We start from the raw sequence: 288,358 nt of genomic DNA on the forward strand, positions 1-288,358 counted from the left end.
CACTTGTGTGGGAGGCCCAAGTACCCGCAACAGTCAAAGAAAGGAACAAGGTACACCCTGCTTCAGAAAGACAAATATTACTGCACAGCCATCTAATCCTCAAGCACACACACATACTGGTTGGATTTGGCACGAGGGTGAGTGATGGTTCAGTATATACAATTGTATTAGCAAGTGATTTCACAAAAATGAAAAGCACTGTTAAGAATTGAAAGGGCGAGAAACTGAACCATTGACTTAAAGCTCGTGAGCTGTAAAGCCACGACAAGGCACCAACCTCTTTACAGGACATTCATACACCTTTCATACGTATGACACATACAAAACCATTCACACCGCAAGCCGCGGGCCCATCAAATTACAACACTCACACCAGCAGACAGCACCATTCAAAGGCCCATCACTTTCACACGCCCACATTCCTGACACAGCAACCACACAAGCTGATGGATTGCGTGGAGTGGCACTCAGCTAGCAGTGTGTGCAATGACCAGCAGCAAGTCACTACTCACACACTGCCAGCCAAACACCAATCCACACACACCGCTAGCCAAACACCAGTCCACGCACACCACCAGCCAAGCGCCAATCCATGCACACCACCAGCCAAGCGCCAGTCCATGCACACCGCCAGCCAAGCGCCAGTCCAGGCACACCACTAGCCAATCGCCAGTCCACACACACCACCAGCCAATCGCCAATCCATGCACACCCTCAGCCAAGCGCCAGTCTACGCACAACGCTGTGCCAAGCGCCAGTCCACGCACACCGCCAGCCAAGCACCAGTCCACGCATACCGCCAGCCAAGCACCAGTCCACGCACACCACCAGCCAAGCTCCAGTCCACAGACACCACCATCACATTTAGGATTTTGTTTAGACAAAAAAAAAAACACAAACAAATTGCAAATAGATACAAATCTACTAACACAAAATCTGAAACTATATACATTGCACTAATGCCAACTTTGAAACAGAATCACATTTTTTAAAGAATACAGACCAGGCAGTTCACTTTACCACTCATGGATGCTCCCAAAAATTATTTTGCGTGTGGTATGCTCTAAAACAAGCTGGCACACACAGCCCAGGGTTAGAAGGACACTCGGGGCAGAAAAGACGAGTCTCCTTCCTCAAACCTCTTCGCCAACAGAGTCTACATCTCTTAGTGGGAAAGTCTTTTGAGGATGTGGGAGGAATGAAATCAGGAAAGTGGTGATATTTCAATCGAGCCACATCCTCCACCACTCCAACTCTAGGAACACTTGCCTGTTCCACAACAACAAGGCTGCCTATCACAGATTGCTGAAACTGAACAAAAGTCAACTTTGATGCAGGAGATCACTCACTGAACACAACAAAGCATTGAAAGTTGCTAAATTAAAGAGACGGATGGCCAACTTCGTATACCAAACGTAAGCCTTACGAATAGCAGTGTAAGGTTCCAACCTCTGATCTACTCTATCAACACCATCCATGTGCTTATTGTAGCCTAAAATGCACACAGGTTTGTGCACTTCAGAAATCGGACCCCAAACCGCCACTGGTTAAGTACTCTCATCATGGATGGTAGTCAGCATGTACACATCCCTCCTGTCCACAGATTTCACAGCTAGTAGTTCATCACTATGCAGGAACTGCACTGTCCCCTCTAAAGTTTTCTGCAAACAAGCTCTTTTGGATGACCTTTTACGGTTAGAGCGGATTGTGCCACAAGCAAAAGTGTCCACTTTGAACAATTCCTTAAACAATTGCACAGCAGTGTAGAAGTTATCAAGGTACAAATGGTGGCCTCTGTTAAACAGTCCTCTTGCAAGATCCAGTGTACACACGGAAATTGAAAACATATCCTGTCCTACTCACAGAAAACATATACAGCTTAATTCCATAGCGTGCCCTCTTGCTAGGGATGTACTGCCTAAAAACCAAACGACCCTTGAACAAGACCAAAGACTCATCAATAGATATATCTTTCCCTGGAGTGTAGATCTCTGAAAATCGATCTACAAAGTGATCAAGAACAGGCCGCATCTTAAAAATACGGTCACAGTCAGGGTGATCTCGTGGCAACGCCAAAGTATTATCAACAAAATGCAGCATCCATAGCAAAACTAAATACCGATCACGAGTCATAACTGCAGGAAATATAGCCGTTGCCATTAAGGGACCGGTAGACCAATATGAAGCCATGGACGGCTTCCTTATCAAACCCATCAATAAAGTCAAACCCAAAAACTTTTTCATCTCTTCCAAATTTGTGGGAGTCCACAGGGTAGCTCTAGAGTGGGGCCTAACTTTGTCACTGTTGTCCCTCAAAAACTGTTCAGCATACAAATTATTCTGCTCAACCATCTCACCCAAAAATATATCATCCATAAACAACTTAAAAAACTGTATAGGCAAAAAAAAATCACAATCCACTCTACACCCTGCATCACCACTAAAGGCAGGCAACACCGGCTGCACCATGTTTGGATCAACCCAGAGGCCAGCACTTCCAGTAGGAAGCCTAGCAGCCTCAGGCTGCAATCCAGTTGCCTCTTGCATCATCGGCACAGCAGTATCCTCCTCTAAAACAGGCACTTCATCCGCACTGAGAGTAGCTTCATCTGCACTGAGAGTACCTTCATCATCCGATGATTCCATGTGGAGAGAAAATTCACTTCCTGAATCTTCCCCTACTTCCTCTCCCTCAGACGCACTGTCAGTCTCATAATCCTGCTCAGAGGGAGATTCAAGAGGCATACCAACCACTTGCTGAGCAGTCATTCTACGGCTAGCCATACTGCTTACTAATAAAAGTAACTTGTCAAACAAGTCAACAACAACAAACACTTTGAAAAATAAGTAATAAACAAAATGCACCTTTATCAGAAATACCTATATACTCAAAAACGATAACACTCACTTGCAAAAAGCAGATAAATTCACCACCACCTACTCTGCACAGACACAGTATGGATCAACAATATCCCACTAAAAAAGAAAGAGAAAAGAAAATTACATATAAGACAATGCAAAACACATCGCAAAGAATTCCATGCACAAAACACTACCTAAATAAGCTGCCATTATGACACCAGTTACAAAAAAATTCATCCATACATGACAAAAATACTCATTTGGAGAAAATACAACAAAAATGTTTTTCTTACCAAAAAAAATGCAACTGCGCAAAACTGCAGAATACCACTGTCGAAATCGCAAACAGGAGTCAAAAGCTTTACACTAGAATGAAAAGGAGAATAAAACATTACAATCACATATGCAAATAATGCACCAGTCCACACAATCCACCAGCCAAGCTAAGGGGTAGGTGGGCCTAAGAGTATAAAAAAAATATTCACCCCCGTAAAAAAGGGAGCAACCCTTGCCCTTGAGGCCATTCCCAAACACACATTTTTAAAAAAAAACAGGTGTCTAGTGGCTTCTGCCCCCCTAGATGGCAGATGGGCCTAAAAACATACTGCTATTCTGCCACCCAAAGAGGGCAGAAATGACCACAATCATCTTCCCATAAAGGGGAGCGACCCTTGTCAAAACCTGTGTGGCCTAGTGGCCCTACAAAAAAACAAATTAGCCGATCTGCCCCTCAGGGTGGCAGCAACGGACAAATTAATGCTTATCAAATGGGAGCAACCCTCGCCCAAGGGTCCACGCCCCACAAAAAAATCCCTGGTGGTCTAGTGGGACCAATTTTTTTTTAAAAGATGCCGATCTGGCCCCCTGCGGGGCAGACACACCCACAAATATTGACCCCCAAAGGAGAGTGACCCTTGCCCAAGGGGTCACTCTCCACAAATAACTCCCTGATGGCCTAGTGGGCCCTACTTTAAACAAGCATTTGCAATGCAATCAGTCTCGCCTTTGGGACCTTATATGTACTTAGCTATGCAGCACATTAGCTTGTGCCCTGAAACATCTGCTGTTCTTTGACATGGAGGAAAAGCAAGCACCAAACTGCGTGACACGCCAAGTATTGGAACACACAGGGAGAAATATTGCCTTTCAGCGGGAAATGGTTTAGTCCAAAGCTCTGTTTTTAATATAAAATCTGGGCCTTCGGTGGTCATATCACTGAAAATACAATCGAAAAAAATATTATTGTCTATGGGTGCTCGTGGAAGACAATTTCTATGGACTGAAAACTAGAGTCCAAGGGCTCCTCCAAAGCCCACAAACCATATAAACATATAAGTATATACTAAAGTATATACAAGAGGTCTCGAATGCTCGACCTCAAAATGCCAAAATCATAAGCCCCCAAAGGGGAGTGACCCTTGCCCAAGGGGCCACTCCCCACTAAACACTCCCTGGTGGTCCAGTGGGCATTTTTTTACATAAAGGAAATCTGCCCCCACCAGGGGGGCAGACAAAGCCTAAATGACATTGCCCCCAAAAAGGGGAGTGACCCTTGCCTAAGGGGCCGCTCCCCCAAAAAACAAAATAACTTTTTTATCCCTGGTTTTGCTTCCTTACTGCCTGCCTACAATGTAATGCAATTTCCGTCTGTTTTTCTTTACAGTATGTCTGTAAAGTGCTCTGATACCTACGGGTCAAGCTAGCGCTATATAAAACTTTAAAAATAAATAAAATAAATAAAATTTTTAAAAATGGCCCCCAAAGGGGAGTGACCCTTGCCCAAGGGGCCACTCCCCACTACATTACAGTTAAGGGCCGATTTTATTATATGCCCTGGGGGGCAGACAAAGCAAGTAAAGATTGCCCCCCAAAAGGGGGAGCGACCCTTGCCTAAGGGGCCGCTCCACCCAAAAAACTAACTCATGGACATTTAAAAAAAAGAAATCCCTGGCGTCTAGTGGGGATTCCTGCTGCACGATCGCACGATCGTGCAGCAGGAATGCACAAAAGAGGCACCGAGGGAAAGGAAAACCCTTTCCTTTCCCTCGAAGTCTCTTTTAACAAAATTCCCCTCCCCTCCCCAGCCCCAAAACTCACCTCTGAGTTCACTGACGCGCAGGAAGCAAATGGCTTCCTGCGCGTCGGTGATCCTAGGGAACCCTCAATGACGTCAGCGCGCCTCGTGCGCTGATGTCATTGATGACGTGAGGGTGTGCGGGCGAGGCAGTGGTAGGTCTTCCCCTGCCTTCCCCGAACACAAATACGCGGATCGATCACCCACGGGGGAGCGCCAGCTCTTCCCCTGTGGGTGGGTGCCATGACGAGCTGGGCTCGTCATGAGCACACGGGCGACTGTATGCTCATGACGAGCTGGGCTCGTCATGAGCATACAAGGGGTTAATGGAGGTATAAAATAATTTACAGTATTGTCTCCACTTTTGTTTTTCCAGAAACATCAGTGGCAGCTGATGTCTGCATTGGATTCAAATGATAGCCATACATGTTTTTTTTTTAAATAACTGAGTCTATACTCCTTCTAAGGGGCCTATTATGATGTCAGTAGAAGATTCCTCTAACAGACACCGTGGCGTAAGCGGGATGATCAACCTCAGGTTGGCAGTATGCGACCACACATATTGGAGTTGCATTCTCCCTTTTCTCTATAGAGAATGGGAAAATGTGTTAATCCCTGCACCGCAAGGTTCCTACCACAAGATGCAGGGATTATTGGGGGGCACTATAGGTGTCCCCTCAGCCTCCAACTAGAGGCCGCAAGAGATAGGGAGCCCTGCTAGAGGCCCCCAAACATGCTTTTGGACAGGGTGTCCATGTCGGAAAGGCCGGCATGGAAACCCTTCTGGAAACTGTGCATCGCAATCTGGACGGTGGACACCGCCGTCCATGTGGATTACATGCCGGTTCCGACTGGCCGATGGCGGAACCCATCAGAAGCCAGCCAGAATAACCTGTCGGTTTCAATTCCATCTGGCTGTATCATAATCAGTTGGTCGGAATTGAAACCGACAATGTAGGTCGTAAAGCCTCCGACCTAAGGTCAGAGGCTTTTCGACCAACATCTTAATAGGCCCCAAAGTGATTACCTTGTCCCCATTGTGGAGTTTCTCTTCCAATTCTCCCATAGTCTGTGCAAGATGTCAATGACCACACGCCTATGAAGAAAGCACCACATTTTTGTCTAAACTACTTTTCAGACATATTAGCTTAATTGGAATGTATTGGTGTGTCATTTTTGTTTTTTTCTTTATGTAAGAGAAGTACTACTGTTACACTGGACCCACCATGGAATCTCTTTCTATTTCTTCTGCGGTTCATGGAAGATAACAATAGCTACAACTTAATTAATTAGGCAGTAGATGCCCATGCAATAACACTGTCACTCGAAGCACATTGCACTTAATTGTATTCTGTGCCCTATAGGCTCATGATGGGAAGAGATTTCTGTGCCCTTATTCTCGATCCTTTAATACAACCTCCAATAAAAAGGCTTTTGAGCAATTACAAAGGGTGGAGAATAAGAAAAGTTGCATGGCAGTGGGAAACTTTACCCATTTTCCACTATAGGTTAGAAACAAATATGGCTCAATATAACATATATCAGTATTTTAGAATTTGACTAAATTTTTAACTTTGTTAAATTTTTAATCATTAATCTGATACCCACCGGGCCTTTTTATATCTGTTTTTAATGTGTCTTAATATTGCCATTTATTCTATGAAATGTGTTTCATTAATCTAACTGTATTTTATAGCCTGTTCTTTGATGTGTTTTGTACTCTGTAATGCTGCTACATTTATGAAATGTTTTTAATAGTTTGTGACTGACTGAATTAGGCACCAAATTTTGTCACTAAAACTTTTCTGTCATACTATATTAATCAGAATGCATTAGCCGGTCTTTTTCATTTTATATCCTATTTTTTGAGACAATTTCTATGATGGTATGCATGCAGAGTGAACTTACAGTTAAATGTAGGTAAGTGCATGAGCACTTTACAACAGATGCCATTTTAGGAATTGTTACAGGCACTGGTAAGATCCTGCTCTCATCCAATGGATGGCATTCAGCCATCCTATTCAGCATGATATGTTCTAAATGATTCTTTTTGTCCATTTATTACAGGGCAAAATTTACTGATGAAATCCAAAAGAATGATTGGGTGGGTTTGAAGTAATTCTGCTTAAACATGCTTCATTAATAATGTAATAGTTCACCACTAAATGCACCACCAGGATCTTTAGGTTCACATGATCTTAACATTCTGAACTCTTAATCAGATACGCACACATTTTGTATTCATTGTTTAGCAAATCAATAAGGAAGCCACAATATAAATATTGCAACAGCCATTAGTGAGTATTTTGTGATACAAGCCAAAAGCAGTGGTGTTATAATATGAATTTTGTTTAACCAGGAACATAGTTTGATGTGCAGCCTCCATCCATATGTACAAGTTGGCTATATATATTTTTTACAGGGAGCCCAGGCAGCAGTTCCTCTTAGAACATGTGTCCCATGTATTGAAACACAACCACTTGATTGTATATTTATATTGAAGTAGTCCTACAATAGTTGATTAATCAAGAGTCTGAGTTTTTCTACCTTTCTCATGTTTTAGTTTTACATTGACATGCTTAGATCAAGTTGATTTGATATTTTACAAACACCTATTGAATTGGGCCATATCCTGTCTGATTCGTCTATTTATTACCTAGAGGTAAAGCCACATAATGTTTAGGTTCATTACTAGTGGCAGCCGCCACTAACAAAGGGTGGTGAGGGGGCTGGTGTGAGCATGGAGGGAGCACGGGGGTGTTACATTTTACTAATAATAAAAAAATAACAAAAAAAGAACTTACTTGAAGCCGCCGGCTGCCTCCCGTGCCGCGTCGCTTCTGCTGGCCTCTTCGTGGTCCCAGCAGCCCCTTGGAACCAGCCAATCCCCATGCTGCAGAGCAGCACAGAAATTGGCCTGAGTGGGCTGGAAAGATGCTCTGCTCAGGTCAGGGAGTCTCTGGGGTTTCTCCAGCCCCACTGCTGAATGCACTCAGGCTGGAAAAACCTAAGTACGCATTTGTGTTTTGGTTGGCCCGAGACCGCTGGCCAAGCACATATGCGCAGGTAGGGATAGCACAAGCACTCCTCCTTTCCCCTCCCATGGCCCGCCCCTTCCTGCACAAACTGGCTCAGAGCCAACAAACGAAAAATGAATCAATGCTAGAACATCGCTCTATTTTTCATTTTCTAACTCTGCACCAGGCAGTGGGTCGATGTTCCTCTGCCATTGCGGAGGAGCCGCCGCTGTTCATGAAGCACATTTAGTTAAACAATAGATAATGCTTGTCCAATTACATTATAGTGTGCTCGCTTTTTTGACATTCTGATGAAGACCCTTAACACAAACAAGCACTTAGGAGGTTCAAACATTGTCTTTTTTTCTGTGTTGGCAGTGTATATGGGTGTACAAATTACAAACGTGAATGCAGAGCAGAGTCAGCATTTCACAGTCAGTGGTATTACAGTCAACACTGCTTCTTTGTTCTTTGGTTCTCTCTATTGACCTGCACACCTTTCTCACTTCTGTCAAAAGGCACTCAGCACTGCGTTGTCTTATGGAACACGTACTTGTCTACTATTTCTATTTATTGCTCCAAAAGAAATGAAATTCTGATTCTTCATTTGAATTCATTAGAAAGCAAGTCCCAGCATACCAATTTGCATCAGGTATATGTTAAAAAATAAGCACAAACCTGGCACTAAGCTGAGTAACTCTGGAACTCGCATATTAAAATCACAAATGTTCCATATAGTATGTTATACAATATGATGTCTTTCTTCATAATTTTTGCGTTCTGTACTTCCCTGTTCACCACAGTTTTATTGCTTTTGCACAATATCCTTGCAGATATTCTTCACTTTAATTGCCTTAAAATTTAAACTTTAAAATAAGAGTATGGATTTCTGGTGCATGCAACATAGAGAAGAAAAAGGCCACCAGAACTCAGAAAAATACATCAAAGACTCTGGCAATCTCATACAGGTGTGTTACATTTCAACAGTTCCAAAACGGAGGTTTTACATTGTTCAATAGACCGTACCCCCAGGCCTCTTCCGTCGGACTTTTGGTCCCCTTCCTTCCAGGGCACTAGTGCACCGGCAGACTGTGTGCGGAATTTGGGAGTATTTTTCGGCTCCAATCTTCAATTGGATGTATCCGTTAACAAAACAGTGGCAACGTGCATGGCTTTGCTTCGCATGCTGAGGAAGATCCTACCACTGCTCCCAGCACAGGCTAGACCAGAGGTAGTGCGGAGTACCATCTTAAGTAGACTTGACTACTGTAACGCACTACTTCTGGGAGCCCCGGTGACTCTGGTGGGAAAATTGCAGCGCGTGCAGAATTTTGCTGCTAAATTGGCCCTGTCTTGCCGGCGTGCTGATTCCTCTACCATTGCGCTCAGGGACCTCCACTGGCTGCCAGTCCCTCAGCGGATCGAATTTAAAGCCCTCTGCATAGTTTTTAGGGCCCTTCATGAACAAGGTCCCATCCCTTTGCAGAACATGTTCTCGTGGTACACTCCGTCTAGATCTCTCCGCTGTGCCACAGCCTGCTTGGTGGTAGTCCCTAAAATCCTGAGGACTCGGTTGGGAGGCCGGTCTTTCAGGTTCTCAGCAGCAACTTTGTGGAACTCTTTACCGCTGGCTTTGAGGAGTGTGGGAGATCTTCCTTCTTTTAAGAAAGCTTTGAAACCACACCTCTTACCAAGAGTGGCGTAAATCATACAGTGGTTGATAACATCGTGCAGGTTCCAACAAAAGTCTAAGCGCCAGGATGCCCATTGGGTGTCAGTTAATGCGCTATACAAGTATACCTATACATACATACATACATACATGCAAAATAAGTAGTTTCTCTTGGTATGTTTGAGAGAGCTGCTTAGGGCACAACTTGTTAGTTGCTTCTGCTCAAGCTAGTAAATTGATACACATCTTTCTTTCCTAAGGACCAATAAGGTTAGATACCTTTTGCCATCTTGGGATAGCCTCAACCATTCATGTTCTAAAGCTCCGAGCAAGTCAAACATTGAAAAGTAGCAGCCACGTTTGAGAATTTTTAGAGTAAGCTGGTATTACAGTGTCCATCCTGCAGATGTAAAAAATATCCAAGCCCCTACGTTTTAGAAAAGTTGTATAACTATTAGCTGTTGCTCTAAAAGTTTAAAAGTCTGGGGACCAGACCACTTGTCAAAGTGAGAAAAAGGCTTTTTACTACTTCTGTCATAAACACAGTCCAAAGTCCAGTTGCCTGTGGTAATATAGTTTCTCTTCTACACAGTTGCACTTTTCTCTGTTGCTCAGATCCTCTACATTTTTCCCAGAAAAGAAGCTACGTAGCAGGTTGTTTCCCCCTGGGAGTTCATGTGGCCTCTTTGTTCTTTCAGTCAGCAAGAGGTAAGATAACATGACCGTTATGAAGCATTTAAGGTCCAGAGTTTCAAGATGATGTAGGAGCCACAGTCGTCAGTCACAGGATGTCTTTGTCCTTCTAAGTCTGAAGCAGGTAGCTGTATACTAACAGTTGTTTTTATAAGGTTAACCCAACAGTGATTGACAAAGTTCCCTAGGTAAATCACATCAGAAATTGCTCACATATTTTTTCTTTATTTTTTAGCATTATGATACATTTCTGGGTAGGAGTAAGCACAGAATGTTTTGTTCTCCTGCTTTTCTGAATGGCCGAACTGAGCTAAGTCTAGGTTTCCCTTTTGCCCTCTCATAACTCTTCCTAAAGTCAACCTTCTTGAGCCACCAAGCATCAAATGAAAATACCAATATCTAAGAACATCTGCTTTACCCACACTTGTAGGGAGACTCCTACAAGTCCTTGAAATCTCTGTGCTTCAAACGATCAACATGTTACAGCTTGTCTTTAGCCAATAGCAGTCAAAAGCACAAGGACTGTGATAGTGATGCAGTGTGAAGCTTGGTCAAAACTATTTCCATATACTTACAACATTTCTTATATTTCTCAGCCTGTTTCATCTCTGGTCCCATATCAAACAATTAGCAACATTAGATCCTCCAATTAATCTTTCATGTGTGCTGCTAGCAGGGTCTTGGATATCAATGGAACATGGGGAAAATTGTTACGAGGACCTGGAATTAGAAGATGCCAAATTCATGCTAACAATTATCAATATAAAGAGTTTTCCACATCAAGAATGAATCAAATATGAGAAAGTTTATCATGTATTTCATTTATCTAAGCCTCAATTTGAATGGTCAAGAAAAACAAATCCCATGTAAGCTTTGTTCATTGAAATCATTTAGTACAATTAGTCACACAATGTCGTACAGATTCAGTAAATAATAATTTTGCTGATCACCTAGAGGATTAGAGAGAGGGAAAAAACATTGGGGTAAAATCAAGTTTAGCATTTAGGTCATACAAACCAAATATGCAGAGTTGAAGCATAAGGAGTCAAAGGAATATGTCCATAACTCATCAGCCGAAGAGTTATACCTGCTCACCTTACCAGCCAGCAAAGTATAGGTTGAGTCACTTAAAGTACAGTTCAAATTGGTTTCACATGGGTACAAGAATCAGAGTCCAGTCTGACAGCAGGCTAGGCAAGGAAATTGAAAATGATAGTCAGCCAAACTCCTCCTCCAAGGGACAATTATACTTCCAAACGTTCTCAGTTCACGCCCACAGAGTATCAGTTCCATCGTACTTTATGATTTCCATTGGTCGTCCACAGTGGACTTCTCATGGTGTGATCAATACCTCACTAAGAAATACGGAGGCATGAAGTAATCCTTTTGCGAAATCATCAATTTAAACAACTGTATGAGTTCCATCCTTTCCTCAGAATAAGAAAATTCATTTGTTCACTATCTCTCCGTTCCCAGACGCTCTCTCTGGGTTTGCAATTGTATTGATACATTTGTGTCAAAAGTGTTGCTGAATCAGAAAAGGACCTATTGCTCATAAGCCTAAAAGGAAAGTTCTCTCAGGGACTGAAATGTCTACTTCAGCTAGCTTCTGCTTCTCCAACAGGCATTTTGAAGCCTACACAAAAAATTGTTAAATCATTACCACGTTCTGATTTTTGCAAATCACACATTAATATGAATAATTCAGTTTTCTTAATAAAATGTACTCATTACACTTTTCTCCAGAAGTTACATGTCAATATTTGATACTACTAAAAGAACATTTCACACGTTTATATCTTTTGTTCCAAACAGATTACTATGTATCACTTTTGTTATTCACAATTATTTTCACATATTGCTAAAATAAGACAGCAAATCCTGTACTGTCAAACACCTTTAAACTAAGAATTCAATCCTTTTTCAAGTGTTTCATTATGTGAGCATTATTTTCATTTGTCACATTATGTAATCAGCAGCACGTTTTCTACGTTAACCATTTAGTTATTTATTTCTTAAACGCGTGTTTACATTGTACAAGCAATTAACTGGATATTTTTCTCTCTTTATTTGCGTCTTTCACATATTTCACGTTTTCAGAACACTTCTGCATTGGTGAGATCTCATGGTGTTTGTCATCATCCATTTTGCACCTTTTTGTAAAAATGTATATCGTAAATCTCATTTAATCGTAAGCATTGATAGAGGCAGTCGTCTTTAACCTCTTATGGTCCGTCAATAGGCTGGAAAATTATGATAAGGCAGAGCTTCCACTAGGGCATACCCCTTTTTAGAGATAGTTATCAAACAGTAGTTGCTTAAAGAGAGTGTCAGAAATAGGGGTATTTAGTTGGCAGAGGCATGCATCTAGTCCAAGTAGGAACACTTCTTTATAGTCAGGGTAAGGGGATTAGACTTCTAAAATAATCCCTGCTCACCCCCTTAGTAGCTTGGCACAAGCAGTCAGGCTTATCTAAAAGGTCATGTGTAAAGCATTTGCAGATAACGCACAGCATTATAGTGAAGATACTACAAAAGGACACCACACTAGTTTTTGAGAAATACCCAATATTCATCTGTGTAAAACAAGACCAAAACAATAAACAATCAAACATACAGTAACCAAAATATGAATAATGCAAGAATAACATTAAAATACAGTTCCTTGAAGTTGATTGCTCCATCCTGAGCTATCACGGCATTGTGAACAAACAAATCTAACAGTTCAGGCTGACCGCAGCATCGCTGGCCAGCTTCGATGTCAGAAAAACCTGCAAACTGTACCTTTTTAAATGCAGGGCGTCGTGGAACTTACGATGAGCTCCAAAGAGGTGGTGTCGGTCTCAGAGTTCGGTGCAGAAGCTGTTGGGCCCTTAAAGTCACATGCGTTGCAGATCAAACTCCTTGAGATTAAAGTCAGGAGCACTAGCAGGCATCGGAGCTGCGGTGTGAAGTGGAGGGGTGCAGTGTGCAGTGCCCTCAGGTCGCAGTGCAGGCAGCGGCTCAGTGATTACATCCAGTGACTTGGGTGAGACCATGGCTGCAGTGTGAAATGGGGCGATGCTCATCGTGGTGCTGGCACGTCATGGTGCAAGCAGTGGTGTTGGCGTTGCTGAGGCACTGTCGTCAGCAGACGATCTGGAGTTGATGACGCCAGCTTTGGTAGGCCAAGGCTGCAGCGTGGGATGGGGCAGTGCATTGAGTAACTTACGAGCAGTTCCCTCAGGCTACAGTACTGGCAGCGGCGTTGATGTCGGCATGGATAACCATCGTTGGGGATACCAGGGTGCTGATGTCAAGAGAGGCGGTGTAAAGTGCAGTGCCCTCAGGTCATGGTGCAAGCAGCGGCTCGGTGGTGGCCTCGGTCTGTCTGCAGTATCAGTGAGACCAGTTTTGCTGTGTGAAGCAGGTTGGGCTTTCTGTGGTGCCAAAGGGTCACGTAGTTGGCAGCGGCATCATTGACGGCGTTGGGTTACTTTATCTTCTTTTGCAGCACAAAACACACAGTTCCCAGTACTGGTAGCAGGTGAACTTGAAGTCTGTTTCAGAGACTTCTTGAACATGGGGCAAGCTCTACCTCAAGCCCTTGGAGAAACTCAGGAAAAATAAGTTGCAGAAAGTCCAGTCCTTCCCCTGCCCAAGACAGGAGGAGCTAGCAGCAGGCCAACACAGAAAAGCACTTAGCAAAGTGGCAGTTCCACCTGACAGCTTTTTCAGCTCTTCTTCGTTGCAGGTTCCTTTGTTCAACAGAAATCTAAAGTTCTGGGATCAGGGCCCTCATATTTATGCTACTTTTCTCTTTGAAATTTTAGGCAGAAAGCCTCTGAGTTCACTAGTTTTGTACCCTCCTTTGTCCAGCTTCACTACAGGAGATGTGGAAAGCATTGTCCAGAGCAGACACAGTATATTCACGTGCTAGTGAAAACTCCTTCCACCACTCTAATTGCAGAAAGGTCTGTTAGTCCTGGCTATGAGTCACCCAGGAAAGGCAGGACCCACCTTAACCCCCCCCCCCCTTGTGACTGCCTATTGTAAATGCACATCCCCAGCTCCTGTCACTCTGAAATCAGACAGTGACTACACATACAGGCAGATGCTCACAGGATGGTTAAGTACGAAAATTCCCACTTTCAAGCACACAATTTAAAAAACACCTTTACTAAAATATGTGTTATCAAATTCTGGGTTCAGAGAGCCTAAATTTGATTTCTCTATCTTGTTCCAATGGAAAGTTACATTCGTAAGATGTTACAAGGCAGTTTCCATGTTAAAGTATGGGACAGACAGCCTTTCAATAGTGAAAAACGACATGCACAGTATTTCACTGTCAGGACAAGTAAAACACACTTCTACTTGCCCTACCTTTCAAATACTCTGCACCTTGCCAAGTAGTCTGCCTTGGACCTACCCTAGGGGTGACTTACATGTGAAAGAAGGGAAGATTAGGGCCTGGCAAGCTGGTGAGCTTGCTAGGTCAATATGGCAGTAAAAACTGCAGGTAGACACTGCGGGACAGGTCTGAGACACCATTTAAAGGCTACTTGTGTGGGTGGTACAACCAGTGCTGAAGGTCCACTGGTAGCATTTGATTTACAGGCCCTGGGCACACATGTGCACATTACTAGGGACTTAGTAGTAAATCAAATAAGCCAATCATGGAAGCACCAATCCATAACACAATTTACATGGAGAGCATAATCACTTTAGCACTAGGGGTGGGCGGAATTTGCGAAATTAACTTTCGCAAATTATCGCGAAAATGCAAAAAATCTCCGCAAACACGCCATAAATATCGCGAAGACGCAGAAGTTTTTTTCCCGCCTGTTCGCGGTATTTTTTGGGTGATCGCGGGTCGCCAACTTACCCATGCGGATGCTCAAGGGCGCAGCCATCTTGTTTTCACTTGTCCCGCCCTCTCGCGATGCTTAGTTCCTGTTCCGGGTCGCGCAATGCATGTTCGCGCTTGTTCGCGGTCGAAATTTCCTGTTCGTGACCGCTTTTACTTGATCGCGTTGCTTTTTGCTTGCTCGGGGAGAAAATATTGCGCGAACTTGCGCACGTGGTCGCAATGGGCGCGGCCATCTTGTTTTTCACTCTATTGCATGGTCCTGGGGCTGATTTTCAATCCTCCCAAAATCCTTTCAATCCTTTGTTTATAGCCACTGTTTTTGGATCTCTAATACTTATTATTTGTCTAACTATTTTCCTGCTTCTATATTTTTGGTTTTTGTCTACTTTATTTTTGTTTTTTAGCTACTTTTTCTCTTTCTATTGCCTGCTATTTATTTCCTTTACTCCTTTATTTATTTTACCTTTTCTTCCCGCCCCGTCCCCAGAACCATGTCCAAGGGTAGGGCTGTTCGCCGGTGCAGCCAGAGCCGCGACCGCCTTCCTTGCGGAAGGCGGCGCCCACAAGGGGTGCAGGCACGGGCCTTATTTGGGGAGGAGGAGTTGGCTGCACTAATTTTCTTTGTGCAGCGCCACCTTCCCTCAACCCTGGCAGCAGATGGCAGGCCTGGGTCCGGGTACGGCCTCCGGGAGCGTCGGCAGCGGTGGGGGAAGGTGCGCCAGGCAGTGTCGCGCATCTCTGGGGTCCGGCGCACCCAGGCACAGCTGACACACCGGTGGTCCGACATCCTGGACCGTGAGCAGGACCTGCTGGACCTGCTAGGAGTGGAGGTCCCGGGGCTTGGTGAGTACATATTTAATTACTACAACTTTGTGTCTGTTCTTCTGCTCTGTGTTATATATTGCGAATATTTTTTTTCCTTCCAACCAGCTAGAATGTTGCTGCTTACAAATCAATACATTCCAGGTTAATAACGTTTAAAAGTCTTTTGTGACTATGGTGCTCTTCTGCGCTACTACTAATCTTACTTGCTTGCAGCTTTGCGTTTGCGCTTGCTTAGCGTGATTCTTTACGAGTTTATTTTAGAGAAATTAAGTTACGTAATGCTACAGTGACTCTAGTCCACTCCTTACTTTGTCCCGTCACTAATAGATAGGGGCGGATTGATGTTTAGGTACACTACTTTGTATGAGCTTCTAATTTGTTAGTGGTATGCGTGATGCCCCCTCACTCAGTTACGTGACGTGCTGCTAGTACGGCAGTCTTTAGAACCTTTTCTAGTTTGTTCAATGAGTGGTGGTGGGCTTAGCAGTTACTTAGCAGTAGCAGATCAGCATCAATCAAACCAAAATTTGGTGTATACAAAAAATGTAGTCATGTTCATGTGTCCTCCATGATTTGACCATACGCATTGTTGAGGAATACAGTGGAAATGCATACTTAATGTACAATTGGCATGCCTGGAATAGGTGGGCTAGGTCGGGTGGTACGTTGTACTTAGGCTTAGTTGTAACTTAGTTTTCTGGAATCAGAATGGAAGACTGGATTACTGTTGATAAATAGTAACTTAAGTAGTCGAACTGCGAATCCCCCGATATTACATGTTGACCAGATGAGATCGGTCAATGTAGTTATTGCAATTGTTGTTTACATAAGTGTTTTTTGACCGTTGTTGAAAAATATTGTATTTGTTTGACACCATCCATCAATGTTTGTCTCTTTCTTATACCTTTCCTGTTCATCAGCACCCAGGGGCAGACCGACAGGGACTGGGCAGTCGGCGGGACAGGAACAACACCACCAGGAGGACACCGCTGAGGGCTCCTCTGCTGGCCCCAGTAAGTCTTCTTGTTTTTAATATTATTTCTTATTCCATAACTTTTACTGCCCCATATTTTTCCTGAACTATTGTTGGTTTCCAAATGCTATTTTTTTACCACCAATTATCCTTCGATCTGTACGGTTTCAAAAATCTTATCCCTGCCTCCGCTATGATGACTCTGAGTACTTCTACTACTACATACTATCAGTCTGTCTGTACTGTAGTAGCTAGTCTTGCCCAGTTGGCCAGTGCCACTCTTTGTTAAAGGTTGTAATATAAAACTCATATTCACCAGTAGCTCGAGCCATTGAGTCCAATCCGTTGGGTCGTCGTCTTGTACTACTTTTACTCTTATTGATCTTGAGGCTTTGAAAATTCACAGCAACAACAGCCCTACCAAATTTATTACTATTTTGATATGATACCCTATAGGACATACTACTGTTGTAGGGATCTTGCACATACATTTGCACCAGAAAATAGGATGTTGGTGATGGTAGGTTGGACCTTCCTTGCACACCTCAATCAGAAACTCCGCACCCACCACAATTCCACTGCTTGACTATAGTACTGTCTTGTCATAACTATTAGGTCTCGAAACCCTCCCCCCAAGATACCCAACAAGTAGACAACCCAGAACATAACACACCCAACCTCTCATTCGTGGAAGCAATTCACATGCACACCCTTACTTTAATTTGCTCACTCGTGTAAGTTAGTCCACACCAAAATACCACCAAGTCTATGTAAGTTCAAAATGTTTATTTCAATTTGAGAAGGTCTGTACACTGTTTTCTTAGCAGCACCAACCGGAAAATCAATAACATTAAAACAATATACATTGTTCTTACACTTATACAGTTGGGAATTAAATCATGATAACTGAACAGTGGTGGAAGGCAGCACCACCATCCCATAGCAATTTAGTTTATATAAAAGAAGATGTGAGTGAAGGGACCCCTCACCTTAGAAGAACCTAGTACTGGTAGTTGTTGCATCATTCAGAAGCTCTGGTTCGTAGAAGGGAATCTTGCGTCTGTAATGCGAAAAAAGAAATGGTGTGCGTTAGTATATTGCAACTTGCAAGCATTTCTCAGCCGTGCCAAACAGTGTAGCATCTATGGATAAGCAATATGGACTAACAGTAACAGTAGTACACCAGTACTTCCTAAAAAAGTAGCTTGTTAATGTTTGGGGACCGCTTGTACGCAGCGCGTAGACTAGACAGTAGCAGTGTGAGGCAGGTCATGTGGGCTCAAAGGTGTCTTAAGAAGCTGCAAGGTAAAGGTAACGTCACATGTGCAAAAATAAAAGCCACAAAGGTAAAATGGTAGCATGGCTAGGGCTAATTAAGCAAAGGCTACAATGATCATATATAACTATTAGTGTCTACTCTACTACTACCTACTAGTGAGTGATGTATGTTAGTATTAACTAATTTTTCAACCTTGCAACTGATCAATAGGGGGGAGGTGTATATGACGCCTAATAAATGTGTAATGTTTTCTAGGCGCACTACCGACCACCAGTGCCGGGGCCAGTGAACAAGGCGACGCGGAGGGAGAGGATGCGGCAGTTGCTGCCGATACCGACGATGGAGCGGTAGGGGGAGTGGTAGCACCAGTGGCAGGCGGTGGTAAGTTAGATTCATAATCCTTAACTATTGTTGAACTTGACAGCACACTCACTGCAAGGGTGTACTGTATGTATATGTATACTGTACAGTTGTGACTTAGGGCCCCATTAGGATGGTGGGCGTATTGCCCCCGCCGGGCCAGCTGGAATTCACTGCCGACACCGCAGGGGCAAATCTCCCGCCATCCCTGTAGAAAATATTCAGACCCCCCACATGTCGACCAGGCGGAAAAGGGTTCAATATGGTGGTGGTGTCTCTCTGACCACACCGCCAGCCATATAATCTGCATTTTGGAATGCCTTTGCGTGGCGGCATTGCCGTCCGCCACGGAAAGGCATGCAGACATTGCAGAGTATGCTTGGGGGCCCCCATGGAGGGTATCTACCTATGCTATGGTACCCCCCTGCCTTTCAAAGCAAAACGTGACAGGCTCCGTGCGGGGCCCGTCATGTTGTGCTTGGAAAATCAGCACAACATTTTAGCATTGCTTTCAGCAAAGCCAACCAGAATGTTAAAAAAAAAAACAGGATGTGCCCGCCACTGTGCCGGGCGCATTATCCTAATTAATTGTCCCCACGGGACCCCCACCCTTTTTAGCAGTCGGATGGCGGGTGGACAAAGTCCGCCCGCTATCCGATGTCGTAAGTAAGTATGAGTTGTTGGGGACGTTTGAAGAGTGAACTAGAAGACTAGAATTCCCTTTAATTGGTATAGGACTAGGAGCCGGAGTATTGAGTAACCAATGGCCTCATCTATCTGATTTCAACTCCGCTTTGAAAGTTTTATGGAGAAGAGCACCTGGTGCACTGTTCAACTAAAAAGTGTAAGACAGGTGGAAGGAAGAAGGACGGGCGACATTTAAAATGTTATGTACTACTGTGCTTTATTTTATAGTGCTACTCTACCATGCCACTATGTGTATAAATAATTACCTTGTCCTACTGTTTTATTTAGACTATATTTTACAATTGTCTTGTTTTTTTCTTTTTGATACACAGCTACTCTGAAACTCAACCGGAAGGAGTTGGCCGCCAAGGCACGGTGGTGGAAGCTGGAGGCAATCCAGCGGGAATACCGGCGGCTGGTGGTCCTAGCCGAGGAGGAGGAGGAGACTGCGGCAGCAATTGTTCAAGCCTCCTCCAGTGCCCCGGGCCCCAGCCACCGCCCTCCAGCAGTACGGCACCACCGTCTGGCGGCTGCCCGCCGCCACCGTGCCATCTCCGGTGCCCCCCCCACTGTGGCTGCAACTGCCGCGGCCTTAGACGCCGCGTCGCCCGTTTAGAGGACGAGATGCGCCAGTTGCGTGTCCTCCTCCAGTCTCGCCCCACCAGTTAGTCCCTGTCACTGCCCCTTTTTTAATTCTTGTTCTTAACTCGTTTGGGCGTTACAGACTTTTTTCTACTATGGACAGTGGTTGGGGTTAGGAAGGGGGGTGGGTCAGCTTTTGTGGGTTTAGTTTATTTTTGTTAGGGTAAATTAAATATATTTTTCTATGTTACATGCAATGTTGTTAATGTTTTGTAGGTGGGGTAACTGTTTTACATCACACTGTTTCCTTGCTGGTGCATGGCCGCCCATAGCCTGTGTTTGATTTCAATAATTTGCTGACTGTATAAGACACAAACAGATAGATGCGACACACCTCACTCATTGACTGGTCCTTCTAGTACTTTCAGTCTGTCCTCTAGTCTATGCATTCTTTGGAGTGGTGTGTGAAAATGAAATCATTGACAACATGTCCGTTATTAATTCTGCCTCCCCCAAACTTCTCTCTTACCGGTGCTTGATGTTTATGTCCAACTGTGGCACAGCACGGGCTGCATGGTGAAGATGGTTTCCTTTTTCATACATGCCATGATTGGGGTGGTGGTGGTGGTGGTGGTAGTATAGTAGTAGTAGTAGACACTGGCAGGGCGGCAGCAGTTCCAAAAAAAGAAAAGGAGACAGTCAATCGCCTTTGAGAGACTGTTAGAGGAGTAGTTGAATGAAGTACAGTACAGAACTTACCGAGCAACAATAATATGCTCAAATATTTGACAAAAAAACTGAATGGTGGTTAGGAGGATAGCCTACTAGACAGAGTTACAAACTATAGTTGTGTCGAGTCACTTGACTATGCCTACAGTCTAACAGTTATTGCTGTATATGAGGAATGACAACAAACAAATCCAATCAATGCCGGCAATTCATGCTGAGGTATATGTTCCTTTGTTAAATAAAATAACCTCTGAAATATCCTACTCTTGGGTGGCCAAGCAGAAGAAGATCATCGCTCTGCCTTGAAATTGAAGTAGTGTTGCTTTCACCACATCCGCCCCAGCAAGTGTGTGATTAAGTATTGGTGTACATTTAATTTAGTTACACCTCGACAATAAGTCACACAGCCCGGGGGAAGAGGGTTAGGGTTTGTTGAATGGATGGGAAGGGGGTTTTTGGGAAAGGTTTGACATAGAAAATCAGTATGCATACATAGACAAACAAACGACAATCATTGAAGACTACCATATCCATATGTTAAGGGAGAAAAAGGCAATGCATGCATGATGATGAGAGACCCGGATTACATACACTTCTAGTTCTTGTTCTGTTGTTCCGGCCTTAATACTTTAACAGATAGCAAATAGAAATTTTAAATATTGGTAGGGAAGAATCGTAAACACAGAGCAAACATAATGATGATTGATAATAACAACTCCAAGAACACACTGTTGTAAAGATTGTATACAAGATATTAATCAAATTATTTAAAAGAAGTTAAAAGTGGATACTGTTACTGTCTTATCCTGGTCAAAAATGTGGACTGGATTTTTGCATCTCTGCAGTCCTCTTGCTCCTCTCGTCTCGTCCATCAATCTTGGGTGTGTCGCCTCGCCACTCGCCACTGCCCGGCTGGAAAAAAAAAGGTGATTGATTGGTTAGGTAATTAATATGCATTGTAATGTTTTACAAAGTTTTGGGCAAGGCCCGGCCTGTAATTTTAGATGGAAAAGCAAAGGGTATATTGAGAAAGAAAGTGAAAACAAATGCACAAGTGATGGTGTAGTGCAACAAGAACACTTTCCAAGGTGGCATGTATGCATATGCATCATCTCTACTCTAGTTTTTTTCCAGCATTGACCTTCAACAGTAACAGGAGAGAGCAGGGCCACAGTGCTTAGCATTAGCACATCCTACGTTAGCACATTAGAGCCCTTTTTTTTTCTCTCAAAGAGTTGGACAAACGCAAAGCACATTATCCATTCCCAACATAGCATTTTACAGTTTAAGTTAGTAAAATCAATGCACTGCAGTCATCCCACCGCTACACTCTATTCAACTTCTACACAGACATTTGGGTCTGCTGTGGTTGTTGTTGACGTGTTTACATTTACGCTTTTCCGTTTTATGCCACTCCTGAAACATCCTCCTGACTTCATCATCATCTCTGATACTTGTACTGACTGACTGAAGATCGGCCTGCAGTATAAGTATAATTTTTATGACACAACAAGAGTAGAAATATAAATATTACTGACTTGAGTCATTCTTTATTGTGTACAGAAAGATAGATTACTACTAGTACACTTTGACATCACTTTGTGCACAACAAACAACGCAAACACAAAGACCAATAGCTCAGAGTCAGGTGTCCAATGCATGCCATTAATTGTCATCATTTATTACCTGTTCCTTCTCATCTTAAGTTAACGGGCCATCTCTTTCGCCATCATCATGATGGACGGTGCTGTTGTGTCGCAGTCATTTGCATTGCGCAGATTGAGTGAGTCCCCTTCCTGTATTGAATTAAAAGCAATGTATCACCAAGATGCAGGAGAAGTACACATTTCTTATTTGCAAGAAGGGGAAAATTAGTGTGTTCTGTAGAAAGTTGATTAGTGGCAGTGCACAATTACATAAATTGATGCGCAACAAACACAACAAAATCTACATCATTCAGTCTACGATTCTGCGGCCAATGCATGGCATCAATCATTACCTGTTCCATCTCATCTTGTTAACGGGCCGTCTATTTCGCCATCATCATCATGGACGGTGCTGTTGTGTCACAGTCATTTGCATTGCGCAGATTGAGTGAGTCCCCTTCCTGTATTGAATTAAAAGCAATGTATCACCAAGATGCAGGAGAAGTACACATTTCTTATTTGCAAGAAGGGGAAAATGAGTGTGTTCTGTAGAAAGTTGATTAGTGGCAGTGTACAATTACATAAATTCATGCGCAACAAACACAACAAAATCTACATCATTCAGTCTACGATTCTGCGGCCAATGCATGGCATCAATCATTACCTGTTCCATCTCATCTTGTTAACAGGCCGTCTATTTCGCCATCATCATCATGGACGGTGCTGTTGTGTCACAGTCATTTGCATTGCGCAGATTGAGTGAGTCTCCTTCCTGTATTGAATTAAAAGCAATGTATCACCAAGATGCAGGAGAAGTACACATTTCTTATTTGCAAGAAGGGGAAAATTAGTGTGTTCTGTAGAAAGTTGATTAGTGGCAGTGCACAATTACATAAATTCATGCGCAACACACACAACAAAATCTACATCATTCAGTCTACGATTCTGCGGCCAATGCATGGCATCAATCATTACCTGTTCCATCTCATCTTGTTAACGGGCCGTCTATTTCGCCATCATCATCATGGACGGTGCTGTTGTGTCACAGTCATTTGCATTGCGCAGATTGAGTGAGTCTCCTTCCTGTATTTAATTAAAAGCAATGTATCACCAAGATGCAGGAGAAGTACACATTTCTTATTTGCAAGAAGGGGAAAATTAGTGTGTTCTGTACAAAGTTGATTAGTGGCAGTGCACAATTACATAAATTCATGCGCAACAAACACAACAAAATCTAAATCATTCAGTCTGCGACTCTGCGTCCAATGCATGGCATCAATCATTACCTGTTCCATCTTAATTTCAGTTCATGGCCAGTCTCTCTCGGCTCTGAAAGGAGGATTGCTATAGTAGTCATCTGATTCATGGTCCACTTGTTTTGGAAGGACGAGGAAAGTTTGAATTTGTTGTTACCATCATCCAATCATCATTCATGAGGGAAATGGAATTGAGCAGGAGATTCAGTATGATCGAGCGGAGGAGCTGGATTCGGAGGACTGTACTGTCAAATGGCAGACACCTGAAACTTGTATATTAAATTACAAGAGTAGAAGACGGTGATAATGGATTTGTGGCGATTCACAAGTTTATAACCGGAACGACAGACACATAAACAAAGGGGGAAAAAAGGGAGGAAGACAGTAAGTGCGAGCCTAATTGTCAGGGAAGTATAGCTCGCCCTCAAACTCTGGGGGTTCTTCCAGTAGTAAGTAATCATCTGACACAATACTTCTGTCACCTGAGCCGCTGTCCTCATCTTCCTCTGTTGATTCATGCATTGTGTAATTCGGTGGTATGAAGTGCGGATTCATTTTGATCATTGTTAACCTCTCCACGTTTTTGGGAGATAGACTGGTCCTTCTCAATGTTACAATGGAACCAGCGGCACTGAAAACACGTTCAGAAGAGACACTTGCGACAGGGCAAGCCAGATAGCTTATAGCCAGCCTGCTGAGCTGTGGCCATTCAGACCTTTTCCTATACCAATACTGCAATGGGTTTTGATCAACGTACACCTCTGTTGGGTCGTCCAGATAGGCCTGGACCATCCGCTCAATGTTCAGGGTTGCTGATGGTAAGCTTTTGTGCTGTTTTTTCTGTGCATCAGCACTGTGCTTACAATAGCCCATCTTTACATACCAATCCTGTAATGATGATGATTGTACTCGGCCTAATGATCCAGTTTTTGTTTCTGTAGTCAATAGTGATGGTGAGTGTTGTGATTGTGAGCCAACAGCACTGCCCTCAGCCGACGAAGTTGCACTTGATTCTGCATGGCCTGCTTCAGTATCAGTACTTGTTGTGGGTTGATGTGGCGGGCTTTTAATTAGCAGCCCTTCGTTTTCAAACTTAATGGCTGCTTCAGCTATACAACTTTTGTAGCGGGCAACATCATTGTCGGAAAAAGCAAGGAATAGTCCTAATTTTGCACGTGGATCCAGAATTGTGGCACAAATGTAATGTTCTTGTGACAAAATTTTATTTTGTATCCTTACATATTCAGATAAGCGCCTGGATAAGCTCTCCACCAAGTCATGGGCTTGCCTTCTGTCCTCTACACCTTTGTAGGATTCAGACACATTATTCAGCTCATGCTCTAGCATTTGCAACAATGGGATAGCTTGGCCCATTGTACAGTCCTCCTTGCTGACTTCACGTGTGAAGACCTCAAAAGGAGACAGCATCTCAGTCAGGCATTTAATTCGGGTCCATTGCTCCCTGTGAAGGGTCATGCCTTTAACACTAGCATCACTGCTTCTGTGCCAGACATATTCATGGAGGGACCTGTGCTGTTCGTACAGACGATCAAGCATGTAATACGTTGAGTTCCAACGTGTTGCCACCTCCTGGATGAGTGCCTTGACTGGCATCCTAAATTCACGTTGGATGATCCTCAGCTGCTTCCGAGCTTTAAAAGAATGGCTGAAATTAGTGCATATTCTTCGGCAGATGGCCAGTAAATTGCTGACTATGGGTTCTTTTTTCAGAAAGTCTTGCACTATAATGTTTATGCAGTGTGCCAAACATGGAACCCTGAAATAGGAACCAAGTTCCATGGCCTTAAGTACATTACTGCCATTGTCTGTGGCAACAAAACCAATACCAAGCCCTCTGGGCCGCAGCCATTCCAAAACCTTGGTGCGAAACTCTTCTAAAATGTTTTCAGCCGTATGAGATTTCTCCATGGCGAACATGGCGAACATGGCTACAGTTGCATGTTTCCGAGTACCTTCAAAAATCGCAGCTGTGTCAACAACACCTTGTGCAGATAGTCTATCTCTAACCCCCACAAAAGAGATCCAGTGTGCAGTGATGCACATGTAATCTGTGGCTTGGCAACTGCTCCACATGTCTGTTGTCAGGTGGATATTGTGCACAGCACTCTGCTGCAAAGCTTGTCCAACCAATTCCAGCACATCATGATGTAGTGCCGGAACAGCAATTCTTGCGAAATAGGACTGGCTGGGAACTTTCCATTTCGGGCAGATGGCATACACAAATTCAAGGAAACCCACCCCTTCCACAAATGAAAAAGGAAGAAGGTCCAGCGCTAACATTTTAGCCAGCTTCGCATTGTACAATCGTGCCGTTGGGTGGTTGCGTTGGAACTGCCCCTCCAACCTAAACATGCTCTCAATGGTAGGCTGGCTTACTTTCCTTAGTGGTGCTGTATGGCTCTTACTGCGGTGCCACTCTGATGTTACTGAGGAGGATGTGGGCGTTACCACTGCAGTGACTGCACTACTGGAGACAGGGCTAGAAATGCCTCCCTGTTCTTCACCTGCCACCACAATAATATCGCTCCCTGATTCTGAATCCTGAGCAACTTCAATGGGTTTAGTTTTTCTACTTTCTTTTAACTTAAGTAGGTGATCCTCCCACACGATAGTGTGGTGTATTCTGAGATGACTTGCTTGTCCTCCGGTACCATAGTTTGTACCAAGCTTACCACGCCGAACACCTTGCCGACAAATTGAGCATATAGCAACGTTCTCCTCCTTGGCGCTAACAGAAAAGAAGTCCCAAACTGGGGAGGAGAACTTTCTGGCACTGCTGAATGTGCCACTTTCAACACCAGATGAACTTGAGGGGGTGCTTGAAAATATGTGACCCTGTCCACCTACAATGTGACTTTTACTACCACTTCCTACTGAGATGGTTGAGCTGGATGTAGGTCCCTGCCGGGCCTTGGAAAATATGGCAGCTGGAGGTAGTGGTGGTGTAACCTGTGTTGGTGAGATCCGTGCTACATCCCGCTCAGTATCAGCCTTTCTGGATAGGGTGAGAATGTCGGTCTCCAATCCCTTTGGGGCGGGAGTAATGTGCGTGATGACTGGCTCGTCTTCATCAACATCATCACCCCCCTCTTCTACATCTACCTCCATAACTCTAAGTTTTTCTGGGACCTTCCTTTTCAGAAGCATTGTCTTGTGGCGTATATCACTCTCAGACCGAGCTGGTGGAACCCAAGTGTCATCACGATCATCAGAAGCGGGGCTTGAAGAAGAAGATGATGGACTAAGCCTCCTTTTCCTTGCTGGTGGTCTGGAAGACAATAGATCTTCTGAAACAGTGGTTTGACTTTGCTCCACTTTGTCTGCAGGAAGCTCGATTTCCTGAAATGCCCCTACGTCAGGAGCAACAACTACTATGGTGGGCTGTTGCGGCGGCTGCTGCTGTTCTTGTTGCGGCGGCTGCTGCTGCTGTTCTTGTTGCGGCGGCTGCTGCTGTTCTTGTTGCGGCGGCGGCACACTGATCTGCTGAGTTTGCGCCTGCGTTGAACTTGATTGTGTACTACTTTGCGGTAATTACATTTCTTCAACATCGCTGCTCGTTAGTAGACTGGCTACCTCTGCGACACTAAAGCCCTTGGGCCTAGGTTGGTGGGGTTGGACCGCTGTGCTGCTCCCAGCTTGGTTCCCGGACAACGCTTTGGTGCCAAAAAAAACATTGGCCGGCACACCACAAGTCGTGGTTAATGGCACTTGCTTTTTCTGTTCCTTCTTCTCACCGGTAACTTTCTTGGTACTGGACCTGGTACCTTTCTTTGGGGCCATCTTCTTCAGATGTCAGGCAGGATGCAGATGCACAACAAGTTCTGGTCTCACGTGGACGTGATGCGCAGCAGGACTTCTGTCTGGCTGGCAGTACAACGGGTAGCCGGGTGATGCTGATGACACCTCCTACTCTGTCTTTTGTGAACCTAAAAGCAAATAAGACAGGAGAAGAACATCAGTGAAATGTTGCTTTTGTTGTTGTGGTTCAGTTACTTAGTACTGTACTAGTGCAAACAAAAGATAGTCTAGCCATTTATGACTTTTTTTTTTAACTAGAGCTATGTTATACTACTAGTACTGTGTACAGTCACACACTACACTCTCAGGAAGGATAGGAAAGTTAATAATAAACAACAAAATAAAAATTTAATGGAAGTGGGGTGGACCATTGCATTATTTGAGCATCTCAGCATCCATGGAGCTGCTGCTGGCAAAGGGGGTGGATGGATGGAAGCAGTAAGCCAAAGAGCCAATAGGAAAACCATGCAGGCCTATGGCAAAAGCAGGAAACTAATAACTCACAGTCCAAACACCAAAAAAGGCCACCACCCACATGGACACACACAAATCACAAACAAGCCGGGGGCCTGGGAAACACCAGGAGCTGACAAAAGGCCTATAAAAGCCAAGTAAAGGATGCCTGCTAAAGCACACTGCTCTGCCTTTTTAATGCAACAAAATGTAAATACGAACATTCACAGGCCCCAAAAAGCTCTGCAGGGTGCATGCATTGCACACCAACACACCAGACACATACAACAAAAGCATGTCTTTAATACAACCAACATCAGAAAGGCCACCCCAAAAAACACACTTCCCCAACTCAATCCAATGCCATCCATGCCCTAAATGATGTCTAAATTCAACAGATCACACAGAAAACACTTGATCAATAAATCTGTGGCTACCTGCTCTGATCCTAGTGGATGAAAAAGCAGGCCTGTTGGCAGACAAGGCCAGGCAAGCTTGCAGGCCTAGGCCTCAAAATGGCTACCAGCCACATGGCCAGGCCCAACAACATCACAAAGGCCACCCCCAAAAAACACACTTCACCAACTCAATCCAATGCCATCCATGCCCTAAATGATGTCTAAATTCAACAGATCACATAGAAAACACTTGATCAATAAAGCTGTGGCTACCTGCTCTGATCCTAGTGGATGAAAAAGCAGGCCTGTTGGCAGACAAGGCCAGGCAAGCTTGCAGGTCTAGGCCTCAAAATGGCCACCAGCCACATGGCCAGACCCAACAACATCACAAAGGCCACCCCCAAAAAACACACTTCCCCAACTCAATCCAATGCCATCCATGCCCTAAATGATGTCTAAATTCAACAGATCACACAGAAAACACTTGATTAATAAAGCTGTGGCTACCTGCTCTGATCCTAGTGGATGAAAAAGCAGGCCTGTTGGCAGACAAGGCCAGGCAAGCTTGCAGGCCTAGGCCTCAAAATGGCCACCAGCCACATGGCCAGGCCCAACAACATCACAAAGGCCACCCCAAAAAACCCACTTCCCCAACTCAATCCAATGCCATCCATTCCCTAAATGATGTCTAAATTCAGCAGATAACACAGAAAACACTTGATTAATAAAGCTGTGGCTACCTGCCCTGATCCTAGTGGATGAAAAAGCAGGCCTGTTGGCAGACAAGGCCAGGCAAGCTTGCAGGCCTAGGCCTCAAAATGGCCACCAGCCACATGGCCAGGCCCAACAACATCACAAAGGCCACCCCAAAAAACACACTTCCCCAACTCAATCCAATGCCATCCATGCCCCAAATGATGTCTAAATTCAGCAGATCACACAGAAAACACTTGATTAATAAAGCTGTGGCTACCTGCTCTGATCCTAGTGGATGAAAAAGCAGGCCTGTTGGCAGACAAGGCCAGGGAAGCTTGCAGGCCTAGGCCTCAACATGGCCACCAGCCACATGGCCAGGCCCAAAAACATCACAAAGGCCACCCCCAAAAAACACACTTCCCCAACTCAATCCAATGCCATCCATGCCCTAAATGATGTCTAAATTCAACAGATCACACAGAAAACACTTGATTTATAAAGCTGTGGCTACCTGCTCTGATCCTAGTGGATGAAAAAGCAGGCCTGTTGGCAGACAAGGCCAGGCAAGCTTGCAGGCCTAGGCCTCAAAATGGCCACCAGCCACATGGCCAGGCCCAACAACATCACAAAGGCCACCCCAAAAAACACACTTCCCCAACTCAATCCAATGCCATCCATGCCCTAAATGATGTCTAAATTCAGCAGATCACACAGAAAACACTTGATTAATAAAGCTGTGGCTACCTGCTCTGATCCTAATGGATGAAAAAGCAGGCCTGTTGGCAGACAAGGCCAGGCAAGCTTGCAGGTCTAGGCCTCAAAATGGCCACCAGCCACATGGCCAGACCCAACAACATCACAAAGGCCACCCCCAAAAAACACACTTCCCCAACTCAATCCAATGCCATCCATGCCCTAAATGATGTCTAAATTCAACAGATCACACAGAAAACACTTGATTAATAAAGCTGTGGCTACCTGCTCTAATCCTAGTGGATGAAAAAGCAGGCCTGTTGGCAGACAAGGCCAGGCAAGCTTGCAGGCCTAGGCTTCAAAATGGCCACCAGCCACATGGCCAGGCCCAACAACATCACAAAGGCCACCCCCAAAAAACACACTTCCCCAACTCAATCCAATGCCATCCATGCCCTAAATGTGCTTGAAAATGAAATACATACAAAAAACAACAAAAGGAACAGTTGCTTCATCATGCACACACACACCCATGAGGCCATGCCCATGGCTAGCTCGGGCCTACTACTACTACCCACAAAATAAAAAATTAAAAAAAAGGAATGATGATAATTAATTATCAAAAATAAATTGTAGTTACAACAACTGCAATGCCCACAATCAAACAAACACAACAACCACTTACTTGTAAAATATCCTATTCCAAAAATCCTGAAATCCAATTGCAATGATGCAGCAGACAAAAAGAGTGATCTTTCCAGCTCCAAATCCAAAGGCAGAATGAGCAGGAGATGGACAAAGCACTGGGAGGAGCCTGCTGGACAGGAACAGGAAGTTGGAGATTCTGTGTCACTTCCTCCCTCTCTCCACCTTTTAAAAAAATGACTCCTTGCACAAAAAAGGAAAGCCAAATGTCAATGTAAGGAGTTCTTTTCATCCAAAATCAGCATTTGCAGATGGTTTCATGCTGCTAGAGCCGATATTCCTCTCCAAATTGAAAATTTTACGTTGTTGAGTTCTCGAGCTTCACATTACTTCCGCCGGCGTGTCGAAAACGACATGATCGCGTTCTCTTCTTTGTCCCTGTCGCGTTGGATATGACGTGTTCGGGGTCTCTTTTTCCTGTTCGCGTTTGATTAGATGTGCCCGCGTCCTCATCCTCTGGCTCGCGATGTAGAATGACATGTTCGAGATCTCAATCGTCTCATACTCGCGCGGTGCATGATCGCGAGAAGAAAGACGTGATCGTGCGACAAATGACGTGATCGCGTGACAAATGACGTTAATGCGGCCGCGAACTGTCGCGAGACAGCTCAAAATGGCTACCAAAATCCAACATCTCGTGGAGAACGCGACCGGGTCGGGAAAACTTGTCGGCGAACGCGGGGTTTCAGGTAAGGCGATCGCGCGAACGCGAGAATGTATTTTTTTACAGCGCGAGCAAGAAACAAATTATCGCTAAGCTGCGGAATGCGGAAATTTTGACATTTTCGCGCTTTCCGCGGAACGCGAAAATGCCAAAATATCGCAATTTCCGCGAACGGAACGGAATTTTGGCCCAGGCCTATTTAGCACTGATTAGTAGTGGTGAAGTTCCTAGAGTCCTTTAGCCAACGGAAAATAGGTCAAAAACAGGAGGCCAAAAAGTCTGGAGATAAACCTGCCAAAAAGCCAGGTCTAACAGAGAGAGAATGAATTGCAATGCATTCTTAAACTGCTTTCCATCAGCCACAACACATACCACTATTAAAATATTAAAATGGAACACACCTGTCCTTCAATTGATGTCACTACTGATACTCAGAACAGAATAATGTCAGCTCTAAGAGATTGCCTTCCACTGAATCCCTTTGGATGTGCAAACGTCCTCCCTTGATCACGTGTTGCACCCTGGTTACCCAATTTAATTTGGCTCATTAAGGTTAAATAGAGGTAGTGCAATCAGGTGGAAAAAGCACTGCAATCGATCACCCAAACCTGGGATTTACAATGAATAGTGTAGGCAGCTATGATAGTGAGCTGAATGTGACAACTGCCAATGGGAAAGCGGCAATCAGATAATTAGGAAGATAGTGAATGAAATCTGTTCTATAAATGCCATGCTTTTTGTGACTTGTGCTAAGATTTGTATTAATTATAGCAGTATTTCTCAGGCATGATTGAAAACATCTGGTTGATTTGCAACACATTATGTTCTTAAAAGAGACAGAGCACCTTTGTGCAACAGCAGTAAAAAACTATTCTTTACAGAGAAGTGAAACGTGTACAGCTTCTGTTTTTATTTCCTGGTCGCTCAGTTATGTGTAAAATATTGTCACCAAACTAGGAATATGATAAAACATCATTTATTCAGTGGTGCTTTAAAATCTTTGCTTGTATTTTCTCTCTTGAGGAGTATTTTGACTTTTGGGTGTTTTTCATCTCATTCTTTGATGTTACAAGAAACATATGGTGCTCTGCAACAACAGATAATTAGATTTTTTTGTCGCCTATTCTCAGTGTTCCAGTTTGTTAATGCACTGTAATGGAGTTTGCAAACTGAGTGCACAAAGCAATTCTGCAGGAGAAGACAAGAAAAACAGATAACACAGTTTGGAAAATGTTATTTTTGGCTTTCAGTTTTGAACATTAAATTCGGTTTTACATTTAATTCAACGGAGCATGACGGAGTACATTTTTAAATTTGAATTCTAAGTTATAAAACACGATACTGCTGCGTATATTGCAATTATGCATTTTTTTTAAAGACGACTCGTTCGAAAAATAACCTCTTCTTGAAGCAAACCTCTAGAAAATCAATCTAGATTTAGCTATACTAGAATGGGAGAAAGAAAGGATTTGCTTTAATAAATTAGTAGGTGTATCATGTAAAGAGCAAATATATTCCATCTTTTTTGCGTATCAAGGGGCATATTATCAAGACAGGCGATAAAATTATCGCCGCTTTAGCGGCAGAACACTGCCGCTAAAACGGCGCTAATGGGCTTGATAATATGCTCTATAGAATTCCAAGTGAAGCCCATGTTAGATGTGAAGGACATCTAACCTGAGCTTCAATTGGAATTCCATAGAGCATATTATCAAGCCCATTATCGCCGTTTTAGCGGCAGTTTTCTCCCGCTAAAGCGGCGATAATTTTATCGTCTATCTTGATAATATGCCCCTTAGAAATTCGATTAAATTAGTGTAGCAAACATTATATTAATGTGATCTTGGATAGGTCACTCTCTCAGAAAAGCAGTAATCTGACTTAATCAACATATAATGGATTTAGAAAAATCATAAGAACATTGTAGACGTCCTGTACTCATGGACAGAAGAAATACATTATCATATCCAAAAATGCAATTTATTGTGCTATATTGTATGCTGACTTCTCATAGTGGACGGTTACCATCGGTTTTGATGGCTGTTCATAAAATGTTTAACATGTTTTGTTTTTCAAAACAACCATCCCAAAATGGGGGCTTGATTTTGAGAAACAAGAAACTAGTGACCCCCCCCACGCCCTGTTTTTTTTTTTCGAGGGTGTTGGGGCAGTGGCAGCTGGCATGACTTGCGGGTGGTGAGGCGAGGTGGGTGCAGGTAGTGTGGGTGTGAGGTTGCGCAATATAAAACAAACAATACAAATATACACTTACCTTGTTGCTGGGTCCTGTTTCTCTGTTCCTTGAACCTGCTCTCCTTGTGGGACAGGAAGCCAGGATTCAGGAAGATCAGCCAGGCTGCACTGACCAAACACAACGATACAATGCAGCGTTGTGATTGGGAAGCACCCAGGCTTCCCTGACCAATCACAGCTTTGTGATTGGTTTTGAGAGTCGTGGTTCAATGCCCATCCATGGAATTGGGGCCTGGGCTATTTCTCCATGCAGGCTGTAATGCACCCTGCATAGAGAATGGGGAAAGTGCGCATAACTGGTTTGGGCCGCCCGAGAGGGCCAACCAAACAGTCATTGAGCACTTAGGAGTGGGCAAACAAATCCTTCCCTGCTCAGTGAGCACAGCAGCACCTCCCACACTCCCGCCGGCCCGCAAAGGAAAAATAAAATGATAATAACTCAAAGTTATAATCATTTTATATTTCCTTTCCTTTACACTGCTTAGTAGCAGTAGGGCGATGCTCCTCTGCCATAGCGGAGGAGCTGCCACTGTGTGTGTGTGGGGGGGGGTTATTATTTTCTGTACCTTGCCACCAGGTTTTACCTCGCAATGACAGGAATAAAAGGACATCACACCATCCACTCTAACCAGGGTGGGTGGTGTATTACCCTTCTTGTCTGACTGCCTACTCGGTTGGGATGTTGGAGGAAACTTTATGTCAACTGAGCCAATGGCGACTTCGTCAAGGGATAGATTATCTCTAAGTGAGGTGAGCAGATGAAGAGTTTGGGGGCCATGGTACTCTGGAGCATTTGCAATTGAGTCCACTGTCCTCCAAAGTAAATCAATTCATTACTCTGCCCCGAATGAGACTTTCACAATTGCTGTGAGACAGAATAGCATTGCTGTGTCTACATATGTGGTGATTGCTATCCCAGTATTTTTAATTGCCCTGGTGATGGTAATATGAGAGTAGTATGTTATTTAAGAGTGAGTCATTTATGTGCATATTTTTGTATTTTTCAAATATAATTGAAAGATCAATTTGCTGTACCTTTTTTCTACTAATTAAAAATATCTTTTACTTGAAGCATTCATTTTGAGCAGACCTGAAATGGTGGTAACACCATATATTTTCTTTATGAGTTGCAAAACTCACACTCCCAAATGTAACCTAATTACGATCAACAAAAATAGGACAATATCTAGTTTATAACCGGGCTGTTAGGTCTGGTATTAGAAAAGGCGTTTTGTTTTTTGATAAAGTAGTTTTTAAAAACTAAACTTAACAAGAGGGGCTTTCAGCCAGCCCTCTTCATTCATTGAAATGTTTGTTTAGAAGTCATTTACATTTTGCTTCCACCCACCACAGCTGACAACATGGCCAGTGAGTGAATTAACTGATAAATTAGTTCTCTGTGGGTGAAGTATGGCCGCCCACAAAGAAACTAGAGTCAGTGGCAATTACTCGTGAGTAAGTGAGGGCTTTTTTTTTTTTAAGTAAAATCTCTTTTTTTACTTACTTTAAACTTTCTGACAGCCCGGCAGCTCCCCTCCTCTTGCAACCAGGCCCTCACCACCTCTTGCAGTGCAACACATCATGCAATGGTCATTTAAAAAAAATTCTCTTTTTAACCTTTCCAGGACGGCCACCACTGTGCTTGCATGCAAGGGTGGGTTCTTTAATTGTTTGTGAAAAACTTCTGTAAAACTGTATTACAAAACAAATCAATTGACAGCAGCATGGACTCTCGATTTTTTATGTTTGTGTAAAACCTTTTGATAAAAAGATTAAACACACTGTCATGGGCAAATCCAATAGATTGAAAGGTAATGCCAGATCTATTCGCTTTGCCAAAACATGTTGTGATTAGATCAGGGCCAGCTTTAGGGCGGTGCGACCGGTGCCACCGCACCGGGTGCTGGCTTCCTGGGGGCGCCGTGTTTGAAAGTTTATTAAGCTTTTGAAGCACCTGCTGCGCCGTTTCTTTACGCCGGCAATTGCCAGGCCTCAAATAAATGTCAAGAAAACTCGTGTGATTAATTATCTTCCTGGAGAGAGATCAGTGTTTTGTATAGTTGAGGTTTTGACTTAGGTGAAGTTAGTGCAGAGGGTTAATATGCCTGCTGCAAAGAACGTGTACCAAGTAGATTACAGAGTGCATATGATGTAAACAGATCAGCAGGTTACTGCTTTCAAAAGAAACATCCTTTTGTTACTTGCAATTTATAACTTAAAGTCCTAATATAGAATAGTGAGCTATAAACTTTCATCCCAGAACTGCATACACACTGCAAAGTATACATTAGAACATTGATTAATGTTGCAAAAGGGTTAATTTGGCTAGAAATCGATTCTTATTATTAAAGAAAACTCCCAACTAGGCTGTTTCTTTTTCGACTCTTTGTTTGTGCTTCTCTAAACCAAGCACTCTTAAAACTATACTGCCTACCAGTATGGATGACTCCTACACTTTCAGTCCTTTGGCTTATGTAACATTTCAAATACACTGATTTACACACGTATGATTGATTGTCTCTGTGTAATGTGTGTGTGATGCAAAGTGCTCGGACACCCTACACTGGTATGAGTGGCGCTATATAACTAATTCAATGCATCTGAGAGAGTGTGGTTATGGTGACTTGGTCACTGTTAAAGGGTGCTAGTGAGAGAATCCGTGGTGAAGGAGGTCATTGGGGGGCGCCAACAAACATTGTCGCACAGGGCGCCACCAGCACTAAAGCAGGCCCTGTATGGGAGAGATAGCCTTTCAACAGTGAAAAACAATTACACAGTGTTTCACTATTAGGACGTGCAAGAATTAACCACTTCATGTCCTACCTTTTAAAATACACTGCACGCTGCCCATGAGGCTATTTTGAGCCTACATTAGGGGTGACTTCAATGTAGGGAAAGGAAGGGCCTGGCAAGTGGGTGAACTTGCCAGGTCGACATGGCAGTTAAAAACTGTGTGCAGACACTGTAGCAGCAGGCCTAAGACACCTTTGAAAAGCTACTTGTGTGGGTGACACAACCAGTGCTCCAGGCCCACTAGTAGCATTTGATTGACAGATCCTGGGCACACACAGTGCACTGAAATAGGGTATTAGTAGTAAATCAAATAGGCTAATCAGGGAAACACCATTCCATATACACAATTTACATGGAGAGCATATGCACTTTAGCACTGAATATCAATGGTATAGTGCCCAGAGTCCTAAAACCAACAAAAACAAAGAAAAAAAACTGGAGGCCAAAAAGCAAAAAGTCTGGTGGTAAATCCTCTCAAAAAGCCAAGACTAACAATGACACAAACATTTTTTATTTATTTTTATTTACCAATCTGAGATGGGTCACTAAATTAAAATATTAGCATGAAATGGTTTTAAAAAATGTAATTCATGAGTGGGTTGCGGGAGGGGGTTGGGCAACAGAGCGGGAAATGGAGAAGCATCATGAGGGAGAGACCACGGTGGCAAAATGGAAAAACACATGGGAGAAAGAAAGCAACATGGAGCTTGGGAGGGATAAGCACAAGATACGAGAGAGTACCATGGAGGGAGAAAACAATACATATGAGGGAGATGGCTGGAAAACACATGCACTCTCATGGAGAGCTTAAACAAAAAAAAGTAGCTTCCTATGAGTGAGCAGTGGAAACATAGAAGACAGCAAATCAGTGAGATAAAGAGGCTATGCTCCTTGGGAGGAACAAACACAAGATGGAGAGGCTGAACCAAGGAGCACCATCAAATGGAATTCAAGCAAATATAAGCAACAATATAGCAAGCCAATGGTAAGTAATGAGTAGGCTTTAAGCCCATTGGTGCTCTTGAGAAGCTCACAATGTGTCTGTAGTTCAACCTAAAAATGTATGACTTCCTAAAATATAAAATCAGCATCCTCGGAATGGATGGACAGGTGGGGAGTCACACTCACCCTACCCATCCCTATATTTTTGGCCTCCTAAGAGCGGTATCTTTTCCGTCATGCACACTCAACATGCTAATTCACATACATCTCACTATCAAGGTGAGTTTGAGAGTGTTCAGTCACGGCATGCTATCCAGTTTTGTCCGAGGGCCAGTAAACAGACTCTTGATCAATCAGGAAACCATGCCAGATCAGTCAAAGGTTTTGCACAGGGACGTTGGCCATCACAAACACATATTTTTAAACATAGTCAATTACACGTCTCAAACTATTTTAAAGTCAATTTTTAAATAAGATCCACTTAAGCCAGACGGAGGCACCTACTATTGTGGGGTTGTTAAAATAGAGCTAATTCTTCTAGCCTTGTAGAAAACCTGAGAATTTTTTTTTGTGAAGGCCATAGACCTCAAATAAATGCACAAGTCCCAATGAACTGAAGATAAAAGTTCATTGTATAGACACTTCAACCACAGCTACTTCAATGGCCTAAGTATTTAAACGGAAGCAGGCTTATCATAAATGAGGAATACTCCATCTGAGCTTTCACAAATGGACTGCTGGCTACAGTAGCACAGCAATTCATACCTTATGCCAACACACTTTTTCCCTTTTGAAATTATTTTTGAATAAATTCGGCGAACCCCTGATTAAAAACTATACTTAGTTACATCATTTGGTGTGTAAGGCTTTTGTCCTTTGCGAACATAATTATTTTTTTTCAAACAAAATATTTATTGGTCTGTTACAAACATCCAGATGGTTAGACACATTGAATATTTCTATACACTCGGTGTCAGCAGTACAAAACATATCATTCTTGTTTAAGGTCTTCTATTGCTGGAGGCTCCAGGTACTGAGCTCCTCCAATACACAATAAGAAAAAGATTGAGTCATAATGACATTATTTCTAACAAAGAATCTTGGCGTGGGACTACAGCCTTCAGATGTCAGTTACAGTTCTGCCTACAGTGTTAGACAACAAACCCCCCCACCCTCCCTTCCCACCACTGGGTGTGCCATTGAGAACATCATTCTTGTTGCAGTTATTTCCTACAGATATGCCTTACCTTCAATGTTTGTGAAGAGTCATTTAAGTTTAAGCGGTAAAATAAATCCAGAGAAGGATCCACTTGCCCTCTGCATCCTAGTGTCTTGGGAGCCATACTATGAATGAATTCCATATTTGTCCAGAATTAACATTTAACCAAATAGCTGAAAAATAAACTCTCTCAACACAGGATAATTAGCAGTCCAGAGATTCATCGGAGTCAGCAAGTGGACTAGAGCCTCATGAAAAACCTAGAGGATCTGGTTCTTCCCTTGATCAATTTTATTTTTGGCACCTTGCCCTCCCCGAATGAAATTGAAATAGATTGCTGTTGGCATTCCTATCCAATATTGATGTTGAGCGGTATAACTTTAAGGAACAGATAATCATTGAAGAGTCTTCTACGGGTTAGGAAAATCCACAAATCTTTAATTTCAATATGTTCAATGTGAAGGCATGGTTAATGTCTAAGGGCCCGATTCACAGAACTAACTTAAGACAAAATCCTAAACTTACTACTTTTGGTATTCACAGAAGGCATTTAGTAGTAGTAAAGTTAGGATTTTTTCTTAAGTCTGTCTTAAGTCTGTCCTAAGACTGTCCTAAGTGTGTCTTAAGTTTGTCTTAAGACTGTCTTAAGTCTGTCTTAAGTCTGTCTTAAGTCTGTCCTAAGTTTGTCTTAAGTTTGTCTTAAGACTGTCTTAAGTCTGTCTTAAGTCTGTCTTAAGTCTGTCTTAAGTTCAACTTAAGACAAAATCCTAACTTTACTACTACTAAATGCCTTCTTTGAATACCAATAGTAGTAGGAAAGACTTAAGACAGATTTAAGACAGACTTAAGACAGACTTAAGACAAACTATAGACAAATTTAGGACAGACTTAAGACAGACTTAAGACAAAATCCTAACTTTACTACTACTAAATGCCTTCTGTGAATACCAAAAGTAGTAAGTTTAGGATTTTGTCTTAAGTTAGAAGTTAGTTCCGTGAATCGGGCCCTATGCATTCAGCACAAAGGACCACTTGGTATTTGCTGACAAATGAAATTCTGTTTAGCAGATTCATGCTGTCAGGCCCCTGTCCTAGATGTTATCATACTTAACTCAATATATTATGTAACTATTATATATTATATATATATATGTTCATATGTATGTGTGTGTTTATATATATATATATATATATATATATATATATATATATATATATATATATATATATATTCACAGAAAAAAACATAGGTTTCAGGGGTGTTGTAGTTAGCAGGCCATTTCACTCGTACAAAACCATAGAAATTCCTCCGTTATAGTTAGTTCTGCTAACTGTAACTCGTGTGCCCGCAATGCACTGCTGATGATGTCCCATATTGCATCATTCATGAAATGGTCAGTGACATCACTGATGACATCACTGATGACATCTCTAATGGAGCGGCTTGACCCTGACCTTTCTAGTTATTCTGAGAGGATAACATTAGGAGCAGCCCAAGGCTACAAATTCAAGCCAGAGTTAAAATCACTTGTCGGCGACGAAACTACTTTCCCTTACTCAAAAAGCAGGTGTTCCGTCGGCCTCAAAGGATGCGCAAGAAACACAGCATCATCCTCCGGACCCAGCTCTCCGTGAGAGTGCACGCCTGCATTGCTCCTGACACTCCCGCCGTGAGGGGAACGGCTTTCTTACTTCAGCCTACCTGTGCAGCGCCGTGGGCAACGGCCGGAACAACACCGCAGCTTTCCCCCACTGCCAAAGACTCCATATCCCAGGTGCCTCGGGGACCATCGGCGCACCCGGGACGTCACCGCCTGTGCCCGGAGGCGCTATTAAACACCGGAGCGCCAAGCGCTCTGTGGGATGCAAACTAAGCTTGCCTGCAGCTCCTGACACTCCCGCCATGAGGGGAACGGCTTTCTTACTCCAGCCTACCTGTGCAGCGCCGTGAGGGCAACGGCCGGAACAACACCGCAGCTTTCCCCCACTGCCAAAGACTCCATATCCCAGGTGCCCCAGGGACCATCGGCGCACCCGGGACGTCACTGCCTGCACCCGGAGGGGCTATTAAACTCCGGACGCGTGCGGGCGGAGCCGGGCAAAGCCCGGGCAAAGGGCAGGCCATCTGTGGCCATCAGAGGCTGAAGGAGGCTGGGCCGAGCCATCCCTCTAGGCCCGTTAGGAGGAGAGCATATGAGCCTTGAGACTCCGACATATGTGGTAACCTCCAGGATTGACATTGATCAGTCAAAGTTTGCCCGGAAAATCTATCTCTTATTATAAGAAATCTTGTTTGGGGGCGTGTATTTTATCTTATTATTATTACTTTGCTTTTCTTTTAACTGTTCTTTTTAACTTTTGTAAGACAATCTATTATTGTCTTTTTCTAGGTGGATACTTTTTGTCTAAACTTTTATGATGAGTAGTAAGAGCATAAACAGTAAGGCCTCTGTTGTCCGCCAAATGACTAGACAATTAGCAGCAACAACTCAACCACTCCCGAGCCTCACAGCCATTGATAAAATGCTCCAAAAAACAATAGGGGTTGTGGCAACGGCCATAGAAAACACTGAAAGGCGCTCCTCGATTACCCCTGTTATTCCCCCCATCACATCTTTGGGGGACTGTTCTGTAGCCACAGCCAACCCTATTGAATTTACGTAATTTCTCATGCCCTCATTCTCTGATCTACCTTACGTAAATGTTTCACTAGAGGTTCCCCTGTCTCCAACTCCCTTGACACGCATTAAGGCTCTCAAATCCAACGTTAGAACAAAAAAGTCGAAATTTGTTAAAAATTCGGCCAAGAAAAGAGCATTAACACCTGTTCTTGTACAACCTGAACCTAGCTCTTTTTCCCCTATCATAGGACCCCCTGACTGGGCTACTCATTTAATAACTGATCTCCAGAAACACATGGAACAGCTTATCAATAACCAATTTAAATCCTTGTCTACGAGGATTGATAAGTTAGTTTCATTGATAAATAATAAAGCCTTGGGAGAGATCAGTCAAACTCTGTGCTGGGGGATCTCGCCACTACAGGGGCCTCAGGAGCAACTAAGCCTGCTGTTAAAGGCCCAACTCAAGGTGTCATGCCAAAACCTATTTCAGCGCCGAGCGCTTCTGGTTTAACCATTTGTTCTAATTTGCCTTCAGCTGTAGTAGGCCCGAAACAGTCCGGCTTACTTTCTATATCAAAAACTCCCAGTACCCAGAGCATCGACCCGGGTAGGTCCCCACTTAATCCTCCCCGGAAATCTGGTGTAAATGGATCATTAAATCATCCCCCTCGCCCCCAGTTACCCCCAGAGGCATCACCGTATGTGGTGGTGCTTACGGGAGTACCTGAACTGGTTGGCGAACAAGGGGAAATTTTCCCCGAATTAAAGAATAAGATCATCTCCTGGCTAAGCAGACATAGACCCTTAATGGGAGCTGGTCAGGGGGAGATCTTATTTGCGCGTAGAGTTAATTGGTTGGGGACTAGGCCCAAAGACATCTATGGTGATTGCGTAATTGTTAACTTCAGGGATCCTAGAGTAGCTGAACACATACTAGCTAATGGAGGGCCTCCTAACACTGGCATGATTAACACTTGCCACCTGGGGTATTTTTATTCGCGAATTGTAACATCGGGAAGGTCGGAACCATCCTTTTTCCACCATGGTGGTAATGAATTTGATTACAATATCTCAGTGGGCAATATATATAGTGCATTGAGTAATGTAGATTGACTGCCAGTGCCATCGCGTGCAGACGGAATGGTTCTGAATCGGCCTGGGAGTCATGTTGTGGAGGGCTTGAGCATAGAGGTGGGGTCCCTCGAGGAGGTCTCTAGAGCCAAAGTGGGTAGTACAATTACATTTCCCCATTTTAAAAACTCTGGCTCAAGAGGAGGTGGAATGGTGTTGGAACAAATAGTTCCTCCACCTCTCAGTGCCCCGATAAGGAACAATCATGTAGGGACCAGGATACTTAGTTGGAATATCGCGGGACTAAATAATAAGGCTGATGATGCTAGGTGGAGGGATTGCTTAATGGAGTGTGATATTATTGGGTTGCAGGAAACTTGGGACTCTAATAACACGTTTCATCTGGATGGTTATACAGCTTATAGGTTCTCGGCAATTGCTTCCCCTATGGGGAGGGCTAAGGGTGGGCTATTGATACTGATTTCTTTAAAAATTGAGGGCACTCACAATAAGGTGGAGACCGGCTCACCTTATTGTTTGGCTGTACAAATCTTAACCAGGGATGCGGGCACTTGGCTTATTGTCAACTTTTATAATTCTTTTGAAAAATCTTCTTCAAATGAACATTTATTTAGATTACATGATTTTTTGGAGTCATACAATAGAGAAAATCAAAACTGTTATTCGATTTTTGTGCTGGGTGATTTTAATGTTCATTGTTGTAAAGAGAATTGTCATGTATGGGATAGCTTGGGACCGATCGGCTAAGTGAATATACATTTTGAGCACTCCCCACAAGGACTTTATCTGGAGGAATTGGTGGCAGATTATGATCTGATTTACCCAAAGTTACCTGATGAGGAATTGTTAGTTCCAACTTTCAAAGGCAAGGGTATAGGGTCAATCATTGATTATATTTTTATAAGTACTCTATTAGTAAACAGGGTAAGTGGGTACTGTGTATCCTGGTCTACTTTCAGTGACCATAACCCTGTCACATTGACCCTGGTGGACGACCTAAAGAAAAAGGAAAAACCAAATAGAACAGTGGATAATTTAGAAATACGCCCCACAGATAAAGCGCTCCGTTTAAAATGGTGCCGGGTAGTGCCCCAGGAGTTTTATGCTAATTTACTGCTTAAGGTTGGAGATGAAATGTCCATTTGTTTGACAGAGGGTAATGTGGACAAGATAGTTTTGGAGGCATACTCCAAAATTTGTGCACAAATTGATAGGGACCTTAAATTGCCACGTAAAGGTCAAGATAGGGTTGGGGATAGATGGTTTGATCATAATTGTTCTGTAGCCCATCGGAAGTTGCTGGCTTCATTGAAATCCACTCCATTGGATAAACCAGCTATAGCCGGTCTAAGGAAAACATATAAACTGGCCATGAAGAACCGGAAAAGGGAAATTAGGGAGGAGGCCTGGAATGAACTCTTATCTATTGACGTTGTCAATAATAGTGCAAAATTTTGGGCAGTGGTAAATAGGCCCTTTTTCCAGGACTCCTGTAAAAGCGAGCTTGAATGTGGCATCCAGGAACAGGTGTGGTACAACCACTTTAAACTAGTCTATGAAGGGGAAGATTCTCGTGTTAACTCTGACCTTAACATAGAGGAGTATACTTTGTCGATCAGTGAGTCAGAGGTGTCCGAGGCAATATGGCAGATGACGAGTAATAAGGCCCCTGGACCGGACGGCGTGCCGACAGACCTGTTTAAATCTGACATCAAGACATGGTCAAAAATATTGTATAATGTTTTCATTAATGCCTGTCAATTGGGTCTGCCCAAAACATGGTCAGAGTCTGTTATAATTCCTATCTTTAAGAAAGGCAAGAGAGGGGACCCAAGCTGCCACCGCCCAATATCTCTTATTGATTCTTCAGTGAAGGTACTTGGAAGTGTGGTGTTAAGTCAACTCACAGGATTGCTTGAGGAAACGGAAACACTCTCAGTACTGCAGTATGGTTTTAGAAAGGGCATGGGCACGTTAGATCAATGTTTAAATGTACATTTATTGATCGGAAAATATACAGTTGCTAAGAAGGTTGCTCTTTACCTAGCGTTCATGGACCTGTCATCGGCCTTTGACTGAGTGAACAGGTCCAAACTCTGGACTTTGCTCCTAAATTTGGGAGCTGATAAAAACATCGTCCATTTTCTCGCAGACCTACACAGGGATTTATCAGCCACTGTGAGGTACGATCAGACGGGCAATTGTACCGAAGGAATAAAAATTGTCAATGGCGTTAGGCAGGGGTAAATCCTGGTGCCCCTACTCTTCACGCTTTACAATAATAACCTGGATTTCATTTTAAGCGCTGGCTGTAAAGATATCACTCATGTAGGGAAACGCTTGATCCCGGCACTTCTTTATGCGGACGACGCTGGCCTTCTAGCTAGAACCGCAGTTGGATTACAATTACTTTTAAATTCCATCGCGATCTTTATGAGATCCCTTGACCTTTTTGTCAATTTTTCTAAATCCCATGTAATGGCAATTGGCTGCAGGACCACACGGGTCAAAACATTTTACTGCGAAGGGAACATATTAACCAGGGTATCTACATTCCCGTACTTAGGGGTCTTATTTGATGATCAGGGCTCTTGGGGAACCCAAATTATAGCTAAAAGAAACGTCCTGACTAGAGCTACATCAGCTGTTTTAGGTTTTGCCTGCAAATTGGGAGCTAGACCAATGAAGGCCCTCTTAAAAATCTATAGAGCCAAATGTGTCTCCCTTGTAATGTATGGGGCTGACCTGTGGGGTTGCAGGAATGTGAAGGCCATCCAGGTGATCGAAGATAAGTTCTTTAGGAATATTTTATCTGTCCCACAATCAACAGCTAGCTACATTGTTCATCAGGAATGTGGAGCGGGTTTTGTTGAAGATTTAATTGCCATGGCACTGCTGTTAAAATGGATTGTTACCTGGTTAAACCCTGAATTAGGGCTAAATCGTGAAATCCTGAAAGATTGTTTGGCCCTTGATCATGGGTGTCGCATTCCATGGGTGTCGCATTCCCTGGCTTAAATATGTCCATAACTTGTCAGTAAAACTTGGCAGATCTGAAATATATAATTTTCCTGAAAAACTGCTGAGGGGAGATATAAAGTGGGTTAAAGATTCATATTTGCGAATAGCTACAATGGCTAGAGAAGAAAGGGAGCTGGTAAAACCGACAGTAAGGGCTCATCAATTGCGGAAGACTACCCAGACCATGGAACCATATCTAGACATGGTTACAAACCCCAATCACCGATTTCTACTGGTTAGATTCAGATTAGATCAATTTCATTTTCTTTTAGGTGAATCGCCAGGCTGGAAGAGGGTGGAAGATCTTGGGGTCTGCTCATGCGATGATTTCTCTGTTCAGGATACCATTATTTTTTTCTGCGAATATCTTACTGGTATCAGGAAGCGCTTAATTCTCCCAATTTTAGTTAATAAGGGCTTCGTGCAAGTTAAGCCAGCTCTCCTTTACCTGCAGTTATTGTCGAATGTGTGGGAAGTCTTTAATGTTGCTAGTTTCCTTTCTGCGGCAGTAAAAATTATAAGGAAAACAAGTCAAGCCTAATCTGTCTAAAACTTTTAATCTGAATGAATTGAATTTATTTGGTGGATTTCTTTGTAATTCATTCAAAATATGTTTGTAAACCTTTGTATATAGTCTTATATGTAAATCATGGTTTTTATTTTTTTTCTAGTGACAGAATATGTCTTTAAGTATACTTTTATGGTTTTGCATAAACAGAATAAAGTAAATTTGATTGATTTACATCTCTAATGACATCACTGATGACATCATCCACGTGACAATCTGATACACCTCATCATACACTAGTATAACCTTTCATCACTCACTGTAAAATACAGAATACCACCATATTTGAAACCATTGACACACCAATACCAGTTACTACATACCCACTCACTGATTCCTAAGTCTACACACACAGCTACCCATTCAACAACAGAATCATTTATACATGCAGTCACTAATTAATAGAACACTTTCAAATGCACTTATACACATATATAGACATTGACACATCAGCAATCATCTTAGTCGGTTATGCAGTCATCCTACTTACTCATGAAAAAAATTAATCACACTTACATTTACTCACTTACATAATTATCCAACAACACCTCATTTATTCAAACACATAGTAACTCATAGTTAATATGTTAAAAAATCACCATTACAATTATACACTCATTCATATAGTTACTCTCACAATCACTGATTCTCACACATACTTATTTATATACATCAACTCTCATATACAATGCCTTTTATTTTTTTACTTTGTTGAAGATGTACAACTAAAACATATATTCGCTCACCAACACACAAATACATACACTCAGTCATCCAAACAACTGTTTCACATGCACTCTTAAACCTTTACACCTAGTCAATCAACCATTCACACATCTATGCATAGAGTTACACACACCCCATCCAACCACACTCAAACTCAGTGTCCCATACAAATACTCACCCAACTAATCAATAACTAATACACACACTCATGTAGTTAGTAACCAACTGATACAGCATGTTACACAACAACAGAGACAGTGATGCACACATTCACATAGTTTAGTTACTAATCCATGTATTAAGTGAGACACTTTTAATTACTCACTTAAACAGACAGTCAGACAGCTACTAAATCCTCCCTCCAGACAGTTATATATCCACTCAATCTTCAATACAGATTGGTATATATATATATATATATATATATATATATATATATATATATATTCACTGAAAAAACATAGGTTTCGGGGGCGTTATAATTAGCTGGACTTTTCCCTCGTACAAAACCCTAGAAATTCCCCTGTTATAGTTAGTTCAGCTAACTATAACTCGCGCCCCCGCAATGCACTGCTGATGACGTCACATATTACATCACTCATGACATGGTCAGTGACATCACTGATGACATCACTGATGACATCTCAAATGACATCACTGATGACATCACTGATGACGTCATCCGTGTGATAAATTAGTGCATCTTCTCACACCCTAATATAACCTTTGATACACCGACTCAAAATTTCAGACTGCCATTTTGAAAACCATAGATACTCCAATACCAATAACTACATACCCACTCATTGACTCTTAGGTCTACATACATCTCCACTCACTCACCTGTACAGTCACTCATACTTAGAGTCACTCCGTACAAGACTATCATATGCATTTATACACCTATATAGACACTCACATACCGCCAATCATCCATTGAGGTACTGACTCACCTAGTCAGTCATGCAAATAATTAAACACAGTCCAATTTACTCACCTATACAGTTAAACACACTCAAGTTCACTTACTCATAAAAATACTAACAAATTCTGACGCTCTTATACAATTACTAATACAAGCACACACTCATCCATACAGCCACTCCCGCAATCACACACTCTCACATATAGATAGTTATATACTCTTACACACATATACACTGCGTTTCACATATGTAGTTACTGACACATGTACAACTGAGATATACATTCAATCACTAACACACCCATACATACACTCAACCTACACTGACCTAGTCTAGGACACCCCCCGCGCCGCACGGCCACCAGCTGCTGTGTGTGCCTCCCCGCCTGCCTGCCTCTGAGCTCCGGCTGCCGCCGCGTGACCACGCCCCCTGCCATCGAGCGGCGTGGTCTGTGCTCGCTTCCTGAATTGTACCGCTGTTTTGTGTAATTGTATCTTGCTGTATATTGTTATTTTGTCCCCCCTGTTGCCTTTTTGCCGGATTTGTTCCTTGTCTGCCCCTGTCTCATCCCTCCCCGCTTCCCGCCACCGCCGCTAACCCCGCCCCTTTCTTCATTCTGTACCCTCCCCGCTCCCGCCTCCCAGCTGCTCCGCCCCCCCTTGCACTTGGCCATATATGGCGACCGTGCGAAGCAGGTGAGTGTGACCTAGTCTTGGACACCCCCCGCGCCGCACGGCCACCAGCTGCTGCGTGTGCCTCTCCGCCTGCCTGCCTCTGAGCTCCGGCTGCCGCCGCGTGACCACGCCCCCTGCCATCGAGCGGCGTGGTCTGTGCTCGCTTCCTGAATTGTACCGCTGTTTTGTGTAATTGTATCTTGCTGTATATTGTTATTTTGTCCCCCCTGTTGCCTTTTTGCCGGATTTGTTCCTTGTCTGCCCCTGTCTCATCCCTCCCCGCTTCCCGCCACCGCCGCTAACCCCGCCCCTTTCTTCATTCTGTACCCTCCCCGCTCCCGCCTCCCAGCTGCTCCGCCCCCCCTTGCACTTGGCCATATATGGCGACCGTGCGAAGCAGGTGAGTGTGACCTAGTCTTGGACACCCCCCGCGCCGCACGGCCACCAGCTGCTGCGTGTGCCTCTCCGCCTGCCTGCCTCTGAGCTCCGGCTGCCGCCGCGTGACCACGCCCCCTGCCATCGAGCGGCGTGGTCTGTGCTCGCTTCCTGAATTGTACCGCTGTTTTGTGTAATTGTATCTTGCTGTATATTGTTATTTTGTCCCCCCCTGTTGCCTTTTTGCCGGATTTGTTCCTTGTCTGCCCCTGTCTCATCCCTCCCCGCTTCCCGCCACCGCCGCTAACCCCGCCCCTTTCTTCATTCTGTACCCTGCCCGCTCCCGCCTCCCAGCTGCTCCGCCCCCCCTCGCACTTCGCCATATATGGCGACCGTGCGAACGCGCAGCGGTCACGTGCAACGGGCGCGCCGATTGTGCGCCGAAGGCGCGCCAAAGGTAAGCCCGTCTGCGCCCGTCCGCGCCTGGACCGCGCCCAGGGCTAGGACCCCTGGCCCTCGAGGACCCCGGCCCACCCGCCTGACGTACACCGCCGCCACCCTCAATGCACTCAAACCGGCCGATTCCCAGGATGCCACCAAGCCACCCCGAGACGCACCCACGGACCCTTCAGCTGCCTCACCTACAAGTTCACCTGCATCCGGACCTGCCCCACACCAGCGCCCGCCAAGCCAAACACCAGCAGCAACCACCTCAAGTGCATCCTGCTCAACACCCGCTCCATCCACAGACACGCCATCGAACTCTGGAACCTCCTCGACACCACAGCCCCTGACGTTGCCTTCCTCACGGAGACCTGGATGAACACCTCTTCAGCGCCCGACATCGCCATCGCCATCCCAGAGGGATACAAGATCACCCGGAGGGACCGCACCGCCAACCAGATGGGAGGAGGCATCGCCGTCATCCACAGGAACACCATCCGCATCACGACCAGCACCGACGACACCTTAACGTCCGCCGAACACCTGCACTTCCAGATACACACCGACCCGAAGACCACCCTCAGAGGCACCCTGATCTACCGACCCCCGGGACCACACACACAATTCAGCGAGGACATCGCCGACTTCATCAACCCTCACGCTCTCCCCTCCGCTGACTACATCCTCCTGGGGGACCTCAACTTCCACCTGGAGAACAACAACGACCGCAACACCACCACCCTGCTCGACAACCTCGCCAACCTCGGACTCAAGCAACTGGTGTCCACCCCCACCCACCTCGCCGGACACACACTCGACGCCATCTTCTCATCCAGCAAAGACATCGCCTTCAGCCACGCCACAGGACTCCACTGGACGGACCACAGCTGCGTCCACTTCACCTTCAAAAGAACGACGATCCACCACCACCAACGACAGGTTGCTCGTAGAAGCTGGAACAAGATCACAGCCGACCAGCTCGCCGCTTCCCTGAGCCAGCACCCGCCTACCAGCTCAGCGAACCCCAGCCAGGCCGCCGACAACCTCACGAAGTGGATCAGCAACTGCGCGGACGAACTCGCCCCTCTGAGGACCCCGCCCAGCAGACCCGCCAGCAAGAAAGCCCCATGGTTCACCGACGAACTCAAGAGCTCCAAGAAGATCTGCCGAGCCCTCGAGAAAGTCTGGAGAAGGGAACCAACACCAGACAACATGACCACCCTCAAGATTGCCACTCGGAAGCACCACCAACTGATCCACGCCGCCAAGAAAACTGCATTCAAGGACCGGCTGGACAACAACGCACACAACTGCAAGGAACTCTTCAACATCGTGAAAGAGCTCTCCAACCCCAACGCCGGAAACAACGACATCACCCCATCGCAAGACCTCTGCAACTCCCTCGCCTCCTACTTCCACAACAAGATCGCGGACATACACAACAGCTTCAGCTGTCAACCGACGCATGCCACGACCACAGCAACGCCACCCACCACCACCCTCCGCGCCTGGACTCCGATCAGCACCGAAGACACCGTCCGCATGATGAACTCCGTCCACTCCGGATCTCCGACCGACCCCTGCCCTCACCACGTTTTCAACAAGGCCGACGCTGTCATCGCACCCCACCTGCAGGACATCATCAACACCTCCTTCGACACCGCCACCTTCTCTGAGAGCTGGAAGCACGCCGAACTCAGCGCTCTACTCAAGAAACCTACAGCGGACCCCACCGATCTCAAGATCTACCGCCCCATCTCGCTCCTCCCGTTTCCAGCCAAAGTCATCGAGAAGACCGTCAACAAACAGCTGGCCGCCTTCCTCGAGACGAATGGGTCCCTCGACCCCTCACAGTCTGGCTTCCGAGCCAACCACAGCACAGAGACCGCCCTCATCGCCGCCACCGACGACATCCGAGCCCTGATGGACAACGGAGAAACAGCGGCCCTCATCCTCCTAGACCTCTCCGCGGCTTTCGACACGGTCTGCCACCGCACCCTAGTGCAGCGCCTCAGCAACATCGGAATCCAGGAGAAGGCACTGGATTGGATCGTCTCCTTCCTCGACGGAAGAACACAGAGAGTCCGCCTACCACCGTACAAGTCAGAGGCCACCGAAGTCATCTGCGGCGTCCCTCAAGGATCCTCTCTGAGCCCCACCCTCTTCAACGTCTACATGAGCCCCCTCGCGGCCATCGCACGCCAACACAACCTCAACATAATCTCCTACGCCGATGACACCCAGCTGATCCTCTCCCTGACCAACGACCCCGCCGCTGCCAGAGCCAACCTGCACGATGGGATGAAAGATGTAGCCGAGTGGATGACGACCAGCCGCCTGAAACTGAACTCAGACAAGACGGAGGTCCTCATCCTGGGCTCCTCGCCCTCCGCATGGGACGACTCCTGGTGGCCCCCCGCCCTGGGCACCGCACCCAAACCGACGGACCATGCACGCAACCTGGGCTTCATCCTGGACTCCTCCCTCTCCATGACCAGACAAGTCAACGCCGTCTCCTCGTCGTGCTTCAACATCCTGCGCATGCTACGGAAGATCTTCTGGTGGATCCCCACGGAGACCAGGAAGACGGTCACCCAGGCCCTCGTCACCAGCCGACTGGACTACGGCAACGCCCTCTACGCCGGAACCACCGCCAAGCTCCAGCAGAGACTCCAGCGGATCCAGAACGCCTCAGCCAGACTCATCCTCGACATCCCACGTAACAGCCACATCTCCGGACATCTGAGAGACCTGCATTGGCTCCCCGTCAACAAAAGAATCACCTTCCGTCTCCTCACCCACGCACACAAAGCCCTTCACGATCAAGGCCCGAGCTACCTCAACAACCGAGTCAACTTCTACGCTCCCAAACGCCACCTCCGATCAGCCAGCCACGCCCTCGCCGCCGTCCCCCGCATCCGAAGAGCGACAACAGGAGGAAGGTCCTTCTCCTACCTGGCCGCCAAGACCTGGAACTCGCTTCCGACCGACCTGCGCTTGACCCAAGACCACCTCTCCTTCAGGAAGAAGCTCAAGACCTGGCTGTTCGAGCAGTAACGGCACCCCACCCCCCAAAGCGCCTTGAGACCCTACGGGTAAGTAGTGCGCTCTATAAATGTCTTTGATTGATTGATTGATTGACTCAACCAACCATACAGTCCATCACAGTTGCACTCTTAAAACCATGTACCCATAGAATCACTCACTCACACATCTATGCACAGAGTCACACACACCCTACCCACACAAACACTCAGGCACCCATACAGATACTCAGACAACCAATCAATAACCCATATAGACACTCATATAGCTATTCACAAAACCATGCAGCACCTTATACACCAACACACAGACACATACAGACATTCACACAGTTTAGTCACTAGTCTGCAGTAAGATACATTTAATGACTCACTTATAGAGTCAGTTATGCACCTAGAAAATCATCCATTCACTCACTTGTACACCCACTCATTCTTCAACAGGCCTTTCCCTTTATATATTAAACATATTAAAACTGTACATAAACACATACTCACTGGATGATGTCATCAGTGATGTCATCAATGATGTCATTTGAGATGTCATCAGTGATGTCATCAGTGATGTCACTGACCATGTCATGAGTGATGTAATATGTGACAGTGCATTGCGGAATTAACTATAACAAGGGAATTTCTAGGGTTTTGTACGAGGGAAATGTCAAGCTAACTATAACGCCCCTGAAATCTAGGGTTTTTTCAGTGAATTTCTAAGGTTTTTTAGATGCCAATTCCTAACTATAACGCCCCTGAAACCTCTGTTTTTTTCAGTGAATTTCAAAGGTTTTTTAAATGCTAATTCCTAACTATATCAGGCCTGAAACCTATGTTTTTTCAGTGAATTTCAAAGGTTTTTTAAATGCTAATTCCTAACTATATCAGTCCTGAAACCTGTTTTTTTTCAGAAAATTTCAAAGGTTTTGTAAATGACAATTTTTAATGTATTAATTGTTATACTGATTTTTTTATACTGATTTACTACATTTTTTTAACTATTTATTTTTAGATTTTTTTTTAATTACATTATAATTACATTATACATTACAATACAAAATGTACTTTCTCAGAATGAATTACTTTAATTTAAATACTTGGCAAATAGGCAACAGACTTTTATGTACAGTAGTTACAGTTGTTGCAATGGCCAACCCAATTTCAAACACAAAGCAACATTGAGCTCAATGTGAATTCCTAGTTAAATGCAATTAGTTACTTTATGGATTACTTTTCTAACCACAGGACTGGATCCTAGATTCAGTCCTTGGACAACTCCTGTAAACAGTTGAGTAAAAGCGTTTTGGTTACAGTAGTTATTTTTAAGGAATATTATTGTATTTTAAAAGTTGACACTTAGACATTTTTTCACATAGAATCACCAATGTTATCCTATGGCAGAAAATTCACTTAGCAGGTAAGTAGTGTTATCGTTACTTTTTCTTACTCAGTGGTGGATCCTGGATCCAGCATTGGCCAACCTCCTGTAAACAGTTGAAAGAATGTGTTTAAGTCATACAGACGATTTTTTAGGAATATTTTTTGTTTGTGAAAATAGACACTTAGAAACTTTTCTGCTGAAAACCACACAATGGATTCCTATGGAAGGAAATACAAGTTACTGGTAAGTACGCTTAGAATTACTTTTCAGGGTCAGTGCTGGGCTAAAAGATGCAGCACTGGGTTCTCTCCTGATTACAGGTGAGTAAATCGGAATTCGTAGTTCGGCTGATTTTAGAGGAATATATTTAGTTTGTGACAATAGACACTTAGAAACTTTTCTGCTGAAAACCACACAATGGATTCCTATGGACGGAAATACAAGTTACTGGTAAATACGCTTGGATTTACTTTTCAGGGACAGTGCTGGGCTAAAAGATGCAGCACTGGGTTCTCTCCTGATAACAGGTGAGTAAATCGGAATTCGTAGTTCGGCTGATTTTAGAGGAATATTTGTACGTTTCAAAAATGGACACTTAGAAAATTTTCTGGTGAAAACCACGCAATGGATTCCTTTGAAAGGAAATACAAGTTACTGGTAAGTACGCTTAGAATTACTTTTCAGGGTCAGTGCTGCGCTAAAAGATGCAGCCCAGGGTTCTCTCCTGATTACAGGTGAGTAAATCGGAATTCATAGTTCGGCTGATTTTAGAGGAATATTTGTACAATGGTGAAGGAAGGGGGCGGGGCTTGAGGTGATATGTGTGCAAACACGACCTGTGGCGCATTTTAAGTTGGAGAATTAATTCCTCTTCAATCCTGAGGTCCCCTGGGGGCCAACTAGCCCACCAGGTACCTCCAGTATGCGCCAGGGGGCTTCATTGCAGAGCGGTGTTCAGAGGCCACGCCCCTTTTTACAACACTCTGCAACGCAGCTCCATGGCGCTTACTGGAGGTATCTGGTGGGCTAGTTGGTCTTTAACTTAAACGAGGGCGAGACCTATTGCATTCTCAATGCTTGTTTACTTTGGTTCCATCAAGAAGGCATTCAGATGTGTCACACATTTGCCATAAATTCTGAATGTTAGCACTCTAGTTGCTCATTAGATCACTGTAGTAAAGCTACTGCTCACCAGGGAAGTCTGCTGCTGGTATTGAAAGTGCATGTTTCAGTCTGCATGTCAGAATTTTTTCATGAAATAGAAGAGGATTTGAGAAGTCACTCAAAATGTGCCCTATTTTTTCTTTCTGCAGCACTAATCATACTTTCTATGGCAAAATGAACCCCCTAATTTTGTTCCTTTTTAAATTAATTGTTTTAAGAGTTCCCACTTTATTCCAATCAAGATGGCTTCAGGTGTGCCATACGTTTGTCATAAGTAGGACTGTTAGCGCTCTAGTTGTTCTTTAGAACACTCTGGGAAGCTGCAGTAGAACACAAAGGAATCAACTGAAAGTCTTTGCCCTGTTGGATGTACATGTTTTACTGAGAATGTCAGACTTCATTCTCACATGACTGAGAAAGATAATGTGAATTTACAGAAAATATGCTCTCAGTTTAGCTTATAGATCACCTTCCAAACCTCTGTGGGAAAAGCATGAGAAAATAGTTTTCTCTCAAACATGATTCATGATATCCCAGCAGAAGTCTTTTTCACATGGTAAAATCACCTTAGAACACACCACAATTCCTAAAATGAGTATGGTGCCATCAACAAATGATTTATAATGTAACTAAAGTCTTAAAACCTTTTATTAACTGCAATGCTTTTTAATGAGGTGCTCTCATGTATATTGGTCCCAAGATGGCTGCCAACACTTCTTGGCTGAAGTGCTGACAGCCAATCAGATCTCACGATGAGATGTGTGGTTAAGCTCCGCCCAGATATATATGTGATTTTGATTTTCTCAGGAACTACTGAACGGATTAACACCATTTAAGCAAAAGGCATGACTCTGAACCATGGTCTACCTTTCTGTCAAATTTGGTGCAATTCGGTTCAGCAGTTCGGGCTGTAGCTGCGACTAAAGGTCTCTGAGGAAAATTGAATTGGGAAAACATGTTTTGGGACCCCCCTTTTTTCTCAGCCCCGCTTGACGAATCACACCACGACTTTCAGAATAGCAGCGGACCGGAGCGGGCCACGAGTTTTGAAAATCTTGCGAAGATTCCTCAACTGGCGCCAAAGTTATTCCAAATAGAATGTTGCGGATTTCCTATGGATAATAGGTCCTAACTATAACTATCTACTGGCGACCGCCATTAGATAATATTACCTACTGGCGGTCGCCAGTAGGTAGTTATAGTTAGGACCCTGTTTCCATAGGAAAACCGCAACATTCTATTTGGAATAACTTTGGCGCCGGTCGACGAATCCTCGCGAAATTTTCAAAACTAATGGGGCGCTACGCTCCGCTCCTACCCTGAAAGTCTCGGGGGGATTTGTCAAGCGGGGGCTGAGATAAAAGGGGGGTCCCAAAACGCGTTTTTCCCATGCATTTTCCATAGGACCTTTAGACACAGCTACAGCCCGAACGGCTGAACAGAGTTCCTTGAAATTTGGCAGAGAGGTAGTCTACAGGTCAAGGAAGGGCCTTTTGTAGGTTTGGTGTAAATCTGTTCAGTAGATTCTGAGAAAATAGCCTTTAAATCAATATATATATCTGAGCCAGCTTACGGTGCGCTTACGGTGCGCTTACCGTACGCGTACGGTGCCGTGCGCGAGCGCGAATCTGATTGGCTGTTAGATCTTAGTAAACATTCGAATCGTTTGAAACCAGGAAGTGGCGGCCGCCATTTTCTCTCTCGCACTCTGAGAGGGGGATAAAAAACAAAGGCCAAAAACATGTAAAGGGGCTGTTTAGACAGCTCCTAAGCACCTAGCCATGTTGAGGGTGTCCTCAAAGATCCCCCAAAGCCAAAAACGGAATTTTAATTTTTTCGATAATTTCGCCGATTACGCTTACCGTACACGTACCGTAAAAATTAATAAAAAAAAAAAAATATCCATACTCTCCCCACCCCATGTGCAAATGGGGCCCAAAGGGCAGCATTTGTGCATGGCATATTACACCTGTGAAAAATTAAAATATTACCTTTCACAACGAAGCGCATCATATGTCCTCCATGTGTGCACGGTGCGCGAAGCGCATCGTGCGTACATGGCCCATGTAGCGTAACGTGGGCACCGCGTGCCCACCATGCGTGCACGGCACTAACTGCGTAAAGTGGGCGCGCGGTGCGCGAAGCGCACCGCGTGCTCACTGTGCGCGCACGGAACGAACTGCGTTAAGTGGGCGCGCACGCCACGAATGGCGTAAAGTAACTTAGCATTTAAAAAAACCTACAAATTCACTGAAAAAACCATAGGTTTCACACACGTTATAGTTAGGAATTAGCATTTAAAAAACCTTGCAAATTCAGTGAAAAAACCATAGGTTTCACACATGTTATAGTTAGCTGGACATTTTACTGATAAAAAAACAATGAAATTCCCCCGTTATAGTTAGTGCAGGCAACTATAACTCACGCGACCGCAATCCTCTGCTGATGACATATGTGTCTTTATGAAAAAAAAATATTTGTAATATATGTATAGCTAAAAATTTATGGAAGAAGACATGGGCAAATAAGTGTCTAAATACAGTATTAGCATCAGCAGAGGATTGCGGTCGCGTGAGTTATAGTTGCCTGCACTAACTATAACGGGGGAATTTCATTGGTTTTTTATCAGTAAAATGTCCAGCTAACTATAACATGTGTGAAACCTATGGTTTTTTCACTGAATATATATATATTCATTGAAAAAACCATAGGTTTCAGGCTTGATATAGTTAGGAATTAGCATTTAAAAAACCTTTGAAATCCACTGAAAAAAACATAGATTTCAGGCAATATAGTTAGGAATTAGCATTTAAAAAACCTTAAAAAAATTAACTGGAAAAACCATAGGTTTTAGGGGTGTTATAGTTAGCTGGACATTTCACTCGTACAAAACCTTTGAAATTCCTCTGATATAGTTAGTTGTACTAACTACATCTCGCGCGCCCGCAATCCACTGCTGATGATGTCACATATTACATCATTCATGACATGGTCAGTGACATCACTGATGGCATCTCAAATGACATCACTGATGACATCACAGATGACATCATCCACGTGACAATCAGATACACCTCATCATACACTAGTATAACCTTTCATCACTCACTGTAAAATACAGATATATTGGTTTTCAAAAAATCCTATGAAATAACATATGCTCAAATTTTAACATGATTTTAAATGCATTTTAAGCTTTAATCATGACAAATGTAGCAGTATGTTTTCCATGTCTATTTTGTTGCATTATGCACTTTAAAAGGAGGCACTGCCGCCCTAGCGCTGTCATGTGATCAAGGCCTTTTGTTTCCGGCCGAAACGCGTCATGGCGACATAAACATCAGTGATGTATATTGTGCACTTGCCTTCTTCAAGCAGAAAGGGGATTACAGGCAAGTGTGTGAATATATATATATATATATATATATATATATATATATATTAACTTGACTAATGTTTCAACTTTAAGAACCACTAAAATACTCGTAACTATAACTTATACCCTAAAATAACTAGAGCTTGTGCGCCAGCCATGCACAGAGTTGTTATCAAAATGTCATTACAGATCTCATAAGGGATGTAATCAATGAATAATTAAACTTGTCATGAGTGGTGTAATATATGAGAACATGGCGAGGGTGAGAGTTATATTTTCTTTAGGGCACAAGTTATAGATATTTGAGATAACTATAACTGGGGAATTTCAGTGTTTTTTAAAGTTAAAAATGTTCTGTTTCACCTAACTATAATGTAACATTTTATTTTGTTGTATGTCTTACTATAAGTGTCACTTTAACTTTTGTTTTAAGTAAGGGAGACCTACTGGCTTTGTCAAATGTTCAGACACCAAAATATAAAGGACAGGCTTTAGCAGGAGATGAGCACATCAACATTTATCAAGCAGATCTATTGACCTTGCCAAAAAGTCAACAATAAATATAACCAAATGAAATTTTATAAATACACACATTGCACTGCAGCCTGTTTCCCCAAGCCTATAGAAGGCCCCGGGGTTCTATCCCACTGGGGACAATATCTTTGTAGCTGGCAGCGGGTGTGCTCTCCTCAAGCATTTTCAAAGTGCTGGGGGCCCTATCAAATCAGGCGATTGTTCTTTCAATGTAGAGGGGGTATGCGGCCTACCTCCCTGAGCCTTTTAAAGACCTTGGGAACCCCAGCCCCTGGGCCCAATCTATTATTAATTTGGAGAGGGAAGTGTGTGGTCTCCCTCCACAAGCCATAAAATGCCCCTGGGAACCCCATGCCCTAGTGCCCAATAGCAGCAGTTTCTAGTGCACCCCACACTCTGGGACACTGTGCTGTTCCCTACCTGCATGAGCATGGGAAGGGAGAACTTGAATTCCTTACCCATTTTCTCGTGGGCAGGAAACAAAGGTTTGCTCGCATACTGCAGAAGAAGAAAGAAACGCTGTACCTGGCATGTGGTAGCAAATAAATGCAGCCAGCTCCTGCCGTACCGTGGATGGGTGCAGGCACAGGAGTTGGTGGTGGCCCTGCCCCCTTGGACCCATGCCTTCTCATTGCTGTGGGTGCTCCTAGTGGGACTGGGGCATCCACAGCAACTTTATTTTGTGGAGGTCCCAGGGTATGGGGTCCTTGATGATATACAATTTCTTAGAGAAGGGGATCCCATGCCCCCTCTCATTTATTAACATTATACTGTCCAGAAGGAAAGGGTCCCTGGGGAATTGTAATGGCTCAGGGAGGGTATCCACAAACCCCCTTCCTTTATTAATGATATGTGGCCTCAAGAAATGGGGTATCTGGGGCCTGGCAATGACATGAGGAGGAGGGCTGCATGCCTCCCTCTGCTAAAATAATTAAAGGTTGACACCCCTGGCTTTAGCATACTGGAGGGAGGAGGTACTACAATTGAAATGGCTCTTCTTTTTTGACTGGACCAGCAATCCTCCATGGATCCACAGTCCCCTCACAACAAAATCTGTTTTTAGCGCCAAAGAAACTCGCAACAGGTGTCCCTGCCCTCCTTTATGTTTTATTTTAGATTTTAAGGAAAGGGGACTGAGGGGGACATGTACAAGTGAAGTGGTGGAGTGAGGTGTTAGCCGTCATGGCTTAACGCATCACTCCACCACTTCTGAAACCCAATGATGCACCATATTTACAAGAATATGGTGCAGCCTTACATTTCCCCCTGCGCTGGCGCTTCACTTAGCAGAGTAGCGCCAACACAGGCACCCTTGCACCATAGTGCAAGAGTGTCTGCGTGCAGGGAAGGATTGGTTATGTGCCGGAATGTGTCCCTTCCTGCACATAAACAATCCTAAAATGCTGTTCTGTCACTTTTATGTGTGCTGCTTCATGCAGCTTACATAAAAGTCACAAAATGGCATTTTTTACAAATTGTTTATGTACAGGAAGGAGACCTTCCTGTACATAAACAATCCATGGCAATTTGCTTTTTCCATGTGTGCTGCACGAGGAGGAATAATGCATTTCCCCTCGTTTCGCTAAGTTAAGACCAGGTTTTCGCTGGTCTTAATTTTGGTGCTGCCTCCTATGTACACTGCCCTAGTACATAGGGGGCAGCGTCAAAATCAATGAGTGTTGAAGTGGAATGCCCACCACAACACCCACTGCCCACCCCTTTGTCAGGACCCACAAGAGGTTTCCTCCCGGTAACGCATTTCTGGCGTCTGTCTCTCCTTCACGAGATTTTCAAAAGTCATCTTATCCACTAAGCTGGGGTGCTTGTTGGCGTCGATGGAACTCCAAGATGGCTGCCAACATGCCCATGCTGCCACAGCACTCGGCTGTCAGCAGTCTAGTCTTTTAGGCTTCTGACACCTGTTGAAGTGTACACCAACTTTCTACTGTGCACTTCACCGACTGAGCTGAGAGAAGAGCATCGGAATCTCCTGAGTCGTGTTAGAGAGTTAGGGTAGCTTGCAGAAATTGCGGGGTTAGTTTCGCCGGTACCCTCAAAGTTCCCCTGCAGATTCAGGTTGGTGAAATTAAAGTATAAAAATTCATAGCGAGTGGAAAGTTCAGTCAGGGTTTAAATGTTAGTCCTTCCTCTTCAAAAATTAGAACTGTTAAGAATAACTTGTGACAGGAAACATTTAATAAAATTCAACGAGAGTTGAAGGAAGTGTGAATTTAACCCAAAAGTGATTAGCTGTGTTTTCTGATGCGGGCGCATTCACTCAAGCGCCGCGTCAGCAAAATACGAGCGGCACATTTCTCCAAGCTACGCTAATTCCGACTATCAACGCGGGCGCATCATTTCTAGCGCCGCGTTGTTAAAATAATTATCGTGGCATTCACTTGAGCCTCGTAAGCTCCGGAGTATGGGCTGATGCGGGCGCATTAGCTCAAGCGCCGCGTCTCCCTTCAGAGGCAAAAAGCATTTCTTCCTGAGGGAAGGGTTGAAGAGTGCAGAGGATAACTCTTCAACTCCTCCGTTGCTGCAAAAGGTCAATTGAGTTTACTCAGGAGCTAAGCCAGAGCAAGTCTTAGGGCGCTGCAAGTCCCTTCGTGTCTCGTCAGGAAAGTGCTATCCTATTAACAGTGACAAAGGGTAGTACGTGAAAGAGTAATTCCTAATCTCCTCAAGTATCAGGGCACAACGGAACCATTAATAGTTTAAAATAAAAAGAAAGACTCATAGTTCTATCGAACACCCCAATAACAGTTAATTGGTTCTAGTAAGTAATAAGGGTGACTGGTGAAGTCCATAAGCGTCTACAGCTGTACCAACGAAAAGATCAGTCTCCTCATCACCACAGAAGAAGGTTTCCAGGCCCACATATGTACTGCCAGAACCCCAGTTAATTCCTCACTCACGCTTCAAACCAGTACGTAACAGGAATAAAGGGAACACACACACACACGCATATATTGAATAACTTTTGACATGCAATGCTTATTGTGTTCTCTTTCTCATGTAAAGGGGTAAGAACGGTCCAGAACAGTACCACCCAGAAAACGAAGGAAAGAGCGTAGAGTGAAGACTTCTCATTCAGGTTAAATAGAATAAGAGAAGTAGAAGAGTAGCGAGCTCCCAAGCATTCTGGTAAGATAAGTAATTAAAGTAAATTTAGAAGAAAAGAACAGTGGGCCTGTTTAAAGTAAGTTCTAACAGTAATGTAACTAATTGTCAGACCTGTAAGAAGAAAAATAAGAAGAAGTGACGAAGTTGACAGGCAGATCTTGGAGCAGTCTCTTCTCTGTCCCTTCCCCTTTCCCCCCTTGGAACTTACCTCCGACGGACCTGAGAACCTAACAGGTGGAGTTTTGAGAAGGGCATTGGGACCTATCACCTTCTGCTCCTGTGCAGTAAATGTAACTAATTTGGAGGACCTGACAGAGTGAAGTGCCCACATTGGTACAAGCACCTGAGCAGAATGGCTGAAGGTTTCCATTTAAAAAATGTAAGTGAGGTACTGAGTAGTATTCAGAGAGATTTGGAGGCAGTCAGGGAGGAAAATAAAATTCTGTGGCAAGATTTAATTTCCTTTAAAACTGGGACATCCATTTTGGGGTCCAACCTACCAACCCAGTCTTTCGGGACTCAGAGCCAACCCTCTAGTTCTTCAACTTTTACCCCAACACAAGTAATTCATTCACTTTCCCCAGTAATTCCTTTAGCCCCTCCTGAGCGATTCAATGGAGACCCACAAAAAGCAAAATTATTTTTTAACACAATGCTCTCTACATTTTATATGCCGCCCAACGATTTTCCCTGATGCACAATCTCGGGTGGCATTCATCCTGTCATATCTTAGTGGTGATGCCGCCTCCTGGTCCATGCCATTGGTAACCAAGGATGATCCAATCTTATATAGCCTCGATGACTTCAAGAAGGAATTCCTCCGAATTTTTGACAGGAGAACAGCGTCTCAAGCTTCCGATAACGAATTGTTGGAATTAAAACAAGGAAACAGAGAACTTGTGGCATATCTAGCCCAATTTAATAAGTTGGTGGTTGAGACTAATTGGCCAGAAGATAAACGAGCAGCGGTATTCTACAGAGGGTTGCGAGAGGACTTGAAGGACGCACTTTCTCAGATTCCAAATCGTCCCTCTGACATCTCGGCCTTAGTGGATTTAACCTTAGAGATAGATTACCGGCAAAGTGAACGAAAAGGAGAACGGAAGAGAGAGTTTCGACCTAGTGTTCCTCGCTTTGACCGCGTCAAGACTGAATCCACTCGAGCAGTTGAAACTTATTCTGGAATTGAACCTATGCAGATTGGGGTGGTTAGAGGTCCACTTTCTAAAGAGGAAAAAGAGAAGAGAAGGCTGAACAAATTGTGTCTCTATTGTGGAGGAAGTGGGCATTTTGTTAAAAACTGTTTAAAGAGACCTAAGTTACCAGCTAAAGAGAAGGGAAACTAGAGGCACCACAGGTTAGTGGAGTTGGACCTGTGGATGCGAATGGGAAAATGACTCCAACAAATCATCAGTTGGCAAATACGCTACAAGTTTCTTCCCCCCATTTGGTTATGACAGTGACTCTAAAGTTTAGAAGTAACATTTTGACAGGCATAACTGTGATGGCGGATTCGGGGGCAACTGGTAATTTTTGTGACCTCAAGTTTGCTAACCTGATTGGTCTACAAGCCATCAAGAAGGTGAAAACTGAGAGAGTCAGAGCAGTGGACGGGACAGATCTAACTTCTGGGCCAATAACTAGCCATACAGAATTAATACACATGACCACTGTTGAAGGACATCAAGAGACTTTGCATTTTAACTTAATAGATGCTCCTCAATTCCAATTGATTTTAGGGCTTCCATGGCTCACGGAACATAATCCTTTAATTGATTGGGGAGCCCGAACAATTCAATTAAATTCAGACTATTGCACAATCTATTGCTTCGACGGTTCCACGCATTCTTCCATACCCTGTGCAGCCGCTCAACTGTGTGATAGAGGAGTTTCGGTGAGTGTGATTCAAACTACAGTGATACCGGAAGAATACCAGGATTTTGCGGATGTTTTTGATGAAGTCAAGGCAGAAACCTTACCCCCCCACCGGTCCTATGACTGCAAAATTGATTTAGAACCTGGGGCAAGCCTACCCTGCAGCAGAGTTTATGCCTTAACCGAGAAGGAGAATGTCCATTTGAAAGAATATTTAGCAAAAAATTTGGAAAATGGATTAATCCGACCGTCACAGTCCCCCGTCTCTTCTCCACTTTTTTTCGTGCCGAAAAAAGATGGTGATCTTAGGACTTGTATCGACTTCAGAGCAATTAATAAGATAACTGTCAAGAATCGTTATCGATTGCCTCTTATTTTGGTATTAAATTGATCAAGTGAAGGAAGAGATGATCTACACTCGTCTTGATCTACGTGGAGCATACCATCTGATTCGACTACGGGAAGGTGACGAGTGGAAGACCGCGTTCAGGACTAAATTTGGCCTTTATGAGTACCTGGTGATGCCGTATGGTCTCTGCAATGTGCCGGCGGCCTGCCAGTATTTTATCAACGATGTCTTAAGCGACTTTATCGACTGCTGTGTTATAGTCTATATAGATGACATCTTAATCTATTCCAACACGGTTGCAGAACATCAACACCAGGTCAGGGCTGTTTTGCACCGATTACGAGAGAACTCTTTATATGTCAAGCTGGAAAAATGTCTTTTCAACACAGATACAGTGGAATTTCTGGGCTTCGTATTATCACCGGAGGGAGTTCGAATGGACGAGCACAAAGTAGAGGCAATAATGGCTTGGAAATCCCCTACCTGTATTAAGGATGTCCAAAGCTTTATTGGTTTCTCTAATTTTTACAGACGCTTCATTCATGGATTCTCTCATAAGATTCTTCCACTGACTCGTCTTCTAAAGAAAGGAGTCCCGTTCCACCGGTCTACAGAAGCAGAAACGGCTTTTCAGTTATTGAAGACTACTTTTACAACAGCACCTGTGTTGCTCCATGCCGATCCCTCTGAACCTTTCTATCTTGAAACAGACGCATCTGACCTTGCCATTGGAGGAATACTCTCTCAACGCCACAAGGACACAGGACAACTACATCCGGTGGCTTATCGGTCCCGTAAACTTAATCCTGCCGAATGTAACTATACCATTACGGAGAATGAACTCCTTGCAATCAAAGATGCGTTCAAGGACTGGAGGCATTACTTGATGGGGGCAAAACACACTGTGACGGTGTTTACGGACCATCGCAACTTAAAATTCCTAAGGTCTGCTCGCACACTCACACCACGTCACCTCCGCTGGTCTCTCTACTTTGCGGATTTTGATTTTGTCATCACTTTTCGTCCTGGATCAAAGAATGGGAAGGCTGACGTCCTTTCTCGTCTTGACACAGACAATCAAACTGTGGTCGTGGAAAACCGTCAAATTATTCCGGATGGAAAATTCATTGGCACCATTTCCTTAGCACCCTTTGAACACCATGTTCGACAATCTTTCACTGACCTTGAATTGGAAACCTGGGCTGCAGAAGATCCACAACGCCTTATCCGCAATGGCCTTCCTTATGTTGGCACCACCTTGTATTTACCCTCCAAAGAGTTTCAAATTAAGGCCATGCAGGAATGTCACGACAACCCGTTGGCTGGACACAAAGGTATCCTCAAAACTGAAGAATTACTCAAACAACGTTTCTGGTGGCCTCACATGTGTCGTGACATTCGCCAATATGTGCTAAGTTGTGACAATTGTGCTCGGGGAAAATCTGACAGGCAGGCTCCTAAAGGTCTTTTGCAGCCTCTGCCGACTCCTCCACATCCATGGCACACGGTTTCTTTAGACTACTTTCTTCCCATGGGTACGATACCATTCTTGTAGTTGTTGACACTTTCAGTAAAATGGCCCATTACATACCCTCCAAAGGCACTCCTAATGCTAAACAATTGTCTCAACTCTTCAACCAACACGTTATCCACCTTCATGGAATTCCTAAGGCTCTCATTTCGGACAGGGGTTCCCAGTTTCTATCTTGATTCTGGCAGGCTTACATCAAGGGTCTTAATATTGACCATCGGTTTTCTACCAGTTTCCATCCACAAACCGATGGTCAAACTGAACGCATTAACCAAGACTTAGAACAACACCTCAGACTTTATTTGTTAGACGAGGAGGGTGACTGGCCTGACCATTTGTGGACTGCTGAGTATGCTCACAACAATGCTATAAGTGTATCCACCGGTCACTCTCCTTTCTTTATAAACTCTGGTAGGCATCCTAATTCGCATGCTAATTTTGGGGAAGTTAATGTCCCTGCTGCCCAAGATATCGCACGTCAATTAACTAAGATCCATCACTTAGTAACCCAGAATCTGTCGATTGCAAAGGATCGTTATAAACACTTTGCTGACCGAAAAAGCAAAAAAGAACCTGAGCTTCTTGTAGGAGACTTAGTTTGGTTGAGTACTAGAAATCTTCGACTCAAGGGTCCCCGTAAATTTCAGCCTCGATTTATGGGTCCTTATCCAATTGCGAAAATCATAAATCCAGTCACTTACCAACTATCTCTTCCTAACACTACAAAAATTCATCCAGTCATTCATGTTTCTCTCCTCAAACCAATTCATCCAGGGTTGCGCAGAACCTCCCCTCCTGATCCTCTGATTGTTAATGGGGAGGCAGAGTATGTAGTTAAACGAATTTTAGATTCTACACTCATGCGTAACGAACTGTTCCATCTCATTGATTGGCAGGGTTATGGACCAGATGAACATTCTTGGGAAAAGAGTACTGATGTCCATGCCCCTCGTTTAATCAAAGCTTTTAATGCAAAATTTCCTACTAAACCGCGTCTGGAGGAAACCCCGTTGGGAGGGGGTACTGTCAGGACCCACAAGAGGTTTCCTCCCGGTAACGCATTTCTGGCGTCTGTCTCTCCTTCACGAGATTTTCAAAAGTCATCTTATCCACTAAGCTGGGGTGCTTGTTGGCGTCGATGGAACTCCAAATGGCTGCCAACATGCCCATGCTGCCACAGCACTCGGCTGTCAGCAGTCTAGTCTTTTAGGCTTCTGACACCTGTTGAAGTGTACACCAACATTCTACTGTGCACTTCATCGACTGAGCTGGGAGAAGAGCATCGGAATCTCCTGCGTCGTGTTAGAGAGTTAGGGTAGCTTGCGGAAATTGCGGGGTTAGTTTCGCCGGTACCCTCAAAGTTCTCCTGCAGATTCAGGTTGGTGAAATTAAAGACTTTAAAGTATAAAAATTCATAGCGAGTGGAAAGTTCAGTCAGGGTTTAAATGTTAGTCCTTCCTCTTCAAAAATTAGAACTGTTAAGAATAACTTGTGACAGGAAACATTTAATAACATTCAACGAGAGTTGAAGGAAGTGTGCATTTAGCCCAAAAGTGATTATCTGTGTTTTCTGACGCGGGCGCATTCACTCAAGCGCCGCGTCAGCAAAATACGAGCGGCACATTTCTCCAAGCTACGCTAATTCCGAAAACGACTATCAACGCGGGCGCATCATTTCTAGCACCGCGTTGTTAAAATAATTATCGTGGCATTCACTTGAGCCTCGTAAGCTCCGGAGTATGGGCTGACGCGGGCGCATTGGCTCAAGCGCCGCGTCTCCCTTCAGAGGCAAAAAGCATTTCTTCCTGAGGGAAGAGTTGAAGAGTGCAGAGGATAACTCTTCAACTCCTCCGTTGCTGCAAAATGTCAATTGAGTTTACTCAGGAGCTAAGCCAGAGCAAGTCTTAGGGCGCTGCAAGTCCCTTCGTGTCTCGTCAGGAAAGTGCTATCCTATTAACAGTGACAAAGGGTAGTACGTGAAAGAGTAATTCCTAATCTCCTCAAGTATCAGGGCACAACGGAACCATTAATAGTTTAAAATAAAAAGAAAGACTCATAGTTCTATCGAACACCCCAATAACAGTTAATTGGTTCTAGTTCTAGTAAGTAATAAGGGTGACTGGTGAAGTCCATAAGCGTCTACAGCTGTACCAACGAAAAGATCAGTCTCCTCATCACCACAGAAGAAGGTTTCTAGGCCCACATAAGTACTGCCAGAACCCCAGTTAATTCCTCACTCACGCTTCAAACCAGTACGTAACAGTAATAAAGGGAACACACACACACGCATATATTGAATAACTTTTGACATGCAATGCTTATTGTGTTCTCTTTCTCATGTTAAGGGGTAAGAACGGTCCAGAACAGTACCACCCAGAAAACGAAGGAAAGAGCGTAGAGTGAAGACTTCTCATTCAGGTTAAATAGAATAAGAGAAGTAGATGAGTAGCGAGCTCCCAAGGCATTCTGGTAAGATAAGTAATTAAAGTAAATTTAGAAGAAAAGAACTGTGGGCCTGTTTAAAGTAAGTTCTAACAGTAATGTAACTAATTGTCAGGCCTGTAAGACGAAAAAGAAGAAGTAACGAAGTTGACAGGCAGATCTTGGAGCAGTCTCTTCTCTGTCCCTTCCCCTTTCCCCCCTTGGAACTTACCTGCGACGGACCTGAGAACCTAACAGGTGGAGTTCTGAGAAGGGCATTGGGACCTATCGCCTTCTGCTCCTGTGCAGTAAATGTAACTAATTTGGAGGACCTGACACCCTTCCACGCTAGGCATAGCGTGAAAGGGGGCCTTATTTATTGGACAACGTTAAGCGACGTTAATTGGCTTATCATTGATTTGTAAATAAGGCTAAACCCCTATCACCACCACAAGTCGTTAAACGTGAACTTTGTGGTGGTGATAGGAGCTTATTCATATGCCCCTGATGTAAGAAACTGGCTCTATATATACTGCACCAAAGTGAGGTACAGTGTGTATAGAGTTGAAGGGTCTCCAGAGGTTTGGCAGAGGTTAAAGTTAGATAGAAAATTACTCTCTAAAGTGGTAGCTTGGTCGAGCAGTAGGGCAGTATCAGAGGAAAGTGTTAAGCATTTGATGTACACATTCAGTAAGCAAATGAATTCACACACTCAAGAACTGAACTCTAGGCCAATGGTTTTGTATAAAGAAAATATACTATTGTTTGATTTCTAGAACCAAGCAAGCTTGGCACAGGTAAGCATAAAAAATACTTTTCTGTAGTAAATTACTTGTATCAACACAGTTCAAAATTGCAGTGTAACTTGAACTGGTTTGGGTTACAGTTTTAAGTAAGCAGTTTGCAACACATTGCAGGTAGAGTACATTCAAATGAATGGGCTTTTTAAGCAAAATGCAGTTAATTACTTTTCAGATTACTTTTACTAACACAGGGTTGGATCCTAGTTTCAGCCTTGGGACATTTCCTGAAAACAGGTGAGTAAATGCGTTTTAGTTGGAGGTACGATTTTTAATGAATATTATTGCATTTCAAAAGTTGACACTTAGAAACTTTTTCCCATAGAATCACCAATGTTATCCTATGGAAGGAAATTCGCTTAGCAGGTAAGTTATGTTAACAATATTTTTTCTTACTCAGTGCTGGATCCCTAGATTCAGTACTGGGACATTTCCTGAAAACAGTTGAGAAAATGCGTTTTAGTTATTCGGCTGATTTTTAAGGAATATTTGTCATTTTCAAAAGTCGACACTTAGAAACTTTTTGGGAGAAAATGTGTCAATGTTATTCTATGAGGAAAAATAGGTTATCGGTTTCCAGGTAGGTAATCGGTCTTTGGAGTTAGGGTCCTGGGGATAGACTTGGGGGTCTCCCAGGGTCAGTGATGCACTGTTGTTGCACCCTCAGCGGCACTCGGGGGCCAGGTGCAGAGTGTTGAGGCCCAATGTTATCCTACGGAGGATAGGGGGACTCTGGTTGGTGGCTGGGGTGTCAAGCAGGCCACGGGGTTATGGGAGCAAAGCTCCTAGGGTTAAGCTCAGGGCACGTTGGGGACCAGGTTAGCACAAAAGGGGCACCCGCAGCGGCACTAGGGCAGCCGGGTGCAGGGTGCTGTTTTGAGGTTGGGTGCCCTGTTGATTTCAATGGAGATTCTCCGGGACAAAGAAACACTGCAGGCTCGGGGACGAGGATCTTCCAGGAGTGACCACCACTTCGAGGGGTAAGTTGGGATGTTGAGGGTTGGTTAGGCACCGCTGGGTTGGGCACACAAGGCCGTGGGGCGTCGGGTGCAGGGGTGCCTTGGGACGTCGGATTTTCTTACCCGCTCTGGTCGGGGTAGGTGGGGTCCTCTGGAATGAGGCTGCAGGTGTCATCAGGAAGCTTGAGGCAGGTCAGGGGTCACCGGATCTCGGGTCAGGATCACCAGGGGGACCTCCTTACGATGTTTTTCTCACTCAAGCCTGGGCCGGGTTCGGCGGGTGCAGAGTGGGCTGGATTCGCAGTTTCTGGCTGGCACCAGAAGCTGCAGTTCAAACACGTCCAGTGTTCACGGCAGAAACAGCTTGGAAAGTGAATGCAGGCAGGTCCTCTGGGGTTTTTGAGGTTGCTGGCTGCTGGACACGCCGGGGTTTTGCAGGGGCAGGTTCGAGGGGAGACAGGCCGGTTGGGCTGGGGCAAGTGAGAGGGCGTCGTCCTCTTGTTAGCTCTGCATGGCTTTTCGCCCTTCTTCTTATCTTCTTTTTCTTGTTGTTGCTGGATCTGAGGAAGGAAGGTTCACGGTGCCCCTAAATACTAAATTATGGGTGTTACCTGTAGGTAAAGGGCAGGGACCAATGGGGCCCTTTCCTGGGGTGGGTACACCCCCTATTCTGCCACTCTCCAGTGGGAGGGGGGCAGGAGCCTGTCCCTGGTTGGCTAGGTCCCCCATCCTCAAGATGGCGGGGACTCGAGGTTGTGCTTCACCTCGTCTCCCCCACCTTAGGGGTGGAGTTGGCAGAGGTGGGAAAACCTTCCTTCCTCACTTTTTTTTCCTGCCGGTTCTCCTGCCCAAAATAGGGGGTAGAACCAGTGGGGACCAGTTGTTGAAAGCAACATATGTTCTCGAGAGGCATCAGAAAGGGGGCATGCCTTTGAAGCTTCTCCTTCGTGAACCCTGCCCATCCTGGGGGAGGAGGCTTGGCACTTCGTCCCAGGATGTTCATTGTTTCTGGCCCCAGAGAGCAGCAAGCTCTCGACCCAGGGGTCAAGAAACATGTCTGGTAGTGGCAGCCTAGGCAGACACTTAGTCAGGTCACTGGAGGTTGGTCGAGTTTCAGGGGGCATCTGTAAGATGCCCTCTGTGGTGCATTTTACATTAAATCCCACACTAGCATCAGTGTGGGTTTAATGTGCTGAGAAGTTTGAAACCAAACTTCCCAGTCTTCAGTGTAGCCATTATGGTGCTGTGGAGTTCGTAATGATAAACTCCCAGCACCATATACTCTTAATGGCAGCACTGCAATTACAGTGCCTAGGAATGGACCTGGGTGCTGTAGGAGCACAGGGCTCATGCACCTGTACCCTCATATCTGGCATAGGGCACCCAGCTAGAGGGGTGACTGATGTATGCCAGGGCAGTGGTTTGTGGGCATTGCACACAGGGATGGGTGCCATGTCGACACTTTGCTTTGTTCTGCACCAAGACACGCAGCCTGCAAATGCAGTGTGTGAGTGTCAGGGAACAGGGCCTCTAAGGGTGGCACAACAAGTGCTGCAGCCCTTAGAGGCATTCTCTGGTCACAGTGCCCTGGATACCTGTGGTACCATATACCAGGGGCTGACATGTGGCCAGAGATGCCAAATGGGTTTATTTTGGGGAAAGAACACAGGCCCTGGGAACCTGATTGGCAGGGACCCAGGGCACATCAACAAAAAGTTCATCAGTAGCCAGGCAAAAAGTGGGGGGGGTTACTGCAAGAGAAACCCACTTTCCTACACCTGAGTCTCCAAATCCTTAAATGGCTGGTGCTACATCTTTGGCTAACAAAAAAGAAGGTAGAACTGCCCCAAAAATGTATGTGAGTTCACATTGATTGGATCTCGACTCTAAGCCCACCTTCATTGAACAGGAAAAGGCATATTGTCTCCAAACAAGTGGAAAAGAGGATGGTCAAAAAGACACATGTAATATTGGGAAAGGAATACTGAACATTGCATATCCCAAGCAATTACAAAAGCTCAAAGACGAAAGATTCAGCAGATCTTACCCAGTCATAGCCCTGAAGAGAACCCCAAGAATTATATCGGGGCTTGAAACGCCTCAGCAATACACACCATCTGGGAAACATAGGCATGAAATTAGGACCTGCTCTAATGGAATGGGTGATAATTCCTACATGTAAGGAGCCTGACTATTTGTTCCCAGTGGGCAGCAACTGTTTGAGGGATTTATTAAATGACAAACAAATTATGATTTTTTTATGCTGCATTTGAAAAATTCAGGACTGGTTCATTGTTCTAATCTATTTTTCACAAATCCATTTGTTGTATTTGTACTGTGAAGGTTTTTTGTTTAATCATGGTTTAATTGTGATTGTATGTCTATTGTTTAAACACACAGTGTTTTCCCTGTTTCTGGCATAAAAGACAAAAAATTAAATGGTCTTAAAAAAAACAGAAGTAAGGATGAATAAATACTAAAGACCAATGTCATAAGTGAGTGGTCTGAGTCTGTTCAAGTAAAAAACAGCACGAAAATTAACAGCTAGATAAAACAATTTCTCACATCTTTGTTAACAGCTGACAAACAGATATTATCCTTTATGTCAGGCCTCGGGATCGTCCGCGGTGTCACATATATATAAATTTGGAACCTTACTTTCTCCTGCCGAACCCTTAAAGTTGGTAGTTAGAAAACTGTCAGAGGAACTGATAGACGATCAGAACTTGCCTGCCCCTGATCTGTGCAAAGTGCATTTCCAGTCATCCAGACTTCATAGTAGCTCCTGCCAAGTTCTTCTCCACAGCAGCAAATCCGGTTCAGCTGGTCCTCTGAGTGACGGTATCTGGCCTTGTTGTACCCAATTATGCTGTGATTTGAAGCTTTATCTGTTGTCCGGCTGGAGGTTTCTGACTTGCAAAAGGTTTTCTAAGCCCGAAGGTAAAAATCTTTGCAGGGGTGAATGGCAACAGACTTCCCATTGACAACGATGACCTCCTTAACCTGGAAATCTGACTTCTCTAACTCGGAACTGATAACATTGATGGCTTCTCCAAGACCTCTTCCAGCACTCCCCTGAGAGAAAGAATCCTCCTCTAACACAGCCTGCTGCCTTGCCCCACTGAGCTCTACCTTCTCTTCATTTTTACAGATTTTCTTCTAAATCTGATGGCAAGCCAAGTCCAGACCCAATCTACCTTATGTACCTGAACTGGGCTCCATCACGGTCAACTTTAACTTGTGACTTTGGCCCTGTCTTGCTCTACCAGATACCCATGATTGGCACTTTGATCTTTTGGACACTAGATTTTACTATAAACTTTAACCTCTTCTATGCTGAGGATGTAATGGTTACTTCCTCTGCTGCAGGGCTGCTGTGCCAAGGACATAATCATTATGTCCTCGGCACAGCAGTAAGAAATCCCTCTGCTGTGAACAGCAGAGGGATTTATTTGTGATTCTTTGAGCCTCGGGAGTTGGAGAAGAGCTTCCCCAGCAGCATGAGGCATTTTTTAGGGTTTCATTAAGCTGAAACTAAAACTGAAATTGATGGGCTCATTTCAGTTTCATTGTCTACATGCTATATATCAGTCCCAAGCACATAGGCAAACAGGAGAGGTATCATTGGAAAGGGGATATTCTCAAAGGTACCCTTCCCTAGTGGGTCCCTGTTTGGGGATCGCTGCAGGAGAGCGATCCTTGAGCAGGGATCTACCCATTAGACACCAGGGAGGGGAGAGCCCCTTGGGCAATGGCATTTGCTCCCCCCATTAGATTTTGGCAAATATATGTCTTTCTGCCCCCCCCCCCCCAGATGGGACAGTAGCCCCCAATCTCCTGCCGGGAGGCAGAAAGCACACTAGATACCAGGAAATTTCCCCCACATATTTAGTGGTGGGGGCTGTCCTAGACGGACATTATAATGCCCCAACCCTCTAAAACATTAGCACAGTATTCTGCTCCCCTGGGGGCAGATGGAACACTAGCCCCCAATCTGCCACCCCGGGACCCAAAAGCACACTACACACAGGAATTTGTCTTTCCACAAATTTAGGGGTGGTAGCTGCCCTAAAGGGGCATTATAATGCCCTACCCCTTCAAAATATCAGCAGTCTTTCTGGCCACATGGGGGCAGAAATTACACTAGACACCAGGGATTTTGTTTGGCACAAATTTAGGGGTGGGAGCTGCCCTAAAGGGGCATTATAATGCCCCCACCCCTCTGAAATATTAGCACAGTAATTCTACCCCCCATGGCACAGATGGGGCAATAGCCCCAAATCTGCCTCCTGTGGCAGAAAGCCCACTAGGCACATGAGATATGTTTATGGGAATGTCAGGGAGCAGTCCCTTAGGCAAGACTTTTTTGTGAACACATTTAGGCTGCTTCTGCCTTCTCTTGGGGAAATAACAGCATTATATTTAGGCTCATCTGCCCCCAAGGGGGCAGAAAACCACTAGACACTAGCAAAAGTTTCTCTGTGCGTGGGAACTGGAGTTCAACTGATTGTGTGTACTGGTGTTTGACTGGCTGTGCGTGAAACTGCATTTTGCTGGTGGTGTGGGTGGACTTGCGCTTTGCTGGCAGTGTGTGAGGGCTAGCGCTTGGCTAGGAGTGTGCGTGAATTTTCCCTTGGCTAGTTGTCTGCATGGATGGCACATGTCTGGCTGTGTGTGTGGACTGTACTTGGCTGGCAGTGTGTGTGGACTGTCACTTGGCTGGTGGTCTGATTGGTCTGTCAATTGGCTGCCGGTGTACATGGTTGGCACTTGGCTAGCGGTGTGGCTTACGTGGATCCTCCAGCATTCTTTCCTCACATTTCTTTGTGAAAAAGTTGTGGGATCACCGCGCCTGCACAAATTCCAGACACCTCCCTGGACTCCTGTGGGTATCTAGTTCTCGGCAATGTCTGGGGTTTGTAGGTTACCCTAGATGGATGCTGAGCCCAAGAACAAAAATGCAGGTGCCAGACTTGCAAATCCAGGTTGTTTTATGATAGATCATTTTTCTCCACAATAGGTTTTGGGCCCCTCCCTGTGGCGGGCACTTGACCTACCCATACAAGTGAGGTACTATTTTTATCGGGAGACCTGGGGAATCACTGAGTGGTAGCAAATTTGTGTTAGCCCAGTGATCCCACAACTTTCTCACACAGAAATGTGAGGAAAATGTAATTTTTTAATCAAAATATGAGGTTTGCAGGGGATTCTGGCTAAGAAAATGTTGGGGGATCCACATATGCCACACCTCCCTGGACTCCCCCTTCTGTCTTGTTTTCAGACATGTCTGGGTTTAGTAGGTTTCCCGAGGTGGCCGCCAAGCCCGGGACCAAAAGCGCAGGTGACTCCCTCCAAAACCATATTTTTTTGTGATTGATGATTTTGAAGTCGCCACAGTATGTTTTAGGCCATTTCCTGTTTGGACACTTGGTCCACCCATACAAGTTATGTACCATTTTTATCAGGAGACTTGGTGAAATGCTGGGTTGTTGGAATTGTATGGCTTCCCACAGATTCCAGAACTTTTCATCACAGAAATATGAGGAAAATGTGTTTTTTGATAAACTGTTATGGTTTGCAAGGGATTCTGGATAACAGAACCTGGTGAGAGCCACACAAATCACCCCATCCTAGATTCCCCTGGGTGTCTAGTTTTCAAAAATGTACAGGTTTGCTAGGTTGCCCTATGTGCAGGCTCAGCTAAGGTCCACAATCTACAACTAGGCACATTGCGAAAAAAGGGTCAGTTTTCACTGGAAAAATGTATGTGTCCACATTGCGTTTTGGGCCGTCTCATGCCACAGGCACTAAGCCTACCACACAAGAGCATTACCATTTTCATCAGGAGACTTTGGGGAATGCTGGGTGAATGGAAGTTTGTGGCTCCCCACAGATTCCAGAGCTTTCCACCACAGAAATGTGAGGAAAATGTGTTTTATTTTACAATGCTTGAGGTTTGGAAGGGATTCTGGGTAACAGAACCTGGTGAGAGCCACACAAGTCACCCCATCATGGATCCCCCTCTGCGTGTCTAATTTTTTTTAAATGTACAGGTTTTCTAGGTTTCCCTATTTGCTAGCTGAGCTAAGGCCTAAATCCACAGCTAAGCACATTGCAGAAAAATGGTTCGTTTTTTAGTGGAAAATTCCAGATTCTAGAAATGTCCATCACAGAAATGTGAGAAAATGTGTTTTTGTTTGCAACGCTTGCGTTTTGAGGTTTGCAAGGGATTCTGGGTAACAGAACCTGGTAAGGGCCACACAAGTCACCCCATCCTGGATTCCCCTGGATGTCTTTTTAGTTCAGAACATTTTTTATTGAAAGAATATGCTCAAATGTTACAAAATAAGAGAAAAATAAGAAAATTAACAAGCAAAAGTACATATTAGGGTAAGTAATGGCAAAAAAAAAACCATAAGTTGTAATATGAAACACCAATAGTTGAATATACTTATAAGCAAAAACTGGCAAGTGATATGAAACGAGGCAATAAAAAAGGAATATGAAATATAAATTACAAGCATAAGAAAAAGGAAGTCATGGAGGTTTAGGGACTTCTTGCTGTAACGGGGATAAAGACAGAGAAGTACGAGCACTCAAATAAAAAAAAACTGTAACTGGACTCCACAAGTCTCTTCGCTTAGCAGCTAAGGTTAGGGGATAAACAAAAGTCGTATCTAATCTGTGATTATAGCAAACAGCATACCACCAAGCCTTATAAGATAATTTGGAATAATCCTTCCAATTTTTAGTTATTTGCTGGAATGCTACCGCTAATAACAAGTCTATTATTCTGGTGCTACGGGTGCAATGATCCCAGATGGGAGAGAAACTCCCCGAAAAGATGTGAGAAAAAGAAAAGGAGTGAGTGGATGAAAAAATCTTATTAATTTGAGACCAAACCTGTTTCAGGAAGCAAAAAGTAAAGTGACAGCTAAAAAGCATGTGAAAAAGGTTTGCTTGTGGTGAGGAGCAGGACCAACACTTGTCGGAGGCTTCCGGGAAATGTTTGCTGAGAGTGAGTGGTGAAAACAATAAACGATTATAAATAAAAAATAGTGTTTGAGTAGTATTCGCAGCTCTGAAAGATTTACGTATCTTCAACCACAACTTATCCCACAACTCAATAGACCAAGAAAGTGCAAAATCTTTTTCCCAATCTTCCTCTAATGTGGTTTTAATTCGGGGAAAGGACAAAGTGTGAAGAAAAGCATATATCTTGGAAGCCTTAGAGTGCTTAATAAGTAAAGAATTCAGGGAAATAGTATCAGAGGGAATATGAGTTGATGGAGGATGCAGACCAAAATGAGCATCATGGACCTGTTGTAATGCGTGTGTCAATAACAAATACTTAGTTCGACAAGCGAGAGGTAGATTGAAAGAAGTGGCAGCTGAATCAAAGGAATAATCTGAGTATGATGGAACAATTGGCGCACCCAAATAAGGCCACGTGTTCTCCAGGATTTCCAAAAAATTGGCTTATTTTTATTTAAGATGGACGTGTTATGCCAGATAGGTTGATCAAAAAATGATGGAACAGGTACATCAGGAAGAATTTTGGAGGTATATTTAAGAATAGGAGTTGAAACAGACTGAGGTTTGCGAGAGAACATAAGATATTCTTTGAAGGAAAAGGGAAAAATGAAAGACTTCTCTAAGGTCAACCAGAGAGGGGAGGATAATGAGGAATCTTCAAACCAATGAGAGACTTGATGCAAGAGAAAGGATTTATGATACAAAGAAAAGTTTGGGAAGTTCACCCCACCTTCTTTTTTAGAACGCATTAACTTAAACAAAGACATACGAGATTTTTTGTGCCCCCATAGAAAGGAAGATAAAATAGAGTTTATTTTCTTGAAATATTTTAAGGGGATAGCAAGTGGTATATTGGAAATTGTAAACAAAACAATGGGAGAGAGCATCATCTTGATCGTGTCCAGTCTTCCCCACCATGACAAATAGAGAGGATGCCATTTGTTAGTGAGAGTGGTTAATTTTTGTATACAATCTTCCATACACTTAGTGATTGTACCAGAAAGAGAGGAATGGAAATTGAGGCCCAAATATTTAATATAGTTAGGACTCCAAGAAAAACCTGAAGCAGAGAAATCATCTTTGAAAGTCACTTTAGTAAGTGGTAGGATTTCACACTTGTCCTTATTAACCCTGGGCGCGACACTACGCTTCGCCCACGTAGTGTACGTAGCGCTGCCTGCTTCGCAGTTTTCGAAGTAGGCGAAGCAGGCAGCGCCTACGCACACTACGTGGGCGAAGCGTAGCTGCCTGCCGCCCACCACCCGCCTCCCGCCCGCCGTACTTTTTAAAGGAAAAATAAATGTGTAATAAAGCAAATTAGGCACTTACCTGACGCGCGGCATCTCCCGGGGCTCCCTCTTCCTGTTTTTCAATTTTCCTGACAAATGCGCATGCGCGGACGCCCGCGCATGCGCATTTCTCGCAAGAAATGCGCATGCGCGGGCGTCCGCGCATGCGCATTTGTCAGGGAAATTGAAAAACAGGAAGAGGGAGCCCTGGGAGACGCCGCGCGTCAGGTAAGTGCCTTTAATTTGCTTTATTACAAATTAATTTAATCTTTTAAAAGTAGGGTGGGTGGGTGGCGGGTGGCGCGTAGTGGGGCTACGCGAAGCGCGTAGTGTGCGTAGATTTGGGCACACTACGTGCTGCTTCACGTAGCCCCACTACGCCCACTACGCCCACCCTTAGTCCTTATTCAATTTGTAGCCCGATACTTGAGCAAAAGAATGAACTTTTGTCTAAAAATGCAGGAAGAGAGGTATCTGGTTGGGAAATAAATAGTAGGACATCATCAGCATAAGCAGCCATTTTAATGTCAGCATTATGAAAATTAAAACCATGGATATTGTCAGTCTGACGAAGGCTCAAAAGGAAAGGTTCGAAAGCTAGATTAAACAAAAAAGGTGAAAGCGGGCAACCCTGTCTGACTCCTCTTCCTAAGGAAAAGTAAGGAGATAAGCCCCCATTAGCAGAAATTGCTGCTCTAGGACGAGAATAAAGGAAGGACATTAGGGAGGAAATTTTTGGACCAAAACCAAACCACTTCAGGGTTTTAAATAAATAAGACCATTCAACCCGATCTAAAGCTTTTTCCGCATCCAAAGCTATGGCTGCGAGGGAATAGGGATAATGAGAGGACTTGGAAAGAATATCAAAAAATAATCTCGTGTTATCGGACAACAGTCTTCCCTTAACAAAACCAGATTGCTCTTTCCCCAGAAGCTTGGGAAGAAAGGATTCTAAGCGCATCGCTAATGCTTTGGAATTTTTTTTATAATCGATATTTACTAGGGAAATAGGTCGATAATTTTTACAATACTGTGGATCCTTACCTGGTTTCGGGATAATACAAATAAGGGCATCAGAGAATGATACAGAAGCGGAACCAGTTTGAAGGAAGGTAGAGAGGAGTAAATGTAACTTGGGAATGAGCAAATTTGAAAAATAAGAAAAGAACTCAACAGTGAAACCGTCCGGGCACGGAGCTTTCCCGTGTTTGATAGTATGAAGAGCTTGGAGGAGATCTCTGTGAGTAAGATCAGCTTCCAAGGATGAAAGGTCCGGAAGAGTAACAAAGGGAGAGGATATGGTCGACAAAAATTGAGAGATAGATTGGTCAGACGAAGATGTTTCGGAAGAGTACAATGCTTCATAAAAATGTAAAAATTCTTGTAGGATGTCCTCACTTTTATGTTTTAATAACCCATTATGGCCGTAAATAGAGTCAATAGTGAGTTTATTTTGTCTCACCTTTAAATAATTGGCCAACAACTTTCCAGCCTTATTCTGCCCACCATAGAACTTGGCGCTAGATTTTAAGAGAAAATTAGAGGCATTAAACGTAGAATCTTTATTAAATTGAAATTTGGCAGAAATGAGATCATTTAAGCAATCTTTTGATTTAGAAGTATAATATAAATGTTCTAATCGTTTAATCTTAGAAAGTAGAACATTAGTATCTTGTTGGGCTTTCTTCCTCTTACGAGAGACATAATTCATGATGAAATCTCTAGCCGATGCTTTGAAGGCATCCCAAACTACGGGAAATGGAACTTCACCCATATTATTAAGTAGGAAATATTCGTGGAAAAAGGAGGTAAAAGAAGAAAAAAATTGTGTATCAAGAAGGAGAGCGTTATTAAAACACCATTTTTTAATAGAGGTAGGCCTTTGTATCACATCCAGAACAATGGAAACTGGGGCATGATCTGAAATTAAGATGGAGCAGATGGCAGAAGAAATAAAGGACTGGGTAAGGTGATGTGAAATAAAAAAATAGTCTAGTCGAGATTGAGTTTGGTGAGGGGGTGAAAAGAAAGAGTATTCTCGCAAAGTGGCATTACATAATCTCCAAGCATCAGTCAGTTTGTATTGTGCAATAAGGTGAGTAAAAGATTTTTGTGACTTATGTGGTATGTATGCGCTAGCAGAATGCCTATCCAAAAAAGGGTCAAAAACTTCATTGCAATCACCTACTAAAATAAAGTTAGCAACATAATGTTGAGTGATTAGCGGAGCTAAAGAAGTCCAAAAAGAGGCATCCCCACTTGTTGGAGCGTACACATTTAAAATAGACATAGGGACATTATCTAAAATAAAATTGACTAATACCCATCTACCTGAAATATCAGCAAAATGCGCTACAGACTTAACTGGGAGAGATTTGCGAAACAAAATCAAAAAGCCGTTACGTTTTCCATCACCTGGAGAAAAATAAACTTCACCCACCCAACCTCTTTACAGTTTAGCAGATTCAACTGCTGATAAATGTGATTCCTGTATACAGGCTATATCTGCATTAAGTTTGGTCAAATGGGATAATACTCTCTGTCTTTTAATTGGTGAATGCAAACCTCTGACATTCCAAGAGAATATATTTAAAGGCATAAAACAACATTAAATATGTATATCAAAAAGCCAGTTGAGAAATAATCTTGAAAGAAAAAGGCAAGTAAAGCATAGAAGCATATTAATACGATACATCTGAAATAAAAGAAGAAAATTTCATAAAAAACAACAAAGAAAAAGCCAGTTACATGATGAAAAGAAGAAGGGAGAGTAGAAAAGAAGAAATATAGTAAAAATATAAGCAAAGAAGATAATAAAAGAAAAAACTGGATCAAGAAAAGTGGACAGGAAATATGCTGAGAAGAAACAAAGATACGAAAGAAGGAATTAGCTAAGGAGCATAAAGAAGAAAGAAAAAGAAAGGTAAGAACATAATACCAGAGGAAGAGGGATGGAAGACTTACATATTGTCGAGAACAAACAAAAGGGGAGGAGGATGGAGGCCACATAGAACAATGACGGGCCAAAAGCTCCAAAGGGAGGGCATGGAGGGAAGACAACTGCAACGAAACCCAAGGAGAAGAAGGTGGGTGGCGACGTGAAGGAAGAATCTGTGGAAGGGGGAAGAAAAAAGAAGGATATATATTAAACAACGAGAATATAGAAGAATGATAAAAAACAAGCAACTACAAAAACAGTCTCGGCATAACAATCATAAAAACCAGTAAGGAACATAGCAAAAAAGCAGTTACATGAGATAAATAAGAGGAAACCGCTTATGAAGAACTGGAAGAAGCAGCAAAATCCATACTGTTGGCATTATGAGAGTACAGAAAGCTCTTTAATTTCAGTGGGTCGTCGTAGGTAGTAGTCTTATTGTTGAAAGTCACCTTAAAAAGGCAGGGATGAAAAAGCCCATATCTCGCTCCCATAGAACGCAGCTGTGGTCTCAGTGAAAGAAATTCCTTGCGCCGGTCAGCAGTGGACTTAGCATAATCCTGTGAAAAGAAAAGTTGATTACCTGACCAGGTAAGTCGAGGAATAGCTTTGGCTGCGGAGAGAACTTTAATTAAATCTGTATATTCTAGAAAGTAGAGGATAACACCTCTCGGCCTTTGAACATGGGTAGTGGAGATCCCAGCAGGAGGAGGACGTAAACGATGAGCTCTTTGTATGTTGAAATTGGTGGTGTCTGGCAACTGAAGAATTTTTGGCGAGAAGGATTTGAAAAAAGCAAGAGCATCAGACCCCTCTGAATTTTCCGCCAGGCCGTGAACGCGAAGATTGTTCCTCCTATTTCTGTTTTCTAAGTTTTCGAGTTGTTTGCGAAGTGTAGAGACTTGGGCATACAGTGGATCAACTTTGGCAAAAGAAGATGTAAGAGTATCAACAGTCTGTTCTAGAATGGTTACACGACCATCAATGTTTGACCACTTGTCGGACAACAACTGAAGAGTAGTTTTGGTTTCATAAAGCGTAGTTTTAGTTTCTTCAATAAAAGGGCACAAGGCCCTAATCTCTTCCAAAAGGATATCCAATGTCACTGCTGACGTTTGTTTGGGAGGAGAGGGTGGGTCTTTTTTAAGTCGCTTCGTTGAACCTTTAGTGGCACCACTCATTTGCGAAACTGAAGCAGAAGAAGGAATTTTAACAGATGTGTCAACAGAGTCATCCATCTCTAAACACTGATACCTAGACCCCGCATGAAGAAGAAGTTTGCGAGAAGTTGGGGAAGGCTTACGCAGGTCCTTGCATAATCTACCCATAATGAAAATGAGATATGCGACTGTAAAATATCGAAGGCATGTAAACAAACAACAAAAGATTCCTAATATGGATGCAGCGTTGTATATAAATGAAATAAGACCATACACAGAAAATAAAACATACTACCTAGAAAAGTCAATAAAAAAGCCATCAATTTATAGCAAAAAGGCAGAACCTCACAGCAGATGAACAAGCAATAAAATTTAACACTGGGACACAAAGCGATATGTAATGCAATAAGAAATCCTCTTAATGTCTCATAGCCGCTAGGAGTAAGACTCCGTCTGAAACTTCAAAAGATGGCGGTTGCAGTTTCAGAAGTCATCACCACAAGTAAGTATGAAGTAATTGTAGCGTGGTACAGATGAATAGAAATGTTATGTGACCCACACTTGTTGATGTAAAGGTGAAAGTCGCATCAATTAATGTCCAATTAAGCTGCAGCAACACTATGGAGGTTTGATAACACTTGTGAGGTGAAGTAAACCAGAGCGCTCGAAAAACGCGCTATTGAAAGGTCAGACACTCTGCAGAGGACATTTGAGCACAACGTGTTAGCTAGTAAGCTGAGAAGTGAAGAAACAGTATTTGAGTCAGCTGTTATCAAAGATGGTCATGAAGCGATAAAAGCGAAACACCGTTAGCGCAGATACAAAATGGCGGCCGCATTATGAAACATCGACGTACCACAGCTCTTCAGAGAAAGGATTACCCACATGATGAATTGGGCGTCCAAAGTCGCTTTCAGCAGTTCAGCGCCAGTTCCGAACTAGGAACCCATTCTTTATGAGGGCTGAAACGCCGCTGGGAGTCTCGCTGAGCGTCTTGTTCTCCGCGCCGCTCGGGAGAGCTAAGGAGGAGCCTCCATTGCTCACGGGCGCTAGCCACGCCCCATTCCCCTGGATGTCTAGCTTTCAAAAATGTACACGTTTGCTAGGTTTTTCCAGGTGCTGGCTGAGCTAGGGCTTAAAATCCACAGCTAGGCACAGTGCAAGAAAAGAGTTTTCAGTGGAAAAATGTGATGTGTCCAGGTAGAGTTTTGAGCAATTTCCTGTTGGGGGCACAAGGCCTACCCACAGAAGTGAGGTACCATTTTTATCAGGAGACGTAGGGTACTAGAGAATAGTAGAACAAGTGTTATCACCAGTTGTCTTTCTATGCATATCTTCCTTCCAAATGTAAGACAGTGTGTAAAAAAGAAGACCTTTCAAAAAATGCCCCCTAATCAGATGCTAGCATGGCTACCCACAAATTTAGAGATATGCAAATAACCACTGCTTCTAAACTCCATATCTTGTTCCCATTTTGGAAAACAATAGGTTTCCTTGATGCCTATTTTTCATTCTTTATATTTTACAAGATGAATTGCTGCATAACTGGTACACAATGAAAAACCATTGCAAGGCGTAGCACAGTTATTGGCTCTAGGTACCTCGGGTTCTTGGTGAACCTACAAGCCCAATATATCCCCAAACTAGAAGGGTTCTGCAGATGTAACAGTATATTGCTTTAGAAAAAATTGCAAAGTTAGAAGAAGTAACAGGTAAAATGTAGGTACAAATAGCTGTTTATTTCAACTCAATTCCAATATTATTTATTTAGACTGTTACTTTCTATAGGAAAACCTTGAAGGATCTACAAAAATAACCCCTTGCTAAATTCAGAATGTTGTGTTCTTTTCAGAAATGCATAGCTTTATAGGATCCAATATTGGTTTTATAACAATTTCTACCACTTACTGGAAGGAGGTTGAAAGCACAAAAAATAGGAAATTTTGGTTTTCTGAAAAAACTCGGCCTGTTCCTGAAACCTGGAAAGGTGGTGATTTCAACATCACAAGTCCTTTGTTGATACCATTTGCAGGGTAAAAACAGACTCTGTCTTCTGCAGCACTTTTTTTCCATTTTTCCCCAAAAACCCAAAATGTAGCTGTATTTTGCCTAATTTCTCGCTCTGCTCCAGGGGCATCCATAAACCCTGGCTACCTTTAGAATCCTCAGGATGTTGGAAGAAAAGGATGCAAATTTATCGTGGATACCTTATGTGGACACGACGTTTTGGGGGCCTCAGCGCTAACTACCCCAAATAGTTTTAAAAAAGGGCGTGGCACCGGGGAGGGGGAAGGCCTGGCAGCGATAGGGTTAAAAAGTCATAACTCCGGTGCCACTGACTTAACTTGTTTTGATGTAATTTTATTCATTAAAATGTTCTCTGTTTTTCTAAGTTTTATTGCGATTTTTCACTTTATCACTGTTTGAGTGCTGCATGAATACTTACACGGTGCTTTTATGTTAAGCCTGAGTGCTTTTTTTCCAAGCTACCAGATTGTGAAGCACAGGTTAATTTACTGACTTTTGTGGTTCACCTTGACAAGGATTGTGTTGGTTGCTTCAGTAGGATTGTCATCCCTGAATCAATAACTTAATTTCTGACATTGGAGCTCAGTGGTGGGTTCTAGTACATGTGATGGTGCAGTGTCGCTCAGTGATTCTGTGTAACACTAAAATCCCCAAAATAATCTGACTTTAAATTTGATTTGATTTAGCTATTTTTAACTCTTTCCAAATATACGCCTGTTTCATATCCTTTTTGCTACAATGGATGGAGCTGATCAGCGTTGATAACTTCTGTAAGGCTGAACTGCAGAGGTTTTGTCAGGGAAGGTGGCTGCATGTGGGAAAGAGACCCACAAATGTGGACCTCCAGATAGCCCTTCGTGCCTTGGAGGAAATTAGAAGAATGCAAACCACCCCAAGGAAGCAGGAAAGGGATGGTCATGAGGAGGAGAAGGGGGGCTTAGAGGCGGAGGAGGAGAAAAGGGGTTGGGCCACATGCCCTGAGCTGCACTACCATGAGGGAGAGCAGGACAGCTTGCCTGCAGGAGGAGGAGAAAAGGGGTTGGGCCACATGCCCTGAGCTGCACTACCATTAGGGAGAGCAGGACAGCTTGCCTGCAGGAGTAACATTCTCTGACCAGGGAGCAGGTTGTCCTCCCACAACTCAGAATGGAGGAAGCAAATGCTCAGAGGGATGTGGAGAAGAAGACAATTCTGCTGGCTTATATAATGAGTAAACAGGAGCTGGACCTAAAGGCTAAGCTGATCTCAGAGTCCCACAGCAATGGTGGCAGCAAAACAAAATCTAGTAGAGAACTGAGGATCCGTATTCCCTAAGATACCTTAACCAGTGTTGCTGTTAGTGGCCAACAGAGTGTGTGGAAGAGAGGAAATGGATAGGATACGTTCTCCCATGTGAACTGGCTATATAACCACAAGTATCCTACATGCTAACTAACCAAGAAACCTTTAGTAGGTTGGAAGCTTGACCCTATGGAATAGACACAATTTGCTTGCTAGATCCTCACCCACTTTATTAGGGGCATGTTTCAATATCGAAGCTCATCCTGGTCCCTAAATAATAGAATAGGCTTGACCATATTTCACATAGCTCTTTGGATAGTCTCTTGTTTGGGTATTTAAATAAAAATACCTCGAAACATCTAGATGTCCCTTTATTAATGATGTTCCTAGTATGATGAAAAGAAAAATGAATGGGGTGTGTTGGAGATAATGTTCCTACACATGAAGGGAGATGTCAAATGTCTCAAGAGGGTGCCTCCTCCCACTGGTCAACAGACACCTGGGTGGGCTAGTGTAGCACTTGGGGAGGAGGTCATCCCAGTTAACAAGGGGGTAGTGTAGATGTTACCCTAGTGTCCCTGGGGGACATGGAGATGGTACCTAAAGCCCACATGCCTAAACAATACTTCTAAGTATATACAGTGGGTCATCATCAATGGGCAGAAGGTGGAGGCTCTGATGGACACAAGAGTCAATAATGACTTCTGTAAGGTATAATTTGCTGTCATCAGAGCAAGTAATCCCTAATGTATTCCACTAGGCTATGGTAGCAGACAATAGTGAGTTTCCCTTACAAGTGGCTTTGGTTCTTATTGAATGGGGGGTCGATCTCAGGTTTATTGAGGGTAGCTGGTAGTCCTGCCATGTCAGTGGACTGTCTGCTTGGTAATGACTTGTACACTGCTTGGAAAAAAGTGGAACTCCGGCACTACCTGAAGATGTTAGAGTTGCCTGAGTGGGTGTGTCTGACCACAAGGTCCATGGCAGCCTTAGAGGTAGGCAAGGAGGCCTGGAGCCTAGAAAAATGGCCCAGGTAGCTGCCAAGAAGAGAAAGGGACATGGGAAATTTGCCGCTGAAACTCTCACAGTCTGGAAGGAGGCTGAGCCTGAGGGCGAAGACCAGGACTTAAAGGGGAGGATATTGCTGTTGTGTGGCATTCTGCAATACTCAGAAGGTTTACCCTACCTTGAGGGCCTCAGGTAACAGCCCGAGGCCCAGGCAGCTGGTGACACCTCTGGATATCACCTGATATATTGGGAGAATTACCATCTGTATAATGAGCCTACGGTGCCTCAGGCTGGGGCAACCCATGTGCTGGTGGTCCCCCAGTAATTCAGGGCCTGTCTGCTGGGTCTGGCTCATGATACACCCCTTGCAGGATATCTAGGGGCAAGGCTTTACCTTTGCCAGCCTTGTCAAACAGTTTTATTGGCCCTGGCTGGGGACGCTATTTGTGATTATCTGGCTACCGGGACCCGTGTTAGGCTGACATTGGGGGCATCTGCTAAACTCCTGCATCACCCTGATGGGACCGTAGTCCCAGGGAGCACCTCCTCTCTACTACCTACATTCCCTTGAGCCTGCACCTCACCCTGGTGGGACTTTCCTGTGGCCGCACACAAGGGGGAGGCGTCACCACCATGCTTAAAGCGCTTCCTCGCACCCACGGCACTGGACTCTATTTGTGATTATCTAGCTGCCGGGACCTGTGTTAGCCATTACAAAAATGGGGTAACCCAATGGTGATCAAGGACCTGGATAAGGTATGATACAGAAAACAGTGGTCCTAGACCTTCATTTATAAATCAACCAATGATTATATGAGCTATTGGCTCATATGACTTAATACATTATTTACAACATAAACGTGCAACAAACCATAATCTGGGTCACCATGCATTTTATTTTCATGTCAAATGGTGAAAATCAGACAATATTATATACGTTATTGATTTAGAAAAAAGGGTTTGCTCCAGAGGGAACGTGCATAGGAATAAAGGTGCTCAAGTGTGAAGTGGTGAAGAAGAGGGTATTCAAAAAGATGGCATAGAAGAGTTTAATATGTCAAAACAATTGGACTGGTTGTAAATCACCGTCCTTAGGCAGCCTGGCCACAAATCAATCACAAATATGTTGCAATTTCAATTCGCATAGAATTCCATTCTAGGGTGGCACGTGGGGGGTAAGGTTTAGGATCCAAGCTTGGTTAAAGGGGTCCCTTTAACCAGGCCTGGATCAAAAAGATGGCATAGAAGAGTTTAATATGTCAAAACAATTGGACTAGTTGTAAATCACCGTCCTTAGGCAGCCTGGCCACAAATCAATCACAAATATGTTGCAATTTCAATTCGCATAGAATTCCATTCTAGGGCGGCACGTGGGGGGTAAGGTTCAGGATCCAGGCCTGGTTAAAGGGACCCCTTTAATCATGTATCTATTAGGGCCACCTCTCACTTTAGTAGAGTGTTGTGCATGTATTTCTGGTCATGAGACATGTAACTGTATGGTTATATAACTGGTGTTGTCAGAACATTGCTTATTATTGCCAAAACATTGTTGCACATATGCCAGAGACATTGTTGCATATTTGTCAAATAGTATTGTGAGCACTGCGAGTCTCCATGTGTTTGACAGAGGCGCACTCTCCAAAAACGTTGTTACACGAATCAGCAAGGCCCATGCCCTGTGAGTGAAATCACACTTGCTGCAAACTGCCTTCGTAAAACATGCGGCTGTACGTGACCGTGCAGAACCATATGACCAAACAGCCATCTTTGCTTTGGGTGAGTATAAATACCACACCCCAGCCCGTTCTTCACTTGGCTTTGCAGCTCCAGCCCTCCCGCCCGCACGCCTGAACCTTGTGTGCTTTGCACTATCTGAAAATCTTCATAGCAACTCCTGATGGCCTCAGAAGAGTCCGCTCCTGGTGGCAACACCTTCCTAGCCTCAAGACCTTGAATCTGAAAGAGAAAACAAGAGAAGGACAAGCTAAGTACTACTCATAAGTACTACTAATCCCAGTATCGCGTGCCTGCGTGAGCAACAACAAAGACTAGCACTATTCCAGCGTATTTCATTACTGCTGATCGCGGCTCATACTGAAACGTTTGCCTTTATTTTGTGTACATGCTTGAACCGTGCTGTTGATTACTTACCTCAGTCAGGTCAGCACTTTTAGCCAGTTCTACTTTTCTAAAGTACAGAGCAAAATAAAGGTAAAAATACAAGACTTGGGCCATACAACTGGGAACTGTGAGGGGAACAGTTCCAGGTGAACTTTCATTTAAGGAAGAGAGTCACCGCATTCTATGATTTTAAAACTGTAGGGCTCTCGATTAAAATCCTTCAGGTAATTTTGGGCATAAGCATACCTATGTTTAACAGAGCCATGCCCTTTTTTGATCTGTAACACACATGTTTAATGTATGCTGTCTCTCTCATTGTTATTAGACCACAGCTCACAGGCAGGAACGCTGTCCTCTACGCACTCCCAAATCTTAGGGTGTCCGGCTGGACCAGGCAGCAGGGTGTGGGAGTGTTATTTCTCTCTCTTTTCCAATTCCTCTTTCCTTTTGGCACACCTGCTGATACTCCCTAACTGTGTTGCAGTGTCAAGAGATATCTTAGGAGGTCAGAGGGGCTTTCATCACCCCTGCAGAATACCTGATCTTCAGGTGAGTGTTTCCAACAGTGCATTGATCTTTTAGGCACTAGATTTCACAATAAACTTTAAATCATAACTCGGTTTCTACTGATTGTAATATAATTCATTTTGTTGTTTTCTCTATTTTTCAAAATTGGTGTGGGATTTTTCTTTTGTTGTTTTTTCACTTCATTACTGCTTGAGTGCTGCATAAATAATTAAGACAGTAACTCTAGGTTAGGCTTGACTGCTTTTGTGCCTAGGCACCAGAGGTTTAAGCACAGGTTAAATTAGTGACTCTTGTGGTTAACCTGACAAGAATTGTGGTAGTTGCTTTAGTAGGGTTTTTCACCCCCCTCAATCAATAACTGAAGACCCAAAGGAGCCTTGAGTGTCTGGAGGAAGTGGGCTTTTCTTGAGAAGTTGTGCATAAGAGTGAAGACAAGACTGGGAGCTCCATATACTTGCTCCCCTATGTGTGTTTCATTTCCCACAAAAGGTTGTCCGTTGGCACAGTTTTTGGTACAGGATGCAAGCTTTATGTAGTAGGCCCTTCACCACCCAAGGTGCCTTGGATGTCTAGAGAAAGTGGGCTCTCTGTGGAGGGGTTCTGCACATGGCGAAGACTGTTTGTAGTAGGTACGTTTTTACACACGTCTGGTCCATTACACAAAAGAGGTTGGCCATCCATGAAGGGTTCAGTACAGGGCAAAGGCAGTGCACAGTAGGGGCCTGGCCACCTAATGAGGCTTTCATTTTGGCAGGGAGCAAGTTCTCCATGAAGACCGGGTTCAGTACGGGCTTGTTGAATGCCCACAGAAGACTAGCTATCCACAAAGTGTTTGGTAGAGGACAAAGGTTGTGCGCAGGAAGTTCGGTTCACCTAAGGGGGGTTTGTATTCTGAAGGTTAATTTATGCTTCCCATGTTGCTGTGACATTTAGTGCTTACTTTGATAAGTGATATGTGTACTGGTTTATAGATTAATTTGAATGGCCGCAGATTGGATGAGGTCATCAGTGATGCGTAATTTGAGATTGCATCTATGATGTCATCAGTGACATCAATGAACATATCAAGAATGATTTAATATGTGAGTTGATAAGCAGTGCATGGCGGAGACACACGTTCTAGTTACCTCAGTACACTATCACTGGCAAATTTGAGTGGAATTATTGTTTTAAAAATTGATTTTATATTATTAAAAGACCAAACTATAATATCAATTTAACCTTGTTTTTTAATGGATTTCTGATTGTTTTACTCATATTTACCTGAGTGCACATCCAGGGTTTGGATGCAGGGCCAGGCACAAATCCCTGTGGATGGCCAATCCCCTGCTGTGTACGGCCAAAGAGTGTGTACGGCAGGGGTTAAGCCAACCTACCACGATTGCCATCAGTGGGAATGGTAATTACACATTACTTTGTTTTAAAACAACTAGGAATTCACTGAAATAAGCAAATATTAAAGTAATGTTAATGTTTGGTGTTAGAAATGGGATCTCTGGTTGGCAAAGGCTTGCGCCAAAGCCAGGCAGAGACAGCCACTCTAGTCAGGGCAAGGGAGTTACACGCCAAAGTTAACCCCTGCTCACCCCCTTGGTAGCTTGACATGAGCAGTCAGGCTTATCCCGGTGGCAATGTGTAAAGCATTTGGGCAACACACCAAGCAACAACATAATAGGCACACCACAAAAGGAACTCTACACAAGGTTATATCAAAAATAGCCTTTGTATTATAAAACACATTCAAATATTAATCACACAATCTACACTGTGCCAACTGGCACTGGGCAATATTTACAGGGGATTATGTACACATGACAGGGCCACTTGGGCCACTGTCAGAAACATCACTTGGTGAACTTAGTAAAAGTAAGACATATCATAAACGTAGAACACAACAAGTAATTACACTATACTCAGCATCATCCTGTAACATAAATCACATTATGCACAGTATCACATTTAGGCGCGAAATATATTCTGCCCCAACCTCATAAGCCTAAACATATTAGACCAATACCTCCTAAGTATAACTCACATTAGGAAATAATCTCACTAGCATAAACCATAGCAGGCCAATAACCTCATACCTAAACCACAGTAAAAAATAATTCAAGCAAACACAGTATGCAAAACCTGATAAGCATAAAACCACATTAGAGGCATAAATCAGGGTGCGTAAATCATAGCATATAAATCACATTTCCTAGCACCACATACATCACGTTAGGGTCTGGTGCCCTATAAACCTAATTGTCCCCCTGGCCAACTGGCCTTCTCAAAAGGGGCTCAAATGCCCTGTGTCCAAAATGTCAGGGCGCGCTGCAATGCAGCAGAGTTCGCAAGTGCGCAATTTGCGCAGACCTAAACGTTGCAGCTGACACTAAGTGCTTCGCAGCTGTGAAAGTATGGGGCAAAGGAGTGCATCTCACTCCAAACTCAAAAGATATGTCCCCCAAAGAAAGAATGGCCTAAACGGCGCAGCTGCCCATTACTTGCTGGGCAGCTGGGAAGATCAACTGCAGGCCTGGGCTCTAAATGTGCCCTTGGACGAAACAGGCACAAAACGTTGCAGCTGCCCTCGCTGGTGCGGTGCAGCTGAGAATCAAGAAATCAGAACTGGCACCATGGTGCCGCCGGAGTCTCTCTCTGGGACTCTGTACCAAAAATGCTGCCCAATCGTTGCAGTTGCCCACTGGCAAGCGGGGCAACCGTAAACACCTCTGCAAAGGGGCCCGGCGCTACGGTGCACTCAGGTCACCCGTGGGGGTTTTAAACAAACTTGCCCCCATGCTGGAGCCACACCGGGCTCTTAAAGTAATCAGGACCAATGGTGGAGCGGCTCTGGCCCCCACACTGTGCCCAAAGCGAGACTATAATTAAATAAGAACTGCCCCCTCACTGCAGCTGCCCTCTGCAAGCGGGGCAGCTGAAATAACAACAAAGGATAGGGAGGCAAAGGATACGGAGGAGCACTGCGAGGGCTCCCAACTCAGCCCCCACTCAGCGGACTCTCAACGCGGCTGTGCCTCCTCTGGTCACGGCGAACTGGGGTGCTTCTCCTGTATGCAGGGCTTCCCCTCTTCTCTCTGGAGCCTCGCGCTGCTACCGCCGCAACACTTCCCTGCCTTCACCCGGGCACCCTCCTGGGACTTCACTCTGGATCCGTGAGGCTCCGGACAGCTTTCCCGGCGGCGGGCGGGACTTCCTGTACATGTCCCGCCCAATGCCAGGCAACTTCGCCTGACTTCCGCTTTTCCCTCGGCTTCTCTCCTCATCGGCAGCATTATGCGGGGTGGGCACCAGCCTTGGTTCCCAAAGGCACATCGAGGCGGGGTGGGCACCCGTCTTCAAGAAATAAGCACAAGGCAGTCGTGTGGGGTGGGCACCCACCATACAAACATCGGAATAAGCGTGGTGGGCACCCGCGATTGTAGAAAAACGCGGTGTGGGCACCCACAATTAATGCATAACGGGGAAATCCCTACAAGGGGGATTCCCTCACCAAGGGCTGCAGCTCAGCGCTGCGCAGCCCCCAGGCTCTCCCTCTCCTGTGGGGGAAGTTTAAAAGATAACGCTCCCAGGGTGCAAAAGAAATGCTGCATGAAGTCCTGGAGATCTTTCAGGATGATAAGAAGCAAAAGGGTCTAAAATAAAAGGTCTTCCAGGTCCAGGGGCAAGGCAGGGCCCTGGGAGGCAAACCCTCATTGCAGCCACCCCGGGTCCCCAGCAGCAGCACGCCCCAGCAGGAACAGCACACCAAGACTGAACATTTTCATGGGGTCACAGCCCCTATATTTATACTACATTTCCCTTTGGGTAAAAGTGCAGGGCATGCGGGAACCAGATGCAACTGGTTCAGGGGAGATTTGGAGCACTTTGTTTTGCCCAGTTCCTCTCCCCTTTGTCAGGTGGGGGCGCAGTGATCAGACACACCACAGGGGGCGGAGCCAGCATTGTACTAGGGAAGCACCATCCTATTCAGAGTCAGGGGATTTCTCCTCCCACCACTCTCAGCTCTGGTGTCCCGTTCAGCTCAGCGCTGACTCATCCTGCCCCTCCTGAAGCCACACACACCTCCCAGCTCCTGTCAATCACAAGCCAGACATGCATCAGGCAGGCATACACATAGCACACAGAAATGCCAGCTTCTAAAAGTGACATTTCTAAAATAACCACAATAAATCAGCGCACACTTTTGCGCAGCATTTATTCACACAATTTCAGACATACCAGACTTGACCACACAGCTCCTCTCATAACAGGAATTATCACTGACACACACTGATCAGGGAATCCCCAATGCATTCCTATGAGAGGGCAGGCCAACCTTACAAATGTAACACAGAGAGCGTACGCACTTTACATTGGACCACAGTGCTAAATTGCCCATAGGCCTAAAACCACCAATACCATGTTAGAGAAAAGGCAAAAAGTTTCGGGGTGAACTTGCCAAAAAAGGCCAATTCCAACATTTGGTATGGTAAAAATATATTTCTTGACATTAAAAATAACATCAATAATTCACTGAAAATTAACAGAAATTTAAGTGAAGTTATAGTTTGGTTCAGATGTAAGTTAAAATATAACATTATAAAGTTTAAAAAAACACTGAATTCACCAGCTAATGCTAAATCAATTAACTATAATGTGGCACTCGCCATGCGCTGATTACATCAGAAATGACATAATTAATGACATCGCTGGGCTTGGCAAGTCTGAGTATTCTTTTCAGTGTATTTTCGAGTTTAAAACAATGTAATATATATATAAATATTTCAAAATACTATCTTTTTTAAATAATACTCACTTCCACAATGCATACAAAGCATGTAAACTCTATATTTTAATTACCAAGATTTATCACGTGGTATTCTTGTGTCATATATTTTGAAAACTAACAGGCACATGCATCAATGTTGGCTTTTGCGATTTCTTAATTGCGATATTTAAGGAATCACAATTAAGGAATCGCTAAAGCCTATGCATGTAGAAATCACTTTAAAAATAGCTATTTCTAAACATTCCTTAATTGCGAGTCGCAAATTGCGAGTCGCAATTAAGAAATACCTCCCCATTCATTTCTATGGGCCTAGAGACCCATAGGAATGAATGGGAAGACATTCTCAATTTGCGATTCTCAATTAGAGAATCACAAATTGAGAATGCAATTTCAAAGGTGCCAGGGTGTCAAAAGGACACCCTGTTGCACCCCTGAAATCTGCATATGAGTATATCTTGCACACACACATGCCCTAAGGGCATGTGTGTGTGTGTAAAATGGAACTTTGAAAAATGCACTTTAGTGCATTTTTCAAAGTTTTTGCAACTTCATGGTAATTTGCGCCCCCTATTAGCGAAACCACTAAATATTTTACTTTAATGCATTGCATTTAAGGAATCTCAATTTGCGATTCCTTAAATGCAATCGCAATTTAAGTAATTACAATTTAGAGATTACTTAAATTGCGCTTTTTGCATTTGGGATGATGCATCCCAAATGCAAAAATACCAGTCGTAAAGGGGCAGATTCTGAGAATCTGCCCGTTTGCGACCGGTTTTTCTTTTGATGCATTTGCCTGTATATTTTGTCATTCAAAAGAAATGTCATGTTATTTCTAAAATTCATGCCAGAGCAGAGTAAAATTGTTGAAATAGATTCAGTACTCAAACAAAAATGATATAGATTTTATTTGACAAAATAAAAAGACAATGTGCCTTAAACAAAGTTACTGTTTTCCATAGAAACTGGCTTTTTAAAATGAGAAATCTGTTATAGAGTAACGCCTGCTGGATGCTTACGAATCAGTTTCCGTATATTGAGATGCATATAAACATTTAATCTTGCGTTTCATTCCAAAACACTCCTGGAACTTTGTCAGGGCATTACATTTAAATCAGGACAGTATTCCTCTATTTTACCAATATGTCAGCAACGTTTGTCAGTTCCTATGGGCATCCTCAAGCCCCATGTCCGTCACCATAATAAGTGCGCCTTTTCGTGTAACTGCGGTCTGAATTCAAAAACAAAATAAGCATTTAATCTGGTTGTGTACCATATAAATTGGCGAGGTGATTAAGGAGAACTCAAACCTTGAATGAGTACTTCCAGTATTAATTACAAGGCTAACATTCGGGAGATTACACCTGTTGCCTGTATGTCTAAACTAGGGAATTTATATGAAAAATATGTCCATTAAAGACTTATCACAAGGGATTGCAATCCTCAATTAATTACTAGGTAAGGGTCACTTTTTAGTGGATATAGAGTACTCTGCCTAACATGTATATACAGCGGTACAAAAGGGGGTGGTGATGGAAGGAGCATCAGAACCAATCAAACACTCACACCCAGTCAACAGATCTGGGTTTGATCCATCACCGTTCTTTAGCCCACTCTGCCACCCCACTTCAGACATGGCCATATGCAAATCAGTCTGACCCTGTGCCTCGTGGGAACAGTCCAGCCCAAACTGCCAAGCCATGCCTTCCCTGGACTGGAAACAAGCTTCCTAGGACTGGTTTCTGGCATTTCAGCCATCTTCAGCCAGGCTTGCTTGAATCCAGTGGCAAAGTGAGCAAGGGACTCACGTCTGAGCATACCCTGCCAACTTATGGCGAACAAAGCGGTACAAAATGGGGTGGTGATGGACAGAGCATCAGAGCCAATCAAACACTCACACCCAGTCAACAGATCTGGATTTGATCCATCACCGTTCTTTAGCCCACTCTGCCACCCCAGTTCAGAGATGGCCATATGCAAATCAGTCTGACCCTGTGCCTCGTGGGAACAGTCCAGCCCAAACTGCCAAGCCATGCCTTCCCTGGACCAGAAACAAGCTTCCTAGGACCGGTTTCTGGCATTTCAGCCGTCTTCAGCCAGGCTTGCTTGAATCCAGTGGCAAAGTGAGCAAGGGACTCACGTCTGAGCATACCCTGCCAACTTATGGCGAACAAAGTGGTACAAAAGGGGGTGGTGATGGACAGAGCATCAGAACCAATCAAACACTCACACCCAGTCAACAGATCTGGGTTTGATCCATCACCGTTCTTTAGCCCACTCTGCCACCCCAGTTCAGACATGGCCATATGCAAATCAGTCTGACCCTGTGCCTCGTGGGAACAGTCCAGCCCAAACTGCCAAGCCATACCTTCCCTGGACTGGAAACAAGCTTCCTAGGACTGGTTTCTGGCATTTCAGCCATCTTCAGCCAGGCTTGCTTGAATCCAGTGTCAAAGTGAGCAAGGGAATCACGTCTGAGAATACCCTGCCAACTTATGGCCAACAAAGCGGTACAAAATGGGGTGGTGATGGACGGAGCATCAGAGCCAATCAAACACTCACACCCAGTCAACAGATCTGGGTTTGATCCATCACCGTTCTTTAGCCCACTCTGCCACCCCAGTTCAGACATGGCCATATGCAAATCAGTCTGACCCTGTGCCTCGTGGGAACAGTCCAGCCCAAACTGCCAAGCCATGCCTTCCCTGGACCGGAAACAAGCTTCCTAGGACCGGTTTCTGGCATTTCAGCAGTCTTCAGCCAGGCTTGCTTGAATCCAGTGGCAAAGTGAGCAAGGGACTCACGTCTGAGCATACCCTGCCAACTTATGGCGAACAAAGCGGTACAAAAGGGGGTGGTGATGGACGGAGCATCAGAACCAATCAAACACTCACACCCAGTCAACAGATCTGGGTTTGATCCATCACCGTTCTTTAGCCCACTCTGCCACCCCAGTTCAGACATGGCCATATGCAAATCAGTCTGACCCTGTGCCTCGTGGGAACAGTCCAGCCCAAACTGCCAAGCCATGCCTTCCCTGGACTGGAAACAAGCTTCCTAGGACTGGTTTCTGGCATTTCAGCCATCTTCAGCCAGGCTTGCTTGAATCCAGTGACAAAGTGAGCAAGGGACTCACGTCTGAGCATACCCTGCCAACTTATGGCGAACAAAGCGGTACAAAATGGGGTGGTGATGGACGGAGCATCAGAGCCAATCAAACACTCACACCCAGTCAACAGATCTGGGTTTGATCCATCACCGTTCTTTAGCCCACTCTGCCACCCCAGTTCAGACATGGCCATATGCAAATCAATCTGACCCTGTGCCTCGTGGGAACAGTCCAGCCCAAACTGCCAAGCCATGCCTTCCCTGGACCAGAAACAAGCTTCCTAGGACCGGTTTCTGGCATTTCAGCCGTCTTCAGCCAGGCTTGCTTGAATCCAGTGGCAAAGTGAGCAAGGGACTCACGTCTGATCATACCCTGCCAACTTATGGCGAACAAAGCGGTACAAAAAAGGGTGGTGATGGACGGAGCATCAGAACCAATCAAACACTCACACCCAGTCAACAGATCTGGGTTTGATCCATCACCGTTCTTTAGCCCACTCTGCCACCCCAGTTCAGACATGGCCATATGCAAATCAGTCTGACCCTGTGCCTCGTGGGAACAGTCCAGCCCAAACTGCCAAGCCATGCCTTCCCTGGACTGGAAACAAGCTTCCTAGGACTGGTTTCTGGCATTTCAGTCATCTTCAGCCAGGCTTGCTTGAATCCAGTGGCAAAGTGAGCAAGGGACTCACGTCTGAGCATACCCTGCCAACTTATGGCCAACAAAGCGGTACAAAATGGGGTGGTGATGGACGGAGCATCAGAGCCAATCAAACACTCACACCCAGTCAACAGATCTGGGTTTGATCCATCACCGTTCTTTAGCCCTCTCTGCCACCCCAGTTCAGACATGGCCATATGCAAATCAGTCTGACCCTGTGCCTCGTGGGAACAGTCGAGCCCAAACTGCCAAGCCATGCTTTCCCTGGACCGGAAACAAGCTTCCTAGGACCGGTTTCTGGCATTTCAGCCGTCTTCAGCCAGGCTTGCTTGAATCCAGTGGGAAAGTGAGCAAGGGACTCACGTCTGAGCATACCCTGCCAACTTATGGCGAACAAAGCGGTACAAAAGGGGGTGGTGATGGACGGAGCATCATAACCAATCAAACACTCACACCCATTCAACAGATATGGGTTTGATCCATCACCGTTGGTGCAAACTGGAATGGCATGGTGAGCAAAAATACGATGGATTTAGGCCCAGATCTCTGTACTGGGGTGAATGTATGACATTGTTCTGCATTCTGTCCATCAACTGTTGTTTTTGCATTTGTCACCCCGAGTGGGACGGGTATGCTCAGACGTGAGTCCGGTGCTCTCCATGCCACTGGAATCAAGCTATCCTGGGTGAAGAGGGGTGAAACCCCGAAACCGGTCCTAGGATGCTTAGTTCCAGTCCAGGGAGGACCTGGTTTGGCAGTTCGGGCTGGACTGTTCCCATGAGGCACAGGGTCAAAACTGATTTGCATATGGCTGGGTTCAAACTGGAATGGCATGGTGAGCAAAAAACGATGGATTTAGGCCCAGATCTCTGTACTGGGGTGAATGTATGACATTGTTCTGCATTCTGTCCATCAACTGTTGTTTTTGCAATTGTCACCCCGAGTGGGACGGGTATGCTCAGATGTGAGTCCCGTGCTCTCCATGCCACTGGAATCAAGCTTTCCTGGCTGAAGGGGGGTGAAACCCCGAAACCGGTCCTAGGATGCTTGGTTCCAGTCCAGGGAGGACCTGGCTTGGCAGTTCGGGCTGGACTGTTCCCATGAGGCACAGGGTCAAGACTGATTTGCATATGGCTGGGTTCAAACTGGAATGGCATGGTGAGTAAAAAAATGATGGATTCAGGCCCAGATCTCTGTACTGGGGTGAATGTATGACATTGTTCTGCATTCTGTCCATCAACTGTTGTTTTTGCAATTGTCATCCCGAGTGGGACGGGTATGCTCAGATGTGAGTCCCATGCTCTCCATGCCACTGGAATCAAGCTATCCTGGCTGAAGAGGGGTGAAACCCCGAAACTGGTCCTAGGATGCTTGGTTCCAGTCCAGGGAGGACCTGGCTTGGCAGTTCGGGCTGGACTGTTCCCATGAGGCACAGGGTCAAGACTGATTTGCATATGGCTTGGTTCAAACTGGAATGGCATGGTGAGCAAAAAAACGATGGATTTAGGCCCAGATCTCTGTACTGGGGTGAATGTATGACATTGTTCTGCATTCTGTCCATCAACTGTTGTTTTTGCATTTAACATGTATATACATCTCTTCACCATGACATTGTGGGCACGCTGGATAATAAAATTTGGACATCCCAAAATAGTCAAACCTCAATTTCATGAGGCACTTTGTCCTTAAGTAGGTCGCCTCCACATACATTAAAAATATCAGAAATACGTTTAATAAAAATAAAAAGGACCACTCAATAACTGAGTTTTAGATCAGCAGAATAGTTAAAGGGCTTTTTTCCAAAATTCATATGTAAGGCGGTGCAGAGTGAATGCCATAAGTACTCTCAGTAAATACAGAGAAACACAAATACAATTAGTCTAAGTCTCAAGTGGGCAGTACAATCAGTAAAGAAACAGACAGCATTCATAGTAGAACAGGAACATCTCTGGGTTTTATTTTCACATATAAAATTAACAGACATGCAGAATCACTGTGGTGTGAGCAAATGTATCATGGCATTAGGAAATCAGAGCAGTCCCATAAAAGTCATACTGCTTTAGCACTTATGACTATCCCACTACATGAATAATTAGTCCGCCCCTATGCTAATGTCATCCGGAGATGCTAGAACAAACTAGATACATAACAACAGGGTGTTATGTGAAGGAATAGGGCACAGTTAATTAGCAGAAAGAACCTGAATAAACTGTTGCTGTTTTGTGAGTAAGTCAGGAAAAGATCATCGAAAATAGCTCAAACAATGGCAATGGAAATAAATAAATACTTTTCTACTTAACTATGTGCTACAGTAATGACAGGCAATAGGATCTGCAGGGGAAGGCATCATGCCGGCTAGAATCAAATTGAATCCTACTTGATAAAAGTCATGAAAATACACTTCTACATTTCATGGAGAATTTGTATGAAAAGCACCAATCTTTATCCGAGTGTACATATGCAATCGAATATGTAGATACATCCTGCACATATAACTGCACCACAATCTTTACCAACATCTTATTAGTTTATCTAATTCATACTGGAGTATGCCATATGTCAGTTACATCAGTCCTTATTTTTTTAGCCAATACATTTAATCCATTTGCATTCTTGATGTCTCTGACTTTACTCACAATAGTGTGATCAATTGTGTTCTAGAATTGACAATTGTCTGTAAAATGTAACAAGCGGGATTGGTATGGTCATCAAATCTTATAAATGACTCTAAACCCTCATTCTTAAATTTCACATTTACTTGAAATGTATTTCTATATGGATGGACAATGTACTAGGGCAACTATAAGTGTTAGATGACACGTTTATCTCCCCATGTAAAAGTCAGGGGCAGTATTCAACCCTAGTGTAATCTGTGTCTTATTTCATAGGAAGTCAATTACATGAATATGGATTCTAAGGTTTTGTACAGTGTAGACTGATTTCCATACACATTGCATTAGCACCTCATAAAAAGCATGCACTTTCCAAACATTTGGGGGAGGTTATGATGGATAGAAAATTCGGTCTGCTCTTAATATTGACTTTTTCAAAACATGGTTCACTAACTTGCGGCTTTGGGCCCACTCTTTTTTTCGAAGATAAATTAAACTGATCCATAGCTGAATTTGAAGTCCCTCCTGAGTAAATTGCAAATGTTGGCTCAGTTTATATTCTTATATTCCTACGCAGTCTCTCTGATGAGATTCTTGCTCCAAGGCTGGAACAGTCACCTGTAACCTGGTGAAGTTTTTATTTCAAAGGTTCCCTCTCTTTTGGATTAAAGGCAACATATGCAGTTCTTTAGTAGTGTAAGCTATAACCTGCTTTCCCAAAATGCACTCCATCTATAGCTGCAGGTATACTTAGGTATCCTGCCGAAGCTGATTTCCTCATTTTGAAAATAAAAACACATTTAAATAGAAAATACAAACACTTATGCAAAAATAATTCATGTATGGTAAATGCAAATTCTCAGTAGGTAAATATACGTAGGGGTTGTGAGCATACAAATGGAGTAACACAATGTTAGTCAAAAATATTGATGCCATGTTAACAGCAATTTATAAATTAACATTGAGAGGCCTGTTTTCGCATTGGACTGTTGTTGTGCTCCAAGATGTTTTTCTCTTTTACTGCAAATGCAGGAATTTTCTAGAGGCCCTCTCTTGGTTAGTGAATATGCATTTGTTATGCATAAGATAACTGATAGTGAGGTTCTCACGGGTAGGAGAAGAAATGGCAGGAAGCATGACTCATGGGAAGAATTGTCTGAACAACAAGATGTGGATGAAGAATGTTTTCAAATAATTATTTCTGTGGTTTATTGTAAAGATGTGAGAAACTAGGGAGTTTACCTGTTCCCCAAGGTTTGCTGAAATCGTATCGAACATCAGGAATGGGGAATGCATTAGATGTTTCAGTTTGTGTTCTTACAGATTTATTTAACAGTGTGCATTCCTAGAGTAGGAGAATCACTCTCTCCGGCATTTTCTGATTTGTGGATTGCAAGGGCACTATGGATTCTTTAGTGAGATCCCTGGGGTTGTCTCCCTTCAGGGAAGATTACCTTTTAACCTCTTTTCCCTTTTAAAAAGGTGTCTGCTGATTTATAGCTGAGAATATTTTCCAGCTTAAATATTCCTTTTCTTCAAACAATACCTTATGCATCTTATTCTCTCATTAGAACTCTTTGTTGGGTTTCTGAGCTGACCCCTTTACTTTATCTTAAAGTTGCTGTCTTAATCCTTAGATTAGAGAAATTCATTTATGGAACACACTTGCTATATTTTTTCAATTTTATTTGTAATATTTTTTAATTTGATATTCAACCCTGTTTTGAAATACTGATAATCGGTTTATTGGAATTTGTAACAATGATGACTAAAGACCAATATTTTCTGAATAAGGCAAACCCAAATAATTTTTCTCTGACGGCAAACAGGTCGTCGGACTCATCCTTTCTTCAGACAGGGCTTAGGAAAATTGCAGAGTGGATGGCGACCAATTCATTGAAGCTTAATGGGGAGAAGCCCAAGGTTGTCATTCTGGGTAAGAATGTAGATCTCTGGGGCCCGAGCATTGGCCTCTTGAAATGGGGAATCTCCCCACACCTGCCACCCAAGTTCGCTACCTAGGTGTGACTATTGACAACCAGCTTTCAATAAAGCAGCAAGTTGTAAAAGTAGCTTCGGTTTGCTTCACTATCCTGAAATGGCTCAGGAAGATTCTTTGGATGCTGCCTAGTCCCACGCAAAAAACAGTAATTCAAGCACTCATAACATCTAGATTGGACTATGGCAACATCCTATACTTGGGAGCCAATAAGGAGGTGAAGCGCAAGTTTCAACCCATACAGAATGCAGCAGCCAGGTTGCTATGTCAGATTCCACGTATGACTCCTGTTTCCAGCTTTCTCCGTGAACTTCACTGGTTTAGGGTCGAGAGCCGCATAAAGTTCAAGACCCTGAACTACATGTTTAAAGTGAAATCTGGTAGTGCCCCTCAATATTTACAGGCCATCGTCCACCCGTATCTTCCTTCGCGGTCCCTTCGCTCCGCTACTCAAGCAAGGTTTGTAGTACCTAGGATTTCACGTTCTCGGCTAGGTGGTCGGTCTTTTGCTTACCTAGGTCCGCTCTTGTGGAATTCCCTTCCTGTATTTCTTAGGAAAGAAACTGCTCTCAGTAACTTTCGAAAACATCTAAAGGCTTGGCTGTTCAATCAGTAGGTCCACAACAACTAAAGTATTTACACTTGTCCTGTTTGGCGGCGCTGGGAAACCTTTTTGGTAGCTATGCGCCTTATAAGATTAATAGTAATAATAATAATAATAATAAGGCAAGTTGAACTTACTAGAATTGTAATAAAACTCTTTAACTCACACAATGACTATTAAAAGTCAAATGTGTTCGTTGACAATAAAAGATTGATGTAAATGATTTCTCCTATTAAACTATCTTCATCAACGAACAAAGATCCATGTGACCAGTGGCGGGAGTTATTTAATGATTATACCCGAAGATACAAAGATCCCAGTGCCGACAATCCTAGCAAGGCTGCAAGTTCCTTCTGAAACAGAAGCATTACACTAATCTAAGTTATTCCTTAGGATGCATTCCTCTAGTAAATTTATCTTTGAAAACCCCCAGGTCGCAGTCATGCTCAGCACGCTATATTCATATAATTCAGCAATAGGGACATGTAAGTTACTGGTTAAACCTAACCAACATTTTGACACTTTTTCCCAAGTGGACCACTGGCTAACTAGAAACTCAAGTTATCTTTATAATTTTATAGGGATTTCCAGGTATACAGTGTCTCCTTTCCTGTATTTGCAGTACTGTCTAGCACAATACGTTAGAACACTCAAAACTTTGGTTGTTCCTTTTCTTGATTACCTCTACCCTAATACTTAATATTTATTGTGATTCACTATTTGCACAAGCATTCTGAGGACACCAATTTTATTGCCTGTGCATCCCCTTCTGTAATACCGATAGTGCTGGCACTCATAAAGCACCAGCGCTATCAGAGGGTGTGCTCTCATTTGCATGGAGGCATGACCCCATGCAAATGAGGGAATCCCTTTTCCACTGCACTGCGGTGTTTTACAGTTGCAGGCACAGAGGCAAAGTAGCTGCCAGGAGGTGTACTGTCAGTGCGTCCCCTGATGGCAGTCCTCTGATAGGGAAAGGGTATCCCATGGACCCCCAGATATCCCCTTGTAGGTGAGTGCAGTCCCTCACTGCACCCACTTGCAAGGGGATCTCTAATCCCCATTAAAGGTGCTGGTGATCTGAAAAGGAATCACTGATTATTTTGAGCTAAATGATCTTCTGGAGATCATAAGCTATACATTGTGGAATGGCTTTAAGGCCAACATCAGGGGGGTGATATCTTCTATAGCCACTGCCCGGGCGAAGAAATCTCGGCTCGTGGAGACAGGCCTGACTGCAGAGATCAAATCCCTGGAGCGTCTTGACCAGTCGACCACATCTTGGCACAACAAAAGACAACTAGCTTTACTGCGGGACCAGCTTTGAGTACAAAGAACCAATAGAGTGGAAAGGGCCTATTGGCCCTATGGCGATTTATATCAGAGCCTTTACTCAGGTGACGACGTTCCTCAAGACCACAATGATGCCTGTTCTTGCAACTCCCTTGACCTAGCTCACGCACAATTGCTGGAAGCCCCCATTACACTTGCTGAATTACAGGAAGCCCTAAAGGACCTCCCTGTGGGCAAAACACCATATACAGGTGGGCGTTACTGTCGTCTTCCAAAGAGCTTTCCTCTCTCTTCTCCAGGACCTCTTGATGGGGTTTTTTAACTCTTTCACCTCTGAAACCGGCCTCACTCCAACAATGGCAGCTGTAGAAATTGTCCTTATTCCCAAACCTGGTGAAGATTCCTCCATGTGTGCATCATATTGTCCTATTGCACTTTTAAATATATATGGTAATCTCTACACTAAGATCCTGGCAACCCGCCTGGAGCTGTACCTCCCTGGCCTGATTTACCCTGACCAGGTTGGATTTGCTCGCAACCAGCAGGGGGTGGACAGCATTTGGTGGGTGGCACACCTCATAGAGAAATCATAATGACACAACATCCCTGCCTGCCTTCTTTCGAACAACGTAGAGAAGACCTTGACCGGGTCAATTGAACCTTCCTAATACTGGGTAAAGATGACCTCAGACCGAGATTGTTATCTCAAATCATGGCTTCTTATTTAGCCCCTCTTGCTGCCATTTGTGTCAACGGCCTCCATACCACACTGGTGCACATAGGGCAGGGAACGTACGAGGGATGCCCTCTTTCACTTCTATTGTTTGCCCTGGTGGTGGAACTGTTGGCCATCATTATTAGGCAGATGGTCGCTATCGCGGGTATACCCTTGGGTGGCCGTGCCCATAGCTGAGTTAATTCGCGAATGACCTCTTGCTGATTCTCACTCACCCCGCGACTTCCCTTCTGGCTGTTGTTACGGTGTTGATGGACTATGAATGAGTCTCTGGCTTTAATGTCAATATGTCTAAATCCCAGGCCTTAAACCTTACAATTCCCAAGCTGGACCTCCCAGCAATACAAGCTCTGACCCCCTTCCAGAGGGCTCCAGATGACATCCACTACCTTGGGCTCAGGTTGAACTCTACCCGATCGACCTGGACGAGGGCCAACTGGGTGCCTTATCAAAGGTCTATCTTGGACGACTTCCAGTGATGGCAGCCCCTACAAGTATCCTGGCTCGGTCGCCTTAACATTGTGAAAATGCCCATCCACCCTAGGATACTACAATTGTTCCAAACACTCCCTACTCCCATACCACACAAAGATATTCTCGATTTGCAGAGATGTCCAGGCATTCTTATGGGGAGGGAAGCAGCGCAGACTCTCAAACTCTGTTTCAATGCTACCTAGGGACCGGGGGGCCTAGCGTGCCTCAATCATTTGGAATACGACTGGGTGTCACACCTACATTTTATATCTGAATGGATGGTGAGGGAAAGAGAAAAACACTGGTTCCACGTGGACCGGGCAGTCACCTGTAGACCTTTATGGGATCAAGCCTGGCTCCCTAGTTTCTTGCGGCCATGGAGTGTCTACTTAGCAACCCCAACTAGGACCATTCTTGAGAGCTGGGACTGGATCGCACTAGTGTGTGGACTCACAGAATTCCCCTCTCCCAATACCCCCTTGCTTGCTGGCTTTTAAGCCCCACTCATTTCATATTTGTGAGGCTGGGGACTGTCACAAGCTGCTTGCTCTCTTCACTGGTCCCTCCATCAAGACATTTGAGTAGTGTAAAAAGGAATTGATTTGTTGGAGCAGTCGCCACTATAGTATTGCCAATTGCGGCATTAGGCCCTCCACACACCCAACACGGAGAGGGCAACTAGACCATTCCTCTCTTTGAGACACTGGTCAGGGCGTACACTGGCACGAGAGGGCTGATTTCCTGTACATACAAGGTTCTCCAACATTCGATTACACCTCGCTTGCACACCTACCAAATGCAATGGCAAGTAGCTTCCACTGAGGGCATCTCACAGAAACAATAGGAGACATTTTGGAGGGATGCCACAGTATACAACAGCGGAAAATGGCATACAAAACAATGACACAGTGGTGTTATACACCATGCCGCCTCTACACCATCTATCGTACCACAGCTGACCTCTGCTGGCATTGTGAAGTCACTTCTGGTGACTTTTAACACATATGCTTGTCATGTTCTGTCATCACTAAATATTGGAAGAACATTTTGGCTCACATCAAGGGTGTCTTGGGGTTCCCCCTTCCTGCCTCTTACACCGCCACTATCCTGGGGACATAGCCAACGAAGCTGGAAGCCATGACACACATGGATTGGTGACTTGTGTGCGACATGCTAGGGGCAGCTAAGCAGATCATAGCCCTTCACTGGAAGCAGACTTCTAACCCTCTGGTAGCCCTGTGGTTTACACTGCTATGGCATGTCATGGCCATGGAACTCCTAACACACAGACTCACCCAAACTGATTCCAAGTGGCAACCTTTAATCAACTATTTCACATGCTTGGAACATACATTCTTTAATCCCCCCAAACTCAATGCACTACAAGTTTTTGATTGAACTACTAGGACGGCGCCGCGGGATTGCTATATGTGACCCTCTTCCTAATACACCTGAGTAAATTCTCTCTAACTTCCCCAAGCGCCTACACTTCAAGCATTCCTCCCATTCTGTGGGCATGGGCATTTTAGATATGGTTAATCACAACTCCACCTTCTAAATTTTTGTTAAGTTATTCTTTAATTTTTACATTCCTGCCTTAATGGCACCTTTAGGGTGCATCGCTGTCACACTACGCTACCAGAAGCTCTCCCTCTGCACTACCCATTGGGTGTATTGTCACACCCCCATTGGCATGTCACACGATCTTTACTGACTCACTGGCAGATCCATGATGTTGTTGTGCCCACTTGCTCTATCTGGAGCCCACGTTTTGAATGCTATATAGTTATATGAAAATTACTCTAGAGAACAGAGCTGGAACAAAGTAGAGAATGCAACTTTTAGGTGACGAATTGGGGTTACTCCAATATAGTAGGGGCAGACATCTATGCAAGTGGTTAAAGATAATGGTAGGATCTGGCCGGTTGTCACAAAACTAGGCACCCCTTAATGCATCTATTGTTGTGTTGCTCATCGTGTTTTCTAATTGGTCATTTTTACGTGAAATCTGCACTCACGGTGCACTGTGTGTAGACAACATGGCTATTGTGCTACTCGGCTAGTTGAACAACCTGAACATTTCTTATGCTTTAGGGCTATTCTTTATAAGTATTACTTTAATTATCTGATCATGATAGTATTTACTATTGACCTACAATATGCAATGTGAATGCTTTTGTGTAGAGTCCATGTATTTTGTTAAAAGAAACAATGACTAATTAACATGAGCACGACAGACGTGCTGATCCTCTTGCTGGCTTTCTGACTCTGCAAACATCATTCCCCTTTGGCAAAACTTAATTTCTCTGCCTCCCCTCTCTTCAGGAGCCTCTACCTCCATGCTTCTCCGGATACCACCCTCTCAAGATTCTTCGTGCCCAATTCATTGAGCGTTTTCATGAGAGATGGGTACCTACTTCTCTCCCTTCCAACAAATTGACCCTTTAGTGGCGCCATATAGGGTGTCTTGAAAATCCCCTATGGATATCTGTGATATATAAGTCATATGCCATCAGCTACTCTTGTAAACGTGCAAGGGGTTTGTGATGCACTTGCCTCTGCACTTCATCTGTGGCTAAGTTGGTGTGATTTTGCAGAGAATGAATCTCACACAGGTAGCACATTCCCTGCATATTTTCTTACTATATGGTAGCTAGAGTGCAGCAATATATAAGATGTAGCGATTGTTCTGATATTCCCTGCAGCATACCATTATATCTGTATATGTTTATGCTGTTTTAAAAATATGAAAATCAATAAAATATGATTTTTTTTAAGGGCAGGTGGATTGCCGCCTGCACTGTGAAACACGAAGCAGCTTCAAAGCAGCCACTTTGTTTTTCACATGAATGTGCTGACCCACCAGGGCAGCATGAATTCACTGCTGCCCTGGGGGCAGTGCATTCATCCTGATACGGGGCATTTTCCTTGATTGCGCCGGGAAATGTGCACACAGCGCAATGAAGGAAATGTGCTGTATGTATAATACGGCCCCTGGAATAAAAATGGTATTCAATGTGATATTGAAATTTTAAACTATTGCTATTTCGAAAATACCTACCATGGAGGAAATATGTTCAGAAACACAGAAGATTTTCCTGAGAAATTCAAGTACCTGTTCCATAGAGTAAAGCTGCTAGGTAAACTGCACAATGAATCCATGGGGTAGACATATGTCTTTTCTTGTTGATTTCGTAATAGTAAGCTAAGCTACATAGAGATATTTGTTTTCCTCCTAAGTTACTCATATAGTCAATTGCTCTAGTGTCACTTGCATGTATCTGCAACAATTTGAAGAAGCTTGGTTGTATGCAGTACTGATGAAACCTAGTGGAGTGGGCTTAACAATTAGATATGAATGGAATAAGGATTGAGTTTGGGATAGGTAAGATGTTTTTTGCAAATAGTAAAGCTGGAGTATGTGTGCCATATTATATTCATTCTTATTGACAAGCAAACTGAATTGATATTTTATCTTCAGATTTATCGACAAGTAGACACACGAGATGTAGATCATTGGTGCAGATAAATGGAAGTATTACATTCCTTTACTAGAATACTGAAATATATCGATTTGGTATTTGTGAGTGAGTGTTGCAGTGTAGAGGAATATACCCTTAAAGGTTACAGTTCTGTGAAATGTAATAGGTTTAAGGTGTTATTTCAATGGCCTGGGCAATGGATAGCCACATTAAATTGACTGATTTGCCACGAGAAATGTAGAATGTTAACCTCAGAAACACCATGCATTTTGAAATGGACTTGCTTTCAAGAGAAAAATAGGTTTAAATTGACTGTGGGATAGCAACACGCTGTGCAATTTATTTTATGTATTGGTAACTGAGCCAGAATTCCTGATTATCTGTAATGTTATTGTGTAACATTAAAAATAAAAATGGAAAACAGATCAGATTACAAAGCTCTTTTGGAGCCACTAGGGAAGCTTCTAGTACTCAAGAACAGTGTGATTTCCATGGCGTTCAATACAAGTATAATTCAGCATACACCAGTTTATGTTAAACCTTTGCTGGAGCAGTTCATGAACAAAACAACTTAAGGATCACTGGGCCGCACAATAGTACAAAGAAGCCTAATACCAATCAACCATACAATCACAACATTATAGGTTCAGGCTTATCAACCCCAAAACTGCATCTCACAATTATAAAACCTTCCTTCTGTCAGCACAATAAACAATACCTTATATGATGAAGCAAAAATGGGAAAGTAATAGCAATTAAAATAAGGAGTTCAAATGTACAGTACCATGTGCTTTTTACATATGTTACATATGTATTTAATTTAGTAGCACTTTTTATTTGTATGAATGAGCATTCCTTGCATATGCTAAGTAAATGGAAGCATGCTGCAGTAGCCATTTAGGTGAGTGTGGCTTCCATATTGCAGAACGGGCTGAATGTAACCACAAGGTTTCTGACAGAAGTGAACATCAGAGAACCCAAAGATCATAGGATAGAGTCAGTCAAATGGTGGTGAAGTAAAAGAGAGGAAATGGAGTTCAGCATGAGAAAATGTAGGACCACACAGTGTCATGTAGCAGTGAGGCAGTCTGAAATGATTGACGGTACCTTTAGTATGAAAGATGGAAAGGAGAAAAAAAAGCACAAAGATGACGTGACACGCCTAATCAAAAGTTCATTTTATGTAGAGTGAGAAATGAAGGGGGCCTTGTGGCATACTACCTGCATGTGAGTCCCAAGTGACTGAGCAGGTAGAGTCAGGGAGGTTAGTCGGTATCCCAATGTGTGCTGTTCCAGAGGCACCTGGAGAGTATACAAAATATAGTAGAGTAGGATGCACAACAATGTTAAAAGCAGTAAATGTGTCTAAATGTTTGTTGATAGTAGATCATTGATTGTGATGGGAGGTGGTGATGTTTGATATATAATTGATGAATTCATGTTTTGTGTAGAGAAATTTAGATTGAATGAGTGGATTGTTTGAAGTAAGAATGTGCAGAGATTGATGGACACTTTGGGGCAGATTTATGTTTGACTTGCGCCTCATTTACGCCGCCGTTGCGTCACTTTTGTGACGCAGCAGCGGTGCAAATCCTGCGCCATGGTGCGGGGTATTTACAACATGACGCATCTGGGAGATGCGTCACGTTGTAAAGCCCTGCACCACATGTAGGCGTTCCAGGGCAGGTGGGGGCGTTCCGGCGCAGGAACGCCTCCTAATAGTGGCTGAGTGAAATCTACAAGTTTTCACTCAGTCACTTTTGAGCCCATGCTGCGTCAAAACCCTGCGCCTGCTTGAAGCAGGCGTAAGGATTGACGCAGCATTGTGCAGATAGGGCCCCCCAGAGCATTGCTGGAGCTGCGTCGCGCTTGCGACGCAACTCCTGCAATGCGCCACTTTTACGGCACAGATGCGTGACGCATCTGTGCCGTTTTTGCCCCATGGTGCCGCCGCATTATAAATGCGGCGCATCCATGATGGCGGAGCTGGGGCGCAAAATAACTGGCGCATCCCTGCTGATATGCAGGGATGCGTCAGTTATTATAAATATGCCCCTTTGTTTTAGTATTTTGGAGGAGGGAGAAACTGAGATGCTGGGTGATAAAAGGAGGGAGACAAACGATTTGCAGGTTGTTTCTTCGGTAGAGCCATAACCACTAAAGATTTGAAACACGAGCTGTGTCAATCATCTATGAGTCAGCTGAAGAGAGCGGTCAGACAAAGCAGAACACTGGAGGAGAGGGCTATTATGTTGGCGGTTCTGAGGGGTGAGTAGGATTATGTTGCATAGGATGAGTTAGCAAATTTGATTATTAAAATAAGTTGGGTGGACATGTTGCGAATCAGTTAGAGAATGTATATGAATGATAGTGCAATGTGTTGTAGGTGTAAGAAGATAGTGTCCCTGGTTATAGGTGGCTATCATTTATTGATCAGAGTGGTTGTGAAGGAATGAGGAAGCTCTGGATTAGTACCACCTAAAGAATACAACAAACCAGCTATCTGAGAGGGTCGGATATCAATGATCAGATTAAAGGATTTTGTATAGTCTGCTTCAATTAATGATTATGATGCCAGGTCTCACACAAATAAGGTTCCATGCTTCCTCATAGGGCCAAAATCGAGGTTGGGGATGTATTTGATAGATTAACATTGCCCTAAGGATGACCTTACAACAGTATATTCTTGTTACCCTATGACAACATCAAAAAAGGCGAGTTACAAAGATTTGTGTCTGCGCTTGTCACGATTTTTCATGGCTTGAAAACCTAACAAGTTCTGACGCATTTCTGCAAGTCAGGGAGTGCATTTTACACCTACCTTGACCGCCTTCCTGTAGCGGTGTCTGCATATGTGTAAATGTATGTGTACAGTTAATTTTGCTTACCTATACCTTCTAATCTTGTAATCAGGACCACTGTAAATTTCCCTGCTTTTGGAGCCTAGAGGTTGACCCGGAAATCAGAAATGACGGGACCCCTCACGTCATTAAATTATGTAACAACTGTATTTGCCATTTACTAAATCCCAGTTCTCTGGATGTTTATATTACCCTGCTGTTGTTGATTATTCGTGCAAATCATTGTGTATGAAGCCGGGCATAGGTGCTACTAGTTTGAAGGTATGAGGATTTTGCGTCAACAAAGATAATGGTAGTGAACTCTAAGCTTTTTATATTCACCTAGGTTGCAGTGAACTTGTTCATGCTCCATTTACAGAAAAATTTGGTTTTCAGATTTTGAAATCGAGGTGATTTCCCATGTTGTTAGAGTGAGGTCATGGGGTTGAAATTGTGGTTTGTATATTGTGTATTAAAGGCTGGTTTCCAAGCAGTCTTAAAAGGTTAATTTATGTGTTTTGCTAGAGTGGAGTGTGCCTATGGTGAGTTTGCTACAGGAGTGCTGTGTGTCAGTCTGGGGAATGTTTCCTCTTGTAGAGAGTGCTATTGTTTAAGAACGGAACTGGAAGTGGAATGCTGACTTCCATGTATCAAGTTCTGTTCAGATGGAGATCTTTTAATAGGGGACTTGCAGTGGGATACTGTGCTACGTATTAATATAGAGTCAAGGGGCGTTCCTCTCTGAGGTGGTGGAGTACATTGTTAAAGAATTATCAGAATGAAGGGCCTTCTGTTTGAAGGTATTTTGTGGATGCAAAGGCTCTGATTCACAAAATCAGAGCCTTTTCAAAACTCAAATTACGATCTGGTAACTTGTTACCGAATTATAAAACAAGTGTGCAACTACATACTAAATCGCAAATTAAAAGGTGCGTTTTTTAGGTGTCCCTTCCGCTTTGAGATTTCTAATGGTATGTACTGAGAGGTTTGTGACCGCATTTGCGAATAGGTTACCACCAGTTTTGAATTTGTGGTAAATATCAACATTTTGCAACTAGGGTGCAGTCGCAAAATATTAGTAGATGCCACTGCATTCCAGCAATTGGAATTGATGCTCTAAACATGCCCCTTGCAAATACTAAATCTACATTTGGTCGCAAACTCAAATTGTGACACAGTAACGTGTTACCCAATCTCAATTTGAGTTTGATCCATCAGACGTTATGGGGCCAGATGCTTGAAGCTTTTTAGGGGCACAAATGGCCTGATTCACACTGCAAAAAAAGGCATTGTATTATTTTATTTTGTGTCAGCTGAATTGACACATGCCATCTATTTTACACAACTTAAGCTAAAGGGATTTTTTTACCTGCTTGAGTTTGAAAGTGGCTTCAATTATGTAAAGGCTTCCTGAAAGAGTACCTTTCTACTTTGCTTGCGTTTGAATGGTGTAAAAAAATGGGGGCATATGTACAAGCCTCTATCGCCACCACAAAGTCACCTATATTGACGTGGTGGTGGCGATAGGGGCTGCGCTTTATGTACAAGGCAGCGTTAAGTCATTTAATGTGGCTTGACGCTGCCTTGTAAATAAGGCCCCCTTATACGCTATGGTTAGCGTGAAAGGGGTGGGCAGTGGGTGTTGCGGTGGGCATTCCTCCGCAACACCCATTCATTTTGACACTGCCCCCTATGTACAAGGGTGGCATACATAGGAGGCGGCGCAAACATGAAGGCCAGGTAAAAACTGGTCTAAGATGGCGAACCGAGGAGAAATACATTATTTCTCCTCATTTTTGCTTTTTCCATGTGTGCTGCACAAGGCAGCACACATGGAAAAAGCAAAATGCCATTGTTTGTTTTTGTGTAGGAAGGTGTCCCTTCCTGCACATAAACAAACGTTAAATAAATGCCATTTGTCACTTTTATGTGTGCTGCATCAAGCAGCACGCATGAAAGTGACAGGATGGAATTTCTAGGATTGTTTGTGTGGAGGTAGGGACACCTTCCTACACATAAACATCCTCCCCTGCACTCAGACGCCTTTGCACTCTGGTGCAAGGGTGCATGCATTGGCACTAAGTTGCTAAACTTAGCGTCATTGCAGGAGGAAAAACAAGGCTGCACCACATTCTTGTAAATATGGTGCAGCCTTGCATTTCAGAAGTGGAGGAGAGCAGCGTTAAGCCATGAAGGCTAACACCTCTCTCCTCCGCGTCCTTGTACATATGCCCATGGACTTATACAAAGCAGCACAAAATGTTGTGTTGCATCACTTTGGTAATGGAGGGGTTGCTTGGACATTGTGGGGGTGTTTCCATGCACCTCCCATGGTTTATGGCGCATGTTCAGTACACCACACCAGGTAAACCTGGTAAAGCATCAAACAAATTGGCCTCCCCAGGTGATGAGTAACACGGATAAATAGCTTAAATCATCCAAGTCACTCCTGCTTCCTATGTGCACTGCATTCCATGGGACACATACATAGATGACTATGCATCTAAGGGTATATTATGTGCAGGATGGTGCCCCTTCCTGCACAAAGACAATCCTGTATGCAATGCAGGCCCTCTTGCACAATGGTGCAAGTGTGTTCTGTTTGTGCTAGGCAGCCCATTGTGTGCCAGTGCAGGGTAAAAGGACAGGAATGTGCTGTGTGTCCAAAATACTGTGCACTCCTGCTTTCCGCAGCGACATAGTGCAGCATGGATAGATGAATTGTTGCACAGCACTGTGCCACTTTCACATTTATCAGGCCCCTAATGTCATGTGCAAATAGAGGGAACAACATACTGCAACACGTAGCTAAGGAGTTTCCATATTGACATTTCCTTACTACTCTGTCAATGGCAGTAGTGACAGAACATCTCTGAATAATAATATGCCATTCCACTCTGTGTGAATGGACAGAACTACATATTCTTCACCGGTCAGCGAATCATGACAAATACAATGTGTCATGCCAGCTAAGTCAATATGAGTACAAAGGCTTCAGGATAAATAAGTGTCTGATGAGTGTCATCTCAATAGTGAGATAGCAAATACTGCAGAATGAGTAAGTGTGTCACAAATGGCAGTATACTTGTATGTTGACAAAAGTTGCTAGAGCAACACTGGAAGAAGTAGTTTAAAAGTCTGTGTGTGGCATGCAATGTAAGTGTAGGCCCAGACATGTGAAAATGTCAATATTGGCTAAAGATGTTGGCACTGTCACAACCTACCTAGGAATGACCAAATGGCCAAAGATCTGATCAATAATCTGTCACTTTGCACATGTACTGAGTGATCATAACATAGAGTGCTTATGAACCTCTCAAAATACTGATCTCAGTAACCTACTGGCAAAACATGAATGTCAGCATGTAGAAGTGTCCAAAGTATCAGGGCATGATTATCATTAGCTATTAACTGACAACTGGAAGCAACAGTAAACTAATGGCCAAATGTATGTGTACAACATATCATCAAATACTGTAAGATATGTGTATGAGTTATTCAGTACATATAACACACATAAACAGTAATGTCAGTGTAACAATGAATATATTCATTGACATTCATTGTATTTTTTTGTACTTTCAGCTGACCAAGCATATGGTCTGCAGCCATGGCACATCCCCAGACTAAGCCCGATGAGACATCTTCAGACTGAGCAGGAACAACTGTACAAATAGGTATTGGTCAAGACCTAGAACATTGTGTAACATACTTGTCCCGGACATCTGGACACGTTACCCACTGTCCCTCATTGTGTCCACACAAAGTCGAGACCCATTTGCATTTGTCATCAGGTGCGAGTAATTTATGGCTTCATGACAAGACCCGCATTCCACTCCTGAAACAGAATGTATGAATTGTTATATGACGCTTCAAGAAATGTATAAAAAGATATTCAAAACTATTGTGCTTTGAGTAAGCCCTCAGACCCGTTTCTGAGTATTGCACTCAGAGGCATAGAATTTGATTAAACCAACAGTTCACGTTTTGCCAAATGCTTCTTGTCTTTGTTTTTTCAAGGAAAAATGATATTCATGCAACAGTAACTTGTCAGGCCAGAACATTGTTTTTTTACATTTAGGCTGGGTATGTTGTTGGAGAGCAGGTTTACCGATAACTGGAAGTCCAACCAAATCAAACCTCCATTTTACGTAGTGTGTAGTGCCATGATCAAGGATGCTGAACATTTATTATTTTTTACAAGGGCATGAATAACGTTGCCTTGCATAACCCTGGGTGTGAGAAATTATAAAGTTTTTCTGCAAATTCTTTTGATGGACACTAGCTCATTTATAGCTTTTGGTATTATTTATTTGCAGTTTGGCTCCGAAGGAAAATGTTGGGTCTATCATTATGATTCTGGAATCATTTGTCTTCATACATTTTACATAGATTTTAGCCTCATGAGTGTGATTCTTGTTTACATGTTTATAGTACTCTTATAAGCTAACGCATTATAAGTGCAATAATATAAATAACTGTTATTTAAAGTGTGCACTTTATTGCTTCTAATAACTTTTTCTGTTATATTGTTGCTTTATATGTGATTTCTGTTTTGGGACTGTACAGATGAATTGTGTTTTATGAAGTTTCAAGGGGCTAGACCCCGAAAAAATCTTATTTCACACTAAAACTATATGAATAAATATATAGGACTTTTCATCACTACCTACCCGTAATTTATATACCTTCTTGCCTCCTTGGATGTGCTATTTGGTTTTTAAGATCTCTCTCTTGAATTGAACCTTCATCTTCATCAAAATAAAATATACCAGACATGCTAAAGTATAATCGCTATCAGAATGATGTGCAATCATCTCAAAGTTGTTTAGTCATCAAAGCTCCTTTGTAAGCTTTGATTGGTCTTCGGGCTTCGTTAGAGTTTGGGCGGGTAGTACGCTGTTCACTAGGCGGCAGAGGTCATTACCACCACCGCCCTGATGGATTACCGCATGTCATATTAAGAGATCATCATAGGCCTTTCGTTGATCTCTGTGCCTTCAAAGCAGCCACCATCACAGAAGCTCCTCTGAAGGTACCAGATGTTTTTCTGAGAGCCACCATGTGGCCTCTCAGCAAACTCTCCCCTTTGATTGTGCTTGCAAAACAAACTACTAATGACCCTGACACTATGAGCATTTTTCACAGATTGGGGGAAATCTTTTCAATGATGGCTCAATGAAGTATCGAAAAATGTACCTACATGAATGAACAAAAATATGGTAAAATGAATTTTTTGTTTGGACTTTTTTAAACATAGGTGAAACCATTACAAACATTTATCTATGTAGACCCAATGAAAAGTTAGTATTTTGTACAGTTTTCACTGGAAGTTTAAATGCAGTAAGCCACTATAGACTTACACTTTACTCAGAAAGAAATGTTGTATATTGTTAGACCTAGCACCATTGGCGTGGGTCTCCCTTCCATTTTGTTCTGTTGCCTCTGATGTTTTTGCTGGTTTTAGATGCTTCGGGCACTGTGCCACTGCTATTCAGTGCCATAGTGCAAGTTCTCCCTATGTTAAATTGAGGTATGGATTAGTGACTCCATGATTGGCTTATTTGGTTTACCTGTCAGACACTAGTACAGTACACTGCGTGTGCCCAAGGCGTGTAAATCAAATGCTGCTGGTGGGCTTGCAGCACTGATTGTGCCACCCACCGGAGCACCTTGTAAAGTGTGTCTCAGGCTGCCATTGCAGAGCCTGTGTGCAGTCTGGTACTGCCATGTTGACTTGGCAAGTGCACCCACCTGCCAGTCCCTAAACCTTCCCTTTTCTACATGTTAGCCACCCCTAAGGTAAGCCCAAGGGCAGGGTGCATTGTATATAAAATGTAGGACAGGTTTAACACATGTCCCCTCCAGCTAAAATGTGGGGAGAGCTACCCTACCTCTTGGGAGTTCTCATCAATAAGGTGGAAAAATCTGGACAGACCATCAGCATTGGCGTGTTCTGTACCAGGGTGGTGTTTCACTGTGAAGTCCATCCCCTGTAGGGACATGGACCACCTCAACAGCTTTAGATTCTCACCCCTCATCTGCATCAACCATCTGAGGAGGCTGTGGTATGTCTGAACCGGAAGTGAGTCCCAAACAAGAATGGTCTCAACTTCTTCAGTGGCCAGACCACAGCAAATGCCTCACGCTCAATCGCACTCCACCTCTGTTCCCTTGGAAGTAACCTCCTACTGATGAAGGCTACATGTTGGTCCAGACCCTCCTCATTCATCTGTGACAAATCAGCCCCCACATCATACTCTGAAGCGTCTGTTTGAACAATAAACTCTTTTGAGAAGTTGGGTGCCAGGAGCACAAGCGCCGTGAACATGGCAGTCTTCAGGGCATCAAAAGCTTTTTGACAGGTGTCAGTCCAGTTCACTTTCTTGAGCTGCTTCCTGGAAGTCAGCTCTGTCAAGGGTGCAATGATGCTGCCATACCCCTTGACAAACCTCCTGTAACACCCAGTGAGTCCAACACCTGGTTGACCAACCTCTGAAAGGTGGCAGGGGCATTCATCATCCCAAAGGGCATAACCCAGAATTGGTAGTGCCCATCTGGTGTGGAGAATGCAGACCTCTCTCTTGCCCCATCAGTCAAGGTGATCTGCCAGTACCCAGACCTCAAGTCAAATGTGCTGAGGTACCGGGCAGCCCCTAACCGATCAATGAGCTCATCTGCTCTGGTGATGGGGTGCGCGTCAGTCCTGGTGACTGAATTGAGCCCTCAGTAATCCACACAGAACCGCAGTTCTGGCGTGACACCCGGTGCGGCAGCCTTTGGGACCAAGACCACTGGGCTGGCCAAAGGACTGTTAGAGGACTCAATCACCCCCAACGCAAGTTTCTTGCAGACCTCCTCTTTGATGCAAGCTCTCACCCTGTCAGTCACTCTGTAAGATTTTTGCTTAACAGGAGAACTGTCCCCAGTGTCTACATCTTGGACACACCAATCAGTGACACTGGGAATCAGGGAGAACAGATCAGAAAACTGTCCCAACAACTGGTGACAGTCATTCGGTTGTTCAGGGGTCAGGGTGGAAGAGAGGTTCACACCATACACTGACCCATCTTCCTCTGTTGCAGACAGGAGGTCAGGAAGAGGCTCAGTCTCCTCCTCCATTCTAGCATCTGTTGCTAGGAGCATGCCCACTTCGGGCCTCTCTAAGTGGGGCTTCAGGCGGTTGACATATAGGACCCGCAAAGGGTTCCTTGGAGACCGCAAGTCCACCAAGTAGGTGAAGAGACTCTTGCGCTCCACCACCTCAAATGGTCCGGTCCACTTATCCTAGAGCGCACAGGGCTCCACTGGGGCCATGACCCACACTTTCTGACCAGCCTGAAGCTCAACCAGAGTCGCATTCTGGTCGTACCACCATTTTATCTCCTCCTGGCTGGCTTCCAGATTCGCCTGAGCGAATTGTCTGAATTGCCTAGTCTGGTTCCTGAAGGCCAGCATGTAGCTATATACATCCTGGGGAGGTTTCCTGGGAGCTTGCTCCCAGCCTTCCTTAACCAAACTCAGGGGTCTTCTCACTGGGTGACCATAGAGAAGTTCAAAGGGGCTGAACCCTAGGGACTTCTGTGGCACCTCACGGTACGCAAAGAGAAGACATGGTAAGAGGAGGTTCCACTTACGCCTTATGGGTTCCTCAAGACCCATAATCATGCCTTTGAGGGTCGGGTTGAACCTTTCAACCAGTCCATTACCTTGGGGGTGGTAAGGAGTGGTGAACTTGTATGTTACACCACACTCGTGCCACAGGGACTTCATATACTTGGAAATGAAGTTTGTATCTCAGTCAGACACTACCTTTCTGGGGAACCCCACATGGGAGAAGATCCCCATCAGTGCTCGTCCCACCACGGGGGGCCGTCACTGTCCGGAGAGGTATGGCTTCCGGGTACCGAGTGGCATTGTCCACCAAGACCAGGATGAACCTGTTGCCCATGGCTGTTTTGGGATGCAGTGGCCCCACAATGTCAATGCCCACCCTTTCAAAGGGGGTGCTGACCACAGGGAATGGCTGGAGAGGAGCCTTGTGCTTCCTCCCACTCTTTCCACTTGCCTGGCAAGTTTGACAGGTCCTGCAATGAATGTCTGAACTCTTGCACATTTGGGGCCAATAAAAGTGGGTGCAAGCCTTTCAAAGGTCTTGTCGTGCCCCAAATGTCCTGCTAAAGGCACATCATGAGCCAGCCCCAGTAGGAAGGCTCTGAAGTGCTGGGGTACCACCAGCACACGGGCTGACCCAGGCTCCGCAACCTGAAGCTCACTATAGAGGAGACCATTCTCCCAGCAGATCCAATGTGATCCAGACTGATCACCTGCTGCCTGGTTTGCAGTCTGTTACCGCAAACCCACAAGAGAAGGGCACTTTCTCTGCTCCTCGCAGAACTCTTCCCTGGAGGGTCCTCCATCCTGCTGCCAATGGGTCAGCTCAGGCAGGTCCCCAGTTCAGCTACCTGTTCCCCTGTAGGTTCCAGGGCATCCCTCTCAAGGTCTGCCTCCTCCTGGACCGTGGGAACTGTGGGGGTGGGTTTCCCATGCCCCGGCCTCTTCTCTTTAAGGCAGTCACCTGGGCCATTATTTCAGGCTCCAGGTCCTCTTAAACACCCTTACTGGCTGCCATGGACCGAGTGGTCACGTAGCCCCACTCAAGCAAACCCAACATCTCTAAATGAGCACTTCGCTCCACCTTAGACCAACGGGAGCTCTCCAAATCGTTACCCAACAGACAATCGACAGGCATGGCTCGCCTCACAGCTACTTGAAGAGTCCGTGAGACCCCCCCCCACTCAAAGGGAACCTGAGCCACCTGTCAGTGGCTCTCTGTGTTGTCAGCGGCAACAACTGTGTAAAATGCATTGGGTATTATCTGCTCTTCAGACACCAGCCGACCACTGACAGCTGTCACTCTGGGTCCGGTGTCTCTAAGAGCTTCCACCCTATGGCCATTGATGGTCACCCACTGCCTGCACTTCTTAATGTTATCAGGCAGCTGGGTCCTGGGGACCACCTCACAGTATCCTAAAGAGACTAGGGACATCTCTGCGGGATCCCACCCACCTTGGGCACCCACCTCAACCCCCAGGGCTACACTAGCCATCTGCCGGGGTGATGCACCAGTGGGTGCTGTCTTCCCATACAAGGGACATCTAGCATCATAAGAGCAGTGGCCCTCTTTACCACACTTACAGCAAGTCTTGGGCCCCCTGTGAACAGGCTTCTCTGTCGGGCCCCTGGCTTCCTCTCAGGGGGAGGCTGAGAACCTTTCCCTTGGTTCCCTTGGGAATTACTTTGGGGCCCTTTCTGGAACTCCCTCTGTTTACCCTTGTCCCCCCTACTTCTCTGCTGGAGACCATGCCCACCTTTGGCAAAGACTCCCACATGACCCTTCTGGATCCGGGTGCTCACCCAGCGGTCCGCCGCCTCAGCAAGCCTCCTAGGGTTAGTCAGCTTGCTATCAATAAGGTGATGGCGTAGCTCTGGATAACAATTATTGGACAAGTGCTCCCATGCAAACAAATCATAGAGCGCCTCAAAATTATCCACTTTGCTTCCCTTCACCCAACCATCCAATGCTCTGCAAAAGAAAGACACATAAGAACTTTAGATCTCTTCGGGGAATCAAGACAAACCTTTGCTGAGGAGAAGAACCAGGAAGCTGAAGGAGGAGACTACCCCTGTGCTGTGTGTTTGGGGTTTGGCCTGCAGTGGTGTTGAACTATGCTTAAAATGACCACTGAGACTCCATTTTGTGTTGCCATGTTCTCGGCAACCTGGTGAAGGATTGCTTTCTATGTCCCTGTTAGAACTTGCTTAACCCTCCTCGCTACTTGCGGTTGAGCCGATTCCTGAAGCTGCTTGTGTACCTCGCCCCCCTCGGTTGTGCCACTTAGCTTAGCCACATCCTGTCCACTGTTGGTAACTCAGCCTCTTACACCAACAGCTGTACTCTGTGACCACGCCATCTGGGCGCTGAAGCAAGAGGCTGTGTACATTGTGCAATCAGAGACAGACGCTCTCTGGCCACGATTACGCCACTTAAGACTGATGAGGAACTTGTTGGATGTGTAAAGGGTGTGGCTAGTGCTATAATTATGTGTGCGCTGTGGAGTGAAGCAGCAGACTCCGTAGAATTGTCTTTGTACCATTCTGGGACCCTGTCCTTAGCTCGAGCTAATAAAGTCATTTACTTTCCTCCACAGCTAAGTTGTCCTGGTCTCTTTGGTAATACACGAGAAATCAAGGTGAACCCGTAGATTCTAGATTTCCCCTGCACCGCTGGCTTTGACCCACCAGTCGGGAGGGGTCTCCAAAAGCTGGTTCTACAATTGGCGCCCAAACGTGGGGCATCTTCGGTGGTCGTCATCGAGTCTGGTGGTCGTAACGGGTCCGTGATCGAATTCCAAGGGAGGCGCACCACTACATCGGCTGAAAATTGTCCTTGTGGGCTCGAGGTCTCCGATTGCGTGATTCCTCCCTCCTAGGGGCTATCCGACTGCGGCCCTGACTGACGCCCCTGTTCTGGTTCCTAATTTTTGGAGATCGAGACCTTTGTGACACTTGCCGTGCGAGGAAGATTAACGGTCAGGTAAGTGTGGGCGTGACCCACTTCTTTGGTGAATTGTATTTGGTTTCGGGTATTGTTCAACTTTTGCAAAAGCCGCAGCCAAGGGGTAAGTACAGTCATATGCTGTAACTGTTCGATTGTACCCGTTGATGTTTGGAACCAGGATACTCGTCTAGAGATGCCTGGATTTAGTAAATTTCGGAAATGGTGTTGTTGTTGTGCACAGGACTCTCCATTGGAGGAATCTTGTCCGATTCCTCCCTTGGGGACCGCTAATCGTGAAGTCTATGTTAATGTTAAACATGTATTGGCCCGATTGTGTTTTCCTCACTCTGGCACAAGTATACAAAGGGTAATGATGAGTTACAATGCCCAATGCATGGTAGTTTTGAATGTCCTGTATTAGACAATCTGGAGGAGAAATTGTTTCAAAGAAAAGTTAGACCTGCGATGTTTGATTCCTTTCGGGTTTGGCGCAAGGAGTTCAAGCAGAAGGAAATGAAACTCAAAAAGAGCAAAGCTAAAAAAATGCATATGAGTGTGATTCAGAAGGCCCAGAATCATGATGATCAGAAAATGGAAGAGGGTATAGTGATTCATGATAGATTACATCGAATGCAGACAGATGGATGTTACGTTACCATGAAGGTCCCCGAAAAGGCCCGGGAAAAGGAGGATGACCCTCTCATGTCCACCATGTTGGACACCCCTCCACCTTATGCTCCCACCATGTATCCGTCCTTGATCCCACACAATTGGCCCTCGCTGCCACTCCAGTTGTTGCCCCTGCCCATGCCCTGGTTCGTCCGATTCCTCAGCCACTCGTTCCCAATGCCCGACTGTTCAGGTCACTGTACCGGTGCAGGTCCATCCTTCCCCTTCCTTTGTTGCTCCTTCCACTGGTCCCGTGCCTTTAACTCCTGTCACAACTAATCGGTTTTCTGTTCACAGTCATCCGACACCTTCCCCCAGTGCAGGGCTATTAGCAAATGCTTGGTCAGTGTTCCGTGATTATATCCCTTATGTAACTCCGCATAGACCACCCACTCCAAGACAACGTACTTTGCGCAGACAGATAGGTAATACACAGGAACAACTCGCTATGAGTCAACAGGCTCGCATGTGGATGGGGAATGGCACTATGTACACCGCTCAGGATATATGGATGACCATGGATCAGTGAACGTGCATCCAACAGATTGACACTTTTTGTGATATGTGTGACATACTGACCCAAATGTGGGAAGATTTTGTAGAATCAAGCCCACCTCTGCGTCTGTCTGACCTCCACAATAAAGTTGCGAAAGGGGACATTCAGGGACCTGCAGTATTCTGTGATCTGGTCACATTAGTAGCCTTTAGGGACTCTTTACCTGATATCATGCTGAATAAGGGTTTTCCAATGAGGGAGGTACAGCCTGTTTGGAGGGACCGCGTTGTTGGTGTAGGTGACCAACCTGACATACCAGCGGGTTTTAGGCAAACGTGGGTCCATGTCCCTTGGAAAAGGTCTGATGTCCTCCAGCTTAAAAGCCAATTGCCTGACCCGCTTAAAAATCCAGCGGGTTATTAGAAGGAATTGACTCAGACCCTCCAGTCTTGCGTAATGACTTTAGCAGATATCAATATGTTAATGGGACAGGTAGTACCGACTGAAGTATAGTCTAAAATACGTCATAATGATCAGGCAGAATTTGGCCACACTTGGCAACAACTTGGGGGGGCCGACAGAGCTCGAACTGGTGGTGAGAAACCTGATCCCATGGTCTTGGCCCTTCCGGCCCAGATACTTACCGCCATGAAAAAGATGTTGACACCTCACCGTATTAATTGGGGTAAATTAGCTGCTTGCAGGCAAAAGAAAGATGAAAGTGTCTCAGACTTTTCCACACGTTTTGAAACCACGTTCACCGACTATAGTGGACAGGATATGACTTCAGAGGGGGAACAATGACTGCTTGTGGATAAATTTGTGTCCAATTTGTTACCTGAACTTGGAATTAAGCTCAAAATATCGGAAAGTGCCTGGCCCATTTCCACCCCATCTGGCATTTTGACAATGACACAGTATTATGAGAATAGGGAGAATGAAGAGCGATACAAAACAGATAAGAAGACTAAAGATCTAAAAACAAAGGTATTACTCCAACAGGCATATTCGACCCAGACCCAAAACAGGGGTGCCCGAAGTTTCAATGAGTTGCTCAGAAACATGCCCCCGTGACTCCTCGCCCACCGCTGGGGTCTAATCAGTGCGCTTATTGTCGCCAGGAAGGTCATTGGCACGATGAGTGTCCCTTGTTGGTCGGGAACCACTCTGCTCCTGTTGACCGCTTCACAGGGCAACGGCCCCAGAGAGGACGAGGACGAGGCGGACTTAGAACACAGTCACAGGACAGGGGCCCCCTCATGCACGAGAATAGATTTGATGCAGCCAATTATGAAGATCACAATTATTTTACTGAGGATTATGAGCCCGAAGAAGGGACGGGGTTTCTGTCCCACTAGGATTGTCAAGGACAAGGAAAGGGACCCGTGCCTATTCCTGTTGACCAGAAGGGACCGTATGTTCACGTTACAACACTGGGTTCTACGGAACCATTCTTGGTCGACACTGGTGCAACCAAAAGTTCTATTGCTAGGTCTAAAGTCCCTGGGGCCCCCTTGTCTGGTGCAAATAACGTTTCTGTGGGGTTTTCTGGTACCCCAGTGTTTAGGCCCATCTCACAACCACTGGAACTAACGATAGGACCCTACACGGTTGATTCCCCTTTGGTTTTGACTTCCACATGTGGCGATAATTTGTTGGGTTTAGATCTATTGAAAAGATTACATGCCACCATATACTGATCTCCTGATGGTGTTTACATCACTATGGGCCCCCCCACCCCACACCCAGTATACTTAGCCTCCTCAGATCCCCTTCCCCAGGAACTTCAAAATGTCCCTCCCACCCTTTTCGCCCAAGGTGATAGTGATGTAGGCCTTTTGTCCATACCCCCCTTTTCTGTTACCCTAAAGGAAAATGCTCACCTTCCCCGACTTCCCCAATACAAAATACCCAAAGAAGGGGAGAGGACATTACTCCAGATCATTTGACAGCCCAATTTTGCCTATCCTCAAACGCACCGACCCTTCCAAGCCCCCTGTTTATCGTTTTGTCATTGATTTACACTTAATAAATAAAATAGTAGTTCCCCAGTTTCCTGTGATCCCAGATATCACTGTCTTACTCACTATGGTCTCCCCTTCGTCATGTTTCTTTTCTGTCATTGATTTGAAGAATGTCTTCTTTAGTATACCCGTTGATGAACAGAGTAGGGATCTTTTTGGATTCTCATTGGCAGGTCGTAGTTTCCAGTTCTGTAGAGCTCCACAAGGATATACAGAGAGCCCTTCCATTTATAGTCAGGCCCTCAAGGGCCAACTTGATTCCCTGTCCCTACCTCAAGGTACAGCACTACTCCAGTAAGTTGATGATTTGCTCATAGCAGCAGACACCGAGGCATTATGTAAAGAAGCTATGATGAAATTGCTCCTGCATTTGGCACGGTTCAATCACAAAGTTTCCCTCTCCAAGCTCCAATATTGTCGACATGAGGTTACCTATTTAGGTCATCTCCTGTCGAAGGAGGGACGCCACCTCACCCCTGATCGAATACAGACTATCAGTAAAATGCCCCCACCAAAAACGCAGAAAGAGGTCTGTGCTTTCATTGGTATCACCTCCTACTGCCGCCAATAGATAGCCAATTTTTCTCTACTCATTAAACCTTTGTTGGCCCTCACACTTAAATATGTTCCCCACCGCTTCCTTGGACAAATGAGGGTCAGCGTGCATTTGAAGAACTGAAAACCACCTTGTGATCGGCCCCTGTGCTAGTGAAGTTAAGATTTAGTACACAAAAATCTTTTGTTATCTCCATCTCCTGCCCATCATAATGATGGTGACCTGCTCTTTTGAGGCATTTGAAAGTACATGGTTATTGCTGCTCTAAACAGTCCCCAATCTCCTTGTATGCTGCTGATATTGCCAATTATATCAAAAAGTGATATTACCACAGAACATCAGTTATGCATCATGCTGCACCATGACACTGTTTTCACCATCTCAATATGCTTCTATGATCAGGCCCGTTCACTTCATTATTTAGTTCAGTGGATGCTGTCACCTTGCAACTGTATTTCACCCCATTCACTTCAAACAGCCCACAATCTCTTTTTTTGTATTTCTGAAATGTTTGCCTTAAGGGTGGGTTTCTTCTTTAGAGCAAATCATTCACTTTAATCTCTTAAATCCCTCATGTGCTCACATTTTCAAATGCTACCTATAACAGAGTACTTGAAATTCTGTATGAAACCAACCCAGCCAAGACCCTACTGAATCCATTTCCGATTCACTGCCTTCCAAATCCCTGTTGTGCAGTGGCGGCTACTCCACTAATGCATAGGAGCATTGCCCCACTGCCTTGAAGCAGCAAAAGAAAGGATAACATTTATTATAATAATGTAATATTATTATCATTTTATTTTGTCCTTCTGCTGCAGCAACTTGCATGAGGGGGTGGGGCTGCAGAGCAGGGGACGAGTAGTAGAACCCTCCTAAGTGCACGATGACTGCTTGGCCGGCCCTCTCAAGCCACCCAAAACAGTCATGCGCACTTTCCCTTTTCTCCATGCAGGCTGCATTACATGCCTACCCCTAGTGGAGCGCTGTGTTTCTGTGCTCAGACCAATCACAACGCTTGTGATTGTACTGCGGGGGTGTGGGAGCCCTGGTGTTTCCTGCTTTCTGTTTCTCCCAAGAAGCGAGGAAAAGGATGCAGGAGAGGGGTACTTTTTTTTTTTTTTCAAATCCGACCCCCCACCACTTCACCTCCACTCGCACATCTTCTGCTTCCAGGTAGCAGTACGCACATCAGCCAGGCAAAACTCCACATATTACATTAGGTAGGGGTTCTCAGCCTAACCTATATATCTAATTCAGTTTATACCAGGATATTTTCTTTCTGGGTCTTTCTTGTTTTATTCCATTGGTTTCACCTGAATGAATCCACCTGCCCCAGCCCACCTTCGTTTAGGCTGCATTTAATCCATTAGGAATCTTTTTCGTTGTAACTCTCTTTTCTGGCCCTTGTTATTTTTTTTTTACCTGATGCTCAGAGACGTTTTGGAGTGAATGGAGCGGAAAGACTTGCTGAACTCAACCCTCCATCGCCCATTGAATTCATTCCTCGGAGTGCTGCCTTTCCACCTGCACACTGGTCCCCTTAGACTTTGGACCTTCCACAATTGACCACTCCCCTGCAATTGATCGCCTCGTCAAGCCACACCGCATCGCGGGTTCCAGACGTATAGGAATCACCTTCTGTACTTACCCTTCCCCCCTCCTCATTGATTGTCGCCAGAGCACTCTAATTGAATCGTGTAACCATCGTCCTGATGATGACCTCAAGTTAGAGAGGTCGAAACGCCGTCGACCCTGCAACGCCAATTACGGATCTTAATGGTCACTCACAAATGATGAAATTATGTTTGTGAATGTAAATACTTTTGTTTGACCTCCACTGCTTACCTTCATTTTTGCGCCGCCTCACGTTGTTTCTTTATCACATGATCCTCCCGAATGGGATAGAGCGGACGCCTAGGACACAGGAGCATTCTACCTCGTGTCACAAAGTGACAAACGGTGGATTACCCCCGTCCCCCCTTCCCCCTTGGGACAAGTTGTCTATCCGATTAGGGCTTCACCTTTGGAAGCATCCTAGGACGTGAAGTGTGGCCTTTGCTACACTCACACAGTGGTAGCGTCTTACCAGCACCTGGTAAGAATGGAGCCCCCATTCATAATTAGGTCCTGATGAATGCCATGGACCCAACAGGGCCACTCCGGCAGAAACATGTTGACCACTCACAAGACGGTTAGGGGACACTAATTACCCCATTCACCGTCACATACTTTTTAATATCATATAGTTGTCAATCACATTAAAATCACTTCTGACTACTATAATGATTTTTAACCTCACTCACAGTTTCACGGGCCCCCACTCAGTCATTTAGAAAGTGCATCCTTGTCGTCAAGTGTATGCCCGCCATCTATCAAACGAAGGTTTTAGAGGGCGAGGACTGGTCAATGATGAAGCATGACACCAGGTGGTGTGTGAGACCAGTCCGTAACTTTTTGTGAGATGCCCACACTTACGACGTTCTTGTAACTCGTTTGGGTTATCACACTAGGAGTGGTGCTTTTTGGTAAACAATGGGTGTCTATTACAGACATTCTGCAGAGAAATATTGGGTTCATTTTTTTCAGCACCGTGCAGCGTCCATAAAAAGTTCATTTTAGATCAAAACAGGATCTCACATATGAGAAACGGTAGTGGGACGCCAAGATTATTTACAATATTACTTGTGAACTGTTGCTATATTACAATATTAAAAACACGCATCACTCTCCTTGAATATTAGATGGAAATACATTTAGAATTCGGACCGGTCTTTCTGTGCAGTGTCAGTGACTTGGCCAAAGACAGTGACCTAGCCAAAGAGAGCATGAAAAAGCTGAAATTGGACCATAATTTCAAATCTGTTCTCAACAGGGGCCCCCAAAGTATGCCTGGTTCAGGGTCCCCAAAATCCGTAAGATGTCCCTGCTAGTCCTAGGCCTGCTGTCCCTAGTTTCTAAGCCGTTGAATCTGCGGTGTGACATTAACTATCCATCCTTACAACACTAGGACACACATACGAGCTTTTGCACGTCTGGGAATCACTATGGGTTCATTTTATCACGTGTTTCGCTCCCACGATTTGTATCATTATCAAATAGTTTGCAATCTAATTTGGTTCAACTTGAATTTGTGCAGCGGCAATATATGTTTTACTCTAATGTGATCTTTCTCCTGCACTCTGGTGAACCAAGCATTACCATCCTACATAATATGTTAAATCTCATTTTTATATCTGTCTTTAAATCCTTGTAGACACTATAGAATAGATTGTCCTCTATTGTTTAAATTGCACACTGTGCGTCTGGCAGTCCCCCGCATTCAAACACTATCAAAAACAAATCAGACAATCTATGCAGCATCTACTTGACTATTTCTTCTATTCTATTTTGTTTTTTATTCTGTAGTACACTTCAGTGTGTCGAATTATGCTTTGGCAGGAGGATTGTTTTACAGAAGTCCCTTGATGAAAATCAATGATTTAATCTTAAAGTTTAGGATATAAAAGGAAAGAGACTAAACCCTGTCTTGAACTGGTGCAACTTTGTGAATGTAGGTCTTCAAATTGCAATAAGATGACCGCAGTTTAGTGGTTGTAACATGACTATAGTATTTGGTATCATGCCCTCAAAAATTAAAGGGTTATGGGAGACACCTGCGAGCAATTGTGCGTGGGAGGGGCACTTCCAGAAATTCAAGTGTGAAAATCATATGCATAACCAATGTTTAATAATATTTTCATAAAACGTGGAGAGGTTGGATCGCTTTAAGTTTACATCATGAGATACGTGTCCTCGGTGAATAAATAATCCTCCTATTTAAAAGTACAGCTATATTTTTGTGACAACAGATCCTGAGTCACAATATTAATACATTTCAGTAATAAGGAATAAAAAAAAAATCAACTCTAAACATGCGAGTGGGTGAAAGTGATAATGTCAAAGTTGTCATTTGTCAGATGTTTAATACTTATACTAACAAGCTGTGTAGTAATTTTGAGTCGATTTTTTTTTAGCATAAAAATGGTCTACATTAGAAAGAGGTTATATTTGTGAAGCGCTGAACTGATGTACCAAAACTAAGGGCAAAACAATTCTTTGTCAGAACAAAAAAAATGGAAATGTTGGTGTCCGCTTCAACTGATGAGAAAGTCATCTTTTTGAAATAGTCACAGAACCAGCGACGCTCCACAACCACTTACATACATGCAAAACACGTGGGATTTCTGTTTGATACCGACATGAAAATCAAGCCACTTCTATATCCCAATCAGATATTTTCGATCAGCTACATCACAAAGCATCTTCAAGAGCATAATAATGGACGTACAACATGAGGACTTCAAAGCCCAATATTGTGGCAGGAACTGACCAAAGCCTTGAGGGCTGAACCCAAAAATGTGTTCTTCAGGGTACATCTATAAATTGAACTATTCCTGACTAGATGTCAGCAAATGAGAATTATTGGACATAGTTCAGACATCATAGTTGGTTTGATTCAGGCTTACCTTAATCATGGACATATAATTGAAACTGAACAGTGCTCTAAAGTAGGAACAACGTGCCCAGAAAAAAACCCTGTAGTTTACAGTTTACTTCTTGTCAAATTCCTCACTGATTGGCGTTTCATCTTCATGATTGACTGTTTATGCCTTTTAAAAATGTTTAAGACCTGGCCCTATACTTTCATAGCTGGTGTGATATTAGCCTAGACATATAATCCCCTTTTTTGTGTTTATGATCCCAGCACTTAAGTACACGAGTCAATCAATCAATCAATCCAAAAACTTCATTTCACCACATTTCTGCAGCATAAAAGCAGAAAAAAAATATAAGCATACATTACAATAAAATAATATATACATGAATAAGACCTACCATATTAGATCGTATGCAACAAGGAATTAAAAGTTTATATAACATCATCGATACAATTCTCCAGACTAGTAGCAAAGATGATAAAATACAAGGAATTGTAGCAGCTCAAGAAAGGTAACAAATATGTCAACTAAAACAAGTAGCAGCATTACGCTTAAAAATCGATGGAAATCATTATTCAATGGAGTGCTCACTTTCGTAATTTTAATGACTGCCAAATAAATGAGGCCGCTGCGAAACATATCCCAGAATTGTATAGGTTTTGTAAAAACAACAACACTGGTCTACACTGACTGAATTCATGTTCTGTAAAAATAGAGATTAAACATAGTTTCCTAGGAGAATCATAGAATTTACAGGAAAACAAGGGGGCATATTATCAAGCCAGGCGATACAATTATCGCCGCTTTAGCGGCAGAAAACTGCCGCTAAAACGGCGATAATGGGCTTGATAATATGCTCTTTGGAATTCCAATTGAAGCTCAGGTTAGATGTCCTTCACATTTAACATGGGCTTCAATTGGAATTCCATAGAGCATATTATCAAGCCCATTATTGCCGTTTTAGCTGCAGTTTTCTGTCGCTAAAGCGGCGATTATTTTATCGCCTGGCTTGATAATATGCCCCTAGATGTGCTAGGTGGGTTGAATGGAAACCCCCTCACAAGGGCACCGAATGAAGTCAGCAAACGAAAAACATTTTGCTGGATAGCCAATCATAAAAGGTAAAAGATTCAAATGGAATCTTGTTAGTATGTAATGGTGTTGTACATGAATTTTCAATAAATATAATGGGATACCCTCTTGAGAAGGTTGTATGCAACTACTGAGGGTTTCACAATATCCCCCTCAGACCTGTTTGACTGTGCCTTATTCAAATACAAATGCTTTAAATAAAGCTTACTAATTTTCGAACAAGAACTCAGACACTTTACAGATTGGGGCCTCCAATCACTTAGTGATTTTATGTAGGTGAGCCAAGGAATTTTCTGCGTCAGATGTAATTGGAGACAATCCTTCAAGATCAGTTTAGTTAAGACAGTTTCTCCCTGTTCCATAAAGAATGCCATAATAGCAGGGGTGCTATAATAATTCTGGCTGTTATGTAAGGGGCCTGCAGTTCATTGTGAATAATTGTTTTGGAGCAACTTAGCTGTACAGCCAAAAGGTTTTTTATAAACGTGTTTTCCACTGACTGGATACCTTGTACCTTCTGGAAACCCCAGATACCAGCCTTATAGGAAGCTATTGACACACATTTACATGCATACATGTTTTTAATGTATTTAACTGGTTTGGCGCCCAACACTTTTGCGAATCTGTGTACGCCCTGTATGGCCTGTTTGAACAGTGCCACCCTATTTTTAATCATGTTTTTCCAGGTATATTTACCATCAAATATCATTGCAAGATACGGGAATATTGCAGTCTCCATCACTCTACTACTTTTAATAGTATGCGCTGTTCTTCTCCTAGGTCTTAGACCACATCATTGCAAAGGATTTGGAAACATTGACTTATAGGTCAAGGTCTTTCATAAAAGCGACATGGTCATTTATCAGCCCTTGAAGACCTCTGCCTGTTCGTGACATTAACACTGCATCATCTGCATAGGAGAGAATGGGTAGAGGGTGTGAGCCAATATAGTGTGTATCCTGCAACAACTAAGCCCAATACTTTTCCCACCCTGTTTGTGTACAGGGAACACAGGAACAGAGGAAAGGGGAAATTACGCACCCTCTCATAATCTTAAAGTGACCAGTGCATTCATTATTCCGCCCATATCATACATAAGCATTTGCGTCTCTATACATTTGTCTGATAACGGTAATATTTGCGTCTTCTATACCCAGTTCTGCCATAATTGCAAAGAGTTTAGATTGTGATACACAGTCGAGGGCTGCAGATAAATCCATAAATGAGAAATGCTGTGCCTTTTTTTGCAGCAGTATCTTTCCCTATGAGTAAGAATAGATTCAATCTTAGGTCCACCGTGCCCAAACATCTTTAATGACCACACTATGTATCTGTTCAAATATTAGTTACCGTTGCCCAATCTTCCAATCTGTGCAATAAGACATGGCTCATCACCTTCATTGTTGAATCCAAAATAGATATGGGCATATAATGTTTGGGAAGGGATTTTTAAAAATAGGGATTATAATCGAGGTGCTCCGTGTCAATGGTGGTCCTACTTTGGCAATAACATTATAAACATTTGTAATCAGGGAGCCAAAGGTCTAAAGGTTCAACAAATATATCAAGTGGGACACCATCAGGGCCCGGGGCCTTCCCCCTACTACTTTCCTTCACAGCCGTCAGTACTTCCTTGGGATTGAATGTCAGATAAGAACGATTCCCCCTGTCAGCATCCTGGATATCATGGGGTGATACCTGTTTACTAATCTCCGAATTATCTATGCTATTAAAATAATCCACCCACTTTTCAGCTTGTATGTGGACTTCTATATTGGGGTCAGTGAAATCTCTAAAATAAGGGGCATTAATTACTTTCTAATATGATACACTATCTTTTAATTCAGTTGCCTTTTTGAGTGCTTCCCATGCGTCTTCTTGAGCTGAGACTTCCTAGTCTCCAGGGCCACTTTATTGAGTACACGTGCAGATTTATTGTGTTCCACTATTCTGGGTTTTATGATCAGAGCCCTGTGGAGCTCCCTCTGTGCTCTGGTACAATTTGCATTGAACCAGCCCCTTGTATCAGGCTTGGAGTGACAACAGGCCCTCCTCAATGACCGTTTTATATTGGTCCGAATGCCTAGAAAAACTTTTTTGACTACAACTGGGTCAAATTGTGAGTCCAAGCAGACGGCCACCTCCTCTCTGGTATGTATCAATGTCGACGTAAGAAATCTATTGGGGTCAACCATTGCCCATTTGATGGCATACCCATTCTTGTTTGCAAGCTGTGGGAGGTTGCCTAAAGATGAGGGGACCTTAACTGAACCTCTTAACTTCAAACTACATTTCAAGGCTGCATGGTCACTATACACAGTGAATTTACAATCAAACTCTGCCAACATAATAGTTTGGCCCTCAGTAATTAAGACATAATCAATAGTAGAGGAACATACATTCCTCAGGATGTTGATGCTAGTTCATCCATGTCGCCAGGTTAATTAACCATCCAGAGATCTAACTTAACCAACAAGTTATTCAAAGCAGATCCATAATCAGTGTGACCGAAATGCATCAGAGGCACGTTCTTGGGATCACTTACAACACCTACTGCTTTAGCAGAGATGGGACAGTAATGAGTTTTATATCCCCTGCCCAGAAAACACAAATCAGGTGTGGATGGGCCCTAAATATTAGATTGATGGCCTCATCTGAATCAACAAAAACCTTGAAGCCATTCCATCAAAACAGGAATTATAAAAATGTATAATTAACAGATCCCAATCATCATGAAAGTTGCATGAAAGTAATTGAAAAAAGGGTAATTGTTAGTGAATTAAATCATCTTCCAGGAAAGGTATTCACAATATTTACAGCCAAACCTACTACTACCAGCCAATAAATCTCTACTATGATTTCCAATTCTAGTCCAGGTGGGTGGGACTATATCACAAGTAGGCCTATAGAAAAAAACCTGAGTGTAAGACATGGATACCTTTGTATGCAAGTACTTTACTTCCACATATGTGCATTATTTTTACCATACAAATGAGATCCCAGAAGTTCATAATCACACAATATTTCTCAATTATATTTGTGGATTTCCCCACTCATTCTACCCACCTTATCATAACCACATTCTGGTACAGGATGTTAATATCAGTTGAGCCTATCCTAGGGCCTAACCATTGAACACATTTAATTTTAAGTTGCTGCCATGACTCACTTTTATTATCAGAAAGAGGGGGAACACCTGCCAAGATTAGTACATAAGGAGCAGCCTCTGAGGTGAGATTGAGTGCTGGGAAACAGAGAACCCTTGACACTTCGGGTTTGGGAAGTTGACTACTTGATGGTCCATGGTCATTGCTCTGGTAATCAATCTTTTGTTGACCCTGTGCTTGACCCAGGTCTTTATGTCCAACAAAGGTGAGTAACAAGTGTTCCAAACCCAAGGGCTCTTCGCTCACAGGGGCAGACGCCAACATGTTACCATATGTAGGGGTAGCTGAGGTGACTCTATTTGACACAGGCACAATGTTAGTCATGTGGTCCAAGTTACCAGCACAGAAGTTCATCAGAGTTTTCACAGCAGAAAGTCTATTATTAATAGAGTTTAACACAGATTTCAAATGCTGCTCCATAGTGACGAGTATGTCTTCACAATGATGAAAATACCCATATTCTATGCCCAAGGAAAGACCTTCTATATTGGGAGTTTGCCCCAAGCTCCTATCGAAATCCTTGCATGGAGGGACATCTTCAGCTGCAGTGAGTCCTGGCCCCTTTTGCTTTGTCTTGGACTTCTTTTTGGGGGAGAGCGCATATCGTGGGTGAAATAGCAGACTCTAGGGCACCATTAGGGGACATCTGCCCTGGACTGGTACAACATTGTGGTCCCAGGGCCTCAGCATTTTTCCTCAATGGGGAAACAGGGGATTCCTGGTGGAGTTCCCTAAGAGCTGTGACTACTTTTATCTTGGCTTCCAATTTCGCCTTTGTATTGATCATCCCCTTATTTAGTGCACTGACAGTCCCATTAAGATGTTTCTCTAAAGGGCCCACTCCCCCCTTTTCAGGAGCTGTATGCTTCCATTTACCCGTATTATAAACTGATCATCAGACCATACGTTGCCCAACCAAAAGATGATTCTAAGCTCCTACTTTACTCGGTGGACAACAAATACCTCCTCATTTGGCGATAGACGTTGATTCCTGTATCAAGGGCACTGGTAGGGTGGCCATACGAGGAACATGTCAATACCAGGAAACTTCTACTGCCCCAGTGTTTCCCCGTTTGGAGAACCAAGGGGGTGTGGTCCGGCCCATCATCTTCCAGGCGATGATGGGCAACCATGGACCGCCCTTGGCCCACACTTTGTCTGGGTGCGGCCTGAACACATCCTCCACTTTGGGACCTCTGTGTGGATTAAATAGTGCTGCTGATGAAACACAGGTGTGGTGCAAAGAGGAATTCTGGGATGTGTAGTCTTCAGCGGTCATGTTCTGTGATGGCTTTGCCCCTCTAGCAGTGTTGTGTCTCAACTCACCCAGGAAGGAAGACCTGGGAATTCACAGCAGCACCAAAGCACCTGTAGCAAGAATCCCAATGCCTCCAGAGATGTCTTCAAGGTGCTACTTTCAAGAGTATTTGTTTGATTGTGGTGACTAACTTATCAAGGACCAATTTCACTTTGAGATGAGTGGGAAAAGAGTTTTAAAGGGGTCCCTCTTTCTCACTCGTGCTGATAACTGGACACAAATAGAACACCAGAAAAATAAGAAACAGTGTGAAAAGTCAGATTAGACTTGCAGGGTTAAACAGCTGCAGGATAATCTTTAGCAAATGGTTGCCTTTTGCAGACACACTTCTCCCAACAACCTTCTTTGCTTCAGGCAACATCTCACACAACTCCCAGCAGTGGCAGAAATGTCCACGGAGAACACTTTGAGTTTCCAGGGAAATTGATTTCTATTCTCTGGGTCAAAGTAATGTTCCTCTTAGGCTCACTTGTAAGCTGGGTTTGGACATCAATAGTTTCACTGACAATTTTAATTTCTTAGAACAGAAGCTAAGCAATTGATAACTTGGTGAAGACAAAGATGATTAATAACTTACAAAGTGTGCATAGAAAAAAGTAAGATACATTTCCAGCCACTGGGCTTGCAAAATGTGATTCTTTAACAGGCAAATATGGTGAAGCCTGAGACTTCAGAAATATTGTTGCAATATGGCATAATCATCTGGTTCATGAAGAGAAGAACTTAGAGAAAAGAAAGTGTGTAGTAACTGTATTCTTCATGAGAACGTTCTTTTTTGGAGGAGAACCCCCTTGCAAATCCCAGAGAACAACCATCCTGGAAAAGTAGCCCAGCAATAACAGCCTCACTATGAAGGGAAATATGTTATACAGACCTCGAAGGAAGAGTTTTTGGAGAACAATATGAACAGTTATACAAATGCAAAAGAGAAAGCCTATGGTTCACATATTTTACTACCTCTTCAGATCAAGATAACATTGCCCCAGAACGTACCAGTGATAGCTTTGGAAATGAGAATCTCTGTGATACTCTAATAAATAAGAACCGTACATTTCCAGTTGATGAAGCCACCTAGACACAAATGAAGGTAAAATTTGGTAGTTTTATAGAGTGTCGGCATTCCAACTTATGGCTTATCTGCACAACAATTGCCTAATTTGTGAACACATGGAAATATCTGGAGAAAAATTATGGTTGAACTATTTGATTTGGCTGCAGCCTAGATGAAGGTGAAGTTTAAGTGGATTCAATTGCCACCAATCCAGATGTGAGTGAAACAATTAAATAAGATTTTTCTAAATATCTTACAATCAGTCAAGTCAAGGTTTCCTTAAAAAACATATCTCTCCTAAAAAGGGTTATATTTGGACATAACTAGCTCTGGGAGTGGGCCCAATGATAGAGACGATTCTCACAATCTGGTAAAAACTTCAAGATTCTGGCCTTCACTATTCAGAGAGGAGAACACTTTGCAAGACTTCATGCCACAATATTAGTACGCCATGAGGCGCATTTTCAGAGTGGTTGAGAATGCGCGCCTGGCCTCTGATGAGCTCTGAACAATTGTGCTGTGGTGGACTTACTTGTGACAACAATAGGGGTTCTAGGCCCCCAACTGCCCTCAGAAGCTAAGGGGACTTAACCCACCAAGCAGTACTGCACCAGGAGACCTCTTTGCAGAGAGGTTTAGAGAGGGGTGAAGTCTCCAATGAGGTCTTAGCAATCCCACCTGGCCTTATACTATGGGGACCCCTTTGCCGGATTGATTTCAGTCCCTAGGACCTCATCCTCTGAGGCCCGGTCTTTTGAATAATGATTCTGTAAGCTTTGTTTTTTTCAGTTAATTTCTAAGTTTTAAAAAAAATGCTATTTCCTACCTCTAACATCCCTGTACCCTTTGTTTTCAGTGAATTTCCAAGTTTTTTAAAATTCTTTTTCCTAAATATAATGTCCCTGTAACCTTTGGTTTTTCATTAAATCTCAATAATTTTTTTATGTTATTTCCCTACTATAAACTGCAATCTTTGAGAGTGGGTGTGTGAGTGGCTATACAAGTAGGTTAGTGGGTGTGTGAGTCTCTGAGTGTATGAGAGAGTTGGTGTACGAGTGTCTGAGTGGACATGTGAGTGATTGTGTGACTCTCATAATAGGTCTGTGACTGGGTCCTTAGGTGTCTGAGTGGGTCTCGGAGTGGGTGCATGAGTCTTTGAGTGGATCTGTAAGTGGGTGCATGTGTGTCTGAGTAGGTGTGTGAATGAGAACATGAGTGTCTGAGCGGGTCTGTGACTGGGTGGATGAGAGTCTGAGTGGGTCTGAGAGAGTGTGCGAGAACCTCTGACTAGATCTTTACAATGGCCTGTGAGTAGGTGTGTGAGTCTCTGAGTGGGTCTGTGAGTGGATGTATGAGTGTTTGAATTGGTCTATGAGTATCTGAGTAGGTCTGTAAGTGTGTGTGAGTCTCTCAGAGGTTGTGCTCATTCTGCCTGTAATTTAGCTTTTTTCTGCTTGTTCTTGACCTAGATCCTGCCTCTTTCTGACCTTTATGCAGCCTCTTGCTGCTTCTTTCTGATCTCTATTCTGCCTCTTTCTGCTCATTTCTAACCTCTGTCCTGCCTCTTGCCACTCATTTCTGACCTCTATTCTGCCTCTTTCTGCTCGTTGCTGACCTTTATTTTACCTGTTTCTGCTTGTTTCTCAACTTTATTTTGCCTCTTTATGCTCGTTGTTTCCCTTTATTTTGCCTCTTTCTACTAATTTTTCACCTTTATTTTGCCTCGTGCTGCTGGTTTCTGACATCTATTTTGTCTCTTTCTGCTCTTTGCTGTTCTTTAATATGCCTCTTTCTGCTAATTTGCCACCTGTATTCTGCCTCTTTCTGCTTGTTGCTTACCTTTATTCTGCCTCTTTCTGCTTGTTTCCCATCTATATGTTGCCTCTTTCTCATTGCTGACATTTATTTTGCTTCCTTCTGCTTGTTTCTTACTTTTATTTTGCCTCTTTTGGCACCATTCTGACTTTCAGGACCATAGGATAGAGCCTCAAGGCCCCACGCTCCTATGCGGCTACCCACCTCCAACAGGAGTTAGTATTGCTGCTTCATGCCCAGAGCTACTGGAAAGGCAACTCCCTGCGTGAAGGAGCAATACTTTAATCTTTATCTCTGCCCCCATATCTGCAGGCAGGGAAAGAGATGAAACCTGAGCTCCCAGCAGGCAGGAGCACATTGACATGCTAGAACTGGAGTGTTTGCTTTGGCTTGACAGGAGATGTCACAGCTCCCCCAAAACAATAGTAAAAAGCTATGTCCCGGCAACCTGAAACATAACAGGAGCTGGCCCTGAGGGTTGGCCTTCCCCAGGGACATGTATGGCTCTGGGGGGGCTGGCCTTTTCATGGCCAACCCCTGGTAGGTGGTGATTCCCGGGGGCCCTATGTGGCCCAGGAGGACTACGCGGCTCCTTTTCCATTTATGTTTTATTACACATTTTATTGGTGTCGACAGCCGTGCATGGCCTATCCTCCTCTTCCATTTTTTAAGTAAATATCTGACTACAGAGAGGTGGTGGTCCATGAGCACCGGGAGGTCCACAGGGCTCCCATTAGGTTTTTTTTAGCCTCAGGAAAGTGGTGGTCCCCAGGGCTTAGAGAGTCTATGGAGGGGAACCTTTTGGACCCCCCCTCCTTTTTAGTCAGTTAAGCCTGGAGTTGGTCCCCGGGCTCATTGACCCCAGGAAGGGGCCCCATGTGATACCCTCCTTTTTTTTGAAAAATGCCCCTGGGACCCTGCCCACCCGGGGGATTTATTCAAAGCAAGCGAGGGAGCCCACACTTGTATTCTTGGTTTCTTTATGCTTTTGGGGCACAAATAAATAAAGTGCTTTTCGGCCCTGTCAGGGTCCCTCTGGGACCCCATGGCCAGAGATAAGGGTCTACCCTGCCCAATTTTCTTTTTCTAAAGGATTTTTGTGGGACTCTGCTGAAGCCGATTCTCAAGATTGCTGCCAAGATTTCTTGGTTGAAGTGTTGACAGCCAATCAGATGTCCGTATGGGTACTGTCAGCCCCGCTGAGGATACGCATCCCTATATATACAACTTTGGATTTCTTTTAATAAGTCAAAAACTACTGAATGGATTTACTCTAAATAACACAAAGGGTTCTTTCTGGACGAAGACCTACCTTTCTGCCAAATTTAGTATAATTCTGTTCAGAGGTTTGGGCTGTAGTTGTGTTTAAATTCTCTTTGGGAATTATTGTGAGAAAAAGCATTGACCCCCCTTTTTAATGGCTTCCTCTTGATAGGTTGCCCCGATACTTTCCATACGCAACAAGGTTTAACTCGACATTCTTTATTGAAAAATGTTGTGAAGATTCGTCAAACGGCGCAAAAGATATAGGCAAGTCAAAAACACTTTTCCTATGGATACAAATCAATTGTAAATCATTGAATAAATTATGAAATATATAAAATATTTAAAAAATATAAACAAATTCAAATAAATAAATATATATATAATGTTACCACTCTGTACAAAAGTTGGGAAAGTGTTGGGCATTGGAGGGATTAAAGTTACTATTTTTACTCTAGTCTGTGAAACAGTAGTGTAAGCGTTGGACTTTGAACAGGTTAATTTTACTAATCCCTCTCCAGTCTGTGAAACAGTAGGGAAAGCATTGGACTTCAGAGGAATAACATTAACTATTCCCACTCCAGTCTGTGCAACAGTGGGGAAAGCATTGAACTTCAGAGGGATAACATTGACTATTCCCACTCCGGTCTGTGCACATTAAGGAAAGCATTAGAATTCAGAGGGCTATGATTTACTATTCCCACTCCAGTCTGTGCAACTGTAGGGATAGAGCTGGACTGCACAGTGGTTAAATTTACTATTTCCAATCCAGTCGAAGCAAAAGTATGAAAAGTAATTCACGTCAAACACATTACATATTTGATTAACCCGATTAATTTAGAACTAATTTAAACTCTTAGTTTAAAAATGATTAATTAACCAAAAAAACGTATCTATATAACAAATAAAAAACAATTAAACAATTCACATGATTACTAAACAATTTAAGCATTAAATATCAATTAAAAAATAATTATTGTTTATTACTTATTTAACTTCCCACACTGTACCCCTTCAAACCTAGCAGACTGCACTTAAAATATGACTAACATGTAGAAATATCATTTAATTTACATCCCACCATATAATTCTACAAACCTAGCCACCCGTAGCTACATTATAAAAAAATATATTACATAACATAGATATTTCATTATCAATTAAATATTTGATATTAAATTAATAAATGATTGTTAATTAATTATTTCTTAAGTAACCTTCCACATATACCCTTACAAACCCAGCACCCTGTACCTAAAATATAACTAACATTTTTTAACTTTTACCCAATTTACATAATTATTAATCAAATAAATATTTATTAATAAATTATAAATTGTTTATAAATTATTACCTAATCAACGGCCCACCCTATACCCCAACAAACGTAGCAGCCTACACCTAAAATATAAGTATATTAAATAAATATTACATAATATATATAATGAATATCAGTCACATACTTACTTAAAACACTTAATTAATTAATAATTATTCATTCCTTAATTAAATTCCCCACTTCCCCTGCAAACCCTATCTCCCACTATAACACTTTAAATTACTATTAAAAATTGCAATAAAAAATAATTCCAAATCCCTTAAAATTACAAACTATATGAAAAATAATAACAATTATTCAAACAATAATAACACCTTAAATTAATATATGAACTAAGACACACTAAATTAATTCAAAAGAAGATTCTTTACAACTATAAGATTGAAAACAATATTTACAACAATGATATTACTTACCTGAAAAAATGATATTCTTGACAGCGATATTTCTGCATCATGATATTTGTGCATCACGATATTTCTTTTCGATATTTAAGTCTCCTGATATTTAGAACTGTATATTTTATCAAAATACCATCATCAGTGATATCCTCAATAATGCCATTTGAGATGTCATGAGTGATGTCATAAATGATGTTATAAAACATGTCATGCGTGATGTCACTTGTGAGGTCATAATAAGCATACAAAACAATTATTCTCAATCACTGGTAATCAATCTATCCCAATTCTTCATTATTTAGCAAATCATGCCACTTCCGTTTGGACCCAGCTATGTGTATATCAGTATTGCCTTCATCCAATCGGAACAGTCTAGCCCGAACAGCCAAGCCAGGTCCTCACAGAACCAGAACACAAGCAACACAGGACCACTTTTGTCCTAGTAATGGACTAATCAGCCAGATTGAGACTGGCTCCAGTGACATAATGTGCACAGGACCCAATCTAGACATATCTGTCCCACTTAGGGCGACACAATAAGCATACAAAACAGTGATGAATGGAATGCTTGAATTAATCTTAGCCACTGGTAATCACTCGGTTGGGCAGCATCCTAATTCATCATTATTTTGCACACCGTGCCACCTCAGTTTGGAGCCAGCTATATGTAAATCAGTCTTGACCCTGCTGCAAACGGAACAGTCCAGCCCATAAGAAGGGTGGTTTTAGTGGGAAGAAGTCCTCACTCTACTTCTGGCTAAAGTAACATGAGTGCTATCTATAAGTATGGGCACTTTAACGTTTATCTCATCATTCAGTGCCGGAACAAACCCCCCACTTGTGGTTCTACATCATGAATGGCCAGTGTAGTGCTGAGAGAGGAGGTGGCCTCAGTTAGTTTTGGGGGAATGCAGTGGTTACCCTAGTGCCCCTGCAATACAAGAAGATATTGCCAAAGGTTTACATCAATAATCAAAGTGAGGGGGGGGGAATGAACCATGTCAGTATGTATACTGGAGTCTCAAAGAAAATAGTTTTGGAGACCCTCACTCACACATTCACAACTGGCAGCATTTATTATCTCTGCTCATGTAGTTTAGTGGACAGTCTCCATCAGGAGGTAGACTCTCTGGGTATTGACAGCTGTATATTACTTAAAATTAGCTCATATCAGTGAGGGAAATTTTTATGTGAATAAAACTGGAGCGGGATATGGTTAAGAACCAGTTGTTGTGTTTATGGATAGTTTACTGGTTCACAACACCTCTTGATCAGGTAAACATGTTTCAGCCAGTGTAGGCCATTATGAGTTTATTGTCCTTCATCAGGACCGTATTGTGGAAGGCCTAAACTTTAGGGTACATCCCTAGTAATGTGGGTGAGTCTGTTCACTTACTAGTCTTTGTCACAAAGCACACTTGGCTCAAGACAAGTTGTGGTTATAGGGAGGGACTTTGGACTAGAAGGTAACCAAGAAAATAAAGAAATTTAAATGCGTCGTTAAACAATATAAATATACAGTCAGTCAATAGTTTTTGGTTGAATAATTGAAATAATAATTTTTGCCTTCTGTTCCCCTGCACACCGCGTCTCCACCTCGCCGCCCGTTTCCCGCCACCGCGTCCCGTAGCTCCACCCCCCTCGCACCCCATTGGCCGCCTTGCTAAAACCAGCCAGCTGCTCCTCCCTCCCTCTCCCACTCACATGGAGGCCGCGCAGCGGTAGAGAGAGCAACCTCTGACCCTGTTTACCAGGCAGGTCGCTCCCCTCAACGCCACACAGCCCCCTGTGTGACCGCCATCCGCTGCTGCTTTGTTTCTGCCTGCATTTGAGTGCCAGTGTCCCCCTTCCCTTCTGTTCCCTCAAGTGAGTGTCTGCATCGCCCCCATTGCACCTGTGCCTTGTTGCTGCCTGGATTTGTTCCCCCTTCTCTTCTGTTCCCACGAGTAAGTGCCTGTAATTGCCCCTATTGTACCCGTGTCCTTGCTGCCTTGAATTGCTCCCCTCTCCTGTTTTTGCCCAGATTGTGATCCTTTTTGCCTTCTGTTCCCCTGCACACCGCGTCTCCCCCTCGCTGCCCGTTTCCCGCCACTGCGTCCCGTAGCTCCGCCCCCCTCGCACCCCATTGGCCGCCCCGCTCCCACCTCCCAGCTGCTCCTCCCTCCCTCTCCCACTCATATGGAGGCTGCGCAGCGGTAGAGAGAGCGACCTCTGACCCTGTTTACCAGGCAGGTCGCTCCCCTCACCGCCACGCAGCCCCCTGTGTGACCGCTATCCGCTGCTGCTTTGTTTCTGCCTACATTTGAGTGTCAGTGTCCCCCTTCTCTTCTGTTCCCTCGAGTGAGTGTCTGCATCGCCCCCATTGCACCTGTGCCTTGTTGCTGCCTGGATTTGTTCCCCCTTCTCTTCTGTTCCCACGAGTGAGTGCCTGTAATTGCCCCCATTGTACCCGTGTCCTTGCTGCCTTGAATTGCTCCCCTCTCCTGTTTTTGCCCAGATTGTGATCCTTTTTGCCTTCTGTTCCCCTGCACACCGCGTCTCCCCCTCGCCGCCCGTTTCCCGCCACCGCGTCCCGTAGCTCCGCCCCCCTCGCACCCCATTGGCCGCCCCGCTCCCACCTCCCAGCTGCTCCTCCCTCCCTCTCCCACTCATATGGAGGCCGCGCAGCGGTAGAGAGAGCGACCTCTGACCCTGTTTACCAGGCAGGTCGCTCCCCTCACCGCCACGCAGCCCCCTGTGTGACCGCTATCCGCTGCTGCTTTGTTTCTGCCTGCATTTGAGTGCCAGTGTCCCCCTTCTCTTCTGTTCCCTCGAGTGAGTGTCTGCATCGCCCCCATTGCACCTGTGCCTTGTTGCTGCCTGGATTTGTTCCCCCATCTCTTCTGTTCCCACGAGTGAGTGCCTGTAATTGCCCCCATTGTACCCGTGTCCTTGCTGCCTTGAATTGCTCCCCTCTCCTGTTTTTGCCCAGATTGTGATCCTTTTTGCCTTCTGTTCCCCTGCACACCGCGTCTCCCCCTTGCCGCCCATTTCTCGCCACCGCGTCCCGTAGCTCCGCCCCCCTCGCACCCCATTGGCCGCCCCGCTCCCACCTCCCAGCTGCTCCTCCCTCCCTCTCCCACTCATATGGAGGCCGCGCCTAAGGCAAGCCCGTCTGCGACTGTCCGCGCCTGGCCCGCGCCCAGCACCAGACCCCCTGGCCCCCACAGATGCCAGCCCACCCGCAAGTCCTACAACGCCGCCACTCTCATCGCACTCAACCCCGGCCGGATCCCCGGATGCTGCAGAGCCACCCCAAGACGCACCCACGGACCATTCAGCTGCCATTCCTGCAAGTTCTCCTGCATCCGGCCCTGTACCACACCCGCCAAGCCGAGCACCAGCAGCAACCACCTGAAGTGCATCCTGCTCAACACCCGCTCCGTCCACAGACACGCCGTGGAACTGTGGAACCTGCTCGACACCACATCTCCAGACATCGCCTTCCTCACGGAAACATGGATGAATGCCTCCTCAGCACCCGACATTGCCATCGCCATCCCGGACGGATACAAGATCACCCGGAGGGACCGCGTCAACCAGACAGGAGGAGGCCTCGCCATCGTCCACAAGAACACCATCCGCATCACGACCAACTCCGACGACACCCTCACAGCTGCCGAACACCTTCACTTCCAGATACACACCGACCCCAAGACCAAACTCAGAGGCACCCTCATCTACAGACCCCCAGGACCCCGCACTCAATTCAGCGAAGACATCGCAGACTTCATCAGCCCACACGCCCTCCCCTCCGCTGACTACATCCTCCTAGGGGACCTTAACTTCCACCTGGAGAACAACAACGACAACAACACCACCACCCTGCTGGACAACCTCGCCAACCTCGGACTCAAGCAACTGGTGAACTCCCCCACCCACTACGCCGGACACACGCTTGATCCAGTCTTCTTCTCCAGCAAGTACATCTCCTTCAGCCACGCCACCGGACTCCACTGGACAGACGACAGCTGCGTCCACTTCAGCTTCAGAAAGACCACCACTCACCACCTCCCGCAACAGGCTCCCCGCAGGAACTGGAACAAGATCACCACCGACCAGCTCACCACATCACTGAGCCAGAACCCTCCCGCCAGATCAACGAACCCCAACCAAGCAGCCAACAACCTCACACAGTGGATCACCAACTGTGCTGACGACCTCGCACCTCTGAAAAACCACCCCAGCAGGCCCGGCAGCAAGAAAGCCTCCTGGTTCAACGACGACCTCAAAAACTCCAAAAAGAACTGCCGTACCCTCGAGAAAGCCTGGCGAAAAAACCAGACTACAGACAACATGACCGCCCTCAAGCACGCCTCCCACAAACACCACCAGCTGATCCACACCACCAAGAGGACAGCATTCAAGGAACGACTAGACAACAATGCACACAACAGCAAGGAACTCTTCAGCATCGTCAAAGAGCTCTCCAACCCCAGCGCGGAAACAACGACATCACTCCCTCACAAGACCTCTGCGACTACCTCGCCTCGTTCTTTCACCACAAGATCGCCGATATACACAACAGCTTCGGCGCACAGACCACGCTCCCAACCACCGAACCGACGACCCCCACCACCACCCTCCGCGCCTGGACCCCGGTCAGCACCGAAGACACCATCCACACGATGAACACCATCCACTCCGGATCACCAACCGACCCATGCCCCCACCAAGTCTTCAACAAGGCCGACTCCGTCATCGCACCCCAACTCCGGGACATCATCAACTGCTCCTTCAACACCGCCACCTTCCCGGAGAGCTGGATGCACGCCAAACTCAGCGCCCTCCTGAAGAAGCCATCAGCAGACCCCTCCGACCTCAAGAACTACCGCCCCATCTCGCTCCTGCCTTTTCCTGCCAAAGTCACCCTAATTAAAATTTGGCTAAAAAATCCCTGGTGTCTACTGGGCTTTTTGCCCCCCGGGGGGGCAGAAAGGCTGTCATTTTTGCAGAGGGTGGGTGGGGGCATGGGCATGCCCATATTGGGCAGCCCCCACCACAAATTATAAGAAAAAATTAAACCCTGGCGTATAGTGGGCTTCCTGCTCCCAACTGCCCCCCAGGGGGGGCAGAAAGGCTGTACATTATGCGGGGTGGGGGCATGGACATGCCCTTCATGGGCAGCCCCCAACCTAAAAAATGATGTGCGCGAAGTAAATATCCCTGGTGTCTAGTGGGCTTTTTGCCCCCCGGGGGGGCAGATTGGGGGCTACTGCTCCCATCTGCCCCCCAGGGGGGGGGGGGCAAAAAGACTAAATGACACTAAAAATATTTGGGGGGAGCAAAAGCCCTTGCCTAAGGGGCCGCTCCCCCCCCCTGGTGTCTAGTGGGTGGATCCCTGCTTGGGGATCGCCCTCCTGGGGCGATCCCCAAGCAGGGATCCACTGCAGCCCCCACCACAAATTATAAGAAAAAATTAATCCTTGGCGTATAGTGGGCTTTCTGCCCCCAACTGCCCCCCAGGGGGGGCAGAAAGGCTGTACATTATGCGGGGTGGGGGCATGGACATGCCCTTCATGGGCAGCCCCCACCCTAAAAAATGATGTGCGCAAAGTAAATATCCCTGGTGTCTAGTGGGCTTTTTCCCCCCCGGGGGGCAGATTGGGGGCTACTGCCCCCATCTGCCCCCCGGGGGGGGCAAAAAGACTAAATGACACTAAAAATATTTGGGGGGAGCAAAAGCCCTTGCCTAAGGGGCCGCTCCCCCCTCCCTGGTGTCTAGTGGGTGGATCCCTGCTTGGGAATCGCCTTCCTGGGGCGATCCCCAAGCAGGGATCCACTGGGGAGGGGTACCATTGGAAAGGGGAGATTCTCCCCTTTCCAATGATACCTCTCCCGTCTTTCTACGTGCCCGGGGGGCTGAGATAGCCCCCTGAGCACATACAAAGTGAAACTGAAATGAGCCTAAAGGCTCATTTCAGGTTTTTTTCTGTGCAATGAAGACAGCGCGACCTGCGCGCTGATCTTCATTGCACAGAAACCAGGGAGGGGGCCACGGGAGCTGGGGAAGCTCTTCCCCAGCTCCCAAGGTCAAAGGCATGAAATAGAAATCCCTCTGCTGTCTGCAGCAGAGGGATTTCGTGCCCCTGGCCTCATGACGGAATGGTTCCGTCATGAGCACAGGGGCACCGATGCTCATGACGGAACCATTCCGTCATGAGCATCGAAAGGGTTAAGAACGGTTAAGTGAAGGCACAGGGCTTCTTCAGGTAAGGCGCAAGGCTTTTTCCAGTGCTTTTCTCTGCATGGGGAGCGAATGAGCCAAATAAAACGCAAGGCCTTGGGTGTGGTATTTATACAACTGCGCCCAAGATGGCAGATGTTCCCAAATTCTCGTGAGGCCATGGGGGATGAAGTGGAAGTAGTGTGACGGCCTAAATGCCCTGGGGATTATTAATCCTATGATGTTCATAAGCTTCATACTGGCGTCCTAAGGGCCCTTGGGGACTGTTGGAAATTAGATATAGGGTAACCCTGGGCATGAACTCTGCTCCGCTCGCGGAGTTTGCGGAGTTTTCCGCGCTACGCGGAGATTGCAGAGTTTTTTTTCTCGCTCATGTTCGTCAACATGACAAGCCTGAGGTAGGAAAATCCACCTCCCAGCGAGATTTTTCCTCGTCCGTGATGCTGGGGGGGCAGATTTCTCATTCCGAGTGGTCGCATATGCTCACGACCTCTCGCATTGAGAAACTGTCCATTCGCGTCGAGAAAGCTGCAGCTCGAGGAAAAATCTACTCAAGCAGCAGAAAGGAAATCAGCGCCCGCTTGCGCTGTGCATGGTGCCATTCGCGATGATTGCACAGTGCAGACGAACATCCGGCTCCGCAAATTACCGCAAACTGCATTTTTCTATCGCTGCAGATTTTTTTTTACACTTTGCAGTGTTTCGGGTAGGGGAACTCCGCACACTCTGCCCAGGGTTAATTTCTGGTTGGCTGAGGTATGCACGCAGGCCAGGCAGGAACCACCACACTAGTCACAAAAAGCTAGTTACACAATAAGATGACCTGCACTCACCCTCTGGTAGCTTGGTACAGAGCAGTAAGGCAATGTATTAAGTATTGTGCAACACAATCACACATAAATACAATGAATGCAACACAAAGAGACTCCACACGGGTTTGGTTGAAGAGATAATATGTATCTGGACACAATAAGACCAAAACCACAAATATCCAATCAGTAGAAGTGGAGATAATATTTTTTAAAGATTAAATACAAAAATAGTGCTTAAAAGTCAATAGCGGTGAAAAGGTTACTTGAGGTCACGAGATACTAATGCAAATCCAAAGTTCAAGCTGACCATTATCAATGGCAGGTTGGCTGCATGGTTACGCTAAAGAAATACTTTGGCCGGAGCAAGTGCTGACATTGAGAGTCTACAGCATAATCGTCGAGCCTCTCAAAGGGGGTCCCACATCGTCGTCAGGCTCCGTTGAAGTGAATGCAATGCAGCATCATCGAACCGCACAGAGGGGCATATTATCAAGCCAGGCGATAACATTATCGCCGCTTTAGCGGCAGAAAACTGCCGCTAAAACGGCGATAATGGGCTTAATAATATGCTCTATGGAATTCCAATTGAAGCCCATGTTAAATGTGAAGGACGTTTAACATGGGCTTCAATTGGAATTCCATAGAACATATTATCAAGCCCATTATCGCCGTTTTAGCGGCTGTTTTCTGCCGCTAAAACGGCGATAATTTTATCGCCTGGCTTGTTAATATGCCCCAGAGTGTCTTTGTCAAGCCACGGAGGATGTGGAACAGCTTCATCAAGTAACCTCTAAATTGCCGTCGAAGGATGATGCAGCATAATTTATCAGCAGTTGAAGCAATGCATCGGTTTTAGCAGGAATTAGCTGCAGAATCCACTTCTAAGGCACACAACTTTGAGAGGGCAACTCAGGAAATGGTAGGACTCACAGAAGGTAGAGTCCAGCAGCACCAGCAGAATCGTAGAAAGTCCTTTCTGTCCATGAAACTTCAGAAAACAGGAGGCAAGCCAGCAAGCCCTTGGAGATTACTTGGCGGGAATGCAGAGGCCTTCCAGCAGAGTCAGGGAGCAACAGGCCAACAAGCAGAAATCAGTCCTTCCAGAAACGCAATTCAGTTGAGTCCCTTAAGCAGCATGGCAGTCCTTTTGACAGAGGCTCAGTTCAAGATCCAGAAGTGTCTAATTAATGTACAAAAGTGCCTTTGATGTAGAGGGTGACTTCAAAGGAGCTCTCTGAAGTACAAAAGGGTCCTTTCAACCCGGTCCTGTCTGCCAGGCTGCCTGTGGAGAGTGTACATCAGTGATTTGTGTGAAGTCAGGACACATCCTGTTGAAGTATGACAGTGCCTCCCATTCCTCCCTGGCCAGGAAGTCCTATCAGAATGCAGACGAATACAGATGAGTGCTAAGAATGCAGATGAATCATACTTTCTGTGTTTGTGGCTATCTAGAGGAAATGCAAGTGTAGCTATCATCCAACCCAGCCAGGCATATATTGGAGACAGGCTGTCAGACACAAAGAGCAGTAAGCACAGAGAATAGTAATGATAAATCCAACTTCTCCAGTAAGTAGGACTTATCATTACCATTTGAAACAAATAAAATATGAAAACGTTACTCCTCTCTGATCAGGAATTACAGCTAAAAGTGTGTGAAGGAATACTCGGTGCTGGCCTATGAGAGAGCTAGTGAATGAAAAACTAAATAGGATGTCACTGACAGGACATGCAAAACATAAAGGCACATGTACTACATTTTACGTACATAGCACCCTACCCTTACAGGTATTGCCTCAACTTCTTCAGTGCCCAGACAACAGCAAAAGCTTCTCTCTTTCTCTCTCAATAGCACTTCACCTCTGTTCCCTGGGGAGGATCCTCCTGGAGATGAAGGCTTCAGTTTGTTCTGGGCCCTCTTCATTAAGATGGGAGAGTGCTGCCCCATGCCTTGCTCTGAGACATCTGTGTGAGCAATAAACTCCTGGGAGAAATCAGGGGCTTTGAACATCGGAGCTGTGCACATGGCTTGCTTCAGGAAGTCAAATGCAGATTGACGTGTCTCTGTCCAAATCACATTCCGGGGCTGCTTCTTGCCAGCTTATTCATGGAGGCAACAATGGTGCCTGATACCTTGACAAACCTCTTATAGTACCCAGTGAGGCCCAAGGATGCTCTGACCTCAGTCTGCGTTTTGGGGCAGCCAACCCATGATGGTTTCTATCTTGGCCTGAAGGGTTTGCACCTCATCCCTGCCCACCACGTGTCCCTAGTACACCAGGGACCCCTGCCCTATCTGACACTTACTTGCCTTGACAGTCAGGCCTGCCTTTTGTAGGGCCTGAAGCACTTCACTTACATTTAGACGAACTGCGAAGCTGTGAGCAAGGAGCAGCGGTGGCATTGTGAGCCTGTCTTACCACCGGTTTTCTATAGACCCGCTACAGGTACAGGCAGGAGAATGACCGAGGTGGCAGAGAAGGTCCCATGAGCCACAAACGAGCGGGCCGGGTTGGCACTTGAACTGCTTTGCTGCACCACCCACACTGCTGCTACTGTTGTTGGTGAGGTGAGAGACGGGCTCTGGAAGTCAGGCGGCGATGCCCAAGTTGTCGGAGGAGGAGGAGGAAGAGGAGGGGAGAAGCGGTAAGCCGGCTGTCTGCTGTTTTCTGCCCAAGCTCTGCCCATGCTCCAAGCTCTGCTCCTCTCAGCTTCAAACACACGACTGCCCACTCGCTTACCTGCCGGTATTGTACCTGAAAAGAGCACCTGAAAATCTGAGCAAGCATGGCTGCCTTAAGCACCGCCACAGAGAGAGTTCCCCCGGGCAAGCCCCACGGAGACAGCCCAGATAGTCTGGGGGCGGCTTGTGGGGGACGGGGTACCCGGCTTTTGCTCCCCCAGCGCAGGCTCCACAGAAGCCATCCGGACCTCCTCATGCCGCTACCTAGCCCATTACAGAGGAAACTAGAAAATTGGGCTGGCAGAACAAGCTATAGAAAACATCGGTGGTAGCGATCAGGCCCCCTTATTTAAACTTTAAGTTTCATTTTCCAGGGGAAATAACTGTTGCAACGCGGTTATTAGACCGCTATACCTTTACAATGCTGTTGATACAACGACCGCGTTGTTAGAAATCGATGCCATTACTACGCAAGTCATTACATTGACTTGCAGTAGATGGTGCTCTAAGATAAGGAATAGCATAACTTAATATTCCAGCACCTTTCCTCCTGCTGCGTAGGCTGGAGTTGGAATAGTAAATTATACTATTCCTAATGTTAGGGCGCCATCTACTGCAAGTCGATGTAATGACTTGCGTTGTAATGGCATTGGGTTCTAACAACTGGGTCGTTGTAACAACTGCGTTGTTAAGGAACACGATGTGATTGCATGTGTTGTAGCATGCTATATTCGTTTTCCAGATGCCACGGCAGCCATAGTTCAAAGTAAATGTGCCAGCAACAGGCAAAACCCATTTAAAACATCAGTGAGCATGCCCCCATCTGAAGTGGCCAGATGCGGGTCAGTGAGGGTGGAAAGGAGTGAGGAAGAAAGGAAGAATGAGGCCAGCATTCCAAAACCTCCCCACATAGGAGTTGAAGTATGGCACTCAAAAAGAAGCCATCTTGTCAAAAAGGGATGGACATGGAAGAGAATGTGCTTACTTGGCCAACACACCTAAGGGTCACAAGAAGCATGACCCTGCTACTCAACCAGGAGCTAACAATAGGTAATGCTCTCCATCAAGGCCTCATAACCCAATGTTTTCAAGCACCCGGCAGCCCAATAATAATCCTGGACAGCTCTTCGGAAGGGCTAGAGGAGGTGACAGATCACAAACTCCAAGGGCTACAATTTAGTCAAGGGTGGGTGGATACTCCCCTCCCCTGGGAAACCCCATCCCTAGGCACAGATCTCACTCACACCCTGGAGGCTGGGACCAAGAACAGGAAGCACAGGAGCAGCCCCCGTTTAGGGGGTACCAATGTGCAAATGAGGACGAGAGTGATAACACTTGCAATGAAAGGGCCCAAGTGACTGAGCCCAGGAGGCTCCCACAGAACACAGAGAACGTGGAGAACTCCAGGGAGCCAACAGACAAGGCAAACCGCTTTTAATCGACTGAAGCTCTAATTCACTGGCAACGGGACAAGGACAAGGAGGCAAAGGATTTAATGTCATCCATCCCGAGATCAGTTAGAACCATCTCTGACCTGCAAACAGTCGTCAGATCGACTCCCCAGAGATTGAAGACCTCACTGCCTCCTTCTTACAAGACTAGAACTAACAATAGAAAGGACTCTGAATCGCACCGCAAAAATCTTTGGGAAGAAGCAAAGGACGCTCGTGCTTGGCAGTTGGAGTTAAATGATAAATCAACATGGCAGTTTAACACTGCACTCAGGCTGCAATGGTAGGCCTGAGACAGGTTTTAAAGTGCTTCTTAAGAGGATGGCACAATAATTGCTTCAGGTCCACTAATAGCATTTTATGTACAGGCCCTGTGTATATAGTATACCAATTTACAAGAGACTTAAAAGTAAATTAAATATGTCAATGGGGTATAAGCCAATTTAACCAAGTTTAAAGGAGAGAGCACAGTACTTTAGCACTGGTTAGTGGTAAAGTGCACAGAGTCCTAAGGCCATCAGAAATTAATTCAGCAAATAAGTGGAGGATAAAGGCAAAAACTTTTAAGTTGACCCTGCAGAGAGGGCCATATCCAACTTTCGCATTTGTACCTTGAAGTATATTCATTTTAAAGCTTGATCTTATTGCTAGCTTTCACATTATTGGAAATTGTGTTACTCTGGCTCTTGCTGGTGGTAGTTTCCTGGGCTCACTCTGCCTCTTGACTTAGGCATAGTATTGGTTTGGTTGACCCTGCCCTAATCTTTGTGTTGCTTCATTTCTCCCCTACCTCAAGGTTGAGCCTGACTGTATTCTTTACTGTCCATCACCTTAGTACTTTCATTTCCTCCTTCGTAGTTGTATCTTAACCCCTTCAGTGCCCATGACGAGCTGGACTCGTCATGGGCCGCGGTTGCGCTGTGCCCATGACGAGTCCAGCTCGTCATAGACCCCGCCCGCTAATGCAACGGCCGGCACAGGGCGGGGAAAGGGGCGGGCACTGAAGGGGTTAAAATATTTATTTAGCCTGTAGTATCATGATCGGCAGCACATGGAAAAGCCATTTTAGGGAGTGGTTTTGCTTGGTAACAAGGTTATTGAGCAGCTTTTAGAATGTAGAATGTAGAAGGGCTGTTTGGGCCCCTAATGTATGTTTCATATATGAGTTTGTTTTCATAGCCTCCGGTGTATTTCAGTAATATTAGTAGTTGGGATAGATAGCCTTCTCTATCTGTTCCCTGTAGACTTGTATATGGATTGCTATTTGTAGCAAAGGTAGCCTGCTTCCTGTTGTGTGAAAATGGAGTATGAAGGGCTTAGTTGGACGGCCTTCACTGCAACGTTGCCTTTAACTTTTGACACCCCAGTCATATTACTCACCCAGACCCCTTCGCTGTTTTGATGCCTTTGTAAAAAGAGCTTTCCTCGTCTGCTTTTACAGATGTTTTCTTATTTTTCTTTGAGAAGGGTTGCCCTACATCCTCTTAAGTTCTTTTATCCCTATTGAGTTGATCATTTTGGTGTTCATTCAAACCACTCTTGTGGAGTATCCAACGGGGCAAAAGTGTGATTAATGAAGGCTGTGTAGCCCCAAGCCTTGATTGACTAGTGGACCTGGGACTACGAGGGGAAACAGGGGAAAGGGGAGGTCACCTACCTGGTGGACATCTAGGCATCCAGGAAACCCTTTAGGGTCCTGCATGTGAACCACCTCAAGTCTCACTTTGTTTCCAGTGGGACTGATTCCCAAGGCTGCCACACTTGGCACTGCCTCATAATTTAAGTTCTGTGTGGATTACAGGGACCTCAACTCAGTCACCAAGACTCTTACAGACCTTATTCGCAGTGCTCTGACCCTCAAAATGGGCATGCCTAATTTTTTTACTTGCATTGGCATGTTACCTTAAATATAAGTCACTAGTATATGGTACCTGGGGTAACTAGTGCCTGGAAAGTAAGTGTCCCATGCAGACTACAGCACTTACTGTGTCACTACAAGTGTGACAAAACAAAGCATGACTCCCAGTCTGCCATTGCAGTCCGGTAGAGCAGAGTACACTGATGCTAACTCAAATTTGCCATTTAAACCAATGGCAAAGCCCAAACCTTCCTTTTTAATACTTATAAGTTGAACCTATGGCAGGCCCATTGAGCCCTAAAGGCATGATTCATTACATTAAAAAGATGGAGATGTGTTTCATTAACTTTACATGTTCTGGCAATATAATCCCTGCTTTGTTGTTTTTACTCTGGAAAGTCTAGTGCCCCCTTGATGAGTATGGAGATACATACTAACAACTGAGCAGTGCTAACCTCCAAATGGGACTACTAAATATGGTACTTCAAGCTACCAAGACCCAGCTGTGACTCCAAGGGTTAGTTGGCTGACCTCCTGTTTGAGCTGCAGGGACACAACAAGCTTTCAGAGACCTTGCCCTGCAAGTGTCCAGCTGACCAAACCAAACTGGACCTGATGAGGTCCCATCTTGTCAACGCTGATGGCTTTCCCTGATTCGGTGCCCAGCGATGTAGAGCCCCACAGAGCTGCACAGCTCCAGTCTGAAAGCCTCACCAGAAATAAATCAGCACGACACAGGATAAGGCAGATAAATTCTCCACCATTTTCCCATTCTAAGTCAGAAGGTAAAACTTCCAGCAGGACAAATCTGGCCTCCGGCCGACATCATAATAGGGCCTCAAATGTCAAATGCTGAATTAGCATATACAGAAATGTCTGAGCATCACGAAAGAGGATTACATAGCTGACCCACATTGGAGATGCAGTGATGAAACCCAGATATGCGAGCAATGATGGATTCTGTTCTGCTTTGTTGTGACTAGAAAAATCTACACTTATAATTGGTTGGCTTTGTTTTTAAAGTGTTTCTGTTAGTTGAGAAGGATTCCTGTGTTCACATAGTTGGACTGGCATTCTCTGGTTAGAATAGTGAGGGAAGGGTGTTTTATAACTTATTGTTATTAATATCTAGGACTAAGGACCCTATTACAATGTAAGGCGGAGATTCCTCTGCCCGACATAGTTTCAGTTATGGGACCGACCGACACTCAGTCGGAGGTCCCGACTGACTAATTAGGATGCAACAGAACTCTGTTGAGCCGCATTCCAAAACTGTATGATGGGAGCAGGTATTCCAGCAAAAACGCATGCTCCCATTGTAAAATAGGAGGAGCAGTTAATCCCTGTACATCGTGGCCACGGGGTGCAGGGATCAAAAGGAGGCCCCTCGGCCGTGCACCCAAGGGGACTTTCTGGTGGCCCCCAAAGCCGGGTTCGGGACAGAATTTCTGTGTCTGAAAGGACGGCATGGAAAGGCTGCCGGAACCTGACGTAATCTCACAGGCAGAAAGAGCCACCCTTGGGATTTACCGGCCACATTCCGGCTGGCAGACAGGCTCTCTGAGCCTGTCAGAAGCCAATCTAAATGACCGTTTGGATTCCTTTCCAACCACTTCCATCATAATGAGGTGCATCATAATGCGGTCGGAAAGGCTGTTCAGAGCCGTTTGGGACCGATGTTCAGAGTCGTTTCCAACTGCATCGTAATAGAGCCCTATGTGTCAAGTCTTCAAACAGCACCATCCTCGCCATCCCACCCACCTACCAGCTGTTATCGTTCAACTGCATTGCCATCAGAAGAAGATGAATGAATGTTAGATACCTTGGGCCCAGTTTACAAATATTCATGTAGGCATTCTCCTAGGTGTTTAATACATTTACAACATTCATAAAATGTGGAAATTACTTGAGGAGTGCATATGAGAAGCAGCTGCTCTAGATTCTGTCTCAAACTCACATGCCTAGGAATGTACAATACTAATATGTAATGTGTACATCGGTGCACGCAGAAGAGTTGCACAAAAGCTGAAATCATGCTTGTGCTTACATTTTGTGTCTCTTTCCCCCACACCTTGAAAGCTAAGGACCGGTTGTTCTGCCATGCTGGCAGTTTCAGTGCGGGGAGGAAACTACAGATGGGAATCCATCAGCCAACCATAAACCATTCAGTTAAGATCCCATGTCTGGATTCTTGCATCTTCATCCTGAACTGTGGTTTTGTTTTGAATATTTGTGCCATGACTAATATTGGACCCTTCAACTCGGCACAAATTGGAAATATCCCCCCCCCCTTTTATGACCTTGAAAATAGACTTACACCTGCAACAGGGAGAACCTCACAATAGTTTCAGGATTGGAATGGACAAGAGAATGTTTACCCTAACACTTGGGATTTTGTGTGTGCACATACATGTGTAGTTGGGCCCTGGAGAGCAAATTTGATGGAAATATAGTAGACTGTCAAGGAATCTCGTACACTTTGCTGATGTTAAGCCACAGTGTTAAATAATGGGTTCCAGCCATTTACTACACCCAGATGTTTTGCTTTTTTTGATCAGCTGGTTTGGGCCTTTTTATGGTCGATGAATCTCACTACTTGTTCCTCACCCACAGTAAACACATGGTAAATGGACTGTGCATGGTTAACCTCAGTATCTGCCTTTTAAGACGAGGTCACTACTATGCAGATAGGGTAAGGGGCACGTTGCTAGTTACACATGAACATGTGTGTACACATACATATGTATGAGGGCTGCATGTGTGACAATACTGTCTCTGCAGGGTTAGGTATTGACCTGGTGTAGGCCTTATAATAGTAGTGGGCACTCTTGGGTAAAGTCAGTATGGTTTGCTGTGTAGTCTATAGTGGAACTGTATCATACATACAAGGGGAAATCTGCCATAGAGTACAGATTCTCTTTCTTTAGGCCTACACAAATTCCTGTGAGGGCTGAAACTAGGGTGAAAAATGTGCGCTCACTTCAAACATGCAGGATTCCAGCAGATATGTGTACATCTTATGAGCTATCTAGAATTTAACTATTTCAATGGCACGGCTCAGGATCGAAGCCCAGGCCTTTTGTCACCCTACTGGGTGAAGTTAATTACTCTGCTCCTCAGCAGAGGGAAAAAAGGCCACACCTCATAAAAGGAGTAACTAACAGTGCTTTTCTACACTCCTGAGGAGGAAGGGATGGGAAAGAAAATATGCATGTTGATTATTGATCATACTGAACCAGGGCTTAGACAGCCTGGCCTACTGGGCAAAGGAGAAAGCCCAGATGTTTGGAGCCAACCTAGGACAGGGTTCGTTTTTGACCATTTGTTGGCAAATACCCTGGCAGTGATGTTAGTAAGCAGTGGAGCTGAGTCTCCCAGAAGAGATGTGACCGGTGACTTCTGAATGGCAACATCTTGGATTGCCCCAGCATGCTGTGCAGTAAGGTTGGGACATGAGTGGAAGGTTGATGTGGCACCCTGCCATTGGCCAGGGGTGTCTGGCTTCTAGGATGTTAGAAATTAAAAATCTCTTGGACAAGGGAGAAAGAGTGCTCTTTGCTTTTGGACTCTGGGCACTGGGACTATGACAGCAACAGCAGACATGGAGAAATAGAGGGATGAGCCCCCTAATGGCCTAAAGGACTAAGGACTCTGCCTCCAGTTGATCCCAGGTCCAGTGGATCTCTCCAAGGGACAGCGAGGCTGCACCCCTTATATTCCCTAAGGACCACTTGGGGGCAAATCTACACTTTTATGCCCCAGAAGGAGGAGAGGGGCACTAGAGACAAAGGTCAGGAGGAAAGCTAGCATATAGCCAGTGGAACCTGCTCCCTGGACAATACACCACTTTTGAGGACAGGGGGCCTGCTGGAACTGCTTCTGCTGGGTAGGGATGACCACCACTAGTAAAATGAGCCAGGATTGTGCAGACTTTTTCATCGAGGCTGGAGAGATCCACCTGTGAATCTCTGTCACCTTTGACCTCAATGAGCAACCAAGCATCGGGGTTCTGCCACCCACCTGAAAATGAACCCCGGTGTAGGGCCAGGGCCCAGGATGTCAATGCAGGGTTTTATTAATATATAGGGAACCCTGGAAGGGGAGTGTATGGGACCCCCTCCACAGAACTCGAGAAGCCTGGGGATCCCTAGCCCCATGCCAGTTCCTACACGGGGGCCTGGAATATTATCTCTGGGCCCCTGTGAAGAAAGCTGAAGGTGGAGTGCCATCACCCCCCAAAAAAGAAATGGGCCCAAGAACCTATCTTCGGGCCCCCAGCACCACAGATGGGGTAGCAAAGTCGTGCCCCCCTGGAAGAAAGGAAAGGGGTCCAAAGCCCCATCTCTGAGCCCCCAACTATGGTGAAAGTGTCCTGGGAACAGAACAACCACTGCACATGGAGCACCCGACCTGCATAGAGCAGGAAAGGGAGAACTCAGTTGCTCTACGAAGGCGGACACCAGCCATGGGGTGTAGCAGCAGGGGCTGCCGGGGATCGGACTGCTTATGAAGTGGAAATATGATGCAGTGCCCGATTGGGACTGGGCACCCCCAAAGAAAATAAAAGGAAAAAATAAGCCACACTATGCTAGGCTGCGCATCTGCAGCAAGAGTGAGCTGCAGAAGCTGCTACAATAATATTCACATTTAGGACTTTTCTCTGCCTAAACGTTTTACAGATGAAGTGACCCACTGATGACAGGGCATCATCAACATTCAGAATCGAAGGTGGGGCAGCTTCAAGATTGCAGCAGCTCCCCCCAAGACATTTTACCAAGCCAAATGATCCTAAGTTTGTTTGGTCAGAAAATGCATGCCCCTGTCAGCTTTCTGGCTGACCGTTTTAAGCTCTCCCAAGACTGGAGGTTGTGCCCTGCAGCTGGGAGTGCAGCTCTGTCTGGGGTCTGGTTATATGGTTTCATTGTACGTGGCTTGAAAATGTATAAAAGGCACATACAGACAACACGTGCCTGTAAGGCCATTTGTAGGCTTGCCACTAAGTTAGGGGTGTACCAATACATGAGATGGTTTAAATTTATAGAGCCAAATGTGTACCTGCAACTTCATACAGGAGTGGGTTATGGGGCCTCACAGAAACTAACATTCAGCAAATTCACGAGAATATATTTCTTCGGCATCAGCTTGCCACACTGCAGTCTTCACCAGCCTATATAGTACACATGGAAGTGGGCATGCACAATGGGGAAGATATCTAAGCAATTAGGCCTGTTCAGCTGTGGCACTCTATTTGGAGTAAAGAAAATGATGCGTTTACCAAAGCTATTATAATGGATTGTCTAGGCATTGACAATGCACTGAGAATCCTGTGACTCTTGTTAATCTCCAGACAGGTAGCCCAACTGAATGCCCCTCTATCACTGAATCTGATAGCATAAGATACTATAGTAAAAGGGAATTGAAACTCTTACTACACAAAAAATGGCTGATGCTAGATGTGCCAATGACAGATGACAGATGACAAATCCTTCTGATAAATTGGCCAACGAGCTGATCGGGAATCTTCTCGCTCTTCAACTCAGTAAGAAAGTTCTGAAACCCACTCACCTCAAAGGCCATCTATTGGACCCTGTTTTTAGTAACTGTAATGAACTAAGGGTAGGCACGCCCGTTCCTCTCCCGCGGTCTGATCACTTTTTGATTCCTTTAATCTGGAAAATGCCCGGACCATCCCCCCCCAATATAATCTCCGTCCAGGAACAGAACTGGATGAAACTTCCTATAGATCAATGGATAGACGTTCTGGAAGCCACTAGACCTACCAATGACTCTAATGCCCAACGGGCCTCTGAGAATTGTAACCTCTGGATTCAAGGCTCATTGGATGCAGTACTTCCCAAAAAACCTAAACACAAAATCAGTAGGCAGAATACCGCCCCATGGTTCTCGCCCAAGCTGAGAGAAAGGAAACAGTCCTGCAGAAGGCTTGAATGGAAATGAAGATGAGATTATTCTGACCTTGTTAAAGCCAAATATAGGGAGGCAATCAGATTCTATAAGTCTGAACTCAAGGCAGCCCAAGCGACCTTCTATGAAGATAAGATTAATCAAGCCGCTAATTCCCCCAAGGAAATCTTTTGTATCGCCAAGACTCTTACCAAACTACCCGTGAAACAACCCTCTCCGGATGGCGCCCTCACACGTTGTAATAGTCTGGCAGAATTCTTTGCTCAAAAAATTCAAAAAATCTATCAGTCCTTTCCTACCTCACAGAATTTACATCCTACGCAATCTATGCCTGAATCACTACCCTCAAGTCAAACATCCCTTGAAAAGTTTCCCTCCATTGACTTTGCCCTGTTGGGTCCCATCATAACTAACCTCAAATCTGGTTCTCCTATAGACCCTGCTCCTCCTCAGATTCTCACATTAGCTACTGAAATCATCTGTCCTGCTATTCTTGACCTGGTGAATTCCTCCATCTCCTCCGCCATTGTCCCTATAGCTTGGATATGTGCTATGGTTAAAGCCCTGTTAAAAAAAACTAATTTAAATCAAGATCGATTTCTCCAACTATCGCCCTATTTCTCTTCTCCCCTGGGTGAGCAAGATTCTGGAGAAACATATAAATACTACCATGGTGGATTTCCTGGAATCCAATTATCTACTCCATCCGTCCCAGACAGTTTGGGACTGAAACTGCCCTTCTCACAGCTACTGAGGAGGCTAGGAGGATCCTGGACCAGGGGGGTAATGCTGCGATTATGCTCCTTGACCTCAGTGCCGCTTTTGACACTCTAAATCACAACACCTTGATCCTCAGGCTCAAAGATCTAGGACTTACCAGTATGGCTTTAGCCTGGCTACAATCCTTTCTGAGTGAAAGATCGTTCATGGTCTTCGAAGGAGATATTGTCTCTAATCGGTTGTTGCTTAACTGTGGGGTTCCTCAGGGCTCTTCCCTGAGCCCCACATTGTTTAACATTTACATGAGACCATTGGCAGAGATTGTCCATTCATTTGGCGTAAATATTAGCACCTATGCAGATGACACTCAGCTCGTGGTGGCGTTAAACCACCCTGAGTGATCACCTAGCACCCTAGGCTGTTGTCTTGAGGAGATTGCCAGATGGATGGACCTCTCATGCCTTAAACTCAATGGGGACAAAATGGAGATCATGCTCTACGCGCTTTTCGAAATCTCTACTGCCGATTTTGGACGAAGGCTCGCCGTGAGGGGAACGGCATTTCCAGGGGTGACACGACCCCTCCTGCCTCGAACTGGGACGCCGACGGAAGGCTGCTAAACTACAAATCCCAGCACCCTCAGCTCCGGGCGCCTGCCGCTGATGTCACCAGGCAGCGCCCGGGCTGTTTAAATAACCCCCAGGCTCCACGCAGCGCGGGACGCGCGCGGGCAGCGCCCGGGCGAAGCCCGGGCCAAGGGCGGGCCCGTCCTTGCCCGTCACTGCCTGGAACAGTCTGGGCTGGGCAACTCCTCTAACGTCTCCTGCACACCACTTCATCTAAGGTACTGTTGCCTCATTTTCCTCTACAGGCGCCTTGTGCTCAACAGTGTTATGTGAAATTGAACATCTATTAATTATTGCTTTTGCTCTTGTTGTACCACACCTCCTTGCAGTTTGTTCTATTGACCATAATTATGCCACCTAAGGACAACAAAGCCAGGGCGGCAAATGCTCATTTCACGGGGACAATGGACCAATTTGTGACTAAAGTTAATTGTGTCATTGATCAAGAAATAATGCTTCTGGAGCGCCGTGTCTCCCAGGATCTGGCAGCTGCCAGAAGGTCCTCCCTGGGATACCTTGTTAATGCTCGGTCTCCAGTACGTCAAGCTTTATCTCCCACAAGTTCAGCTAGATCTGACACAGATCCATCAGCCCAGGAGCTGCCAGCTAGCGGAACGGTTGCTGATACTTTAGTGGAGGACCAGTCTTTGGTCCTCGACTCTTTGTTATTGTCTCCTTGCCCACTGCCGTCTGCCCCTAGCACAGCCCCGGAGTGTAGCACTAGGCAGCTTCGGGAACGAAACTTGGGGGCTATTCCTAAAACAAAACAAGGGCGTCCGCCCAACACTGGCAGAAAGGGCAAACATTCTAAAAGCAAACATAAGGTGCCAAATCAAACGGGAAAAATGAATAAAACCCCTGACATCACCAAGCAACCCTCACAGGGGGCCCCACTGGATGACTCTGTCCCCCAACCTATTTTCACATCAATAAGGATAATGAGCCAGGAGGAGGGAGATGGGCAAAACGTAGCGGCTGAGGGAGGGACCCCCGACACTCTGCGCTTGCATGACATACGGGATTTAATTAGGTCCTCTCTCTGTCCTGTGCAGGACAGATTACACAAAATCGAAGAACACCTAGTCAGGATCGAACGCATTCTAGGGGGTCTGTCCACTGCACCAAGCACCACTCTTAGGCCAGAGGCCCCTAACCCACTTGCCAACCCTAGAGCTAAGAATGTCCCGTTGGCCCCTAAACCTTTACCACCAGCCCAAATCGAAAGCCAACCCTTAATTACACCAAACATCTCCATTAGAGCAGGCATCTCAAGGAAATCCATCTTGTCCAGCAAAACAGATCTAAAAGAGGCTGCTAGGCCTTTAACACCAGAGTCTATAACCATGGCTAATACTCCCAACTTGCCTCCTGAAACAGCCCCATATGTTGTAATCTTGGCAGGAGTGCCTGAATTGGAGAGTAACGTATCTGAGTCACCAGCAACCCTAAGGAATAGGGTTGTATATTGGCTCAACACAAATAGACCATTACCTCCGCACATCAGCGCCAAAATTCTTATGGTGCGACGGGTTCCATGGGTAGGCCACTTAGCTAAAAACATAAAGGGAGATTGCATCCTAATTAACTTCAAGGACACCAGAACAGTTGAGTATATTTGCAACTGGAGGTCGACCATCACAGGCTCATGTATTTCAACTCTCCCCTTAACCTATTTTTATCCCCCTGGTCACTTCACAGAACCTTGGACAGTTGTACATGGAAAAGGGAGAGGCCCTCCACTGGGGAGTCGGCCTATACATCTGCCACCCTTAGACTTTATTCCTACAGTGAATCGTTTCAGCAGTCTTGAAGCTGTCGATTGACTGGAGGATAGAAAAGTCACCCCAGCCTCTCCTTCGCTTTTCTCAGCAAGTTGTCCCCTAGAGTCCACCTCAGTGACTGAACATTTGGGGTCGAATTTATCAATCATGTCAACGAGCCTGACGAGGTCCATTATTAGTTCTGACCCCCCTCAAATCTACCCTCCAAGTGCTTCAACTCCCGGGGTACTTACACCTAGTCTTCTCAAGATTGTTTCTTGGAACATAGCTGGTTTACGCAACAAGTTAGATCTCCCTGACTGGAACGCATTCATAGAAGAACATGATATATGTATCTTCCAGGAAACCTGGAGTGTTGATCCAATATACAAATCGGGGTTCTGTTGCTTTTTTATACCAGCCATCTCGTCAGGCCGTGGGCGCCCTTCTGGGGGCCTCATGGTTTGGATCAAGGCGGATCTCAACCTGACGGTCACCATTGACGGTCGCTCCACGCCTGATATAATGAGGCTTACTATCAAAGACACTCAGAATAGCCCACCCTGGGAACTTTTTAATGTTTACTCCCGTGGCACTCAAGGGGGTGCTAAGTCGCTTACCATTACAGCACTTTCAGAGATACTCTCTGCATGCACCTTGAATTCTTATCTTCTTGTCGCCGGTGATTTCAATTGTTCCTTTGAACCACTTGCCGCAGAAGATTTATTGGATGCACATGACGAGGACACTAGATGGAATATTCCTTCACTCTCCTTGAACCCCGTTAAAAGATGGACCCCTGCTGTAATCCAAATGAACGCCATAGCGTTGGAATTCGGCTTAAGAGCTGCCAATGGGCGCACCCCTTCTGATTTAGTGGGCGCTAACACTTTCAACAGAGTAGGCAGTCAAAGTAGAATAGACTACATCTTAATTGACAGGAGGGGATGGAAATTTGTTGTTGATATGGTTGTAATTCCTTCAACATCCAGTGACCATAACCCCCTGTCCCTCACCATGCGTGAAGTCTGGCATAGACAGGCTACTTCCTCTCTTCCAGGTATACAGCTGTTGACCAAGGAGCTTGAGCCTTCTAACTGTGGTAGATCCCTTAAATGGTCTAAAATCGCCCTTAGCGACACTAAACTTTTTGCGTTGGAGAACATTCTTGCTGATTTCACCACCAGGCTTTCCTCATTATCTGAGGACAACTCTAGTCATACTAAAGTCTATGTGGATTCTATGAATGCAATTGGGGCATTGTTCATTGACCGCAGGAAAAAACCCAACCCCAGAGTTGAAAGAGAGAACGATTGGTTCAATAAAGACTGCAGAACTAAGAAAAATTGCCTAATTTCTGCAATCAAATCCAATAATCCTGCTGAGGTTAGGCAAGCGAGGTTGCTTTATAGGCAAGCCCTCGCATCTGCCAAAAAAGTCTGGGAAGAACAGCGCTGGGTTTCACTGAAATTAGCGAGCCAAGCAAAAAATGGCGAGCTTTTTTGGTCCATTATGAGAAGATCATCCAGCTGTGCCCAGGTGCAAATCCCCAATCACATCACGGATGGGGAATGGTTCAACCACTTTAAGAACTTGTACGCAGATCCTGAGGTTGTGGTAGACCAGCCCACCAGCCCCGGGTCTGTAGTAAAATTCCATGACCATGTCTTGTTCCCAAGTATTGAGGAGAAGGGGGTTCAAACTGCAATTGATAAGATTGTATCTGCCAAGGCACCAGGTCCTGACGGCATTCCGGGAGACCTTTTCAAAGCAAATCCAACAGGCTGGGCTGCGTTTTTTACTATTTATATCAACAGCCTATTGAGTGGATCCCCGGTGCCGGAGTCATGGAAGGGTGCAGAAGTAATCCCCATTTTTAAGAAGGGCTTAAGGGGAGACCCGGCGAATTATCGCCCAATCAGCTTAATCGATTCAGGTCAGAAGTTGGTCGGCAGGGTACTTCTGGAGAGGATACATTCCTGGGTGGACGAGGAAGGGATTTTAACCAAGTTCCAGGCGGGTTTTAGGGCATGCACCAGCACCATTGACCAAGCATTTAGGTTAATGCTTCTCTATTGGAAGACGGTTACCATCGGCAAGGGCGCTCTATATCTCGCGTTCATTGACCTTAAAACCGCCTTCGACCTGGTCCCCCGCGACCGTTTGTGGTCAATTTTGGAGAAGTTGGGCATCCCTTCCTACATTCTGAAACTCCTCATCCGAATGCACGAAGAGAACTTTGCCTGCATTAGATGGGGGTCACAGGGCCAGAAAACAAAAAAAATCCCAGTAAATAGAGGGGTTCGACAAGGGTGTGTCATGGCGCCAACACTTTTTACGCTATTCGTGAATGGCGTGGTCTCTTTTTTGCTTGAAGTCGAAGCGGACGTTCCCGCTCTGGCGGGTGATAAAGTTCCAGCACTTCTTTTCGCAGATGACACTCTGCTAATATCCAAAACTCCGTCGGGTTTACAGAAGTTGTTACAGCGCTTCTCTCTGTTCTGTGAGCGAAGAGGCCTCGTCATCAATACCGCCAAGACTAAACTCCTCTATTTCAATCCCTCAAAATATTCTGGTTCTATTCTGACCCTAGAAGGGAAACCACTTGAGCGTGTCGGAGAGTTTGACTATCTGGGAATCAGAATCTCCGACAGACTCGGATGGCAGCCCCATATAGATAAAATGGCACTTAATCTCAAAAGAGTAACTGGTGCTTTGGGCAAGGAATTTCGGGCCTCCACCTCTAAACCTATTACCCCAGTACTAAACATCTATGCTGCAAAGGCTGTGGGTAGCGCCCTCTATGGCGCCGAACTATGGGGCTACAGTTGTGTTGATTCACTGGTGACCAGCGAAAACAAGTTCTTCAGGGAACTTGTATCACTTCCCAGGGGCACCCTGACTAAACCACTCTTTAGCGACTTTGGCAGGCGCTCAATTAGGGATCTAGCCACCCTTCGCCCTCTGTTATATTGGGCGCGGCTGTGGCGAACCCCTGAGCTCTCTAATTATGCTGAAGGGCTCAGGGAGGTTATGAACTTGCAAGGTGCCCACAAAATTGAGTGGCTCGCAAACACAAAAAAACTCTTGATTGCAACCGGCCTTACAACTGATTGGCCAGCGGGGGAACCATTATCGAAGATCGAAGTCAAGCGAGCCTATTGGGCTTGGGTGGATGCCTCGGAACAAAGAGATCCCAACATTGGAAGGCTGACAGAGGCTTTTTATCAACACAAATCAACTATCCTCTTAGAACCATACCTTGACTTTATTACCAAGCCCAGGGACAGGTCACTTTTCATTCAGTTTAGGTTCGGGACACTCCCATTGCGCAATCACACTAGTAAGTGGAAACCCCCCCACAAGACCCTCCCTGACTGTCCATTTTGTCCTGGTGTTATTGAAAGCGTCTCCCATTTCTTCTTTGCATGCCCAGCCTATCTATTACCTAGGACGAAATGGCTTAGACCCGCCTGTTTACTCCTAGGAACAAGGGATCACATTGTCGCTATGCGAATCCTTAAAACCACCACCAATACCACCCTAGTTTGTGGAGTGGCCAAATTCCTAGGTTGGGCATGGCTAATCAGGCAAAAATCTAGCAATTTTAATTAAATCTTTTATAATACTGTTTTTAATCCCCAAAGCTGTGAAATTTAATACATTTTTTAGATATTTATTGCATATTTGAAATTGGATTTTTTACGACATGTTTTAAAAATAATGAATTTGTAATTGTTTTTATGTGCTTTGTGCTTTTATGACATGACGTGTCGAAATAAAGCTTTGTTGATTATGAGATCATGCTCCTGGGCAACTCTCCCTCATTTAATTCTGCTTTGCTCTGGCCCAACTGTCTTGGGCCCGCCCCCGCCCCTAAAGACCAGATTAAGAGTCTGGGAGTATGGCTTGACTGCTCCCTCACTTTCAGCCATCAAGAGGTCAAACTCTCAGCCACTTGTTATGGCTTACTTAGAATGTTGTGTAAGATCCTTCCCCTTCTCCCATTCCAGGCCAGAAGGATCATGGTCCTGATGCTCATTCTTTCTTGCCTAGACTATGGGAATTCCCTCTATCTGGGTGCCCCTCAATTTACCATCAGCAGGCTCCTGTCTATTCAAAACTGTGCTGTGCGCCTGCTTCAACAGATCCCTCGGCAACAGTCTGCGAAACCAGCCCTGAAGACCTTGCACTGGCTGCCGATCAGAGAAAGAATCCAGTTTAAAGCCATGTGTCTGGCTCAGAAAGCTTTCTGGAAGAATGGCCCTTCTGTCATCCAATCTTTGATTATCCCCTACCAACCCAGGAGGGACCTCCGCTCTGCAACCGCCTTCCTTTCCCTTCCCCCCAAAATAAGTAGATCTAGGTGTGACGGACGGTCCTTCACCTATAATGCATCTACTCTCTGGAACACCCTCCCTCTCTCTCTTCGACAGGAACCCTGCTTGCCTTTCGGAGGCTTTTAAAAACTTGGCTCTACAGGAACTGTATCTAACTCTCACCTGCCCGGTTCATGGCTGTGCTGTCCGTAGCGCTTGGTGGCCTCAGGGTAGCCATCGCACTTTATACATTTTATTTCATTCATTCATTCATTCATTCACAGTATCAAACCGTCAGTGGTCAGATATCTTGCTTTGGCACAAACTGAGGGCCTCCGAGGGTGCCAAACATTTACATCGAACACCCAACATCAATAAGTCTGAACGTGAATAAGAATTGGTATAGTTCATGTTTTGGTAGCTTTCCCAGAAAGGGAACAAAGGCCTGAAGCAATTGTCAAATGTCCATATGATGGAAGAACCACCCAAACAACAATACCTTTTATCCTGTTTTGTAGTTTTGATGCTCAATTAAAAACCTTTTTTTTTTAGCTAAGGGTGTCAGAAATCATAAAGATGCTTTCGTATGCCTATGGCTTCTGCAGGACGCTTTTATAATTTTAATGTTGCCTCCTTTATATGGAAAGCCATATCCCTTAGAAAACAGTTACCCACATCAACCCCTCTTCTGATATTTTAATGTGACTTTGTGATGGTCGAAACCTTTATCTGGTAGACTAACCATACTGTTCTATTCCCAGGAAATCACCAGCATGATCTAGTGGGACTCAAAGCTCAGTGTGCTGCAGTGTTGGTCTGAGAGTGATGTTCAGGTGGTTTGCAACTTTCTTTTATGTTAACATAGCTGACCATAGTGAGAGGTTTTTCTTTTTATACAGCCTAAAGGCAAACCAGGGGTCAACTCAATATGGCCACATGCTAACAGTTTTAAATCAACCCTACACCAACTCACTATGCAGCACAGGCACTTTCTAATCCTTTAGAGGGTTGATCTACTCTCACTTAATTTCATTGACACATTTTTAATGAATTGGCTAGCTCCACGTTTTGCAAATGATTAGTCTGTGCTGTGGTTTTGTTATGGCGATGAGCATAGGAATATGTTAGGACGCTTTTGATATTCCGTTTTTCTTTTGTTTTTACTGTTTGCAATTTGCTACCTTAGCTTACATTCTGCACTTTACATTTTGTATTATATATTGACATCATTTGCTGAAGAGTTTTAAAATATTCTCAATGAACGCTGTCATATTTTCTACTCTATGTCAGATGTAACACGGACGTGACAAGATTTCTTCTTCTGTGATTTGTGGACTGTTATTTGCACTTTTATTGTTTTATTTCAAACTGAATAAAGATCTTCAATTGAAATCAACACATACACAAGTTATGGTTATTTTGAATGTTTTAATAACCATTGGTGAGGAGAGTTAATTTTGAATAATATTGAAATGAATAATTGCATTCATACATTGTTATTATTTATTTTGCTGGGGGTTAAACCTAAACTACACCCATTTCCTTAAAATCGCCCAACCTTAAAATTGGTTATCCATGATTTGGTTTCCTCCAATGTGGTTTCGCAGTTTTTGTTTTTCCACTAATTCACAAACATCAGTCTGGTCTAGGTGGAGCTGATACTGTTATTGTGGGCGGTCATGACTCTTTAGGGATCAAATGTGATTTCAGCGTGTCAGGTATTGCTATCTGCCTTATGTATGCATTTGTAAATTAATTCATAGAATTTAGTGGGTCCTGGGTAATAAGTATACTTTCCCTTTTTCAAATAAAAAACACTGACTGGACAATAATGTTTTGAGTGTTATTAATGCGTGCCAGCAAATAGTGATTACCATCCCACACCACCTCCCTTAGATAGGCCTTGGACTGCTCTGCTTTGCTATCCTTCAGTGCTTAATTTGAGCCAATGGTTTCTGGTGCTTGGAACCTACATGTGACTGTTGACACCGGCACTTATGACATTCTGCCATAAGTGACTCTTTTGTCTAATACAGAGATGAGTACAGTAATAGTTGTTCATAAATTCAGCTGCAATGGGTGGTGGACTCTGCAGTGGCCTCCTGACGACTGCCCTGGCACTTTTTTTTTTTTTTTACAAATTAAGCACCACTATACCTAGAGGGTCAAGCGCCACAATGAGGTGCTTGGTTCCCAGTAAGGTGGAATTTTAGACTCCTGCACAGGCCTCTCATCCTGCACAACTAAAAACTCAATTTCTTACACACAGTAATGATATTTCACATCGCTCAAAAAATAGAAAATCAGAAATTACTTTTAGGAGTCAGTGAAAAATGAGCGCCTCGCCTCTACGTTCTCTTTTTCCCAAATTGCAAACCTGCTGAACTTTTTATATATAAATATATATTTAAAAAAACACGGAGAACAAAAGTGGCCCTTTTCAACTGTCGACGCTCGCACCTGTGAGTAGGCTTTACCGCCACGAGGCGGATGAGTACTTCTAGTCGCTGGGAGAATCCCTGATGATGGGTTGCGAAGCACCGATGTTTTTCCTTGTTATCCTATGACACTCAGGTTAAAGAATCACCCTAGGTGGAACTGCTCATCCCTGCAGCCAGGTTATCTGCTCTACACCAAGGAGGCGCCTGGATGCAGGGCCTCTGTGGCCAATTCTTCACCGTGTACATTTTGCAAAAAATCTATTAGTATTTCTCTCATGAAAACCTCAATGATGCGATAAAATCCGGTGAACACAATTATTTTGCACATGCACAAACATTCAAGTGTGAAAACAAAGAGAATACATCCACGCTTTAATGCATTTTCATTTCATTATCTTTATTTCGACTTAAAAAGGTCATAAAAGAAATCACAATGCACTGCCAAACAAATCATTACAAGTCATAGTATAAAATCTAAAATACATTTTCCCATCACAATTGATAATCATAATAATTTCTTCATTTATACATTGAAACAACGGAGATCCCACTCCTCATTTGTAGACTTCAAACGCCTTGAACTAAACACTGATGCACCAAATTTCATTTTGCCACATGGCAGCTAAATATTTCCATATTAATGCATTTATGAAGTTGTCACGTTGTGATTTCTGTAGAAAACAGCATAACATTGCAAAATAATCGGCTAATTACATCTGGTATAATTTAATCGGTAATACTGTCAGAGTGAGAACTTTGTTTTGTTAAAAGTGAAGAAAAAAATCCATACATCAGAACATATTTTCGCAAACGAGTGTAATTGGTTCATGAAACACTTACATTTCATTTTTAAATTCAATAAATGGCAAAAAGGAAACAAGTCAAAGAAAAAAGGATTGTGACCCTTAGCAATATCGCCTGATCGTTTTAGAACAATTTGAAACACTCCATAACTTTTCAAACAATTATGGCTTACGCCATTGAACATGTACTTGTTCAGAGAAGCCAAGGACAGGCTTGCAGACTGCTGCAATGGTGCAAAGGCCCATTTAAGAAATCACATTGAAATGAATGTGAAAGCATAAAATATATTACCGGAGCGGTTTACATGGTTTAATAATGAAGGGAAAAAAGCAATTTTATTCCTTGAATGCAATCTTTTCTTTCCATGAAATATAAAGAAATCTGGAAACATTATGCATTCATTGAGCAGTGATGAGGATGCAGACACGGCCTGTTTCATTTTTGAAGCACACTTCACACAAGTATGGATCATTAAAACTTGACATTGTATTTATGAGAACATAATAAAACATACCCTCGCTGCTTCATTTTCTATTCTTCTCAGTATTTTTGTTTTAATTTACATTTTTCTCAAATTTATATGAATGATGAATGCTCTAAAAACAAAGCACAATTCAAGAAGGCAAGAACGAAACGTCCATCTCCCAGTTCTTTCCCCTATATTAAGAACTGCCGTTGAATGCTTGGACAGGGCAATTAAACTGTGTGGGACTTATCAAAGAATGGATAATTTATTTCTAAGCACAATCACCTAGCCATATTGGGCAAAGCAATGATTTTTTTTTTTCATTTGAAGGCGCATTCTCCCACATTAGCAGTGTTTACATATTTTCCTTTATGTGCTTGGCTGTTAGGTAGTCACACATCTTGTAGAAGTGGAAGACTCCTCCATACTAATCCTGTGTATCCACAGCACAAAACGCAGCTACTACCAGGTACATTTGGCTCTTTATCTGTTTGCACAATCAAATGGGAACAAGCAAGCAATCGAGATACAATTAATTATCACCATCCAGTGGCAGTTAGGGATAGGACACATGTCCAATGTGGAGACCAATAAAGTCTATGGGGCAGATTTAGTACTTCTGGCGCATCTCTGCTAATCAGCAGGGGTGCGCCAGAAGAGTTGCAACGCATCTGCCCACCCGTGCGCCACCACTGATGCGCTCCATTTACAATGCGGCGCATCGTGGCGCACAGATGGTTAGATGCGTGTCGCATCCCCCCCTGCGGAAAGGTGACGCATTGCTGGAGTTGCGTCGCGAGCGCGACGCATCTCCACCAAGGCTCGGGGTGCCCCTATCCCTAACATGCTGCATCAATCCTTCCACCTGCTTCAAGCAGGCGCAGGATTTTGACGCAGCATGGCCGGAAAAGTGACTGAGTGAAATCTTGTAGATTTCACTCAGCCACTTTTCAGAGGCGTTCCTGCGGCGGAACGCCCCCCGTGTAGGAACGCCCACATGTAGCGCAGGGCTTTACAACATGACGCATCTCCCTAGATGCGTCACGTTGTAAATATCCCGCAGCATGGCGCTGGCTTTGCGCCGCCGCTGCGTCACAAAAGTGATGCAACGGCGGCTCAAATCTGGCGTAAGGGGCTTGTAAATTTGCCCCTATGTTAGTAGAGGAATGTTCTCTTAGGCCTTAGTTATGTTGAGGAACTTCCTAATAGGACTGGAATCGAGGACCAGGCGCAGTCAGGAGAGGCTATGGTTGACGTGTGGTGCACATTCATCTGTCAACATTTAATTTGCTTTGCATTATCAGGAGGGAAAAAATGGCAGAACACATGCATATGTGGAATCCATTTTGTGACACATAATGTGAACGTGCAGAATGTCTTAAGCCTCTTGGCCTGTGCTAAACTCACAAGAAGTGCAAGGCTTGGTAAATAATAACAGGAAATCACAATACCATGAAGTGTGCATGACAAGCTGTTGTTTTCCTCCGTTAGCTGATTTAATAAGTTAATACCCATACATAGGTATATATTTATTATTGATTAATGATGAATGCTTGGAAAATACCTCCACTGAATATGTCTTGTTGACTATATTAGATGAAGCAAGATGTATAAAAGCCATGCTAATATCTGTTCGCAGAGCCAATCTTGAAAGAGGCAGACTCCATGCTGCTGGGTTTTATAAAGATTTTTTTTGGGCCCTGACTACATACTTGCTTTATGGATTTGCAGGTTTTTACATACATGTGTTGATCTTCCTTTTTCCATTGGTTTAGAGTTTACTACTGGTGGTGAAGGTGAACTTAGTTGATGATAATTCTATGTACAGTGCAGGCACCGTTTAGCCCTGTTTTTTTATATGGTTGCAGTTGGAATCCATGCAAACCACTTTTTAGGAGAAGTGGTGTTGTGTTACATCTCAGCAATACACAAACCGAAATCCAGGCTCAAGGTAAGTTTATTCTCTAAGACGAGAAGCAAAGAACAACCTCCTACTCCAGCCTGACTGGATAGCAGCTCAACTAGCATTCCAGGAAACCCCTTACCTTACATTCTGAACACACACACACCAATGTTCCATAGATAAACACACACGTGTGCTGAAATTATCACAAGTGGTCATGATTCAAAACATTGTGAGTATACAAGAGGGATATCACTAAGTAGAAGATCAGCCAGAGCTCACAGTCACTGCGCCTATGATGTGTGTACTGGCTCCATGTTTTTGCACAACTGCTTGCAGAAGGACACAGCACCCCCAATCTCTTAATATACAACAACTCCCATTAAGATTCAAGTCAGTGATGGGAACAGGATAGGAGAGCACAGCACTGGCTTCTCAATTGAACTTTGATGGTCTTACTTTAGCAAGGGAAATGGAACTAATCTGCATGCAGCAACAGAAAGAATGAGCTTGGATATCACTGGGTACTTCACAAATAAGCAATCAGTGCCGTGCAAAAGTAAGACAGATACTCAAGGGTGATGTACTCATGCAGGGGCCGATACAGACACCTGCATACCACTGGTGCAGCTCTTCCACATAAAAAAGCATTTCTTATATCTTTTTGGTTTGCTTTTTTTATGTTTGAAAAGCTTTATTAGAGGTTTTGTTAACATATAAAGACATTAGCAGAGAGCAGGAAATATGTTTAAAAAAAAAATAGTATAAAACATTAACAATGCCAATATCCATTACAAAGAAACAAAAGCTTTTTAGGAAATTTTTAAGGAATAAGGAAGGGAAAAAAAAGGGGAAAAAAGGGGAAAGATAGAAAGGAAGGGAGAGGGAGGGAGACAATAATCTTGCAAAAAATAAAAACATTAAGGATGATTGCAACTTATAATCAAACAGTATAAATGAGCACTAAGAATATTCAGCATATACAATAAACTATAGACTGTAAAAGATAACAAGAGAAGATAACAAGAGGGAGAGAGTTGTACTGCTTCATGGAGGTTTAAAATTTTCTGAATTGATATGTGTAGATTTCTTCAGAGCCAGTCGATCAAGATATGTAGTAAGGGGTAACCAAAAAAGATCAACATTTCGAATTGGTTTGCAGGAAGAAGCAAAGGCAACATCGAGCCTGTGAAAATGACATAAAGTGTTCCACCAACCTTGTATGGATATGTTTGTAAAAGACCATCTGAATGTGCAGGAAGAGCTAAAGAATCCGAAAGACTACCAAGAAAGAGAAGAGTGAGTGAGTAAGGAGCAGAGAGTGCAAAAATGCGGGAAAGGTATAGCCAGATTTTTACCCAGAAAGCAGAGACAACAGGACAGCGAAAGAAGAAGTGGAGAAGATCAGCGTTAGGAGCGCCAAAAGTCCAGCAATTAGAGTCAGCAGAAGGTGTAAACCGAGACAAGGAAAGAGGCGAAAGATAAAGTCTATGATAGAAATAGAATATGGATTGAGTAAGAGAGGCAGAACGTGAAATTTTTAGGGATCTGGACCAAAGTTGATCCCAGAGAGCAACAAACCAGGTACAGTCAAAATCCGCCTCCCAGGAAAGCTCCAATTTAGATTTAACACGATCCGGATTAGGGGAGGAGAAAAATTTATAAATAAGAGACGCTTTAGGGATAATAATGAGAATTTTAAGAAGAGGAGGTGGAGGCACTAATGACGGTGAAGAGGGAAGAGAGTAATAACGGTCAAGAATTTTTGCCACTGCAAAAAAGATCGGGGCAGTGAAATAAAAGCTGAAACTGGGGAAAGGATCAAGGTAATAATCCATCGAAGAGTTGTTTAACCCACATAATACCCTTTATTCTCCAAGAATTCCAGAAGATAGGTCTATTACTGAAAATAAGTGAGTTATACCAAATGGGTGTATTTAAAAAGGATTCACGAGTAATGGTAGTAGGGTGAACCAAGGGCCTTAAAAGAGAGGAGGTGTGTTTGAACAGAGGAAGTGAAGAGTAGGGAGTTTTGGCAGAGAAGCCAAAGGAAAAGGGTAATAACAAGGATTGTTCAATAAGAAGCCAAAGAGGGGTAAATGGGGAGGGATCTGAAGAAAGCTATCTCGAAGCCTGGCAAATCGAAAATGATTTGTGATAGAGACGGAGATCCGGGAAGTTAACTCCACCACTAGGTTTAGACTTACGGAGAGCTGCGAGAGAAATTCTGGGTTTTTTCTTTTTCCAGATAAATTTCGAAAGGGACGAATCAATATGTTTAAAATAGAGTGTAGGAATATGAACTGGTAACATTGAAAAAATATAAATCAGAATAGGGGCTATCATCATTTTAATGGAGTCCAAACGACCCCACCAGGAAAGAAAAAGAGGATTCCATGCGGAGAACAGTTGTTCAATTCTGGATAAAACTGCGGACATATTTAATTTAATTGACGAAGAGATAGAATTAGAGAACCAAATACCTAGATATTTAATCTTTGAACTGTTCCAGGCAAAGCCAGTAGAGGAGGAAAGGTGAGGGAGACAGGTTTTGGTAAGAGGAAGGATTTCAGTCTTATCTGAGTTAATCTTGTATCCTGATACCAGAGAGAATGATTCAAATTCAGATAGTAAGGGGGGAACAGAGACTTCTGGATCAGATATAAACAAAAGAATGTCATCTGCATATGCAGAAAGCTTCAATTGGTTGCCACCATAAGGAAAACCAGAAATGGATTTGTTATTACGGATAGAAGTCAGAAAGGGTTCAAGTGCCAGGACAAAGTGGAGTGGAGATAAAGGACAACCCTGGCGAACACCCCGTTGAAGAATAAAAGACGCGGAGAGTTGACCATTCACAAGCACCGAAGCTTTGGGTGCAGAGTATAACAGAGAGATAAGGGATATGAATTTGGGGCCAAAACCGTGCCAACGTAAAGAAGCGAACAAGAAAGACCAATCCACCCTGTCAAAAGCCTTCTCTGCATCAACGGAGATAGCAGCCAAAGGGATCGAAAGAGATGGAACCTTATTCAAAACATTAAGGAAAAGACAGGAATTATCAGAGATAAGCCTACCTTTAACAAAGCCACATTGCTCTTTACCAATAAGATGGGGCATGAGGGGGTCTAATCGCAACGCAAGCAATTTAGCAAATAACTTATAATCCACATTAACTAAAGAAATCGGTCGGTAATTTCTACAAAATTGGGGATCACAACCTTCCTTTGGAATCAGACAAATGGTAGCGTCCTGAAAAGTACCCTCTGCCTTGCCCGTTGAATAAAATGACTTAAAAAGCGTTAAAAGTTTGGGTAGTAAAACATCCAAAAATGTAAATAAAATTCAACAGGGAAACCGTCAGGACTGGGTGTTTTGCCTTTAGTGAGGGATGTCAAAGCTGAGGATAGTTCATGCAATGAAAGGTCTAGTTCAAGAACCGGAAAATTGAGGTGAGAGTTAGAAGGTTTAGGAAGCTTCTCCAAATAATCTTGAACAAGGGAAGGAGTGGGGGGAGATTCTGGGGTATAGAGCTGTTTATAAAACAATTGAAATTGATCAAGTATTTCTTTATCTTTATGTAAAAGAATATTGTCAGAAGAATAAATAGATTCTATAAGAGTACGTTCTTTACGAGATTTCAGATAGTTAGCTAAAATCTTCCCTGACTTATTGCGACCTCCATAATAACGAGCACTACGAAGAAGAAGAATTGAAGATGCATTATCAGTAGAAAGTTTATTAAATTGCAATTTTGCCCGCAAGAGGTCTGGTGACATAACTTTATCCGAAGAAGTATAGAATTTATGCTCCAAAGATTTTATATATGCTAGGGAGGTTTTCTGCTTCTGGAGATATTGTTTCTTTTTCTTAGAAACAAAATCAATAATGAATCCTCTGGCAGTAGCCTTAAAAGAGTCCCAGAGGATGTGAGGAGGGGAGTTAGGGTCAGAATTAAATAAAAAGAAATCCTTAACAAAGGAACGAAAAGAGGAGGAGAAATTTGGATCAGTGAGAAGTGCGCGATTGAAATGCCAACGGGAGACTTGGGACGCCGCGGAAGTAAGTCTAGGTCTGTTACAACAGGGCCATGGTCCGAGATCACTATAGGTTCAATAGAAGAAGACGGTAAGTTTTGAGACAACGATTGGGAAAGAAAAATGTAATCCAGTCTGGAGAAAGAAGAGTGAGGAGGAGAGAAAAAGGAGTAATCCAAAGTGTCAGGATGCGAAAGTCGGCAAGAGTCAGTAAGACGGGATTGCAGGACGGTGTCAAGAAATTGTTTATGATTTTTGTGAGGTATGAAACGAACTGTGGATTTACGATCAAGGAATGGGTCAACAATCTGGTTACAGTCTCCACCTAAAATAAAAAAGTCATCTTTATATTGAATACATTTCTTCGTGATTAAAGGCCAAAAGGAGCAATCAGGTTGTGTAGGACCATAGACATTAAAGACAGTTAAAGGTATAGAGTTAATGAGCAACTTAGCTAGTATCCATCGACCCTCCGAGTCAATCTCTTGTGACAAAACATTACACTTTAATTTCTTATGACACAAAATGGCAACTCCATTCTTTTTGTTGGTGGAAGGTGAAAAAGGGACCTTGCCCACCCAATTCCGTTTTAATTTAAGGGATTCAATTTCAGTAAGGTGGGTCTCTTGCAAGAGAACTATGTCAGGATTATATGAAGCTAAATGGGAAAGAACTCTCTGCCACTTAATGGGGTTGATAAAACCTTTTACATTCCAGGAAATAACCTTGAATTTACATGTAGCATAAGATTAATAGAAACAGGAAGTACAAAAAAGCATATATAAATTCTAGACTCAAGAAATGAGAGAGAGAGAAAGAAAAAATGAATATAACAAGAGCAGAACAGAAAAAAAAAACAAGGATGAGGTAAAGAAACTGTAATAGAGAGAGAAGTGAAATTGTTTGCAAATGGAGGAGAAAGAGAGTAAAAGTAGAAAAGGAATATAGAGAACAAGCTGAAAGGATACGGAAATAGAGAAAAACACTGCATATAAAGAGAAAAAGAAGGTAGACATAAGCAAAGGAGAAGTGAGTATAACCATCCGAAAAAAGGGAGAACGAGGGAAAGAAAGGGAGGAAAACGAGAAAAGAAACGCGAGAAGAGACAGTACATATCCAAAAAGGACGACTGAAAATAACATACCTGAGGGGAATACAAAAAGGGTGAAGGGGTAATGGAGACACTCAACAAGACAAGCCTCCCAGGGCTGGGAGTCCGACCGCATCAGGACGAGGGATGTAGAAAGAGATTCATACGGTTCGAAGAAATAGAGACCTACTGATCTATATAAATGAATAAAGGAAACGATTAGTATCAGAAAAAAGACATAGGAGAATAGATAAATAGATAACTAGATAACAGCCGCCCTAGAACATGGGGAATTAAGAACTTTGAAAAGCCAAAACATTTAAGAAAAACTTAATAGACCTAAGGAAAAACCTAAAAAGGCAAAACATGAGCATAACAACAACTACATATAGCAGGTAGATGAGGAACGAAGACTGGAACCCTGTAAAGAAAAAGAGGTTAATGATCAGCCATTAGGAGAAATGGAAGTATCCATGTGACTATTAGTTTGAATATGAATAAAATTCTTAAGCTCTGCCGGGTCTTGAAAAGTCCATGTTTGGTTTTGGTGCGTGACTTTGAAGGTACAAGGATGAAACAAACCAAATCTCGCGCCCTAGGTCCGCAAGGAGGCACGGAGGTTCAAAAACTCCTTTCTTTTGGATGCAGTAGCATTGGAGACATCTTGGGATAAGTAGACCTTCTGACCCAACCAGGAAACTTGGCGTTTAGATCTAGCTGCAGTAATAACTGAGAGAAGGTCCGTACATTTCAAGAAAAGGATAATGACACCACGTGGCTTAGTTGAAGCAGATGAGCGAGGGCCAAGCCTATGAGCTCTTTGGATGCTGAGTGATGTAGTTGCTGGCATGTCCAAGAGTTCTGGAAAGAAGGAGGTAAAGAATGTTACAGGAGCATCCCCTTCCAAAGATTCCGGCAATCTGTATATACGTAAATTATTCCTCCTGTTTCTGTTTTCTAAGTCCTCTGTATGTTGTTTGAGAGCGAGAACTTTCTTTTCCAAAGAGGAGATGCGTTGCGGATGGGCAGATAACTCTGAAATTTGTTGCTCCACTGACGTCACTCTGCTATCCATGGTAGACAACTTCTCTTCAAGGAATTGCATCTTGTTATTGGTTTCTTCTACAAATGGGCGCAAGGCGTGAATTTCCTCTAAAATCAACTCCATAGAGATAGGAGACGGTGGTTTATCAGGAGACGGAGGATCCTGCTTCAAGCGTTTAGAAAGCGTGGCAGGTGGAGATGATTTGTTTGAGATGGACTATGCCGGGGACGGACGATTAGATGCAACACCCGCCATTTGGGTTGTATGGGGTGAAGAAACTGACACCAAAGTCGATAAGGACGTTGCTGGAGAGATACTCTTGGTAGGGACAAAGACAAATTGTGGGTTGCGCAGCTTACTCATAGGTTCAAAACTTCAGGGCATGAAATGCGCAAAGCAGTTATAAAAAAGATTAGCAGAGCAGCAGAATTCACTCATAAACAGTAGGTCCTTAGCTTAAAGCAGGAAAATGTTCAGTGAAACCCAGCAAGTATTAGACAAAGTCAATGAAAATGGTGCATTCAAAAACAGGCATGAAATGAGCCCCAGCACATCTTATAAGCTTCCATAGTGCAAGCAAAATGAGCGCAGTAATGAAAATGAGACAGCAAAGAGGCAAGCAGTAGTTATCCAAGAAGGGACATGAGGCAAATCATGGTCAAAATGACGGACATCCTCAGGAGAAAAAACAAAATGGCAGACATCTTGAGGAGAAAAAGTAGTAGAGGGCATCCAAGAAACCTGGTAGCATAAATAAAAGAAGGAACTGCTTAACTTGTGTGGTACATCAAGTCAAATAAATTCGCTGGTAGACTTAGCAGGAACAAGCAGCCAGAAGCCAGCATACACGGAGCATTCTCAAGGGCACCAAACATCAAAAGGCGGGCGCGCGTATTCAAAATGGCGGCCGTTACGAGGCAGACGAGGTAGCAAGTAAATAAGGCTTCAGCAAGGCAGATATGAAATGCCGAAGGTCTCACCAGATGCCCCCATGATTCCGGTGCACGGCGCAGCAGTCATTCCGCCGAAAGGATGAAGAAGAATGCACTGGCTGGGCAGAAATCGTCCCGATGCGGCGGAGCAGCCTCTCAAGGCGGCCATCCTGCGCGGCGCCTAAACCACGCCCCCCTTTTTGGTTTGCTTTTGATGTTTCAAATCTGTTTCTTATGTCCACTGTTAGTAACTGGGTCATTTCTAAGACTGGTTGTTTTGGTGCAGACCTCTGACATGCCTCTGCCGACTCAGTGTCTCCTGCTCCATCAGCTTGAGCGGCTGGCCCTCCACCCACTAATCCACCAGCTGGTCTCCACCCTGTGCCGCAAGGTCTAACATGATATTTGGTGCCCTAGGCCTCAAAATCAATTCATCCAAGCTTTGTACCCCTTCCTCTGTTTTGGAACACTCTTCTACTGAGAGGACTTGAAATCGGTGTGGGCTAGTCAGACCAGAGCTTCCCACCTTCATTGTGTCATATGCAGACTTAGGATTGCCACCATCTTGCACCTCCTTGAGTTGATCCTTAAATTCTCATATATTCCCTTCTTCTCCCATTCTCAAAACTATTATTTTGGGCATTAACTTAAAAGAAGTCCGGAGTAAAGGGGTGATTTTTAACTTTTGACGCTGAGTTGCTACATCTTTTTTTACCCTTTTACCTCTTCCACCTCCTTCTTCCTCCTTTAATCCCTGCTCTCCAGGGGCCCTCTTTAAACACTTTACTGTGTTAGTTTTTAGTATGTCTGGGGCAAATGGTACCTTAATATGCCCTTCAACAGCTGTGCTTCTCAATTTATACATGCTACCTTTCTGCGGTTTCCCTGTTTTGTTACCCACCAACGGCAACTGTCTCTGTCCCTGTCCATATTTTCTCCCCTCCCGGGCTGGCAACATCAGTCTCTCCCCACCTGGGGCTTAACCGCCTGGGCAGTGTGTGCGTATGTTGGCTCCTCTCCCTTTCAGCTTGTTTCCCAGTAGCGCCGCTGCAGCAGCTCTCCGCTTCTCGCCCTTCAATCTGCCTCCGCCCGACGCCTCACAACTGCCGAGGCCAGACAAACAGTACCCTCACCTCCCTACCCGGAAGGGGATTCGCGCTGCAGCTCCATGGCCTCTTCGAAGCCCGCGCGCTGCCTCGACCCAGCGCGACTCGGCACCTGGGGATTCCACACATGCCATCGTGCAAGCTTCCATGGGGGTCCCTCCAACACAGCCTGAGCCAAGTGCACCACCTCCCACAACAGGTAAGCTACAACTGGAATATACTATGCAGCGAATTAGTCCCAGTGGGCATAACGTCTACTCTCTCCGAACCCAGCAGTTCCATGACCTGCTCTAGCTGGCCGCCATGTTCTCTCGTTCTTTCCGGTTACAGACCAAGATCTTACTGTTAGGAAGCAAGTACTGGAAACCACAGTTAAGGATCTGACCCTTGAGTCACTTGAAAACAACGAGAGAAGGAACAATCTGCAGATTTTGAAAATTCCAAAGGGGATGAAGGGGACAACCTGAAAAGCTTTATAATAAAATTGATTAAAGTGGGGACATAAGTGGACTGCTCTGAACAAGAAATTATGGATGATATGCAGAGGATACACGGAGATCCCAATCCTGTGAAGCCCAGGAAGATTTTGCTGAACTTCCTAACATATAAATTGAAAGCGGAAATACTTGTGAAAGCATTCAAATTGAAATCCCTCAAGGTTGAGGGAATACATTTCGAGATAAGGTCAGACATCTCCCAGATTACTGCTCATCTAGAATTAAATATGTAGGACAATCTTTTGTTTCTGTAGCCACACTGACTCAATCTCAGGGGTAGGCAGTAAGACCCAGTCATATGTCCTTCAATTTTTTTCAGTATAGGTAGTCTCGATGCAGCATCCCCATAGGCTGAGGCCATGAAGAAATATAGAGGCGTCTCCAGGGTAAGGGGAGGAGGGAGAGGGAGTTTTAGGGGTAGGTTCACTGGGTGGTGTGCATATAAGGGGAAAAATTTTAAAAAATGTTGTCCTCATTTACTAAGAAATGGACTGGACTAGAGAGTTTCTGCCCTGGGCAAAAGTCTGAACAAGGCAATAGCAGTTAGAGTGGAGGTATTTTCTTGGAATGTAAATGGTTTAAGTGTAAAAGGAAGGAGAGAGAAGCTACTGTAGTACTTGAAAGATGTTCCAGCGCAGATTATTATTTTACAAGAAACACATCTCACAGGGGAAGAAATGAAAGAGGTTTTTAAAGGTAGGAGATGGCTGCAGAGAGTGGTGTGTGCTACCCAGCAGTTAATGATAAGGGGAGTAGCAATCTCGGTAAAGAACAGCTCACATATTTTGGTAGAGCATAGTATAGCAGACAGAGCAGGCAGATGGGCCATTGCAAAGTTTAAAATCTATAATCAAAGGTACACAGTGGCAGGATACTACAGTCCCAATATTGATGGTACAAGGCCGTTTGGGGGGCAGGTGACAGAATTACTGAATTTTACTGATCCCGCTATTTTGGCTGGCTACTTTAATGTATTTTTCTTTTTTTTTTTCTTTTTTTTTATTGGGTTCTTGGCAATCCATTAGAACAGATAATACAATTTATCATACATAAATAATATGCTGGATCTAAACATAGTACATCAACAGAAAGCAAAGAGAGAGAGACCCCCACAAAACATACATAGAGACAATTCAACGATTTAAATTATAGTAGCGAATATCGAAATTTATCTACCACAATCAAAAGATAGTTTTAGTCAAAATAAGATTCCCAAATTTTGGTGAATTTACGCAGTGCCCCAATCCTTTGTGCGAATATAAATTCGGATTTCCTGACTTTCCTAATTTTTTGGTACCATTCATCTACAGTTGGGACTGTTTCTGTCTTCCAATACTGAAGAATCAGTGATCTAGCCACTGCTACTAAAATATACAAAAGTTTCGCCATGGAATCAACCAAATTTAACTCTGGATCCAATCCAAATATGATTAGATTTTCATATCTGGTGATTCTAAAAATGTAAATGTAGAGAAAGCAAGGAAAACATTCCTTTCCAAAATGACTTAATTTTAGGGCAAAAAGCCATTGTATGAGACCAGTTAGCCAGGTCCGGTTGAGTACATCTGAAACAAATAGGCGACGTAGTGCTATACATTTTAGCCAAAGTTGCAGGGGTGTAATATAAAAGCCACTTACTAAAAAAAGCATTCGTCGCCAGTTGGCACCTCTCAAAACCGTGAAATTAAATTTATTTAAAGTATTCCGAAAATGATCAGTTATTTTAATGCTTTCCTGCTTCTGCCACTTTTTAATTGCTTTGGCGCTCACATCCTCCTCCCTGCTTTGTGCTAAGCTTTTTCTCCATTTTCTGGGATTTTTAAAAAGTGGGGACCAGAAAAGGTCATTTGTTAAGCGTGATAGTTGACTATTTTGTGCTAAATCGAATTGAGCCAAGGATTTATACAGTAAAACATATGAACCCATAAGAAGAAAGTTTCCACAAATTAAAGTGGACATCTCATCAATAGTCAACCATACTCCATCTTTCACAAAGTTCGATAAAGTTATAAACCCAGATCTGGCCCAATTATATATAATTTCTGGCCCGATATTAATCCCGAATCCCAGGACAGCGTCACTCAGTGAAGTTATTAAGCTCAAAAAAGGAAGAGAGTACCTTTTCAGCATAACTTCACGTTTTTTTAAAAAACAACTCAGGACCTTATATCTGACTAATTTGGGTGATTTAAATATCGAAAGTGGAGAAGGAATTTTGGTCTCTTTACAAATTAAGTCCAAAAAAAAGTTTATGAACAAAGTGACTCTAGGTATTGAATGTTTAAATCTTGAGAGATACTGTGCAAAGTATGCATAGTAGTAGTCTTTCAGATTTGGCAGACCAAGACCTCCTTGTTCCTTATCTACATATAAAGTGTTAATAGCTATTCGAGTTTTTTTTTTAGCCCAGACAAAGGCTGAAAATAAAGATTCAACTTTTGAAAAAAAGAAGCCTGGGAGGGAACAAGAAATAGTAGAAAACAAAAAATTGAATAAAGGAAGTACTGACATTTTAATTAATGCCTCCCGGCCCAGAATGGATAAAGGCAATGGATTCCATCGTAAAAGCATATCACAAACTTTTTGAATCAAAGGCTCGAAATTCAATGTATACAAATCACGTACTAAAGGTGAGAAAAGAACGCCCAAATACTTTTTGGGTCTATTGTTAACACAGCTCTGAATATCTGGGTGCAATTCAGGATTATTCTTACCACAGATTAAAATTTCAGTTGTCTTCTTATTAATTCGATACCCCACCAATGCTTCAAATTCTGTAAAAACCGAAAAAGCCTGTATTTGCGTATGTATCTCAGGTTTCAGCAGCAACATAACATCGTCTGCGTATAATTTAATTTTGTCCATGCAGTCAATAGGCGGAAGAATATCCTTATTTTTTCTAATTGCTACTGCTAAAGGCTCAATAAAAAAAGCAAAAAGAACGGGAGATAGTGGACATCCTTGCCTCGTCCCTCTTTGCACTGAAATCGAGCCTACCATAAATGAGTTAACAAAGATATGAGCTTTTGCCCCCTGATATAAATTCCTAATTAGGGTAATGATTTGAGAGGGAATACCAAAGTGCTGTAAAATAAAAAAAAGTGTATCCCAAACCACCAAATCAAAAGCCTTTTCTGCATCTAGAAGGAGAACTAAGGCCGGAACCCTACGTGTTTCAAAATAGTCTAATGCCTCAATCAGATAATGTGTGTTGGTAATTAATTGGCGGCCTGCAATAAAACCATTCTGATCTGCATGAATCAATTGCAAAGAAACATGGTTAAAAAGAATAGAAAGCAATTTTGTAATAATTTTATAATCTGAATTCAGAAATGTTATGGGCCTATATGAGTTAGGATCTTGGGCTTGTTTCCCTTTTTTCATGAAACTGACCACCGTTCCATCGTAAAAGGACGCGGGAATTGGGCCACCCTCCAGCATAGAATTTACTAGTAAAAGAAGAAGCGCAGAAAAAGAACTGAAGAAAGCCCAGCACCACCTACCCATGGTATCCGCATCAGTTTGAATCAACTCCGCCTCTAATCTCCTATTAAGAAAGAGTGCGGCTCCTCTCTCTGACTCAGAGAAAAAGGAAAAGCCCCGGTAAGAGGCCCACCCCTTAAACATAGAAAAATGATCAGCTTTTGAGATAGGAATATGAGTTTCTTGCAAAAATATGGCTGCGGGATTTTCAGACAGAATCCATGTCTCTATTGCCCGCATCTTCTTTTTATTATTTAGACCGTTCACATTAAAAGAAATAATTTTCAAATTTATTTTAGTCATAATTAGAGCCCGAACTTAGAGCCCATAACACACATTTTTCCTTTTTATCCAATTTTACTTTAAACAGTCAATACCCTGATCAGTTTTCACCAGAAAATCCAACACAAAGACCACGTTTATTTCCAGCAATTGTCCAAGCATCAAAAATAGAAACAACAAAAATTTTGCCAAGAACTTCATTTTTAACTTTTTAACCCACCCACCCCCCTCTACAACCTGTGGCACCCTCCTAACACTACCTACTTCTTCCCACGCGCACCACAGGAACCTTCCCCTTGACATTGGGGTGTCCTGAATTTACACCCCTTAACCCCAAGACCGTGACCCCCCCCCTGAAACTAATAAGGATTCGCAGACATGGAATAATGGAATAAGAAAAAAAAGAAAAGAAAAGATAAAGGAGAAAAAAGAGAAAAAACGGATTAGCGCGTGATCTAGATTATCACAAGAAACATTCAAATACTAAGTCATAAGTCCAGACTAGCCATTTTGAATACCATGGAGCAACGCCTGTGCTTCCTCCACCTCCGATAGCTTATAGAATTTCCCTTTAATCAGTACTCTGAGTTTAGATTGTTGTACAATCATTGCTTGGGCCCCATTAGCTTTGAATAGATGTCAAATTTTAACGAACTCCTTCCTGCGTCTCGCCGCTGCTGCAGACATATCAGAGAAAATTCAGCATTTCGCCGTATCAGTTACGGGGAACTGCCTTTGTTGAATTGCCTTAGAAAGAATTCGCTCCTTAACCCTGATATCAGCAAAATTTAACAGAATAGTTCGCGGGAGAGTTGAATTCGGAAATGGGCGAGCAGGAACCCGGTGAGCTCTAGTAATAGTGAGATCGTCTTTATGCTCCGGTATCACCACCTGATGGAGAAACGTAGTCACCCAGACAAGCATTTCTGTCCCCTCAATTCCTTCGGGAACACCTACAATACGTAAATTGGACCTTCTATTATAGGTCTCCAAATCGTCAACTTTGATCTCAAGAGCCTTTGTTATTTTAGAGACATCTTTGGACTCTTGCTTCACCGCAACCATTTGGTCCTCTAGAGAAGAGATCCTCTCCTCTGCCTCCAGTAAACGAGCTGGAAAAGAGGAAACTAGTTCCTCGATTTTATCCATTTTGTCCAGTCTGTGATGAATCGCGGATAGTTCGGCGTTTTGCGACCTCTTTATATCTCTCACCTCATCCAGAATTAGATTCAGCATGTCCTTCACGGACATCTTCATTTCACCCTCCGTCTCTGTGTCCATTTCTAACAAGGGGCCCAAGGGGTCCATCCTGTCACATCCCCTATCAGAGACTTCAAAAGGCTGTGTTGTTGCACTCCTTACGTCTTCTTTTCTAACATCCGCAGCATCCGTTATTATCTTTTTTTCTTTTGAATCAGATGTAGGAACACCAATAGAAGGAGGGTTTGTGGAGGTGTTTGCCGCCGGACACGGCCCATTTGTGTCAACCTGCTGAATCAGGCCTAAGTCCAGGTTTGGAGACCCCAAGGAGGTCGCATTGTTAGGCGAATGGAGGAGTGATTTTTTAGTAAACAGAGGAAATTGTTTAGACGGAGGATACAATAGGGGAGGTTGAGTGGATTCAAGAGTCTTAGAATGATCCTCAGGATGTAAAACATTAAATTCATCCCCCATATTCAGCTGAACTAAGTTTTCTATTAATGTATCCTCGGCCTCTGAACTCTCTGGTGAACGTACCGAGTCGCCTTCCTTGGAGACAGCTCCATCTATTAGCCTAGCCGCTGCCTCTTTTGCCTGCTGTCGGCGTTGCTTAACTTTGACACAAGCATTTAAAAGCTTTCCCATAATGCGTACGTCAATAATTGTTCAGTGAAAAAAAAATAGTCCGGGGGTTCACACTGCTCACTAATCACCGGGTATTTTCTTTTTTCTTTTTCCTTCTCACCCGCCTGAAATAGCGATTTTTCCCCCTGCAAAACCTTTAGAAAAAAGCGGCTGTGCACAAAAAAGAGTACAATATCTTAAAGTGAATTAAAGTGGATTGGTTGCTCAGTCCATACGAAAATTCTGAGAAAGCCAAAAGCTAAAGCGGCATTATTCCAACCACTTCACAGGAGCAGTACCGTTTCATAACCGGAGCAGCCAACCGCCTCCTCCCCTACTCACTCACTTGATACTTGCTACTTGCTACTTGCCGCATCCGTATTCAATGCCAGAGAGAACTATCCACCAGCAGAAGCCGGGCAAGGTAGCAGTCAGGCTCCAACCCGCCGACAGGGAGCAGAAAGAAAACAGCTGTGGGCCTCGTCTCCCTCAGTACGTCGGATGCCTGCAACACCGCAGCTCCAGAAACAGCACGCAGACGGGGAAGCCAGACCGGCGCTGCCTCAGCGTAGTTAGAATTACAATGTCTTAGAATTCCTCCGTCTGGCAGTCAGCAGAAAACTCCGGCTCTGGCTCAGGCCCAAAGACCGCAGGCGGGTAGAGACAAAGACGGAAACAGCGCAGCCACAGCCACAGCGTGAACCAGCGAACGCCCTGCGGCCGCCGCCGCCATCATTGACCGCAAGAGGGGGAGGGGCAGCAACACGGCTCTCAGGTGCTACGTGGAGGCGTGGAACTCCATCGCCGTCTTTAATGTATTTTTCGATGATTCGTTGGCTCATTCTGTTAACAGCTGGTCAGTTATAAACAAAAATATAGGATCATTAATGAAAACCACTATGGTACAAATGGGGCCGTGCGATATCTCGAGAGAAAAGATGAGGGCCAGGAAGGGCTTCACATATAACAATATGAAATATAGACACCAATCAAGAATTGATTTCTTTTTAGTTGACTAAGGATTAAGAGATTTTGTAGAAAAGCGGCACATGTGGGGGCTCACTTTTCGGACCATTCGGCAGTTTCATTGGTCCTATCATTGTCTGCTGGGCTAAATATAAGAAGGTGGACTATTGATCGTACCCTGTTGCCAGATGAGGCAGTGATAGAATCACTCAGAGTGGAGACGGAGGAATATTTCACTGTAAATATGGGTAGCACACCAGCAGGGATAGTATGGGACACAAATAAGGCTTTTGTGAGGGGAAGAATAACTAGCCTGCAGATGATGAGAGGAAAAGAATTTACTGCAAAAGTTAGTTTGCTAGAAAGCCGTATTCAGCAGCGGGCACAAGAGCTTTCGGAGGTGCAGGAGGAAGGTGAGAAACTGATGCTACAAGATTCTCTACAGACGGTAGAAGAGGAGCTCTCTAGCTTAGTGGAATATAGGCTAAGGAAGGCAAATAAAATCGCTCACTTTGAGTACGGAGAGGGTTGTGGGAAGCTGTTAGCATGGAAATCAAAGGTAGACCAAGCAAGATAGTTTATCAAAGAAGTCAAGTGCGAGATGACGGGTAGGACTCTTACTGAAAGTAAGGAAATTGATTAAACCTTCCAGAGTTATGCCAAGAGGACTTGGTAGTCACTGAGGGAGAAATCAAGACATGGTTGGGGCAGGAGGTCCCCCAAGGTATTTCTGGAACCAGCAGTGCAGTGATAAATAGAAAGATAGCGGCTATAGAGATACAAAAAGCAATAAGGGCAGGGAATTCGGGAAAAGCAGCAGGACCGGACGGGTTGCCCTTAGAAGTATATAAAATGTTAGAGAAGGTCTTTGTGCCACACTTGACAGAGCTGTTTGCCAATTTTTTTGAAAAGGGAGCAGAGCTGCCAGCATCCTGGGATGAAGCCATTGTTACGCTAATACTAAAACCAGGGAAAGCTTTAAATCTGTGTGGCTCCTATAGGCCAATTTCTGTAATAAATTGTTATTATGAGACCTTTGCAAAAACCCTGGCAGAAAGACTTAATGGGGTGGTAGAGGGCTTTCTCCACTCAGATCAGAAAGGGTTTGTCAGAGGTAAAGGGATTCAGAAACTAACCTTCAGCTTAATAGGGGTAATTGAAATAGCTTCCACCTAAAAACTTCCTTTAGCAGCTCTCACTTTGGATGCTACAAAAGGTTTTGACCAGGTAAACTGGGCATACCTGCAGGACTCTGGCTAGAATATACAGGACACCGCAGGCGAGAGTTCTGATAAACGGTAATCTTTCCATGCCCTTTAATATTTTAAGAGGGACAAGACAGGGATGCCCATTATACCCTCTATTTTTATAATTATATATTGAACCATTAGCAATCAAGATTAGGAAGGAGAGTCGCATAGTCCCTTTTAGATACAAAGAATGGGAAAATAAGGTGGCCCTGTATGCCGATGATTTGTTGGTATTTACTTCCGATTTGAAGACCACAATCCCCCTACTAAATGAATTAACATCACAATTTGGTCGCATTGCAGGGTATGCAGTAAATCGGGCAAAAACAGGCGTTATGGCTTGGAATCTGGAGTTAACTCCAAATATCTGCAAGAATGAGATGAGATACCTTGGTATAAAGAGCACTCAAAACATCAAAGACCTCCCAAAAATAAATGTTCTAAATGTGATGAAAGAAGCCAGGAAGCTAATGCTAAACTGGACGCACCTTCCTTTGACAATCATAGGGAGAATTAATCTGGCGAAGATAACTATTCTTTCGAGGTCACATTCCTTTTCCAGATGATTCTATTTTTATTCAAGGCAGAGTGGTTGAAGAAACTACAGGGTAACATTAATAGCTTTATATAGGACTCAAAAGGCCCCCTAATTGCCTGGGAAAAACTACGTAGAAACAAGGAAAAGGGGGCTTATGTTTGCCAGATCTAACCTACTATGCCTGGGCCTTTCTTTAAGGAATGGGAAAATGCTACTAAGGTAACCAGACAACTTAGACATTGGTAAAATGTTCAGTTGCATGTTATCAGACATTAATGGAGGGATGCAAGGTTTGATGTATAAATTTGGCAGCCCCAAATACTTCAAGAGATTGCGCATCAAAACTTTACAGGAAATGGCTGAACTTTGGTTCAAGATTAGCGAGGAGGTAAAACTCACATATTTTAGAAGGCGGGTGCCAATATGGAATGCCCCAGGATCACCTGAATGGACGAGGAAAGTGTTGGCAAAGCCACTTAAGGAGATAGAGATGATAAGATGGGGGGAGGTGGTGGAAGATGGAGAATTGGTATCCTGGGACAAGTTGGTGGCCGTGTCTATGAATAAAGCATCTAAATTTAAATATTTTCAAATGAGGGGCTGGTTTCAGTCATTGGAGGGAATAGGTGCATCAAATGACTTAGAAAATGACTTAATGACAGAGGCTCCGAAGAAGAAGGAAGTGGCAAGATGGTATTGGCTGCTGGTGGAGCTATCAGAAAGTGTCTTCAAACTTCCGACCCATCTGTGGGGGAAGAGCTTGCTGGGGAGCCAGTTGGAAGACTTATAGCAAGTATCGTTTAACTTTCTTTACATTATACACCTCCAATTTAAGAAGGAACCACATCTTCTGTCCCAATCGAGTGTATTGGACACCATATAGATTATTGAAGTTGGGGAAGGGAAGATCGTCAAGATGCATAAAATGTTGCTATGAGAAAGCAGACAACATCCATATGTTCCTGCAGTATCCTGTGATTCAGAAATGTTGGAAAAAAGGGAGTAGAGAGATCTCAGACATACTGGTCACAGAACTCCAGGTAAGCTTATCTCTTGTTTTTTTGGGGATGTCATCTGAGCATGCTGATCTCATTAATGAGGGCAAATAAACTGGTTTTCTGTTTGACCCTCTTGGGGCAAAGAGAAATATGCAAAAAATGGATTAGTAATGTGTCACCAACTAAAATAGAGTGGATAAAAGTGGTTAAAAGTGTTATAAGTCTGGATAGAGTTATGGAAAAAAAAGGAACACATTTTGGACTCCTGCTCTAAAGTGGATAGAGCTTAATGATAAGAAGGGTCAGGGGAAGGGTTCGGTCCAATGATTATGCCTTCTTTTGTATGGTCTCCAAATTCCCCTTGAAGATCTGCACATCGGCCGTTTACTGGTTAGGGCAGAGAAACACAGGAGAACCATAAGAGACATTAAGATACTTGGTATAAAAATATAGCTCTGGAAGGTGCTGGATCAGGAGGGCCCCAGAGTCTGATTCCAAGGTAAATGAGGACTAACAAATTCCTATAAAGGAAAGAGTTGTGTTTCTAAGATCACTTCCAAAGAGCCACACCAAATGATGTTGCAAAACATGTAAGACAGATGCAACGAATAACATGTAAAGGTTTTTAAAGGCTAACCTTAAAGCTCCCACACCTAGAACGGTAATTATCACCGACAGTTTGTCAATGACTCTCCGTCAAACCAGTTACCTAAGCTTTATTTCAAGGTATACTGCCAAAGTAAGTTAATAAAGTTCAGAATCTGTTTTCCTTAACTGAATATACCAAAATGTGGGGGATGATATAGTTGAGCAGGAAATTGCCATTTCACTCAACATCCAAAATTGAGCCAAAGAAATTTGCACACATCTTCCTTTCCAGTGCAGCCACTGAAGGAGACACCAAGAGCATAAACCTGCTCTTATTTTGATCAACCATAATCAACTCAATTCAACAACTTTATTCAGTCATATTAATGTGAACGAAAAAAGTGCAATACAGTCACATGCAAAAAGGCATCAATAATGATAAAACACACTAAAACAGCACAATCATATTGAGATTCAACTACTTCGCTGGGGGTCAGGAACTGCTGGCCGGGCATCGCTCCGCCGCTTTTCTTGGCTGGGACCTTCCTTGCTGAGCCTTTCTGCCTTTCTGCCCACGAACGGAGACCTCCAGCTGCAACTGAACTCCGGGCCGGGCTTTGCTCCACCGTTCTTATTGGCCGGGCTTGGCTCCGCCACACCAGGACTTCACATCCCATCAGCCTCGATTGCCGCGCACGTCATCTGCCAGCACCTGGAGGCGCATAAAGCTCCGCTTGGTCCCTCGTCCTGCGGGACGCGCGCGGGACGTGCCGGGAGAAGCCCGGGACAAGGGCGGGCCGTCCTAGGCCGTCAGAGGCCGAAGGAGGCCGGGCTGGGCACTCCCTCTGTCACCTGAATTATGAACATATGACTGTAAGTACTGTCGTTCTATCCAGGTTAGGCACACGGGCAATATATTCCTGCTGATCACAGTGACTTTGTACTTAGCCCGTGGTCCAGTGGAACAATTATAATGGGAAAAAGGAAGCTAACGGAGGGAGGTGGCCCACTTCTACGTAAAAGAGGGAGAAAAGCTAAAAATGTTTCCCACGCCGCCAGCAATTGTGTCCTAACTAGGATCGAGGGCATTGTGAATGACTGCAAGGACATTCTGGGTGCTAGTATTGACACCACTTCAGCTGTTGAGGGGAACCGGCCTGTGGATATGTCAGTACTAGCTCATCCTCACGAAAGAGTCTTTCCCGCAATGTTCAATAAGAAACCATCTAAAAAGCCTTCTACTTGTAAGGTATACAGACCAGTGGAGGGTATTCTTGGGCCTCCATCCCCCCAAAAAAATTTAGATCTAAGTTTCTGTATAGAAGCTTCCAGCGATTGTCTATCTGTCCAATTACCCTGTTCAAATAGGTATGCTGTTCTAGATCCCTGTGCAGAGAACAGCTTAATTTCCACCCCTAGTAAAGCAGGGACGGCCAAGCCCTCTGCTAGTCCACCAACATGCAGTCTGTGTGGCCCCCAGAATGATGCCCTCCGACAGAGAGTGGAACTTCTTGAAAGGGAACTCGCTCTGTTGAGGGAGAAGGTGGACTTGCTTGGGAACAGGCCTTCTGGCCCAGCCATCCCCCCCCTATACCGACTAGTATCAGCTTAGGTCGGGAATTGGTGGGAAAGAGTTCTGAGGAGGCTAGGCGTGGATCAGTGAAAGGTCAAGTGTCCCAAGCCCGGTTCCCCACTGTTATTCCTATCCCCCACAGACAATCTAACTCACATCTTGAATTGGGTTTTGGCAAGGGTAATAGAGGCAGTGAACTAGATCGGCCCCCCTTAGGAGCTAAATTAGACAGTACTGCTATGATCAGGGAAGAGCAGTTCGTCTGGCCATGTTTGGGGTCCAATAGGGGTAACACACACACAAGGGGCCCCATTCCCACAATTTACATGACTAAGGTCCCAAAATATACAAGTCCCCACAGTTATGAAAGCCAAGAATCCCTCCATAACAAAGTAATCCACTGAATAAGATACGTGAGGGGATGCAGGTCGGTAATACGGGAGGATGTGGCAAAAGTAACAAGGATTAAAAAAGATGGCTCGCTGACAGACTGTATTGAGATTAAGGTATTTAATGCTGTAATTGCTGAAAATCTGGTGGCACTTGAATTCCGCACCTCTCCCCCAGGGCACTCGGCAATTCAATTTCGTAACTCTCCACTATGGTCACTGGAGGGGGGAGGAATAGAGTCCGGTCTAAGTATAGTAGACTGACTGGATATAACTTTACCATCAGTCCCCGGTTTCAAAATTAAGAGGGGGAGAAAAGATGATATAGCCTTCTGTCCAAATTTCTGGGGGGAAGGATTAGTGGAGCCGGGGAGTCTATTGGTCGATTACAATAGGCATACAAGTGTGGGAGGCACTGGAACTGGGGACAATAGTCCAGGGTCATTATGCTTTCTTTCCTGGAACATTGCTGAGCTGCAAAAGACATTTGCTTGTTTCAAGAGACTTGGAGTCTGGTACCCCTCCACAAGTCCGGGTTTGCCACCTATTTCATCCCAGCTACAAGATCAGGGAAAGGCCGACCAGCGGGGGGGGGGGCTTCATATCCTGCTAAATTTTTCCTTAAATTGGTCAACGTTCATGCATATAACCACCCCCTCAAACGACATCTTACATTTGACGGTGAAAGGCCTTAAAATGGTTTTTATTTGGACATATTTAATGTCTATGCTAGAGGGTCTCCCGGGGCACAATTCTCTTCAACCATAGCAATATTAGAGAGAGAGTTGTCCAACATCAACCCCAACTCAGTTGCCATTGTGGCAGGGGATTTTAACTGCACTTACGAACCTCTTTGTACTGAGGATGTTCTGGGTACTGGAGAGCAGGACACTAAATTTACAAACCCCCCCTTAGTCTAACCCCAATTAAGAAGTGGACTCAAAGGGCTATACAACTGAGTGCCCTTACATTGGAGCATAACCTAAGAGCCGTAAATGGAAGGACACGCTCCGACTTGTGCGGGGCCAATATTTATAATAGACTCAGTTGTCCGTCAAGGATAGACTACATTTTGCTGGATATATGGCTCTGGCATGATTTAGCAGACATGGAAATTCTACCATCCCAGGACAGTGATCACAATTCGCTTTGCATGCTTTTGAGCAATATCTGGACAGCTTCCAAACCACATAATGTAACAAAACTGTCAACAAAAGAGGTAGTGCCCTCTCACTGTAACCGACGCCTCAAGTGGCATAGGGTCTCACATGAAGAGGATACATTGTCTAAAATAAGAGTCCTCGTAGAGCAGAAGTCCTTGGAGCTTGACCTGCTCCGAGAGCCCCTTATGGGAGCACGGAACTCTCTTCTTACAAATTACTACCAAGATTTTACTGAAAAAATGGGACTGCTTTTTACCATACCGGAGCCCCGCACGCATAAAAAAAACCCTGGGCCCTCCAATATGTGGTATTCAAGGGCTTGCAGGGAGAAGAGACGTATGTTAACTGTAGCCCTCCAAAGTAATAACATTCCTTCTGTTAGATACGCCAGGAAAGAGTACGCTAGGACAATTGAGCAAGCCAAGCGTATATGGGAAGAAGCGTATTGGCAGGATCTGAAATCTGCCTCCCTTTTGAAAGACACCACACTGTTCTGGGGACTTATTGATAAAGGCAGCCGTACGGGTGATGATCCGATCCCCAATCACATTACGGCACAGCAATGGCATACACACTTCACTGGCTTGTACAGTGAGGATAATAGTCATTCATTTTTTAACAGCGATAAGCCCCCCTTATTCTTGGAGGATCCTTTACTAGATGCGATCCCTGAACCTGTTAGCCCACCCGATCTCATTAAGCTCAATGAGGTCTCCCTTGCTATCACAGGGCTAACATCTGGGAAGGCGGCGGGCCCTGATGGCATTCCTGGAGATCACCTCCTCCACGAACCAAAATGATGGGCTGATTTCATCCTGCTCATATTGAATTTAATTGCTAGAGGCCATCCTGTCCCGGATTCTTGGAAAGGCACCGAAGTGGTAGCCATATTTAAAAAGGGGAACAGGGAGGATCCTGCCAATTATAGGCCGATTAGCTTAATCGACGTAATACAGAAGGTGGTTGGCAGGGTCCTCCTTATGAGGGCCAGGACGTGGATGGATGATGTTAATGTGCTTTCACACTTCCAGGCAGGCTTTAAACATAGGGTGGGTAGGATGGACCAGGTCTTTCGTTTTTTTATGATCTACTGAAAAGTAGTGGTCATTGGGAAAGGCAGTTTATATCTGGCCTTTATTGACCTCAAGACCGCGTTCGACCTGGTCCCTCGTACCAAACTCTGGCTGGTGCTGTCCGATCTGGGCTTCCCACCTCTGATCCTTGATATTATCAAGCGCCTCCATGAGGGGAATTACGCAAAAATCAGATGGGGCAATCAGGGCCAGTTGACAGATAGGGTGGCGTGGATAGGGGAGTTCGCCAGGGCAACGTGCTGGCTCCAACTCTGTTCTCCCTCTATATAAACGGGGTGGTTGATCATTTGAGAGAGGATCCATCGGATGCCCCAGCCCTGGCAGGGGAGAAAACTCCTACCCTCCTCTTTGCCGACGACCAAGTGGTCTCCAAAAGCTGCTTGACAGGTTCAGCCAGTTTTGTGAAGCACGGGGCTTAGTAATCAACACCTCCAAAACAAAACTAATGACACTATCCTCATCTAAACGTTTCAGGAATGGCATCTCACTTAATGGTACGCCATTAGACACCGTAGATTCCTTTGACTATCTGGGCATCAGGATCACCAACACGATGAAATGGACTGGCCATCTAGCTAAAATGCTTCTTAATCATAAGAGGGTGGCGGGGGCGATACTAAGAAAACAGCGGCTCTCCTTTAGTAGACCAGTAGTCTCGGCCCTTGAGGTTTACGATGGGAAGGCTCTACCCTCAGCATTATATGGGGCGGAGCTATGGAGGTTCGAGAATACTTGTGACCTGGAGAAATCCGAGAATCATTTTCTAAGAGGATTGGTTTCCCTCCCTCCTTCCACCCCCTTGTTACCACTTCGTATGGACCTGGGCAAACGCTCCATCAGGGACATAGTAAGATTACGCCCATTGCTCTTTTGGGTCCGCCTGAGACGCACCCCTGAACTGGCTAGTTATGCTGATGCCCTGAACGAGAATATTAATCTAAATACAGGCAATAAGATCAAATGGATCTGTAAATTAAAGCAGTTGGTTACAGAAATTGGATACGGGGAGGCATGGTCCAATCAGACCCCACCTGCAAAGCAAATCATTAAAAAAGCCTACTGGGACAGGGTGAAGGGAGAGAAAGCTCGAAATCCCAACCGAGGTATCCTCACTAACCAGTTTCTTGAGCATAAGCTGGTGGCTAAATCTGAGCAGTATCTGGATTATATACAATGTCCACGAGACAGAACGCTCTATATGAAGCTTAGGTTTGGAACCCTCCCGCTTAACACTCTGGTAGCAAGCTGGAATAACCAGAATTCAATATCTGCCAACTGTCCCGGGTGCTCTGCCCCTAATGAATCCATTCCCCACTTCCTCTTTGCATGCCCCGTTTATAGGGCGGCAAGGAGGAAGTGGCTTAGCCCTATCTGTAGAAATTTGGGCTTTGTGAACTATAGGGTGGCACTACGTTTCTTTTTAACTGATGCCTCTTCCCTGGTGGTGGTCTGCGGGGTAGCTAAATGTTTGGGGTGTGCCTGGTTGATACGTACCAAATTGCTAAGACCTTACAAGAGTTTGGACACTTGAGATATATGAGCATTTTGATTTGCTATAACATGAAGTGTTTTTAATGGCTTTTATTTGTATATATTCCACTCTTTTATCCCACTTTTTTAATATTATATGCTGTATTATGATGGATTTTTTAGGATGATCTGATAATGTTCATACTTTTATGATATTTTATATCGAATAAAGTGATATTCAATTCAATTCAATTCAATTCATATTGAGATTCTTAAAAAGAAAGGAAAATAAAAGGTGAAAATGAAAGACGTAAATTACAGAGTACATCAGCAGTAATAATGTTAATTTAGAGGCCTACCCATGAGTTTCGATGGCGCTAAGACAAGCCACAAAAAAATTAACATAAACAACACGTTTCCTCTTAAGGGTAAAATTTCGATTGATACATAGAAAACCTCTCAAAGCTAAAATTGCAATCAGTACAGCATAACACAACAGTAATACAAAAGATATTTGTCTGACAAAAGTAAAAACAGAGACTTGCGGAAAAAAATAACAATCATCATGAAAAGATACCCAAGCAAATTCTTTGCCTTAATCACTAGCCTCAGGAAAGTATATATGGTAAGCAGAATTTCCTCTGAGGCCAGGGATTGCAAAAAATTCATTGCTTCTGTGCAATGATGCAGGGAGTACTTAATAAATAAATGGTTTAGAGCACATGACCTCTAATTGGAATCGTAGGTGCAAAAAACGCTACATGCAAAGGCCCTGTGCTGATTTTGTATCACATGGGCAAGGTAGAGGATTGTGTGACTAATCATTACACCAGGGAAAGGTAACTAGTCTATGAAATAGACTAAATCAAAACCTGAGTTTAATAAAGAGCTGATAGTCCTGCGTATAATGTAACAAGAATGGTTGAATGTTCCTAAGCGGCTTGAGCTGCATATATGAGGTAAGAGAGGGGGACTCAGTTACCTTTGACCACATGTTATCCTTCCAGTGAGTATAGCACATGGCCCTGAGCATTTTGTATCTACCATAGAAAGAGTTTTTGACAGGTCTTCGAGCAAATCCTGCCTGCCCACGGCCATGGCCATACCCCTGATACACCTCAGCCAGGGAGTCTCTAAGCCCCAGGACAGGGACAAACAGTCCTCAATTATCATTCTATTTAAAGATAGAGCCTCATTAGTCCAAACCCTATGCCACAGCATTATCATTATTGGGCGAGTCCCTAAAAAATCTTAAAAGATATAAAAGCCCTAGCTCTCTATGACAAATAAAGATGGCGGTAGATGGTGGGAGGGCCAGTAAGCAGCAGATAATATATTTTTTTTGTAACCTGTAAGGATGGTGCTGCCTGTATACCCCAAACCCCTGCCCCATAAATTATTGTACTAACACATTTTGCACAGTAAATGGCATGCAAGTGAGCAAACAAACGTAGGCACAGTTTGACAGCAAAGGAGAAAATCGCATTAATACTCCTTGCCAGTTGGTTGTTCCTAATGCCTAGCTGTGGTAGCCAGGGACCTCTGTAGTTCATATTTACCTTTAGGAACCAAAATTATCAGTATGTTTTACAGGGCTAGCTTGATGGTTGAATTTGGTGCCCTCCTCTATCCTCAAGACATTACACAAAAGACATAACAGTACTGATACTCATATCAAGCCCCTCCATAAAGGAGGCGAAAGCATCTAAGAGTCTCTGCAGTGCAACAGGAGTGCAACCCATGATGACAGCATTGTTAGCATATATTAAGGCTGGTATAGAACACTTTCCAATCTGTGGCATGTCCCTGCACCTTAGCAATAACTCCCTCTCCAGATGGTTTATATAGAGGGAGAATAGGAAAGGTGCAAAGACACACCCTTGCCAGACACAGCTACGTACATTAAACATCTTGGAGCACTCTCCCCCTAGTCCGAACAAAACTACAGGTTTTGAGTCACTATATATTTCTCTGATGGTATTGGATTTGTCAATGCCCTGATCTTCCATTATGCCACACAGTTTAGTGTGGGATACACAAAGTGGCTGGACAGAGCCATAAAACCCAGGTGCAAGGAGCCGCGCTTAGCAATTGTATACTTTCCCAAAGGAAGACAATGGTTGATACATTGGTCTTCCGTCCCCATCACTCTCCTGAACCCGTTTGGATATCTGAAAAGGTACCATTCTGCTCCATCCATGGCTCAAGGTGGGAAAGTAAGACACGGCCCAGAACATTCACCGTGGAGTCCAGGAGAGAGATTGGGTGATAACAACTATAGTCCTCTTGATTCTCTTTCTTGAAGATCAGGATGAGTAATGAGTCGGACCATGATGGGATCTTAGTAGAAGAGCTTACTGCTCTAGAAAAAGTGGCTAACAAGGGGGCCCACACATCACGGTTACTCTTGAACAGATCTAAATGGACCCCATCTGGGCAAGGAGCTTTTCCACTGGGGCTATATATAATAGCCACTATCACATCTTCCAGGGAGGGGCAGTAGTTGTGGAGAAAATAATCCTTTACTGCGGTGGAGGAATCACTATCATCTTCCATTTATTCACTAGTGGAGTACACGTCCCCAAAAAAGTAGCCCATTCATGACCAGATGTAGCAGATTCAATCATAGGTCCTTTAGGGATTTTAAGGACTGGCTGATTTATAATGTTCCAAAAAGCCTTTTGATCATTCTTGAGGCATGCTTCCTGACGATCTTCCCAAGCCTTTAATTTAAGGTCAGTTTTCCTTTCTGGGACTGGCCTTTTATAGGACTTCCTACAACTAGCAACTTTGGGTGCAGACCTAGGCTATTAATGAAGAAAGAACATTAACTCTTTGTGGGATCTGGATCATACTGCATCAAACCATCCCCTTCTCTTCTCAGGCCCCCATTATTCTGGCATACATAAGGTTCCCAAAACAGCCTCTGAAAGAAAAATTAATTCTCTCTTTATATTAGCCACATCAGCCTCTGCATCTAAACAGACATCAAACAAATTATGATTACCCTTGACCAGTTGTGATATGAAAATTTCAGCATTAATAAATTCTCACTTAACGCAGGTACCCTTTTTCTTTTGAGCTGCGATACTGGTGACTCTCCTGGTGAAACACGTTGCTTCCTGCCAGCGCAAGATAGGCTTTGAGGAAGGTGATCTTTCATAGCAAGGATGTGTAATAGCTGATCTCCCACCATATTAGCTAAATTGGCAGATAATAGGATACAGTTGATTCTGGAGCCTTCATCCTTACCCCTAAAAGCATTAGGGAATATGCCATGCATAGTGCTGTATAAATTTACAGAGCACATATTAAATTTCATCCTCAAATGATTAACCATGTTACAAAACATATCTTGGGAAAAATGAAACATAGGTTTCCCGTCGGCATCCATTAAGACGCAAGCATCTTGATACATTGGGGGCAAAGATGAGCATTAAAATAACCCATCCACAGGAAACCCAGTTCATTGCCACCTTTTGATTACAAGTCAAAATCTAGTTTTGACAAAACTGCCTGTCTGTCTGCTGTTGGAATGTTGTTATAAAAGGTAACAATTCCCAATCGTAAGTCCGAGAATCTGCGAGAATGGTGTGTCAGCTGCGTAAAAGAAGAGTTTGGTGTTGACCATGACCGAGATGTAAATCACCAAACACCATTGGGATGGCTGCACAAACATGGGATTGCTAGTAAATGAAATGTTTTAAAGCTGTTAATATGAATGGGCGGCACAGCCTATGTTTTCTGAAAACAGAGCATCATAGATGAACACACAGACTCAGACCTTGTCTGGTTCCAAATTTTCCCGCTAATACCAACCATGGTTCCAGACTAAAAAGGAGAGTTTGGGAGCATTGTCGTTTTTTTTGGCATGGTCAATTAAGAACAAGAGGGATCCGGCCTTCATTCAATCTAACAGGCATGTTAAGTCCTAAGATGGCAGTGATAGATTCTTCAAATGTGTGTGAGCAGTATAGGGTTGTATGGTTGAAGAATTGGGAGCGGGAAATGGTGCCAAGTCTTTGAATCCAAACTGGGCATTCAAAGTTAGAACTTTTCCACCGATATCATTGTCCAGCTTTTGTTCAGTCTATAGTGCTGAATTGCATTGAAACAATGTTTTTATTTCAGTCAAGGACTGTTTACCAGGTGGAAAGAGAGCAACTGGGTTGCCAGCAGGAACCTCATTAGTGAGAGGGGTTGACTGCATGGGAGCTGCACTTAGATACAAGATGCTGCTGACACTCCTCTTATGTTTTGCTTTCTGGAGCCTCTTACGTTCCCTTTTTCACAGGAGGTTTCACAGTAGCTCTCTGCTGGCTTACGGGCTCTGCCCCATGAGTGATCAAACTACATTTGCCATGATACATGCCTTGACGACATTGGATCTAGTGGGAGGAAAAGGTGAACCTGCAAGTGATGGATATTTGAAGTGACGTTAGATAGAAAAGGGGCCTGACTGGGCTCCATCTTGTGCCATTGAGCTGAGACAGAGCCAGTCTGCCGGACAGGCATTACAATCAGATCCAGAATTGCTTCCAGTAGCCAAAGAAGAGAGTCAATCATATTGATTGCTCAATATCAATCAATTGATCAATCATTGATTGATTGAATCACACAGGTGCAGGAGTGGATAGCTGGATCAGACTGGACTCTTGTAATCAAGTTCTTCTAAGCCGACAGTTTTGCATCAGTTCCCACTATGTGCACTGCCAAAGAACTTAAAATATCCATCTGCATATCAGGTTTGTCACAATGATATGATAAAGATGCAGATATGCATGAAATGAAGCATCCACGAGCATTTACTACACCATGCCATAAACCACAAGATAAAACTTGGGACAATAACTCCTCCTTCAAGTACAATCTACAGAGCATCAAAATGGAACTGTCCAACAGCACACTCTCCTCATGTAGGCAAACATTATAGCAATATTGTATGTCCAGATGAGTTATGAAGGGCTGTTCTGTGTCGGGAAACAACCATTACAATGCAGTAATTACAACGCACTACCTTTACAATGCAGATGTTACAACGCAACTGCCTTTACAACGCATTCCATTACAAAGCATGTAACTACAATGCATACCATTACAACGCATGTCATTACAACGCATTATAAGGTAAGTAATGGGGATTTTTTTGTTTTAGGGTGGGTATGGGTTTGGGGTACATGGGGATAGTATTTTTACCCCTGCACTATCCAACACTTACCTTAGTGTTGCCCTCACTGGAGTGGGAATAGTAATTTTTGCCCCTACACTATCCAACACTTACCCTACTGTTGCACTCAGTGGAGTGAGAATAGTAATTCTTACCCCTAAACTATCCAACACTTACCCCACTGTTGCCCCAAAAGTATTATGCATTGTAATGGTATGCGTTGTAATGGTAGTTTCTAAAAATGCATCGTAATGGCACGCGTTGTAAAATCATGCGTTGTAATTGTTTGCATTTTAACATCAGATAGTCACCTGTGTCTAGCCTGATTATCATATAGCAATGTAAATTACCACAGAACACTTTTGCCCTCACTGACATCAATTCCATGACACTTAGTAGCAGTGCAACTGACAGTAATTTATTCAGGCTCCATAAATATTCCCTTATATTTCTTGGCACTCTTACACTCACATAAGTCAGAATCGCTACAGGTCATGTATATCAGCCAGTACTGCACCAGTCCACAGCAACAACTGACCCATAATAAACCGAACAGGCATGGGATAATCATGCCACCGGGGAGCTCTAACATAGTCCGCCACCATAGGTCACATCCAGTTATATAGTATGGACACTTCTTACCATCTCACATTGGCACTCATATAAGGGATGATTGCAACAAGGCCCCTCCCTTTTTTCCTCCCGACCAACTCTCCCTCATCCTATGCCTGCTCAAGACCATCAACATAAACATAAATCTCAGAATAAACACCCATGTGCGGTTACCTGCCTAGAGCACTGTTATCATAAGAAATGTCATAGAGGGGCCTGTAGAGCTCATTAAAACAACTGGCTTACTGAAAGACAAAAAATCCATACCTATCTCTCACACGTGTTTATCCATCACTCTGCTAAGCGCTGCATTCCATAAGATGACAATTGCACCGTGGTGTTCATCGCTGTGACCCGGAAACACTTCCCCAAAAAAAATCAAAATGAAGCTCACATCCTGCCAACTATACACCCTACATAGGCCTAACATGCTGCCCATGTATGCAAGTGCTGCAGTGCCCCATTTAGGAACACTAAACCTTGTATAAATGCTAAAATGCAACGCAATAAATATCTTTCAGAAAGGCCCGGTTTACACACACACAATGCATTCAGTGAGTTGCACGCACAGCAGAAACTAATCAAAGGATGGATCTGGAACTCGCTTGCAGATCGATAGTCCCCATGCACAGAGTACAGCCGCGCTTCTCGCTGCCCTTTTGTTTCTGTACATTATACTGTTATCCTGTGTTCGGAGATACGCACAGTGCTCACACAGAGAAGTAATTGTTCTTTCAACTTTATGGGCCAGATCATTATTAACAATGTTTTCATGCCCGCCCATAGCCGGACTACAGTTTTTGACGTGCCTGTAATTGTGTCTTCTCTGTATGTCGCCGCACACTCAACTAGGCTAAATGCAATATAATTGGGAGACGCGTTTCCACAAAACACTAAAACTGAGACATTGCACTGGAAGCTCGTGTCTCATCCATGAGCACGCGAGCAGCGTCATTACCAAGCAGCACCGCTTTCGCAGCAGGAAGTTACAACTGTGTGCGGAAGCACGTCTTTATTAGTAGTTGTTTTATCTCAGTGTTTAATCGCTGCTTGTCTTCACCCGCCCATCACCATCTGTCAACCCGACGACGTGTGTCTCTTCAATGCGGTTTTCATGTGTTGGGTTTCTTATCTTGTGCTAAACGGTCTTCGGGGCCTTGAAATGCGATGGCATGTTCAGCCATCTTTATTTGTCACGACCGCAGCACCATCGTATGGACGGGCTACAGGTAATTAACACGATGAAATCATCAAGCCAGCACTGGGCTTACGGAAGATATAAGGGCGCAGAGTTAATAAAAGTCACAAGCTGTTGCAAGAGTTTTAACTGTATTCTTTACGAAAAGTAAAGCTCCCAATGCTTTCATTTCTGCAGTCCCTCTAACACCAGACCATTAAAAAGTGTTCTTCTTTTCCCTCATTAGAGGAAAATCAATGTTGTTGTTTCTTCTTTGTAAAATACATTCTTATCAAAAAAATTAAAAGTAAAGGAGAGCTACTATTCAGGGGTAGCCTCAGCATATAGTGGTATGTAATATTAAACACAGTTTCTGTACCTTATGATTCAGAATGTAACACAAGAAATAGTAAATAAAGTGGGGTGTGAATTAACAAAAAAAAAGTTTTTTATTGTGTCCTTACGAATGAAACGCGTGTCATTTAAGAAGCCATAATTTAAGAAGACATCATAGCAGCTCATCAAATTATTCATTTACTTTCGTCCCTAGAAACGTCTTGAGTAAAAAGGTGTAGGTGAGTGATTTCTTCCACACATTGTGGTTAAACTTTTTAGTCACCGATTCTCATTCTGTGAGTGGGTTGTTTATTGAGAGGGGAGTGAGCCCTTCACAAGCAACAGTCACAATCCTTGTCTTGGTGAACCACAAAAAGTCACTAAATTAACCTGTGCTAAACGTTCGAGTAGCTTGGCACAAAGAAATCGGGCTTAACTTAAAGGCAATGTGTAAAGTATTTGTGCAGCGTTTGCACAGTAATTAAGTGAAAACACAACATAAGAATAATCCCACACTGTTTTAGAAAAATAGAGTAAAATGTAATACATTATTTTGACAAAAAGACAAAAATCAATCAGTAGAACTGGAGTTATTCATTTATGAAGGTTTTAGTACAATCTAGCGCCAAACAAATCACAGCACCAACCCAGACATTTAGTCGCTCGAGCCAGGTGCAAAGTCGAAAGTTACGACCAATTACGATGGAGCATAGTCCAAATGCAAGAAGTGGATTAGATTGAGTCTGAAATTACCTTCAGACTTAGAAGAGACTTGAAAGAAAAATATCGTAAATTCAAGTCTAGTGGAGCAAGGCAGCCAGTACTGTCCGGAGGAGAGTTGTCATCATTGGGGAGCTATGGAACAAAGTTGTGGTGAAAGTTTCGATGTTCCGACAAAGCCTCTTTTTTGGAAGTCGAAGATCGCTAGTGGGACGAAGCTGCAGACTGTAATTCACAAGGGTTCCAGGTGGCCAGTTAAAGTTCCAGAGAGGAGCTGCTGAAGAGGATTTGCTACTCTGGAGAAGAATTTTGTTGGGAGCTACCAGTCAGGCCAACCGGTGATGCAGCATGCGCTGGTCGGTGAGCAGGTAGGTCCTGGCCTTTTCCCGGTTCTCATAGCACTTCTGGCAAGTTTTAGATTTTGGCTGGACACCTTTAGTATCACTTCCAGGGGTCCAGTTCTGGGAGAGCACTATATTGTGGGCCAGTACTCACTTCAGGTTGGTTCCTGGTGTACTTTAGAAGTAGCTGAAGCTTTTTGTGTCCCTGTAGCTCTGAAGAGGAGCCAGCAACCTAGCCCTTTGAGTCACTCTGGTGGTCTTGTGTCCTAGCAGGAAAGCTGGTGTCAAGCAGCAGGGCGATCCTCTGAGGGGCTAGGGCAGACTTCAGGTGGCAGAGCAGTCCTCTTGGAGCAGCAGGGCAGTCCTCCAAAGTACACATATTATGTCAGGCAGCACGGCAGTCCTCTGAGAGTTCTCCACAGGTCCAGAAGTGACCAGAACAGTGGGTCTGAGTGTCTTAATTTTATACCTGGTGTCAGCTTTGAAGTGGAAAAAATGTCTAGAGTTTTCCCACCACAGATGGTTCTTGGACTTTCCTCAGTCCCTGCCCTGGTTCCAGGATGTCTGGGGTGGTAAAAGGCTAGTGTGAAGTCCTTTGTGTGTATGCTGATGCTGCTCCTTTGAGATGTAAGTGGGGCTCTGCACAGCTCCAACTCTCTCCTCCTGTAACAATTGTCCATTATGCCAACATCTAGCCCCTCTTTGTGTTATTGTCTTGTAGGCATTCACACCTAGTGATGTGACCTAGGACACAGGCTGAAGGATTTGAAGTTACAATTTTCGAGACACCAAACATGATATTTCAACCTATTACCAAACAAAAATTATAACTTATTAAATGTAATAAAGTAACCCAATTTTTTTTTTACGGGGTTTTATATAGATCGAACTTGACCCGGTATTGGGTATCAGAGCGCTTTACATAGCACCAGTTGCGTTACAGGAGGATACATTCATTTTTGTTAGGCACGGGGAGATTAAGTGATTTGCCCAGAATCACAGGATGTTTAGCGTCATTGCCGAGACTCGAACCCGGTTCCCCAGATTTAAGGTGAACCGCCCTAGCTGTTAGGCTACATCCTCTCCCCAATGTTATCCTATGAGAGAGGTAGGCCTCACAGTAGTGAAAAAACATTATGTGTTTTTCATAACCAAGACATGAAAACTTAAAAGTACATGTCCAACATTTTAAATACATGTCACCCTGTCCTAAGGGGTGTTTAGGTCTATCCTAGGGGTGACATATGTATTAATAAGGAAGATTTAGGTCTAGCAAAAGGTTTATTTTGTCAGGTCAAAATGGCAGTTTTAAAATGGACATAGGTAGCAATTGCAGGCCCAAGACATGTTCTAAAGGGCTACTTAAGTAGGTGGCACAATCAGTGCTGCAGGCCCATTATTAGCAGAACTTACAGGCCCTGTGTACATGTAGGACCACTTAACTAGTGACTCATAAATTAATGTTATGTGCCAATTGGGTGTATGACAATTTACCATGTTTAAAGGAGAGAGAACAATCACTTTGAGTGGCACTACCTGTGCCCAGGGCCTGTTAATTAAATGCTACTAGTGGACCTGCAGCACTGATTGTGCCACCCACTTAAGCAGCACTATAAACATGTCTCAGACCTGCTATTGCAGCTTGTGTGTGTGCAGTTTTAAACTGCTGTTTCGACGTGGCAAGGCAAAACTTTTTTGAGGCCCAAATCTTCATTTTTAACACATATAAGGATCCCTAGAGTAGGCCCTTGACAGCCCACAGGGCAGGGTGCAATGTATTTAAAAAGTAGGACATACACTTTAAAATTTTACATCTCCTGGTAGTGAAAACCTCTTAATTTCCTTTTTCACTAGTGCAAGGCCTATCTCTCCTATAGGATAACATCAGAGTTACCTTTTATAAGTGTAATTTCAAATTGGGAGCAGGTAACACCCTCATGTTTGGTTCTCCGGAATCCTATGTCAAAATCCTAATATGGCAAAGTCAGATTTTAAATAAAAATACTGAAAATGCCACTTTTAGAAAGTTAGCGGTTTCTTGTATCAGCCATTTGGTGCCTGTAGCCAGTCTCTGGGTCACATGACTGTGATTAGTTGAAAGTTGGGCTTTCTATATTCGTCTTAGGCAGCTACACACAATGGGGAGCTTATGTGTGCCTGCATACCCCCTGTAGTTATTCTGGAACAAGGGCCAGGAAAGCAGGGCACCTGAGCACTTCAAAGCCATGCTTCTAGAATCTTTTCTCCCACTTCAAAGGCACAACTACGTATATCTGTTGAACCTCAGACCATACTACTTCAGTACACTTATGGACCTGTGGATACTCTGTCACAAAGAATGACTACTGTGCTGCTGAAATGACTGGCACTATGCTGAACCACTGCTCTAAAGGAATGTCTGCCCTGCTGTGCTGACCTGCTGACTTCTGCCATCTTGCCTAGATGAGAAGGACTGGACCTGAATCTCTTGGGCCCACAACCCAGAGTGACTGCAAGGGCTTGTTGGCAGGCCTCTTGGTTTGAATCCTCAGGGACACAAAATGCTTCCAACAACCTGCATCAGCACTGGGACTCTGCCATCTGTGAGTGCTCCCTTTCCAGTGGTGCCACCTCAGTCCTGGACCATTGGAAGTGGGCTTAAAATGCTCTGCCAGCCTCTGTGGATCCATCAAATTCAACTAATCTCCTCTGCTCTGTGGTGCAAACCAGAGAAGGATCAACTCTTCACCGCTTCTGCGTGTATTTTACCTATTGCCAAGTTCTGCAGTGCATTGCAGTGCTTCAGAACCAACGCATGGCCAGACTCCAAGATGCATCCCAGTGAGGGGCCTTGCACCTCTTGTTCACAGCAGCCTCTTTGATGACAATGGACTCCACATCGCAGCCTCATAGCTCTTCTGAACTGAAGCATTGCCCCTGGACACTACATCCTCAATGTGGGACTTCACATCACAGCCCCACTGCATCTCGGAACCGACGCATCACTCCGACTGCACGACACATCATCCACATGGATACTCGCAGTGCTCCACAAACTAGGATTTAAGTGACTTTGTTCAGCGGACCTAACTGGGGCCCTTTAGCTGGCCCGCACTCCATCGCGATTGAACTGAACCTGTAATGTTGTCCCTGTCCTGCACCACCAGATATCCACAGTTGGTGCTTTGTGCTTTTTGGTGCTATATTTTCACTGGAATCTTTATAACTTCATATCTCCGGTTCTACTTTTTGGAATGTTGTCATTTTGGTCTTGTTTTATATATTTAAATTCTACTAACTTGTTGTGGGTTCCGTTTTGTGAGGTGTTTTCACTTTATTACTGTTTGAAGTGTTGCACACATACTTTACACGCTGTCTAAAATAAGCCTGCCCGCTCTGTGCCAAGCTACCAGAGGGTTGAGTACAGGATAATTTATGGTTGGCTTGTGCCTCATCCTGACGAGGATTGTGGTTGTTGCTTGACCAAGGCTCACACCCCAGTCAACCAACAATCTAATTTCTTACAGTACTAATCAGTTTGAAAAGTAATTTATTTTTCAGATGGCTAGGGTATACTGGAACACCCTAATTGATTTTTTCTGATAACAATTGAGATGGGAATATAATGGAATTTCAGAAGTTGCTTCTGAATTTTATTAGTAATGTCTCATTATTCAAATTATATATTTGGGCAGACTGCCAGTTCGCCCTTATACCTGGCTATCTCACAGCTTTATCTGACACCCTGTTTTGGTACTGTATATTAGTCTTGCTTTATCATAGTTCACCAATATACCTTCTGTCTTAGATTTAATTCTGAACCCTGTCAACATGGAAAATTCTGCTGCTATTTTACAATGTTTCTAATGATGTCGGATTTTGGGCCTAAGAATAAAGTTATCTGCATTCAGCAGTAGTTTGTACCCTTGGGCTTATTATAATTGCATCCTGACTGTTTATAAACATTGAGAGTGATTTGATTCAATCACCAAAGTGAACAAGCAATAGAGAAAAAGGACACTCCTGCTTCATCCCAATTGATTGAGGTGTTTCCTACCAATTTACTATATTACAACATTTTCCAAGACTTCATGATTCAGCAGTCTCAAAATGTTGATAAATTGGACTGGACATCCCATCCTGAACATAGTTGAATGAAGCAATTTTCATGTAAGCAAGTGTAAGGGGCCGATTCACAGAACTAACTTAAGACAAAATCCTAAACTTACTACTTTTGGTATTCACAGAAGTTAGGATTTAAGACAAACTTAAGACAGACTTAAGACAGTCTTAAGACAGACTTAAGACAGTCTTAAGGCAGACTTCAGACAAACTTAAGACAGACTTAAGACAGACTTAATACAGACTTAAGACAAACTTAAGAAAAAATCCTAACTTAAGTCTGTCTTAAGTCTGTCTTAAGTCTGTCTTAAGTCTGTCTTAAGTTTGTCTTAAGTCTGTCTTAAGTCTGTCTTAAGTCTGTCTTAAGACTGTCTTAAGTCTGTCTTAAGTTTGTCTTAAGACAAACTTAAGACAAAATCCTAACTTCTATGAATACCAAAAGTAGTAAGTTTAGGATTTTGTCTTAAGTTAGTTCTGTGAATCGGGCCCTATGCTTTTTTAGCATCTAGAAACCAAATAGCCATAGGGAAATCCTCAAAGTCTGCATAGTCTACAGCCTCCTGCAAAAGTGAATGCTTGCTGCAAGTTTGCATCCGAAAATTAATCGGGTTTGACTCAGGATAATTAACTTATCTATCAATCTGGCCACTCTTGTCGCTAATAGCTTCAATACACTTCATAGTCAGCATTTAGTAATGTAATAGGTCTAAATGCATTGTATTTGATAACATCTTTGCCAGTCTTTGGAAACATGATCGATTTTCTCTGTTGAAAGGAGTGGGGGAATTCTAGTTTTCTAATCACATTCTTGAACAGATATGTTAACATTGGTATCAAAGGCTTTGAAAACAATCTTGTATATTTCGCTCAGCAACCTCTCCTCTTGCTGGGACTTCCCATTTGCTCGAACTGTGATATCTCTAATACTTTATCTTTGGTATGAACTTTAATAGGATACTCTTAATCATCTGTTGATATACTACTTAATGTTGCTTTTCTGAAAAAACATATATATCTAAATCAGGAGGTTCCACAATTTTTGGGTATAATTCCTAATGAAATGGCATGAAAACCAGTGCTAGTTTCGGTGAGCCTGGCTGAATCATTCCACACTTGCTGGAAAACGAACGGGGCCCATGGAAATAGGATACAAACCTACCAAGGAAAATACTAATTTGGAAAAAAGAAACACACATGGTACAGTACTGTTTTACAATAGAAGGGCGTGTGTACTCTAGATATCTAATTACTTGAACTCTTTATCAATATCATCAAGAGTGACAATTTGATCATTACATTTATATTTATTCTTTTTTATAAAAATTATTTATCATATTAAATAGAAAAAACTTTCACTTGTGAAAATTACATTAACAAAATTGATGAATGCATATTCCCAATGATAGTATTTAGAACCACATTTGTAAATGCGTCTAATACTAAAAGTGATATTAGACAATCAATTCATTAAGCATCCTGGTTCAATCAATTGGCAAACTTTAGTGACAAAACATTCATGATAAATCTATTGCCAACATTTCAATAACTTGCTTGCATAGTCTTTTTTACTAAAAAACAATGTGCAGAGATTGGTGACACGTTGAATATTGCCTGTAAGTCTTATCTCCTATACTTATGTTCAAACATAAGTATAGGAGATAAGACTTACAGGCAATATTGTTTTGCTATTCATTCCTGATATTTACAGGGCTTTGATCACATAGATTGTGATCATATATCGCTGTTTTTTGTATGAATCTTTTAAAACCACATATATACGATATGGTGATCACCTGTAACACGCATGAATTGAGAATGTTATATTGATAATTTGAGTTTTAGTTACCACATACATGTTTTTTGCATGAATATTATCACTAATCACAAACCAGGTTCTACTTATTCTCACTATTGGCTCATATAATTGAAATCCATGGTCAGCTACTTGCGTTTTGTATAGATTATCTTCAATTATAGACATGTATAGTGTAAATATAAGAAAGGGCTACTTTGTACTCTAGATTAAAAATAATTTTTTTCCCTGTTTAGTTAACCACAGTGATGGAGTCCTGATGAAGGCATAGCCGAAACGCGTTGGTTTTCAACATGTGTCACCAATCTCTGCACATTGTATTTTAGTAAATAAGACTATGCAAGCAAGTTATTGAAATGTTGGCAATAGATTTATCATGAATGTTTTGTCACTAAATTTTGCCAATTGATTGAGCCAGGATGCTTAATGAATTGATTGTCTAATATCACTTTTAATATTAGACGTATTTACAAATGTGGTTCTAATTACTATCATTGGGAATGTGCATTCATCAATTTTGTTCATGTAATTTTCACAAGTGAAAGTTTGTTCTATTTAATGTGATAAATAATTTTTATAAAAAGAATACATATAAATGCAATGATCAAATTGTCTCTCTTGATGATATTGATAAAGAGTTCAAGTAATTAGATATCTAGAGTACACACACCCTTCTACTGTAAAACAGAACTGTACCCGGTGTTACTCTTTTCCAAATTTGAATCATTCCACACTGCAGGTTTAAGATCTCTGTAATCTGATTTGCAGTTTGCCTAATTCTACTTTCACAACCACATTCTTGCTTATTGCATTATTTTCTTCGAAAGCATTTTGACTCATTGTTTGTTTATTTAATATTTCTTTACACATACAAATCTAAAATGCTTTATCTTTTACTAAAGTTATCTGAGTGATATTGTTGGGATTGAGGTAGCAGTTAATATTCTGAAAGGCTAAAGAAAACTGCTGCTTCTATTGGGCTCCATTGGGCTCTTTTAGAGTGATCAACTTTTTTCCCCATAATACTTCTTACATAGTAGCAGGATATGCAGATATGCCTTAATGCATTCCCAAGTAATAACACTAATATCCGATCCATCAATTGAGAATAATTCCTCTGTTAATTTATAAAATCTTTCTGGGGTTTAATGTTGGACAAAATGAATAAATCGACATGGCAAAACATAATAATGCTCTCAATAAGATTACTTTCTCTTACTGCTACAACTATCTTATCCTTTATTTCAGCATGATCAGAGAGAATGTATTGTTGTTTTCAAGTAAAATAATATTCAAAAATAATTTTAAATATTTGATAAAGCATGTAGAAATCGATTGCTGAGCACAAGTAACAAAGACAAATATATGATGTTACTTAGCAGACCATTACTTCGCAAGTTTCTTTGCAAATACCATTACTATGCAAGATTTAACTGCGCATGCTTTTAGTTTGCAAATACATTTAAAAGTACTAAATATGCATTTACTTCGCAGTATATTACTAAGTATACAACTTCTATGCATTTTTTACACTTTTCCCCTTACCCTCATACACTACATTACCCTACACTAACCAAACACCACTACACTACCCTAAAACACTACCCTACACTACACAAACACCAAAACACTACCCTAGCCCCAAAATACACTACTCTACACTACATAAACACAACCTTAAAACCTAAAAGACAACCCCCTGCACCACAACACTACCCTAAACCCAAAATACACTACTCTACACTACATAAACACACCCCTACATCCTAAAAGACAATCTCCTGCATGACCACTACCCTAAACCCAAATACACTACTCTACACTACATAAACACAACCCTAAAACCTAAATGACAACCCCCTGCATGGCCACTACCCTAAACCCAAATACACTACTCTACACTACATAACAACAACCCTAAAACCTAAAAGACAACCCTCTGCACCACAACACTACCCTAAACACAAATACACTTCTCTACAGTACATAAACACAATCCTACAACCTAAAAGACATAACCCTGCACGACCACTACCCTAAACCCAAATACACTACTCTACACTACATAAACACAACCCTAAAACCTAAAAGACAACCCACTGCACCACAACACTACCCTAAACCCAAATACACTACTGTACACTACATTAATACAACCCTAAAACCAAAAAGACAACCCCCTGCACCACAACACTACCCTAAACCCAAATACACTACTCTACACTACATAAACACAACCCTCAAACCTAAAAGACAACCCCCTGCATGACCACTACCCTAAACCCAAATACACTACTCTACACTACATAAACACAACCATAAAACCTAAAAGACAACCCCCTGCACCACACCACTACCCTAAACCAAATACACTACTCTACACTACATAAACAAAACCCTAAAACCTAAAAGACAACCCCCTGCATGACCTCAAAAACTACACTGCCCCACTTACCTCACTCTCCTCGTGGTCCCTCGCTTCACCGTGCTTCCTCTCTTCTCCTGCTTCAGGCATCATCAGAGCTGCACGTCGTTGTTTGGAAAAGGAAGCGACTCCTTTTCCAAACAACAATGTGAATAGTCAGCAAAGTAATTGACTTTGCTAAGTAACGGTATATTGCTAAGTAACGGTATATTGCTAAGTAACGGTATATGTGAAGTAGAATCATGTGAACTTAAAGCATGTGAAGCAAAAGATTCTGCTAAGTAAAAAATGTGTAGTAATGGTAAGTCGTAGTAGTGGCCACGAAGTAATGGTAGATTATCAACAAAGAGGAGTGTTTTTGAATGTGGAGAACTTTTTAAAGGAGTAATGCTAAATATATATGCCACAAAAGCCGGACAGACCATGCCAAGGCTCTTGACAGTAACTCATTCATAATTATTAAACATAATACAACTTGAGAAGCAGATTGTAAGAAGGTACAAACTGACAACTAGATAAAAAGAGGCAGTGTAGCTCGGGGAAGTCTGGAGTATTTTTTTCTCTGTGGAAATATAATTGAGTCATGTTTACCTACGACCCACCCATTCAAATTATCAGCACAACAACATTTTTTAGATGGTACCCAGAATGAAAAATGTGGGTCCATTTGAAAGTATTGAAAGCAATGTCCTATCTCGAGGACTTCTAAAATACACTATGGATTGGTGTAAGTATTTCCTGTGGAGAGATATTTGATCTGTGAAATATGGCATTTAAGTGGCTTCCCAGGATCCCATATTCTTGTCAAAGTGAGCAATCAAGATTATAATTCAGGTCTCTGGTTATACAGACAACAAGGTAATTGCCATGCCACCTAGCTGTGCCAAATGAAGTTTCCACTCCAAACACATGGGGCAGACATATGAGTGTACTTGAGTGCTGGGGAGTGACTTGCAAACCCACCCTAGTGATTCCTTGCAGTGAACACCACAGATATGGTGATGTGAGTGAGTAGTAGTTGCAAGAAATTGGGTAATAACTGTGAAGGATGTGAATCATTTACAAGCTATAAGTCTGCAGGTTTTTTTCTTAATTGGGAACCAGATACCCTCTTTTGGCACTTGGCTTTCTCAGGTTAGCAAATCAGAGCTGTCTGTCCAAGGCTTACTCAGGAGAGATGGTGTGGGGTAATAACCCCAGGTCACTAGTACACAACAACAACACTCCATAATTATCATTCAGTTCGTTATTTTAAAAAGGGAAAGTACACACACAGACACATGCGCAACTCAATAGTACACATCAAATTACAAATATGTACAGTCATGTACATTGAAATACATTTGATGAGAGCCTCATATCATGTTACACCCTTAGAAGGCCCTGAACTCTATAACCTCAATACACCCACCTATGCTAAATGCAATATCACAATATTAGATGCTGTCATTATCAGTAATGTAGGCTTACTTTGTTTGCAAGGGTGCCAACACATTAGTAAAAGCAAACAACATGTCATACTTCACCAGTGCAATACCATTACAATCAATGGTAACAGTATAAATAGAAGACCCTACATGTTATGACCCACAATTTAAGTCAAATGGAAGTATTAATTATACTATAAAAGCTTGCATTATCAACAATCCACACTGTTAATAAAGCATTCAACTAAATATGTCCCTGACTCTTTTTTTTAACTTTTATTGTGCTGCTAATTCAGCTTTAGGACCAACCTAGGAGGGTTCCACCTTCCAGAACCAAGATGCAAAAGTAACAGCTCCAGAATTGCTTGAAATAATGGCATACTCTCTAGGGGTCAGAAGTTGAATCCCCAAGAAGACTAAGGGTGAATTTTTAAGAGCATTCTCGGGCGAATGCTAATCCTCTGGCAGCCCTACAATATTCTAAAATCACCACTATTAGTGCCCCTGTCCTTCTTGGGGTACTACAGAAAGCCAAATATGTCACTTTGTTTCCTCTGCCTGATTCATACATGTTTAATGAGCAATCTTCCACCGCAGGGCTGACTACTGTAGACTCATTCCGATTTTCTTTATAAACAAATTCTAGTCTCATCTGGGAAACTTACAAGTATCTTGTTATCATTATGGGCCAGGGTGCTGCCAATGCCCCTGTGGCCCATGCTGGCTCCCCACACCTTTGCTGGACCAGCGCAAGAACTGATAAGATCTTTTTCATTTTCTTCCTCAGGTGGGCACAAACTTTTGATTGAGAAAGTAAACGAGCCGGTCATTCTAGCTGGCTTCCGATGGGCTCCCAGAGCCCATCGGAATCCGGCCAATAATCTCAAGGGTGGGCCTTTCCGCCATTGACATTACAATGCACAGTTTCCAACATGGTTTCCATGCTGGCCTGTCCAACATGGAAAACAGGCCAGAAAGCGTGCTTGGGGGCCCCCAGCAGGGCTCCCTTTGGTGCCCCACCTCCAGTTGGAGGCCGAGGGGGCACCTATGGCGCCCCCCTGTTGATCGCTGCACCTTCTGGTAGGCGCCTCGAGGTGCCTGCCATGGGGTTCGGGGATGAACCACACCTGCCTCACTATGGGAGCATGCATTACGGCAGGTTTATGGCCATAATGCATGCTCCCATAGTGAAATGTAGGAATGCAACTGAACAGTGTTCGGTCGCATCCTAATGAGGCGGTCAGGACCACTGAGCGGGTGTCGGCCGGTCCCAGGACCGAGTCGGTGTCGGGTGGAAGCAATTCCACCCAACTTCAAAAGCAGGCCCTAAATGTAGCGGATGTTGATGATTATGCTTTCAAATTGTACAATTTTACATGCAGGAATCCATTCACTAAAGGGTTTTGGTGCAAAGCATACATTGCGTAATTCATAGATTTGTTTCAGCAACAGATACAAAAATTGGTGTGCATGCATCTCCCCATCAATTGAGAGGCTGACATTGTTTTTAGAAATGTCTTCTTAATTTTTTTTTTTTTGTAAAAAGTTAAAATAATTGTGAGGACAGTGATGCATTCTGCAGCATTTTTCAGAGCACGCCATATAACACACCATAATCTAATGTCCAGGTCAGCAAACAAAAACATGTTTTTGTTCACATTTTGTCTCCAGCCCAGGCTACCAAAATTTGTTATTTATTTTGATAATACAATTTGTATTTACATTCTCACAAGGCAGCCAGACAGTATATACAAGAGTATCATTGTTCTTGGTGTTATCCAGTCCTTTATTTCACTTTAGCTGTGAGACTTGTAATCCATACTAACTGGATGTACATCGATCTAACACTGTCCCTGGCAAAATGTTGTTTCCAGGTCCACTATATTCCTCTCTCTTTCTTTCCATTCATTCTCAACCTCTAGCCAGACCTGCAAATTAATCTAAAATGATACCTAATTATCTGAAGCAATGAAAATAATTATTCTTTGTTTAAATGCTCCTCCTTCATGCTCAAAAGCAGTACCATTCCTCCTTTAGTCTATGCAGTGAAGTATTATAAAGGCTAACTATAGTTCCAAGCTCCTTCCTCTTCCCATCCATAGCCCCAGTTTTCTGAATTGTGCAGTATAATATGACATTTTCTCAACATTTATCAAGGGACGGAACCTCCCTGCCCTGCCCTTGAGGAGCAAAGGCTTGCTCAGTTTGCTTGCTTGATGCAGGGCAGATAAGGCATTACACCTGGTTTTGTGCTGTGTCTGTGTAGTTAGGGAAGGTGGAAGAGGGCAGTGCCAGCAGTGGTTTGCCAGTGGCTAAAATGGACTGAGGTCACTAAGATAAAAATTGGACATGTTTACTTTTAATTATGTTTGCAAATGAAACACAGATCTAATTTCAATAAATCATAAGGGGTGGTTGGCTGTTCTCCACAGGTAATCATAAAAAGTTGGGAAATCTTGTTGTGTATGTGTTCCCTCTGAGAAAACGGGCTTAGCAACATGCTTACCCTGAGATATTATCAACAAAAGAAACCAATGCCCATCGTTTGCTGCAGGTCTGATGGTGGGGAATGTGCTACTAACAGGTGCATACGTTCTATGGTGCATACTATACACACATGATGCAATACATTGAACTGAGTTTTTTCCTGTTCATCAAGCTGCAAATTGTCGGGTCAGTAGCATGTTTAGGCAACAGATGGCAGGTAGAGAAAAATGATAGATTGGTGGAGTTAATAATATCTTTCTGTTCTGAATGAGGACAAGGCTCTGCTGGTTTTTCAGCAAAGGAAGGCATTTATAGAAAGAGATGCTCCAGAACCAACCAAGTCACTTAACCACAATTTGTGATGGAAGATACATAGATAAGCAGAGAATTCCTCAAATTCGTACGGTTCAATAGTTTTCCATCTCCAGAGGAAATAAACTGCATTTGGGCATTGTTAAATTCTGTGTGAAACTAGCATCTTGAATACAGAACTTCTGCCAGCGCCATCGCCAAGGTTCTCCCCTGCGTCTTGCAGAAGTAATTTTCTAGGTTGTTTATCTGCAAAGATCACTGCATAAAACATCTGAGTACTGGTTACTGGTTGAAGTTATTTTGCAGCACTTTGTTCTTGTCCACATAAAACTTTCACCCGCGAGGGTATCCTGGTGCTGATCAGGTATGTGTGCCTGGCCCTACCTATGGTATGTTGGTTCATTGAAAAGCAAGGTCTTCAGGTTCTTCAGCTGTTTACAAAATTTATGGAGAAGGACGCTCTTATATGGAGTGGCAGGCCATTTCACACTCTAGGTGCAGTGTAAAAGAATGCCCTTGTTCCTAATCTGGTTCTGTCTATTCATGAGATGTGTGCGAGTAGCAGTCCTGCTGAGCAGAGGGGTCTGTGTGGCTGATGAAAAACATGCGACTGTTCAGGAAGGTGGAATTTGACTTGTGTTATGCCTTGAATGTGTGTGTGGAGTTTAAATTGAGTGTGTTTGTGTTTTGGAGCCAGTGGAGCTACCTGAAATGTGGTGTGATGTGAGTTCAGTGTGGAAGGATGAGGATGAGTGGAGTTGATTAGAGGATGAGTGTGGCGCACAAATTCCGAATGGTTGGTAGTCTTCTAGTGAGTTGCATGGTGATCCTGGCGTACAGAGTGTTTCCAAAGTCCAACTTGCTGGTGACAAGGTTCTGAGTGACAGTGTTTCTAGTGGCGCGAGGAACCCATTTGAAATCTTACTCTTCATGGTGTGGCAGCAGAAAGCATTGACGGTCTTCAACTCCACAATTCACTGATTTCCACAATTGTACTGAATTTAGTTCAATTGAAGGCAATCCTAACCGTTTGATTTTTAAAACTTCACTGAACAGCATGCAGTTGAGAGGGTACATTATTTAACAGCTGAGAGTATTCTAGAGTTTAGTTCATGATATACCCAGGTTGCCAGGTGTTTCATCCTATTGAAGGATTGTTGATTCAGTGTGGTGACATTGACTGGAGTGCTACGTTGGCGTATAGAAAGATACCAGTTGAAGCACGTAATCAGGGCCTTTGTGATGAACAAGAAATTTAATCCTGGCATCACACAGGAGACAATAGAGCGATTTACTTGCATTTTTAATGTGGCCCTAGTAGTAAAAGTGGAGAAAAAATCCTGGTTCTGTAGTCTTTACAGCCTGGAAGTTCACATTCACCTTTTTGTAAGTTAGAGTAGATAATTTGGCAACAGTTGAGGTTAGCTAGGATGATGGTTTGTGCCATATTAACTCAGCGTTCCAGAGGGAGAGATAGGAGCATATTTCAAAGACGAGAGTCTGCTTGTGCATGCCCTTCCTATTGCATAAACATGGGATACAAGAGAGAAGTTGCCATCCACAATAAACTACAGGTGCCTTGCTTTTTGGGAGTCAGGAAGGAGGAGTTTGCAAGGTGTAAGGACCAGTTAAAGAGTAAAGAACCAGGTATAGCCTTGATTTTTAGGATTTTGTTTTTGGAAATGTTTATTCACAGGAATGAATCATTCACCAGTGGAATATGTAGTCAAGGTGCAAGTGTATTAGTGTGATTCTCTGGACCTTGTTCCAGGTGGATGACAATGTTTGTGTCTTTAGCGTACTTTTGGAAGTTTGTCAATTACTGTTCATGTAGCACAGACATTACTTTTGGTTCAAGTCTAAAAGGTTGACTGATATCTTTTAAAATATGATCTGTGACATGTGCAAATGTGGATCATGCAACCCTTGAGATTGGGCTATATTTTTGGAAGAACACCTAGAATGTGGTTAAAAACCAAACTTCGATCTCAGAAGCAAACGTTACATCTTCAAAAACAGTGAAGATTGAGTTACTATGGTGCACATAGTACTAAGACGTTTCATGTATAACATTAGTCATTTACCTACACATGCATCAAATATTCCAAGAACAAATAATTACATCATCTTCACCTAAAGCAAAAGGACACATCACTTGAACAGAAAGCTATGTTTACAAAACTAACAGGACACCATATTTTTACCAACACATTTGCAAGTATACACCAACCCAAAAAATGTATCATGGCAATCGAGCAGAAACACACCGTTTACTAACACTGAAAACACATAAACACAAAATCTAGATGTCTACCTAATCTTTATTCACATAATCATATATCATAATCATAAATTTGAAATATCACCAGAATTAACATACCATGAACCATATATTTAGACCCAAAATGTATATGAACTGTAAAAATCTAAATTGCAACAAAAGCATTCTTAAACATACACTTCTCCCCAATGTGGTTCATGAGAAAAAAGCGGAACATATACATTGACAAGAATCTAAATGGATGACAGTTGAAAGGGGAGTTACCTAACGGCTTCAGCTAACACTTCATTCTATTTTACTCCCGTTTCAGAGTGTGTCATGTTCAAACTGCTGGCCCCTTACTCACAGTGGCCACTATTCACTGTGCCATAAGTATTTATGTTTAGCCTTTAGTAGCTCACAATCTTTTGCACTGATCAGAAGTAGGTCACATCACATAATGTGTAGGATCCCCATGGACTAGATGATGTCACAGGCCTGGATTAGTAAATTTAGACCATGACATGAGATGAGGGTAATCAACAGGGTACTACAAAAATGTGTATTAAGATATTGGTTTTGGTCAGCATATGAAAATATACATGTTGTATGCTAACTTATGAGTCATGATAGTGATAGATGTAGAAAGTGTTTGTTATGTGGTAAATAATTTAATTACCGGGACTTAATTTGATACAGAAACATAATAAAATAGCTCAGTAAATAAGAGGCAGAATCCGTGGTATTAGAGGTTCGGAATGGGCTTTATTCCAGTGGTCGATTATAATCGGTTGCTCCAAGTTCCATCACCACGGGGGTTCAGGAAGTGAAGTACATACATTATTGACAAGAAATGACTTTTATAGAACATACATTACAATGAAGCGAATGCGGTAGGCGTAACAATTGATAAGGAAAATGACGATTCACATGCGTAACCGAAAATGGGCGTAATAAGGAGTAAAAAGGAACATAATTGGTTATGATGTCATATATAGGTGGACCTATAAGATAATACTTGGCATAGATGCGCGCGCAGCAGCATGACGTGTGATTGACGTGCAACTAGGGGGTGAAGGGGACTTGACATTTAGCTCTACATGTGGAGACAAAAAGTCTGGGGGGTCAAGTTAACCTAATCCCAAATCATATCTAACATCCTATGTTTAAAGAACTATGTTATCCACGAAAGAAGGACTCTCGGACAGAATCTATTCTATACTGCCTGTGCGTGCGTGTACAAGCGTCTAAGTGTCTACACTAAATGCGAGGGGGTAGGAATATTCCATGGTAACAGGGCTATGAATTACTTGCATAAAGACAGAGAAGCCGAGCCTTTGCTCGGTAGCTGGAAGAATGTTTACTTAAACTACTAGACAGGAATGTATTGGCTGAGGAGCGAAGCAGATAACTCGAAGGTGAAATACAGCTCTTGGCAGAGAATAGGCTGATGTCAGGCTTCGTGAGCCGTGCAGAGAATGAGGACAAAGTTCATGGATACAGATGCAGGCTCAGACTGGAGCTCTCAGAGGCAGAAGGCAGGAAAAGCTTGATGGCAGAATCAGGGCCTACTTGCCTGGACTGTAAAATGGCATAAGTGAACCATATAAAGCCGGTGGCCTTTCATACTTAGGAATGAAATATCCGACCTATTCATGGCGGATCTGACAGAGGACATGTTGACGGTGGACGCACATGTGTTTGCGTCTTCATAACTGGAACTGGAGGGAACATACATGTACTTGTGATTCATACATGAAACCGTTGGGGTCCAAGATAGGGGACATAACTGATCAGAAAAATCCATATTTCCACATTCCCTCCTTGTCCCCTACTTGCCCGTTAAGAGATATCAATCTTCATCAATCCATTGATCTGTTCATATAACATCATTTGTTCTTCTTTCTTCTTCCGTGACGAATGAAATCTTGGTGGTGGAATACACGATGTGGCACACAGACCACAGATCGCTGGTCCACATTGTAGACATAGACAGCAACTGAATAGTATGAGAAGGCCAATACCTAGGAAAGATAGGACCTTCCATCCAAAGGTAGATAATACACTCCAAAACCAACTGGACCAAGTCCAAGTGCCTGGGTTCTGGTGTATCTGGCTTACAATCTTATGAAGGCGAGTTATGGCTTTATATACAGATGGCGAATTTTCTGGTATGAAAATGCAACAGCTTGATCCGATGACCCTACAAGCTCCGCCCCTATCAGCCAGGATGACGTCAAGGACAAGACGATTTTGAAGCACAACAATCCGCATAGCAGACTGCTCTTCTGTTAAATTGCCTAAAGCGGAAATAGTTTCATTCACTACTGCTTCAAGGGTTCTAGTTAATCTACGTATCAGCTTACTATTAGTAACAGTACCTATATAGGGAAAGATGCCTTTATTAAAATCTACATACTTGTCCCATGCCGTCTCAGTATAATCGACAATTGGGAGATCTCTCCGCTCTCTGTGGTGTACTAAATGAATATTTCTATAATAATCAGGAGGAGCTAGGAAAACAGGTGGCAAAAGAAATGCAATGTAGCAGGTACCATCCCAATCTAGAGGTAGACGCATATATGCAGTCTGACCACATATAAAGTAGGAGTGGCGAGAAGCTCTAAATGAAGATTTGCCTTGATCACTGAATTCTACTATAGTAGTGCATTTACTATGGCCCATATGTATGGAACCAACTTTTCTTACACACAATTCACCCTTTGCTGGGAATACTGACATGGTGGGTAAAACTAGTTCAACTTCGGATTCGACATTTAGAATCATGAGATTAGGTGTAAAATTACCTAATCCATATACTTCATTTTCTAGATCAGTTCCTGTTCCTTTGGGGCGACCCTCCTTGTCAGGGTAACAGACTTTGAATAAAACTAGGTTCATATTTCCCCATACCCAATGGTCTTCATAAACTGCTGTGTCTGAGTCTATGGAATTGATTAAACTAAACCATGCTCCACAGGAGCCATTATGTGTAAACGGATGTGGAAAGAAAGGCAGGACTCCTTCATAATTCTGATAGGGAGGGAGCCGGCCACACACCCAACAATTAGTAGCATTACTAGTCTGATGGGAATGATGTAACATACTAATGAAAGTGTTATTGCGCAGCGCAAGTCTATAGGACAATTCATGCGGGGGCAGGTCACTAAAAGAATGTTCAGCAGTAACATTGTAAACATTTCTGGCAATAGGGTAATATATGTGCAACAATATACTTGCAGTAATTATTAAAAGACTTAAGAAAAACAAGATTAATAATGTCACTATGCAATGACTACGCAGTGATTTACAATACGCCTGTCGTTTCAACATTTTTCGCGATTTTCCATGATTCAGGTCTAAGGGATACATGTCGGAGACAGATTCAACCGCTTCACCTTGGAGAGGACTTAAACAATCAAATCGTCCGACGGTCTAGGCCTGAGTTTTAGTTTATAAAGTTCCTGACTGTTGGCCTCAGCCAAAGGTAGTTTTGAGTCAATGGGTGAAGACACACGAGGTGGGCTATTTACATCTGCAGGAAGTCCATGAAATTTCTTGATATGACTTGAGTGAATCCAACCTTTTCTGCCCTCGATCTTCACGGCTGTTCTTGTGGTCAGCAGGACCAACTTGGGTGACTTCCACCTGGGCTCCAGCTGAGTCTTTCGGCCAAAATTCCTCACAAGAACGAGGTCTCCCGGAACTACGTCATGGGGTTTCACCTCAGTGTTGTCGGGAAAAGCTGCAGCTACCTGTGAACGACAAGATTGTAGTGCAGACATCAAGGAAGCCAAGTAATCTGTCAGCATATTACAGTCAATATCAGTTATTTTGCGTGGTATAGGCGTCCCCCACATATTTGGTGGTCTGCCGAAGATCACCTCATACGGGGATAGCCCTGTTCGAGAGTGTGCTACCATTCTCATGTAAAAGAGTGCAACTGGTAATGCTACTACCCAGTCGACACCTTTCTCTCTGCATATTTTGGACAATCTGATTTTCAGTATCTGATTATGTCTTTCTACGAGACCTGCTGCCTCGGGGTGTCGGACACAGTGGAACTTCCACTGATAGCCTAACAGAAGTGAAACATGTTTCATTAATTCGGATGAGAACGGCTGGCCGTTATCTGAGTGAACAACACGTGGTAAACCGTACCGTGGGAAGAATTCTCGAACCAACTGTTTGGCAGTAGTCGGGGCAGTGTAATCTGAAACCGGGTATGCCTCCGTCCAACGGGAAAGAGCGCAGACAACTACGAGAACATATTTGAATCCTCGACATCGTTCCATCTGGATATAATCCATCTGGAGTACTTCAAAAGGGTGATTAGGAGGATGAAATCCACCTTGTTCTACGGGAACGCTTTTTCCTGGGTTGAACTGGCAACAGATCATACAGGTACGAACTTTTTGTTTGGCTGCTGCTCGCAAATGTTTATTGAACCAAATGTGTTGAATGCTGTCTAGCATAGCTTTTTCTCCTAGATGTGCTGGACTATGTATAGTGTTAATTATAACTTGGACCATTGAATCAGGAAGGAACCACACAGATTTTTCCTTCATCATCCATCCTTGGTCCGTTTGGATCCCTCCTAATTCAGTCCATTTCTTTATTTCGTCTGGTGTAGCATGTGTCTGTATGTCAATTACGTCAAGAGTAGGATCTTTAACTGTCATACAATGTGTCGGCATCGGGACTATTGTCTTTGTCATGTCGGAGGTTTGAGTTTGAGCAGTCTGTTTAGCTGTTCTGTCAGCTAGATCATTGCCTTGAGAAATGATATCAGTAACCTTCGTATGAGCCTTACATTTCATAATTGATATTGCAGTGGGTAGATGTATTGCATCTAATAAGGCATGAATGAGGGGTCCGTGCTGAATGTGGGCACCGTGGGAAGTTAAATAACCTCTCTCTCGCCACAGCACGCCGAAGTCATGTACAACTCCGAATGCATAACGTGAATCAGTGTATATGTTGACTTTTTTATTTGTGGCTTGAATACAGGCTTGTGTCAGAGCGATAAGCTCTGCGGCTTGAGCTGACAAGGTATTTATGCGATCAGTTTCAATTATTTCAGTGTCTGTTGTGACTGCGTAAGCAGCCACTAACTTTCCTGTACTTGTTCTCATACATGAACCATCTACATACAATGTCAGGTCTGGGTCTGACAATGGAACATCGGTTAAGTCTTGTCTAGGTTTCGTCGTTATTGTAATAACTTCAATACAGTCATGGGCTAGTGGGTCTGTTCCGATTACAGGTAAAAGTGTGGCAGGATTCAATGTGTTACAACGTCTGATTTCTATATGTGGCTGAAACAATGTTAGTTCGTACCCAGTGAGTCGCGCAATAGTCAAGTGTTGTGTTTGCGTTCTATTTACAAGAACCTCTACTGCATGTGGTACTTGAACTGTCAATGGATGTCCTAACACTATGGCGTCGCTCTGTCTTATTGCTAAAGCTGTCGCTGCTACTGATTTTAGGCATGCAGGCAAAGCCTGAGCTACGGGATCTAATGTACTAGAAAAATAAGCACATGGTTTGTGTGCTCCTGCTTGTTCCTGTGTGAGTACTGACAAGGCAGTACCTTCGCGTTCTGTAACAAAAAGTGTAAACTGTTTTCTGTAACATGGCGTTGCTAAAACAGGTGCTTGACATAAAGCTTTCTTTAGGCTTTCAAAAGCTTGTGTATGTTCCTGAGTCCAAGGGAGAACAGTCGATGTGGCTGCCTCCTGTGTTGTCAACTGAATGAGTGGTTTTGCTAAAAATGCATACTGAGGGATCCACTGCCTACAATATGAAGTGAGGCCTATGAAAGCCCGTACCTCCTTTTGTGTCTTGGGTATTGGCATGTTATCTATTAACTGAATGCGGTCGGGTGTAAGCTGCCTTCCCTCCTTGGACAGCGAGTGTCCAAGATAAACAACTCGCTGGACACAGAATTGCAGCTTAGAAGGGGACACCTTGTGCCCCTTTTCGGCTAGAAATTGTAAAACTGTCAGTGATGCTTTCTCACATTCGGGTTCGCTTCTCGCGGTGATCAGTAGATCATCAACATATTGAAGCAGAGCAGTGTTAACTGGCATGTGGATACTGTCGAGTTCTCGTTTCAGTGCTTGGCTATAGATGCTGGAGCTTTCTGTAAATCCTTGGGGTGCGCGTGAGAATTTAAAGCTACGCCCATTTAAACTAAATCCGAACAAATATTGGCTTTCCGGATCTATTGGGATGCTGAAAAAGGCATTCTTGAGATCGATTACAGTAAAGAATGTTGCTTCGGAATCAATAGCTGTCAGTAATGACGAGATATCTGGGACCACAGGAAATTGCGGCACAATGCATTTGTTTAATTCGCGCAGATCAATAACCAATCGATATACTGGCGGGGCCTTTGGATCTGTTCGTTTAAGAATCGGAATTATCGGTGAATTACATACATTGGAGTCTGTTTCCACAACTACTCCTTGGGCAATGAGCTCGTCAATGATTTGTAGTAAAGCCACTACAGCATCTGGTGGTAACTTGTATTGTTGCATTCGTGGTAGTACCACTCCTGCCTTTAATGTGACTCGATATGGTGTAATATTCATGCAACCAACATCAGTAGGGCCTTGTGCCCATAGATGTACAGGTAAAGTCTGCAATCGGGGATCCATGTCTCTAGACACATAGTGACCTTTAAAATCACGTAAAAACAATCTTACTCCTTCCGGAGAACAACATATTATAGTTCCTAGAGCTTTCAGTGTTTTTATTCCTAACAAGTTTTCTGGACATGATTTAGTAAGCAATAAATCTGTAGTTCGGGTCAATGGTCCTATCGTAAGTGGAAGAGGCTGTGATACTTCATTAACAATAGGTTTTCCTGAAAAACCAAGGGAGATATTCTGTGAGCCTGAGAGGGGTGCCCCTGGAACTTCACTACGTTTTATTGTTGTTCGACTTGCCCCTGTATCGAGTAAAAATTTTCTGTCTTGGCCTAATAATTCACTATGTACATAAGGTCCTTCTTGATCTACAGGGATCTCGATAAGGGGTAAGTCAACTTCCCTCTCTAGGCTGGTTCATGCGTATCGTTGGTAATCAGGATAGTCGTACTGTGCGGTCTGGTACAGTTGTCGTGTCGTGGTTTGTGTGGCAGCAACGGGCAGCGCTGGTGCAGCTGGCACAAACTGTATAGACTGTGGTGGAGCTGGCATGGACTGTGCATGCTGCGGAGCTCCTTGTTCATTCTGATCCTGTCTAGGTGGCCGTGGTCTTTCTTTTGTATTACCTATGGCGATATTATGTTTCAAAACTGGACAATCGTGTACATAATGACCTGGCTTTTTACAATAGTTGCATGTCCCTTTTACAGGTCCTGTTGAATCACTGGAATGTGTCGTACCCTTTTTATGTCCTTCAGCTGGAACCGTCTGGGAAACTAGCATTTTCATTTTCGTGTCTTTCATGCGTCTGTGTTCATGTTCTTGTTCCTCTCTAATTCTATTGTGATGGTACTGTAACATTTGTAACATTTGTGATGGAGTGTTACCTTGCCAGGTACTCTCGAATTTTAATACTCTATTCTTTACTTGGGGCAGGGCATTTTCTACTAATTTTGTTACAAACAGATGCGGGTATGATTCGCTACTTGCTTTTATGCCACTATTTATACCAAAACATTTTTCAAATCGGGCATAGTAATCACTAGTGTCTTCATCTTGTTTCTGCTTACAGGCCGAAATTGTACCCCAATCTTCCTTTTTCGTAGTTAATAAACGTGGCAGTACCTGTACTAATAAACCTGGTAGCGCTTTAGTTTTATCCCCAAGTCCTGCTCCTGCAGTTCGGGCCTTTTCTTCTGCTTCCAATGCTGACCAGTCTATCTTTTGGTCTCCCACCTCCCACTCTTTTTCCTTGAGTTTTTCGTAAATGCCAGCAGGCATCAATACCTTTAATATTGTCATAATGTCGGGATAGGTATACTCTCCCATGAGTAACATGTCTTTAATTTCTCTGCGAAAACCCGCTGGGTCTTTGTCATGACTGGGTACCACTTTCTTCATTTCTAACAATTCTATTTTCGATATGGGCGTATATACAAATACGCGTTTAAACTCATTGTCCTCGCCTTTTATTGGGTGCACTTCTCGTAAGGGATTCTGTCTATCCATGTAATACGTAGTTCTTTCTTTAATGGGCAATGAGACACGTTCTGAACATACAAAAAGAATATACTGCTTTCTTGATTCTAGAATTTCTTTAATTAATTTAGTACCTGAACCTCTCCATCTATTCATGAGCAATTCAGTCAATATGTCAGGTAAGGGACCAGGGTCCGAATGCTGACTCTGATATAGTATAAGGAGTTGTTGAATCATATAAATCCCAGCTAACCGCTGTTCATCTGGGGTGAGATTCAAAAATGTGCGTGCTACTGTATCATCACTATATTTTCCGGGACTGTCCACCCAATGGACAGCTGACCTAGCTAAATCTTGTTCATCCATAGAATCGAGAAAATGATAACCCCTTCGTTCTCGGAGTAATTTGTCGGCGGCTTGGAACGAATGCTCGTTAGACCTTATATTAATTATAGGTATTTGGAAATTCCTGTTATTATCTGGACATATCGGACGTATCGGGTCAACAAGACATCTATTACTATTACCAGATCTTCCTCTACCTACATAGGCTATGGTGTCTGACTGTCCTGCGGGCAGTCCTGACCCTTCCTCCTCGCTTTGTTCGAACTGGTCTACCGTTAACCTTTCTTCGTGTAGGCGTTCTATTTCTTTACGGATCTTTCGGCACATGGCTATTATACAATTTTGCTTATCATGTCTACCTTCTGATATATTCTGGCTCCATCTGGTAAGAATTTGCATTGCTTCCGGGTCTACCCCCGGTCGGTCTTGATTTCTGATCACACAATTTATGAGGAAACGTAACAGTTCCCCCTGTATCTCCACTTTCTGGTATTCCATAGCTCTGTTAATACATTCTGAATCTCGCCCTGTTTGGACAAAATGATACATTTTATCTAGATGCGCAGTCATTCCTGGTAACTTCCCTAAATACACTGCGGCTCGCCTGATACGCAACGATGCCAGAGTCATTTCGTCCTCTTTGCCGGGCACAGGGTCATATCTACAATCTACAAGAAGTTCCTTAAGCGTACGGGCATTTATGAGTTTGGGGGTACGTGAATGTGCTGACTCTTGAAAGGTAAGTTTATTTATTCTGGGTGGCGTAGAAAAAATATTGGTAGCACCTCCCGTAGCCCCATCTGGGGTGTCGGGTGTGAAAGGATTCGTTGAACGCGACACAGCAACTATAGGTGTGGACACAGCTATAGAAGTAGCTGTAGGAACAGATGCAGAAACAGATGTGCTTGCCGGAACTTGTGACACGATCTGTTGCTGTAGGGATACGGGTACTGGATCTTGGCGTTGAACCTCCCTGGTATGCGGTCTATGTGGGGCGGAATTAGCATATTCGGGAGCTGCGTCATCTAAATATGAGGAAAGAAAAACATCTTCTGCGGTTCTAGGATGCCCCTTAGGATGTACCTTTATTGGGAATAATGGGGGTGGCAAGTCTTTCGGTATTTCTGGAGTAGCCTTAGGTAATCCTTCGGCCAGAAGGGGATACATACCATTCATAAGGGCATTTCTTTGTCTGTCTACTTGTTCTGATTTCACTCGGATACCTTCTTCAATTAATAAAATTTCTCGAACTTTATTTGAACTCTCTTTATTCTTTTCTTCCTGTCGGAGTGCTTTTTCTGTACGTCTATGAGATTCTTTACGCCATAACTCAACGGCGTCTTTCTGTGACTGTCTGACTTTCCTTTTCCATAACTCTTCCTCTACTTTCATGATGCACTCTGCATCCCAGGTTCCCGCTGTGGGCCACCTCTGACTTTCTGGTAATTCCTTGGTGTAGTCTACCCATAAATCAAGAAATAATATAGCGTCTAAGCCATGTTTATGATACATGAAGTACCCTGGAGTGTCCCTAGGAGGAATAGGAACGGCTTCTTCGAGTACCCCTTTTCTTGTAGTGATCTGTCTTAGTTTCGAAAAGAGCGGCATATTGAGAACTGATCTGATACTTGATTTTGAACAAACTTAATACAGTAAACACGATAATGAACAGTCATTCACACCACAATATGCAGAACGTACTTAAAACATTTAACATTTAACATTTACCTGAGCAATCAATAATGATGACGGTCTAAGGAAAACTTAAACACAAAAACATAATACTCGACTTTAACTGATTTATTCTGAATTTATATACTTGATATACTAGATATACTGCTAAACAGTACAGATACACTGCTGAAACAGTGCAGACCGGATTTGTGTACCCAAACCCGTCTTGACCGGCACAACCTATGTGCACGTCAGAAATGCCTCCCCAGTAATGGTACTCACCGGGTAGCTTCGGAAACGGAAGGCCTCGGAAACTGAACTGAACTTGAACCGGACTGGACTCGACTCGACTCGTCGGAAACTGGACTCGACTTCGGACTTCGGGAACTGGTGGGCCTCTGTATACCTCGGATCTTGCTCTCTCAGCTAGGCTCTGGTCGGGATACTTCGCACTTCTCACCGCCTCGTCTGGGTGTTGATCGCAGCCTCAGTCGCCCCCGCTTGACCGGAGGGAGATACAGGAAATCCTGCTGGTACGCGTTATTGTCCGTCCAGCTGTGGCAGGAGACCGGGCCTGCAACTCACCGCCGGCGCGTGAGATGAGAAAGTGTCCCTGTTCGGGCGCCATTCATGTGGTAAATAATTTAATTACCGGGACTTAATTTGATACAGAAACATAATAAAATAGCTCAGTAAATAAGAGGCAGAATCCGTGGTATTAGAGGTTCGGAATGGGCTTTATTCCAGTGGTCGATTATAATCGGTTGCTCCAAGTTCCATCACCACGGGGGTTCAGGAAGTGAAGTACATACATTATTGACAAGAAATGACTTTTATAGAACATACATTACAATGAAGCGAATGCGGTAGGCGTAACAATTGATAAGGAAAATGACGATTCACATGCGTAACCGAAAATGGGCGTAATAAGGAGTAAAAAGGAACATAATTGGTTATGATGTCATATATAGGTGGACCTATAAGATAATACTTGGCATAGATGCGCGCGCAGCAGCATGACGTGTGATTGACGTGCAACTAGGGGGTGAAGGGGACTTGACATTTAGCTCTACATGTGGAGACAAAAAGTCTGGGGGGTCAAGTTAACCTAATCCCAAATCATATCTAACATCCTATGTTTAAAGAACTATGTTATCCACGAAAGAAGGACTCTCGGACAGAATCTATTCTATACTGCCTGTGCGTGCGTGTACAAGCGTCTAAGTGTCTACACTAAATGCGAGGGGGTAGGAATATTCCATGGTAACAGGGCTATGAATTACTTGCATAAAGACAGAGAAGCCGAGCCTTTGCTCTGTAGCTGGAAGAATGTTTACTTAAACTACTAGACAGGAATGCATCGGCTGAGGAGCGAAGCAGATAACTCGAAGGTGAAATACAGCTCTTGGCAGAGAATAGGCTGATGTCAGGCTTCGTGAGCCGTGCAGAGAATGAGGACAAAGTTCATGGATACAGATGCAGGCTCAGACTGGAGCTCTCAGAGGCAGAAGGCAGGAAAAGCTTGATGGCAGAATCAGGGCCTACTTGCCTGGACTGTAAAATGGCATAAGTGAACCATATAAAGCCGGTGGCCTTTCATACTTAGGAATGAAATATCCGACCTATTCATGGCGGATCTGACAGAGGACATGTTGACGGTGGACGCACATGTGTTTGCGTCTTCATAACTGGAACTGGAGGGAACATACATGTACTTGTGATTCATACATGAAACCGTTGGGGTCCAAGATAGGGGACATAACTGATCAGAAAAATCCATATTTCCACAGTTACATCAATACAGAATAACAAAAAGTTACAAAACCATTGTTTTTTCTTTAATTTGTTGCATCCATATGGATCAACGCCCATCAGAAGTGGGAAATTTGGAAGGCCATTGCTAGACCTTGGGGGTCTACAAGTGACGCAGCATCCATTGTCGCAAGAGGTAGGAGGACCTATGGCGCTGGCCCATAAAGCCAACCAAATTCCAGCTCGGGCAGTCCTCCCAACGTGGGAAACATGTGCACTGCACCCTGACCCTCCTAATAGCCCACATTCTTGCGATGGCCTATCTGGAGCTTCTTGGGCAGTTGTGGACCCAACAGCAGCAACAAGGTGGTAAGTTCTTATCAGAGTTTCACATGTTACATTTTCTTTTTTTACAATCAGGATTTTTGCCATCAACATTAAGGGTGACATGATCAACGTGAAAGAAGAGTTCTTGAAGGTGTAAGTTTTGCACAATGTGTATGATGATGTGCTTTGTCTATTAATCTTTTGGAAAGGATCCCACCTGATTCCTGTACATTAGCAAAGGACGGTTATGAACAAACTCATGGCTGCCTTAACTCCACATACACATCAGGTTCTTTGATGTCATGAGGGAGAGTTGTACCAAACAAGCAAATAGTCTTTCTGTGTCAAGTGTAATGTTCCTTCACTGTTGTGGATGATGTGATGGTAACCCTATTACATGTGACATTGCATACTAGGCACTTATGATACGTCACCTTGGAAAGTTGGGATTCTACACAAACAAGAGTGAGCATGTGATCCAAAATGACTAGTTACATCAGAATTGATGGCTACATTTTGGAATCAAAACATATCCAAATTGTGTTTAGCATCAGAAATACTGTTTCATACGTATTAAAAGTGACAGATTTGTATGATTTCTTACTCTTTCACAAATGTCTGTTTTTGAACAAATAATTGTAATAGGCATACATTATTTTAATGAAACACAGACAGGAATGTGTAAACATTTGTGACAGAATTACACATACCCAAAACAATTTCTCAATGTCCTTTGTCATGTCCAGAGGAAAAATCAGCAATGGAGAAAAACGGGAAACTTTAATAGATTTTGACAGATGGAGTTTTCCATTACATATACATAGGAGTATCTATCAGGAAAGCTGAGATGCAGGCCACACTCATGACTCATTAGGCAAACGTTGAAAAGCATCATGGTGTAATGTGTTGCATTTTATAATTTGAATCTTTGAAGTAATCATGTGTATGTATGAATAGTCATGTATAGAAATCATGTATATGTATGAGTATTCAAGTATATAAATCATTGTATGTAATGATTACTGTGATGTTCCGCACCTTTTTGACTACAGTGAAAGCCAGCATATTTAGTGACATGAAAATGTTTTTTCTCTGTAATGTAGTGTTTTGGAAATGTTGCTATGGCTATATATTTACTTATGCTGTAGAAGTCATTTGTCAACCAACCCAAATATGTGTTTCTGACAATCTTCAACAGCAATGGGTAACTATTTAGTGTGTGATACATTGCTAGTCTACTACAGTACAGAATACATTTATAATTGTTGACAATTTACAAATATTTTAGTGACTTGAAAGAAGTGCTACCATTGTGAAATGCCCAAATAAAGGTAAACTGCTTTCAGTTTATGCAAATATTGGTACAACCTTGTAGTATTTGTTGACACACATTTATTCATACTGTATTTATTGAGGATGAAAAGTATGCAGATATTGGGGCCTTGTGAATACACTGTACAAAAAGGTATTTTTGGTTGGTATCCTTTTTAGTGACATCAGTTCACTAGTCTAAACTACAAAGGCTAACCATTCAGAGGTGTGAAACAGTTCCCGGAGAGACATAAAAATTGATAAGAGACAAGATCAATCGTGACATAGGAGCTGTCATGTGGAATGACATAACTGTGACCAAATGTTTTCTGAAAATGTTGCTTACATGCATGAGCTTATGCTAATGCAGAAGCAAAGTTTGAGAGCCCTAAAGCAGGTAAAATCTGAAAATTTGGAAACTGTTTTGTGATCAAAGATTAAATCAGTCTTGTTTACACTGATTCAATAAAACTATTGTATATGTTATTTCAGGATTACCCAGAGCAGGGGAAGGAGAAGATGCCAATATTGGTGCGGAAGGAGCAGACCACAGTTATTTGGCTGTGGGCACCACCGACACCAAGGGATCCAGTGGCAGGGAGGAAGAGGGGAGTGCAAAAGAGGTGGCCATCTCCTCAATATCTTATTCAGAGGCCTCCTCCAGTGAACACTCTCAAGTGGTGGAACCAGGTATTTGTGAAGTGTAAACTAATCACCCCTAAGGGTCTCAAGGCAGTGGAGCTGAGGGGGAGATTAAGTGAGCTATTTCCCAGAGTCACATCCTGCTGCGCTGATCTACCGCTTGTGCTGGGGATCGAACCATGAGACCCATGCTCCAGAGTCAGCCGCCCTGACCGCTGCACCATACCACTCTACGTGGTGCTGGCGGACCCAACAGGAATTCTACCAACTGCATCCTTGTCCACCACCCAGAGTACCATCTCCAAATTCCCTTTTGCTTCCCTCCAGTTGGCCAAACCCACTCCCCTAAAAGGGGTGACATCTCTTTCGTTCTAGGCACTTCACCACCTGACCCTGTTTCCCTGGCTGCACTGAGTGAGGAGATGATTGACCTCCTCTGGAAAATCTCTGTAGGCCAGACTGTACTACTTAATGGCATCCAGGGGCTTGGCTGCCAATTACAACATATGGTAGCCTACCTGGAAGGCATTCACAGTGCTATATATGGCCTACAGAGGTCTTTTCAAGGTCTAGCTTCCTCACTGACCACAGACTCCCAAACATTCCAACCTTGTGCCCCACCTCCCGCCCCTTCCCCATCCAAATTCTCTATTCCCAGACCTGCCCCAAGCATACTCACACCTTTGCATCCACCCACTCACACAGACACAAGCAGCACACCCACACAGAAAAACAAACTCCCAAAAAAACACAGCTGCACGTCCAAACATACAGACACCACTCTCACCAACAGCACAACCACAGACTCTGCAGCCACCATCACAAACACATGAATCACACCCACAGTCCCCTCAGTCATGACAATTCCACAGAAATCTCAGCCACTACCACACCCACATGCACCATACCCAGACCCAGCGCCTCCGCACACATTGCAGCCACCATACCACCCACATGTACCACAACCATACCCAGTACCTCCACAGCACACACATCCATATCCACACACACATTAAAATTCACAGTCTCAAAACTCCCTCACTCATCCAAACAATAGACACCTATGACACAAAACACACCTAAATGTGCACAACATACACCAGACCCACAGGCACTTGCCCTCTCAACAGATACATTCACATCAGCCACTGTCACTCCCTCTATCTCCCAAACCCAACTCCTTAACGGTCATCCTACCCATTTTCCCATTGTGGATGTCCTTTTTTCCCTTGTCCCAACCTCCGCCAAACCCCAACTCCCCAGCAAACGCCAATCTACCCCTTCCACGCCCCAACCCACCGTTTCCACATCCCAACCCGCCCCTACCAAACACAAATCCACCCCTTCCACGTTCCAATTCACCCCTCTCAAATGCAAGAGCACCTCAAACCCACACCACCTCCCAAAGCCACTGGCACCACTTCCATTATAAGATTTGTGATTTTGGAGGTGACTGGTCTGCCAATAGATGCCCCTTCCTGCGGTCCCCTTGAAAGTGAATTTGGAGGCAAGCTTTGTGTCACTGAACAGCAATGCATATGTTTCACTTTATGGACTGCCATTTGGCTTGGTTATTATTTAGAGAGCCTTATCTCAATTCGTATAATAAACCCATACTTTTGATTTCAATAAATTAGTCCTGGCATTATTTTTCCTTATCAATTGTTTGATCCCTAGCAATGTGTCTGAGTAAAATGTGAAGTACTCATTTTCATTTACAATGATGGTAGGTAATATAAATGTTACAAATTTAATTTGTGTGTGTTACTTCAGGTGTGTTTGTTCTACCTTGCTTACTCATCAGTATGAAATATTTTGTGACTATTGAAATTGGATACAGTCTAGGACTTGCACTAGACAAGGGAAAACGTTACATTAATATATATGTTGAATTCTTCTAATTTGTGACCGACTTTGATTTTACAGTTTATTTCTAAGGTAAAGGTAACACCTTGTCTGGTGCAATTTCTACATCATGTTACATTGCATTTATTCCTATGATGTGTGTTGCATATGTTTTAAAAGGTGGAATTTTAGAAATTTCCTTTAACATACCTGTATGGGGACTTTTTGATTTTTATTTAGATATCCTTTTTTGTGCAAGTGTCCATTTTTTTTAAGGCAACTTGCACCAAATGTATCCATACAATTTCATTATACAGGTGTGTTTCTTTAAATATGTTAAATGTCAACATTACAGACATATGAATTGCACATTGATATGCTATTGCTTGTAAGAGAGATTTATAAATGCACAAGTCATTTACAAGTGTTACCATACAAGCCAATAGGCAACAGGTAACACTGGAGTTTGCCGTCAATTGCATCCACTGTAGTCTTGGCTTTGGTCGTCATCAATCAGGAGTGGCGGGACTTGGAAGATTGGTACCCTGTCGGAACAGGAAGTGTGTAAGTGAGAAAAGGTGAGTTTCTGCCTTATATCGCTTCCATTCCACCAACTCAGGTATGTAGGTTTTACCATCACAGTCACATCGGTGGGAACGCACATCATTATTGGCCGAGCGGGGAAACAGACAGTTCTCACTCTGACAGTCGCTTTTGTCTATACCGTCAACGAAAAGGCCGAGATTTCCTGGCAGTGACAATGGGACGGCAGCTGTATTTTGTCTATGGACCCTCTAACATCCAAATAGGGTGGGCAGACCACCAAGCCGGCGGCAGGAAGACCACCGAAAAAAGCCACAGTGGGACTCGATCAGCCAGGATCTAAATCAGGCCCTTAGTTTTTTCAATAAAAAAATCCTGCGTTGGGGTTTTTCGATTGAAAAATAAAAATCATTGTCACGAAAGCAATATAAGTATGATGCCACTTTGGTAAAGTTTTATACCATCAGTGGAACCACCAAAGTAGCATCTACACTGAAGTCTTTACATATCACCAAACAGGCAGGTATCTCTGACTGTGGCAGGCAGTCCTCTGCCAAAGAAGCAGACAGTAGATACCAGGCTGGATAGAGGGACACCCACTATTTGTAAATCAACCCCTAAATCTCACTAGAAGGATGTTAACATTTGTACTGCTTAATATAATAGCAGGGCCATTCAGGAAATATTATAAGAAACACAGAAACACAAAACCACTCATTCAGATCCAGATATAGACATTTTTTGGTTTCCCACACCTGAAAGTATTAAGTATTAAGAAAAAATCCTGCCCTTGCTAACTGTTGATAATCCCTTTCCTGTTAAATGTGCCATACGTTGTTTACGTTTGGACTAGGGTAATTGTCTACCAAATATCTACCAAAATGCAAGTTACAGTAACTTCTATTAATCCAAAACCTGGCTGATAGAATTATTTTGCAATTCCCTTAACTGACTCCTGCAACCAATCACTTGAGACAGTTACCTTGGCCACTGTGTAGGAAGGTCTCGAAAAAGCAAATCATTGAGCTGTATCTCCAAAGGGCTATCTTTCTTCGGAGGGAAAAAAAACACACATGATCTTATCCCCCCAAGACTGAGTGACGGATCTTCATATCTCTTGTGTATTAGCTTCGCTAACCATAGATTTATTCTATTGTATTTCCACTTGAATTACATCCCTCTGTTGCTAGCCCACCCAGTGAGGAAGTTTAAACAGTCGGATCTGCCCCCCTGCTCTTGTGACAATCATTCATCTCAATCGGACTTACATATAGTGCTATTCTGCAAGTTTTATTGTACTGAAAGGAAAGCTTTTATCTTCCTGATGTTAAGGCTCCACAATTTCACCCAATGCAGGGTTGCATTGTATTTTCTAAAGGCACTTCACAACCCCTTTGTTTGCTTCTCTGTAGAAGAGCATGGAGGGCAGAGGTGTATGCTAGAGAGACAGAGCAAGCAAGAGGAGGGTAGTGGCAGGTAGTGGCGGGAGAGAGATGAAACTAGGACACAGTGGGAAGAGGTGTTGTAAAAGGGGCAGAGCCAACAGAAAATGTTGACGCTGGATGCAAAGATGAAAGCTGAATGATAGAGCATAGATTGGAGAGGCCGGTCATAAGAACTTAAGTGGAGGGAGAGGGAATGGTGATAGGTACATCATGATGTAAGAATACAGGACCACCAAGAACAGGTAAGAGTCTGTGGGAGAGATACAGGGGAGAGATATATGAAAATGGGGCAGAACCAACAAGAGAAAGTTAGAGGTTAGAGAGAGATGAGAGGTGAAGTGTACAGCAGACAGGAGAGAGAGGTGGATATTAGAGTACCAGAATCAGGGAGAAGGATAAGAACAGTGCTTATTTTGAGCAGGTGTTTGCCAATGGGGACCATCAGCACCTTTTTTTCTACATCAGGCATTTATCGAAACAAAAATAGGTAAAAACACTCAAACAGAAAAGAAGGAGAAAGAGAAAAGCAAAATAATAGTAGTCAGGGAAGAGAGTAGGAACATCTAAGAGTGAGATAAATTGGTTGGCGGAGGCTAGCAGTGGAATAAAGATGTTTGAGGTAGATTCAGGACTATGCAGCCTTGGTGTACGGTGCACTGATATTTAATGGCACTCACCTTGGGTGTCTGAGCAGTACTTTGGGTACTGCACTGGCACTCATTATTTTACAATTGAAGATAGGAAACAGGAGGAGGAATGAGGTGAAGTGTAAATCATGGAAGTAAGAGGTGGATGCAAGAGAGGCAGAAACAGCGAGAAAAGTGAAAGGGGAGAGGTGGGTGTGAAGGGGACAACCCAAGAAAAAAGTTAACAGGCTAGAGGTAGAGATGAGAGGTGAAGGGCAGTACATGAATGGGAGATGTAGATGTAAGAGAGGCAAGGAGACTTACATGGAAAGGAGAGGGAGGATAGAAATTGTGAGAGGTGGATGTAGGAGGGGCAGAATCAGTGAGAAGGGTAAGAGGTGGTAAGATAAATTGTACTGTACGGAATGGATGGGAAAGGTGGATATCTTAGGGTCAATACGAGGGACACAGAAGGGAAAGGTGCATATTAGATTGGCAGAACCAGCAAGAGAAATTAAAAAGGTTGGTGAGAGAAGAGAGATTAGGAATCGGTCAGGGAGGGGCAGAACCAGTAAGAGAAGGTAAGTGGAGAGAGGGAAGAAAGAAGAGTAGAGGGTTTGCAACAGGTTCAGAAACAGCAAGAGCAGATATAGTAAAGAGAAAAAGGAAAATGTATAGCTGGATTTAGGAGGGTTGAACCAGCAAAAAAGCTAAAAGTCTGGGTGAAGAGTTGAGTTGTGTAGAATTGAGCAAGGCATTGAGATATGGCTGTAAGAGGGGCAGGAATAGCTAGAGAAGTTGAGAGGCTGGATGGGAAATTGAGAGGGGAAGAGTAAAGAATTGAGAGGAAAGATGAATGTAAAAGTGGCTGAAGCAGAGAGAGAAATTAAGAGGATGGCTGAGGGAAATAAGCACTTTGTCCAGCAATTATATTTTCGTCTTTTAAAATGGTCTGATTTAGAGAAGGTATTAATGGAATGAAATGCCCAAAATATTTTATGTTACAAGTAGTCCCCCAATCCTCAACAAACATCTTACTATGGGGCATATTATCAAGCCAGGCGATAAAATTATCGCCGCTTTAGCGGCAGAAAATTGCCGCTAAAATGGCGATAATGAGCTTGATAATATGCTCTATGGAATTCCAATTGAAGCCCATGTTAAATGTGAGGGACGTCTAACATGGGCTTCAATTGGAATTCCATAGAGCATATTATCAAGCCCATTATCGCCGTTTTAGCGGCAGTTTTCTGCCGCTAAAGCGGCGATAATTTTATCGCCTGGGTTGATAATATGCCCCCATGTCTCTGTGTGCCAAAGGATGTTCTATGAAGTGATAAGAAATATAAGCCACCCTGCAAGACTTAAGTGTTGTGAAGCCCATGGAAAGGTGCCAGGCTCAGATAGGCAGGGAGCCTGAAAACCCACATTTGACTGATAGGCCTATGGCTGGGTAAACTGGCTCCTGGCCTGAACTGGCTTGGTCATTGGTGCTCAACCCAAAAGGCTGCTTCAGACTTAGGGCTGGTCTGCACAAAGTAAGTTTGACTATGTTCACAAGGTCATCAAGCTCATGTTATGTTCAGAATGTCCATGGGCCGGCCTGGACAGGCACAGAATGGGTACAATTTCTCCCAAAACAAAGAATCCCAAAACTCAAGGAGTAACAGCAAGGTTGGGGAAATTGCTGCTTTTCAGCAGGATGCTTAGAATTGGCATCATGTGGGAGGTGCGGTAAAGATGGGTGGGCACACAGATAGAGGGGGGCAGCTGAGGAGTGGGGCAATCCAGAGAGTACATCAAAGCACATGGAATGATCTGCCAATCGTTAAGCCTATACGAGTAGGGGTCTAAAAGGTTCAAGGAGGAAGATCTTGCATTGGAAGTTGGAAGAGCCAAATCATTTTGGTTAGGAAGCTTTGCACATGAGTAAATTGACTTGTGGATGATCAAATTGGTGCTACAAGAGGCTTGTATTCAGTTATTGCTTTAAGCAAAATCCAGGTGCAATTTGGTTATTAAATCTTAGTCTAAAGATGAGTTAAGCAGCTTGGCTCTGTACCCTTTGCATTTTGGCAAGTGTCTTCCCGTTTTAAAATTGGAATTCTCTGGGATTTTGGTAAGATTATTTTGCAAGTCAGACACCAACTCTCCAAACCTACAGATATTACACCTTGATGGATTTCCTGTACTTATAGATGCAAACTGCACATACTCTACTATATTAAGTCCCTCTTGTTTTGTTGACCTAATTTTCTTTTTTTTGCTAGTGACCAATTGTTGTCTCTTTTCAGTCATTTCTTCTTGATATCTTAAAGTTAGCTCAGCTCATTGCATCTCTTAAACATGGAGGGCCCTATTTACGAGAAACTAACGCGGCGCGGTGCCACAAATCATTTTTGCTGCACTGCACTCTGTTAGTTTCAAAACACAGGGATGCAACATATTTACAACAATATGTCGCATCTCTGTGCTCTTCCCTGTGCTACCTCACAAACTGCTGCGATGCGCCGGTGTAGGCACCCTTATGCCATGGTGCAAGGATGCTTGCGTCGTGGGGAGATTGTTTTGTGCAGGAGGGGGCACCTTCCTCCAAAAAAACAATAAATTGAGGCGATTTCCTCTTCCAATGCGTGCTGTAAAACGCAGCAAGCATTGAAAGAGGAAAAACATGAGGAGAAATTAAAACATTTCTCCTCTTTACGCCTCACTACGTCACCCTTGGGGTGGCGTATCATTCTGACGTATTTCCAGGTTTGTTATTGCTCGTAAATCTGGAAATGCATCAGCGGAAATGGGTGTTGCGTAGGAACACCCACATCAACACTCATGTCACACCCCTAACACGCAAAGTGTTGCGTGAAAAGGGCTGATATTTACCAGCACACATAAAACCACGCAGGGTGGCTTCACGTTTGCTTGTAAATAACACACAGCAGGTTGCACTGCTGGTGTGTCAAGGGACTTGTAAATAAGTCCCAGAGTTTGAGAGTAAAATATGTCTCTAGGTGCTGACAGTGTTTGCTGTGGTTCTGCATTTAGTGTTTTTGTCTGCCAATATACCAACGACCTTATCTGTGTAAAACATCCGTGCCGTTTACAGTTCACTCATCTTATTTAGCACACATCTCTTAGTGTCGAACCCCCATGTCTGCTAATAACTAAAAATGCCTTATTCATCAATCTCATTGGCATAAAGGGAAGCTTGGGGTGTCACTTGAAGATCTGCTCTATAGCTCTGAAACAGTCTGTCTTGGAATTTTAACCATGAACTAATCTGGAAACAACCAGAGAACATTGAAGCAGTTCTATTAGTTTTCGTGAGAAATATGCTTATCTTTTCTATCTAGTTTGATCATTTTAATGTATTTTACCTAAGAGATGCTTACATTATTTGTACTTGTTTTATTCAGATTATTATTTATATTTTTAGCCGTATATTGTTACTCTCAATAGGTAAGTAGCTTTTTCAAAGTTCCTTCAGTGGTGACAGAGAATTGTCAATTGTTGGTACTTCCTGTGATGCCACACTTGCTGTGTGAATAAATCTTATGCAAAATATAAGGGCCCCTCATGTTCCTATTCTTCCTGGGTCCCCAATAATCCTGAGACCAGCCCTGGTGACAATGAATGTGGATCAGTCCAATATGAAGGAGGCGAAGTTTGTTTAGTCAAGCCTGAACATGCCTAAACCATGGAAAGGTTACAGTAAATTCCTTGTACCCTCTCCGTAATGAACCACCTTTTGGGTTGTCCATAGTCTAATCCAATAGAGTATTGGTCGCAAAATCCAGGTATGCTCCATTCGTTTAACATTCAAATTATTCTATATGGGTACTAGGTGGTTACTAGGGGTGCCGGAGCCTGTACCACACAATTCCGACCTATACTGGGTAGCCGCTTGAGCTTTGTCTTTGTAAATTTCTACAGCAGGCATAACCAATTTATTCACAGATTAATTATTCTTGCTAAGGACAACCCTTGACCCATGTGTTAACTCCATACTAGCCGGATTTATTTGTGGTTTCCACGACAACTGGAGTCAAGTGTAACGCCTGAGTAGACAGAAGTGTGCACATATTCTAGATTTCGTCCTCCCAACTTAATGTTCTACCTAAAGTTCCTCTGGGATTAATCAGTGGCGGCTGGCTTGTACTGAGGGTGGTGAGCAGGGAAGGGTACCAAAAAATACTAATTAAAATAGACTTACTTTTTATCTTGCAGCACGACGACCTCCTCCCTTGGATGACTTCTCTCATCACGGAAGCTCCTGATGCAGGAAACTGCATTATCCTATATTCGTACTGCTTTCACAGCATGAAAGCAGCACCAAGACTAGATAGAGCAGGCTTTCTCAGCACTCCTAAGAACATTGGAGGCCTGTGCCTTCTCTAACCTAGCTGTTTAAGAAAGCTAGGTTAAAAAACTTTAAAATGTGCATGTCTGGCTCGCCAGCCCAAGATGACTGGCCAAAGAGTCATGTGCATTTTAAAGTGCACAGCTCCCTGCTGCTGTCACTCAGCAGTGCTGACCCCAATTCATCCTGACATTTAGTTCAGGACGGTTTGCTGAAAAATAACACAGTCATGTTTTATTTTTCAGCTCTGGGACTTGTGGGGCGACGCTCCTCTGCTCAAATGGAGGAGCCGCCCCTGGGATTAACGGCAATATATTAGGTTTTTCCAGTGTTAATTTCCATGCCCTTTTCAAGTCATCCAACACATTTTGGAGACCACTAGATTTTTGTGGAAACAGAATAGTATTGTCTGCAAATATTAGTGCAGGTACGGGGTTCCATTAGGTTTCGGCGACTCATGTTTGCATTTTATCAAATGATCAACAACATCATTGATATAGAGTGAGAACAGGGTAGGAGCAAGCACGCAACCCTATCTCACTCCTCTATACCTATGGGAATTGATTCAGTGGGCTCGCCATGGACACCCCATCAAACTCTTGCATAATTATCTACATGTTATATGACTATCTGATTCAAGATGTCCTCAGACACACCTTGTGTTTTTTAATAAAACCCAAAGGGACCCTCTTGCCACTAGGATTGAACCCTACCTTTAGATCTATAAAGGCTATATAAATGTGCCCACCCTTTATTTTGATGTATTACCATAGGATGAACATACGTCTAAAAACTTGGTCGACCATGCTTGTGCCAGGCCTGAACCTTGCTTGGTATGACGTTAGAATGTTGTTATTATCTATCCATTAATTCGATCTGTTTAGGACCTGACATGTGTATGTTTTTTGTATTACATCGAATAGGCTGATAGGCCTGTAGTTCCTAGGTTTTATTTGCTCCATTTTTTGTGGATGGGGTCTATTTCAGCCCCCTGCCACGTTGGAGGAATTGGCACTCCTGATGCAATTGCGTTTGTAACCAAGTTGACATCGGGGGCCCAAACGTCCTTGTCATGTTTATAGAGATCCACTGGGAGCTTATCTAAGCCCAGGGCTTTCCCCACATGATGATATCAATTGCCCGTATGGTCTCTTCCAGACTGAAGTAAATTAGATGTCTGTTGTCAATCGTTTGATTTTGGGGTTCCAATGGCAATTCCTCAACAGTGGGAAATATGTTAACAATCCCCCTACCCTAATCCCCTAAAAACCCAATATCCCGCTGCTAAAAAAAGTTCTTAAACACATATTTATATACAAGAAAATATCTAAATAGACACAATTCAACATCTTCATGACTAAAAAAAAAAACCATTCTAGAACACAAAAATACAGATAAAACAGTGCAACAAATTACATATCAATAAACACTTACAAATGATATTACATACAATATTTATTACATCAATATTATTACAATATTTAAAAAACACTAAAAAAACACATTTTTACCTTTGAAATTCCAGTTGATTATATTTTTGATTTCCAAAAATTCTTGACACAATATTTTTATATCACCGTATTTCTATTTAGATATTCTGTCCAAACTCTGCATTAAAAATGTTACTGGTGCAATAAAATGCTACAATTATACTCCAATATTAGTAACACAAGGTGAGATTTACAAAGCTTTTTCTCGAGCAGCTGTGCTTTATAAAATCCAATAAAAAGTCACAGTTGGTCACAAAACAAGAATAGTGAATTTGGCCCACTCTGATCAACACCATAACTTCACAACGAATTCCATATCCAAATCTGTTGTATAAACATAGCTAAACATATTTGTAGAAAGGGTTCTATTAAAACTTTTTGAAAGATATTTTTTTTTTTAGTCTTCATCTTTTACAACATTTCGGTCAAATTAAAATATTCATATCCAAGAACCTTTTGCAGCTTCAGGGTATTGTGTGAAGTGAAATAGCGTAAGCAAAACCAATTGGAAAAATATAGGTACTGTTTAGTGACAAAATCACAACACCAACATTAATTAGAGGGTTGCTTTTTGTCAGTGCTATTTCTGGAACATGGAACACATGCAAGCACATTCGCAGATTTCATTTGCTCACATTTATGAACATAAACTCCGTATAATTCATATGATGCAGAATGAGCATAATAAAAAAAAAGGACATGGACATTAGAGCTTCGCCTTTAAATGCCAGCTACAAAAGACACATTCAATACTTTTTCTGAATGATGTACTTCAGGAAACAAGAACAAAGGAAAATGCATAAAAAGACAGCTGACATCGATCAGCGAGAGGCTGCAGCCAGATTTCAATCTGCTGTCTTATTTGCTGTAAGTATTTTTTTTATTTTAAGTTGTTACCAGAAGTGCTGGCATGCGCTGCACATATTAGTCTTGTGAAACAGAAGATCTAACTTCAACATTCCCAACTGTCAGTTTATCAAAATAAGCAACCAAAGAGATTTTCATTGAATCTCTGCACCTGGCAAAAGCAATTGTCTGATGCTGAAGTGGTTAGTCAAGCAAAGACATTAGGCGGATCACACCACTCTGCTTGGGAGGTTAATGACTTTCTCGCTGAGCTGATTGCCGAGGTTCATTAACCACTGTCTTAGGAGGAGAGCGAGGCTTGAATGGTCCACTTTAGCATCTGCATCCTTGATATATTTGCAGTGCTGTATGTCCTTTTGGTGAAAAGAGTCGTATCAACAAGATTGTTTGAAATGCAGCAAAATAATTGTGTTCACTATAAGGGATACAGACAAGAAATATACACATTGATAATTCTACACATTACATATGGCTCCCATTTAATTCTTCCTATGTGATGTATTGTGGTGCATACTAATCACTGTTTAAACGTAATGATTGAACCTGAACTAATAATATTTCTCCTAATTCTACTGACACTGCTGCCACTGGTGCTAACCCTACTAGTCCATAATTTCTACTCCTATTATTATATTAGTAATAATAATATTAGTAACAACAATAATAAAAATAATAGTAAAACATCATATTAATAATAATGTTGATAAGATGATGAAGAAGAAATTGGGTTATTAATTTTGGTGGGCCCTCAGCCGTGTGCAGTGTGGGGGGTTGGCCAGTAGAGTCGGTGACAAACTCCCCCCCCCCCTTTGCGCATGCACAATCCCCAATGGGCACTTAGCCCCCGCTGATCTTTCCCACCCTCAGGCCAGAACCCTGCACATATCCTCCCATGGGTGTCCAGTGTTAATTTTGTGACAGTCATGCAGGCACAAAACTTCAAATAATAAAATAATCTGCCCAAGGGGAGGCCCCTGGGATCGTGGCCCATCATTTCATATTAAGTATGTGGGGAGGAGGGCATCAGATGGGCCCCTCTACGCCAGCCCGTATAGGAGCCCAGGGACACCCTCCCCAAGGGCCAGGTATATTTAATTAAGGGGAAGGGAGGCCTAAATGCCTCCCCCTTTGCCCATTGTGGCCCCCGAGACCCTAACACCCGGTGCCAATGTTGTTAAAAAAAAATGGGGTAGAGGGCTGCGCAGCCGCATCTCATCGAGCGTGTAAATGTCCTGGGGACCTCATACCCCGGAGCTGTTAAAAGGAAAAAAAGGTAGTGGGCCATAGTCCACATCTCTGGGCCAACTTAGGCAGCAAGGACCCCATCCCCCAGGTCAAAAATTTTAAAAAGGGAAGGAGGGTGTGTGGCCTGCCTACGGAAGCCTTAAAAAAGCACCCGGGCACCCTATTACCCAGAATCACAACTTAAATTATTAGGGAGAGGGCCACGCATCTCCCCTCCCTGTGCCAGTAATAGCCACAGGGACACCATCCACTGGGGCTGGCTCACCTACTCTGTCCTGCGGGCACAGTAGTTTCCCTGCCCGTACTAGCATGCGCTAGAAAACATGTGTTTGCTCCCATCTGCCATGAGCATTTTTAAATCTCCCAAAAAATGAGAGCAAACACTATGGGCTTGATTACGGGTATAGAGGTGTGGGAGCGGGCAGCCACACCACTGCTTGCTCCGACACTCTAAACAGGGTCGCTGCCCACATGCCAGATTACGAATGAAATCGTGATTTGGTGGGTGTGCAGCATGGTGTCTGCGCTGCTGTGCAGTATACCAGCTCAAATCTGAGCCTTAATGTGGCATCACAGCAGGGCTGCCACCTCGCGTTCCAGCGTGGCATGCACTGTGAAGTCCATGCCATGCCAGAACTGTAAGGGCATGCAACATGTGCCCCTCTGCATGCACCAGCATGCATGGGACAAGGGGGCCCTGTAGGACCCCGTTTGTTTTCTGCCCGCCAGCAGTTTTATAGATTATGAACTTCAATGAGACCCTGTTGGTCAGGAAAATTGCAATATGCATGGCAGCGCCGCAGTGGCACTGACAGAATATTGTGAGTCCCTGATCGCAGCACCACTGCCATGGTTCCCTTGCAGTTGTGGCGGTCCTGTGGCGGTCCAACTGCCAAAGTTGTAATATGGCTGTCGGACCACCGGTGTGGTGGTGGCTGGAGAACCATCGACGACTCAGCCATGGGTTTGGAAGTCTACAAACTGCCAAACACATAATCAGACCATATGTTTGCTCCCAGTCGGCAAGACTTTTAAAAAAGCTGTCTCCTTGCCTGCTCAGATGTGGGCAGAGAAACAAAACCCATATTTCTCCACCCGGAGGTAGCAGCATAAATAGCTGCTCCCTCCTTGCAGGAGCAATGCCAGTTCCTGCACCATGTGCCCAAATGTGTTGCTTGGTGGGTGCCCTGGTGGGCATGGGACACCTGCCTATTATAAAGATAGGCTCAAGGGGATGAGGATCTTGGGGCCTGAGATGGCTCTGTGAGGATGGCCACATGGTCCCACTCCCCTTTTTAATAAAAAAGGCCCTCAGTGATGGGGTCCCCAGGGCCTATAAAGGCTCAGGGATGAGGGCTGCATGCCCTCTCACCTTTTTAAAATACATATGGCCCTGGTAATGGGATTCACAGGGCCTAATGAGGCTTGGGGAAGGCGAGCTACGTGGCCCCTTCCTTTTTGGCCCAAGGGATGAGGTCCCCAGAGCTAAATAAAGCTTTGGGTTAGGGGCACCCAGCCCCATCCCCTTTTTTGCTGTATTGGGCCTTGCGGATTGGGTCCCTGGGGCCTATTAAGACTCAGCAGGGGGGGCTGCATGCCCTCTTCCCTTACATTTTGGCCCCAGGTCATGGGGCTCTCAGGGCCCAAGAAGGCTCAGGGAGTTGGGCCCCATGCCCCTTCCCGCGTTTAACTGTGTTTAGAACTGGGGATGGGGTACCCAGGGCCTTTAAAGGCTTGGGGATTGGGGGCAAAGCAGCCCTCCCCCTTTTTTATTGGAACTTGCTTTGGGGAATTGGGCCCCTGGGGCCAAATAAGGCTCAAGAGGGGGGTTGTATGCCCCCAATCCTTAGTATGTCTGTTTTGGCTATAGAGGTTGGCATAACGTGCGGAAATAAATTATAACATAATGTCACTTTACATTGAAAAAAACATAGAAATTCACTGAAAAATCAAAGGTTAAAGTAACGCAATTGTTTGGTGTTATAAGAAGATCTTTTTTTTTTAAACCAAACCTTACAAATTCACTGGAAAAACAAAGGTTAAAGATATGTCATAGCTAGGTGAAAATGTCAGAATAAATTCACCAGTTTAGGTTAGCAGAGCTAACTATCTTGCGACCCCGCCATGCACTGCTTATGACCTCAAATATTATATCACTCATGACATGTTGAATCGTTGTGATTGAGTGGTGCAGTATGCTTGCCCATTGTACCTTGGAACCAAGTGTTTGGATACCAGTGCATGCCACCAAAGATTCAGCTTCTGCCAGTGGACAGAACTGGTGGTAAGTATAGAAAATGTAAGACAAAGCCATCCCGGGTCATCAGAAGTAAGTAGTGCTAGTAATAACTTATTGGACAATGAGTCATATTAGAACCCCACAGAGGAAAATCACAAGAAATCCCTCAGGGGGTCAGATATGACCTGAGGTTGGATAAAGTGCATTAGAGTGGTGAAGGAATTGATAATAGAGAATGAAAAAGACTTATAATTCCAGTTGGGAGAGCTCTAATCAAAAGAGAAGAGTGGCTGATACCAAGGGCAAGCCCCCCCTGAAAGGTAATTTGCAAAAAATAATTAGGTTCCAAATAAGCATAAAAGGTGGAGTCAAAACAAACCAATTTAGAAAGGAGACTCAAAAGTATATGCTACTGCCTCGCTCAGATCCTTCTTTAAAGTTCAAACTGATACAAAACTGATGCCCAAACTTAAACAGGCTGGATTGTGGGACGAGATGATCTCTTGGGAGCCTTTAGTAGCATTCCAGTTACACCCTCAACATATAAAGATAATGCAACTAGCAGATCTCCATATTCTGGTGCCACACTGGAGTGTAATAATACTTTTAGTATCTGCAGCTAATACGTTTGAGGTTCTTGCAAAGTACATTTCCAGCAACATGGAATATCAATCCCCAAATCCAAAACAGGGCAACAGGAGAGAGATGCTGACACCTCAATCAGTTAACATCTCGGCAGTTAATAGTTTTAGTAGTTCAACAAATTTTAAACCTCTCAACAGAGATAAGAAAAAGTTTTGAGCCTTCTGAGGCAAAGCAGAAGGAGATACATGATGTATGCTCCAATATGGAAAAAAGTTAAATATTCTAACTAAACGTTTTGAAGCACTGGAAGAAGTAGTTCAAAAACCTTTACGACCCACTATAACCACACAATGCTGAACGTACTAGACTCGGTTGCACCACTACAGCTTAAAAGAATGTCCTCTAAATGCTCCAAATCTTGATTTACAAATAGTCTTAACTCCGAAAGAAGAAACTTAAGGCTTGCTGAAAGGCAATGGCGGTCTTATCCCTCCCTTGAGCATCTCTACCATCTGAGATCCTTGAGAAGCATTTATAATAAACGCATCAGATGCTCGTATGCCACTTTTTTTCAGAACTCAACTAGACCAAGCAAAAAGCCGCCCAAACAAACTGTTCGAACTCATCAAGTCCCAAACCAATAGACATCCGAACCCTGCATCTCTGGGTCAAGGGACACTGCCTAATTGTGAAGAATTTGCAGACTTCTTCACTGCTAAGTCTAGTAAGATCAAAACTGAATTACGATCTGCCCAGGACCCCCTGTAGATCAGGCCAGGGACCTCCTTCTGTTCACTAGGAGGGGCTATCTCTGACCCGGTCCATCCCGACCCCCCTAAAAACAATGAATCCTGGAGTTTGTTCCAAACCCTGGATGAGTGCACTATACGCAAAACACTGTTGACTCTGAAACCTTCCAATCATTACATTGATCCTCTGCCATCGAACTTCTTCCCGGAAGTGAGATCCTCCTTACTAACATTGTGGACTAAGATTGTCAATGCATCACTGTTAAATGGTAGCGGCAGTCGTAGTCGATAACCTTTCAAGTATTGCCCGGCGGTAATCGCCTCTTATATCATTCGATGCTAAACCAATAAAGAGGCAGGCGCCGGAGACTGGAAGGCAGGAAACAAAGTTTTATTCCGTCGGAGTGGAACACATCAGATCAGACAGCGAGGTATCGTCTCGAGGTGCTCTAACTGCATCTCTGAGGCCTGGCCTCTTATACACAGGTTTATGACTTTATTGCAGGTTTATCATACATGGCACATTTTTGAGATCGCTTTGATACATGAAAGAACATCCTCAGAATCCCCACTTCAAGCTCGTTCCCACACATATCTACAGTGGAAGTCCCCACCCCACCCACAGTAGGAGATGGCTATCACACAGCTGGACATTCCGCCAATTCCCGGGGGTGTGTGCGACCCGTCGGGTCTCAGGGGGTGGGGGGCCTTGATCTACTGTAATCCCTTTGATGTGGAGTGTTTCCCTTACAGTAGGGGCAATAAACTGCATCCGCAGGGCTAGGTGATGGCCTGGGATCGGTTCGGACAATGGGGCGCAGAGGAAGGGGGTTATCAAAGAGATGCATGACCATGTATGGGATGTCGGTCAGGCGTGGGATGTGGTTCCATGGCAGGGTCGTGCAGAAGGAGAGGGTTTATGGCCCGTGTATGAGAGAGCGGGGGTGGCCGGCGCACGGGGGAATGCTTGCAGCGCCAGGGGGACGCGCTGGCGATCGGCAATGAGCAGGGAGAGACCAGGGTGCCTAAAATGGCTGTCGTGCGCTTTCCTGTGTGTCGCTCTGGGGAGAGACAAGATGGCGCAGATAATGTTCAGTTCGCAAGCTAAATTTCCACAGTCCGCCCTTTTAACATATCTCGCCAGCTTGTTTAGTTCGGATCTATCCCCATAATACTACGAACTTCCACCTCATACAAAGCTTTCATTCGCTTCGCTTCAAAGTTCAAAGTCTTAGGGCAGATGCAGTTCATAAAAAGCGAACATAAAGGTGGCAGACACTGAATCCCCAAGCAACATCCACATAGTATCACAATTGGTATTAGGATAAATGAAAACAGCCTCCATCCCCAACTTCTAATAGTGTCCCAAAACCAACTTCCCAGTGACCATTCTTCTTGCTCCTGATGAACCTCTGCGGAAAGTCTGTGGAGGTGTTCAATTGCTTTGTAGACTGAGGGTGAGTTATCCGGTACGTAGGTACAACAGCTGGACCCAATGATGCGGCATGCTCCTCCACGATCAGCCAGAACCACATCTAGAACGAGGCGGTTCTGAAGAGCCACCAGGCGGACGGCCTGAAGCTCGGCGGTGTTGTTGGCGAGGATGCCAGCCGTAATGTTCATCGCCGTTTCGACTGCCTGGGTTAAGTGGCGGATGGCACGGCTGTTTGCCATTGGACCCCAGAGTGGAACAAGACCTTTTACTGCGTCCTTGAACTGTGCTCCGGTGGAGTTGGCTTGCGCAATGTCTTTGGCACGTTTCTGTTGGTGATGGTTTGCTGGAGCCACATATGTCGGAGGAAGGACATAAGCGATGTAGCAGGTGCCTCCCCAACCTTTCGGAAGCCAGGTGTAGGCCTTAGTACCACAGACGAAGTACATATTCGGGGAGGCAACAAAGGAGGGTGGATCAACTGAGTCCAATGTTCGGGTGATGAGGCAGGAGCTGTGGCCCACCAGCTGCGCCCCCAGGCCTTCGAGGCACACAAGTCCAGTGATGTTGATGACGGATAGGGCCACTGTTAGGGTGGCGGCCGTTCGTTTCCGGAGGTAAGAGAAGGTGGGTCTGGCTGGGTTGTTAAACACCTGCATTTCAACTCGTTCTTTGGCAGGGATGTCCATGTGAAAGGAAGTGTTTGATCTCAGAGGACAGAAGGGGGCAGAAGTTTTTCCAGTTTTGTTCAGCCAGAACCCATGGTAGAAGTGTGACACAGTTTTGCCGGAAGTGGCATTGTCCTTGTAGCTTTCCTGCAGGAGGATTAGCCAGGCGAGGCAGGAACCATGGACCGAAAAAGGTGAAGGGATGAAAGGGATAGAGTGTCCGGTGGCATGTGGTAGCAATCCACAGATCCAGCAATTAGTGGCATTGGAGGCAAGATTGTGTTGGTGGAGCAACTGCACAAAAGAGTTATTCCAGAACTCCTTACGCCTTTCTCGGAGTTGGGGTGAAAGTGAGATCAGATGGTGTTCTTTCATGGTGGTAGGTGGAACGGTGGTCAGCAATATCTTATGGGCGGGTGCGCTCTTCTCCATGATCCAGAAGGTGACCATGAGGAGAAGGCAAAAGAGAAGGGTAATGAAAAGTGCAATAGTCTTTGAGCTGTGCATTTTGTCAGTCTTTGGGATTTTGTAGTGGATCTTTGGGCGTCCGGTTGCTTCCATCATCTTCATGTCGGATGCTTCCATCACCTTCAAGGGACTCGGTAGCGGGCAGAACCACAGACTTTGTTTAGTTTCTCTCCTGGTGGCCTTTGAGGTGGCTAGGCAACCGCTCTTGAGATTTCAACTTAGTTTGTGGTCTGCTTAGCCGAAGTTCCCTCCTTTCGTCGTAGGTTATACCCTTCTTTGGATGGGACAGTGGGATCGGGATATTTCGTTAACTCAAGTGTCTCTGTATCCGGGCAGTGGCTCAGGGATGGTCGGTCTTTGTCCAGTAGTTCCTCTTGGGCGGTGATGTTGTCCGTGGTCGTCAGGGTCAATGATACCTTCTTGCAGTGGTGTGCATGCAGCCAATTGCGCTTCCCCTCCACTCGAAGAGCTGTTCGGGTGGTGATCAGGACTTGCAGAGGGCCCGTCCACCGGGGCTCCAGACTCGTGGTGCGCTGGAAGTTACGCACTAAGACAAAGTCACCCGGTTGGATGTCGTGCCCGGGGCCTCTGGAAACGTCGGGAATGGCTTGCAGCACCTGCTGATGGATAACAGACAACGTTTTAGTTAGGTTGTACAAATAGTCAGACATGAGGACGTCTGGGGCGTCGTGGATGGATGTTGGTTTCGGTGCAGTCCAAAGGTTCATGGGCCGCCCGAAGACGACCTCGTAGGGGGTTAAGTAGTGTTTGGTGGGGGTGGAACGCATTGATAGCAATGCTAGCGGGAGAGCGTCTGGCCATTTCAGTCCTGTGGTGGCAACTATTTTTGCCATCTTAAGCTTCAATGTGGCATTATGTCGCTCAACCAAGCCTGCAGATTGGGGATGGAAGACCGCATGGAACTTCTGTTTTACACCCAGCCCCTTTAAGATGAGTTGGATAACCTCGGCTACAAAGTGGGGGCCGTTGTCGCTCCACAAAATTCGACAAAGGCCGTACCGGGGGAAGAATTCTTTCAGTAGTACTTTTGCGGTAGTCATAGCGGTGTTGTCGCGGGTTGGGTAGGCTTCCACCCACTTGCTGAAGGCGCACACAACGACAAGTATGTACTTCAAACCTTGGCACCTTTCTAACTGGACGTAGTCCATTTGTAGGACTTCAAAGGGGTGATTGGGAACCCCAAACCCTCCCCGGGGTACAGCAGTTCCTTTCCCAGGGTTGTGTTGGAGGCAGACCAGGCATTGTTGGACCAGACGTTTGGCTGAGTCTGAGATTTTGTTGTTGTGCCAGACTTTGGAGATGAGTTCGATCATGGGAGCAGACCCTATGTGTGCGGGGGAGTGTGCCATGGTCAGCATGGGGATCAAGTATGACTCAGGTAGCAACCATTTGTTCGAGTCTTTAGTTCGCCAGCAACCGTCATTGTCCTTCAATCCCACCCGTGCCCATTCAGTTAATTAGTGTGGTGAGCTGGCTAATTGGATGTCCCTAATCGTTTCCCTAGCATCCTTCCATTTCTCAGTTTGTGACCTGGTTACGTACATACGGGTCGTGGACCTATTCTCGGCTGTGGTTCGGGCAGTAATGTCAGCTAGTGCATTTCCCTGTCCTATAATGTCTGTCACTTGCTTGTGTGCCTGGCATTTGATCACAGCCAGCCGTGTGGGGAGGAGGACTGCTTCGGTCAGGGCAGAGACTAGATCTCCATGCAGGATGGGTGTGCCATGGGAAGTCAAGAATCCCCTCTCCTTCCAAAGGAGCCCAAAGTGGTGAACTACCCCGAAGGCGTATTGGCTGTCTGTGTAAATGTTTGCGGTTGTCCCTGCTGCCAGGATGCATGCTCGTGTGAGAGCAATCAGTTCAGCCGCCTGTGCGGATCGCTGTGTGATGCGGGCTGTCTCAACAACTGTTCGGGCTGTGGTGACTGCATAGGCAGCGGAAGTGGTGCCATCGGGGAGCTTGATGCATGAGCCATCCACCCATAGTTCTCCGTCAATGTCCGGGAATTCAGTATCTCGAAGGTCAACCCTACTCTTGGTCTGTTCGTCGGTGAGAGTCACGCAGTCATGTATGGGGGGCGCATTGGGGTCAGTGTCAGGGAGAGGTAGTAGAGTGGCTGGATTCAGAGTGGTGCATCGTTTCAATGTGATGTGGGGTGCAAGCAGAGTCAGTTCATAGCCAGTCAGTTGTGCGCTAGTCAGGTGTTGAGTCTTGGTCTGGTTCAGGAGGGTGTCAACCGCATGGGGTACCAATACAGTGAGGGGGTTCGAGAGCACGATCCCCTCACTTTGCCGGATAGAGACAGCAGCGGCGGCTACTGCTCAAAGGCAGGCGGGCAATGCTCTGGCTACAGGGTCAAGAGTGGCAGAGAAGTAGGCACAAGGGCGTTGTTTAGGATCTATGGACTGGGTTAGGACAGACAACGCGCATCCCTCCCTTTCGTGGGTGTAGAGGGAGAAAGGTTTAGTGTAGTCTGGGGTTCCTAGGACTGGGGCCGAGCAGAGGGCGTCTCGTAATTCTGTGAAGGAGGATTGGCATTCGGGTGTCCAGGGGAGGGGGAAGGGGACATCTTTAGCCAACAGGGAAAGCAGAGGTTTTACAATAAGACTGAAGTTTGGCAACCACTGTCGACAAAAGGAGGTGAGGCCTACTAGAGACCGCACTTGCTTCTGAGTTTTGGGAACAGGGGTTTCTAGGATGGTCTGAATTCGGTCAGGGGTAAGTTTCCTCCCATCCTTGGATAGGAGGTGGCCTAGGTATGTCACTTGGGGTTGGCAGAACTGTAACTTCTTCCTGGAGACCTTGTGACCGTTCTCCGCGAGGAAGAGGAGGAGGTGAAGGGTGGCCGTGACAGCAAGTGGGGTGGTGTCGGCCGCCAAAAGAATGTCGTCGGCGTACTGTATTAACACCACTCCATCGGGTAATTGGACTGTATCTAGTTGTCTCTTGAGGGCTTGGCTATAAATGCTGGGACTCTCAGTGTAGCCTTGGGGTGCCCTACAGAATCTGTACGACCGGGCTTTCAAAGTGAAGCCGAACAGGTAGCGGCTGTCTGGGTGGATGGGGATGGAGATGAATGCGTTCTTGAGATCAATAACAGTAAAGGTGGTGGCAGTGGACGGAATTAGGGTGAGGATGGTGGTGATGTCTGAGACCACGGGGTACTGAAGTATGACTACTTTGTTAACTTCTCGTAAGTCAACAATGAAGCGGTATGCTTTCTCATCTCCCTCGCCTTGCTTCTTTACAATGGGTAGGATAGGGCTGTTGCAAACATTACTGACTACTTCTTCTACTACTCCTGCATTGACTAGGGACTGGATGATTTCCACCAATGCCTTCTCACCTTCGGGCGATATTCGATACTGTGGAAGCTTTGGTAGCACTGCGTCCGGTCGGACGGTTATGTGTACTGGGTCGATCACCATGCGCCCTACATCTGAGTCGGTTTTAGCCCATAGATGTGAGGGTAATGTGTCGAGTAGGGACAGGTTAGCATCAGTTATAGAGAGCATACGTCGTGTGTGACAAGGTCTGAACAGATCTGGGTTATCGTGCAGGATGACTCGAACTCCGTCTGGGGAACATCTGATGGTAGCTCGGAAATGTTTTAGCAAATCGAGTCCCATAATAGCATCGGGGGTGTTGGAGGAGAGCAGAAAGGTCGTGTCAGTGGCGTTATCTTCTAAGTCAAAGGAGATTGGTGCTGATAAGGGGATAGTGGAGGGCGTTCCATTGAAGCCTATTGAGGTTACGTGTGAACCAGACAAGGGTGCCCTAGGAATCAGTCGTTTAGATAACGCACTACGTGTCGCCCCAGTATCTACCAGGAATGGAGACTTTGTGCCCAAGACCTTAGCAGTGACGTAAGGACCTTGCTGGTCAACACGGAGTTCGACTGGATCCCTCCCTTGCCCCTGGCGGTCCTATGCGAAGTCATGGGTGCTTTCGTAGTCAGACTGCTGACACTGGTTTTGTCGGGGGCGATCAAAGGTGTTTGGTCTGCCTGGCCTGTCATTGATGGCGTCATTCGTGTACCCTCGTCCCTGTCCTCTATTTCTGGGATCATATGCTGTGTCTCTGGGGTCCCTATTTTTGTTCATTTCCAGAAGGACCGGGCACTGGGATTTCCAGTGTCCGAACCCTCTACAGAACGCACATTGGTTCCCATCTAAGTCTCTCCGTCCGTTGTAGGGTGCAGGTGTATGGTCTCTAGGGGGTAGCTTTCTAGAAGCGGTTGGTTGGTAATTCCCTTTTGGGGGTTCCCTTCCTATGGTCACCCCTTGCAACTGTGCTATCATCACCCTCTCCTTCAGTTCCTTTTTCTTCCTCTCTGACGCCCTATCGTTCTCATTCTTTTGGTTTTCGTAGTATTGGGCCATCTGGAGGATTGCTGCGGGTTTGGAGGCTGCCCAACTACTCTCGCTGGTCTGTAGCTTCTGGGAGACTTCTTGTGACAGACCCTTCACATAATTCTGGACAAAGAGGTAATGTCCGGTTGCGGTGGTCATGTCCTGGCCACTATAATCAGAAAACACGGTCTTGAATCGAGAGAAGTATTCAGACACATCCTCCTGGGGTTTCTGGCGACAAGCCGTCACTATCGACCAGTCTACCTTTCTTTCTGGGATTAGAGTCTTCAACTTCTGTACAATCTTGTCTGGGAGCTCCAATATGGCTTTCGGGGGTTTCTGTCCCGGTTCTCGCTGTTTGTCTATGGTATCAAGTTGTACCCAAGTATATCCGAACGGCTCAGCGTGGTCAACTTTCCGGATTTGCTTCCACACATCAGCCGGTAGACATAACCCGAAGAACAAGTCGATATCTGCTAAGGTCATTATTGTTGAACCTAAGGCTGTACCTAGTTCGGTGTAGAAGGCAGTCGGGTTCTTTCTTAAGTCGGGTAGGGTTTTTCTAAAGGTCAAAATGTCTTGTCGGTCCCATGGCTGGTAGACCCAATTATATACAACCCTTCCCTTCGCATCTTGGTGGTTGATGTCGTCATGTGTTTCCTGACCTCGTGGGGGGACCCAGTAGGGGGCGGCCTCTTTGATGGGCATCATGGTATCAGCCCTTCCTGCCTGGGGCTTAGTCGCTATGGGGGTTTCTGCTTTGGTTGTCTGTCTGTGCTCTTTAAGGTGCCGGTAGACCTCGAGTGTACGAGTGAAGAGGTCCGTCACATCGCCCTCTCCTTCTTCCCCAATGTCTACCTTCCTATATAGGGCCGCTAAGCCTTCGGGACCTTTATCGTGGTACCTATCCTCATATGTATTCAGAGCGTGATAACAAAGTCGTACGACAAAGTGTCGTCTGCGGTTGTCGGCATACGAGTTATACACGTCTGTTATACACTCCTCACTTTCCTTTCGCTCCACCAGTGTGCTTACTATGTCGATTTCTGCTCGTTCATCCTTTGTTAGTCGATTCATTCTGGTGGAATCTTTCTTTCTAATCTCAGGGTCATCCAATGTTATTGCCAACGTTGTGTTCAGTACAAGAGGCTCGGCCGGCGCGGAGGCCGTGAGGACCGAGGCCCCTGTTCTGCTTTCGCTTGTGTTTGGGGGTTGTGGGTGTTGCACTACCGGTTGGGAGGGTGCGTATGGAGGGGGCATGTAAATGATCGGGGGACCTAATAGCAATTCGTCATTCGTTCGTTGCTTAGAAGACAACTCAGGGTAGAGCATAGAGGGGGTCCTAACAGGGTACTAGCCTGATGTTTCAGGCTCCTGTCTTAGTTTAGCTTCCCTTCTCTCCTTTATTTCTTCTTCTAACTTTCTAGTGGCAAGGTGAGCTGCCTTTCGTAATTCCTTTTCTGCTTTTACTTCTTCCCTCTTTTTCCGTTGTGTTGCTTCTTTGCGCCACATGCCGATACTGTCAAGCATAGTAGGCGTCGTTTTATTACTACGCAGAGCTATTTTTAGCATTTCTATTTTATGGTCGTCGAAGGATCCCATCAGTGGCCACTGACTCTCGGGGTCCTTCTTTGTATATTTATGCCATAGCTTGCTATAAGCTACGGCGACTAGTCCATATTTAGTGAACATGTCCTTATTAGGGGTGCCCTCCAGTGGAGCCGGGTGGTCCACCTCTAATAAGCGGTCCGGGCAGAACCAACTACCAATCAGCGGGGAGAAGATAGGCATGACGGGTTACAACGGGGACAAAAGTCAGCACTACCTATCTTTTCACTGCTTGCAAAGACTAGATAGAATATCTCTATTCCTCGTTATTTGTAAGCAGAGAATACCTCCAAAGAACCAATATCGAACAACTAGTGTTCGGACAATCAATCAATCAATGGTGAGAAAGACGACGGGTTACAATGGGGACAAAAGTCTGCGTTACCTACCCTTCACTATTTGCAAAGACTAGACAGAATATTTCTATTCTACATTATTTGCAAACAGAGAATATCTCAAAGAGCACTATCCTTCAAAACAATCAATATTCGGACAATCAATCAGTGGGGAGATAAAAATAGGCACGACGGGTTACAATGGGGACAAAAGTCTGCGTTACCTACCCTTCACTATCTGCAAAGGGAGAGATAGAGTATTTCTACTCCTCCCCGTTTGTAGACAGCGAATATCTCAAAGAGAACAATCAATAAGCAATACTAGTATTTTCAAACAATCAATCAATCGTTTCGCAATTTGTCGTGTTTCACGACCTTACCCGGACCGCGTGGACAGTTTCTCGTCTTCCGCCTCCAGCGCCCGATCGTCCTCTACTCTCCGTATTTGCCGCGGCACTCCTGATGGTTCCCAGTCAGGACCGTAGATCACTCGAGAGAGGTCTGCTCGGAACCAGTGAAGTTCGGATGATCGGCTGCCAGACGAGGGTCTATCGGGCAGGAGCTCTCCCGATCGTTGCAGTCGTTCACTCTGTCGTCGGGACCTCTCCCACTGGATCCACGTGTCGCTGATGGGCCCCACGCTTGGGACGCCAATTGTTAAATGGTAGCGGCAGTCGTAGTCGATAACCTTTCAAGTATTGCCCGGCGGTAATCGCCTCTTATACCATTCGATGCTAAACCAATAAAGAGGCAGGCGCCGGAGACTGGAAGGCAGGAAACAAAGTTTTATTCCGTCGGAGTGGAACACATCAGATCAGACAGCGAGGTATCGTCTCGAGGTGCTCTAACTGCATCTCTGAGGCCTGGCCTCTTATACACAGGTTTATGACTTTATTGCAGGTTTATCATACATGGCACATTTTTGAGATCGCTTTGATACATGAAAGAACATCCTCAGAATCCCCACTTCAAGCTCGTTCCCACACATATCTACAGTGGAAGTCCCCACCCCACCCACAGTAGGAGATGGCTATCACACAGCTGGACATTCCGCCAATTCCCGGGGGTGTGTGCGACCGGTCGGGTCTCAGGGGGTGGGGGGCCTTGATCTACTGTAATCCCTTTGATGTGGGGTGTTTCCCTTACAGTAGGGGCAATAAACTGCATCCGCAGGGCTAGGTGATGGCCTGGGATCGGTTCGGACAATGGGGCGCAGAGGAAGGGGGTTATCAAAGAGATGCATGACCATGTATGGGATGTCGGTCAGGCGTGGGATGTGGTTCCATGGCAGGGTCGCGCAGAATGAGAGGGTTTATGGCCCGTGTATGAGAGAGCGGGGGTGGCCGGCACGCGGGGGAATGCTTGCAGCACCAGGGGGACGCGCTGGCGATCGGCAATGAGCAGGGAGAGACCAGGGTGCCTAAAATGGCTGTCGTGCGCTTTCCTGTGTGTCGCGCTGGGGAGAGACAAGATGGCGCAGATAATGTTCAGTTCGCAAGCTAAATTTCCACATCACTTCAGCAAGGGGATATTCCAGACTCCCTAAAATCGGGGCAAGTTACCCCGATCTTAAAGAAACCAACAGCTGATCCCACGGACCTGCATAACTTCCGCCCAATCTCCAACATCCCTATCCTGGCAAAGCTCCTGGAATAATGTGTGCTGGCCCAACTCTGAAACCACATCATTGATTTCCAAATCCTGGACCAATGCCAATCTGGTTTCCGCCCGGGACATAGCACAGAGTCGGCTCTAATGCATATTGTCGAGGATGCGTTAAGAATGCTGGACCACAAAGAGTTGTGTCTACTGATCCTTCTCGATCTCTTGTCAGCATTTGAGACTGTCAAACACGATAACCTAATTGACCTCCTGGAACACAGGATGGGGCATCTGGGCCGGTGCTTAACTGGTTCTCTTCGTTTCTCCTAAATAGATCTCAAACCTTCAAGGTGAACCAATACTTGTCCCATCCTGCACCGGTTATGCTGGGGGTTCCTCAAGGTTCAGCACTCTCTCTCACACACTTTAACTTGTTCATGGAGCCTCTAACAGAAATTCTCAAATCGTCCAGCATTCACTATCATATGTATGCTGATGACACACAACTTTATTTGAAGATCGCCTCCCCTGAGGACATTCAGTCCCTCAATTCAGTCCTGCTGGAAACACAAAGCTGGCTGACACGGAACCACCTGAAGCTAAATGTTCTAAAAACTGAATTCTTCCTAATCTCACCCCACAAGCAATTCCCGGTCATGGAACAATGGCTGAATAATCTTACTGCTCTCAATTGTAGACCTCACCTTGTGGACTCAGCATCCTTGCTTGGTATTATATTAGACAATAGTCTGAACATGCAAAAGCACATCACCTCCCTCACTAAAGGAGCAAATTTCCAACTCAGCATTTTAGGAAGCTCAAACCCTTTCTCCCTGCCCAAGACCTAAAGGTTGCAGTGCAAGCATTAGTGATCGCAAAGCTGGACTATGGCAGCGCAACGCTGTGTGGCTTGCCCAGAGGAAAAACGGCTACGCTTAGGGTGGCCCTCAATTCTATTGCTAGGCGCATAATGGGAACTAAAAAATACAACCACATCTCTGCGGACCTGCTGGCCCTGAAGTGGCTCCCATATGAAGCTCGAATACAGTTGAAAATTGCATGCATGGAACACAAAGCCATCCACTTCAAGACTGCACTGTACCTCGCCCAGAAACTGGAGCTCTCATGTGGTACAAGAGCCTCCAGAAGTGCCAGCACCCTTTTACTCAAACCACAAAAATTCAAGAAAAAAAAACCTTACAATCGAACCTTCTCAGTCAAAGCACCGAGGATCTGGCACTCTCCCCCCCGAAGTCAGGGTGATCCCTTACACGGTCCGCTTCAAAATGGAAGTTAAAGGACTCTTGATGAAGAAATATCTGTTTCAGTCTGCCTTCCCCACTTGACCTGGGATCCATAGCTGCTGTTTGTAGCCCAGAGGCCTTGCTGGCGTGATTGCTGTACTTTTTGCATTTTTGACACTGTGGGGCCGATTCCGGCTGTAAAACGTACTGACTGACATGGACCGGGAACGGAGACCGACCGACACGGACCGGCGCCATAAGACCCGTACAGTACGATGCAACGCGTGTGAATTACAACTGACACGTGCGGAATACAAGTCGTACGACCGAGCCGTAGCGAAAGCAGTGATTCGCCCGGAAACGGGACGCGATTCACACTGACCGACACGCACCAGGAATGATCCTGATCGACACGTACCCGCGATGCCCGACTAGCACAGTACGATGCAATGCGTGTAAAACCAGACCGACTCGCACGGAGCCCAAGCCGCATGACCAACAGGCACAGAAAACAGGGACCTGAAGCAATAGAGATCTCCGCGACCGACGCGTATGAAACACAGAAGAAAGTCAGCGTGAATGACCCGGAGAAGCCCGCACGAGCCAACATCAGCGTCCGTCTCGGTCAGAAGAACGTCTCCTTCATGCCTAGAAAACCCAAAGGAAAAAATACAAAAAAGGACTAAACAAGCAATGACAAAGTCAATAAATATCAACAAAAAAAAACTTGGAACAAAGACACACCCACAACTCCACCTATATAAAGGCCACAAATCACTACCATGATCCTTTTCAAATTCAAGAGAACAGCCAGCAGAGAACACCATCAGACAACAACCACAGACACACTCACAACTCACCCATCACATAACTTTCACACCATTAGCACCTCGCCAAAAGCAATCACACATACACCTAGCAAAACTAACACTCACCCACTCTCACTTGTACCCTCACACACACATCACTTAGAAGTGCTGGTAGATGAAATCATCAGAGTAAATCCACATTTGTTTGGTACATTGGTCCAAAGGACCCCCATGTCACAGAAAACAAAGATGTGGGCGAGGATTGTGGACAAGGTGAACGCACAAGCACCAATGTTGCATGCAACGGATGATATCCGGAACAGGTGGTGGCCCTCCTGCAAAACCAGTAGACTTCAGGTCCTGGGAGGAGACCTACCACCAGCGAGCGTCCATGGTCTATCAGACATACCAGAGCTTGGTGAGTACACAATCAACATACTCAATATTGTGTGGCAATACACACACATCACTGTCAAGGGGACAGTGAAACCATGCACCGTCAGCAAAGCCACAGTAACCAATAGATAATCATCCCAAGATGTGTATGCTAGTCAGACAAACACAATACCTGCCATCTCATAGTGACTTGTAACTGTGTCATGACATGTACAAACCTATAAACAAATAGAGCAAGGCAGTGGCACAAATCTAAATAAACATTGTCAGACAGTTTGCCACCACAAGCACACTACCTCACAGTGAAGCTGACTGACAGGAAGGAATAGTGGGTGTGCAGGTGAAGTGAGTGTATCCAAAAGCATGATGGGGTTTGTAGTCACAGATAATGCTCCCCCTCCCAATTGGCCTATCAAGACCTCTCTGAACCATGCTCACATCACAGGGAGTGGAAAATAACTGACAAGATGGCTACCACTGGGTCCTGCTGTGGGGAGCACAAGGCCCTGGTAGGGGTTGTGCCTAAATCAGAAGCAGGACACCACTGCCTGACATCCTGAAGGCCAACTTGCATGCCCTCCAATGGAAGCACGTTTCATGGTGGGATGTCTGGCCAGGTGGGAAGGAGGACTGACAGCCCTGACCATACTTAACAACATGTGTAGACACACACACCCCTCAACACAAACTCTACACAACTAACCTGGGATAATGCATTGACTCACACTGTAGTGAAATATCACCCAAAGATACACCGCACTGGGTTCCGCTGTGTGAAGCACAGGGGATTTCTTTGTACTTGTAGCCAAACAAACACCAGGACTGCACAGTCAGCCATCTTGCCATTGCTGTCACACTCCCTCACAGGGAAGCAGAGTCAAAAGGAAGGAAGTATGGGCATGCTGGGAAGGGGGGTGTAGCCAAGAGCATGATGGGAGTTGCAGTCACAGACAGTCCCCACCCACCCACATGGCCCATCAAGCTCACACAGAACCATGCTCACCTCACAGGGAGTGGAAATGTACTGACACTGTGCTCTGTTGTGGTGAGCACAAGGCCCTGCTGGGAACTGTACACCAACAAACACCAGGACTGCACTGACTGACATCCTGGAAGTTAACTTGCACCAACTGCAATGGTGTCACGCTTCTTGATGGTACAACTGGCCCGGGGTAGAAGGAGGTCCTGACTTGAAAACAAATAACACAGATGCTGGCCATACACACACCTACTCTGCCTAAACACATTGCACATGTGGTACCAGTCACTCACAAAGATAATGCCCGGGCAAGATGGCTGACACATGGGCCTGGTAAATGATGTGGCTGAAAATCACACATATGCACTGGCCAACCCAAACACGTTCGCACACACAGCCATTGCAACCGTATGTTCAAACTCACTGTATGGGGATGCAGTGTCCAGGGGTCCCTGGCCTGGCTGTGGAGGTGTGTCTTTCAGAGGACAAGTGTGGAGATCCATATATAATACATTGCACAAAACACACAGGAACCCACATATACATCATTGACAGGGGACATCTGACAGTGAATGGAATGGACACACCAATATATCTGGTCTCATTCACACTAGGTGATGTTGTGAGCTGCTTTCCACTCCTACATCGTTCTGCAACATATGCATCCTTCACACAACACAATACTCACTGTCATAGACACTATAGACACAAGGTCTAACCTGGACTGCATTGGAGGAGACATGCTACTCAAAGCAGCCAAACTGCAACACACACAACACTGGCTATCACTGTCATGAGCATTGAAAAGCCAGAGAGCTGCCTTGCTCAATCCATATCACCATGCAGAACATTGACAAGTCAAATCACATTACAAAACTCAGCACCAGACTCATTAACAACGGTGACATCATCACTTGTATGAAATGAGATGGGAACTAGGAACACAGGAAAAAACACTTTCTCCCAAGAGATCACAGGCATACCGGACTGTGACCATGTCATACCAACACACCATTGTGACACACAAAGACTAGCAAAAACTGCTACCACACATGCCCCAATCTTGCAACATATCCTAAGTGGAATTGCACATATGTGCTTGTTAAAGGTCAAATGTGTACAGGGATGACACAACTGTGTCAGCCACGTGATGGCCCTTGAGTAGTAATGGCCATGTACAGTCAAATCTATACATGAGCTGGTCATGCACACACTTCGCCATGCACAATGAAATGCTTCATGTTGGCTGGACAATGTGCTACAACAATATCAATCTCTGTCCGTGACAACTTTGGACAAAACAGTGTACAGGCACGCATCTTGACGTACAGTAGCGAATTTCATGTATGTGAACCATTGATACCTGTAGAAACATAACTTACATTGTGTGTCTCTTCCAAACACAGGTGGTGCCGGGGACACAGCAGCAAATGAAGAGGATACTCAGTCCCAGACTCTGGTGGACACTGCGCTCTCTGGTCTGACTCTCTCACAGTCCTCTTCGGATGACGACGACCAACCTGGCCCCTCCGGTGTGAGCCATCATGCAGCACCAGCAGCATCAACATCTGCCCCCCCTGTACCCACGCCTCCAGCATCTGGACACCGACAGGGCACCCCGCCAGCATGGACAGACCAAGGACAATCAACACCCACAGCACAGGGACACAGGACCCCACGGAAGCTACAGTCAACACCACCAGCAACACCACCCAAGGGGTCCCAGTGTCACCTGTGCGTACCGCCGCTGGTCCTGCCCATGTGGAGAGGGGTGCTGGGAGGGGTGGGAGGCACAGGGCACGCCTTGCAGAGGGGTCTGGACTGCTTGATGACCCCCAACTGGCACGCATCTTAGATGCGTACCAGGATAGCACCGGAGGATTTGGCCAGGTAGTGGGGATCCTCAGGGACATGCAACACAAGCAGGTCGCCCACCATCCCCGCATAGAGGCCAAGTGGGATGACATCACTGCGGTGCATCGTGATATACTACAATGCCTCAGCCAGATCAACACCAACCTGTCCACAACATCTGTTGCAACACCATCTGCCAGCGCCACAGAGAGGAAGGAGGACTCTGGCGGAGAGTCCCCTGCACCGCAGAGGCCTGCACATGAGGATCCCCCCCCGGAAGAAGAGGGGTCGCCCAAAGAAAGACATGTGAGAGGCAGATGTCCCAGCACATCCCTCAGGGCCTCCAAACCTGTTCTGGACAATGTTCTTTGTGCGCAACCCGTTCAACTTGTCCAATCACACACAACTCGCCCACATGACATGGAGGCTTCATGTTGGGCCAATGTATCAGATGACCGTGGACTTTTTTCTGGACATTTCATCACATTTCAGCACTTACAACTCCAATGTGAACTTTGGATTCCCAAACCACTGTACAGCACCCACCATCCTGTGCACTTCCCTCACACATGGGGATGTGACACATGTGAGGGACACACACCACTATGGCAACACAAAACATACTCACCATGGCCATGTTACTCATCACACACAATGATGTTGACCTGAAACACATTGGCATGCACAGACACAACACCAAGCACAGTCAGTGGTAACAAGTCCACAGGTGAGGTAAGCAGATGTCACTCAGATGTGGGAAGACAGACAACGCACATAACAAAGCATAGCACAGGTTCATTACACATCAGCAACACGTTTATTCCACACTAGTTGCATGGTAATTCTACGTAACAGTGGTCACACGCTCACAATGTGTTGGAGAATGGAAGTTCAGGGATGTGTGGTACATCAGTTGATGGGAATTGTCAACTTCCACACTGGTGTTGGCTTCTGGGTGTTGGGGGTCAGTGTTGACCACACAACAGGCAAAGTACCCTGGGAAGGGCAGACAAGATACAGTCAAAAGCACAGAAGAACAGGAGAGAAATGCAATACACATGCACAAAACATGTTGCAAAACACCTACACAAACACTAGTTAGCAGTACTACCCTATTGTGGAGTACACACCACCTGAATGGACACATCACAGCACGCATCCAGTCAAGTGGCACACAGACACACTCAGACAGCAACAGAGCTGGCTCAACACATTCCAGGCTACCTCCATACATTCACATAACAAGCCTGGAAACTCACATTCAGGTGAAGAAGTTGTTGATGAGCTGGGAGCGGACGTCACCATCATCTTCATCATCACTGTCATCTTGGCCCAGGCCGGGATTCTCCACAGGTGCAGGGGGTTGGTCGTCGTCATCGTCATCCTGGATGAGAGGCACCTCCTTCCGCACCACCATGTTATGTAGCATGCAGCAGACAACGATTATTTTGCACACTTTTGCAGGCTCATATGGGAGTGCCCCTCCGGTCTTGTCCAGGCAGCGAAAGCGTCTTTTCAGGAGGCCGAATGTCCGCTCAATCACCCTCCTGCTCTGACCATGTTTCTCATTGTAGCCAGCTCGGCTGGTTTCACAGGGTTCCTGAGGGGTGTCAGCAACAACGGCATGTTGGGGTATCCAAAGTCACCTACACACACAAAAATGAACAAGTAGCTGAGTTTTTTAGGAGTGCGGAATACAACAGTGACAAATACACACAATGAGAAACAGTCAGTACACACTGACAAGCCAGGCACGCTGAGCTGGCATCTGTGACATCAGCGTTGCAATGCGACTACTCCTCATAATGTAGGCACCGTGCGCCGAACCAGGGAACCGTGCACACACATGTGTGATCAACATGTCAGCAAGACAGACCACCAGAGCATTGATCGAATGGTAGTGCTTCCTGTTCCGGTATGCCTGCTCATGTGCCTGTGGTGGTATCAGGGCAACGTGTCCCATCAATAGAGCCGATGACGTTCGGCATCCTCCCCAGTGTATAAAAGGCATCCTTAATTTCAGGGAGTTCATCAGGGCTCGGGAACTTGATATACAGGTCGAGGAATTGCAACATCCCCTCCAAGACATCGCATAGCACCCGACTAAACATCGTTTGCGACATACCACCAGCAGTATGTACTGGAAGGTACCGGTAGCAAAGAAGTGCAGGGCTGCCATCACCTTCTCCTCTGGGGTCAGTGCTGTAGGGTATGTCCAGCCAGGTAGCAGATGTGGTGCCAACTGCTCCGCCAACTCCGCAATCAGTGGCCTGGTGAAGTGGTACCGTCTGATGCAGTCGCGTTCCTGCATGGTTGCAAGGTCTGGGAACGGACGATGGACAGCTGGTGCCCTGCCATACAGAGATGCATAAAAGAAGATTGTCAGTACATCCACCCATGTGGCCATGACCACGATCACTATCACATGCTAGTTCATGATATTACACAATGTACTGAGGTGTGTGCTGTTGGGCATGGACACATATGTCACCTACAAGACCACCACCTCACATCTCAATTCCACATGTCCACATGAGTCCCATGTAGTGCAATGGCCAATCATCTGGCTGTGTCACCCAACCTATGTCCTGCTGCAACATTCCAAAAACACACCCCAGTGACAATTGAGGCCTCATGTCTCCCAGGCATCACAGATTTTTGCCATGCAGAAACCCAGGCTCATCAACACAGCAATGGGCATGGCATAGCACGTACACACCACAAGGCAAACGTAAGTCCCACAGGTAGTGGCCTCTGTTGTTCCTGCCGGCCCTACATGTACGTCTCTTAGACACACACCCCATCAAGGTTGATGCATATACCACATTGGTAACATGTGATCAGACAAATCTGAGACACAACCTGCACACTGACTGTGGGTGCACATCAGTATTGTGGCTACAGGTCTCACTGTCATGTACATGCCATCACCCCCAGGACTCAGGGTGTATGTGACATGTCCTAAACATATTCAACCTGACACTGTGGCCTTGACTCATGACCATTACTGTACAATTGCACATCACAGTGGAAATGTGCACAACACACAAAGGATTCTGCCCCCATGTATATGTGCACAGCCTGGGAGTGGCTGCACAAACTGCCAGCCAAAAAAACTGCTGTGGTCCCCCCAAACACCCAGGGAATGCAGCCTTACATGCCATGGGACACTGTGTGGCCAATGCTATACTGTGGCAGGTGTGCGCAGGTGTCTATGGCCAGTATATGTGTGTTGCATTCGTATAATAGTCACACTAATGAGGTCCGACGCGGGTGACAATGCGTACGCATTGCACGGGTCATGTTCGAGCCGTGCGTATGCTTTGGCATTGAATGCAATGAGGTCCGACGCGGGTGACAATACGTATGCATTGCACGGGTCATGTCCGAGCCGTACGTACGCTTTGTCATTGAATGCAATGAGGTCCGACGGGGGTGACAATGCGTAGGCATTGCACGGGTCATGTCCGAAACGTGCGTATGCTTTGTCATTGAATGCAATGAGGTCCGACGCGGGTGACAATGCGTACGCATTGCATGGGTCATGTCCGAGCCATGCGTATGCTTTGGCATTGAATGCAATGAGGTCCGACGCGGGTGACAATGCATACGCATTGCACGGGTCATGTCCGAGCCGTGTGTACGCTTTGGTATTGAATGCAATGAGGTCTGACGCGGGTTACTATCATGCGTACGCGTCGGACAGGCATGGTCCGAGACAGGCATACGCCTTGGCCATTGAATCGTATGGAGACGGGTGCATGTGTACATTCAAAATACGCGTTGTACAGTTAGTTGAATGAGCCGTGTGCACCCATTGGCTCTGCACTGTCATGGAGACGGATGCGGATTCAAAAGTTGTATGAGTTGTGCACTGGAAATTCAGTTGGATGCCTACAACAATGTTGCAATTTCAAGTGTTCCATGAAGGTGAAGATTTGAACGATGCGGAAGGCGTGTATGAGTCTTAATTTTAAATGGATTGTCCAGATTCATAGAATGCAACCGTATTGGACCTATTACTTGGGACACATGGCACAGAGTCTGCCTCTGCAGCACAGATATAAGGCTGGCTGGCCCCCAGGGAGCTCACTTGCCTGCACTTCATGCTACTGGACCACATCCCTGCTACCACTGCTGCTGTCTATGCATCCTCTGGCTCCTGCTATGGCACGTACTCTGGAGAGGGCCCGAGCCTTCACTGAGGAGGAAAACCAGGCCCTGCTGAACGGACACAGAAAGCTCTATGGGAAACCAGGGGAGCAGGTGAGTGTGCAGTCCACTGCCTTCCTAATTATGCATGTGGTCTGACTAGCAGTACTAGCAGTGTGTACACCAGTGTCAAGCAGTCTCAATGACTGCTTTCATCCCCCAAAGTGTGTAGGTACATGCAATGAATAGTATTCCTGCTGCTAAAGTGCATCATTGCAAGCTCAAACTATCCAGGCATTGTTAACATGTCAGACATGCATGTGCTTTTGCAATCCCCATGGTTGCACTACCTGTGTAATTTATTTCCCTTTGTGATGATGACATGTCTATCCAAATGTGTGCTGCAGCAATCTGGGGCATGTGTGTTAATGTACTTTTCACTTTGTCCTCCTCACAGGTTAATGCCCACCAGTAGCAGGAGATCTGGCTGACCATCGCACGGGCTGTTCGTTCTATGGGGGTCTACAAGTGCCGGATCCGCAACTGCCAGAAGAGGTGGCAGGACCTTCGGGGCTGGACCCGGAGGATAGCTAGAGTCCAGATGAAGCTGTCACCTCTATGCAGGAGGGGTGGACACCGGACACTGACTCCCCACATGCTCCGGATCCTGGCGGTGGTCTTCCCGGATAGGCAGCTGAAGGCCAGAAAGCAGCAGGAAGGGGGTGAGTTCATGTCTGATCTGTGTACTATATCTGACATGCAAATAGCAGTCTTTTGTCCTGCTCACACTTCCACGTTACGTAGCTCTTGTAGTCCCAAACTCAGGTCCCTCATTTGTGTAATGCACCCTCCTCATCTGTTCCACAGGTGTGGCCCCTCCAATCTGTTGCTTGTGTCACTAGGGCACTGTGTCCCTGCAGTCAGCTATGCTTCAGGTACCGGTCAGCATCAGTTCCCGTGAATCTGTTGTGTGTTTCATGTGTGGGTCAATTGTTTACACAATGCCTGAGATCTGACATGTGATCTGTGTGTGCCCTTGAGATGTGTACCAATTGCTGGTCTGACTCGCAACATGTGGCTGGGGTATTCCAAACAAACCCATGCAGCAGGGGACTCCAATTTAGGGGCCTCAGGAGTATGTATAGCAAGTAGGTCACACTTGCTTAGCCACCTGACTACTGTCCAGGGCCAAACACTGTTCCACTTAGTCCTGGCCAGTCATGCCCCCTCAAGGGCATTTACAAACACTCTGTATTCCCACTCCTGTGTATGAAATTGCAGGTTGTGATCAGTGACATGTGCCCTCAGGTGTCTGCCTCTGTGTCATCAGGGTGTGGCTTGTTGCTACGTACAACTGGGGTGTCCATGATTCAGAGGGTCAGCATGACATCTGCAATGTGACTGTGAGAGACCTGTGTGACATATAGGTGTGTGATCATCTGACAGCGCACAGTGGTGTATGCAACTGTGTCCTTCATGCAGCTGGGTTACATGCATGGCAGACTATGATGTGTTAATGTACAGGGATTTGTGTTTGCTGACACTCATATGTCTGATTTGCATGATGTGGGGTCTTCTAGGTCCTGGATATGTAGTTTGCATGGGATGGGCAAGTGCGCCGGTCATCTGCTGAGTTTGCTTTACCTCAGAGCTAGGATTGTGAGTCAGTGCATATTGTTGTTGTCTGGATGCCCTGCCCTGTGACAGGAGACAGTGTTGACTGACTTTCAGGGCATACCAGTGCCATGGCATTTAACTTGCTATGAGTGAGCCTGCATTGTGTTCAAGTGTGCACTATGCACCCCATGCACCCCATTGTGGAATTGACCATCAGGAGTGTGTTGCTGGCATGCATGACAAGCATGTGGAATGAGTCTCTGCCCATCCCTTCATCCGGACACCTGTACTGAGTCAGTAGCAAGAGATGTGCTGTGTGTATAGTGACATACTCCTACATGTTCACTTGCATGTACAACTGATGTGTGGGTGGTGCATGTAGGCACATTGGGGTGTTAGCATCCAACATGCAACGGACATATGTGTGAAAGTCAAGGGGGGATATGTGTGCCATGGTTGATGTTGAGAATGACAATTGTCTTATCCTAAACAGTGTTTGCACTTTGAGCTGTATTCAGCTGATGATGCCAGGGCTTGCCCTGTAATGTGATGTACTCACTGTGGTGTGTGCAGTCGGTGCAGGTGACTGATGTAGTTCTGTTACTTTCTATTCCTATCCAGATGCATCCACGGCCACAGGAGGGGACAGCTCCACGGACCAGGAGGAGCCACAGAGCCTTACAGGGACAGAAGGAGAGGAGTCGGGTGGACCCATTGGCACGGAGGGCGAGTTGAGCCACACAGAGGAGTCATCAGCACCATCCCCCCAGCTGAGGGCCACAGCAGCTCTGAGGATGATTCCCTTGTGGAGGCGGGGGTCAGCAGCCACCAAACCCCAGCTAGTGAGGTTGTCCCCGCCACCGCCACCACCACCACAACCACCCCCCTCCCATCGGCTCCCATCCCAGAGGTCCCTGTGGACTCCTGTGTTCGTGAGCATGTCTCCTTTGTGACAGGCACCGCACCCACTGCCACTGTGTCCCCTGCTGCCCTGAGTGAGGAGTCTGTGGACTTACTTTGAAAGATCCATGTAGGGCAGACGTCAATGCTGAAGGTCCTCCATGCACACACAGGTCTGTTGACACAACTGGTGTCATTCATGGAGGGCATTTCCTTGGGCATTTCTGCCCTACAGAGGACCAATCAGTCCGTGGCCTCCTCCCTGACGGCAGCAGTGTCTCTCCTCCAACAGTCCCGCACCCCTCCTACCCCTGCACCACACACGATTCCTAGCACCCTACCTGTCCCAACCACAGAAACCCCCAAACCAAGGTCTAGACGTGCACACAAGCAAGCGCAGAGGACTGATTCCACACTCACAGGGGCTGGTTTGCTGACACACACACAGTCATCCCAACCACTCCACAGTCCTCCAAGACCTCTCCCTCCCAGCCCCCTTCCCTTGCCTCACCTGCAACACCATCCCCCAGAAGCTCTTTCTCTGTGACCTTGGCCTCCTCCCCACCGATCCTGATTACAACGGGAAGAGGAAGTCCCCACACACAGAAGGGAGTGCCCCTCACACCTGGACACCCTGCCCCAGGCGCAGTCAGACCGAGACGCCCACCCTCAAGTCCCCCCGGTGCCAGAAGAGCAAGACCCCCCCCCGCCATGCAGCTCCAAGGCAAAGTCTCCGTCCTCCATCCCCCAGGCCACCACTCCAGAGGTTCCCCCACCACTCCCTGCCCCCGGGTTCTCCCACACACAGATACACCATCCCCAAAATGCTAAGGCCATCCCCCCTAGCACTTGCTCCTCCACACTTGGTCAGACAGTTGGTGCCACTGATGTGGGAACTGTGTCCCCCCCCTGGCCTGCCGACCTCACCTGTCCCCCATTCCGCTCCCATGGATGTAGGCACTGCTATAGAGTCCACGACCACCCCGTCTGACTTGGGCACTGCAGTGGTGAGCCAACCCACTACATCTGTCCTGCCCACTGGAGTTGTGCCGGCACCCACCCCAACTTACTTGTGCCCCACAGTTATGACAGCACCCACCACTTCAGTCAGCACCACTGCAGTTGCAAGTGTCTCGCCTGCATCCCCCACCACTTCACTGCCTCCTTCTGCTGCGCCCTGATCCTGTCCCTGCGGTGCCTGGTCTGCCCCCATGTATGCCCCTCCGAGGGGATGACCCCGGTCCTTAGCAGTGCAGGAAAGCAAGGTGTGACAGTTGTCACTCTAGTTCACTCCTTGGCATTTGGACATGGACTGGCCATTGGCCTTTTGTTTGCACAGACGTTTAGATTTTCATATACTGAATTTGTCACTCTAGTTCACTCCTTGGCATTTGGACATGGACTGGCCATTGGTGTTTTGTTAGAACAGACGTTTCACTTTTAATATGCTGAATACAGCTTTTTTCTTTATCCCTGTGAACTTGATTTAGCTGTACATTATGAAGATGTTTTTTTACATTCCCTTGCACCTGTAATGCTTGGTTTACAATGTTGAATACTGATGTGTTGATGTGAGGTACTCCCTGTGGTCCATGAGATATGTATCCTATTCTGGTGGGTATCCATGTCATCCTTTGCAGCTACCTGGTTGTGTCAGGATCAACTATTTGTGTACATCTCTCTGTGAGCATTTCATTGGCATGGTCACATCTGTGGCTTGCATCTCTGCACATATGATGTGCTTCACATTGTCCAATTTGTCACATACTTTGTGCTCATCAACACTGAACCTACAGGTGAGGGCATCATTGTAATATGAGCAATTTGGGCCTCTGTGCAACTTGCTATACATATGTTTTTGGTATGTGCAGATGACTTAGGGAAGACTCACGTACCCAGGCTGTTGTGACCAGAGCCTTCATTGTGTGGTAACTGATGGCTGACTGACCAAGTGTTCTGCAGACATGAGTGGTACTTGCGGTGAATATGTTTGGCACAGCTGGGCTCCCACAGGAGTTGTGTCCCCTCAAGTAAGTGTGTTGTCCAGTGACATGGCCTGGGCCCATGGTGTGTGTTGTATGAGCATGTGTGTGTGTCCACATCCCTTTTCATACACAGACAGTGTTCCCTTGATATATTCCTGTTGTTGATGCTTGCTGAGTGGTACTGGGTTCATCCCACTACTTTTCCAATGGGCTACCAGATGTTTGGGTGCATGACACACTACTATTAATTGGTGTATCATCATTGGGATTTGTCAGTTCTGAGTGGTGATGATGTTGTCAGACACAGATGGGACACAGTCAGGGTTCCTCAAGGCACCTGTTTCTTTGCTAAATCATGTAGTTGTCCCTAAGTGGTAGTTTTCAGTGATTGAGACATTTGTATGTGTGTGTGACTGCTCCCACTTGGCGGGTTCATGGCTTCGATGCTGGCAGGTGTCAGCATGTGTGCCTTGTGTTTCTCCTTGGCATCTGCATTGTCCTGGGACTGTGGCAGGGATTCTGAAGGTTACATGAGCTTTGAGGTCATGGCCATGTACCGAATACTGTGCAGTATGTCTGTCATTCTCCAGGTTTGTGAACTGTGTGATGTGTTTGTGCACCTTAGTTGCTCCCAACATTCCTGTGTTTGTAATGGGTGCATGTGCAATGTTACCTGTCCATGTGGGCTTCACAGATACACATTCATTGTTGCAGTTCAGAGTGTGTGGTGTTGAGGGTGGACTGATGTGAATGTTTGCATAGGTGGTGCCCTAGCTCCCATTTGTCCATGGATGAGGGGCCATGCTGAGTGATTTGTGTTTGTGTATGTGTGATGTACGTTTGTGGCACAGGACACATGTCTTGGTTTCCCAATTTGTACAACATCTGCCTTAATCATCACAGTGGAGGTGTCATGCATGCTTGTGTCACCCCAATGTCTGGTCCCTGGGGGTAGTGGTGTTGTGTGTCAGTCTCTTGCTGTGTTAGTTGGTGTTGATTCCAGCTTGTGTCACATGTGTCTGTTGTGCTCCCTCTTATCTCCCAATGCCTGATTGCCCACTGAGGGTGTCCCAATGATGGTTTACTTTTGTATGGCACTGTGTCCACATCTGAGTCACTGTGGTTCAGCCCCCCTCATGTGTTGTGTAGTTGCCTGGGGATACTGTGACACACACACATGTTGTGTCCGATGTGCAGTGTGAGTTTGCCTGTTTATGTTTGTGCATATGCACCAGTGCATTGGTATTGCTGTTGTGGGCCTTTGTCTGGATGCTGTTTCTGTGATTTTGCATGCTGTCCCTGTGAGTCATTTCACATCATTGTGCACATTCATCCTGGTTTTTGGGTGCCATTGTTGGCATGGAATGTGAGTTTGTGAGCTGACACCTACAGTCTACACATGTTGTTTTGATTGGTGTGTCTTGTTTCGAGATGTGTGCATGCTTGGTGATGGTCACTTCTGCTGTTGTGTCATTGTACGCTGTATGCATTGTCAGTCCCCATGTGTGGTGCTTGTCTGTGTGTTATGTTTTCACAGCACTGTTAGCCTCACCACATCTCTGTGTGTATGGGACACAACCACTAGTTTGCCCCAGAAGTGTTTGATGTGTTGGGAGCAGGGATCATATATGCTGTTTGTTATTTGCAGCTTTGACCATGATGACACTTACCTTTTGGTCACTGTGATGAGGGGGTTTGGTCCCCATCACCACAATACTCCACATCTGCTGCATTTTGTGAGCCCCCATTAACTTCTGTTCTACACAGTGAGGGGGTGTTCTTTTTACATTGCCACAGTGCTAGGGTGATGCTTGCCATTTGTGCATGTCACACTCATGTGTTGGTAACACATGTGTTGTTACTTACATTGTATGCTCGTAGCCATAATCACTGTTGTGGGCATTTGTCATTTGTTATGGGGGTTGTATTTTGCGGACATACCTGATGTTGGAGTATGCTGGATGTGTTGCGCATCACCCATCCTATGGCTGGGGGTGGCAGGGGTGATGGGCAACTTAAGCCCTATGGCTGGGGGTGGCAGGGGTGATGGGCAACATCAGCCCTATGGCTGGGGGTGGCAGGGGTGATGGGCAACATAAGCCCTATGGCTGGGGGTGGCAGGAGTGATAGGCAACATAAGCCCTATGGCTGGGGGTGGCAGGGGTGATGGGAAACAGGTCCCCTGGGAGTGGGGGTGGCAGGGGTGATGGGCAACATAAGCCCTATGGCTGGGATGGCAGGGGTGATGGGCAAAATAAGCCCTATGGCTGGGGGTGGCAGGGGTGATGGGCAACAGGTCCCCTGGGAGTGGGGGTGGCAGGGGTGATGGGCAACACAAGCCCTATGGCGGGGTAGGCAGGGGTGATGTGCAACATAAGCCCTATGGCTGGGGTGGCAGGGGTGATGGGCAACAGGTCCCCTGTGAGTTGGGGTTGCAGAGATGATGGGCAACATCAGCCCTATGGCTGGGGGTGGCAGGGGTGATGGGCAACAGGTCCCCTGTGAGTGGGGTTGCAGAGGTGATGGGCAACATCAGCCCTATGGCTGGGGGTGGCAGGGGTGATGGGCAACAGGTCCCCTGTGAGTGGGAGTGGCAGTGGTGATGGGCAATAGGTCCCCTCTGAGTGGGGGTGGCAGGGGTGATGGGCAACATAAGCCCTATGGCTGGGGGTGGCAGGGGTGATGGGCAACATAAGCCCTATGGCTGGGGGTGGCAGTGGTGATGGGCAACAGGTACCCTGTGAGTGGGGGTGGCAGGTGTGATGGGCAACTTAAGCCCTATTGCTGGGGTGGCAGGGGTGATGGGTAACAGGTCCCCTGGGAGTGGGGGTGGCAGGGGTGATGGGCAACTTAAGCCCTATGGCTGGGGTGGCAGGGGTGATGGGCAACATAAGCCCTATCTCTGAGTGTGGCAGGGGTGATGGGCAACATCAGCCCCATGGCTGGGGGTGGCAGGGGTGATGGACAACATCAGCCCTATGGCTGAGGTTGGCAGGGGTGATGGGCAACAGGTCCCCTGTGAGTGGGGGCGGCAGGGGTGATGGGCAACATAAGCCCTATGGCTGGGGGTGGCAGTGGTGATGGGCAACAGGTCCCCTGTGAGTGGGGTTGGCAGTAGTGATGGGCAACAGTTCCACTATGGGTGGGGGTGTTTGTGGTGCTGGCCATGCAACCCCAATGGTGGGCTGTTGTTAGTGGCCAGGATGTGGATCCCCTGTGTGTGTGTGCCAGTTTGCGGGTACGTGTCATTTGTTTGTGTTGTAGGTGTCTGACTTACCGCCTGCGCCGTCGGCGTCGGTCCCTGATCCGGTCATAGATGTAGAGTACTGGTATGACCTGCGCAGTGGGATTCATGATGTGTTCATGTCGTACACGCTGCTTGTTGCTCCATCTCTTACCCGCTGCAAGCTGGTCCGTCTCGTAGCCATGGATTAATTTGTGGCGCGAATCGTAGCTGATATGCTTGTTTTCCGGATGCTGTGACGTCCCGTGTGTGACTACCCGTCCGGCGCTTAGGAAGTACGTATCGTACTTGTCATGGCGGAAACTGCCATGGATACTGCTTCCGGGCGACTCGGTTCATCTTTAGGAGTTACGGCTCGGACAGAGAATGGGGCTTGATTCACAGCCTACGTGTCGGTTGTGTTTTTGGCAGTGTCGGTCGCACGGCAAGGCTACGGACAGCTGTCCGACCGGCCATCGGAATCGGCCCCATGGTGATGGCGCGTTTAGCTATAAGCAGAGCAGAGCAGAGCTAGATCCATGAAGCGAAGCCATACTTTCTGTGCTTTGGGGCATCGGGTGATCCCCAACAGACTGTTGGCTAGCGTGCACAGCACAGGGGCATCCGTCACCGCAGTGGTGACTGACTCCACCTCCGCCCAGAACCCAGCAAGCGCCGGGCACTGCCATAGCATGTGGTTCAGGTCTGCCTCTTCTGCCTTGCATCTGGGGCAACAGTGTTGTGTGTTTGGGAATATAAGCTGCAGCCGGTGTGGTGTTATGTATGCCCTGTGTAGGACCATGTGTTGGATACATTTAAATTTGGCGTTCCGTGGGATTTTCTCGGGGAATTCTAAAATCGAGTCCCATTCTTTGTCTGTCAGTTCCTTATCCAGGTCCCTGGACCATCTAGTACGTAAGTCAATCAGGGGGGTGCCCACATGTGATCTAGGGTCATATGTATGAAAAAAGCATTTTGAAATTCTCAAATTGCAATTTTTAGGGAATCGCAATTAGAGAATCGCAAAATGCAATGTATGTGGGATTTGCTAAATATTTTGCAAATCCTACATATTCCTTATTTGCGAATCGCAAATTGAGATTCGCAAATAAGGAATACCTTCCCATTCATTCCTATGGGCTAGAAGGCCCATAGTAATAAATGGGAAGACATTCTCAATTTGTGATTCCCAATTAGAGAATCGCAAATTGAGATTGCAATTTCAAGGTTGCAAGGGTGTCAATAGGACACCCTTTTGCACCCCTGAAATAAGCATGTGTGTACATGTGGCACACATACATGCCCTTAGCGCATATATGTGCGCCACATGGCACTTTGAAAAATGCAAAAAAGTGAATTTTTCAAAGAAATCGCAAAGTGCCATCAACCTGAAGTTGGTGGTAATTTGCAATTCCTTAAGCCAAAATTGCACAACTTGGGTGCTTCCTACATTGCATTTAAGGAATCGCAATTTGGGATCCCTTAAATGCATTCGCAAAATAGGGAATCGCAAATTTTGTGATTCCTTATTTTGCAAGTGGGTTTTTGTGTGCTACATTGCACATTGCCTAAATTGCAATCGCAAACCCTGAAATTCTGTGAATTTCCTCGTTTGCGATTTCATTTTGGCTTCATACATATGGCCCCTAATGCTTTTGCATAGCCATTTGGTGAGGTGCCGCCCATTTCCCATGAGATAAGTCATATTGACCAGTTCATGTTGGGTGGGTGCTTCCCTGTGCGGAGCCCGATGTTTTTTCACATAATGTATAATTGCGGCGTGTGTGATGTATAACTGGTCCGTAACCCCATTGTGCCTGGCCAAGTTACCATCGTCCATAAGGGTGCCCACATAGGTCCCACCGTGGTTACCCCACCCATCACCCAAGCCCGTATTCTCCATTTAGTAATCAGGCCGGTTGGGGTGGGTATTCCCATTAGCGGCGTGTTATCCATGTATTGGAAGCAACTGCGTGTGTTTAATGTAAGGATTTTTTCCAGTATGCGAGTGCACTGCGCAAAAGTGTCGGGCGGTAGCAGGCGTTCTGGCCCACGGGAGCAGGAGTGTGTGCAATTCCCCTCGATCGAGTTCTAGGGTTGTGTAGCCCTGGATCCTGTATCATAGCCACTGCAGTTGGCCCGCATAACAATAGGCGTGGAAATCCGGGACCCCCAGTCCGCCCTTGTCCGTATCCAACTGCATTTTAGCCGGACTCACTCTATGGCGGCCGTTGCCCCAGATCAAGTCGGTCAATAACTTGTTCAGGGATGTAAGTGTTCACTACTGGTAGGTTTACAAAATAATATAATAAGCGGAGCAGAACCACCATCTTTCAAATCGCCACTCTACCCATTACCGAGAATGGTAAGGATGTCCAAAATGTAACCTGTGCTCTGAGCGCTCGGATAGCTTTGTTCAGGTTCCCCTCAATGAAATCTGGTGCAAAACCTCTAAATTTGTATCCCCAGGTATTTGAAGGTATGGGGGGCAACCGTCAGGCGGAGTTGTCTGAACTGTATCCCATCCGGGCTTCCTTCCGGATGGAAGAAGAAGGCCTGAAACTTGTTCTCATTTATTGCAAGTCCTTAGAGTTGTGCAAAGTGATCAAAGGTCTCAGGTAGCTGTGCGAGGTCGGTAGTCAAGTTATTTACATATAATATTATGTTGTCTGCGTAAGCAGATATCACATGCGTTATGTTGCCCAGTCTGATCCCCTTCTGCTACACCATCAGTCGTACCTTAAGAGCCTGTGGTTCTAGAGCTAGCACAAATAACAAAGGGGACAGTGGGCATCCCTGTCGGGTCTCGCTGCCAATAGGGTACTCCCATGAGATATGTCTGCCGGTACGAGCCCTGGCCGTGGGGGTTGAGTACAATAACTGAATCCATTTCAGATAATCTAGGGGGATGCCAAATTTTCCTAGCGTCCGGATCATGTAATCCCATCTAAAGGTATCGAACGCTTGCCTCACGTCTAGCGTGATGCAACCCACCGTGTGGGTTCCATGACGTGGTACAGCCTCCTGATATTAAGTGAAGTGCTCTTTGTCGGCACTAACCCGCATTGGTCAGGGTGAATAAGTTTGTGCAAATGTGGGAGTAGACGATGCGCCAGGACTTTGCCCATGATTTTGTAGTCCGTTGTGAGTAGGGATTAGGGTCTATATCCTGAGATGTCTAACAGGGAGCGGCCTAGCCTAGGGAGGGACACCACTAACGCCTGCATCCTGGTGCGGGGTAACGTTCTTGAATCTATTGCAGCATTGTATAATCGCACAAGATGTGGGACTAGGGCATCTGCGTATGTGGCAAAGAACTCAGCGGGGAGGCCGTCTAAGCCAGGGGCCTTGTTGCGGGGGAAGGCATGAATGGCTTATTTTATTTCCGCCCTCATGATAGGGCCGGAGAGATCTTTTTGCGCTGCTTGTGTAAGTTTAGGAAATGGGAGGTCGATCAAAAATACATGTAGGAAGTCTTCTTCCAGTGGGTGCGCAGTCAAAATATCTAATTTTTAATATCGATCTACACTAATATCAATCTTTTAATATCGTAGGGACAGAATATCGAAGTCAAGAATATCGTTGACCAGAATATCGACCTTAAGGTAAGTAATATCGATCTACACTATCCAACATATTCCCTACCGTTGCACTCACTGGAGTTGGAATAGTAATTTTTACCCCTCCTTTAGCCAACACTTTCCCTACTGTTGCACTCACTGGAGTAGGAATAGTAATTTTTACATCTACGCTATTTAACACTTTCCCTACTGTTGCACTCACTGGAGTGGGAATAGTAATTTCTACCCCTACGCTATCCAACGCTTTCCCTACTGTTGCACTCACTGAAGTGGGAATAGACATTTCTACCCCTCCACTATCCAACACTTTCCCTACTGTTGCACTCACTGGAGTGGGAAAAGTAATTTTTACCCCTCCGCTATCCAACACTTTCCCTATTGTTGCACTCAAGGGAATAGTAATTTTAACCCCTGCGCTACACAACACTTTTCCTACTGTTGCCGTAACTGGATTTGGAATAGTAATTTTATTTCCTCTGCTATCTAATATTTTCTTGTATTATTTTAGCTAATGTAATGTATAATTAATTTAAAAAAGATTTAAAAAAAAAATATATATTGTTTTATGTGTATAGATGTATTTATAATTTATAAAAAAAATAAGCAATTTATAAGTCATTAAAATAAGTATTAAAACATATTAATAAGTAAGTATGTATATTATATATTATATGTATATGTATAATGTATTTTTAAGTTATATATATTACTTATATGTTTTTAAGCATTTTAAATTATTTTTAACTATGTTTCTTTTAATTATATGCATTATATGCATTTTCTACTTCATTTTACATTATTTTATAAAAAGATATTTTTGACATCGATATTTCTTTTTCGATATTTTTCGATTACTTACCATAATGTAGATAGGATGTTGATATTCTTGACTTTGATATTTTAGTTGCGATATTTTTGTAGGTCGATATTTTGACCTTCGATATTTAGTCAGTGATTCCTTCCTTGGTGGCGGTGATTGGTATAGGGTTTGGTAATACTTACAGAAGGTTGAGTTAATGTCTTGCTGCGTGTCCACAGTATTCCCACTTTGCATGAGTATCTCATGCATTGGAATCTGCGGGGATCATCTCTAATTATACGCGCCAGGAGCAGGCCAGCTTTGGCAGCTGCAGCATGCATTGTGCGCATGTATGTGGTGTAATCGAATTGTCTTAGTGTTTCTAAGAGCTCTGCATGTTTAATGCGGGCCTCTTGTAGTGCTGCTCCCTTGGTGTTGTCTGCAGCTGCGTCCTGCTCTAACTTATTTAACGAATTTACAACCTCTATGACATTGTTATGTATTTGTTTCCTGATCCCTGCTGTGGTGCTAATTGCTATTCCCCTGATCACCGTATTAAATGCATCCCACTCCACCTGCAGCGAGGAGGCAGTGCCAGAGTTCTCCGCGAAGTAGTTGGTGATTCCAACAGATAATGTGTTACAAAATACCTTGTCTTTGAGCATCTGGGGCCATAGCTTCCAGGTGGCACCAGAGTCGGGATTCTACCCCAGGCAGGAGTGACCTCTAAAGGGTTAAGGTCTGAGATGGTTTTTCCCAGATATGTGGCATGTGGTATCTGGTTGGTGGTAGGGAGGGAACAGAGGATCCTGTCGATTATCGTGTGCAGTTGGTGTGAGTGTGAGAAAAAAGAGTATTCCGTACTATTAGGGTACTTTAGTCGCCAGGCATCCCCCAGTGACCATCCCTCCGCTCATTTGCGCAATGCCTCAGACTTGCTATTTGTGCCAGCCCTGTTAATGGGAGGATGTGATCTATCCCTGTCTATATCTAGTACAGTATTATAGTCCCCTCTGAGTATCCATGGGTATGTTGTCCAGGGTGAAAGGATAGGGTTGAGGTTCAAAAGGAATTTATCCTGCTCAAAGTTAGGGGCGTATGTGCTCCCTAGCACTATTTGTGCACCATGAAAGTTACCTCACACTAGTATATATCTCCTCATTGGGTCCACCCTTTGTTCCAGCATCTTGAAGGGAACCCCACTCCTTATCCAGATGGAGGCACCTCAGGCAAAGACAGAGTAGGATGTGGGGAAGACCTGGCCTCTCCATTTCTTGCGTAATTTGGCTGCCTCAGCCGCAGTAAGGTGGGACTCCTGCAGTGATGTTATATGCGCATGCCGCCTCTTGAACTGTGCATGGATTCTGTGCCTTTTGTATATGGATGTCAGTCCCCGTACATTCCAAGTAATTGTTTTATACCTGTCCTGCATGTGTATGTGTTGTGTACACGTGTCCTTCACGTTTCTCACAAGAGGGGGACAGAAATATGTAGGGTAGCATGGATGGTTAGGTCAGGCTGTACAATAAAATAAATAAATAAAAATACTCAGTCCAGCGGAAGAACAGTGCTGGTCCAAACCATGTTGAAAACAGTGTTAACTATTAACTGTGTAATTGGTGCTTTTGCCATGAGGGGGTGTGTAGCCCTCGCACGCTAACTCTGGAAATGTAGGTGGTGCAGACTCAGACCGGTGTCAGTTAAAGCAAGAACGTTTGTACATTTGCCATGGTGGGGGGTATGTTTACCACTACTCTGGCTATGGGGAGAAATGCCCCAGGAGCTCAGCGCAGCTCGAACCATAGGTGCTTACCAATATGACCACAGTTCATGCTGTCAATCTTAGAGTACTTGATACGACGCTCCGGATATACTTATTGGATCAGTCCATCCAGTGGTGTCTCGGCCCAGGAAACCATCAGCCATCTGAGGCGTGATGGATCTGAACAGTGCCAGGCTACCCTCAGAGTCAGAGTGAACAGTGTTCTCATCCAAGGAGTCCGAAGTTGTATGACGGTTGCAGTCACGAAAGGTGGATGCCGCTGCTATCGCCTCCATTCGCCCATCTTGAGCTTGTTCCGGCATGGGGTTCCCGGTCTGCTGCTTATTGGATGACTTGTTATGCCGAGACCCACGATTCCGGGTGCTTCTTGTTGTCTGGGGAATGCTTTGTGAGAATAATCCAGAATTCAATAGGGGAAACATTATATCCAGCCATTCCTCTGTCTCTACCGGGGTATAAAAAAATAGCTTTTTCTGATTGTGGATGATCTTCAATCTCTCTGGGAACAGGAGGGCATATGTAATGTCCAGGGCCCTAAGCTTCTTTTTGATGTCTTGATGCAGTGACTGCCTGCGCTGCACCAGCATGGTGTAATCCGAGTACAAAGACACTCGGTGATTCTCATAGGAGATTTCAGATTTTTCCCTTGCAGCCTGCAATAGCATGCCTCGGTCCCTGAAGTTCAGTATTCTAGCGATCATGGGGCGCGACAGAGCTCCAGCTGTGGTCCTACCTGTGGGGATTCTGTGTGCTCTCTCCACGCAGAGGTGCGCTGATCCAGCGGGTTACCAGCTAGAGATACTCACAAACTACATACTCATCTGGGCCCATTAAACACACATTCACATGAGCTAGTACAGTACCGCTGGGGTCAATTGGTTGTACTAAAACCTGTAAGAGGAATTTATCTTATCATTTCTTACTAAACCTTTCCGACCAAATGTACATTCCTCTGGTCAATGGACCTTTTAGTTAACTATTGAAGGCAAACATTGACATATAATAAAATCTATTTAAATAACCACAGACGCAGGAGAGTATTAAATGTTTATCTAGTTGAATTCATGTGAGCCAAGAACCCAAATACAATTCGTACACCATTTTCTCCAAGGAAGGAAATCAAATTTAAGTCAGAAAAATCGATAAACAATGTTATTACGATGACAGTACCTGAATAGGGAGAAATATATAGAGCAGTTAAATGACATACTACACAAAATTATAGTTACCTAGGATGGTGTGGAAACCAACCCCTTGGCCAAGGAGCTGGAAATGGTCCCCTGGGACAGATCATGTGACAAAGGTTCAGGACAGGATTCAGGGACAGGATAGATGGCCTCTTCTAGATCTGACGCCTGCGTCGCTCCCCTCTCTGACACTATCTTCCTCCTCGATTCTTCTGCTATCTTCTTATAGATCTTTACCTTTCCCTTCTTGATTCTTCCGAGATGTTCTTCTAATGTATTAGGGTTTAGGCTCTAAGTCTGCAATTCGAGTCTTCTTCAATATTTGCTCAGTTCTCGGACAGCATCCCGGTCTCTCTGCATCTCAGCAACACAAGTTCTGCAGCATCGGCAGCTGACTAACTAACTAAACTACCTCAATTATACTTTTCTAATGGCATGTACCACCCCTAAATGTTTCATATTTATGAAACTTTATAAAAAAAAAGAATACATTTAATAATTATCTCATTCATCATTTAGGGTGTCCACTGCTTTCTCAGGACATGTTGCGAACTTGGCCTTGGCTGAGGTTCAAGAACATCATCATGGTTTCTGGTGGGTTACGAGTGCGCGTGCGTAGGGTGACACATGGTGTTTAGACTTTAGTATTGCTCTGAGGCCCAAATACGAACTAAATAGAAAGAGTCAAAGAAACATGTTAGAAATCAAAATAAAATGATATCACTGTGTACCACCTATCTCTACTCTAATCCCATTTACTTATAAAAATCTTTCGCATTAGTATTTTAATAAAGTTGCATGGTTTAGTCTAAGCAAAAGCATGTGCTTTAACATGTGAGTTTCAAGCGGCCATCTTAGAAGCGAATGCGCAGCTGCAGAGATTTCCCTCCAAGCAAGGACTCGTCATTACTACGTAGATAAAGTTGACGCATGCGCAGTACAGAATTCTGCGTTACCAGGCATTTTAAGTCACACTTGGGTTACTTGTTAGTACGACACATATGCAAGCTTCCCCTAAGCTTAAATGTATGAACTGTAATGCATGTTAATATTTAGAAACATAATTATTACGGTATTCCAAGGTATTTTGAGAGGATTGAATCCGAGCAAGTCTCTTTAATACGAGTCCATGCTCCATCAATCCCCTCTCTGGTGGCATTTTATGCCATCACTAATTTCCCACCACCTAATCAGATGCCAACTTTAACACATCTCAATTGCTTCTTCAACCTTTTCATTTCCTTCTTTTTCGTTACTGTACTGTAAACTCCTCATCTTTTTATATAGATCTCCTTTCATTTCTCCTAATTGTATCTCATTGTACTTTCTTTTCTTCCCCTTTTCAGTCACCTCATATCTCTTTCTTGTCTTACTACATTTGAACCATATCATTATTGCTGGGACTAACAGTGTTATTCGAAATATTGGCAGTATTATTTGGCCTATAATGCTCTTACCTATGTTAGAAAACCATCTCCCTATGGTAGTGATAATATGTGTCAATTCTTTCCATTCACTGTCAACTTCCAGTGGTTTCAAATCTTCCTCCAATTTCGTAATGTTTTTAATATATCCTCCAATTTCAACACTTTTGTCTGGAATGTAAGTGCAACAATGTTGCGCTTTCTGCATTTTAAAGACTCCGCCCTCTTTTGCCAATAATATATCAACAGCAAGTTGATTTTGCAAAACCATAGATCTAATTGCAACCATTTCTGTGTTGATCATCAAAAATCCTCCAGCAGTGTCAGTTGATAACCGATCAACTACTGTAGACAGCTGACACATTTTTCGTGAATTCAGAATTACTCTCACTGAAGGTATCAAGGCACTAAATATATCACCTACTATTTCTGAAAAACTAGCTCTCTTTGTACGTGTTAGTTCTTTTGCGTCTCCATTGCTTCCAGTGATTCTTTTCGCATGCTACACCTTTGGGAATACAAAATAGCAACTCACGTACCAATGAGCAGGCAGCCTGAAATAGGCTTTATTGCCACACACGTAATAAACTCCAGGAAATACTGGATCTGTTCCAGCTTTTAGTCCCCATCCCCCAATAACTAACAAAATGATGTTCACATTCACTGGAACCAATAAATGCATTCTTATATTCAGTCCAAAGACATAGCAGCATGAGTCTTGCTGGTTGTATACATTTCTTCTTTCTCAGCCCATTGAGGTATTTGAGGTTTCGGTTCAGAAGCCCTTCTTTAGAAGTCCTGTCTCCTTTGCTCAACTAAATTCAAAAATATATTTTCCTCTTCGTGTAATTTACATGTTAAATTGTGCTTGTGTGCTTCAGCTATATCTATTGTTTTCATAGTTAGAAAATATTCTCCCAT

This window comes from Triturus cristatus, chromosome 3_2 (genome assembly GCF_964204655.1).
Source record: "Triturus cristatus chromosome 3_2, aTriCri1.1, whole genome shotgun sequence".
Classification (NCBI taxonomy): domain Eukaryota; kingdom Metazoa; phylum Chordata; class Amphibia; order Caudata; family Salamandridae; genus Triturus; species Triturus cristatus.